The sequence below is a fragment of the Paramisgurnus dabryanus genome, chromosome 1 (genome assembly GCF_030506205.2).
Source record: "Paramisgurnus dabryanus chromosome 1, PD_genome_1.1, whole genome shotgun sequence".
In the NCBI taxonomy this organism is placed as follows: Eukaryota; Metazoa; Chordata; class Actinopteri; order Cypriniformes; family Cobitidae; genus Paramisgurnus; species Paramisgurnus dabryanus.
In genome coordinates this window covers 56,127,186-56,359,989 of record NC_133337.1, presented here as the reverse complement: position 1 = coordinate 56,359,989, position 232,804 = coordinate 56,127,186, and the positions used below count along the sequence as shown (strand labels likewise).

The 232,804-nt window shown below is 38.2% G+C and overlaps 20 protein-coding genes, 1 long non-coding RNA gene and 2 other non-coding genes across 45 annotated transcripts; 11 read left to right on the top strand and 12 right to left on the bottom strand.

Annotated features, from left to right (window-relative positions):
* The first annotated feature begins 5,792 nt into the window (after nt 1-5,792).
* Nucleotides 5,793-18,964, top strand: cdc42ep1a (CDC42 effector protein (Rho GTPase binding) 1a). 5 transcript variants are annotated; one of them, XM_065242467.2, is made up of 4 exons: nt 5,793-5,991; nt 10,172-10,623; nt 13,582-14,058; nt 17,594-18,964. In XM_065242467.2, the coding sequence occupies exons 3-4, from the start codon at nt 13,605-13,607 to the stop codon at nt 18,211-18,213; spliced, it is 1,074 nt and encodes a 357-aa protein (XP_065098539.1). In that variant the 5' UTR covers nt 5,793-5,991; nt 10,172-10,623; nt 13,582-13,604; the 3' UTR covers nt 18,214-18,964. The 5 variants fall into 5 exon arrangements, with proteins under 5 accessions (XP_065098539.1, XP_065098542.1, XP_065098538.1 ...); XM_065242466.2 differs by having other exon boundaries at nt 5,794-5,991; nt 13,559-14,058; XM_065242468.2 differs by lacking the exon at nt 5,793-5,991 and adding an exon at nt 6,935-7,461 and having other exon boundaries at nt 13,559-14,058.
* Nucleotides 18,965-19,151: 187 nt separating this feature from the next.
* Nucleotides 19,152-37,288, bottom strand: sh3bp1 (SH3-domain binding protein 1). Its single transcript, XM_065242471.2, has 18 exons — nt 37,041-37,288; nt 31,663-31,705; nt 31,458-31,562; nt 30,653-30,729; nt 29,342-29,453; nt 29,184-29,260; nt 28,764-28,851; nt 27,782-27,850; nt 27,173-27,263; nt 26,941-27,077; nt 26,679-26,790; nt 26,411-26,492; nt 26,245-26,325; nt 22,555-22,668; nt 22,362-22,459; nt 21,530-21,674; nt 21,187-21,422; nt 19,152-21,091 (listed from the first exon to the last, which is right to left on the bottom strand). The coding sequence occupies exons 1-18, from the start codon at nt 37,085-37,087 to the stop codon at nt 20,799-20,801; spliced, it is 2,007 nt and encodes a 668-aa protein (XP_065098543.1). The 5' UTR covers nt 37,088-37,288; the 3' UTR covers nt 19,152-20,798.
* A 7,965-nt stretch (nt 37,289-45,253) lies between these two features.
* Nucleotides 45,254-50,471, bottom strand: pdap1a (pdgfa associated protein 1a). Its single transcript, XM_065242464.1, has 6 exons — nt 50,232-50,471; nt 49,827-49,909; nt 49,661-49,729; nt 49,399-49,523; nt 49,167-49,318; nt 45,254-46,296 (listed from the first exon to the last, which is right to left on the bottom strand). Exons 1-6 carry the CDS (start codon nt 50,242-50,244, stop codon nt 46,262-46,264), a joined length of 477 nt encoding a protein of 158 aa, XP_065098536.1. The 5' UTR covers nt 50,245-50,471; the 3' UTR covers nt 45,254-46,261.
* An 880-nt stretch (nt 50,472-51,351) lies between these two features.
* On the bottom strand, nt 51,352-57,782 carry slc16a8 (solute carrier family 16 member 8). The gene is made up of 5 exons (XM_065242463.2): nt 57,566-57,782; nt 57,377-57,486; nt 52,595-52,628; nt 51,638-52,483; nt 51,352-51,536 (listed from the first exon to the last, which is right to left on the bottom strand). The coding sequence occupies exons 1-5, from the start codon at nt 57,780-57,782 to the stop codon at nt 51,352-51,354; spliced, it is 1,392 nt and encodes a 463-aa protein (XP_065098535.1).
* LOC135720377 (uncharacterized) lies at nt 52,643-55,686 on the bottom strand. 4 transcript variants are annotated; one of them, XR_012337235.1, is made up of 6 exons: nt 54,891-55,686; nt 54,508-54,592; nt 54,370-54,433; nt 54,169-54,219; nt 53,767-53,834; nt 52,643-53,639 (listed from the first exon to the last, which is right to left on the bottom strand). It is a non-coding gene; the product is annotated as an uncharacterized lncRNA (long non-coding RNA). The 4 variants fall into 4 exon arrangements; XR_012337236.1 differs by having other exon boundaries at nt 54,370-54,416; XR_010521275.2 differs by having other exon boundaries at nt 54,508-55,686.
* A 1,198-nt stretch (nt 57,783-58,980) lies between the features above and the next one.
* Nucleotides 58,981-62,818, bottom strand: cby1 (chibby 1, beta catenin antagonist). Of its 3 annotated transcripts, none has more exons than XM_065242462.2 (5): nt 62,771-62,818; nt 60,479-60,584; nt 60,276-60,381; nt 60,091-60,203; nt 58,981-60,009 (listed from the first exon to the last, which is right to left on the bottom strand). In XM_065242462.2, the coding sequence occupies exons 2-5, from the start codon at nt 60,554-60,556 to the stop codon at nt 59,929-59,931; spliced, it is 378 nt and encodes a 125-aa protein (XP_065098534.1). In that variant the 5' UTR covers nt 60,557-60,584; nt 62,771-62,818; the 3' UTR covers nt 58,981-59,928. The 3 variants fall into 3 exon arrangements, with proteins under 3 accessions (XP_065098534.1, XP_065098533.1, XP_065098532.1); XM_065242461.2 differs by lacking the exon at nt 62,771-62,818 and adding an exon at nt 60,883-60,950; XM_065242460.1 differs by lacking the exon at nt 62,771-62,818 and adding an exon at nt 60,860-60,986 and having other exon boundaries at nt 58,982-60,009.
* zc3h7bb (zinc finger CCCH-type containing 7Bb) lies at nt 61,944-72,738 on the top strand. 2 transcript variants are annotated; one of them, XM_065242458.2, is made up of 22 exons: nt 61,944-62,160; nt 63,155-63,215; nt 63,335-63,371; nt 63,497-63,694; nt 63,799-63,957; nt 64,267-64,347; nt 64,425-64,484; nt 64,612-64,654; nt 64,766-65,010; nt 65,489-65,771; nt 67,141-67,199; nt 67,282-67,381; nt 67,554-67,715; nt 67,857-68,062; nt 68,154-68,254; nt 68,365-68,546; nt 68,760-68,836; nt 68,968-69,221; nt 69,325-69,430; nt 70,507-70,615; nt 70,759-70,892; nt 71,020-72,738. In XM_065242458.2, exons 2-22 carry the CDS (start codon nt 63,157-63,159, stop codon nt 71,056-71,058), a joined length of 2,694 nt encoding a protein of 897 aa, XP_065098530.1. In that variant the 5' UTR covers nt 61,944-62,160; nt 63,155-63,156; the 3' UTR covers nt 71,059-72,738. The 2 variants fall into 2 exon arrangements, with proteins under 2 accessions (XP_065098530.1, XP_065098531.1); XM_065242459.2 differs by lacking the exon at nt 61,944-62,160 and adding an exon at nt 62,191-62,306.
* A 2,602-nt stretch (nt 72,739-75,340) lies between these two features.
* Nucleotides 75,341-92,664, top strand: tefa (TEF transcription factor, PAR bZIP family member a). 2 transcript variants are annotated; one of them, XM_065242457.2, is made up of 5 exons: nt 75,341-75,579; nt 89,588-89,959; nt 90,150-90,358; nt 90,556-90,767; nt 90,947-92,664. In XM_065242457.2, exons 1-5 carry the CDS (start codon nt 75,504-75,506, stop codon nt 90,966-90,968), a joined length of 891 nt encoding a protein of 296 aa, XP_065098529.1. In that variant the 5' UTR covers nt 75,341-75,503; the 3' UTR covers nt 90,969-92,664. The 2 variants fall into 2 exon arrangements, with proteins under 2 accessions (XP_065098529.1, XP_065098528.1); XM_065242456.1 differs by lacking the exon at nt 75,341-75,579 and adding an exon at nt 87,921-88,270.
* Nucleotides 92,665-94,141: 1,477 nt separating this feature from the next.
* On the bottom strand, nt 94,142-95,411 carry phf5a (PHD finger protein 5A). Its single transcript, XM_065242821.2, has 4 exons — nt 95,274-95,411; nt 94,876-94,899; nt 94,497-94,663; nt 94,142-94,323 (listed from the first exon to the last, which is right to left on the bottom strand). Exons 1-4 carry the CDS (start codon nt 95,323-95,325, stop codon nt 94,234-94,236), a joined length of 333 nt encoding a protein of 110 aa, XP_065098893.1. The 5' UTR covers nt 95,326-95,411; the 3' UTR covers nt 94,142-94,233.
* Nucleotides 95,412-95,796: 385 nt separating this feature from the next.
* aco2 (aconitase 2, mitochondrial) lies at nt 95,797-102,833 on the top strand. Its single transcript, XM_065242455.1, has 17 exons — nt 95,797-95,888; nt 96,796-96,938; nt 97,118-97,376; nt 97,519-97,611; nt 97,954-98,112; nt 98,196-98,346; nt 98,417-98,521; nt 98,613-98,704; nt 98,794-98,899; nt 99,006-99,163; nt 99,318-99,391; nt 99,719-99,830; nt 99,943-100,221; nt 100,386-100,577; nt 100,670-100,802; nt 100,915-101,036; nt 101,488-102,833. Exons 1-17 carry the CDS (start codon nt 95,853-95,855, stop codon nt 101,620-101,622), a joined length of 2,349 nt encoding a protein of 782 aa, XP_065098527.1. The 5' UTR covers nt 95,797-95,852; the 3' UTR covers nt 101,623-102,833.
* Nucleotides 102,834-105,954: 3,121 nt separating this feature from the next.
* csdc2a (cold shock domain containing C2, RNA binding a) lies at nt 105,955-108,969 on the top strand. The gene is made up of 4 exons (XM_065242454.2): nt 105,955-106,193; nt 106,698-106,903; nt 107,041-107,163; nt 108,707-108,969. Exons 2-4 carry the CDS (start codon nt 106,728-106,730, stop codon nt 108,867-108,869), a joined length of 462 nt encoding a protein of 153 aa, XP_065098526.1. The 5' UTR covers nt 105,955-106,193; nt 106,698-106,727; the 3' UTR covers nt 108,870-108,969.
* Nucleotides 108,970-111,732: 2,763 nt separating this feature from the next.
* Nucleotides 111,733-124,467, top strand: gucy2cb (guanylate cyclase 2Cb). The gene is made up of 27 exons (XM_065242820.1): nt 111,733-112,280; nt 112,366-112,478; nt 112,702-112,769; nt 113,495-113,710; nt 114,026-114,147; nt 114,422-114,524; nt 114,645-114,750; nt 116,066-116,201; nt 116,300-116,382; nt 116,483-116,597; nt 116,778-116,859; nt 117,024-117,126; nt 117,206-117,265; nt 117,353-117,424; nt 117,752-117,856; nt 117,951-118,037; nt 118,297-118,429; nt 118,561-118,698; nt 118,866-118,954; nt 119,131-119,222; nt 119,561-119,716; nt 120,456-120,648; nt 120,732-120,906; nt 121,404-121,502; nt 123,346-123,440; nt 123,529-123,605; nt 123,870-124,467. Exons 1-27 carry the CDS (start codon nt 112,076-112,078, stop codon nt 124,066-124,068), a joined length of 3,222 nt encoding a protein of 1,073 aa, XP_065098892.1. The 5' UTR covers nt 111,733-112,075; the 3' UTR covers nt 124,069-124,467.
* A 1,411-nt stretch (nt 124,468-125,878) lies between these two features.
* kctd17 (potassium channel tetramerization domain containing 17) lies at nt 125,879-137,168 on the bottom strand. 2 transcript variants are annotated; one of them, XM_065242451.2, is made up of 7 exons: nt 136,742-137,168; nt 130,993-131,101; nt 130,289-130,380; nt 129,935-130,033; nt 129,009-129,134; nt 128,123-128,245; nt 125,879-127,485 (listed from the first exon to the last, which is right to left on the bottom strand). In XM_065242451.2, the coding sequence occupies exons 1-6, from the start codon at nt 137,093-137,095 to the stop codon at nt 128,150-128,152; spliced, it is 876 nt and encodes a 291-aa protein (XP_065098523.1). In that variant the 5' UTR covers nt 137,096-137,168; the 3' UTR covers nt 125,879-127,485; nt 128,123-128,149. The 2 variants fall into 2 exon arrangements, with proteins under 2 accessions (XP_065098523.1, XP_065098524.1); XM_065242452.1 differs by lacking the exon at nt 128,123-128,245 and having other exon boundaries at nt 136,742-137,167.
* A 6,875-nt stretch (nt 137,169-144,043) lies between these two features.
* trnar-ccu (transfer RNA arginine (anticodon CCU)) lies at nt 144,044-144,116 on the bottom strand. Its single transcript has one exon. It is a non-coding gene; the product is annotated as a tRNA-Arg (tRNA).
* A 409-nt stretch (nt 144,117-144,525) lies between these two features.
* Nucleotides 144,526-149,771, top strand: rangap1b (Ran GTPase activating protein 1b). Its single transcript, XM_065242450.2, has 16 exons — nt 144,526-144,662; nt 145,083-145,207; nt 145,307-145,434; nt 145,514-145,573; nt 145,664-145,843; nt 145,999-146,133; nt 146,257-146,415; nt 146,529-146,642; nt 146,727-146,826; nt 147,050-147,134; nt 147,252-147,375; nt 147,715-147,816; nt 147,936-148,038; nt 148,697-148,779; nt 148,866-148,990; nt 149,079-149,771. The coding sequence occupies exons 2-16, from the start codon at nt 145,102-145,104 to the stop codon at nt 149,155-149,157; spliced, it is 1,683 nt and encodes a 560-aa protein (XP_065098522.1). The 5' UTR covers nt 144,526-144,662; nt 145,083-145,101; the 3' UTR covers nt 149,158-149,771.
* Nucleotides 149,772-150,083: 312 nt separating this feature from the next.
* chadlb (chondroadherin-like b) lies at nt 150,084-158,315 on the top strand. 2 transcript variants are annotated; one of them, XM_065242449.2, is made up of 9 exons: nt 150,084-150,201; nt 150,287-150,342; nt 150,961-151,129; nt 151,219-151,413; nt 151,529-151,830; nt 153,696-154,197; nt 154,279-154,965; nt 155,043-155,209; nt 157,415-158,315. In XM_065242449.2, exons 3-9 carry the CDS (start codon nt 150,971-150,973, stop codon nt 157,695-157,697), a joined length of 2,295 nt encoding a protein of 764 aa, XP_065098521.1. In that variant the 5' UTR covers nt 150,084-150,201; nt 150,287-150,342; nt 150,961-150,970; the 3' UTR covers nt 157,698-158,315. The 2 variants fall into 2 exon arrangements, with proteins under 2 accessions (XP_065098521.1, XP_065098520.1); XM_065242448.2 differs by having other exon boundaries at nt 150,090-150,342.
* Nucleotides 158,023-165,009, bottom strand: l3mbtl2 (L3MBTL histone methyl-lysine binding protein 2). The gene is made up of 17 exons (XM_065242446.2): nt 164,414-165,009; nt 164,079-164,232; nt 163,850-163,983; nt 163,574-163,688; nt 162,964-163,043; nt 162,355-162,472; nt 162,111-162,245; nt 161,745-161,833; nt 161,403-161,652; nt 161,204-161,280; nt 160,993-161,097; nt 160,764-160,911; nt 160,548-160,630; nt 160,170-160,404; nt 160,011-160,076; nt 159,738-159,878; nt 158,023-158,530 (listed from the first exon to the last, which is right to left on the bottom strand). The coding sequence occupies exons 1-17, from the start codon at nt 164,747-164,749 to the stop codon at nt 158,409-158,411; spliced, it is 2,388 nt and encodes a 795-aa protein (XP_065098518.1). The 5' UTR covers nt 164,750-165,009; the 3' UTR covers nt 158,023-158,408.
* A 231-nt stretch (nt 165,010-165,240) lies between these two features.
* On the top strand, nt 165,241-165,312 carry trnaq-cug (transfer RNA glutamine (anticodon CUG)). Its single transcript has one exon. It is a non-coding gene; the product is annotated as a tRNA-Gln (tRNA).
* Nucleotides 165,313-171,326: 6,014 nt separating this feature from the next.
* On the top strand, nt 171,327-211,040 carry ep300a (E1A binding protein p300 a). 10 transcript variants are annotated; one of them, XR_012337234.1, is made up of 33 exons: nt 171,327-171,810; nt 182,520-183,148; nt 183,259-183,435; nt 183,546-183,867; nt 183,991-184,104; nt 186,826-187,032; nt 187,137-187,236; nt 187,373-187,495; nt 187,598-187,715; nt 187,797-187,980; nt 188,115-188,192; nt 191,613-191,698; nt 192,426-192,569; nt 192,679-193,116; nt 193,523-193,729; nt 194,709-194,883; nt 194,986-195,042; nt 196,252-196,370; nt 197,079-197,318; nt 197,562-197,650; nt 198,558-198,668; nt 199,803-199,859; nt 199,937-200,014; nt 200,119-200,186; nt 200,341-200,491; nt 200,858-201,004; nt 201,092-201,205; nt 201,736-201,901; nt 202,025-202,192; nt 202,276-202,437; nt 202,609-202,890; nt 206,120-209,399; nt 209,903-211,040. XR_012337234.1 is itself a non-coding variant. In XM_073815646.1 (32 exons), exons 1-32 carry the CDS (start codon nt 171,717-171,719, stop codon nt 209,219-209,221), a joined length of 8,304 nt encoding a protein of 2,767 aa, XP_073671747.1. In that variant the 5' UTR covers nt 171,327-171,716; the 3' UTR covers nt 209,222-211,040. The 10 variants fall into 10 exon arrangements, 9 of the variants coding, with proteins under 9 accessions (XP_073671747.1, XP_073671746.1, XP_073671745.1 ...); XM_073815646.1 differs by having other exon boundaries at nt 183,549-183,867; nt 206,120-211,040; XM_073815645.1 differs by having other exon boundaries at nt 192,682-193,116; nt 206,120-211,040.
* cbx7b (chromobox homolog 7b) lies at nt 209,763-214,010 on the bottom strand. Its single transcript, XM_065242444.2, has 6 exons — nt 213,574-214,010; nt 213,036-213,079; nt 212,836-212,901; nt 212,673-212,739; nt 212,296-212,587; nt 209,763-212,151 (listed from the first exon to the last, which is right to left on the bottom strand). The coding sequence occupies exons 1-6, from the start codon at nt 213,640-213,642 to the stop codon at nt 211,955-211,957; spliced, it is 735 nt and encodes a 244-aa protein (XP_065098516.1). The 5' UTR covers nt 213,643-214,010; the 3' UTR covers nt 209,763-211,954.
* A 144-nt stretch (nt 214,011-214,154) lies between these two features.
* josd1 (Josephin domain containing 1) lies at nt 214,155-217,228 on the bottom strand. The gene is made up of 5 exons (XM_065242445.1): nt 217,079-217,228; nt 215,970-216,620; nt 215,774-215,902; nt 215,508-215,702; nt 214,155-215,430 (listed from the first exon to the last, which is right to left on the bottom strand). The coding sequence occupies exons 2-5, from the start codon at nt 216,248-216,250 to the stop codon at nt 215,331-215,333; spliced, it is 705 nt and encodes a 234-aa protein (XP_065098517.1). The 5' UTR covers nt 216,251-216,620; nt 217,079-217,228; the 3' UTR covers nt 214,155-215,330.
* A 1,163-nt stretch (nt 217,229-218,391) lies between these two features.
* xrcc6 (X-ray repair complementing defective repair in Chinese hamster cells 6) lies at nt 218,392-222,531 on the bottom strand. Its single transcript, XM_065242436.1, has 12 exons — nt 222,329-222,531; nt 222,066-222,178; nt 221,806-221,947; nt 221,382-221,633; nt 221,120-221,306; nt 220,801-220,987; nt 220,527-220,699; nt 220,288-220,445; nt 219,972-220,101; nt 219,762-219,862; nt 219,570-219,686; nt 218,392-218,802 (listed from the first exon to the last, which is right to left on the bottom strand). Exons 1-12 carry the CDS (start codon nt 222,396-222,398, stop codon nt 218,606-218,608), a joined length of 1,827 nt encoding a protein of 608 aa, XP_065098508.1. The 5' UTR covers nt 222,399-222,531; the 3' UTR covers nt 218,392-218,605.
* Nucleotides 222,532-223,323: 792 nt separating this feature from the next.
* Nucleotides 223,324-226,928, top strand: desi1b (desumoylating isopeptidase 1b). The gene is made up of 6 exons (XM_065242437.1): nt 223,324-223,706; nt 223,877-223,898; nt 223,986-224,055; nt 224,906-225,012; nt 225,275-225,397; nt 225,497-226,928. The coding sequence occupies exons 1-6, from the start codon at nt 223,619-223,621 to the stop codon at nt 225,585-225,587; spliced, it is 501 nt and encodes a 166-aa protein (XP_065098509.1). The 5' UTR covers nt 223,324-223,618; the 3' UTR covers nt 225,588-226,928.
* The last annotated feature ends 5,876 nt before the right edge of the window (nt 226,929-232,804 follow it).

Genomic DNA, 232,804 nt, shown 5'->3' with positions numbered 1-232,804 from the left:
ACAGAACGGCAGATTATTTGTGTCGCCCATACCATTGTTATCCATGCACAAAAAACACAGTTTCCCCAAAAAAATTTAAGAAAGAAATAGCTGTGGATCAGGAAACAGGGATTAGTAAAACAATAATTTGGGGAAGGTGAACAAATGATCAGTAGGGTTAATAATTTACACCATTGGTTTCACTATACATCTGTAATGACGAAGTTTAAAAAAAGCAATGAGATAGAAGTTCTCAACTGCATATTTACTTTGGAGTTGCACAGTAGCTTTTGTATTTTTAGGATGTTATTTAAGTAGCACAACTGCATGCCACAAGTGAAATATTATTTTAGTCGAGATATAGAGTATTGCGAATAGAAAAATGCTACTATTATTGAATGCTTTGTCAAAGTAATGTATGTTACTGTGTGGATTAAGTTGTGAAATGCTGACAAGAGTTTAAACCTTGGCAAGCTTCATAACCTGTGTGAAAGTAATTTCCTGAGGAGACATCCTTTCTCACAGGGAATTATTCATCCTGTTTTACTAGCCCCTTTTCCTTGCCTCCACCTCCATTCCTGTACCCTCACTACTTTAAAAGTGCCTTAGATTCTTATCCTTTTCACTGCATTATTCACCTGTTTTTTTTTTCAAATATCTGCTTTTATGTCCGTCTTTCAAATTAACATGTGCATTTTAATGCATGTGGTAAATGAATACATAATGAATAAATAGCCCTGTCAGAATTATGCAGCAACAAAACTACAGCTTGGATGACTTTATTGATATCTAATGTCCTCATAGTTTTGTAAATCCAGTCTCACAGATAAACACCAGGCACAAAGACCCATCCATATGAGAACACAAACCTAGTGTGCATACTTAAAGACTTGCTGTTTGTCTGTAGATTGGGTTAATTAGTCTCTCATCATGGTCTCATCATGAAAATCACAGGATGATCAGTATCTCTACAGAGAGATGATGGCTCAGTCTAAACACAGAGATGAGGGTCACTAGCAAGACTAGTGGAGTTAATCTACTTAACTTATTACAATAAAGATTAAAAACAGGGCGTTACATGTCAATAACAAAAATTAACCATGTTGATTTAAACATGTATCGTGATAAATTCTTCACTCTAACAAATGCTGGGTTATTTTCAACCAGCTTTGTGTCAAAAAGGGTCGTGCCCAGCCGTTGAGCTAATTTAACCCAGAAAATGTATATATTAGACCCAACAATGTGTTAAAACAACCCAGCCTTTTGTGTTAAAAACAACCCAGCATAAGTTATATAACAAAACAATGGGCTTGGTTCTTCAATTTTTTACCCAATGCTGGGTTGAAAATTACCCATTTTTTAGAGTATTGGTGTCATTGAAGTTGCTTGGAAAAATGTGTAAATAACATGGCATCATGGGCTTCGGGACCGGACAAGACCCACGTCCTTTTTAAAACCAATGATATTGAACCATCTAACTTTTTTCTCTAATTTAGTGCATATGCCATGCCATCAGTCAAATACATTCCACTCGAGGACTGCCCTAATATATGAAAATCCATTCCGTTTTATCTACAGCCTTTACTTCCATGCTGTAGACCAGGGTTCCCCAAATCTAACCCTGGTGGGCCGGAGCACTGCAGAGTTTAGCTCCACCCTGATCAAACACACCTGAGCAAGCTAATCAAGGGCTGTTTCTCAATATGCGTTCTTCGGCGATCTTGCATCCTTGTGTCCTCTCTCTACGTCATCATTAACCGGCGAAGTTCAATTCCAATTCTCAAGAACTCAAGTACAGAGGATGCATAAAAATACCCGGATGTGTTCTTGATATCGAGGATGCATCGATTGCAGACTTGCGCGCTGAAATCTGGGGAGGTCAGGTGACAAACAGGAAGATTGCACACTTCTCAATTCTCACTAGTGCATTCTGTGTTCTCTCGAACTTCAGAGTTCGTTCTTCCAAGGTCGCCTGGCAAGACAAATCTTCACGAGAACGCAAGTTCGTTCTTTGCGTTCTTGGAATTGAGAAACAACCAAGGTCTTTGTGATCACTTGACAATCACAGGTGGGTAAGTTTGATTAGGGTTGGACCTAAACTCTGTAGTGATCCGGCCTTCCAGGGTGTCATGGTCCTGTCAGCCCTGTATGTCTTTTATTTGGCTCATGTATGCCATGTTTCCTGTCCTGTCAGTAATTTTGCCCCCTCGTGGGCCTTTTTGTTATTGTTATTAAAGTTTTGTGTTAAAAGTCTGCATCTGGGTTCTCCGCCTCGTGATTCATGACAGAATGAACCGGCCATTCTGGAACCCAGCAGACAGCTCTTTTGTTTTTGTCAAGTTTACCTGGTCGTCGAGTCTGCTGTTGTCCGTCTTTCGTCCTTTGGGGTCCGTCTGTGTTCCTGTGATCGTTCAACGAGCTCTGCGGCAGTGTTCCTGATCAGTGGTCTCTACGGTAGGGCTCCTGGTCGGCGGATTTCGCAGGTGTGTTCCTGATCTGGGAGCTCCGCGGGACTGTTCCAGGTCGACGAGCCCCACGGGAGTGTGCTGGTCGGTGAGCCCCGTGGATATGTGATGGGATGGCGAGATTTGCGGGAGAGTTCCTGGTCGGCAGATCCCGTGGGTCTGTTTGTTTTATCGGAGAGTCACCGCAAGGGAGTTCTGGTCAGCGAGCCCCGCGAGAGTGGGTCGATCAGCAAGCTCCGTTATTCTCATTGGTCAGTGAGCCCCGTGAGTGTTCTTGGACGGCGGGTCCTGTGTCGTGTTCGGGGTCGGCGGGCCGAGCGGGACCTGGAGGCCTCCCTTAAGGGGGGAGTACTGTCATGATCCTGTCAGCCCTGTATGTCTTTTATTTGTCTCATGTATGTCATGTTTCCTGTCCTGTCAGTAATTTTGCCCCCTCGTGGGCCTTTTTGTTATTGTTATTAAAGTTTTGTGTTAAAAGTCTGCATCTGGGTTCTCCGCCTCATGATTCATGACACAGGGTAAGATTTGGGAAACCCTGCTGTAGACCCTTTTACTGTTTGTACACAATGATCACGTAGCAACATATCTTCATGCATTTTGGCAACGGAAGTATGACAAGAATCAGCAGCATGTCAGAGAAAGTTATTGTAAAAAGTTGACTTTATCAAATGGTATCCGGCTACCAGATCCGTGTTCCTGTCGGAATCCGGACGGTCGTGATCCTGTCGGAATCCTATAAAACTTTAGCCCCTTGGTGGAATATTGATTAGTGCAACCATATATGCAACAACCAGACATTTCGATGCAGGGAAACTTTCTGAGTTGCTAACACGTTAGAAGCACTGGGGAACAACACCACTTCCATTGCCAAAATGCGTGCGCAACTATTTGATCACGTGGGCTGTAAAAGGGTCTGTTGTTTTCTCAAATCCATTTCACTTGTCTCATTTAGAGTTCATATAAATTTAACTCCATTTCATGTTTTTATTACTTTCGTCAACTTCTGCGAGGGCCAAGACCCATGTTAAACAAAGCTTTTAGACAATAAAAGCAAGTGTTTAACTAAATAGGACCAGAATACAAGAAAATGGCATCTACTTCAGTAAATGTTTTGGACCCACCCACAATTTTTTGGTTCCGACACTCATGCATGGCATATAATATGCTAATGATTTAGCATCACTATTCGCACTGTAATGATTTCATTTTTTATTCTATGTTGTTTGTAGTGTCCACAACAATGTACACTCATGGATTATTTTTAACCCAGCTTTGGGTCAAATAGGAATAAACCCAGTCATTGGGTTAAAATAACCCAGAAATGTTTATATTTGACCTAAGAATGGGTTAAAAAAAGGCTGGGCTGGGTTTGTTGTGTTTTAGTGTAGCGGGAATCCAAAGCAAATTTCTATTGACAAGACAGTAAGGTTTATTTACTTCTATTATGTTGTAATCTCCTTATAGGCCTTGACACGGCACAACCCAAAAACAGGATGAAAGTCGAAAAGGAAATAAACAAAAAGCACAGACAACAACTGAAAGCACAGGGTGGAAACTATAAATAACACTAGCATTGCAACAGTGTATACACAAAACTCAATTGCGAGCTTATCTTACATTTCTTAATAATCACCTCTCAATCAAGAAAAAGCATCAAGTGTGGGAAAGAAAGAATCACGTTGTTTTCTCAAAGACGTTTGTCATCATCAAATTATGGGTGAAAATAATTTGATGCTTGTTTAAATGCCTTTGTGGTCTGTTTGAAGCTTTTGAAGTGAAACGTGATATTATTCAACACTCGCTATTTGTTACCCCAGAGTTCATTAAGAGGTAGCATACGTAGAGAAAAGCCAGCCGCAGGACATCGCTCAAATCTGAGCTCAATAAACATTGCCATGATAAGTTAAGAATTTTGTTGTTGGACCTTTTGCATGTTTGGCACCGGTCTTGTGTCAGGAATCACAGTTAATGGGTCAGAACAGAAGTTGGTTCTGTGTAATCATGGGAGACTGCAAAAAGACTTGGAATAAAAACGCAGATGAAATGGTAGACACATTGTATGTCCACTTATTCTGTTAATCTGTGTATGTATAGAAAGTAACAAATCAGATTTTTGAGGTCTCAAATTTTGAGATCATATCTCAAAATGTTCAAAGTACAAGGCATTAAATTTAGAAAAAGGAAGAGGAAATATGGAATTGGTTTGGATGCAGAAAAGATAGACTGTTGTGATGGCAAAAAGGGGAGAGTAAACTTAAAATTATGTCCGTGCCTCCCTTTTGAGACCAACATCTGAACAGTGTCCAAAAGCTACATGTTATTCACAGCAAATAGCTGGCATGCTTGAGCAGAGGGAACTGTTTACTTTGGGAAGAACAAGATATAGAGGCTTAATGGGACAATGAAAGTTGAACAGAGAGAAAATAAGGTGTGATGCTGACAAGGTATGTGGTAGAAAAGAGGACGTGTTTAGAAATCTGTCTTGGTTTATGTATAATCTTGTATACAAGAAGCAGATCTGTGTATTATTCCTGGCTAATTTTTCTTCACAATGAAGAGGACTGTTCTGAATCACAAATTTTCCCAGCGTTTCTCAGACGTTGCTCTTGGATCCGTCCCGTTCATTGATCCGCTGATTTGCTTACATCAACAACACTGTGGGTTATGAATTATTTTGTCCCTGTAGTGACACCAAAACTGAAGCCTTCTAGACTTTGATCATAGGCCCTTTACACAGTTTATGCAATCACTGATGAGAAAGGCAAACATCCTCACATAAGGATGCTTTACTCAGTTTATAAAAATGCAATTTTGGTCTCAGTACTAAACAGCTCTTTCTTTGATGTGATAATAAAAAATGAAAAATTACCATCGTAGGCTATATATAAAAATACCATGCATCACTGTCCATAAAGCCATGTGCTTTTAGGAAAATGTAGTAGATACTACCACGTGTTTATTATGTATAATAACCCTGTTCGATTTCCACCTGTATTACCATGCAAGTTAATTATGGCACACACGTTACCACCATAGTTAAAAAAACTACAAATAACATAGTTAAACTATGGTTAGGCTACTGTAAAAACAATCAACTTAGTACACTAAGTGTAAATTAGGTGCGTATGGCTAATGCAAAAAATCAGTAAAAGTAGAGAATTCCCGCATGTTTTTTATACTCGCAAAGTTACCGGTCAATTTTAGTTTTTTCTAACCCCTATAAGAATTAAAAAGTACAAAAAAGTGCGTTTCTTGACCTTATTTGTCGTCGTCGTCGTCGTTTAAAGCCCATTGACAGAATGATATATTTTTAAGGCTAGTGTTGAAAATGCCCGCCCCTCAGTGGAAACTCGAGAAGCGCGCGGCGGCGGCTGCAGTGCAGAGTGTGTTCATACTGACTGACCGTTGCTTCTCACTGTGAACCTTACAAAGACAAAAGTTAGATGATCGTTTGTGACAGAATCAGTGCAGGATCTTAACTTATGTGGGGATCAGTATTTTTCATCGCTTTTGGATCGTGATGAACTTGTGTTCGTCAGCCTACAAGGTGAGTACAGTTTTTATTTCAGACTGTCACATATTTTATTTCAGACGGTCACAGTGCTCGAAATATGCCACTGAATGAAGTCTTGGTTTATTTTTGTTTAGTAAAGACTGGTAAGTTGTTTAACAGTGGAGTCAGGGTTCATTTTTGCAAACGTAGCCTTTGGCAAAGGGACAGACTAAACTAAAATTATAATGTGTATTTTGGAGCCTTTACATGAAATTTAATCTGTGCTGTGGTAAATGTTGTGTGCGCGCATGCGCACCCGCAACCTCACTTACAGTCAAACGATTTATTTTAGATTTATTTATTTAATTAGATTTTAAATTGCTGTTTCATTTCATGAACTTAAAATGTAGTAAGGTTTGGTAATACATTATAAACTGCAATCACTCTTTCATACACGATTTTGAGTTTGTAAATGAGTTTGTAAAACTTAAAAGAAAACATAAGCATAAAGTTCAGGTGTGGAATATGACACATCTTAAAGTTGATAAGGATTTTGATTTACTGTCATTTAAAAAAAAAATGTGCAGCAACATAAAGTGTCCTAATTTGTGAATCCTTTGTGTTTCATAGACAGTAGTTTTCAATCTGCAAAATGGTCAATGTGCCTTATGCTCCTTTCAGCTACCTCTGATAGTTGTAGCAGTGACATTCCAGCAATGACAGACAGATTGGCTTTTTGACCAGTTGTATATATTATTCACATATAAAACCACTAAGACTGTGTTTCCATTTGGGGTATTTTTCACCATAAACCCTCTCTGCCAAGACGGTCACAGAGGTCAGATTGCAGTGCAAGAAAATATGCCATTTTCCGATAACGTAAGCTATTGTATTTGTGATTTAGTGCTAGGATGTCCTCTGTTTCTTTAGACCAAACTAGAGCCCTGACAGGATTGGAGGTCATTGGGTGAAAGAGAAAAATGAGGCCTTATCTTAAATGTTTGTCCACCTAGTTAGGTGGGTTATAAAGTAATGTAGTCAAGCTAATCATGAAAATGGAAAAAGTAAATTGGGTTAAAAAAGCACTTTTTAAATTTTTCAATTACTTATTATCATGTCAGTGTGGGATTCTGCAGAAGAGGGCTGCAAAACTTAAATGATATTGGAGATATCAGACAGATCTCTTTTGCAGACTTATACCCACATACAGGAAGCATGTGTGTGTTTCCAAAATGTGGTTCAAATCTGTGATGTGGGTACTGTACTTGATGTCTGTAATAGACACAATCCAGAGATGTTTCTCCCGGGAATTTATGCAAACAGGCGGCTTCTATTAGACTGTGGTTTTACAGGGTTAACATGCACATCTCCTTTATTCAAATATTGTAATTTTTAAAGGATTTTCCAGAGACATAATTGTATTGTTTGCAATCAACAGATGGATTTGAAATAGTTTTGAGTTTTTTTCCATTGCCATTTCATTTGTCATGTCAAGGAGCAACAGCAGCCCTGCTAAATGTCAATGTAAGCACTGGCTTATGTTATATCTAGCATGTAATTTGTCATATGCCTCTTGGGATTTCCATTTCTCTAATCTATTATATATAATTTTATAATGAAATGATCTAATTTTAGACAACATATATTGATATGCTCGCATATTTAAAATAAAACGTCCTGATGCCAGCTAGTCATCCAATAATAATAATAATATGCACATTTTCATATATGAATAATAAGAGTGCCACCAAGATTATTTATTTTTGTAGGCCAGCCCGGAAGTTAGCGCGACACCCTTGCTAAAAGCCTAATAATTTTTCCCATAGACTTTTGAATTATCGCAAAAATTAAGATCTGTGTTTAACAAAAGTTTATTACATTGACAAATTTTGTCCAACAAGATAATCTTCTCAGATAAACACAACTTTGGAAATGTTGAAATCTAAATACTAGAAATGAAAAGCTAACCTTAGGCTACAAACAAACTACACTATCCTTTCTGAAAAAAAAACAGCATATCAGCAAGACCAGCATATGTTTTGTTTTGGTGCTGGTTTGCTGGTGACCACCAGCATAGACCAGCATAAATTCCCATGCTGGTTTAGCTGGTGGTCATCAGCATACCAGCACCAGCATCCCATGCTGGTCATACCAGCAAGATCAGCATATGTTGTGTTTTGGTGCTGGTATGCTGGTGACCACCAGCTAAACCAGCACCACAAACCAGCATGGACCAGCATGGGAATTATGCTGGTCTATGCTGTTTTTTCAGCAGCGACGTTCTCTTTACCTCAACATCATTACCACCAAGCTTCCAACAGCTTTTTAAAAATGTATTAAACACATTTTCTGACAAGGAAAAACTCTGAGTACGAATGTTTGTTTGTTGCATTGTTTTTGATATCTTAATGCGTGATGACATATTGGGGTGGTTTCTTGGAGAGTGATTAGACTAGTCCTAGACTAAAATAAATGTAGGGGTTGTCCAAACTCAAAACAACGTACACTTTCATATCTTAAAATACATCAGTGCCCGTTGTTTTGCCTCAAAATGCACACAAGTAATGTTTTAGTATGGCATGTTTGTTAAAACTATTCATATTTCCTAATTAAACTAAGGCCTAGTCCTTGTTTAAGCTAATCCCTGTCCGGGAATGCGCCCCTTAAAGTCCCAGAAAAGTCTGTAGTCCCATAAAGCATCTTGATAGCAACCAGCATTTTAAAGAAACTTTAAAGCTTTAAATAGGCACGAGTGATGGTATTGTTGGTGTGTTTTATGTTGTAGAATAAAACGTAAAAACTCTTTGGGCTTATGTTAACCCAAGATCTTTTATAAGGAGTTAACCAAAACCCCATTAAAAAAACCCACTGACGTCAGGACGATAAAGCCGCAAGTGCTAAAATGCTCGCTTCCAGGTTTTGCCTACAAGAATAATATGTCATCTTTACGGCACTCTATAGACGGTTTCATCGGACGCATGTGATACACGTCTGGATCCGAACTTAACTTCCGGTTTTGTTTTTTTAATGGTCTAGTTGCTAAACTGATCTCTTGAACTCGTCGAAAATAACAAAATTTTCATGTTTTGGTCTCCTATGTAATCTATGTGTTGTTTTTTGCTTGTTATATAAATAAACTACGTTTAAAGTACTTTTTGTTGTTATTATTAGCTGAGTTTACCGGAAGTTACGTGCGGACCGCGACAGCGGCTTGTTTATGTTGTTACTGCTGAAACCGTCTATAGGGATCAGATTTTTGCATCATTATATCATTTTTGTATACATGTTCAGGGTTTCACGCAGAAAATTTGTTAGTTAAGGTGGTAGGGTTGTGCAGGTGGGCAGGCCAGGGGTGTGGCAATCAAAGGGGCGGGGCCTATGCATCATGATAAAAATATTTTTATTTAAAACACTCAAATAAAACTAAATTTTGAAGAAACTATGACAGAAAATGAACACATACTAGATTATTAATGAATTAAATGTTTTATCAACAGGCTAGTTATCCTTCAGAGAGTGACGGACCATGTCTTTCTCTCATTTCGGCCATGTGGCGTTTGGTGGAATTTTTTTTTTTTGGACGACCTAGTTAAGGTGGTAGGGTATCCCAGCTTAGGTGGGCTGCCCAAACTGAAAAGTGCTGCGGGAAACCCTGATGTTGTCAAATCCAAAAATGTTTATTTCTAGGAAACTTTCTTACAGTGTCAGAAAATGGTCTCTCTCTATACCATTTGGAAAAGGTCCTAATATGTACTATTTAGGTACAGATATGTAAATGTGTGGGACCAGTGTGTACCTCAGAGGTACTAATATGTACTCTTAATGTGCAAAGTTGTGTTTTTTTTAAAAAGGGTACAGTCCCAGTGACAGCTAGGAACTTTTTTCTGACCATTTTTGTAAAAGTTTAAATAATGTCTAACAATGTTTCATCAGGTAGCAAAATCCTACTAACAATCAATAATATTTGAAAAACAAATTAGGTAAAATAATAAAAAAATATTATTATACATTATAATTTATGAAGGCTTACATTTTTCCATTAAACTTTTAAATCTTATTTAAAAGTTATTTAAAAGAATTTATGCTGATTATAAAATGTGTAATAAAAAATGCACTAAATGAGAAAAATGCAAAACAGAAGCATCTTCAGTCACGAGTGGTCACTAGACCCCACTGTATGTTTTGGATGCTGATCTATTCTGTGCACATCCACCTGTCTCCCTCTCCCACACAGGAGGTCTGTTGATTTTACAAGAAACCCTTCAGACCGAGACGGCGGACTGGACTAAAGCCAGCAGTGGTGGGAGGGGGTTCGGAAGGATAGAGGGATTAGGATCTAATCCTGGACATGACCAATCTTTAAGGAGCTTCCCTGAAGACGTACTCTTTCCCAGATTATTACATTTAACTTATTGCCTTTAATACCTGTACCTCCCCCGGGGGAGCCTGGGGAGCGGTCCGCTGGATCAGCGTATCTATCAAAACAAAAGATCAGGAGCAGAGGCCATTGGAAGGAGACTTTGAAAGAGGAGCGGCTCTGTCCAGACTATGAGTATATGTGCTGGGATAAAGTTTGCAGTGTCTGGGATTAAACCACTAACTCACACACCAGCAAGGTGCAGGGTACAGGTTACTGAATGAACTTGGATAGTGCTTTCATATTAATAAGAAAAAAGACTGATCCAGGTATGTTGCCATTCCTATGTACGTTGTTAATAGTGGCTGGAAACATTCAAATGTAGAGCAGTAGTACGAGTTGACAGTAATTGGTTATAGGGTTTGGGTGTTTATCACACAACAAATTGTTTTGACACAAAACACAAATTTACAACACAGCCAAACCAGAACTTGATGTTAATTGATGAAATCAATCAGACACTGCCAGAAGAAATTGTCAAAATATGTAACCCAGCTGTCACTGTGGCTGGATCTTTTTAAAAAGTACAGCTTTGCACTTTTACTGTAGTGCCTCAGATGTACATATTAGTATCTTAAAGGTACATATTGGTACCAATTGTATATTTTTGTACTTAAAGGTACATATTAGGACATTTTTAACAGCTCGGGTACATATTTTGACCATTTTCTCTAACAGTGTATAAAGTCACTAAAAGGACCGGAGAGATCACATGCAAACACCAAAATACAAAAATAAAATTTTCCAAAAAAGACCTCCACTAATCTTGATATATCAGTAACCCAGATTATATATATTTCTGCACAAGTGAACTATTAGCAAAATCGTTTACCAGATGTTTCATTTGTTAATTTAACACCACTCTTATATATGGTTTTCGTTTTTAATGTGGAAAATAGACAAAGATAAGAGGAAGCTTTCATTTCCTTTTGATAAGAGGAAACCTTAAATTTGTTATTGTGAAATGTAGTTTATGGAGAAACTTTTTTTAAAGATGCTTTGTATAACAGGATGCAAAGTAAGTGAATGACCGCGATACTGTACATGTTTTAAAAAAGTTCACACCATGTTTAAAGTGAATGACCTCGAGGTCAAAGCAGTCTGAATGTAGGCCTTTAAAGAGCCTTGAACTTTGTCACACTTATCCAAATCATACAGTTTTTAAAAATATATAAACGTTCACAGTCGGTTGATAATGTAGCATGTCAGTGCTAATGTCCCTTTATTTTTAGGGAAAAATAGTTGATGGATATTTTGTTGATCTTGCAGAGCATGTATGAGCTGACTCTGTGGACCTTACTAAAGAAGTATATGGTTTTATTCCCAAACCACAGCAATATCTGCAGCCAGAGCTGAATTTATTTCTGAACTGATTTATTTCTAAGCCAGAAACCCAGAACAACTGTGAAGCCCAGAATCTGTGACCACATACGCAGCAGAGGTTTTCAGGAATTGGAGTCATGCATATTTTCAGCTAACATTTATCGTCAGTAAATCTTTTTGGATATGAACAAAGGCCAAACACAAAACGGGACATAGCCGCATCTGTCTGTGTTTTATAAAATAGCCTTAAGCAACTTAACACTAAACTTCAGCTTTAAAGGGACATTTCATAAAGACTTTTTAAAGATGTATATTAAATCTTTGGTGTCCCCAGAGTGCATATGTGAAGTTTTAGCTCGATAAAAACATAAAGATAATTTATTATAACATGTTAAAATCGCCACTCTGTTGGTGTGAGCAAAAATGTGCCAGATTTGGGTGTGTCCTTTTAACTCATTCCCAGGCAGCCTTTTTTTTCAAGTTGCCCGATTTTTACAAAATGCCTTAAAGGAAAATGTTCTATAAATATATAAACATTAGACCTTTTGCTTTCAAACAAACAAAATGAAAAAACTTTCATCCTATCTTCATTTGTTCTCTTTTATCACCTCACAAATATGGGTAGCTTTCTTTAAAAATACCAAATTTTGAAAAAAGCTGAAATAATTGCATTTTTGTAAAGGACGTTTGTTAGAGATCAGATTCAGAACAATGATCAAAACATACACTGAGTTTACAATGTAGGTGAATTAGTTTATGCTTCAGTTTTTTATAAATTGGGCAAGAGCGCCACCTAATGGATAACAGCGAAATTAAAGATTTTCATAAAGAGATAACAATTCGGCGTCAGTCTCGTAAAAAATCTTTGGTGTGTCTCGCTCCTAAGGGGTGGTATTATTATAATAAGATTTAACTTATTTGACATCACAAGGGAAGGCTAAATTTCAATGACCTATTTTTTCACACACTCTAAAAAATATTGGGTTGTTTTAACGCAGGTCTTGGTCACTATTGGACAGAACACAATTCTGGGTTAAAATGACCCAAATAATGGGTTGTTTTTGCCCAACTGCTGGGTTATTGTTAATCAACCATGTTGAAACATCCCATTATTTGGGTCATTTTAAAGGGACACAAGGCAGCATTTTTATGTTAATAAATCATCTTCGTAAGTCGGTATATGGTTAAATGACTCATTACCGGACGAATGAAGACTCTCTCGCCCGCCCCTACCATTTGTAGGAAGAATACCCCACTTGCAAGTTCGCTGTATCCGACCCGGTGTCCTTCAGTCTCGCAAAGTCTCAGATATCGCGAGAAGCAGGATCACTTTACGGCAAACAACACAGAGGCAGATGAGCTATACACGACTAGCGATTGTTGCAAATGGCAGAGCCGGGGAAGAAGCATCGAAAACCCTTGACGGAAGGGAAACATAACTGGATTGGAAATAAGCTGATAAACTTGGTTTCGAGTGGGGAGGGACAACAGTTCGTTTTTACGACAGTGTGTTTGAAAGCATTTACTTTCAGACACTAGGGGGAGCTCGTAGAGAAATATTACGCAGACTTGCCTGGTTTCCCTTTAACCCAGAAATGTTTTCTGTCCAATAGTGACCCAGCCCTGGGTTAAAAACAACCAAAGATTTTTGCATGCTTGCAGAAAAGGTTTACCACAACTAAGTTACTGGGTTGTTGTTCACATTTTCTAGGTTGATAGAAAATAGCACTTAAACATGGAAAAAGTCAGATTTTTATACTGTATGTCCCCTTTAAAATTCAGTTTTGTTGAGGCTATTACTTTTAGTCTTTAAGGTTGATACATTTAGAATTTGCCGTATTGTTCTCAATGTTTTTTCAAGACCCACTTTGTGTTTTACAGTGTTTCCTTTTCTATTGGTTCAGAAAACCTTTGATTTGGAGAAGTCATGAACTTGGGGAAGCTCTCTGGCCTGAAAGGCCTAGTGTCTCACTCCTCAGGAAAGCGTCGCTTTAAGGGTGACCTCACCCCAGACATGATCAGCCCCCCCCTGGGCGACTTCCGCCACACCATGCACGTCGGGCGCGGAGGGGACGTGTTTGGCGACACCTCGTTCCTCAGCAACCACGGCGGAGCAGGAAATAACGCAGATGGAGACTCCTCCTCCACCTCAGAGAAGAATGAGGGATTCTTCTCCCGAACGCTTCGCCATGTCCGGAGGACCCCAGACAGACCCCGCGGAGGCTCCAAGGACCTTTCGCCCCCACCACCACCCATTTCTCCCATCATAAAAAATGCCATCTCCCTTCCTCGTCTGGATGTGGACTCACCCAACGGTTGTCCTGTCAAAGTACTTTTTCCTAGTTCACCCAAGACACCTGATAACTCCACTTACATGTATGGTGAGTCCGTCTGTCTTTATGACCGATTTTATTACAGTGTCAGTTAGTCAGATGTACTTGATTGTAATTGTGATTGGATCAGAGAAACGTGTAAATGTGAGTCAGAATAACTGAGCTCTTTTTCGCACACGTCGGTGGGTCCAAAAGTTTTTAGGAGCACAAAGTGTTCTGTACAAAAGACGTATGTGTGTAAATGACTCTTTTAAATTCACACTGTAAAAAGATTCTGTAGAAATTACAGTATTACTGGCAGCTGGATGCCAGTAACTTACTGTAAATTTTAATTTATGTTATTTCCTGACAACAGTTGGTTAAAGTTAAATGAACCTTAAACATTAACAAGTCTTTGTCTTACAGAATAAAAATATAAAATAACAGCCTCATGCAAAACATTCTGGGAACCAAAAATCCTCATCATCCTTTTTCTGGGTTTTTCCTTCATATTTTGTTTCCCAGAATGCTTTGCTTGATGCTGTTATTTTAGTTTTATTCTGTAAAGATACAGACTTGCTAATGTTTAATTTTCATTTAACTTTGAACAAACTGTTGCAGGTAATTAACTTAAATTTAAATCTACAGTAAGTTACTGGCATCCAGCTGCCAGTAATACTGTAATTTCTACAGAATCTTTTTACAGTGCAGGCATGCTCAATTCTGCTAAAATTATAATATAGAGCATAAGTAGTCGTAAGGTTAGCTTTAAATATGCAATGCAGATTCACTCCTGTAAATAACCAAACTTTGTGTGTACAGATAAAAAGTGACCCTGTCTGTGAAACCCAGGCTAAAGTCTCATATCTAATTTTGAGATTAGGAGCATCAAAGCTTGATATCACATTAACTTCAATCTTTGACATGACCTTACTCAGTCAATATTAAAGATATCAAGTTTATATTTTTCACAGAGTGTACATTACGTCGGATGATTTTATGTAAAATGACTTTGGGTTTTCACAGACAGTGTCTCGAATAAGCTTTAATAGAAGAGTGTCATACCAGGCCTTTTGGTAAATTGGAGGACTAGTGTGTCGTCCTTTAAAAAAGAAGTTCAAACAGAAAGTGTCTGATAAACTATCTGAACACCTGTGCCAATCCCAGACTTCCTTTACCGTGGTATCACAGTTCAGCGATCTGTGTCTAAATTCCTATGGCTCACCCTTGTAAATACTTGAAACATGTCTCATTGAGTGCTCTACAGGACAGCAAAATCCCCACAGCCTCATAAAAATCCAAACAATCTACTGTCAATCTTGAATCATACGGTGGGTCTCAGTAAAGTCTGTCGAGTGCTGTTAGTGGAAAAATTGCAGAGTTTTATTAAAGGAACAGCTCACCAAAATATGAAAATACTCTTAATCGCCCCTTATGGCATCCCAGGTGTATATGACTTCCTCTCTTCCGTAGTCACAAACAATTTTATATTATAGTGCCAGCATGTTATCATCTCCTATTACACGGCTCGGTTTACAGTTTAATATTACACAAAAAATAAATATAAATATGTCTTTTAATAACATATATGACATTATATTTACAAATGATTAAACCAAATCAGTTTCTTAATAAGACTCCACTTATTTCTGCAAAAACAACCAGCTGCCTATACATTATCCCTTTACATATCGCATTTGACATGCCAAAGCCCCAAAATACATGTACAGTACATTAATCATTAAAGTTAACCAAAATGACTCAAATGGGTTAATATACAGTACTGTCCAAAAGGGTGATTCTAACAAAATCCAGATTTAGAAGGTGTCCAACATCAGAATTTTTAAAAAGCCCTTGAAGCACATTTTTTGCACATATAAGATCAAGGTCTAAACTTACTATAACCATTATTTTTAGAGGATTTTAGGATTTCTTATAGAATTATTTACATTTTTTAGATTATCATGATCAAACATTATCATTACCACAACATGATATTACATTAAATATATGCATTTACAAACTCATGGTTCGGTAATGAGAACTAAAAAGTTGTCTAGGTACTATGACAAACAAAATTTCAACTTTTATCTGGAGAGAAAATATAAGAACTGCTTACCTGGTAGCCATCTTGAGTGTCACAGTCAATTATTTATTTTTTAAATATAAGTTCCTTGAGGGTTTAAACAATGATTGAAAATTGTTGCGGAGGATGATAAAATTGGTCTTGGACACATTTATATTCCTTATTATTGTCTCTACATTTACCAGTGATCACCAAATACCACATGTTTCTTAACTGTAAATATTTATAGTATAACATACACTGAAGCTTTTATTTTTTTAGATTTTTTATTTATAAATTTTATGTCAATGAACCCAAATCCAGTCATGGACACTTTGCGGTAGTGAAATTTTTCCCCTTAAATGTGTAAAAAACAACAAAATTGTTTTTTATGATGTAATTTGAAATCATGTGCAAAATAGTACATGAAGAGATGTTTGTAACTGTATGCTTCTTATTTTGATACTCTTACGTTGCATTTACTTTCTTTTTATCAAAATGTTTCATGACACCTCATAAGTCTAATTTCACGAGAATCACCCAAAATTGTTAGGTCACCACCACTACCAGATTTGTTGTTTTAGAAGTTTTAATGTCCATCCATATTTAATTTTTAATTTATTTTATTAAGATACAAACAGAAAAAAAGAGGAAATATGTCAAATAAATAACATTTTCAGGACTAAATGTCTTCTTAAGCCATCATCAATTTCTTTTAAATTAGAAATTAGGATTTAATTTCATTTAGGTTTAAGAGATCCGGGCTTAGGCTCAAGTGAAGGGGAGTTTACCCTAAATACTTGACACATCAGTTTACATTTTTATACAGTTTTTAATACCACATACACATTTTCTGAATGCATTATATTAAAGAGACTGAGAAACAATTATATATGATCACTATAACATTGCAAAAAAAACGACTAATCTAATTCTGGCATGGTGTCCTAAGACTTTTGCACAGTTATTTTTGAGGCTTATATAGCGGATGATACATTGTGAATTCTTGGAAACCAAAGGCGGAAAGCAGTGAAGTACTTTTAGTCACTACTCAAGTATGCATAACATTGTTCTTTTCACTCCACTACACTGAATGAATTTACCACACTGTTTGGGTGAACTATTCCTTTAATATTATGTATTTGGTTAAAAAACTATAAAGGGCTACTTAAAGTGCAATAAATATGTCACCATCAAGCTAAACATTAATATTGTTCGGATCAGGAACTATGAGGTATTTTTGCAGAACACAAATGCTAATTCAGAGTCCTGATTTCAATCATGTAAAGTGTGTTTCTGTATCCATAAACATTTACAGTTTTTCAGTAATTAATCATCTGTGCCTTTACTCTGTACTATTACAGAGCTCGATATGGGAAGAACTCACAAATTTAATAGCATTTATCCATGTCATAAATGATTGGTTTCTGCTTCTGTTATCCTGCAATGTGTGCATTGCTTCCATCTGCTGGATGCAAAGAGTTGTGCAGTTCTCTCAACAAAAATTCATAATGATGGTCTTATTTATATGTTTTCTAGGTTTGGAGTCTGGCTTTGTCACCTTGCCCAGGCTGTCACGCACCGAGCGGCATTCCCAGGTTGCCTCACCCCTGTCCTGCCCTCCTGAAATCCACAGAGGTTCCCTCACTGACACTGGTATCTCCTCATTCCCCTGTTCAGACTCCGTCAGTCCCTCGGACTCCATGAACTCTTTCACCCTTGACCTGGGCCCGTCCCTCATGTCTGAGGTCTTTGGTATGATTGACAGCCCCATGCGTGAAAACAGCAGTCCGATCATCGAAAAGTCGCACGAGACCGGTGCCGCATTTGGGTCAACCGATGATGAGGTGGACTCAGATGCAACCACGTCCCTGGTGGACTCCCTCTTGAGAGAAGATGGTGACGGTAGGACCCGGCTGTATGGAGGAGAGTGGAAGCATTCGGATTTTGAAAATGGCGAGTCGCCAAAAAAGTCCACGGGGGGAGATGTGATGTTCTCCTACGCCGTGGAGGATCATGGAATGGAGCCAGAGCGTTTCCAGAGGGCCGCTGATGTGCTGGCACGTCATTATGGAGGAGGGCTCAGGAATACAGGCACCAATAACTCTTACAGGAGACCCTACAACTACCCTGATGAGGAAGAGGAGATCAAAGTCTAACACTATCAGATTCGTTAGAGAATGAGACTCTTAAGAAATCCAAATCGCAAGCACTTTTAATAACATTTTCAATGTGAAAATGAAAATCGATCGGATTTTGATGATTGACAGGTCGGTAGGTGGCCCTTCATTAAATGCATCAGGATGGATTAGCAGTTATGCTACAGACACAATGTGCTAACATTCGGCTTCCTTTAAATTTGGTTGAACTACAATTACGAAATGTATTTGCCTCCCACTGGGCTTGTGGATCAAAGGAAGATGAAAAAGAGCAATGTACAAAGATGCCTTTGAAAAGTGGTATACCCTAACCATATACCATTCAAATAGTATTTCAAGTAAACCTCTTTACTATACAGTGTACAGTAATACCATGTAAAAGTATGAACAGACATTTATTTGCTGGCTAACTTATATCAGTACCGGTATATCTACTATGCAAACCACTTTATCCACATTTTTTTACACAGAATTGAAGCAATGTTTTACATTAGACCACAGACTGCCATGGTAGAAGTCACATGGCAGTTTCATTATTAATCACTTATTTCCTGAGAAACCTGTACACGGCTAAAGGTCATTGCCCAGCAAGCAATTTTGGATTTAAAAGAAGTCTTATAGTCGACCAAACACAGCCCACGCGTCTAGGCTAATCCAAGGCAAAATTGGGGCTGTCAGTAATGACTAACCATAGCCCCAAAATAAATGAAATTAAAAAATACTGTAAGTAAATGAAACCAAACACTTGTAATCACTGTTAACTTTGCTACTGATGGATTATCATACATCTACCAAAAACAGCATAAACAAATTCAAATTAATTTGGCTAGACGTGGGTTACTCATAGTCTGCCTGATGAAATTCCTGTCCTAGATAGTGAAATTGTGCTATTGCATCATTGGGAGGTAAAAACAATGAAACGACAATGACTGTCAGTGTCACAGTCACATTTTATTACATGATAAATATCTGCCGATCAACACAGTATTCATTAACATTTTATGATCCCCACAATGAAAATATGATTAAATATTAATATGAATTCATTTGAATTTTTATTTGAAGTCTCCATTCCCTTAATCACATGATATAATATGTACATAATGTACGTATGTGCGACTTTGCACAAGAATTGTACAAAATACCAATGTATGTTACCTTTTTCATTAAGTTTTCATTAAAACAAAATATAAATGATGTCAGCTTTAAAAGATTTTTGTTGACATTATAAGCACTCGCTAACCATCATACATAAAATATGCATTTTGCTCTGTTAGCCTTTACAAACCCTGTATCTCTACAGCAGATCAACGAAACACAAGAGAAAGAGCAGTGTCACAAAAACACTGCACAGCTGAAAGCATTAAAGGGATAGTTCACGCAAAAATGAAAATTCTGTCATCATTTACTCATTATTTACACATTTACTGTAACAGTGGCGGCTCGTGACTCATGTCCATCATGTGTTTTTTTCAAAATAAGTGCCTGCTGCACACGCGTCAAAACCGTTTATAATAAAAGAGACGCTCACGTCAACAAAATACTCGCAAGACACTCCCTTAACAGTAAACTCTGATTACGCATGAGATTATGCGAGTATCTGGCAAACGCGAGCGTCTCTCTTATCATAAACCCTTTAGACACGTCTGCAGCAGGCACATATTTTGACAAGACACGTGATGCACATAGGATCACTCGACACGCAGAACACATATTTTAAATTACGAACCACACACATGTCGGGCTACATGTACTTCGCATCGAGCGCCCTGGAAAAAAGAAGTCACCGGCCGCCACTGACATTTAATGTTTATAACCAAACCGACCATTCACTTTTATAGTATTCTTGTTTCCTACTATGGAAGTGAATGGGGCTCATGATTGAGACCTTCCTCAAAATATCTTCCTTCGTGTTCATGAGAATTATGAAATGTATACAGGTTTTTAAAGGGGACAGAGAATGAAAAAACATTTTTACCTTGTCTTTGTTGAATAATGGTAGTCTACCCGCATTCACAAACATACAAAAAGTGCTAGACATGCTAAACATCTCAGTCTCATAGAAATTCCTCTTTTAGAAATGTCAGCCAGAAAACGGCCCAATCTGAAAAACTGATGCTTATGACATCACAGGCATCTCCCTGCCTCCCACTTTAAAATAATTGGCTACATTTTTAGAGTGGCAGCAAAGTCAGCCAATCAGTAATGAGATTGCAAGTTAAGCCAGTAGGGGGAGCCAAATAGGTGCAAAACCACTTGTTTAAAATCCCCCACCCTAATAGAGCTATCTGAGAGAGGTTTTAAGGAAGCTTCTAAGGCATTACAGACCCAAACAAAAACATTTTTGTCTACATATCACATCACAGAACAAGGATAAATACCCCGTTCAATCATTCTATGTCACCTTTAATCACATGAGGGTGAGTAAATGATGATAAAATATTCATCTTTGGGAGAACTATCCCTTTAACCACTTGAAGTCAAGGGATCCGATATAAAGAGTTACAAGATTGAGCTTTACTCTCAAAAGAAAGCGTTAAGTTTCATGTGTTTATTCTCCAGCTGTACACTTCGCGTTCAAAGACTTACTGAGCTGGAAAGGAAAGTTGCTTGCTCAGTGGTTGGGGTGGTGGTGGTTGGGGAGGAGGGACTTTGGGTCTTCTGCCTTGGGTTTTCTTTTGTGGTCCAGTTTCAGGCAACGGAGGCAGTTGAGTTTGGGTGGTTTCAGGCTTGTTTGAAGCCAGTGGTTGTACCTCAGAGACTCTGGGCAGAGGAACTGGGTTAGCTCTTGGTTGATTTAATGGCAACGCTCCTGTCTGACTCACGGGAGGAACTTTGCTGACGTTTGATGTCTTTTGCTGCATGAAGGACCTCCGTGCTGTAATGCAAAAAAGAGGAATAGGAAATTTAGCTTTCCCTGTAATAATAACAAAAGTAAAGAGCTTCAGAAATAATCCCTAAACAGCAACATACGTTTATAAGGAAAACCGATCTTCAGTGAGGGCTCCTGGGACTGGGAAGGTTCTGGAGTGGGCTCTGATTGGCTAGATGGGGGGTGTACAGGAGTGTACCGGGGAAGAGGAGTAGGCATGTGATTCTTTGCAGGTGGCTGAGGTGCTGGATCCGAATCATTGTTATCCCACACAGTAGCGTCACGATTCACCTGAGAAGTTTTGAGTGTCACCCCAAAGTCCTCTGATGAGGCTGAACTGAAATAGGAATAGAAACATATGATATTATCTATGAAGATTAGATATTTCTGTAAAAGGTTGGTTAGCCATGACTTTGTAGGAAACCACAGAGAAAGACTCAGTACCTGTCAGTATGAGAAGGGGAAAGTTGGCCAGTGGGAGAGGGGGCCGGGGGAAAGACGCTGTCAGAAAGAGACCTCTCGGATGTTGCTGGAATCACATCTTGCAAATCTGAGCTTGAATCTGACTCTGTGATCTTAAAATCAGCATCTAAAATGAAACAAATTAAGGAAATTTATAGCTGTTCTCAAGGCATACACAGAAATGTTTTGTGACCCACTGAAATGCGCACCTTTGTTCGATGCAATGACAATTTCTATTGAAACAGGAAGTTAGGGTGGGGTATATTGACTCTCTTTTCAACTTTTAAAATAGCCAATAGCATTTAGTTTACATGACAGCCTGAAATCTAATGAGAAGCTGAAGTGCAGAATGATGTCATAAAAGTAATGTATCTGTATTGGCAGAAGTGAGAGACTACGTTTTAAATGCTTACATCTTCGAAATGTGAATTTTGTCAATGTTTTGGAGCACACTAGTTTATAGATATGCTTAAGGCTACCATATTTAAAAAACATCGAATTTGATTTTATGTGGACTTTAAATAAGCAGTAATGAACAAGACCTTGCTGTATTGTAAATACTGGTATTTTTGTGTTTATTAAATAGTTACCACCACATAATAAGTACACAAATGTTTATCAAACTGTTATTAAAAATAAGTATAATCACATCACCTATTCATTCAAAGATCCCTAATATACAGTATACAACAAACATAATCTAAGTTCTGTGCAGTGTGAAGACTGCTGTAGCTTTGTTTCTTCATAAACATATGCCTAATGACCAATCAGCATCCAGAACTAGTAAGGTAATAAAACAGTACTGTTCTTGTACCTTCAGGAAAAAGGCTCTTGGAATACTGTATAAGCGGCTCTATGATGGTCACAACTTGCACAGAAGATGCAGATGCCATGTCCAACAAGGAAGTCTCTCTGAATGTAAGAAAGAGGAGAGGAGATTAAGATCTGACAGCATGCTTTGCAAGATCATGTGATATTTTGTGATTAAACGTATGTGGTGTACTGACCCCTCACAGCGAGGCCAAAGTAGATTAGGACCAAGCACTATGGCAATGTTACTGGGGGTCATTTTATTCACTTTTTGATGTTCTGATAAGTGTGACAGAAACTGCACAAGGTACCTGAGAAAGAGACAAAGACATTTGGGTTAAATAGAAACATTATAGGATTGGTTTTATTATTATTATTATATATGTGTTATGTATTTTTTTATATGCTATTGCTATTATCAACATAAACTAAATGTTCGAAATGTCTGCTGAGCATATAATTTAACAATGAAGTCATCTCGTAAGGCAGGGTTCCACAAATCTTACCCTGGAGGGCCGGAGCACTACAGAGTTTAGGTCCAACCCTAATCAAACTTACCCACCTGTGTATTTCTAGTGATCATGAAGACCTTGATTACCTTGCTCAGGTGTGTTTTATCAGGGTTGGAGCTAAACTCTGCAGTGCTCCAGCCCTCCAGGGTAAGATTTGCGGAATCCTGTTGTATGGGATTGTAATGTATCCATTGAATGCACGCTTGAAAACCTAGCTGAAACTAGTAGGCCTGTTTTTTCAAAACTATGAAATGAAACATACCAGCCGCCTCGCTTGCATACTGATTTTCACCTTCTTTATTGTATAGAAATTTGCAATTTCGGACACAGCCCAAGTATTCTAAAGTTAGGTAATAGCTTTGTGTGAATAACCTCAAACAAAGCTATAACATTTTTCCTGAGAATTAGGTATTGTAACGTGTGGAAATAGGCAGGCAAGGCAGCGGATCCAAATGCAGTTAAGGTTTATTAAAAACGAAGAAAATGGAACCACGATGGGCACAGGCAAGGCATACATGAAACATTACACTTAACAACTGACATAAGACAAATTAAACATTAGGGCTACATATACAGATGGGCTAACAGGACACACCTGCAGAGACAATCAACAGGAGCACCAATCAACAAAAGAACTACATTGAACTACAAAAACAGGCAGGGAGCAGCCAGTGGATGCAGAGACCAGGAAGGAGCCGACAGAGCCGGAGACTAGGTAGAAGCTGGCGAAGCTAGAGACCAGGGAGGAGCCGTGGGGGCCAGGGAGAAGCCAGTGGTGACTGGAAGCAGGAGGGAGCTGAAGACCAGGATGGTGCCGGTGGCGACGGAAACCAGGGCAAAGCTGAAGACCTAGGTTGTTCCTGGTGGTGATGATAACAAGGGCAGAGTTGGAGACCAGGGTGCTGCTGGTAGAGACAAAAAGCAGAGAGGAACTGGAGTGCAGGGTGGTCCCAGTGGGGACAGGAACCAGGAAGGACCCAGGGACCAGTGTACGGCCATCTTAGCTGGGACAGGGAACACAGGGAGTTCAGGAGGAGTAGTGTCCAGGAGCCAGTGGACGCAGAGACCACGAAGGAGCCTGCAGAGCCAGAGACTAGGGAGAAGCTGGCGGAGCTAGAGACCAGGGAGGAGCCGCGGGGACCAAGGAGGAGCCAGTGGTGACTGGAAGCAGGAGGGAGCTGAAGACCAGGGTTGGGCCAGTGGCGACGGAAACCAGGGCAATGCTGGAGACCTGGGTTGGTGCTGGTGGTGATGAGAAGAAGGGCAGAGTTGAAGACCAGGGTGGTGCTGGTAGAGACAGGAAGCAGGCAGGGCCCAGTGTACGGACATCTTAGCTGGGACAGGGAACACAGGGAGTTCAGGAGGAGTAGTGCCCAGGACAGGGAACTTAGGAACGACCATCCTGGCTGAAACAAGGAGGAGGAGTAGTGGCCTGGACAGGAAACTTAGGAACACCCATCCTGGCTGAAACGAAGAGTGCAGGAAACTGGGGAACAGCCATCGTTGCAAGATCAAAGAACACAAGAATCTCAGGAGAAGTCATCTTGGCTGTGACAGGAAGTTTTGGATTGGATTCATGCCAACAGCAGCCTCTGGGGGAACCACAGAGCAGTGTGTGGCTCAAACACACCACAAGGCCATAGCCACCACAGGAAGAACTGCGGATAGTGGACAGACCACTGACACCTATGGGAATGCTGGACCACCGAACTTGGCATCTTTGGCGAGAATGTTGTCAGCTAGCTCTGGAAAGAAAGGCTCCACAAACACAGAGCCCGCCACTATTAACGTACAGGCTTTTGCGACCAGCCCGGCTCCTGAACATTTTTAGGGGAGCTTCCTCCTCCACCTTGCCTACTGTGAGAGACCGAGTAGTGAAACAGAGAAAATGACCCAAGAGGACCATATATCGAGTTATGATATCATGGTGAGCCTGATTAAATCCATAACAGAAAAAGTTCATTAGCATGAAGTCAGGAAGGTTGGTTAAATTAGCAATGTCAGTTGCCTGGGGAGAAAATTAACAGGGGAAACATTCCCCAAAAAACTTCAATAAACTACAAACACGAGACAGGAACTCAAAAGGAACCCACAGAACATGAACATGTGACGGGTAGAGCACAAGTAGTAAACACAGGGTAGTTTCACATTTGGGCTCGGGGGCCACCTATCAGCAAACAGGGGTACTGCAAAAGTATTAAAGGGATAGTTCACTTTAAAATGAAAATTCTGTCATCATTTACTGATCCTCATGTTGTTCTAAACCTGTATAAATTTCTTTTTTCTGATGAACACAAAAGAAGATATTTTGAGAAATTATGGTAAACACACAGCAAAGAGTGACCATAGACTTCCATAGTAGGAATAAAAAACATGATGGAATTTAATGTGTACCATCAACCATCAACTTACCATCATTTATCAAAATATTTTCTTCATCATTTATCACAATATTTTCAATATATTTGTATTCCTACTATGGAAGTCAATGGTCACTATCTTCTGTGTGTTTACCATCATTTCTCAAAATATCTTCTTTTGTGTTCATCAGAAAAAAGAAATTCAAACAGGTTTAGAACAACAAGAGGATGAGTAAATGATGACAGAATTTTCATTTTAAAGTGAACTATCCCTTTAATAAATAAATATTTTAGGCTCAGTCTACCAACTAAAATAATAAAGATAAGATAAGACTTTGAACTATGAATTCAATAATTTTGAATTAAAACTACTTTAATTATACTTTTATGTTTTTTTTTTAAATGGTTAGTTTACCCCAAAATTACAATTTTATCATAAATCACTTACCCCTGTGTCGTAAAAGGCATTGCTAAAAAGGTCCATGTGCCATCAGTATTTCAATAATATTTCAGTAATCAATAATAATAATAAAGAAGCGACAACAACACTTTTGTGCGCAAAGAAAACAAATGATTTTATTCAACAGTAAGTGATTTATGATAAAATTATCATTTTGGGGTTAACTAACCCTTTAACTTTAATAGATGTGCCACTGTGAACTACCATTGTTTGCCAAGAGTTGTGTATTGAAATTTCAAGTAGAGTAAATGGAGTAAATGATGACAGAATTTTCATTTCAGGGTAAAATAACCTTAACAAATAGGGCAGTTTCCTGGACAGGCCTTATCCTAGTCCCAGACTAAAATGCATGTTTGAGCTGCCTTAATTTAAAAACACCTTGCACTGACATATCTTAACATATATCAGCACCACTGTTTTGTCTCAAGATACACAACAGTATTGTTTTTGTGCGGTATGGTTGCAAAAACTACTTAAATAGCCTAGTCTTGGATTAACAGGAAAAATAATATAAATCCTGTCCGGGAAACCGCCCAAAAAGAGTTAAAAATAAACCTGAGGTTGTTGTAGTTGTCTGTGGGAAGTTTTTGCAATGCCTCCCGTAGCAGATTTAGTTTTTCTTCTGTCTCTTTTTCCCTGGCAACAAAAAAAGTATGAATACGATAAATATAATGTATCTTTAAGACCAGTATCCGAGTTGAACAACAAACTACAGACTCACCCAGCAGCCCGAAACCAGTCATTATACAATTCAAATGTCATGAGCGGTTCAGGCAACTCTCTCAGATAACATTTAAGAGCCCCTGAAAATGAAACAAACAAAACTTTAGTTTTTCTTTTGTACTTTGCTGCCTCAACCTCACCACAATTTGCAACCACATTTGTTTGACTTACAGTGCACTTCTGTACAAAGTGTCAGCTAATAAATCATTAAATGCACCACTAAAATGAATCAAAAATAATAATAAAAATCCACTTGTGGCTTCTACCTGCTACAGCATGAGGGTCAGACTTAAACTCATTTTGGTCGACTGTCCCCGAATCCAGACAGCTCTTTAGTCTTTTCATAACAGACGCACCAGCTGCTAGCCTGAACAAACCCTAAATAAGGATGTTAAATAAAGATAGTGAGACGAGATATATAGGACAAAGTTAGTTATGTGGGTGTGCATATATGCAAGTGGGTGCGGATGTGCATGTGTGGTCAACTGCGTTTATATAGTCGCGTGTGTGGGCAAGCCGAAACCGTACCTCCTCTCTGAGTCCTGTACGCATCAACATGCTCACACACTCCTCAATTGGTACGGCAATCTTTCGATTGCATCTCTCAAGGTGCGACAGTAGGGGTTCTCCAAATACCTTATTTTCCGATAAATTCACTTGAGGTTCTATAATGAAATAAACAAATGCACACTATGTGACAAAGTTGTCTAGTATGGATGGCAACGTTATTTACAGTAGATAACACTTCTTCTGTGCTCACCTGTGTGACTGTGGCTCTCTTTAAGCTCAGATATGTTTCTCTCCAGGAATTCATACGAGGCCTTGTGATATTCAGATTGTAGCTCCAGAAGCTGTCAGAGAAGTTTGGAGATCTGTTTATTAGTGGCCCAATGCAAATGCATTTGAACTTATCTGCATAGCACCTGTGTGGCCCAATATCAGAGTATGTGCACCAATAGGTTCCTATACCCAGCAAGCATTTTTGCATTTTAATGTTTAAATGCCATCCAAACACAGTCCAGACATCTAGTGAAAATTGAATTGACGTCTAACCATTACACTTTGTAATCACTTGACTTTGCTTACATGATAGGAGATCATACATCTCGCAAAAAAACTATTTTGGATAAACGACGTAACCACAATCAAGGTTATTTTTGGATCGAAGTGGGTTACTCATTGCCAGACTATATCAGGTCTATATTTGACCTAGCTGGTCGAATGACGTTATGCCTGCTAGGTATGTCTGTACCTTGCTGGGTAGCTCTTCCTGTATTTTTGTGTATGCAATGTGCAACTAAACATGCCTTGCTTTGTCTACATCTGCATAGTGCAAAGTGCACCTTATAATAAAGGTAAAGGTACTCACACGAATAAAGTAGCTGGCATACTCATCCTCTTTAGTAGCAAAATGATAAAGATCTGCAGAGTACTGATCCTGGAAGCAAGAATTATTTTTGCAAAAAATTAAAACAAGAACCGAATGTTGGCTTTGCAAAACTTTGTATAAAAGAGTTTTTACAACACATACAGTGGTGTGAAAAAGTGTCGGCCTCCTTCCTGATTTTTTTTTTGCATGTGATCACACTTTAATGTTTCAGATCATGAAACCAATTTAAATATTCATCAAAGATGACACAAGTGAACACAACATGCAGTTTTTAAATGAAGATTTTTATTATGAAGGATAAAACAAAACCCACATGGCCCTGTGGATCAACACTTTTTTACACAACTGCAGTTGCATGCCTTTTAGCTGTTTATTATGAATAAATAGTAATTATTAAACACATTATATAGGAAAGATGAGGAATGTGAGTGAGCCATATATAAAACCCATGTTATCTGCATAAGCACATTGGCCCAATCATGTGCACCAATCACAGAGCTTGAAGTCTTGTGTTTTTAGCTATTCTGACCATGTGGATGACAAAACCCAGAGGTATATAGCTCAGATGCAAAAGCTACTAAACGTCACTTCCGTCAAAAATGAGATGACGATATTAACTGAATGCTCTCGGCATGTATTACACGTTCATCAAATACTTTTACTTCAAAACCACTCCCGCTCTCAGGTCATTCAGAAATAGAGGTTTGTTGGTAGAATCCGTTATGAGTCTGATAAAAAATGCTAATTTACAAGAAATCATGTCAGACGCACTAAGAGGGTTTTGCATCTGAGCCATTTATAATAGTGGCCGGCGTTCAAAATACTTTCAAAAATCTCATTTTAGGTTTAATTGTTTTGGCTTAGTTAGAACTACTTAAAAAGTATTAAAAAGTATAAAACAAATTAACTTTGCACTAAAATATATGCACTTACAGTTATCATGTGTGAAGGGTTTGTTTACCTTGATGGACTCCAGTCTTCTCCAGGCCTCCTCTAAATCTTCTCTAAGACCATCCTGCTTGGCTTGTGGTCCTGTGCTGGTTTGAGATCTTCAAAGAAGAGTGCATAAAGGGCACATATTATAAACACATTGAGGCAATTTCCCGGACAGGGCTTAAACTTAGTCCCAGATGTATGTCTGAAAACAGCTTGCACTGAAATATATAAATCTTTAAAAAAATATATATCAGTAAATAGTTTTTTTCTCTCAAGATGAACAACATATTTTTTGTGAGGTATTTTTGTAAAATCTACTCATAACTAAAGTCTAGTCCTGGTTTAATCTAAACCCTGTCCTGGGAAACCATCCCATTATGTAATATGATGTAACTAATACTTGACTTAAATTGGTCTGGTCAAATAAACTACTAAAAATATTCACCTGACCCGAGCACTGTTCCAGTCTGTTGTAAGTTTAGCAAACTGTTTCTTGTTTTTTAAGATTTCCGGCAGGTCCTCCTGCATAGACAGCAATGGTAAAGATCATGAATGTTGCCGGTTTCATATGTTACGTTTGTGGTAACAAAAAAGCTGCCGTACCTCACTGAGCTTATTTAGAGGCACTAGTACGTCTTTCTCCAACTTCATCTCAAAGTCAGCCAATGTCCGTGCCAGATAATTTTGCATGAAGCAGCACATTTCCAAAACTTTTCTGTAGGAAAGCAAAACTGGGTGGACTTAGAAATTGACATTCTTGTTAAAGAGTGTGGCCTTAAAGGGACATTCCACTTTTTTGAAAATATGTTCATTTTGCAGCTCCCCTAGAGTTAAACATTTGAATCTTACAGTTTTGGAATCCATTCAGCTGATCTCCGAGTCTGGTGCTAACACTTTTAGCATAGCTTCGCATAATTAATTGAATCTGATTAGACCATTAGCATCGCGCTAAAAATAACCAAAGAGTTTCGATATTTTTCTATTTAAAACTTGACTCTTCTGTAGTTACATCATGTAATAAGACCGACAAAAAATTTAAAGTTGCGATTTTCTAGGCAGATATGGCTAGGAACTATACTCTCAAACTGGCGTAATAATCAAGGACTTTGCTGATGTAAAATGGCTGCAGCAGGCGTAGTGATATTACGCACTGCCGGAAAATAGTCCCCTTGGTTACTTTCAATAGCAGGGGACTATTTTCGGGCAGTGCGCTTGCTGCAGCCATGTTACATCAGCAAAGTCTTTGATTGTTACACCAAAATGAGAGTATAGTTCCTAGCATATCTGCCTAGAAAATCGCAACTTTTAATTTTCTGTCGGTCTTAGTACACGATGTGACTTCAGAAGAGTCAAATTTAAAATAGGAAAAAATATAAAAAAATCTTTGGTTATTTTCTAGCACGATGCTAATGGTCTAATCAGATTCAATGGATTGTCTTAAGCTATGCTAAAAGTGCTAGCGCCAGACCCAGAGATCAGATGAATGGATTCCAAAACGGTAAAAATCAAATATTTAACTCTAGGGGAACTGGAAAATTAGCATATTTTCAAAAACAGTGGAATGTCCCTTTAAAGAGTGCATACTGTGGCCTTAAAGGGATAGCTTACCCCAAAATTTTAAATACGTTCAACATTTACCCACCCTTATGTTGTTACAAACCTGTATTCATTTCTTTGTTCTGCTGCAAAAAAGGAAGATTTTCAAGCAATGTTTGTAACCCAACCGTTTTTGAGAATTACTGATTACTTCCACACTATTACTTTTCTTACTATGTAAGTCAATGGTGCTTCTGTATCCTGCTTCATTACAAATATCCTTTGTGTTCAACAGAGCAGATAACAACATAAGAGTGAGTCAATTTTTGGGTGAACAATGCCAAAATGTAGGCTAACATTTCCTGACAGAATACTTGCCTAATAGAGGATTCCCCATCGAAATCCTTAAAGCTCTCAGCCATACTAACAGACAGCATCATGAGGGGTAACTTTTTCTGTAAAGGAGGAAACATAAGAATGTTAAAAGTGAATGAGGAAAATAAGGAAGTCCTACAGTATCTGCTATAACATATTGTTTGAACTTCCACTTTTGTAATAGTCTATTTAAATTCGCTTACATAAATATCATAGCAATGCCACACAACCGAGGAGAGGAGAACCGCGCAAAAATGTATATTCACATTTCAAATACCAGACACTTTTATTGAAAACGACTTATAAAGGAAAGTGTTTCATCTTATAGAGAGGCAAAAAGGAGAAGTGTCATCCAAAGTTCGTTAAAGCTTACAAAGTTTTCACACTTTGAATACTTTTTCATAGAGCAAAACTGAGCTTTTTTTCTCTTCCACGTTCAATCTTCTAAAATGAAATTGTGAATAAGTGTCTGTATTTTGCACTCTTTTAAAGCAGCCAAAAGTTACTCCTGTGACTAAACAACTCCAGACACACACACAATAAACTCAGATTCATTCACTCTCCTTCATCCCTAAACCAGTGATTAAGTTTCTTGAAAAAGTATTCCAACAAATCAGTCGCCATTGGAAGAAATCCACTGTAACAATGTTTCATGTGGACGATTCTTTCCAAAGCTTTTCATCACACTGCCATTTCATTTATCTCTCTGAATGTTACATACTGTATTTCTCATATAGAAACCCACAGTTTGTGGTTAATCTGCCTCAAAATCCATGCCAACTCATGACTAAATAAGAGATCGGTTTACCATTCGTCGCTCAGAGTCCAGTCCCAGCTGACTTTGCAGGCAGCCCGCCAGCTTCTTATGAATGATTTGGGCAGCTTTTCTGGCTGGCTCCACACGCTGTTCCACCTAAAAACAAACACATGGGACATTTACATGGCCATGCATTAATGTACTGTAAGCACACCTAAGGTTAAAGTGTTCAGGTGTAGTAGTATTAGTGACCCACCAAAACCAGATCATCTGTAAGTAGGTCAGTTGCATCTTGCGACCTATAGGATAGAGGCACATATTAGCTTACAGATGATTTACAAGTAACAACATAAACAGACAGCTTTTGTGCACTAAGTGCGACTTTGGGTGGACTTTCACATAGAAAGAGTCCTTTTAGTGCAGTTTATTTCTGATAACAAGGGAAAAAATGACAAGTAAATTACCTTCATAAACATATAGCATATCTAACGCGTATCAACTATTACATTGAGCTTATGTTACTGTGTAAAATGAATGTATACAATGTTAGCTATAGATGCTTGAATTCTTGTCTGGTTATGATCCAAGCTCGTCGTCTCCCCTCGTCTTTAGCAAACCAAAACATTTCATTTTCAACAAGGTATTTGTTTCAGAGATCAGTTTAGCCACTAGCCAGACCGATAAATAAATACAGATCAGAAGTTCACATCGGTTCAGGCGGGACAAAGCACGTGTGTCCGATGACATCATCTATAGACAGCCCCAAATCTCTCAAAGCAGAAACCTGATTACTTTAATGTTTCTTTTCATGGACTCAACTGTTCAGTGTTACTCAAACTGCATGTTTTGTGAGGTTATAAATTGTACATTTAGATGTTTTTGGCAGATCATGCAGCTATTTGTAGGATTTTGACTGTACTACGTAAAAAATACTATAATGTATTTGTAGATATTTAGGAAATATGCCAAGTTCACATATCTGTTTCCCAAAAAAAAACAAAGCTGAAGCCAGGTATTCTCTTTTTGAAATTGAGACAGTTCCTCCTTACTGTCTGCTTTTGTTGTGGTCATTGTGACTGCCTATTTACCCAAAAGTGTATTTCAACAGCCCGTTTGCCAGATATTACGGTTGCTTAATAAATGAGATTGCAATGGGCAATAAATGCGACCTACGGTGGACGCAATCTCCGAAATGAGCTGCAGATTGACTTATAAAAATCCAGAAAACAAAAAACATTGCAATTCCTAATCCTTTCCATCTTTAGTTCCTCACTATGTGTCTGAAAACCGTCAGCAATCGTTTGAATTTAGACTGTGATACCAAGTTCAGCCACTAGATATCAATCCTACATACAGCTCCTTTAAACTAAATAATATGAAGAGCTCAGATGCTATGTCCGCTAAATGCCACCTATGTCAAAAATGAAATATTTATTCATGATATTGAGTGAATGCTCTTGGCACGTATTATACATTTATTAAATACTTTCTCTTCAAATCCGCTTTAAACCCTTCCTCAGGCCATTCAGAAATAATATGGCAAACGCCACGTCGGTTTTCAGCAAAGTGTACAGATTAACAACAGCGTGCAAACTGACTGTAGATCGCAATCAAACTTGGGTGCCTTGTGGGTACTTGGACCTGAATAAAACTCGAATGTGACAGTGATATGAATCACAGCGCCCCCTAATGTGTGGTTCAGTTCTGACTTTCATCATTAACAGTGTTTCTAGTGGCATATTTAGTGATTTTACAACTTTTTACTGTCTTGTCCAAAGTAGTGGATTTTTTTAAGAAGTGGAGGTTTGTGCCAGAAAGCTTGCATGCACTTTTGCAGCGAAAGACAGTCAAATTTGTTAAATACCAATGAAATGACTAAAGTGACATTTGTGAAAAGCATTTCAGTTACTAACATTTTCATTGTCATTAAAGTGAAATAAATGCACTTAGAGGGTTTTGCATCCGAAATTCTCACATAATAGATCAGGGGTCTCCAACCTTTTTGTGAACCAGGGCTACCATAATGGATAAAACTATCTGGAGGGCTACTTTTTTGATATAGTCTTCTCAAAGCTTTTTTCTTTTACGTGTTGATTTTTTTTTTACTTGTTGATTTGTTTTATTATTGTTTAAAATGTTAACATACATAAAATAAGCTAAGCTAAAATAAAAAATTTAATAAATAAATATTCAAATTGAGGCTATTAATAGAATGTGATTTGACAGGCACCTTACAGACTGTGATTTGCGGGCACCGTGTTGGAGACCCCTGTAGTCTAAAAACCTACAGTCTTTTTTGTGATTTACTGTTTTTTACATAAAATCATCCAACATAATGTAAAGATCATTCTGTGAAGATATAACTTTGATATCCTTAAATTTGATCAATGTAAATTCACTGAGTGAAATCAAACTTTAATGCTGCTAATCTCATAATTAGATTGCAACTTAAGCCTGAATTTTACAGACAGGTCAAAGTATAATTAAAGTAATTTTTCCTGTGTAAGTCCCATGGCACTGACTAAAACAACAATCAGATAGTGATAATAATGTATATATACAAATACTTCATTCACAATGAAACCGATTTTACACAACTTATGACTGTGAGAACCTCAAACGTTGCACGTTAACTAAAATTGCATTGGTCACATTGGTGAAAGCCTAAATTAGAGAGTCAGGTCTGGTCTAAAAAAAGACAACGGTAAGAGTAGAGGGGAAGTGGACTGTGATCTGACGCACAAAACTTTTCTATACGCTTTCTCTTTTAACAGCCTGAACATATCTGTACACTGTTCAATGCTTGGCTTATGGAAATGCTGAGATCATCATCAAGCCAAATAATCCCGTCATTTATTTAAAAGCATAAACACAAGACAGCACTTTTGTGACACAAAGGAGACAGCTGGCTATTGTCAGAGCAAATATTAACCTGACCTTAACCTTTGGAGAAAAATAATGGTCTAAGTACTCGAATTTTTTACACTTCACAGCCAACATGAAAATTTAAAGGGATAGTTCACCCAAAAATAAAAATTCTGTCATCATTTACTCTCTTTCATGTTGTTTCAAACTTTGGTGGCCGGTGACTTCTTTTTGAGTGCGCACAATGCGAATCTCGTCACAACACGTATTTAGCTCGTCGTGTGTGGTTCGTCATGTCAAATTATGTATTTGTTGCGTCAAGTGAATTTATGTGCATCAAGCGTCATGTCAAAATAAGTGCCTGCTGCAGATGCATCTAAAGGGTTTATGATAAAAGTGACGCTCATGTTTGCCAGATACTTGCTTAATTTCATGCGTAATCAGAGTTTAGTGTTAAGTGAGTGTCTTGCGAGTTTTTAATGAACGTGAGCGTCTCTTTTATCATAAATGGTTTTGACGCATATGCAGCAGGCACTTCTTTTGAAAAAACACATGATGCACATGACGCAACAAACATAGATTTTGAAACACAACAACAAACATGACACTCCGAACACATATTTAGATTTCTCGCATCTCAGAAGAGCAGTCACCAGCCGCTGCCGTGTATAAATATCTTTGTTTTGCAGAACACAAATGAAGATATTTTGAGCAATGTTTGTAACCAAAATGCTTCGTTTACGCTTGCTTACAAATTTCTTCCATTGGGTTCAGCAGAACAAAGTAATTAATATGGTTAATGAGGTTTGGAACAACTCGGGGGTGAGTAAACAATGACGATTTCTATTTTTGGGTGAACTATCCCTTTAAGAATGAAGGCCTTTAGATATGTTTAAATGGCACAGTTATAGGTCACATTCTTCTTGATCCTATTTTTTTTTAAACCTAGTTAGTGTGTAATGTGGCTATAATAGCATAAATAATACCTGTAAAAGTTCACTGCCAGGCGATATATTTTCTTTAACAGAATTCACCTTTCAAAGCCTACAGTGAACGGCCGGTTTGGACTACAGCCCCCTACTTCCTGCTTTAATGACATCAGTAGAATAGTTTTTTGTCTAAACTCCGCCCACAGGAATACGTCAGTTGCCAGCTAAGCTAACGGCAAGCTAAGCTGCTATCGAATCACAACACGCTAAACAAACTACACAATCAGAACTTATTACGTATTTCTGAAGGAGGGACTTAGAACAAGGAAGTCATCAGACCGTTTTTAGGACAGTGAAAACAGCGCTATACAGATAAGTAAATGGTGTGAAAAATACCGCGTTTTTTTTACAGGTGAAACATGAACACATGCTATATTGCGCACTGTAAACACAAAGCTTCAAAAACACAGAAAGAACGGGACCTTTAAAATCTGCTGGGTATTGGGTTTATTTTAACACAGATAAAGTTTTACTAGATTTATACATACGGCATATGGCCTACATTTTTAGCGTCAAATGACACATAATGTGATAGTGTTTCTGGCCTGCTCTGTGTCATGGGTAAAGGAGTATATTATTATCCTGCTAACCTCATATCAATGTGGGTTGCAACTAGCATCTTATTCTCTGCAACTTGCAGATGCGCTCTCCACCCCTTAGAAACTGACACCTTTTATCACAGCTTCCTCTTTGACAATTACCTAATCATGAGATTTAAATCTAAACAATGAGATATACACATTTTAATAATAACAATACACGTTTAAATATTGCTGAAAAATAATGTAGGACTCTGCTATAAACCAAAATATATTAAAAGAAGCATATAAGTAAGGGTCGTAAATATTTTACCTCAAATAATATAAGAATGGTTTAATGACACAGCTTGCCTATGTGATACGTAAACAAATTAATTTGAATAAATAAAAGATAAAGTTTATTGGATAATTTTGTAACATTTACCAAATAAAGATTTATAATATGTGAATTTGTAAATAATTTAAAGAGCGGTTTCCCAGACAGGGCTTATCCTATCTTAACATATATCAGTGCCATTGTTTTGTCTCAAGATGCACACCAGTATTGTTGTTGTTTTTTAAGGTTGGTTTGTAAAAACGACCTAAATGTCCTATAACTAAGGCCTAGTGCTGTATTAATCTCTAAACCTTGTTCAGGAAACTCCCCCATAATGTGTAATTTGTTTCTTAAATACAATGCTTTCACTTTTGTGTGCAAGTTTTAGCATAGGAAGTGTTTATTGTTTTATTACGTTAAGTACATACATCCTTCAAAAGTATATTCATGTGACAAACATTACATACATTTTAGCCCCTCTCCCTAATTTTAAGACATACACACAGTCAAAGCCTAATATTGGTGTACACTGTACTGTGCCATTTTGATTTTCAAGTCAAATGCCAAACTTTGTACTTCCCCTGGGCTTAAACAATGAAAGACCGGGAGAAATTACATTAGTTAAGTACAAGAGAAACCTTTCTGTGGTAGATGAATTTACTGTGACACTTTCATGAATAACGTTACTGTCATCACAACAGATTATATAACCAGCCATCATAAAAAAATACCATTACAATGTTTTTTAGAAATGAGTTTAGGAATATAAACAGCATTTGCTGCATTGCCCAGACATAAAGACAAATAGTGCAAAAATTACACCATACTAATGCCTTGTTTTATATGAAACAGTCACAAGTTGATCAACATTGCACATACACAGCACCACAAACATTGTCTGAAAACAACACATGAAAGTACTTACTTCCCCCCATTTCCAAACTGCTTTAAAATGTTAAACTGTTTAAGCATGATGGTGAAGAATCTGTCGCCTTTATGGTCCTGTATATGTACACGCCTGTCAAGAAGAGGATTGTAGCTTCATTTCATGGAGAATATTTTGAAATTAATGAACAGGCAGAGTCCTTCAGACTTGTTTCAGCAAGAGTTTCAAGTTGACGGCTTCACATTTGTGCACACACCTCATTGACTCCGAGAAAGAGGAAGTTACCAAATGCATGAGGGGAAAGACATTTTCGTATCATGCTGAAAGTCATGCAGCCTTCAATGGTAAATTGAAGTTGATTTATTTGTTAGGGGTACAGTACCGAGCCTGGTTTGCTATATGCTATTTTATAGCTGAAAACACAATGATAACAATAAAAAAAATTGAATAAATTTGCAGTTACAATATTTATCATTAGCCCATTATTAAAATGTAATTAAAATAATAATACTATACATAAAAGAGTGAAATATAATAATTCGGTCCATCACAAATCTGAATATTGAATACTTATTTCTATAGGGCCTGAATTCTGATGTTCTGTAACTTTTTTTGTGTATATTGCAAAGTGGGAACTTTTTTGTGTAATTTTTGTATAATCACTGTTGTTGACAAACTGAGGGCAGTCACTGCCTAATGGATAAAGAGTTTGGCTTGTAATCTAAAGGTCACCGGTTCGAGTCTCACGGCTGGGAGGTTGCAACTGTCCCCTATTGCTCCTTAGGTCCTGCAGGTGTGTGTGTGTGTTCACTACTCACTGGATGGGTTAAATGCAGAGGTCACAATAAGTATTAGGGGGTTTCCATACATTGGTCATTACGTCAATTTTATTTTTTTCTTTAAATTGTCAAGTTCCTTTAGATCAGATGGTGATAGATTAGCAAACCAAAAGTCATGGGTTAGATTTCAGGCAACACACAGAAAAAAGAAATGCACTGTACAGATAAGTGCACTGTATGTCGCTTTGGATAAAAGCGTCTGTCAAATTTGTAAATGTAATATAAATGTAATGCTGCAGCACAGTTTATTTTATGAGTGAAATGAAAGGACTCTAGTGGCTGGTAATCACTGAGGCTGCGTCCAAATACTAACACTTGTGGTCTTTGCACTTGACTACGTACATGACGTATTTCCTGTATTTGGCCCAAGTGTTCTAGTGGACGTGAAGAGATCAAGCGTGCATGTTGGGACATACTTAGCAAGTGTAAAAATTTCAAAAAAGTGGCAGCAATTTGCACCTAAAAACGTATGCAATTTTTATTTAGGCTACTCCGTTGTATATTTTAAGGGGCTGTTTTTTATAAACACTTTATGAACACATAAACACTCTGAAATGTCCATTTGAAGCTTATTTAAAACTTATTATCTACACTGACTTATCTGAAACTTTCAGAAGCAGAATTCTTTGCACATGTACTGCATGCAGTTTTACTAGTTTATTGTTTTTTAATTCGGTAGTTCCTGAATAAATGACACAATTAATGTTGTTTCTAATTATGTGATAAATGCAGTTGCAGATGTCTTATAAAAACATGTTTTGCAACAATGAAATGCAACACTTTCCGTTTTACTGCCAAATTATGTAATGTCCATTTATTAACTTACAATAAAGTTTTTGCAACATCTCGCAAAGTTTGGGCAAAAAATCTCACGATTTACATGCAGAACATGATGCACGATGGGATACGCTTAGCCTTAAATACCGCTCCTAGTGTGGGTTTAGTACTTTGTTAGTTTAAAGGGGACTTTTTAAAGATGGAAAATAAATCTTCGGTGTCCCCAGAGTACATATATGAAGTTCTATTTCGTTTCTTCTGACCGCCAGAGGCGGTGCTTACAGCACATGGATGTCCATCACACGAACGTGCAGGTCGAGTATTAGTAACAACAAAGTCACCTGTGACATGGTTGACGTCATCGATGTGCCCCGGCACAAAAGAGAAGTCAACCCAGGAAGTGACCTCTTGCATCTTCTCGCGTTTGAAGCAGGATCGAAGTTGGACTAAGACGCTGAAGTTTCGCTACCCGTAGAGGTTGGAGCTGTAACCAATTTGTTTACCCTCCTAGAGACTGCGTTAGTCTAGCCATAATTCTTTTAACCGGCGCTGAGTGGCCTCGCTCAGAGGGAATATTGAGGCCAGCGTGGCGGCGTTTCTCGCCGCGGACTCGCGGGTGTCTATTTTCCACGGTCAGCTCCGGTTCATCTAAGGTAAGTCATTAGCTAAGATTTAGTTGTACATTTGGCTGCTGTCAACGTGTGTCGCCAAACGGTGTTCTCGCCGTGAACAGTTGTTTTTTTCAGTTACGGGCAAACACGCCATTTCAGTTGTTATGTATACGTTTAAAATCAGAGCGTATCTTCGCAATGAAATAAGACAACGCTAAATTTCTGACAGATAATCTATTGACATAGTTTACACATTGTTATTAAGTGTCTTGTTTAATTTATTTATTATTTTTATTTTATTTTTTAACTTAAGCAGCAGTACAGCAGTCTACTTAAAGCCAGGGTGTACTCGCCGGTGGCTACTGTATTGTATAATTAACCAGCCTGGTGTTGTCCCGCCTAGCTGACCAAGTGTAGCAGCAATCAATATGCTGCATATGTATTCGTCTTGTGCGGGATGTAAGGCCCCCCTCGAACCAGAGGACGGCCACACAGAATGTCCCTCTTGCCTGGGTATTGAACATTTGAGGCAGGGGTTAACGGAACAGGCCTGCATGAACTGTGTTTGCCTAAGTGTAGCCGTACGGACAGCCAGGCTAGCCCAGGTGGACCAGCAACACGGTACTTCCCATGGCAAAGGGGGGCAGGAGGCTGCACTAGCCGGGAGACCCACCAAGCGCCAAGGCGGGGCCACACACACAGCCCCTAAAGGGAAGAAGCAGAAAGGTGGCCTAGCTCTAAAGGTAGATAAGATGGCCGCGGAGTTTGAGCAAATTAAGGCTCTACTCACTAATTTGCAGCCACCCTCACCGAGCGTACAGGGCAGCAGCGTTCTCGCTGAAACCCCACCAGATAGGCAAGCTGATCTGCCATCGCTATCATCATCATCAACAGGCAAAGCGCAGGACGAACTATCCATCAGAGCCTCAGAGAGTTTTGAGCTTGGTGAACCTGAGCCACACACATCTCATTCACATGACTCTCAGACTGGCTCCCAGGTCACAAGTCAGAGTACAACGGCGGCATCAGAGGCTGGTCGAGCGTCAGTTCAGCCAGTCTTAAAGGCCGCATTAGCCCGTTTGGGTCTGGATACAGCACCAGCAGCTGTACCCAAGCCAAATGCTTTTTTTAGAGGGTCCACACAGCCCTCCACATGGGTAATGCCACCCTCAGCCCCGTATATTGAAGAGCTGCAGAGATGTTGGGCGGACCCTAGACGGCTTTCCCATCTCCCCAGGGACTGCAGAGTACTGGCAGCCATGCAGGACGCACCCACATATGGTCTTCAGAACATGCCGAACATAGAACCACCAGTAGCAGCACTAGTGCTATCACCCAATGAAGCTTTAAGACCTGACGCCCGTTGCCCCCGTGCACAGTGCCGGGTCACGGATGACTTAATTGTAAGAAGCTATGACACGGCAGCACGTATGGGACGCATTGGGAATTCAATGTCACACCTGATGCTGGCCCTTACCGAGACGTTGCAAGGGACGGACCAGACATCGTCTCAGGAACTGTGTGATACGTCACTCCAGGCCCTCGCCTATATGACCAGAGAACTCGGTAGACTGATGTCATATTTAACCCTAGCCCGCCGCCAGATATGGCTAGCCCAGTCCCCGCTGGCAGAGCCCGACAGAAGAGTCCTTCGCTCCCTCCCTGTTCTCCCAGGGGAGTTGTTTGGTCAGGCCGCACAACAGGCCCTGGATAGAAGCACACAGGTAGTACAGGCAAGACAACAGTTTGCCAGTCTCCGCCGGGGGAGCCAGCTAAGACACAGGGCTCCAACCTCGAGGGGGCCACCGCCCGCACTCGCATCGTGGCCAGTTACCCGTCAGGAGTCACGACGCACAGATGGGTTTCGTCGCCCTACCACTTCCAGGACTCGCGGCTCTGCACAGGATAACAGAGCCGAGACTCGTCGCCCCTCTAGAGACCAGAGAGGGCGGACGGGCAGACGGTGACAACATAACGCCGGCGGTCGGACGTTTTTCCAGCCAGCAGCTCGAACGCTGGAAAGCGATAACACCAGACCCCTGGGTGTTGGCAACTCTGTCAAGGGGCTACAGCATCCAATTTCAACGACGACCGCCAAGATTCCGAGGGGTCAAAGACACCATCGTGAGCCACCCAGGGAAGGCCCTAGCCCTAAGACAAGAGATCAACGCTCTCTTAGAAAAAGGGGCCATTACATTAATCGACAGGCAGACACAGGACGGTGGGTTCTATTCAACATACTTCGTAATTCCCAAGAAAGATGGCGGTCTTCGACCGATTCTAGACCTAAGACCTCTCAATACCCACCTCAAGGTCCTAAAATTTCATATGTTGCGCACTGTAGATGTTCTCCAGAGCATTCAGGAGGGAGACTGGTTTACAACCATCGATCTAAAGGATGCTTATTTCCATGTTCCGATTGTACCACATCACAGGCAGTTTCTCCGGTTTGCCTTCGAAGGACAGGCATACCAGTTTTGCGTCCTACCATTTGGCATAGCGCTAGCACCGCGTGTGTTCACCAGGTGTATAGCAGCAGCGTTGGGGCCATTACAGGCACGGGGCATGCGGATTCTACCCTACCTCGACGATTGGCTGATCTGCTCACAGTCGGAGGCTCAGGCCCGCATGGAGGCTGCCGCAGTGGTTGCGCATGTCTCAGAGCTGGGGCTCAAGGTCAACCACCAGAAGAGCTCTTTGGTACCCAGCCAAGAGACAGTGTTCTTGGGCATACAGTTAGATTCGCGGACAATGAGAGCAACCCCTTCCCAGAGAAGGGTTCACAATATCCGCCAGCTGGCTGGCCGCTTCAGAAGGGGCAGGTTACTGACGCTAAGAACATTCCAGCAGTTAATGGGCATGCTCACTGCTGCCTCATCTCTGGTCCCACTGGGGCTTTTAACACTACGCCCATTTCAAAGGTGGCTGAACAACCGCCACCTTCATCCTGCACGGCATGTACACAGACTAGTGAGGGCCACGCACAGCTGCCGACAGCTCCTCCGGCCATGGGGGATGAGGGAGTACCTGATGCAGGGGGTTCCCTTAGGCTCTATCCCTTCCAGGAGGGAGGTCATTACCACAGATGCTTCCCAAGAAGGATGGGGTGCAGTTTGGCAGTGCAGGACAGTCAGAGGCTGCTGGAGTCCGCTACAGCAGCAACAGCACATAAATGTGTTGGAACTACAGGCAGTATTTTTTGGCCTACAACACTTTCTCCCGGAAGTGGCAGGCAGACACGTACTGGTGAGGACAGACAATACAACAGTGGTGTACTACATCAACCACCAGGGAGGCACCAGATCCCTGCAGTGCTTGAACATAGCCCAGCAGCTCTTGCCGTGGGCCAATCAACACCTTGCCAGTCTGCGGGCTATGTATTTACCAGGCATTTCCAACAGAGCCGCAGATCTCCTGTCCCGCCAGAACCCCGACCCAGGGGAATGGAGACTCCACCCAGCGGTAGTACAGACCATCTGGGAGCATTATGGCAGGGCAGAGGTGGACCTCTTCGCCAGTCAGGACTCAACACACTGCCCCCTCTGGTTCAGCCTCTCCGAACCAAGCCCTCTAGGCCAGGACGCACTGGCACATGCATGGCCGAGACGAAGGCTTTATGCATTTCCCCCTCTACCATTAATCCTGCCCACCCTGCACAGGATTATAGTGGAACACCACGAGACTTTAATGATCGCTCCTCGGTGGCCAGGGAGAGTTTGGTTTCCAATGTTGCTGCGGCTACTGCACAGAGAACCCTGGTGCCTTCCAGTGAGGAAGGACTTGCTGTCACAAATGGGTGGCCAGATCTGGCACCCGGATCCAGCTCGACTGCAGCTATGGGTTTGGCCACTGAAGGGCCAGACCCTTTGCTAGGCCTCTGTGAACCAGCTGTGGTCAGCACCATTAACAGCTCTCGGGCACCCTCCACCAATGCCCTCTACGCAAACAGGTGGAAACATTTTTCTGAATGGTGCCGAACGCAGGGACAGGAGCCAACATGCTGCCCTTTACCAACCATCCTGCAGTTCCTTCAGACACTTTTTGACAAGGGACTTGCATCTTCCACAATCAAGGTGTACACAGCTGCCATCTCAGCGCAGCATAGCAGAGTCGAAGGGAGCACAGTAGGATCACATGTCTTGGTGACCCGTTTTCTGAGGGGCACTCTCCGATTGAGACCCCCCCGACGAAGCCAGGTACCCCAGTGGGATCTCCCTATGGTGCTGCAGGCTCTCTGCAGAGCACCATTTGAACCATTAAGGACGACAGACATAAACTGGCTCGCCTTGAAGACAGCCTTTCTCCTAGCCATAACGTCAGCTAAGCGAGTCGGGGAACTGCATGCACTCTCAGTCAGCAATGACTGCCTGCAGTGGCATTCCGGAGATGGCGGAGTCACGCTATGGCCAAACCCCTCCTTCCTTCCAAAGACCCTCTCTTCTACATTTACCAACCAGCCACTTAGCCTGCCAGCTTTCAAGTCAGCCCAGGAAGAGGGGTCAGACCTGAGGGCAGAGTTTTTATGCCCGGTGCGCGCCCTCAGGATATACATCGAGAGAACGGAGGGATTCCGCCAGTGTGACGCCCTGTTTATCTGCCACACAGGGCCAAAGAGAGGTCAGGCACTCTCCAAGCAGAGATTGTCTAGGTGGATAGTGGAGGCTATCCAGCATGCCTACAGGCAGAGTGGCTCCCCAAACCCTCAGCCAGTCCGAGCACACTCCACAAGGAGTGTAGCAACTTCATGGGCATCACTGAGAGGCGTGCCCCTTTCTGACATATGCAGAGCAGCCTCCTGGACATCAAGCTGCACTTTTACAAGGTTCTACAGGGTCAATGTGGTCCCTCATAACCCCCTGACAACAGTAATACTCCCGAGCCCGTCACAGCATCTCTAGATGGGTAAGCACTCCTCATGACTTTGTAGGTACTAGTCATCCATGTGCTGTAAGCACCGCCTCTGGCGGTCAGAAGAAACGAAATAGAACGAAGGTTATGCAGATAACCACGGTTCTATGAGTTTCGGATGACCGCCAGAGCTTGGCTGTCATTCGGAGTGAACACGAGAAGATAGCCAAGAGGTCACTTCCTGGGTTGACTTCTCTTTTGTGCCGGGGCACATCGATGACGTCAACCATGTCACAGGTGACTTTGTTGTTACTAATACTCGACCTGCACGTTCGTGTGATGGACATCCATGTGCTGTAAGCACCGCCTCTGGCGGTCATCCGAAACTCATAGAACCGTGGTTATCTGCATAACCTTCGTTTTAGCTCAAAATACCATATAGATAATTTATTATAGCATGTTAATATTGCCACTTTGTAGGTGTGAGCAAAAATGTGCTGTTTTTGGGTGTGTCCTTTAAAATGCAAATGAGTTGATCTCTGCACTAAATGGCAGTGTCGTGGTTGGATAGTGCAGATAAAGGGGCGGTATTTTTCCTTTCTGACATTACAGGGGAGCCAAATTTCTATTTCCTATTTTTTCACGTTTGCAAAGAATGGTTTGCCAAAAAGTTACTGGGTTGATCTTTTTTACATTTTCTAGGTTGATAGAAGCACTGGGGACCCAATTATAGCACGTAAACATGGAAAAAGTCAGATTTTCATAATATGTCCCCTTTAAAACATGAGAGACACGAGTCTTTCCTTCTTACTTCTGTCGCGTCCACACGCTCTCAAGTGGCCATGACCACAAGTATGGGTATTTGGAAACAGTCAAAGTGTTGAGCAAATTGCAGCCGCACTTAAAAATAAAAAATACACTTTGTAACGTAGCAGGATGTGAGAGGGGTGAAAGGGGAAATCCTTTATTATCTAATAAGGTGTGTCATACACAAAATTGCTGGATAACACGGGTTAGGATAATGAACTGAAACCAGTGGATGGGAAATCACCCCATCCAGAACCTTGCGTTGAGCAAATAAGTGAGGCTTTGTGCTACCGTCACAAAAGAGCACTAAATCACTTCCTCGCTCCTCCACTACTCCCTGCTGGTGGAATGAAGGTATAACAGAAACCACTTACTCATCAATGTTTTTATTTGTATACAACAATTTCAAACAAACAACTAGATTTCCTATTAATAGCCCATGTAAATAATTGTTTCATTATTGGTAAATGCTTTTCAAATGTTAAAACACTTTATATTTAATTGTTTAAGAGCTAAAGAAAATGTTGCACCAACAAAATCATCAAGGTAATATTGCTTTCCTAAATAGTCAAGGCAAGTCAGGCTAACGCATAAAACACTGCGAGGACACACCAGTAGGTCTGATAATGACAAAAATAATCGTCTCATTTAAAGAAAAATGTGCAACCTGTGAGTAAGGGGGCATTATAAAGTTTACAAAACAAAGCAAAACACAGTCAGGTGTGCTGACGCAGCCATTCTAATACTGGCGTATTGATATTGTTGCTTTTTCTGTGCATGATTTTGCATTGCTTCTGCATTTAAAAACATTTAAATGTGGATGCAACCTGCAGTCGTAGGTCACAACCAACATGCCCTGATTACACAAGTGACAAACAAAAAAAACTACCAATAACCTTTGAATTGAAACAGCTGGATTGTTTTACAATTAAACAAAATTAGGCCATAAAGGTGGACACGATTTAAGACTTGACATGATGACATTAAATACATGCTAAATGCCTGGCTAGTGTTTCACTGTTTTGCATTATAACCGACTCCACAGACGCAGTTATACACATTCTTCTGTGTGTCAAATCCTTCCTATTAGAACAAAAGCACCCATGTCAGTACACCAATAACCTTACCCATCTAATGTAATGGCGACAATGGAAATTAAGAATAAACTCCAGCAGCTTCAAAGCCTGAGCACAGTGAATGTGTCAGAGGGATGAGGAAAGCTTGTTGGTGTTGAAAAAGCTTTAATACCATACATCCACTCCTGATTACGTCCTATAGATGTCCAAATTCCCTTCCAACCTTTAATAGGCAGAAGGACGAAATGTAAAGCCACCCCCCACCCCCCTAAAAAGCCCTGTCCTGCAGGATGGATGTTGGGCTAGCGTTTCATCTTAGCCTCCTCTGCTTCTTTTTCTGAAAGATTAAAGACAAGTTGATTTATTTTGATGGCACGTGGCAAGGTTTAAATGAATGCTTTTGTATTACTACTTTAGAGTGATTAAAGATTTCAAACTTGGCATTAATTTAAATCTTTTACATGCCCTTACTCAGTTAATATTAAAGATATCAAGGTTTTATGTATGATGATTGAATGTAGTAAACACTAAGGGCCGGTTTCCCGGACAGAGTTTATCCTAGTCCCAGACTACCAATATATGTTTACAGGGTTCCCACACCTTAGTTAACTTCAAATTAGGGCTGTCAAATTTTAATTCGAATTTCGAATATTCGTCGAATGTAAAAAAAATATGCATATTCGAACGTAAAACTTTGCATTCGAATTTTACCTGTGTCAGGAAGCTCACGCAACGTGATAATGCATAACTCACGCGGATTGTTATACAGAGCGTTAGCGGCTCAGCCAACTATGCGGAGCAAGCCAGCGTTATTCATTTGAAAAATAGCAAGAAAAGACAGTGGGGATTACGAGTCGGACAGAATACATAATAAAAGGGCTGTGTGATGCTGCTTTGTAGCCTAGAAATCTAGACGCACCCTAGCGGCCGCAAAATATATTTGCTGCCAGGGTTTAGTCTAGGCACTCACAATACACTTAACAGCTCCAAAAACCAAAATTTGGTCAAGCCAATCACATCGTGTGTAGCGTCTGTGGGGCGGGCTTAACATGATGACGACAGAGCTGCAACGGTTCCTACTTGAAAACAAAGAATGGCTGCTGCTGCTGGCGAACAGCTTTCTTTTGAAGCGGCTTTGGCCGCGACTCTGGAGGACTTAGACTTATGTTTTTCTTTGAGAGAAGAGCAAATAACCCTACTGAAGTCCTTTTTAAGCAAGAAAGATGTGTTTGGAGTTTTGCCGACTGGTTACGGTAACTACGTCACCTTCTTCGTTGCTCTGATCCGTCATAGCGCTATCCTATTGCGTGCAGAGGCATTTTGAGGGACAACCTTATATCCCGCCCCTTGCATTGAGCCGTTTGTGTGAAGAGTTGCCAGACCTTACATCTTGATGTAGGTCTGGCTAACCAGGCTAGCTGCTTTGGTTTTTGGAGCATCAACTGGAATTCAACCGCAAAGTGAAACTAACTGAGATGAATTATTGTCGTCTGCTTCTAAATGCAGTTTTAAAGTTTAAAATAACTGATCAACACGAAAGTGCCATAATACAGCTGCTTGTTTAGCAACATTAAAACCATATGTGCATCTACAGAGTCCACACCGCAGATGAGAGAGTTGCAATGTAACGCCGCGGTGGCTTTATTTTAACTGACTGGAAACTTGACTTTCACCTGGACATTTGATATGCAAGTTTTTCATCAACATTATCTGCGTGAAATATAAACATGATGATCATCTGCCAACTCGACTGTTTCAGCACGTCCTCTATTAATTACGGAGAGTCTGCTTTATTAACGGCTTCACTCTGCGCGTAAGTTAAACATTTCTGTTCTGTACTTTATTACTCGCATATATTTCTACATAGAGATTAATTCGTTTCCATACTTTATTAGAAACACGTTAATTTATCTACTTATATAAAATGCCCTATATTAATATGCATTGTCTATGTATGGCATTCGTTTTGTACATTTACAGGTGCACAACTATACTGGTTAATTTTGATTTCATTAGTAGTGTTTATAACATTCGTTTTAACAAAAAATATGCTGTGCATGATTATATTATTGGGGCTTTGTGCTGCGCCCTCTTGTGGGCTTTTAGGAGTATTTTCTCCAAGATAAAGTAGGTCTTTATAATTCGAATATAATTCGAATTTTATTATTTTTCAAGGACGAATTTCGAATGTACTTGTTCAGCCATTTCGACAGCCCTACTTCAAATTCAAGTACCTTTCAAGGACTTTCCAGGTGCAATACCCTCAAATTCAAGTACTAAATGTGGGGACACATTTCAAGTGAGAGCAAGGTTACATTGTGTTACCTTTTAAGATACATTGTTAAAATCCCCTTTCGAGGGAACTCGCACTGCTTCACTGCGGTGACACTTTTGGGACACCTCCAAGGGTATGTGTGTTTGAATATGTATATCAAATTTAACCAATGGTGACGCAGGAGCCAGGAAGTATATCGCTATGTGAAATATTGCCTAAGACAGCGATACATGGACCCAGGAAGTATGGCAAGGGAGACGCAGCGTCTCGTTCCCTTTTCAGGGAACAACAGTTACATACGTAACCCGAGACATTTTCATGTGTCAAACACAACTATGAAAAAAAGCATTTTGGTATGAATCAACATTCGCATATGAAATATATAAGCATTTAAAGCGAACAGTTTAGCACGTGTGCTTAAAAAGTCTAAAATTTTTATGATATTATTCTACACAACACAGGAAAATAATATGGATTTTTTTTCCAGAAAACTTCTTGCATTAAATAGATTCAAGCACTTTCAATGACCTGTATCTATGCATGTATATTTTCAAAAACTACCCATGGCCTTGAATTTTTTTTACCCAAATTCACAAACTTTCAAGGATTTTAACCCATGGGAACCCTGTGTTTAAACAACTTTAACTTAGAAATATCTTGAACTGACATATCTTAACATATATCAGTGTCATTGTATTATCTCAAGATGCACACTGTTATTATTTTACAAGTTATGTTTGTGAAAAAAAAATCCTAATTACCAAGGCCAAGTCCAGGACTAATCTAAACCCTGTCCGGAAAAATACCTCTATATCACAAGAATTGACATTAGCTAGGTTTTTAGAAACATTAGCTGGGTCACATTTCTTTTATCCATCATATATGACACAGAAGGCTTTAAGGCATAAAGAGTTTATTTAGAACCAGCTCACCTTTCCTCAGCTCGTCTCTCTTTCTTGCTGCATCCTCTCTTTGCTTTTTGATAATGGCCAGCCTGGCAAGGTCTGCCCTGGCTTGATCCGTCTTGCCCTCCAGATGCAGCTTCATATAACGCTCCTTAGCCGCCTGCTTTTCGATCTCCTCCCTATACAAGGAAACGTGTATATAAACAAAACCACCAAGACGATATGAAGTTTCTCGTTAGTATCCCAACAACGCACGTACCTCTCTCGACGTGAGAGCTCTTTAGGTGCATTGACATCTACTTCAGCAACTTTCTTGCTCTTCTGGGAGACCCGATTCGGATTTTCAATTTCAATTAATCCCTCCACACCTTTCCTTTTATGTGGCTTTGGAGAAAAATTACAGTTCAATAGGAATAAATAAACTACATGCTCCTCTAAGATTGATCTTATTACAGAGGTTTAGCATTAAAAACAATACATTGATTTATACAGTAGTAAGTGAATTAAATGAAAGCTCATACTTCTTCATCACTGCTGCTCTCCTCTTCAGACCCTGATGAACTTTCGCGTTCAGCCCCCTCCTTCTCCTCCTACACCCCGGAAAAATTATTCACACTTTAGTGAATGACTTACCTTGAAATGTGTCAACTAAATAAACGTGACAAACGAATACTAACACACACTTACCAGTTCTCTCTGAGCCTTCATCTGTCGATCAATCTCTTCGGGGTTGCTAAACTGCTTCCCGCGGCCTTTATGTCCCTTCTTGCCTGCGATGTGGTTTACATGATCAAATTTATATACATATAAAAGAAATGACAATGTACGAGCTATTTAAACATTTAACTAGGAGTCAGTAGTGAGTCACATGTGCCTGCGCTCGTCAGACATGGCGTGAGCTTGCATTGGCTTACACGTTTTTACAGATTTTTTTTAAGAGACTCCGTCTCTACTAACAAGTCCCTAATAACCTTTAAATGCCCGATATGTGCTGTTATGATTCTTTTGAAATGAACGCGATTAAGTTAATCATAGTCTGGCGGGATGTTGGTAAGTTAAAGGTAGAAAAGCGCCAAAGAGCACGAGACTTACCTCCTCTCGGCATTGTGGTGATAACGCACTAACGGTGAAGATCGAAAACCTCAAAGAAAAGATAATATTTGGTCCTGAAATTCAATATATCTGTTCGAAGTTGATAACTGTATTACGTTCTGTCAAACAAAGGAAATAAATGAGCATAAAAGGTAGTCTAATCGACTTAAATTTGTCCCGTTGAAAGCACTGTTTTGCCGCTTCCTGGGGTGACGTCGCCGGATTTACTGTTGATGATTGATTGCCGGTTCGGCCAATCATGATTCGAAACTGTTTTTACGACACATGCAGCTGGCCAATAAGAACTTTCGTATATTTACGACATTTCTCTTTGTAGACTAAATAATTAATTTACATTTTGACTGTATTACATATTTTTTTGCTTTAATGTATATGTAAATACTTCATATCCTTAAATACTACAGTTTTAATAATATTAAACAGATAAAATTAGGTGAACCTGAAACACTCGCACATCAGTCCAAAACTGTATAATAAAAAACAAGGGTATGGTACAAAAATGAGAAAACACTAAACCTGCTTAAATATTTATTATTAAATATTACAATTATTAAATATTTTATAAAATTGTATAAAATTATGTAGCAAACAGGCAAATTAACAGCATATCAGAGAATATGGGTTTTATACAAGTATGGGTCTAATATGTAAAAAAAAACTGCATAGGAAATAAAGTGTGCATTGACTACAGTTTTATTAATTATTAATATTTTTAATTCTTGTTTTTTGATTGTCAATTTTATTTGTCTTGAATCAGTAAGCTTTGTGCATGCATAGTGTGTTATTTTTGCCAAGCTTTCTAAAATATACCCCAAATCAGATTACACTGCAAGCACAACTACACAATAAGCAAAATCTTTAATACATCTTAAATAATATGCTTGAGTAAAGGGTGAAGAGGAGGACAGAACATATGGCAACTACTGTAGATGTGACTCGATGCAAAGCCACCTTTGTAGCTCTGTAACTCTTTTGGGGCAGTTTCCCAGACAGGGTTAAGATACGTGAGTACAAGATGTTTTTTAATTGAGCCAGCTTAAACATGCATTTTAGTCTGGGACTAGGATAAGCCCTGTCCGGTAAAACGCCCATTAATCTTTTAGGATTCATGATTAATGTGATTGTTTGCCTCTTCAGCATGATGCATTTGAGGCGAGTCTTTGCTTTTCTTTTGTTTAATGCAGCAGAATGATGCAACGGCGAGAAATATTCCAGCTGTGATTAGTTCTCCTCCGGCCATGTAAAAAATAAGTTCATAGTTCTTGTAAGTGTCCACCAAATAACCTGCAGGAAACATGCATAAAATATCAATCTAACGCAATGAAACGATACCACTTTACAATCAATGTTTCAGTCTAATCCATGTTTTCTTCATGATAACTCACCAGCAGAAGGAGGCCCTATCAGCACAGACACTGCCTCAATGAGAAGCACCAAGCCAAGTGCACTGGAAAAACCGCTCGTTCCCACAATGCCCATCAGCACTTCAAATTGTAGAGCACCCACCATGCCATAAGAGAGCCCAAAAAATACACAAAAGATAACAAGCCCTTTGTAGTCTGTGTTTGTGGCTGAACAAACATCTGTTAGGCCGTTGAAGAGCAAGGCCAGGCTGAAGAAATATGCCGTCTTAGGTCGCATCCATTTGAAACCAGCGACTATACCACATGTGGGTCGGGCAAAGATGTCAATAAATCCTATAATAGATAACAAAAAGGCAGCATCCTGGTCAGGCACACCTTGATCCTTAGCATAGTTGACTAGGAGAATAGTTGGAACAAACAGTCCGAGAACAACTATAAATTTTGCAATAATATAAATAATAAGTCCTCTGTCACGAAGCACACTGAAATCCAAAAGCTTCTTCTTCTTCCTGGGCCTTCCATCATTATTATTTTTACATTTGTCACTCTCTTGTCCAACCTTAGAAGGCAGCATTTCGTTGAGCTCTTGGGAGAAGACCTCTCCTTTGGCCATAGATTTTCTTTCTTTACGTTTCAGGGGTCTCATGACTGCTCCGCAGGTGCAACAGTTTAGAAGAAGACCACCCATTATGAGAAAACCTCCTCTCCATCCGTAGTGGTTCAGCAGTACTTGTCCTAATGGAGAAAGGGCTGACAGAAATACAGGACTTCCAGCTGCAGCCAGTCCATTGGCCAGTGGTCTGCGTTTATCAAAGTAAGACCCCAACATAATCAGCGATGGTTGGAAGTTCAAGGCCAGGCCGAGACCTTTAAAAAGGCAAAAGCATTATCTATTTCTTTTTGATGCCTATTATTTTTTGCATAATGGAAGGATCCTCTATATTGTTTTATACAAGCTCTGCATTTATTACAAGTCACCTGTGATGACACCAGCAGTGAGGTAAAGCTGAATCCCAGATAGCAATTTTGTTCCGGCCCAGCTCCGGCCCACACAACCAGTTTTTCCTCGGCCCACATACAACGAAGAATGACGGCCCTACAGTGGCCCAGTTCTGAATTACGGACAAAGGCCACACATGGGCCACAACTGGCCCATGTCTCTGACAGAAAATAGCCCATAATTGGCCCAAACCTGGGCCAGAACAGGTTATAACATCGGTACCAGTTCTCAGCCATAGGTCAACCATATTAAAACCAGCATTTAACCAGAACTTCCAAAACTGAGCCATAACTCAGCCTAATCTTGCCCAAATTATATTAATAAATAAATCACACGAAAAATTACTTTCAAATTGTTTGCCTTTTTATTAATCAATAGCACATAAGTCAATAACACTACAACATTGTATGTGTTAAAACTCTTCTAGTATAAACTGCCAGCAATAAACAAAAATACTAGTTTGTTCAAATACATTATTGGCATGAATCTACCAACAACTTAAATTACAAAGCAATTTCATCCTTAGTAAACAAACAAAAGTTTAGAACAAACTGATAATAAAAAAAACCTTTGTGACAGTTACATTTGTGTGTTAAACGTAGCTTGCCCAAATTGCCAGCTATACACAAATACAGAAGTTCATTGAAATTAATATATAAGCATGAATAGAAATTTAAATGAATTACCATGGGTAAATACAAGTTTAAACCAAACTGAACTTAAAAGTTAGTTAATTAGAAACTTCATGTGTATGTGAAACCAACTCTACAGCCAGCCAGCCAGCAAAGATACAAGGTCCAGTTAAAGTATTAGCATGAATCTAACTTAGGTAATTTCAAATAAAACGAAAAATTAAAACAATACAATTCATAAAAATGAAACAAACAATCAAGCACTAATAATAATCTATGTGTATGAGAAAGTGTTCCTATTCAGGATTGTCCTCAACAAGAAGTACTGCTTTCCAGCCTCTCTTTTCTTCTCAGCTCCTCTTTCCATAGATGTAAACATTACAGCAGCCCACTGTTATATAAAAGAAAACAGATGCAAATCAATAATTGTTATGAAGCAAAAGCCATATAATAAAGTTATTAAAAGCATAATGGTATACTTTAAAACAAACAGTTAGATAAACAATTAGAAGATAAACCTTTTAGGATGAACTGCTTCTGTTTTCTTCCTCAAGTTGCTTTGGATGAAAATGGCTGCGTTGAATGTCTAAATAAAATGAAACATAGCTTAGACCTTAAAGAGGTACTTTTCATTTAGATACAAAGCAAATGAGATATGTTCTAAGCATGTATTTAAAATATATTATATTAGGAATATCCCCATTATTAGTTAACAAGAAAATTTAGTCAAATCAATATAAATGAAAGAGAGAAGAACCATATACTGCACGTCTAAGGTCTTCACAATTGCTGTCATACTTTATCCACCTATGAGAAATTCAGCTTTGCAGATATAATTCTAAAGATTTGTCAAGTATTGATTTTGGAAGCAATTAAATTAACATTAAATTAAATGGTGGCCCTGATGTACTGTCACTAACCTGAATGTCACCTCCTCCTGTCCTGTCAGCATCCTTGTCCCACCTCTTTACCTGAAGCAAACACAGCAGATGATTAACAGAAAATAATTTCACAGTATTCCATATATTCAAAATATTTGTATTTTTACCATTTTCCTTTGTATTCAACAATGCAATTCGTGTAACTAAAGTAATGTTAGGCTATGGTCAGTTCTTACTCACCTAATGAATGAAACCACTGTCCAGCCCTCTGTATTTATCAGCTTTCACTGAAATCACAATGTGACTATTTAGGCATATAGAGCAATCTTTTGATAATAAACACAAAGATGCAAACATGAGCCTCAATATTTAATTTACCTTAATGTGTCTATTTGAATATACACCCCATCATCCTCCTCTTGTCCCACTCCAGAGTCTTCATGTCTTGATGAACACAGACACACTTTCATCAAAAAAGGAAATTAAACGTTACAGAAATACATTTTTAAATATGTTTTTTATATAAATGTTCTAACATCAGGAAGACCAGATAACCAAATTCGATTACTTCATTATAATATGATCACAGTTATTCTTAACCTGATAGAAAACAGCTAATTTAATATCAATATAACGTTAATTGTCACACATTACGTTATGAATCACGTAAACGTTTGCAATCCTTTATACGTTTGTAAGACATTTAAACAAAAACATTTTTATGATTGTAAAAGTTTAAATATTTAAGTTCAGGTACTTACTATCTTTCATCCTGCTGCCTTTGAAATCTGTGTGTCCGTTATGATTGATTGACGCGGTGTAACTGCTACCCCGACGGTAACCCCGCCTATTGGTTAATTTGATTGGCCGCCGCTCGGCTTCCGTTAACAGGAAAGCACGTCTTCTGTTATGTGATTGGCCAGTGGCACTCGCCTTTTTTGATTTGATTGGCCATCTCAATCATTTTTGACAAGGTGTTCAACGTAATGCTGAGTTGTAGGAACTGGAGAAACGGATGACGTTAAAATACCGCGAGAGTGATTTGAAATCAGAATCCTGCCCATGATCTTTCGAGTCGCTCTCGCAGTACTTTGATGTCATCCGCGTGTAGGTTCTTGTTGCACTTCATAAATAAACTGCGCATCCTTAACGTAACGCGAAGGTTAACAATACATTTTGTTTATTTCTGCAGTATCTAACATTTGATTGTACACAATGATAGTTTTACTTAGTCATTGAAGTCAGAAATCTTCAGCACAGTAACGTTTATTTCTGCAGTATCTAACATCTGATTGTACACAATGATAGTTTAGTCATTGAAGTCAGAAATCTTCAGCAGGAATAAACTCCTGCTACAATGAAAATCGCGCAAAAGCAAGTTTAAATAGAAACGATCCATGGTGCTTCTCAAAGCAACGTTATAGAAACTTTTAAATTCAGAAAGAAAAACTTTTGGAAGTTCAGGGTCATTTGAACAAAATAATCTTGACCCATGATCTGAAGGCAAGTTTATGTGATTGAAATGTAGACAAACATTATTGTCCAAATATATTAGTTTCTTTTAACCCTTATATTATGTTCCGGGTCAATTTGACCCGTTTTGATTTTTCAGCTGTCGGATAAACCAGTTAACCTGTGATTTTATTCTTGAAATTTTCTGACTTTTTCTCATTTATGGCCATGAACATGCATGCAAAGTTTAGACATGCTGATATTTTTTGAAGTGTACCAAAATAATTTTGTAACGATTTTGATGTTCGCGGGTCAATTTGACCCGCATTTTGTTTTGCTCCAAAGCAACTGCATAGACCTAAATTAAATATATATTTTTAGTGTTTGTTGTTATATTGGTGTTTTACTATCATGAAATGGGGGTAAAAATGCTCCTCCTCACTATTTTGAGTACTGAAAAAGACTTTTACAGACACAGATGGTAAAAGTGAACTATAATTTCTATTTACAATGTATATGAAATACTACTTAAGTTGCAGTTTTCTTCCAGAAATTGTGTCACTTTTTCTCATTTAGGGCCATGAACATGCATGCAAAGTTAGGATACACTGATGTGTTTTGAAGTGGGGTTTTTTTTAGCACAAATAATGATTTTTGGTACGAATGTGATGTTCGCGGGTCAATTTGACCCATATTTGTTTGTTCCAAGGCAACTGTATAAATACAAATTAAATACATTTATTGCGTATATTTTGGTGTTTTACTACCCTGGAAAGGGAAAAGTTAGCTTTTCCTCACTATTTTCAGTACTGATAAAGACTTCCTCAGACACAGAAAAGTAAATGTGAACTATCATTTCTATTTTCAATGTATATGAAATACTAAAGCAGATGAATTCAGACCCACAGTAAATCCAGATGTGAATACAGGTGATGCCAGCTGTGCCCCACAAAACATGACACCAAAATAAGCATCATTTGTGTAAAATGCAAGAGGTCAGAAAGCACATGCTTGATGTGTGCACATCATGTAAACAGTGATTTCTTGAATTTGTACTATGAGCCTCAAGAACAAAAGATGACCCTGTTTAGAAAAAGAAAAGCTTAATTTCATTTCACAGCAATATTAAATTGTTCATTTAGGATGTCTTAAACACAGGTATGTTAAAAAAACATGTTGAATTAAAATTTAAAATGTTAAATGTTGCAACAGTTTTTGTGCAACATTTGTTAAAACAAACATGTTAAAAATTGTGGTTAAATGCATTTTTTTAAATCTTACTTTTTAATTTAAAGTGTTTATAATGTGTGACAAAGACTGATACTAAAATGGTTCTGTTCATACCTAATCCCTTCTTGTTTTTCATAATGTGATATTTACGGAATTGCATTGAATTCAATGCGGGTCAATTTGACCCGCTCCATCAAAATCGTCACAAAAATCGAACACAATACAAGGGTTAATACAAAACTATTTTACTTAATAAAGGTTAAATTAACATTAAGATTAAGATAGCCTGAAAATCCTTCAATTCTTCTAATTATTTATTATAAATCAGTATTTTAAATGTGGCTTACAATCACTAGACTGATCTGGGCCAGAGTCACTACACTGATCTGGGCCACATACCTCCCAATCACAACTGGCCCAAATTTTATCTGCCATCATGGATCCAGTGCCATCATTGCCACACCTGGCCCATACTTGGCTGACATGTTGCATGCCGTTGCCGGCAGCACGCCAGCAGTGCCATCATGAGGCCACATTCGGGCCGAGTCCGTCTGCTATCTGGGATAATGTTAGTCGTGAAAGATGCACCTATCATTCCTCCTGATGCCAATAATCCTCCAACCAACATAACTGGACGACATCCAAATTTATTAACCATAATGCTTGAGACTGGACCTGAATGTAAATTGAGCAAGATTTTTTAGCTTTTGAATGTCTTACAAATCTGATCAGTATTTAATTCACTGTATCTTACCTGAGCCATAGAGCATGGCTAACATGATGGATGAAATCCAAGCTGTGTCACTGTACCCACAGTTAAAGTCCTTCATCAGTTCTTTAAAATAAACACTTACAGCTTTCGGGAAAGCGTACGAGAAACCCGTAATGACAAAACATCCCAGCAGAACAGCCCAGCCCCAGCCACCATCAGGGGGACGAACTGTCTCTCTTTCCTCTACATTCATTCCCATAGTTACTTATGATGGTGTTAGGTCTGTAAAAAACAAAACATAACATTTCTCCAAAGGTAACTGTAAGATAGGTGTCTTTAAAAAAAGTAAAAATCTGTAAACCAATCTATGCAGTTGACAAACTGAATATGTTGTTTATCAGTTTTTTACCACATTATTTTGATTGATTTTTTTTTTAAAGTGCTGTGCATAAGCATAGTTATGCATTTAAATAAAAGTAATTTTTAAGCACATTTGTAATTTTGTCATTGTTAGACCTGTTTTGCTTATCACCCCACTTTGTTTTCTACAACAGTGGTTTTCAAACTTTTTTAGCCTGCGGCCCCCCTTGTGTACGGCGCATTCCTTCGCGGCCCCCTCAAAGAAAATTTATGACAATAAACTGTTCTAAAACTCAACTTTTAATTAAACAAAACATATTAAATGATAGGAAGTAGTGCAGTTGGTTAGTAGCCTTATTTATTTTTTACGTTAAATTGCACAGAATTCATCATAAATTAATTTATTTTATAAAATGTCATAAAAATGGGGCCCCCCTGGCACCATCTCGCGGCCCCCAGTTTGAGAACCACTGGTCTACAATAGTACTAAGTGTCCACTACAGTACAATGCAGTAGGAATTTTTGGACATGCAAAAACATTGCTCAGATTCATTTTAAAGGTCCATTTGCATTTTACCGAACAGATTATAAACTATTTTGTTTAGTAAACATCACAGCTGACAAATTCACCACTTACGGTACCACATGAATAAATTATCTTGAGGACAAGTGGTCCAATTTTCCCTTAATTATATACTTTAAAAAGTCATATGCAAGTAATATTAGCACTTCATCTTTGGTGCAATTTTTACATCTTGTTTGGGCACCCAAAACAGAAGTAAATTCTTACCTGATATGTGGTATTACTCCGAAAAACTCCTCGGGAAAGCTGCATGAACTGGGCCACCTTAGTGTCTCACGTTTTCAACTGAGCCCCATTGTGCACTGTATTTGAATTGATTAGGGGGATAATCTGCTAAATATACATTCTGGTAAACCTCCTTCATTTCTTGACCCTCCTACTAATGACCTGTAATGCCCACAAAGTCTCCTATTTATAAGAAATGCAGTAAGATTTCTGGACATCCTTGTTTGGCTGTTTACGTGATTTGCTATCAGTTCATCCTAGAATAAATCTAGAACTAGTACTTCTACACAATGTTTATTCGCAGATTTCGAAAAATATGTACAGCAAAATATTACATGGAATGTCTGTTACAATGAGATGCTGTACAGTATAATTTGCAAATCCCCGCAACACAAAATCTACACTTTTTTAGTGTGAATTTATTAACCAAAGGCAGGGTTTTACAAGCCTGTGAGAGTACGTGCAGCACACTCCAAATAAAAATCCTACTAAATCTGCATGTGCATTTTTAAATCTTTGGAGCTCTTGGCTAATCTTACTTGTGAACCGAAGAAAGAGTGTGATTGTTTCAGGTGATTAAAAAACACATATGCAAGTGTTTTTAAGACTGCCATGTAATCACTTACTGGGGCCACGGAAACAAATATTTGGTATACAGTAATTTGGTTATTGTGAATTGACAAGAGTAATGTGTTATTGTATTTTAAACATGTGAACTTGACAAAAGTAATGTGTTATTGTATTTAAACATGCTGAGCTTTAGCTACTTTTAATTAAGCACGGATATATCGACCAATAATCTGCATTGGTAAATAAAAGCAATTTTTCTCACTATTAGCTATCAATCATAGGAGAACAGGAAAATGCAATGAATTTGAGCTCTGTGTAGAAAATGTAAAGAAACATCACTAGATTAATGTTCAATATTAATGGTCATTATATGAATGAACAACATTCAGAAAATGTAATCTTTATAATTTAGTTAATGCAACCACTGTCGTATAGGCCAATATCACTCAGAATATTCTGCAATCTGTATCAGTGGAAAAAATGTAATATCAGTGCATCTTTTAATGTAACCTGAAATAAACTCAAAGCAAAAAAACCAAAGAAACAGAAAACTCCACAATATTTAAATGAACTGTGACATACTCCTAAATAATTATATAAAAATATGCAGTGGTATAAAACTCAAATCACGTCAAATCAAGTAAATCTATGTGAAATTTCACTTCTGTCATTTTTTTCTTCTAGTATTATTCTTCATATCTTCCAGTTCCTTCTGTATTAGATGTGTTTCTGCTGTTGATTCTGAAAGCTGTAGAAAAAAATGTTAATTCACTTTGTGCAAATGAATTACCCAACCTATATTCAAGCATTAAATTTACTTGACACTTACCATATCAAGAAGAATCTCAATCTTTATCTTAAGAAGATTATTCTCCTCTTCTAAATGTAGATTTCTCTTCTTCAGCCGCTGTACCTCTTTTCCTGACACATTACCTCCTGACTCTGTGAATAACAAAGACATTTACTACTTTTCTAACACAAGCGTTTTTTAAACCAATGTAGAGAGTGTCATACCTGTGATCCACTGGCCATCTTCAAATTTTAAGCTCTGGGAACCAATGTTCATTACTGGGGCTCCATACTCTAGACCCAATTCTATTTCCCGTGTAGACCGATCCAACTGGCAAAATGAAAAATTATTTTGGACACAGAATGAATTTGGAATCCCTATAATACTACAAATTATCATTACCAATAGAAGCTTAATTTGCCCTTACTGTGTGTATATTGGAAAGAGATGCTGATTTCCGAGGAGGTGTTTTCTTTTGACCGAAAGTGTTGCCAAACAAGGGCATTTTGAAGAAAGAACAGGTAGATTTTAACCTGCATCAACAGAAAAACAACTATAATCAAAACTCAGAGTATAAGAAATAACCTGTTTGCGATCTTGTATTAACAAGGACATTAACATTAATGTAAAAATCCAGACAATAAGGACGAACGTTACTGTATCTTCAAGACCGGTTAACGTTACTGTCATCACTAAGCTGGTAATAATATAGTTATAAAGCATTTTGTCTAATATGACGTTTCAAAAACGTTGTTTTCACAAAGATGTCAAACGTTCGCCCTTTTGCGAACCAGAAAAACAAACGTACACTGTTCCTTTAGCTGCTTTTACCGAATGGTTAATCAATCCTCGGCAAATCCATGGGACGTGTAAACATGCAGCTACTTCCGGAGGCGCCTAGCAACGTGGGAAGTACAGTTTTTAACGAGTTAAAAGTCCCCCAACAACTTAAAATAATGAGGATTGAACCATTTGAACACAATGCAGCATGAGCTGGTTTGCCATTTCTCCATAAAACTTTAAAGAAGGATGAAACATTTGCTGTACTAGTGTATTATTTTATGTAACGTATGCATTATGCTAGATGTTATCCTTGATTTTTTCCCACGTGATCGAATCTGTAACTGCATCCGAAACCGCCTAATTCCAGCCGAGGTAGTGCTTTTTACATGCTTTTTAGTATGAAAGTAGGCGGTTTCGGACGCAGCGCATATGTTTTTATAGTCTACGACCAAACGTGGTCAAAAATCAACGAAAAGACAGCGCACACTAAAAATCTTTCAATTATACTTGTCAACTTAGAAGTGGATCAAAAACTTTCATCCAAGTTGTCCTAAGACTAGAAGGGATATTGGGTATTGGTTTTAAGGCAACTTTTAGGAAAGGTTTTGATCCACTTCAAATGTTGACTAGTATTATTAGTCACCACAATCTTTTGGTCCCCATGACCTTAATTTATGAAGGAACCATATAGTCCTCGTGACTAATAAACTTTTTGATACTTTTGCAATAATCTACTGTTAAAAATATATTACAAAAAAAAACACATAGGACATATATATTTAGGAATATTCTTTGATAAGATTGATTCAACATGAAGTTTTAAGGAAATATAGCGGAAAATATACCTTATTATATCTTAATGTATTTATTCTAGTGATTACATTACATGATATTTTACACAATTAATGAAAATGCATTAGAGTGTATATGGGTGTGTAAAAATTGCTATTATTTACAAATGAACATGATACCTTAAATCCCTTAACAGTTTTGACTTTTTCAGAAAGTCAAAAAATATAAGCTTTTCGATGTTATCCTAAAAAATACATTCCATGCCCCTAGTGGCCGAACGCTCCGATTTGAACAAAAAAAATCCTCTCTCTGCCTTTAGGACCTCACAAGTCTGCACGGTTTGGGTAAACTTGAGCGGAACTTGGGAGAAACGACTCAGAGAAGTCGCACGTGTACTGTCCATTAATCGGAACAGGCGACTGAACCAAATTATGACTTACAAGAAATTAAAACATTAAACAGTTTGTCTGGCCGTTCAAAGGATTTATTGATTAATAAACAGTCCCTGGTGGAAGAGAGGAACTAAAACCATAGGTGGGTAGGATGTCCACTCAGCAGCTTCTGTTTTTAGCTTGCTACTTAGCTGACTTTTGCAATAGAGGCTAACTTGTATTTACTTATCCAAAAAAAAGCATATCTTGTTTTATTTCACTTCTTTGCTGCAAGCAGTTAATGTTTAGGTAAGTTAACTAACAAAATTAATCTCCAGACCCTTCCTCGCTGCAACAGTTCGGAGAATGTAACGTTAGCTTGCTACCAAGAGAATTGTTTAAAGACATTTTAATGTGATACGGCGGTCGATGGTTCGTTACAGTTTACTTCCAAACCACTGTACTTTGAAGAAGATACTATGTATTTCCGTATTCGTTGGTAATATTTTGTATCCTTAGATATGTCTCAGGATTGATCGAAATTGTGTGTAAACAGACCTGAAGTTGACAGCATTAGGCTAGCTAGCGAAATGCTAACTAGCGGTAAAGCTAATGCTAACGTGAAGCTTTTTGCATCTCAACTTTATCATCGGCGTGTTTCATTGGCACTTCTTTTTAAAGTTTAGTAACTAAATAATATTTGTATAAAATTATATACATTAAATTGTACTTTAGATTCGGCTCAAGCGTCCACGATAGTGGTTTTTAAGTACCTCAGTCTAAAAAGAGTTGCATTAGTGGGTGTTTCTCATAGGCGAGATTGGCTTTTCTCACATAATGGGGCCTACAGATTAAAGATGTGTTTTCTTAACACTTTTGCATTATTTACTTGTTCTGCATGTTTGTTTTTGTTGACTTTATTGTAAATAGTAATGTTTTATTAGTTAAGACTTTACTGTTTTCGTGAAAAATGACTACCACTACATATTTACTTAAAAAAAGTGTTTTGCGTGTTGGGTAAATGTTAAAAACAGAAATAAAGTGATTTCCTCTAGTATTTCCTGTATGCTTTATAAAACTTCTTGCAGTAATAGAAAGTTATCCATTTAAACTATTTTAAGAGGTTTATCTTGTCTTGCTTATATTGTATGTTACAGCTATGGATACAGAACGACAGAAGCGTAAAGAAGATATACAAAAAGCTTTGGGATTCATTCAGTAAGCTATGCATACTTCAATAACCAATTCTCCTTCTTAATACAAATGTACTGTTAACTGCTTGCATCATTAATAGTTTTTCACTTGGAATCCCAATAGTTGTTGTTTTTTCCCCACAGATCATCATTGCCTTTTCCTGAACCTGAAAGTTACGAGGTTGAGTGTTCGCTCCATGATTCACTCCTGATTCTTATATTTGACATGTTTACGTGTATAAAATGACACATTTATTGTCTTCATGTCTTTAATGTAAATGGATACTGCCTTCTATTCTTCTACAGGCATTTCTTACCCAGCTAGTGTGCAATTTGCTGGATGAGGGTAATGCAGTGTTTCGTGATGGAGAATGCAGGCAGGCATCAATACATTACAGTGAGGGAGTGAATGTTGCCCGCTATGCTCAATCTGAAGCGCTGGTCATTCCCACAGAGCTATTGGAGGGCCTGTATGTGAACCGGGCAGCCGCACACTATAATCTTGTAAGTTGGTCCGAAGTCCCAACTTTATAATAAAGAACAGTACATTTAATAGAATGCAGCATTATTTATGATATTAATAAATCTGATTTATTTGATATGTTAAGGGGGAGTTTGAGCGAGGAGTGCAGGACTGTGACATGGCACTGTGTGTGTCGGAAGGAAGTCGTAGGGCGCTTTTCAGAAAGGCACTTTGTCTGAGAGAGCTGGGCCGACTCCGAGAGGCTTATGAGTGTGGCACTGGATGTCTGCTGTCTGCTCCTCATGTATGTCTCTATTTTTAGGATTTTACAATAGCATGCAATTATTAAGATTTATGTATGTGATCCTCCCTGTTTTCTACATAAAATCATCACACATAAAGTACATTCTGTTAAAAAATAACCTTTATAATTGACTGAGTAAGGCCATGTTAACTATTGAAATCAATAAGTGAAATCAAACTGTTGTGCTCCTCATCTCAGTTAGATTGAGACGTTAGCCTGGATTTCACATATGCATAATATACATTGTATATACAAAATACCTTGTTTGGTTATTGAGGTTGTGGTTGGTACTTGCTTTATTAAACACAGGACAGGCAAGTCAGTGAGCTTGCACAAGATCTAGCCAACAAACTTGGTTTGAAAATCCGCAAAGCCTATGTCAGCCCTCAGGTTTGTTCTTCTTTATATATGTTCATTTACAGATTGAGAGTTTATACTTTGCCTAACTTGGTGTTTTTCAATTTCAGCTTGATTCCACATCATCTGGGGCGGACAGCAATGGTGAAACTAATTCTCCTACAGGGGAGGCGAGTATTATTATCAGCTAGATGAGAAATCATATAGTCCCTAAAATTGTTTAGTTACTTTTTTTTTTTTTAAAGAGACGTGTATGCTATAAATTCATTTGTCAAACATTCCTATTTCTTTCTTCAGACCTCATCAAATGGTCTTGAATCTATGACTGATATTGGATCAGGTATGTTCTGTTCAGAATGTTGACATGGACAGTATATGTGGATTAATAATATCAGTATTGCACGCATTCATTAAGGAAAATTGAATAGCCAGTTGTCTGTTTATCATGTAGACAGTTCTAGTGCCCAATGCATCCCTGCCCCTCTGGCCACACCAATCCCGGTCAGTGATGATGCCCAGATGCCCCCTTTGAGTCCTATTTTGACCCAAGACATGCCTGAGAGCCCAAACCAGGAGCCATCAGGCCGTGTACCATACTCTGTGCCTGTATCTGAACATATGGATGAATGTGGGATGAATGAGGAATGTCTGGATAACTTACTGGAAAATATTCCTAAAGGAGCTGAGGTCAGCGTGGTAAGTGAAATTAAGAATTTAGTAAATAGTCGCTCAACAGCTTTTTATTTAGGACAAAACAAGTAATTAGATTATGGCCCGGTTTCATAGACAAGGTTTAGCTAAAGCAGGACTAGGCAAAGATGTTTAAACCTTTTTTATAAACATACCTTAGAAAAACATGTTACTGGTATGTATCTTGAGACAAACAATGGCTCGGGACATTTTAAAATGTGTGTGTGCAAGTTATTTTCAAAATTAAGACAACTCAAACATGTGTTTTAGTCTGGGACTAACCTTAAGCCTTGTCTGTGAACCAGTGGTATATGTAGCTATAATACAATGTTCTTCACATTCAACCCTGGTGAGCCGGTGCCCTGCAGAGTTAACTCCAACCTTAATCAAACAAACCTACCTTTGAGCTAGGCTAATCTGAAACTGGCTTGGTTCCTTAAAGTTTTTTGTTTATTCACGTCAGTCATACTTGTTTTTCAAACAGAACCCAGTTCAAGGAGCCATTCCCACCAACCTTCCGAACACAGCTGTGGGCTTGAGGCCTTCATACTCTCCTGGTCTCCCAGCCTCATCCTCATCTCCCTATTTCAACAGTCCTCTTACCCCACTAGAATCCTTTTCAGTGTTGAGCGAAGCATCTTCCCAGACAATGGAATCCCTTGGAACTTTTGGCTCTGGGGCTGGAGCGGAAGACACTGCTGGAAAGGCCGGGTCGGGATCTCTAAGCACAGGCGGATTAGATTCCCTCTCTGAGTACACACTTCCTGGTGAGAAATTTTCACTGACCTGTTAGAGATATACTTGTGTATATATATTTAAATAATGCAGAAAATATTTTTATCAGCCGCTTTGATCACAATTAATGTGCGCACACAGAGAATACATAGACATTTTAAATTTCAAGCATACCCGGGTATGTCACATAACCATCTTTCTGGAATACCCCCAGCATCTTTTTTGCGTAACAAATGTTGGTAGCTTCTGTGTCAAGTTTACCTCTTTTCACCATCTCAAAGTGAAATGATACATGTATGCATTTGGCTTGGCAGAAGATCATACTGCTGTGTCGATATGACGATACATCGTCAAATCTCCTGATGATGTTTGCATCGATACAGCATCTTCTGTATTGATTCAGATGCACTTTTGAAGGTAGTGTGACAAATCGCTGTTGATCAGTATGGCAAGGATGTATATGACCCCGTGGAGCACATAGAATGAAAGGTAGAAGGGTATACTTGACTTTCCGTAGCCGTCTCGCGCGTGTACTCTCTCTTCTTCTTCTTTCAATGAGTTTGGTATGAAAGCGCAGATATCTGAACCTAAACTTCCATGAAGGCCGAGTCATGAAGTTAGCACGGATATCTTAACCTAAATTGTTGCAAAGGGCCAGTTATATAGTAATAGTAGCGTTGCACAAAAATGACTGCACGTCGTCTCGTTAGCAATCCATAATAAAGCTACCGCGCACATTTTAAAATCAATAAAGCATGCTCTCTTAATACAGTCACGCATTTGGGAAGAAACGCAACAAAGATCTGCAGGTGAAAAGTGCATGTCTAGGTAGGAGAAGAGATATCTGCTTCAGATTTCAGGGGGAGCTGCAGCGCTTGTGTAAACGAGACAGTATCTGATGGGGCTCCTTAAAGGGACACTCCACGTTTTTTTGAAAATAGCCTCATTTTCCAGCTTCCCTAGAGTTAAACATTTGATTCTTACTGTTTTGGAATCCATTCAGCCGATCTCTGGGTCTGGGGCTACCACTTTTAGCATAGCTTAGCATAATTCATTGAATCTGATTAGACCATTAGCATCGTGCTTAAAAATAACCAGAGTTTCCATATTTTTCCTATTTAAAACTTGACTCTTCTGTTGTTACACTGTGAAAATATTACCTTGATATCTTTAATTTTGACTGACACTGAGTAAGGTCAAGATTAAAATTAAACTGAAATCAGTGATCTCATAATTCGATTGAGACTTAGCATGGATTTCATGGACAGGGTCACAATTTCAATTGTGATTTAATCAAAAAGGTGATTGCCAAGCAAGCAAATATTGCTTTTATCCATAGATTTGTTAATATAAGTATCATTTTGTCTTTAATCTTATACATTTTTTCTCTGACAATTTTAGGTGGGCGATTCTCTCACAGTTTTATCCCTGGTTTGCGTAATCTTAATACCACCAATTCAGTGAGTCTTATTTGTTTGACCTAGATCATTCTGTGTATTTAGCTTTCAGCTTATCAGAAAAAAATGTCTTTACTCCCAATAGAATGGCCCAACAGGTACCAACCTCTCTCTGCTGTCACGAAACCCTCTGGCTGCCACACACGAGTTTAGACAGGCCTGCAATGCTTGCTACAGTCGCATAGGTATTGTACCCTGAAACTCTGCTAAAAAGCCTATTAATATGATAAATTTCACATCAAAAACAGGAAAAATAAGAAAAGCATAAGAAAGCTTTTATAAGAAAGCATGGGCAACTTGTTGTGTTTTGTTTGTGATATATAAATGAATGAAGTAAGTAAACAATTTCTCCTTCAGGTCCCAGGGTAATGGACTACCGTTATCAGCCTGATGCAGCTCATCGCTGTAAAAGAGACGTGCTTCTCTGTCGCCTCAAATCATCAGAAGACCCAAGTTGGAAAAGGGTGCGACCTCGCCCTGCACGTAACAACTTCCTTGGGGCTTTTGTTCTCTGCAAAGGTATGGCTGTGTATTCAGGAATGAGCAAAGTACTCACTACTAAATGTGTGTGTGTTTGATATATCTGTAACTTTTTGCTGATGTGTGTGTGTGTGTGTCTCCGATTCGCTTTCTCTTCATCTATTCACTTAATCTCTGCAGAGGTGCAAGAGCGTCAGGAGTGCCAGTATGGTGAGAACTGCACTTTTGCATATTGCCAGGAGGAGATAGACGTGTGGACCCAGGAGAGGAAGGGAGCTCTAAGCCGCGAGCTTCTGTTCGACCCACTGGGCACCAATGAACGACGGGCCCTCAGTGTCACCCGTCTGCTTCAGCTTCACATGGGCATGTTTATGTTCCTCTGTGAGGTAACAGCACACTTACCCCATCATATTTAATGCCTGTCTAATTTTTTTTTTCATTTATGTTGTCTTAATGGTCTTTCTTCTTTTCCTGTAGGAATGTTTTGACAGTAAGCCTCGTATCATTAGCAAGCGAAGCAAAGAGAATCTCGCAGTGTGTTCCAACCTTACTGCACGACATCCTTTTGACGATAACAAGTAAGATCCATGCCTGCACTTAGAATTGAATAACTTATTTGATGCACTTAACTCTTAATACCCACTGCATTGTATAATGTGTCTCGTTATGATACAACCTAACCTGACAGGTGCCTGGTGCACGTGGTTCGCTCGGCAAACGTGCGCTACAGTAAAATACGGCCTCTTCACCCGCTCTGCCAGTTCGACGTGTGCCGACATGAGGTGCGATATGGCTGTCAGCGGGAGGATAGTTGCTCCTTTGCACACTCGGTCATAGAGCTCAAATGTTGGGTGCTTCAGCAGGACACGGGTACACAAACTTACTAACTTATTTCTGTATATAGTGACTTATTTGATGTTTTGATTGATGTGGCTATTTTATGTTTAGATAAAAGCATTTATATGTGCTGGATGCCTTGTTTTTAGAAATGTCAGAAATGTTTACATTTTAAAACAGAACAACTTTTAAATTAAACAATGGTAAAAACTAGATTTTTTTGTCCCTATCTATGTCTTGGTTCAGGTATTACCCATGAGGAGATGGTACAGGAGTCTAAGAGACACTGGCACAGATTGGAACAGAATGCACAAAGACAAAAGGTGAGATTATGAAGATATATGACAAGATCTAGCCTTTCTTTTTGTGTTTGTGTGTTGAAATGTTTTTTTTTTGCCATTTAAACAAAACTCCCAAAACAATGTTTTTCTTTTTCACATCCTATCATATTCAGCCGTTACCCCACCAACACACCAGTAGCAGCAACAGTGCAGTCAGCGGTAGTGCTGTTGTCTCTGGAAGTGTGGTCAGTGGCGGAGGAGATAGCATTGGGGGTGGAGGCACAGGAGGGGGAGGACTGGTAGGATGTGGTCGGGGGCGTGGCCTAAATCTGAAGATGAAGTTTGTGTGCGGACAGTGTTGGAGGGAGGGCCAGGTCAACGAACCAGACAAATCATTGAAGTACTGCACTGCCAAAGCCAAACACAGGTTGGTTTCCTTTCTATATTTATAAGTTATAGTTATAATGTAACTGCTTTTATTGGACAACTTCATTTAGGAAGGTCACGTAAAAGTTTTTTTTTTTTTGCAGCTGGACGAAAGAGCGCAGGGTGTTGCTAGTGAAATCATTTGAGAAGAAAAAGTGGGTGGTAGTGCGACCGCTGCCTTTTTCCCGTACCTACCCTCAACAATATGACGTAAGTTGTCAGTAGTCAAATTGACAGTTTAGTGACCATTATACAAAAATAACTTGCCGCAAAAATGCGCAATATCAAAGTTGAGTTATCCAAAGTGCTATAAAAATCATATGCCTCAGATTCCCATAAAAATGACTTTCAAAGAAATGTGTGTATTTATTTAAAGGGGTCATGACATTTTATTATTTATTTGAGTTGTACCTATAATATTGCCCAAAGTTTTTTTTGCAGACACACAATTTATGACCTTTTCCACCCTGTTTTTCATCAAACAGTCTGATTTGTGTGTTTCCCCTTTAAAAGCCTTGCCTGGCTCAGTGTCCTGCCCCTTTAATGATTGACAGCCGACATGCTGCGGCTACTATGCAGTTTCATCAAAAATACAGCTTCTTTTTAAGCACATTGTTTGTTTTTTCATGTCACAGACAGCCAAACAATCTCAATCGCAGACCTGGAGCTGACATGTCATATACAAAGTGAATATATCTAGATGTACGTCACTAATTATATAAATGCATTCGTTATTAAAGAGGAGGGCGTCAATAGATCAAAGCAAAATTGATTCCTAATGTCATGACCCCTTTAAAAATGTGAAACTTAAAGGGGACATATCATAAAAATCTGACTTTTCCATGTTTAAGTGCTGTAATTGGGTCCCCAATGCTTCTAACAACCTAGAAAATGTGAAAAAGATCAACCCAGTGACTTTTGGTAAACCATTCTCTGCAATCATGTGAAAAATAGGTAGTTGAAATTTGCTCCCCTTGTGATGTAAAAAGGGGATAATACCACCCCTTAATCTGCAATATCCAACAACGGCACTGCAATTTAGTGCAGAGATCAGCTCATTTGCATTTAACAGGTCACACCCAATACAGCACATTTTTGGTCACACCCACAAAGTGGCAATTTTAACATGCTATAATAAATTATCTATATGGTATTTTTAACCAGGACTTCACATATGTACTCTGGGGACACTAAAGATTCATTTGACATCTTAAAGTCTTGTTAAAGTCTTTCATACTGTTTAATGCATATTTTCTGTATTATTGCATCTGTCTTTGTGCTTGCAGATGTGTGTTCATGTTATGAAACAAAAGAAGTGCCACTATATTGGGAACTGCTCTTTTGCACACAGTTTGGAGGAGAGGGATGTGTGGACATATATGAAAAACAACAGTTGTGAGAATCTGTATTTTTTTAAACTGCATTAATCATTGACGCAATTTGTATGTCATTGTTCTGATTTGAATTTCATGCAGTGTTAAGACCTCAGTGGTCCCAAACGTTTTTCAATTGAAAATTGTATCTCTGTGTTCATCCAGTGAGAGACATGCAGCAGATGTACGAGATGTGGCTATCATTGACCAACCAGAATCGCCGTGCAGATGGCACCCTCATGACTCCTCCCCCAGAAGAAAAACAGATCGCTATGCCAACTGATTATTCTGAGACAATGGTGGGTGGTTGGCTGTTAAAGTGAATTTTTTTTATGTTGAGTAGAGTCTCCTGAAAATGGAAAGCTAGCAAGGTTTCAGAAATTTCTTTGTAACCGCAACATAAGATTAGCTGTTTTTTAATCACAGGTTGGGAGGCGCATGTCTGGAGGAGGAGGAGATCTGTGACCTGGGTCAAATGTGCAGTTGCCCGTGATGGGGTTGTCTGGATGAATCGTCCTGATCTGATGTCAGTTTTAAAGGCTCAACTCTATCAGTGCCACTCTGGGAAGTACCAGGTTCTGCTGCCCTGAAGGGCAGAGTGCTTGACCTTAGGACTAACAAAGTGATTGTTGACACACACACATGCTCACACAACACACGCTTCATTACTCATAACAAAATCTGCACAGTCACTGACATGACACTCGGCACAGACTCATGGGTGTCATGTATGTAGACGTGCACACTGGTACTATTGCGTCAAAGTTTGCAGATTTGAAGTTTTATCTGAACCATCTACTCAATCCTTAATGTACCCTTAGTGCTTTTAAAAATTTGAAGAGGAAGAATTGATTCCCCCACTGTCGAATTTAAGCAGCAGTCAGATTTGTGATGTGGTGCTTAACTCTGTTCCTGCCATATTGGTAGAGGAGTTTGAATGTATAGCCGACAGTGGCCATTTACAAAAAAGAGATTTATTAGATGTAGAATGTGTTTGATACATGAGGCAATCAATTAGGTATCACTTCAATACCTGCCCCATGGAAGGCCTGATCCTTCAGTGTAAATGCTTGCAAAACACCAGTCACACATCATGCATTGAGAAGTCTTCATTTCTACATTAATTTCAGTTTGCACACTGAGTGACAATGGAGCAGTGTTTTAAAAAATGGGAGAACAGACCTTACTCGAGGGCTATTTGCAAAAAGTAACCCTGGAAATTGTCTGCAGACCCGTTCCGGCGTGATCTGACCATTTGGAAAAAAACATTTTGGTTCAACTGTGAATATACTTCAGTGTTGTCTCGTTTGAGCTCATAGGTTGGCCCATAATCATAGGAGATTCATGGGAACTCTGCAGTTCAATATGGGGAAATTCAAAAGTTCCTCCATATGTAATATTTATTGGTCAAATTAGGAGCATGATTGGAGACAAATTAGCAAGAAAATAGGCAAAAAACGTACTTGCCCGTGCCTTTGCGTAGTTATATCAGTCCCAAAGTATATTGTCAAGACATGCTGTGCTACCCTTAGTAAGCCTTGTCCTTACTATAAGTGGACATGATATATATATAAATAATTATACACACACACATACACATAAATATCTACTATATTGGCATTCTACTAATGATTATTGATAACTTAGCAGTTAAGCTTAAATAACTATAACCTTACATTGTATTGATTACATAGAACTTCCTGTTATTGAGCTATGCTATATGACATGTATTGCTGATTAGATGGTTAGTGATTTTTTTTTCTTATGTGTCACTTCAGAAATGTCAGTTTTGTGAGATCAAGAATTTGCTATCCCAAAATGGTTTAGAAAAGTATTTGATGTGATAAGACAGAAAGTAGTTTAATTTGGATATAAAAGGAGCAGATTTTGGGAATCAGTGGTAGCAATATTTCAGTAAAAAATGGATTGTAACCGGATTGGAGTTTTGTGGGACGTTCTGGAGTGACCTAGTTGTACGCTTTACTGAGGGATCATATTATTACTAGTGCTATTATTATGATGACAGTAATGATAATGATTGCCATTCTATCCTTCTGTATGCTATTGATATATGTATATGTTAATTGCTATGTATAACATTTTAAATATATGTACTATCATGTATGAATATAATACTTAACACAACAGTGAATTGTCTATGTATGCTTAGTGAACTGTCCAGAATAGAGGAGTTGGATTGCCACACAGAAATCTGATTTATTGAAATATATTATACTGCTAATGTATGGCAATACATCAGATGTCCATATGGGCTATGTTGTGTCACGTGCTTAAAGGGACATTACACTTTTTTTAAATATGCTAATTTTCCAACTCTCCTAAAGTTAAACATTTGATTCTTACCATTTCGGAATCCATTCAGCTGACCTTGGGTCTGGCACTACCACTTTTAGCATAGCTTAGCACAATCCATTGAATTTGATTAGACCATTAGCATCGTGCAAAAAATAACCAGAGTTTCAATATTTTTCCTGTTTAAAATTGATTCTTCTGTAGTTATATTGTGTACTAAGACCGACAGAAAAAGTTTAGATTTTCTAGGCAGATATGGCTAGGAACTATATTCGCAAACTAGCGTAATAATCAGTGACTTTGCTGATGTAACAGGGCTGTAGCAGGCGTAGTGATATTACGCACTGCCTGAAAGTAGTCCCCTGACATTGAAGGTAACCAAGGGGACTATTTTCGGGCAGTGCATAATATCACTATGCCAGCTGCAGCCATGTTACATCAGCAAAGTCCTTGATTATTACGCTAGTTTGAGAGTATAGTTCCTAGCCATATCTGCCTAGAAAATCACAGCTTTTAATTTTCCGTCGATCTTATTACATGATGTAACTACAGAAGAGTCAAGTTTTAAATAGAAAAAAATCGAAACTCTTCGGTTATTTTTTTGCGCGATGCTAATGGTCTAATCAGATTCAATGGATTGTGCTAAGCTATGCTAAAAGTGCCAGCGCCAGACCTGGAGATCAGCTGAATGGATTTCAAAATGTTAAAAATCAAATGATTAACTCTAGTGGAGCTAGAAAATTAGCATATTTAAAAAAAGTGGAATGTCCCTTTAAGATCCAAGGGTAGATAAGTGAATATAGCAGGAGATAGCATTAAGATGTAGTGTGGGAGAAAGTTATGCTTTTGTGATGTGTTTATGGTTTGTTGTTGAGTTCCTGTCCTTTTGTACGAGAATAGGACTTTCGCTGTAGTTGTATAGGGTTTACAGAATAGTTGTAACAAAGTGACATCATTGAAAACTAGAATACCCCTACCACTACTCTCTTGATGTTTTATATTAAGTATATACACAGTGACAGAGCACAAAGCATACATGGATGTTTATGTTTGTCTGCATAGCCCTTATACAATTTATATATGACGTTTATATACAATTATGAATACCTTAACAAATAATCCTACTCTTTCAGTATAATGATATACTGTATATATATCTATATCTATATATACACAAACTGTTAGACAATTTAAGAACATAGATTCAAGGGAATGAAAGTGTATTGTAAATTCTCCCTGATTGTTTTTGTGAAGGTTAAGACTGATGTAATGGGTTTTGCACACAACTCGTATTTTGTGAGGAAGACCGTTAGATTGAGTTGTTGGCCTTCCTTCTAGGCGACAATAAATGTGGGGTGCATAACCGCTGAGAGAAAGATGAAACCGAGAAGCTCAGTTGATAGTCTCTATTGCTTAAACATGAGATGTGGTTTGCAATCAGTCATATTCATATCAAAGGGTTAGTACTGTTGGCCATTGACTGTCTATTGGCAGGAGTAATGGTCATCTACTCACTATTCTTATTCTCTGAGTTTGTATAATGATAGAAGTAAAATAATTGACCGTTTTTAAATGACCTTCACACTTTCTGGATTGAGTAAAAACATAAATTCATCCATATTCAGACTGAAAAAGGCAATGCAGGATTTAACAAACATTGGTCAGTGTATGTTAAGGTGGGTTTATTTCTGACTTGCTTTACCAGATAACAAGTAAAATTCAGGGTTTTCAAGGAAAGAAATAGAAAAACAACACGTTTTTGTACTGTATTTTTTACATTTGTTTGTTTTGTTTTTTGCTTTTCCTCCCTGGTTGGAAGTGAAATATGATTTACAGTGGACCAAATCTCATGAATGTGTTTAACAATAAATAGACTGTTTTAGAAAATAAGTGTGGTTTAATTGACTTTCAATTGCTTATAACTGTTTTACTTGCTGCTTAGATTCATACTTATTCAGTGGCAACTACATGGGTACATATGGGGAGATAAATGTACAAAGATTGTCATGACCTTTGCACGAGCAACCTTTCACCGAGTTATAATGAACGAGGGTAATTTGTTGAACATATTCTATGGATTATTGTTGTTAATGTTAAAGTTAAAACTCTGATTTGGGTATTAAAACACGCTGATGTTTAAGCAGCACAAGTTATTCCGTGCTGTTATTGGATCTGGTTGTTCATTATTTATTAAAATGAAGAAAAAGTTCCAACTACATTTCTGAAATCACTTTCATAACATCGACATTTTTTGGTCTGTCGTAGATAACCTCTTTGTATTCCTATAGGCTAGCGGAGTGAGTAACAGTAGGCTCGACCAATGAAATCTCGCCCCTCGTTAAATATTAAACTAAATGCAAGCCTAAATGGCATTCATTGGTCAAAATGTTCGAGCCCTCTGAAAATAAATAAGTATGGGGTGGGACTAGTTAAGTAATTTCGTGGTTACAGAGCTTGTGACTATAAGCCAAAGTTTAAGGATTCTTAGGTTGGGGTCAAATGAGAGCGGTGACAGGCTGAAAGTCCATTACAGTTTGATTTGCTGAAGCCCGTAAAGTTGTCTCCTGCAACCACCTTTATACCGATATTTGTTTAAAATGTGCTCAGAAATTCCGGAAATATTTAAAGGCCTGCTTGAGCACCCATTCTCTGTCCCTTCTTTTGAAGACAACGGTAAGAATTTATATTATTATACAAATATACATACTCGTGTGATTGTCTTCAGTTTATATGCAGTAGATCGTATTTTGTTGTTTTTATCCCTTCTGTTGTTGTCTGAAGGCTGATGAGGTTAAAGGACAACAAACGCGTGTTTTGACTAAACATATCGTATTTGCGGTCAAAATGTTGGAATGTGGTTTGCATTGATTGAAATGTGCTGCTGTCTCACGTGTCTCTCACGAGTAAAGTAGTGTTAAAATTAAAATATTATGTTCAGTCTTAAATGTGCGTTTTACATGAACAACGAGCATTATCGACATTGTTTGAATAATGTTATTTACTTACAATAGTCAATCGTGCTTTTGAGTTTTAGATAAGCTGGCGGGCGATACAAGTCCCGCCTGTTACAGGCCTACACATTTGTAATAGAGGGAATATCAAGCAAATAGGAAAATTGGCAATTTATGAATTTTTATATAAAACGTAAAATCTAAACTATTCACAATAAAAAGTGACACAGAGACCTTTGTACTATTAACATATTAGATACAAATATTTTATATCTGTATTCAGTTTTGAAGCTAAATATATTATATTTCATTTTTTTTAACCCATAACGTACCCAGCCAACATTGCAAGGTGGGCCCCATATGGGCTTCCTATGTGGACCCTATATGGGTTTGTCTATGGGTTCCAGCTGGGCAACACAGATAGGGCCCATACTGGCCCCACCTAATGAAGCCCACATTATTTACCAGGGCCCAGTATGGGTTTTTAATTGGTACTGGACTGGTCCCTTATTATGTAATAATTATACTTTTAATGCTTAATTGTAATATATTTGTTTAAAATTGAAAACCGAAAAAAGCAACATAATTTTTAGTTTGGTAAATATCAGTTTTCAGCATTAATATTTAACAGTTCATTCATCTATAACATAAAAAAACATGAAGAAGGGGCAATATGAAAAATGAAAATTAAAAAAACTTTAAAGGTTCAAAATATCAAAATACTTTTTGTCAATTCATAACACTTTCAATGCTTAAATAATCTTCAATGCTAAATAATTAAAATTTCTAAAAACACAACTCAGAAAATAAATTACAAGTTTTGCAGTTGTGATGGACTCCAGGGGCACGTTCAATCTCACACCGGTGCGCAACGTTTTGCTACGGTTTCCGGGTTGAACGACATGTTTCCTGGAAACGGTGTGCAACGGAATGCAACAGGTTTTAGAAGCGTTTTCTCTTGTTTGGTGGGTGTGTCAGAAATGTCGACCCAATCAGCGGCAAGATGTATAAAACCACGCGGTAGTAAAGAGACAGCTCTCTCAATGGGTTCAAGTTGGAATGTTGTCTTTCATTCTGGACGGCAAGGTCAGTGACTGTAACATCGAGGGTATTTTACAGTATTAAACACACATTTATAACGATTTCATCAGGCTTTAGAAACAATTAAAAAAGAACACAAAGAATGGCCTCTCAGCTACCGTAGTTGCAACTCTTGCGTCATCACAACAGGGTGTTCAATGCATCACCGTTTCTGTTTAATAAACGTTGTGCAACGTTTTGTCGGGGCTGAACGCAGCCCTGGTGCTCCGGTAGAAAGTGTATCCTTGAGCCTGGGTGGGAATTCTTGACGTTGAAATGTTAATCATCTTTATAGTTGTAATTTTAAAAGTCCGCCTATTTTAGCAAAGATTATATAAAATATGAGTTTATATTATGTGAAAAAAAAATCATAATTAAAAACATTGGAAGCAGGACTACTTTGTCAAGCGTAATGTGTCGTAGCAGTGAACAGGTCATAATGAGGTCTCCTCTATATGAAACACCTGACTCCACTAATCAGACTCCTTCCAGAATGTTTGAAACATTTCTTTAATAAACACACTACAAACTGATTAACTTTCTGACATTTCTTATTTTCACTCATGCTCAGCTGTGCAAATTAAAATTTATAATTGGCAGGTAAACATTATAAATATCACAATTAAATGACAAAAATAATACATTTTATTTAAAATGTTTTATACTGATCAAATCATAACTGTTATATTATTTGCTCTTTTTTGACAATCAACCAAAAGTTATTATTTCAAGATTTTAAATGTATAAAGATGTATTTCAAGCATAAAATTATTTTGCCCACATAGGTGCCATGAGGGCCCCACATTATCATCCCTCATGGGCAAACCTATATGGGGCCCACATATATTGCCCATGTGAAGCCCATGCCCACATGTAACCCATGCTGCCCAGATGGGACTCACGTGGTGGGGCCCACATATCAATGTTGGCTGGGTAGTGCCATTGGATCTTTGTTGTCCTTTATGTAGATGTTTGTGATTAGACTTTTTATTTATTTTTCATTTATATCTAGTTTTGTATAGGTGTGTTTAGATCGGATATTTGTTGCATTAGTGCACCACAAGAATTACTTAATTTTTGACTGCTATATCTTACTAATGCAGCCATGTAAACATAGAATCATAACCATATTGCCCTATAAAGACAAAAGACCTTATCTGTCTAAAGTATAGAACTTAGAAAAATGACTTTTTAGTTCACAACGACATTGACTCAAGATAATTTTCCACATGATGAGGTATTGAATGTCCCAACCATATCAATAACTAATTTCTAACAAAAGTTAAGTTACTATATGAGACAATATACCACACACGTAGTAGGACTGCATATTCGTTGTAAACTCAGGGGTATGATAAAACAACTTTCTGTGGTTTGCGATTGGTCTGTTAGCGTGACATGACCAAACGTGTGAGTCCACGTGCCAACAGACTACAGCCTTGTTCGACTTCATGCGGCGCTGCAAGAACCGACAGCCGGATGACGTCAACGTACCGCGAGAGCGAGACGAAATTAGATGATTTTTTATTAGTGAATATCAACATAGGTACAAAACCTGTTTGTTCAATGCCACATGAACATGAGGTATCGTTCACATAATTATTCACATGTTCCCAGAGAAGAAAAGAGAAAAAAGAATTACAAAAAAATGAGTATAAAGTCGAACTCCTATTACTGCGTAAACAGGTTGTTCTCACTCGAAGCAACCTGAGCATGTGATTGTTTTAATCACAAACAATGCTTTGTTATTAGTAAATAAGTGGAAAAAAATTAATAAATGGCTTGCAGGTACAAACTGTGTCAAGGTTTGTGACCCATTTTTCGCATAGAGACAGAGCGCCGCGCGTCATAACCTGAAAACCACGCCCACCGGGGGGGAAAACAATCCAACCGTCTCCATTGACTTTGTATTGCGAGAGGCTGCCTCCTTGTCATTTCTGGCTTATAACAAAAAACAGAACTAGATAGAAAAGTTTGAAGACAAACTTTATGTTGGCTTGACAAAGCCTAGCCTGAATGTTTAAAACAGATTGAGAGAAATTTAAAACAAGTTTAGTTTAGTATTATAACTTTCCGTAAACATGATACCAAAAGTTACCATGTTAGCATGTTTAGCACTAAGTTAGCATGATGCTAACATGAATTAGCATGAAGCTAGCATGATGATAACATGAATTAGCATGAAGCTAACATGATGCTAACATGAATTAGCATAAAGCTAACATGAATTAGCATGAAGCTAGCATGATGCTAACATGAATTAGCATGAAGCTAGCATGATGCTAACATGAATTAGCATGAAGCTAGCATAATGCTAACATGAATTAGCATGAAGCTAGCATGACTTAGCATGAAGCTAGCATGATGCTAACATGAATTAGCATGAAGCTAACATGAATTAGCATGAAGCTAACATGAATTAGCATGAAGCTAGCATGATGCTAACATGAATTAGCATGAAGCTAGCATGATGCTAACATGAATTACAATGAAGCTAGCATGATGCTAACATGAATTAGCATGAAGCTAGCATGATGTTAACATGAATTAGTATGAAGCTAGCATGATGCTAACATGAATTAGCATGAAGCTAGCATGATGCTAACATGAATAAGCATGAAGCTAGCATGATGCTAACATGAATTAGCATGAAGCTAGCATGATGCTAGCATGATTAGCATGAAGCTAGCATGATGCTAGCATGATTAGCAGGAAGCTAACATCATGTTAACATGATTAGCATGAAGCTAACATGATGCTAACATGAATTAGCATTAAGCTAACATGAATTAGCATGAAGCTAGCATGATGCTAACATGAATTAGCATGAAGCTAGCACGACGCTTACATGAATTAGCATGAAGCTAGCACGATGTTAACATGAATTAGCATGAAGCTAGCATGATGCTAACATGAATTAGCATGAAGCTAGCATGATGTTAACATGAATTAGCATGAAGTTAGCATGATGCTAACATGAATTAGCATGAAGCTAGCATGATGTTAACATGAATTAGCATGAAGCTAACATGATGCTAACATGAATTAGCATGAAGCTAGCATGATGCTAACATAAATAAACATGAAGCTAGCATGATGCTAACATGAATTAGCATAAAGCTAACATGAATTAGCATGAAACTAGCACGACGTTAACATGAATTAGCATGAAGCTAGCACGACGCTAACATGAATTAGCATGAAACTAGCACGACGTTAACATGAATTAGCATGAAGCTAGCACGACGCTAACATGAATTAGCATGAAGCTAGCACGACGCTAACATGAATTAGCATGAAGCTAGCACGATGCTAACATGAATTAGCATGAAGCTAGCACGATGCTAACATGAATTAGCATGAAGCTAGCACGATGCTAACATGAATTAGCATGAAGCTAGCACGATGCTAACATGAATTAGCATGAAGCTAGCACGATGCTAACATGAATTAGCATGAAGCTAGCACGATGCTAACATGAATTAGCATGAAGCTAGCACGATGCTAACATGAATTAGCATGTAGCTAGCACGATGCTAACATGAATTAGCATGTAGCTAGCACGAAGCTAACATGAATTAGCATGAAGCTAGCACGATGCTAACATGAATTAGCATGAAGCTAGCACGATGCTAACATTAATTAGCATGAAGCTAGCACGATGCTAACATTAATTAGCATGAAGCTAGCACGATGCTAACATGAATTAGCATGAAGCTAGCACGATGCTAACATGAATTAGCATGAAGCTAGCACGAAGCTAACATGAATTAGCATGAAGCTAGCACGATGTTAACATGAATTAGCATGAAGCTAGCACGATGCTAACATGAATTAACATGAAGCTAGCATGATGCTAACATGATTTAGCATGAAGTTAGCAAGATTTATTATGAAATTAGCATAAAGCTAGCACGAAACTAGCATGAAGCTAGTATGACTTAGCATGGAGCTAGCATAAGGCTAACATGACCAAAAGACCCAACCCCCATGTCTCTATGATGTTCGGATCCAGAGATATAAGGCTTTGTTTATTATGTTGCTAGGGTGCTCATATTTGGTTGTTAGGGGCGTGGCTTAATACCTCAATAAGTATCCAAAGAGACTGATTGGATGTCTGAGTAAAATAAGCCCACCCCCATGTCTCTGTGACACTGTGATGCAAAGATATCCATCTGGGCATTTTATAATGGCAGTCTATGGAAGATGTTGCTAGGGTGCACAAAATGGTTGCTAGGGGCGTGGCTTAATAGCTCTGGGGTGATCCTAAGAGACTGATTGGATGACTGAGTAAAATGAGCCCACCCCCATGTCTCTACGATACTCTAAAGTGAAGATATTCCATCTGGGACGCTTTTATTCCCTTATATGGGCATGTTCCCTGCCCCATTATAAGTCAATGGGGAAATTTGGGTGGCCCTTACGCCCCAGGGGTGAAACTTACACCCCAATGTGAGGCATGTTCTTACAGAGCCTGCCAGCCTCTTCAAATGTGGTAACCCAGAAGTTTCTACAAATTTCTCGCTCGCAGCTATGACCCGTCAAAGTTTGTCGCAATGTTAAGTCAATGGAAAATTTGGGGTGTTTGAGCGCCCCGTTTAGGAATTCGGTAGGTCCCATCAGTTAGAAAAGATATAGCATAAATCTACGTACCAGTCTTAAAAGTTTTGTAAAATTTTGTGGGTGTAGCTTGAAAGCTCTAGGAGGAGTTACAGTTAGAAAAAGTGTGGACCAGAAGAATAATAATAATAATAATAATAATAATAACTAGATAGGTACATTTCCTGAAGAAAATGTGAAGTGGTGCTTGCCGTGGCAAATTTCTGGGGATCATATATGATTATACTCCAAGCCAAAAGTAAAACAATCCAACTCCCGTGTCTCTACGATGTTCTGATGCGGAGATAAAAGGCTGTGTTTATCCGGTTGCTAGGGTACTGTATATGGTTGCTAGGGAAAAAATGGCATCCACTGGTGATTACCCTCCGAGTCACGAGTCAAACGATCCAACCCTGGTGTCTCTGCGATGTTCTGATGTGGAGATAAAAGGCTTTGTTTACTCTGTTGCTAGGGTAATGTATTTGGTTGCTAGGGAGAAAATTGGCATCCACTAGTGATTACGCTCCGAGTCATGAGTCAAACGGTCCAAACCCCGTGTCTCTACGATGTTCTGATGCGGAGATATAAGGCTTTGTTTACTCTGTTGCTAGGGTACTGTATTTGGTTGCTAGGGAAAAAAATGGCATCCACTAGTGATTACCCTCCGAGTCACGAGTCAAACGGTCCAAACCCCGTGTCTCTACGATGTTCTGATGCGGAGATATAAGGCTTTGTTTACTCTGTTTCTAGGGTACTGTATTTGGTTGCTAGGGAAAAAAATGGCATCCACTAGTGATTACCCTCCGAGTCACGAGTCAAACGGTCCAACCCCCGTGTCTCTACGATGTTCTGATGCGGAGATATAAGGCTTTGTTTACTCTGTTGCTAGGGTAGTGTATTTGGTTGCTAGGGAAAAAAATTGCATCCACTAGTGATTACCCTCCGAGTCATGAGTCAAACGGTCCAACCCCCATGTCTCTACGATGTTCTGATGCGGAGATATAAGGCTTTGTTTACTCTGTTGCTAGGGTACTGTATTTGGTTGCTAGGGAAAAAAATGGCATCCACTAGTGATTACCCTCCGAGTCACGAGTCAAACGGTCCAAACCCCATGTCTCTACGATGTTCTGATGCGGAGATATAAGCCTTTGTTTACTCTGTTGCTAGGGTACTGTATTTGGTTGCTAGGGAAAAAAATGGCATCCACTAGTGATTACCCTCCGAGTCACGAGTCAAACGGTCCAAACCCCATGTCTCTACGATGTTCTGATGTGGAGATATAAGGCTTTGTTTACTCTGTTGCTAGGGTACTGTATTTGGTTGCTAGGGGCGTGGCTTGGGAGTGGCCAATGATGTGCCCAGTGATTACACTCCGAGTCACAAGTAAAACGGTCCAACCCCCGTGTCTCTACAATGTTCTGATGCGGAGATATAAGGCTTTGTTTACTCTGTTGCTAGGGTACTGTATTTGGTTGCTAGGGAAAAAAATGGCATCCACTAGTGATTACCCTCCGAGTCACGAGTCAAACGGTCCAAACCCCATGTCTCTACGATGTTCTGATGTGGAGATATAAGGCTTTGTTTACTCTGTTGCTAGGGTACTGTATTTGGTTGCTAGGGGCGTGGCGTGGGAGTGGCCAATGATGTGCCCAGTGATTACACTCCGAGTCACAAGTAAAACGGTCCAACCCCCGTGTCTCTACAATGTTCTGATGCGGAGATATAAGGCTTTGTTTACTCTGTTGCTAGGGTACTGTATTTGGTTGCTAGGGGCGTGGCTTGGGAGTGGCCAATTATGTGCCCAGTGATTACACTCCGAGTCACAAGTAAAACGGTCCAAACCCCGTGTCTCTACGATGTTCTGATGCGGAGATATAAGGCTTTGTTTATTCGGTTGCTAGGGTGCTCAAATTTGGTTGCTAGGGGCGTGGCTTGGGAGTGGCCAATGATGTGCCCAATTGTTACACCCCTAGTCACAAGTAAAACGGTCCAACCCCCGTGTCTCTACGATGTTCTGATGCCGAGATATAACTGTTTGTATTTTATGTTGCTAGGGTGCTCAAAAGTGGTTGCTAGGGGCGTGGCTTAGTAAGTCTGTAAGGATCCTGAGAGACTGATTGGATGCCTGAGTAAAATGAGCCCACCCCCATGTCTCTATGACACTGTGGTGCAAAGATATCCATCCGGGCATTTTATAATGGCAGTCTATGGTATAGGTTGCTAGGGTGCCCAAAATGGTTGCTATGGTAACCTTACACCCCATTGTAGGGGACGTCCTGACAGAGTCTAGCACCCTCTTCAAATTTAGTAACCCACATGTTTCTATGAAATCCTGGCTCGGACCTATGACCCGTCAAAAATTTTTGCAATGGTAAGTCTATGGGATTTTGCCCCATTGACTTTTCATTGGGGCACTTTTGGGCACCTCTTACACCCCAGGGGTACAACTTACACCCCATTGTGATCCATGTTCTTACAGAGCCTACCACCCTCTTCAAATGTTGTAACCCACATGTTTCTACAAAATCCTCGAGCGGAGCTATGACTCGTCAAAGTTGGGCGCAATGTTAAGTCAATGGGATTTTTTGGGTGGTTTTTCGCCCCCCTTTCGGAAATCCTGCACCCGATCGCTTATAAAAGTCATAGCAGTCGTGTCCTCAATAAGCCGGTCGATTTGAGCCCTAATTTATGGGTCTACGACAAAGCGTGCGGGACGAGTTACGCGCCGAAAAAGTGTCCAGAAAAAGAAGAATAATAATAATAACTAGATAGGTACATTTCCTGAAGAAAATGTGAAGTGGTGCTTGCCGTGGCAAATTTCTGGGGATCATATATGATTATACTCCAAGCCAAAAGTAAAACAATCCAACTCCCGTGTCTCTACGATGTTCTGATGCGGAGATAAAAGGCTGTGTTTATCCGGTTGCTAGGGTACTGTATATGGTTGCTAGGGAAAAAATGGCATCCACTGGTGATTACCCTCCGAGTCACGAGTCAAACGATCCAACCCTGGTGTCTCTGCGATGTTCTGATGTGGAGATAAAAGGCTTTGTTTACTCTGTTGCTAGGGTAATGTATTTGGTTGCTAGGGAGAAAATTGGCATCCACTAGTGATTACGCTCCGAGTCATGAGTCAAACGGTCCAAACCCCGTGTCTCTACGATGTTCTGATGCGGAGATATAAGGCTTTGTTTACTCTGTTGCTAGGGTACTGTATTTGGTTGCTAGGGAAAAAAATGGCATCCACTAGTGATTACCCTCCGAGTCACGAGTCAAACGGTCCAAACCCCGTGTCTCTACGATGTTCTGATGCGGAGATATAAGGCTTTGTTTACTCTGTTTCTAGGGTACTGTATTTGGTTGCTAGGGAAAAAAATGGCATCCACTAGTGATTACCCTCCGAGTCACGAGTCAAACGGTCCAACCCCCGTGTCTCTACGATGTTCTGATGCGGAGATATAAGGCTTTGTTTACTCTGTTGCTAGGGTAGTGTATTTGGTTGCTAGGGAAAAAAATTGCATCCACTAGTGATTACCCTCCGAGTCATGAGTCAAACGGTCCAACCCCCATGTCTCTACGATGTTCTGATGCGGAGATATAAGGCTTTGTTTACTCTGTTGCTAGGGTACTGTATTTGGTTGCTAGGGAAAAAAATGGCATCCACTAGTGATTACCCTCCGAGTCACGAGTCAAACGGTCCAAACCCCATGTCTCTACGATGTTCTGATGCGGAGATATAAGCCTTTGTTTACTCTGTTGCTAGGGTACTGTATTTGGTTGCTAGGGAAAAAAATGGCATCCACTAGTGATTACCCTCCGAGTCACGAGTCAAACGGTCCAAACCCCATGTCTCTACGATGTTCTGATGTGGAGATATAAGGCTTTGTTTACTCTGTTGCTAGGGTACTGTATTTGGTTGCTAGGGGCGTGGCTTGGGAGTGGCCAATGATGTGCCCAGTGATTACACTCCGAGTCACAAGTAAAACGGTCCAACCCCCGTGTCTCTACAATGTTCTGATGCGGAGATATAAGGCTTTGTTTACTCTGTTGCTAGGGTACTGTATTTGGTTGCTAGGGAAAAAAATGGCATCCACTAGTGATTACCCTCCGAGTCACGAGTCAAACGGTCCAAACCCCATGTCTCTACGATGTTCTGATGTGGAGATATAAGGCTTTGTTTACTCTGTTGCTAGGGTACTGTATTTGGTTGCTAGGGGCGTGGCGTGGGAGTGGCCAATGATGTGCCCAGTGATTACACTCCGAGTCACAAGTAAAACGGTCCAACCCCCGTGTCTCTACAATGTTCTGATGCGGAGATATAAGGCTTTGTTTACTCTGTTGCTAGGGTACTGTATTTGGTTGCTAGGGGCGTGGCTTGGGAGTGGCCAATTATGTGCCCAGTGATTACACTCCGAGTCACAAGTAAAACGGTCCAAACCCCGTGTCTCTACGATGTTCTGATGCGGAGATATAAGGCTTTGTTTATTCGGTTGCTAGGGTGCTCAAATTTGGTTGCTAGGGGCGTGGCTTGGGAGTGGCCAATGATGTGCCCAATTGTTACACCCCTAGTCACAAGTAAAACGGTCCAACCCCCGTGTCTCTACGATGTTCTGATGCCGAGATATAACTGTTTGTATTTTATGTTGCTAGGGTGCTCAAAAGTGGTTGCTAGGGGCGTGGCTTAGTAAGTCTGTAAGGATCCTGAGAGACTGATTGGATGCCTGAGTAAAATGAGCCCACCCCCATGTCTCTATGACACTGTGGTGCAAAGATATCCATCCGGGCATTTTATAATGGCAGTCTATGGTATAGGTTGCTAGGGTGCCCAAAATGGTTGCTATGGTAACCTTACACCCCATTGTAGGGGACGTCCTGACAGAGTCTAGCACCCTCTTCAAATTTAGTAACCCACATGTTTCTATGAAATCCTGGCTCGGACCTATGACCCGTCAAAAATTTTTGCAATGGTAAGTCTATGGGATTTTGCCCCATTGACTTTTCATTGGGGCACTTTTGGGCACCTCTTACACCCCAGGGGTACAACTTACACCCCATTGTGATCCATGTTCTTACAGAGCCTACCACCCTCTTCAAATGTTGTAACCCACATGTTTCTACAAAATCCTCGAGCGGAGCTATGACTCGTCAAAGTTGGGCGCAATGTTAAGTCAATGGGATTTTTTGGGTGGTTTTTCGCCCCCCTTTCGGAAATCCTGCACCCGATCGCTTATAAAAGTCATAGCAGTCGTGTCCTCAATAAGCCGGTCGATTTGAGCCCTAATTTATGGGTCTACGACAAAGCGTGCGGGACGAGTTACGCGCCGAAAAAGTGTCCAGAAAAAGAAGAATAATAATAATAATAAGTATGCAAGATAGTAATAGTGATGCTTTGCATAAATGCAAGCACCACTAATAAGTATGCAAGATAGTAATAGTGATGCTTTGCATAAATGCAAGCACCACTAATAATAAGCTTAGATCGAAGAACAGTATGTTGGCTTTGTCAAGCCAACATAATAATGCCTAAAAACTGCTGTGTGACAATATGTACAGCTAACAAGCCAAAGAACCCAGAAATAAGTTTTTATAAGCTGTCGAGCCGTAAAACCCTGTCTTTAAGGAGAATAAAGTGGATCGCCGACTACATTTCCCCCTATTGGACGCAGTTCTACTAATAGTATTACTATGAAAAGTTGCCTGTTTCCATTTTTGTGTCTTTAAACGCTCGTTTTTGGGGTCGACAGCTTATAAAAACTTATTTACAGATTAAAATTAATAACAGAATAATACATAAAAGCTGCTGTGTGGCAAGGTGTACAGCTAAAAAGCCAAAAAACCCAGAAATAAGTTTTTTTTTAAGCTGTCGACCTCATAAAACGAGCGTTTAAAGAAACAAAAGTGGGAACAGGCAACTTTTCATAGTACTTCTATTAGTAGAACTGCGTCCACTAGGGGGAAACGTAGTCGGCGATCCACTTTATTCTCCTTAAAAGCTGGGTTTTACGGCTCGACAGCTTATAAAAACTTATTTCTGGGTTCTTTGGCTTGTTAGCTGTACATATTGTCACACAGCAGTTTTTAGGCATTATTCTGTTTTTTGTTATAAGCCAGAAATGACAAGGAGGCAGCCTCTCGCAATACAAAGTCAATGGAGACGGTTGGATTGTTTTCCCCCCGGTGGGCGTGGTTTTCAAATTTGCATATCGGCGCTCTGTCTCTATACATTGGTGAAAAGGTACATAACTCTTTTGACCGACCAATGAGAAGCCAACGTCACCCATAGTCTCACTTTGTGATTTGGCCTGCCCAGAGCCCCGCCTCTGAATAAATTATTCATGAACGAAAAAAAAAACTCTACTAACCTATCCGCACACAGATAGGGCGTGGTATATGTGAATATTAGAACACTGTAGATCATAGCAGGCTAAGCACAACAGTAGCACGGTCTGAAAATAGACATCACTTGATCAACAAGGAGCTTTTAAGGGTCAAGTTTAATTGATACTTCATCAAAGTTTCGTTCTAAAGAAACGAAACCCTTTCGTTATTAAGGTTTCTGCCTCGAAAGGTTTACTCTAGTGTTACGCGCTGCGAGAAAGGGTCGGCGAAAGTAATGGCCACGGAACCTGTTTCCATCGCGATGGACACTGTTTCTAGTACTACGACTGTTATTCCAGTGGTCTTAAAGAAAATCATGGAAATCCCGCCGCCGAATCTTCTCGAAGGCGAGGACGGTGAGTATCGTCGTGCGAAGCCTGCCGCGGGGGAAGCTGCACTCCAAAATGGTTGACGAATGCACAGTAAACGTTAACATTTAACAAATTAATCCTATATGATAAAGTTTAGCCAATGGATACACAGGGCATGTTTTAGCGATATATCTGCATAATATTACTGAAACGTGAAATGTATTGTATTGTTTTATGGTGCACGGGACATTTAACACAGTATGAACCTTTTGCGAGTAAACGTCACTGCAAGCTGCGCACGCAATGTGGTGGCAGAAAAACAGTGGCAATGAATTACACACAAGTGAAACGAGCAGGATAACTCACTAGAAAATGTCTTATTGTGCTGTTGAGTGTCAGAATAGGAATGCAAAAAGAAGATGACCTTCATTTTAATAAAATACTGTTGTGGAAGACACCATTGAAAGATAAACGTAGGTGTTTATAGTTTCAATAAGCATTTGAACGGACAGACTGGAGTGATGAAATCATTTGGAAATCTTTTAATAATTAGAATAGAAAATAATTAAAGAAGATGTCCGGTGTTCTGTTCCCTTTATATAATTTATTTAGAAGGATTAAATATTTAAATGAGTTCATAATAAATATCACAATTTATTAAATATTTCATAATTTTTCTGTTTTCTATTTCTTCTTTTTACCTTATATCTTAGCCTATGTCTTTTTCTTGTTTGTTCTAAAATTATGATATTTACATACTTAATAAATATAGCACCCACAATGTAAATTGTTAATATACAGGCCTATACAAATTAATTTGTATGTAAACATAATCGTTTTAGAGCAAATACGTAGGCTACAAATATAAGGAAGAAATAATAGGAAACAGAAAAAAAATAATAAGTGATATTATATTGAATGCATGAAAGTACTTTTGCGATTTGTACTGTAAAAATTATTGATTTATCAATAAAGATCTATACATTACATACTTGCACACATATCAGTAGCCAAGCCATTGAAACTTCTAATTTATCTAAAAAAATAAATGTAACATGGTTAAAACGCTATAAGAAACATTACACTTAAGAGAAATATAGGGGAAACAGACCTCGACAAATCACCGGATCTATAAAAATTACAGTTTAACGCTAAAATACTTCACACTGTTATTACGGAGCTGTTACTTTCTGCCACCAGTTGGGCTCCGCCCACAAAAAACGTCATCTCTGTTTGCAAACACGCAAAAGGTCTATTGTTAAAGCGATTTTTTTCAAATAAATGGTTTTTATTGCCCTTTTCCAACAATATTTATAGCCCCGCTAATATACATCACTATTTGTTGGTGTGTTTGTATCGCAGAAAATGACAAGGAGAAACTCTTGGAAGATGCTGTGGACTCTGGAGGGGTCAGTGGAATGGGTCCAACGGCCGCCCTAACTCCTGCGATCTGGGATAAGACCATTCCCTACGATGGTGGAACCTTCCACCTGGAATACATGGATCTAGAGGAGTTTCTCATGGAGAATGGAATTCCTGCCACAGGTGATGAGATTCAGGAAGATATTCTTCTGAAGGATAGCTCACAGATGACAACTGAAAATCCATCTACAACATCTGGAGACCAGACCTCTCCAGCCGCCCCAATCTCTCTTTTGCCGATCATGGATCTTGATCAATGTGAGGAGGAAGTGGTCACAATCACCGCATCCAGCTCCACCGACATCAATTCAGGTTAGCAGCAGAGACAGAAAAGAACATTGTGTATTCTAATTTTCAACACACAAAAAATCAATTAACATGGTCAAGTTATTTATCAGGAATAGTACTTTAGTTAACATAAACTTACAACAACAACATATTAAAACTGATACTAGATTTAGATTATGATTGTTAATATCTCCTTTTTTATTTTGGACTTCAGACAAGGAGCGTGTGACGCCAGATCCCATTAATCCTGATGAAATTGAAGTAGAGGTGAACTTCCAACCAGATCCCACAGACCTCGTACTGTCAAGTGTACCTGGAGGGGAACTGTTTGACCCTCGAAAACATCGCTTTTCTGAGGACGATCTAAAACCACAGCCTATGATCAAGAAAGCCAAGAAAGTTTTTGTGCCTGAGGAACAGAAGGTAAATAAATTTAAGAATAAAACTAACAAGTTTACAAAATACTACCTTATTCAGTATTTCAATCCTTTTTTCAATCCTAATTTTTCATTTATTTTTATTCATATTAAACATTGCGAAGACATTAAAAAAAGTGTAATTTCCTTTAATAAAAAAATAAAGCGGGTCGAAATTCATTTCAACATCACTTACTCTCCCAGGACGACAAATACTGGCAGAGGAGAAAGAAGAACAATGTTGCGGCCAAACGTTCGCGGGACGCTAGGCGGCTCAAGGAGAATCAGATCACAGTTCGAGCGGCATTTCTCGAGCGAGAGAACTCCGCTTTGAGGCAGGAAGTGGCAGAGCTACGCAAGGACTTTGGCAGATGCAAGAACATCGTGTCTCGTTATGAAGCCAAATACGGACCACTGTAAGAAACAGCTGTGTGGCACAAGCCTACATCAACGCACAAACAGTTTTCAAATACAAATCACATTCAACTCCAATAATATAAAACTAGCTCCTAGTCAATGTGATCCAGAATTTCTGAAATGTGAAGTGGTACATACTCTTATGTTGAATAACCAAACATTTCTTTTCTTTTTCAAGTGAGCCAACTGAAGATCTCTAAACAATTGTTGATTTATTTGCATTGTTGTAAGGCAATAAATTAATAATGGTGTGGAGTATGGAGGGCTGAATAGTCAGAGTAAACAGAAGATGACGATGAAGAGGAAATGACAGGAGATACGTAATTGAATGATTCAGTTGGTAGAGCCAAGTGACATTCATAAGCTTATACAGATGAATCCTGTCAACCAATATAACCACCGGTCATTGGTTTGCATTAGTGAAACAGCATATCCAATATATCTTATGGAGCTTTTAAGTGCTTTTTTGTAATTGAAATGTTTTTCCTGACCTTTTTATGTTTCATGGTTTACTGTATAGTCAATAATATTTTTAAAGGTTTGTATTGAGGATGACTAGCACTGACTACCGAATACTTCCTTATACATTATTGGGATTTTTCTCTACAATATTACAAAATATTAATTCTAAGAATTCATTTAGAATGGTTGGTACAATGTATCATACAGTGGTACATTTTTGACTAAAACAGTTTCAGGTATTTTTCAAATATAAGGTGAATGGATCATGTTCTGTTTATCAGTACTGATAGGTTTGTGTTGTGTGCTTTTTTTTTGTAAAGTTTTTGAATTGATGATATGTGAATTATATATCTGCAAAACCATACTGTAGAATGAGTCTTTTAATAGTAGATTGATATCTGTACAACACAGAGATTTATTCTTTTCAATTTTTGTTTACTTGAGATATGCCTAAAATGTACATCCTGTGTTTACTACTCCATGGTCTCAAAAGGTCAGTATGCATACAGAAATAACACTCTATATGTGATTGTTTTTATTTTCTCTGCTTAAAATTAAGAAACAAAGCTAAACAAATTATTTTTAAAAAGCTTTTTCATATGGGTGATCCATCCATGATGCATTTTTTTTTTCAACTTTAGATATTTGACAAACGAATTGATGTACAATGTGAAATTAACATTATCTCAGTAAGGATCTTAAGAGTCTTTAGTACCTGTTTTCAATGAGAGATACTATGGTAAATATCAAGAACCAAACCGAAACTTATTTGCTTTTTAAAAGGGAATCTAATGTGTAATTCTGTGATTCTCGAAATATGTAATTCTGACCAAAACTGACTCCGATTTAAAAGCAGAGGGTGTCAAAAGTTTCTTGCAGCAGCAAGAACGTCACTTTAATCAGCTGTCTAAATGTTTTGTGCCGGTTTTCCAGACAGGGATTAGACTAGTCTTAGCTGTCCAAACTGCAAAGAAGATACAAAGAATACATAAGATAATCCCTGTTTTATTGCACTTTAGGTATGTTGCTCTCCTTGAGCTTTTTACTGAAGGTGGGAATGTAAAAGATGACCGTAAATTCATAATACAGTTGATGTCTGCCCAGTGGGGCTTCCTGGCAATGTGTTTCCTCTGTTTAAATATAAGAGCTTTTTATCTGAAAGGTGGGAAATGTAAGAAAAAAATATTAATACAAAATACAGTTTAATGGTTGTTAGGTGGGGCTTCCTGGCATTGTTTCTCCTCTGTAAAAAGCTTGGCTGCATTTATTATTTTTTTACTTTGCCAGCGTTGTTGGAATAACTAATATTTGTCAGATTTTAATGTTTTTTTAAATGTCATTGTTCTTTTGTAAGAAAGGATATTCTTTTTCACTTGTGTTGCCTTAATGTCTTGTCTTTTTTATGTTGTAAATATTAAAGAACTCAAAATCAAAGTTGTTTACAGTAAATTTGGCGTACAGTCATGATCTTTTGATGCCTAAGAGAAGAATTTTGCATGACTGAATCTCAAGTTTATAATGGGAGAGAAACGTTGTGTAACACAGATCGTTGCCAAAAAAGTTGCATAAGGTGAAGATAGAGGAGCTAAAAAAAGGAAAGTGTCATATGCAGATCATGTGTTGACGCAACTAAATTCCAGTCTGAAAATAAGAGCATCATTCATGGTGTTTTTTGCCGTCTTAAGTTTGCCAGATTTCCTAACAGTTATTAATAATTATCATCAACTGTTTAGCATTATATAATATTATATAACATTCAGATCATTATACTTTTTTTAAGTTTAATATCTTTACTATCAAATCTGTTGAACACCTACCACTGTCTAGAATACTTAAATATTGTTTTAACACACAAAGCCTTAAAGGTATAACCTATATACATTTCTTTAATCTGCTTAATACAAATGAAGATATGTAAAAGAATGTTTGTAACCAAGCAGAGCTGAGGCACCATAGTAGGAAAGAATAATACTCTTAAAGTGAATGGTGCCCCAGTTTTGTTTGGTTATTAGCATTTTTTCAAAATATCTTTGTGTTCAGCGGAACAAATACATTTATGCAGTTTTGGAAGAACTCGAGGGTGAGGAAATTATGGCAACCTTTTCTGTGAACTATCCCTTTAACCCTCATATTATGTTTGGGATCAAATTGACCCCAAAGCTACTCCAACATCTCTGAAAAATATGCTAATTGTTTTTTTTTAAACTTTTAGTCACTTTGGATAAAAGTGTTTGCCAAGTACATAAATGTACATACACAGTACACACAGTGTTCCTGTTAAACTGAAAAACTGGTAAAACTGTTCTCAAATAAATGTTATATATTATTTTCATTACTACTTTTTTTTACTTAATATACACAAAATGTATGTGCTACAAAAGATACGTTTTCATAGAAATTAATCTATTGAACAATTTATGTATACATATATATAATGTTATTTAGCATTTATACCACAGGCCTATTGAATGCTGTATTCTGATTGGCTGAGAAATGTTCCATGGGTGTTGATTATTTTTCAATAACCGCACACCTAACTTGTCAAATGTCTTACAAATAGGCACCAGAGCAATGTTTGTTGTAACCGTGGTATAAGAGGAATAATTGACTCCGGTCCTTTAAATTTTTTGAAAATAATGCACATCTGAGGTGTAACGGCACGCCGTGAATTACCACCTTGGGTGTGCATTATTTTCTTATAATTCAATGGCCTGTTGTCAATTATTCCTTACATATTAAACTATTTGGGGTCACTTTGACCCCAAACATTAAAAGTGTTGCTAAAATGTGAACATAACAAGAAGGTTAACTTTCAAGCCATTCTAAAATGTATCATCTGAATTTTCCACTGATAAACACACCCTCAATGTTTGTTCACAATGATTTTCCTAACACATCAAATCAACACAACAATTTTTAAAAACGTTTTATTGGTCAAGTCTTATAACAAAACACTTGCACAGAAAAAATTACTGCAATATACAACTGAGCGGCTTCATATCTTCACCTCTTCTTGAAGCCATATTTTTTTCTTTCATAGAAAAGGTCAGTCTTTGAGCTACCAAGGTTCACGATCTTAGGACAGCCATCTCTCTGTATCAAAATGAAAAAACAAACAAATTGTTACAGTCCAAAATGTTTGTTTACAAAAAAATACATGTACTTGTCGTAACACTAAGTTAAACTTATGAGATGGACTCTCGTAACATTGATAAGAGGAGATTTTAGCATTAATATTAAAACAAAAGTGTGTAAGGTTAACTCACGTCTTTCTCCTGGATTGTGCACTCTTTACAGTAGTAGGCATCAGATACTCCGGGTCCTCCACACGTGACACAGCGGCCCTGGTATGACCCATAGTTGCATTCATCACATATGCGAACAAGTGTGCAAGGTCTTACATAGGAGTCACAGATGACGCATTTGCCATCACCTTTAAAAAAAGCACAAACATTTGCTGTAACACAATAATAGAAAGATTGGAGAGCATCTGAGCACACATTTTTCCTTAACCAAATAGTTGTGAAACTGTTTAAAGTAAAATGCTTAGACTATTGAAAAAAAATAACCATGACTGTATTTGAAGACACTGATTAAGTAACACTATACACAGCATCAATACAACACTAAAAAGTCCAAACTTACATTTTTCACACAGTCGTCCAATGGCTGCAAGAAAGAAAGAGATAAAATCAGACTCAAAGCACTTTACTGAATGCAAAAAAGCTTCAAGGTACAAATTAACGTTACAGAATACAAGCACGTTTGCATCTGGTCTCGCTGGTCGCTACAATGCTTCAATTGATTTTTTTTCTAAATAGTTTTAGACATTAACAAACAAAGACTTCGTTAGAGAGATCGTTAAACTAACGTTAATATTTAAAGTAACTTTCATTTCACCCTGCACACATGATTCTTTATAATACAACTCCATTGCAACCACTCTGACTGCCTTGTTTGGCTATTAGCTAATCATTTATTTATCTTAATCTATTCAACTGAGAACTGACGCCGACCTATATATAGTAAATTATTAGACTTACCAACACCGGCCTGTTTTCTGCAAAAAATCAAATCTGGATGATGTTTTGCCATTATTGAACAACAAACCACCTAGCTAGCTAGACACTAGCGTAGCCGCGACGCAACAGTAACCTCTGAACTTCTTCTTCTTCTTCTGTATTTGATTAGAAGATATTATAATAGTGACACCTACTGGACATAGTATAACATGACACTAAGCGAAGACTTTAGACTAAAGTTCATAATATTGTTAGATAGTCGCTAAAAAAGATCATAAAAATTAAAATGCAAGTAAGCAAATAAATACATTAAAAAACAGGTAAAAGAAAATATTGCAGGAAATGTTTGTCTTTTAAGAGGAGGTCCTAAAAGCAAAATTTTATCAACTGGAAAATAGATGACCATAGAGTTTACAAGATATTTTAAACAATCATGTTATTTGAGACAATCATTTTATTAGAAATTAATGAGAGAAAATATGACCATTATAAACAAATCGTTTTTTAAATTATCAAGTAATTTTTTAACATCCTTCCAGGACAGCGCGCTCTTAAACCCGCACGTCATTTTCTGGCGTCACATCTTTGTCAGTGAACAAAATGGCAACCTACTGCTTAACCGTCGCAAGGCTTCAGGTATACAAAACTTTACGTTTTAAAGTGTCAGCATGCATGACTGATTTGCTTGTGAATGTTTTATTGTAACATATTCCCGGGCTTGTGATTTCATGGTAGGAAGTGGAGCTTTTTATGTTGAAAACTGTTCAGGGAGTTTGCCCAGGTCATAGTGTCCGAGGATGTTTCCAGCAGAGCTGCTGTGCCTAACGGATGACGTACAAATCTTTATTTCCAGCTGTTTGATAAAACACTTAAAAAGCATGGTTTATTAATTGTCATCTGTTTTATTGATTTACTCATTATGATTATTTATGTTTGCGTATTTAGCTTTACTCGCAAGGTGAACGCAAGGTTAAAATAGTGCTGCGAGCATAACGCCGCCAACGATGTAGATATGCCAACCCAACCGCTATTTTGGTTTCCCGCAGTGATTTCACTATAATGCGGTTGACTTTACGAATTAAAATCAAAATATATGTGACCCTGTCAGTGAGATCGATGCTAAAGTCTCATATTTTTGAGATTGGGAGCATTAAAGTTTGATTTCAGTCTACACAGTCATTATAAAGATATAAAGATTATTTTTTCACATAATGTGCTTTACATTATGTAGAAAATCACAAAAAGTACTTCAGCTGGTTTTACCAGACTGTGTCACATTTATGATAAAATTTTCTAACCCTCTTAGTGTCCAAAATAAAATTGAATATTGTATAATCTTGATTAAAAATAACCTTAATATTGTCAGGTGGTGATCTTGTAACTAAATTACACACTCTTAATGTAGTTATTAATTTATTTAAGATGCACTCTTGTAAACCAATTGTTAACTGTTTTTAACATTTTATTGTAGTGTTATTTTAAAGTTATAATATTTATAAGTTATTATCGCAGCTCTTTAAGGATGTTTATGTGTTTATTTCAGCTCGCTCTGGGCCATGGTGCCAGACGCCTGCATGTGGCAGCAGCTCTCAACGCAAAGGCCAAGGTGTCCATGAGCCGCTTTGAGCCGACCTCTTACGTCAACTATGACAAGCTTCGCTCAAATATTGACATTGTCAGCAAAAGGTCAGTGGGGCTGGTATTTTACACTAAACTTTATTTGCTTTCATTCCCCTTATCTCTTACATATTTATTTTACACGTTTCTGCATGCACCTTCACAAAAGATACCAGCTTAAATCTTGCCTTTTTTACCAAATACCTGTATATAGTTCACATGTGAAAAACTTTATTGGCATCTTCCAGGCTTAACCGGCCACTCACTCTGTCAGAGAAAATTGTCTATGGCCATCTGGATGACCCAGCCGGACAGGAGATTGTTCGGGGACGTACGTATTTGCGCCTGAGACCTGATCGAGTTGCCATGCAAGATGCAACAGCACAGATGGCCATGCTGCAGTTCATCAGCAGTGGACTTCCAAGAGTAGCCGTGCCATCCACAATCCACTGCGACCATCTTATCGAGGCTCAGACTGGAGGTGCTGAAGATCTACAAAGGGCAAAGGTTATTGAAGCTCATATAGTAATGTTATCAGGAAAACAAAAAAGTCCGACATGTCTGGTTAACTAGTTAAGAACAAAATTCAGCTTCAGATTGAAGTTAAGTCTGTAATTTTGTTTCATTTCTTTTTTCTTCTGTGTGCCAGGAAGTGAATCAGGAGGTTTACAGCTTCCTTGCTAGTGCTGGGGCCAAGTATGGTGTTGGCTTCTGGAAACCTGGATCTGGGATTATCCATCAGGTACTAACGAAAAAGCTTTCGACAAGTGTTTGAATGATGAAATGTACACACATTAACTATTACAACCTTTGATAGATGGTGGTTAGTTCTTATGGAATAAATTGTTCTATATTTACTTGGACATCTATGCACCTGAGAGATGCTTTCATCTAAAGCAACTTGCAGTGCATTACATGGTGTGCATTACATGGACATTTGATTAATTTGTGTTTTCCCTGGGACTTGATCCCATGCCCTTTTGTGCTGCTCTACCAAAAATCTGTATAAATGGTCTCTCTATTATTGATGACTACATTCACAGTGATGTGTGTTCATCGTGGATTCTGTTTGATCTTTTCGTAGATCATCCTGGAAAACTATGCATACCCAGGTGTTATGTTGATTGGTACAGACTCTCACACCCCTAATGGTGGTGGTTTGGGCTGTATCTGCATTGGAGTCGGTGGGGCGGATGCTGTTGATGTCATGGCAGGCATCCCCTGGGAGCTAAAGTGTCCAAATGTGAGTTTAAAATCATGTCACATTTAGTCATTCAATTTCACTCTCTGAATATCTGCGTTATTTATTCATTAATGTTTTTTTAGGTCATAGGTGTGAAACTAACAGGCAGTTTATCTGGCTGGACCTCGGCAAAAGATGTAATTCTTAAAGTAGCTGGTATTTTGACTGTGAAAGGAGGCACGGGTGCCATCGTGGAGTATCACGGTCCTGGTGTGGACTCTATCTCCTGCACAGGTAAAAACTATCTGGCACTCTGGGATGTTTCTTCTTTAAGTGAAAGTACTAAACATGCTTTTTTTAACAGGTATGGCCACCATCTGTAATATGGGTGCTGAAATTGGAGCCACCACCTCAGTGTTCCCATTCAACCACCGTATGAAAAAATACCTAGAGAAAACCGGTCGGGCGGGTAAGCAATAACAACGGGCTATAATTAAATAATAATTCAGCTATTTTGTCTCATGTTTGACCTCACGTCCCACTTTTCTCTCGTTTGATAGAAATTGCATCCCTGGCAGCTGAGAACCAAGACCTGCTGGTGCCCGATTCAGGTTGCCATTACGACCAGTTGATTGAGATCAATTTGAGTGAGGTAGGAGGAAGGTTTACATTAAAGTGATCTCACAAGTACTTCAAAATATGTTTTCTAATGATCTCAACATATGTGTAACATCCTGATAGCTGAAGCCTCACATCAATGGCCCGTTTACTCCTGACCTCGCCCACCCCGTTTCAGAAATTGGCTCTGTTGCTGAGAAAAACAGCTGGCCCTTGGATGTTAAAGTTGGTCAGTGGTGTACCACATTTTCTTTCCCACTGTTTATAATTAATATGTTATAACTGATAACTTTCATTAAGTTTGCTCTTTTTTTTATTTTTTATTAATATTACAGGTCTGATTGGAAGCTGCACTAACTCCAGTTATGAGGACATGGGCAGAGCTGCCTCCTTAGCCAAACAGGCCCTGGACAAAGGCCTTAAATGCAAAGCTCAATTCACAGTCACCCCTGGGTCTGAGCAGATTCGTGCGACGATTGAAAGAGACGGCTATGTGAGTTTTTGAATGGTTGAGCCATGGGATTTCAGATTTAAATAAGAGTTTGAGAAAGTTCTTGTTGGTGATTTTTAAAGTGTTGGTACATGTAAGTTACTTCATTATTCTGCAATTTGGTGAGTAACAATAAAATGTCTATCTGTGCCTGCAGGCCAAAATTTTTAGGGATGTTGGTGGAGTTGTCCTGGCTAATGCCTGTGGACCCTGTATTGGTCAATGGGACAGGTATTTGTCTTTTTAAAGCAAAATATTTACTTCATTTTTATGGAGAATATATTCCATTATCACAAAATAAACCCAGAAAGGGTGATGAGTTTCACATGACATTGAAAGGGTTTGTTTGTGATAGTGCTCACTGTAAATTATTATGTGAGAAGTGATGTGACAGACGTTAAACTAGCACAGATAGCGTGGGAGATAAGCATTGGTTTAGTGTCATTTTACAAAAAATATTTAACCCCAGAAAGCTGCAATTGGGCAAACAAAATGAAGTATTTCAAAGAACTGTGCAATAAAGCTATATAACCCAAACCAATAAAATCTTGCTTGCAGACGTGATGTCAAGAAGGGAGAGAAGAACACCATCGTCACGTCATTCAACAGGAACTTTACTGCTAGAAATGATGCTAACCCTGCCACCCATGCTTTTGTCACTTCCCCTGAGGTACTTTGCTGTTGGTGTTGACTTTACTCTTGAAATGCACACACTGGATGTGTTCCTCTTTTAGTACAATTTCTCATTTTGTATGAAATCATCTTCATCCGTCACCTTGCAGATTGTCACAGCCCTCGCCATTGCAGGCACACTGAAGTTCAATCCTGAGACTGACTTCCTCACAGCCCCCAATGGAGAGAAATTTAAACTGATGCCACCCACCGGAGATGAACTTCCTGCTCGTGACTTTGACCCAGGTCAGGATACTTACCAGCACCCACCAGCCGATGGTTTGGGCCTGAAAGTGGACGTCAACCCGCAGAGTAACCGCCTCCAGTTGCTAGAGCCTTTTGACAAATGGAGTGGAAAAGACCTTGAAGACCTCCAAGTGCTTATTAAGGTACGTAGCAAAACTAACAACATTTTCACGACTCCATGAAATAATGCAAACATAAATTTTAGCTTTCAAACTAAACTAAAATGCTGGGGAAGATAACTGTGACAGAGTGGTAATGACATGTAAAGGACCGATTAAAACTAAAGCATTATTCTGTTTAATATCAGGTGAAAGGAAAGTGCACCACAGACCACATCAGTGCTGCTGGACCCTGGCTTAAGTTCCGTGGTCACCTCGATAACATTTCCAATAACCTCCTTATTGGCGCCGTTAATATCGAGAATGAGGCCGTCAATAAACTTCGTAACCTTCTCACTGGAGAGTACGCTGGTGTCCCAGATGTTGCTCGCCATTACAAAGTGCGTCCACTGCTTTCACTCATTTAAAATCTCTCGTCTTAAAAATAAAATGTGTTGCTAACTGTTCTTGTGTGGCTTGTGATATTCCACAGAAGCACAATATTTCATGGGTTGTTGTGGGAGATGAGAACTACGGTGAGGGTTCCAGCAGAGAGCATGCTGCTCTGGAGCCCAGACATTTAGGCGGGAGGGCCATCATTGTGAAGAGCTTTGCTAGAATCCATGGTGAGTGTGAAATATGAATATGCATATTATCATAGTACAAAATGTAAAAAAAAACTTTTGAAGCAAAGTGTCTTATTTAGCAACTGATTTTTTTATTATTATTTATCAACAGAAACTAATTTAAAGAAACAGGGCCTGCTACCCCTCACCTTCTCCAACCCGGCTGATTATGATAAAATCCGTCCAGATGATAAAATCTCTATTGTAGGCCTTACTAGCTTTGCTCCTGGAAAGGTAAGACTTAATTTGTCAAATAAGGACTTTGTTTATCTTTGCTTTGTAAGTCTTAAAGGTCCAGTGTGGGCTTTTAGCAGCATCTAGCAGTGCGAATTTCAACCAACCTCAATTTCGAAATGCAATAAGAAGCTATGATAGCTGCCACAGGACAGACACATTGTCGTTTGATACTCCGTAGAACAGTTTGTCCATTTACGGCTACTGTAGAAACACGACTTCCATGTCAAGAGACCCACGGTGTATGTAGATAAAATGTCTCATTGTAAGGTAATAAAAACAATATAGTTCATTATGTAAGGTCTTTATACATCACTGATAATATAGTTATGTATATTATATTGCATTTCTGTCAAGAGATCCTTCTAAAAGTCCCACATTGCATCTGTGAATAAGGGAAATAAATCCCAGTAATTTCCACAATAACATTTGTAATTTTATGATCCATTAGCCACTGCAGGGTGTCATCAAGCACCCCGATGGAAGCAAAGAAACTATTGAGTTGAACCACACCTTCAACGAGACCCAGATTGAATGGTTCAAGGCCGGTTCTGCCCTTAACAGGATGAAGGAGCTGCAGAAATGAGCGATTGGCCCTTTAATGGGAGGAGGGCTACATGTATGTGTATATGGGTGGGGGTTGTGTATCAAACAGAAAGATTGGTACGTATATTAATGGTTTATAAATACCCTCATGTCATCTAACTAAAAACAACGATTCATACAATCAATTTTTTTTTAAAACCGTTGCATAGACAAGCCATGTCAGTACACAGACCTCTGCCAGTCAGATTATGGGTTATTACAAATTATTTGTAGAGCAGATGAATAGCCTTATGTTTAGAAATGAGCCAAGTTATACTGTTTGAAGATTCAAGCTCGATCTGTTATCGCATAACAAACATTTAGTAAAAAAGGAAGGTTTGCATACAAAGAAATGCTAGGCACGCACAGAGTTTAGTACATATTATCAGATTATTGTTAATGAAAATAATGATTCTTCCTTCTGTGATATTCTACTGAACGGCAAGCTGCTTGTGATTTTTGTGTACTGTAATCAGATCTATTGGAGGATTGATTGTTTTCACACTTTTTTTTTTTTTTAACAGAGCTTTTCAACCACTTATAATGATCGGTGTTCTTGTTCATGCAAGCTGAAACTTGATCATATATATAGTTCATGTAGCTATTTTCACTGCGAATCAGAATGACTTGTCTATGCTTAATGTCCAACTATTCACACCACGCAAACTATGAAATGTATTACGGATTTGCACCACAGGTCAAGTCTTTAAGTTGTTATTTATAAAAATAAGTCAATGAATTGCAAATGTGTATTACCTGAAGCATTTTAGCTCACAGTATTGAGCATTGGATCAGTAATCAGACCTCTATGCTTGTGAGCAGCACTTTTCCTGTAAAATTGAGTGCCCTTTTTTGTAGGGTTGTACTTTTCGTTGTTACAAAGCTTAAAGCATCAACATCAGACACTTATTGTCAGACTATATGTCCTGTTCTCAGAAAGCTGTAAGTTTCTATCTTTATCAGACTCATCCCATTAACTTTTTACTGTTGTGTAAATGCTAGCCAGGGCAACTGTAAAAGTGAATAATACTGTGTTGCAATCAGACATATGTAAGTATGTTTGCAGCTCTGAAAAATAAATGATGGGTCTTTTACTGCTATTAACACCCTACAAACACACTCCTCTTAAAACAAGCATCCTTTGGTTTGTTTTTCTTGAGAAAATGAATGCTCAGTCACAGTGCATTATAAAATAAATTCATTTCAAATATGTATTGTTGCTTTTGTGTGTGAATGATAACTGACTGCTCTGCCTTTTTCTCGCTATTGAAAATTATTTTATGTACTCATAGGTAGGTGGAAAAAACTAATAAGACAAATTGACATAATATATGATACCGATCCATCAATGTTAACATTTTTACTATTGAACATAAACTATTTGTAATAAATAAAAGCTGCCTTTTTATTTAAACTAGTGCCGGGCAAAGATTAATCGCATACAAAATAAAAGTGCATTTTTGCATAATATGTGCTTGTGCTGTGTGTAATAATTATGTATATTTAAACACAGACACATACTTATAGTTCAGAACATTTTTATTTGTATATATAATATATATAAACATGTAAATGTTTCTTAAATACATGAATGTGTGTGTATTTATACACTCACCTAAAGGATTATTAGGAACACCTGTTCAATTTCTCATTAATGCAATTATCTAATCAACCAATCACGTGGCAGTTGCTTCAATGCATTTAGGGGTGTGGTCTCCAAACTGAAACCGTTTCTCAATGTCAAGGAAGGATCCTCGGAAGCCAGAATTTTGAGGATGCTACGTCATCGACGTCCGTCAAAGGACTGTTCCGATGTCGAGGATCCTCGGAATTTCAGCCAAGGACTGAGTCCTTTCCTTTGTTCGAGAAATATCCCATATACAGGAAAGGATGCATATGTGTATCCTTCCCGCGTTGAAATCACCCACATTACTATGCGCGCAGCACCGAAAGCACACCTTTCATTGGAACGCAATTACGCAATGACCTGCACTTGCTAGCCTGTTCCATTTAACGTGTTCTCCGAATGCTTAAGAGGAGCATCGCTTACACTCTGAAGGAAGTGACTCTAAGGACTAATCCTGCCAAGGAAGTATCCTTAACATTGAGAAACGGCCTGAATGTCAGAATGGGAAAGAAAGGTGATTTAAGAAATTTTGAGCGTGGCATGGTTGTTGGTGCCAGACGGGCCGATCTGAGCATTTCACAATCTGCTCAGTTACTGGGATTTTCACGCACAACCATTTCTAGGGTTTACAAAGAATGGTGTGAAATGGGAAAAATCATCCAGTATGTGGCAGTCCTGTGGGCGAAAATGCCTTGTTGATGCTAGAGGTCAGAGGAGAATTAGCCGACTGATTCAGGCTGATAGTAGAGCAACTTTGACTGAAATAACCACTCGTTACAACTGAGGTATGCAGCAAAGCATTTGTGAAGCCACAACACGCACAACCTTGAGGCGGATGGGCTACAACAGCAGAAGACCCCACCGGGCAGGTACCAATCATCTCCATTGATCATTATTAGGATTAGGGATTATTAGGAACACCTGTTAAATTTCTCATTAATGCAATTATCTAATCAACCAATCACATGGCAGTTGCTTCAATGCATTTAGGTGTGTGGTCCTGGTCAAGACAATCAAGGCTACAACAGCAGAAGACCCCACCGGGTACCACTAATCTCCACTACAAATAGGAAAAAGAGGCTACAACAACTTGCACAAGCTCACCAAAATTGGACAGTTGAAGACTGGAAAAATGTTGCCTGGTGTGATGAGTCTCGATTTCTGTTGAGACATTCAGATGGTAGAGTCAGAATTTGGCGTAAACAGAATGAGAACATGGATCCATCATGCCTTGTTACCACTGTGCAGGCTGGTGGTGGTGGTGTAAAGGGCGATTTATAGTCGTGCGTAGGTCCTACGGCGTAGCAGCGACGGCGTAGGTTCCGCGTCGGTTTTCATTTATACTTGTGCGTCGACGTCCGCGTCGACGTGCAAACACACGCGAAACCGCTGGTTGGCAGTAATCACGCGTGTAACCACAGAAGCAGCAGAAGTCGTCACAGAAGAAGAAGCTAAGCAAGTTAACCCACAAACGAAGAAGAAATAGCAACTTGTTGTGTATAATTTGAGAAGACCAGCAATGATGGAAGTAAATAAACAGCGACTTATGTTTCAGTTTGAGTTAAATCACTCCTCAACTTGGCTCATCTTTGTTTTCACCGTCTCAAACGGAAATACCTATGACGCAGTTTTTTTACCTGACGGGAGGGGTTCTGGTGGACCAATCACAGCGCTTACGGTCCGTGTAGAGCCGACGCGATGTTAGAAATTTTGTGAGGTGCGCGTCAGGCTACGCAGAGCTACGCACAGGCTACGGATAGCCTACGCCGTAGCTACGCCGTAGGACCTACGCACGACTATAAATCACCCTTAATGGTGTGGGGAATGTTTTTTTTGGCACACTTTAGGCACCTTAGTGCCAATTGGGCATCGTTTAAATACCACGGCCTACCTGAGCATTGTGTCTGACCATGACCATCCCTTTATGACCAGCATGTACCCATCCTCTGATGGCTACTTCCAGCAGGATAATGCACCATGTGACAAAGCTCGAATCATTTCAAATTGGTTTCTTGAACATGACAATGAGTTCACTGAACTTAAATGGCTGCCACAGTGACAGATCTCAACCCAATAGAGCATCTTTGGGATGTGGTGGAACGGGAGCTTTTGCCCTGGATGTTCATCCCACAAATCTCCATCAACTGCAAGATGCTATACTATCAATATGGGCCAACATTTCTAAAGAATGCATTCGACACCTTGTTGAATCAATGCCAGGTAGAATTAAGGTAGTTCTGAAGGAAAACGGGTGTCAAGCACAGTAGTAGTATAGTGTTCCTAATAATCCTTTACGTCAGTGTATATACATAAAAGTAACACACAGCACACACTCATATCTTATCCCCCAAAAAATCATATATATTGTTATTTTAAAGCGTTATGGATTATTTAGCGCTTCATTTACTGGAAGCTGCTTAAAAATAATAATAATCGTCAGGTATCGCCATGAAATAATTAGCTCATAACGCCATTGCGTCTCATTTGCATTTAGTCTAGTGTTGGCACTTTACATCTGGTTTATTCTGTTGTCTGTGCTCACACAATGGGTTTTAATACATCCTAGGTTTTTTAAAGTCATTAAGTAAAATTCATATAAATTGGCAACACTTTCAAGAACCCTATTCCGTAAATAAATAGAATGTAAGCGTTCTGATTGGTCGACGTCAGAGTTCTATCGTTTGTTATGCAGTCGGCTTTACTGATAATAAATGGGCGTTTTCTAGTGTCGCGTCGCATCGCTTGTTTTCATTGTGGATGGGGTGTCCCTCCCTCCCTCCCTCCCGTATCCTCGTTTATTGTGTGCTCAGCAGGGTTCCCTTGAACTGAGATGCTGGAGACGATTGATAGTATTTAGGCGAAAACATTGGATTCTCGTGTAGCTATGTAGAACGTTTTTCCGCAGCGCTCGCGATATCAACATTGACTTTGTATCGTGCAGAACGGTAAGATTATGCTTCCAGTGACTTTCATTGTTGCTTTTACGTATCTTTATCGCTTCCGTTTATTCATTGAATCAATCCAAGGCCTTGTTGTTATGTGTCGCATACTGTGGACAATAAAAACGGAAGAAATTCTCGAGTTTATATTTCATTGTTAAGTGGAGATTTAGATGAATGCGATGATGCCAATACACACCCAGCTGAATCACAAAGTGTTATTTTTCAATAGGCTGACATGAAGTCTGCAGTGCCCAGATCAGTGTGATCTTTCATAGAGTACAGGGCAGATGCATTGAAAAACAATGAATCAAAGATAATAACAAGACGTAATAAGATTTGATGTGGTCCTGATGCTAGATCCTGATTTGAAAGTTCAAAGACATCACACTTCAAATATTAGTTAAAGCCTTTTTAAATTAGATGGGGTATACTGATAAATGTTTCTAATGAGGAATTTATATACACCAAATTTTTTTCTGTTTTACCCAAATGAATTTTAACCCACAGAGAACCTTATCTCTAGTGAACCTGTCACCAATGGCTGATTCACAGACCACCTCTACACCCGATCCTAAGTTGCATTGCCAACGCACATCGGCCTCACTTTCATTACCTGTTCTGAGGGAGGGTAGTATTGTGTTGGAGAGGAAACCGCCTCAGACCGGGGAGCCACTCAGTCCATTACCAACCAAGCGCACACGCACCTATTCAGCGTGAGTACATGCAGTGCAAAGGCAAAAAAAAAATGTCATATATTTTGTGTAAACATAATGCGAAAAAGTGTTACTTATACTTGGCTAGAAATTTTGTAGCATGACTGTAGAAGCTCATAACTCTGTTCCTTTGTTAGATCGGTGAGAGCAAAATCTGGACCAGTTTACAAGGGAGTTTGCAAGAACTTCTCAAGGTCACAGGGTCATGGATTCATTTGCCCCTCCCATGGAGGTGAAGATATTTTTGTTCACATCTCCGAGTAAGTGAGAAGACACAAATTTTTTTTACTCCATGTTCCAGATTACAGTGGCATTCTTTTTCAGCATTAAATGCAAATAAAGGGAATTTTTAAAGGGTTTTATAAGATATACCCTATTCCTTGTTGCACTTACATTTTTAAGTTTAAAGGGACACTTTTACCATAGCTTAGCATAATCCATTGAATCTGATTAGACCATTAGCATCTCGCTCAAAAACAAAATAAGAGTTTGGATATTTTTCCTATTTAAAACTTGACTCTTCTGTAGTTACATCATGTACTAAGACAGACAGAAAATTTAAAGTTGCGATTTTCTAGGCTGATATGGCTAGGAACTATACTCTCTTTTCAGAATAATAAGCAAGGACTTTGCTGCCGTACCATGGCTGCAGCAGGCGCAATGATATTATGCAGTGCCCGAAAATAGTGTCCTGCTATTGAAAGTTTCCAAGGGTACTATTTTGGGGCACTGCGTAATATTACTGCGCCGGCTGCTGCCATGGTACGGCAGCAAAGTCCTTGATTATTACGGTAAAAATCAAATGATTAAAGGGGAAGTGCACAATGTTTGAAAGCCAATGTTTATATTTAAAATCACCTAAACATACACGCCCCTACCCCAATAGAATCTGGACCGTCTTTTGATAGACCCGCCCCACACATATGCAAGGATGTCGGTTAGTAGACACGCCCCTTACTTCTGATTGGCTACAAGTGTGTTTTGGTAGTCTGCACGACTCCCTTTTCCAAAGCATTTTTTAAACATTGTGCTCTCTGCCTTTAACTATAGGGAAGCTGGAAAATGAGCCTATTTTCAAAAAAAGTGTCCCTTTTATCAATTTGAAATTACAAATAATTTTAAACTTCTTGACTAGTGAGGAGTTGCTATAAATTATAAAAATAATGTTAAAATAACTTAAAATGATATTAAACCCATGATTTCATCATCCTCAAGCCGTCAGAGATGCATATGTCCATCATTTTTCAGACAAACACATTTTCAGTTATTTTAGAAAATGTCCTAGATCTTTAAGTTTTTATTAAAAAAAAGGGGGGTCCAGCTCCTTCGAGTACAAAAAATTTGCATCCTTCCTTGCATCCTTCTCTTATCCAAATGGCTCCAGGGGGATAAACAAAGGCCTTCTGAGGGTAAGCAATGCGGTTTTGTCATAGAAATATCCATATTTAAAACTGGAGGCATCTTAGATTCGTTTCGTTTATAACTTTTTATATATGGATATTTCTACGACAAAACTGGATTGTTTACCCTCAGAAGGTCCTCGTTGGTCCACCTGGAGCCGTTTGGATTAATTTGATGAAGGATGGATGCACATTTTTTGGACTTGAATGAGATGGACCCCATATGCTTATATTTTAAAAAATGAAAGATCTAGGACATTTTCTAAAATAACTGAAAATGTGTTCATCTGAAAAATGATGGACATATGCATCTTGGACGGCTTGAGGGTAAATAAATGTGAAATTTTATGTTGAAGTATGTTATTAAATCATTGAATAAATAACCACAATTCTCTTTTCCTAGTATTGAAGGTGAATATGTACCAATGGAGGGAGATGAGGTGACCTACAAAGTGTGTCCTGTTCCTCCAAAGAACATAAAATTTCAAGCTGTTGAGGTGGTCATCACCAACCTTTCTTCCGGGAGGAAGCACGAGACTTGGTCTGGGCAAATTATGAGCTCTTAGCTTTGACTTTCAATGGCCAGCAAAAGAATAACATTCAGAGAGAGAGAGAGAGAGAGAGAGAGAGAGAGAGAGAGAGAGAGAGAGAGAGAGAGAGAATAAAGTAATAGGTTATGAAGAAAAAAAGACAAAAAGAAAGTATAATGGTTAAACTTAAAATGTGGATTGCTGCTCATGCAAGACTGAGTTAAAAGTTTACAATGGTGTTATGTGTATGTAGGATAGGGGTGGAATAGTAATTAGGGTTATGCAACTGTTACTTTCTCAAGCCTGGCAAGTAAGCGATAGAGAGTTGGCAAAGAGGTCTGTTTGAAACATGCTTTGAGATCTGTGTCATCTGAGCTTTATCAGAACATGATATAACTGTGACAATAAAAAGCAGCAGTGTTGCCCTTGTTTTGAATTTTGTCATAATACACATATTTATGTATTTATTTAATGAGACATTTGTGTTAATTCACCAATGTACTTTTATTCCATTTCAGTAAAAATTTAATAAAAAATCATCATAATACATTTTCATTTCTGAATTGTAACCAATAGGACTTGTTCCTAGATTTCTGTAAGATACAAAGCCACATTCACAATAGTGAATTTTGTCATCAGGAACAATGGTTATTATGATCATTCTAATAAAAGTAATTTAAACCAATGACATGGTCAATGCAGCATTATTTACACTCATTTTTATAATTTATATTATAAAGTACTGTGCAAAAGTCTTAGGCCACCACCACCAGACATGTTGTTTTGTCCATCCATATTTATTTTTCAATCTATTTTATTAAGATAGAAACAGAAAATTCAGGAAATATGTACACAAAATAGAAAAACAATTTTCGAAACTAAATGTCTTCTTCAGGCATCGGTAAGTAGTGTGACCTCTCTTGGTGCTTTTTATTGAAGTCTGAAGTCATTCGATTAGAGTAGAAATTAGGATTTAAAAACATATAGGTTTAAGAAGATCCTGCAGTTGCCTGCTAGTGCTAAATACTTGACACTTCAGCTTATACTTTTATATAGTTTTTACTAAATAAGTTTTGTGTATTTTCTGGTTGTATTCTAATAAAGAGACTCAGAAACAATTATATATGATCACTATAAAATTGCAAAAACAACAAATCTAATTATGGCATGGTGGCCTAAGACTTTTGCACAGTAAGTATATTAAATTAAAATTTCATTATGACTTTAAAGTATGTAAAGTAATTTTAGAGAATTGTTTCTAAACACTTTATAAAAGGTAGAAATGTATTGCTGAAACACGTTACAAAGACGATTAGCTATCTATTAAGAAATTGTAGAGTTGTTTTAAGTTTTTCCATATTTCAGTTTTCAGGATTATTTTGGCGGGGCCCCTCTAACACAAAGAGACGCAGTTTTTCCGCGAGTGGGCGTGGTTTCAGCGCCGACAGCGAACAGCGTTTGAGAGAATCCTGCTATTTTTCCAATATTTTGATAACTTATTTGATTTACTCTGCAGTTTTTATCATTTACATTTGTTTGGTTGGTTAATAACTTATTGTTCTGTGAAGTGACAAACTCAGAGCAGCACATATTTAATATCACTTTACATGGACTTTAATGTTTTCACAGCTACACGTATAATATGTATTTTACCTGACCTTTCAAAAGGCATTTAAAAATGCTATTCAGTTTATGCAAATTGTTTATACAGGTAAGATTTAACCTGTGTAAATTCTGAGATTGCCAAAGTAAATGCAGAATTTAAAGAGCCAGAAGGATGCAAATTGTAAGCGTCCTATCACTGTAAGTCCCGTACAACAGGTTTGAACAAATTTCAGGTTTTAACAAAAATCTGTGCTGCGGACCACTAGAGGGAGCAGCACATCATGAAAACTAGTAACTGGTTATGTGAAAATTAAAACACTATACACAAGAAAGTTTAAATACTATCGAAATTAAATGAATAGTTTACCTGAAAATAAAAAGTAGACAATCCCATAATTTATCCTCATGCCTTTGCAGGTTTATATGGTATTTAACATTATGATGCTCCAAAAAGCATTTATCTATACAGCTTCAGTGGGTTAAGATACTGTATGTCTTTAAAATGTTTACCACCATTTAATGGCATTACAAAACCAGGCAGAGCAGAAAATTATTTCATATACCTCAGATGTGAAGAAGGGTTGGCAAGAGAAAAAATATAGGATAATAATGAAATTGTAATTCAAGGCAAATTTAGTACATCACTATACTTCAAATTAAAAAAGCAAAAAGATTACAAAGGCTAATAATAAACATGATATTATTCATACCCACCATCAGCCTATGAGTTTTCATCTTTTGTTCAAACATACGGGACATTTTGATTGCTTTTACAGATCTATTTATCATAAAACCATGGTTTATGGCCCAACAACCACATCAACCTTTGTCCTTTACTTCTCTTCTGTAGTCACCTTTGTACAGTTAAACCAGTAGACCTTGAGATTTATTTCAGTTACTTTAAAAGGACACTCATTTTATAAACATTTCCTTAGATGACTGTACAATATGAGATTAATATATCTGTTCTACTGTTCTTAAAAATTCTGTTTGACTACAATCAAATGGTAAGTAACTTCAACATAGGCTCCTTTATGTAGTTATACACTTAAGAGCTCTTAAAAAAAAAAAAAATATTGGTCCTAAAACTTGACCTAACTTTGACTATGGCTGTGTACTTAATCCTAGTGAGCAAGCTACCTAGACAAACAAAAGACACACGTGGGGTGAGGAGACAGGTGAATCGAAAAGGACCAATATTTGATTGGATGGTCATGATGCAAACGCTGTACTAGTAGGGTGCACTTTATGATTTTGAGACACCTCCTTTTAAATCTGACTGTTCATTAACGCGCTCAGGTGAGAACACGGTGTTCACTGTGAAAGCAGAAGGTCGTATATTTTATTTCAACTTGGGCAAACAAACCTATTATTTTGCGCTGTATACTTTTCTTGGGAAAAATGACAAAGGATACTGGGAGCAACCCAGGAAAATACTGGATTGTGACAAGAAACATCATCTTTTTGGGAATTTTGCAGACAGCCATATTGCATTTAAAATCGCGAAATAATCTGGCAAACCTTGCTATTTAAATAGAGCCTTATTACAAAACTTCAGTGGTTTTCATCCTACAAATTTTTTACTGTAAACAGAGCTGTGTGCCTTTTTAACTCATTTTTTTTAACCTTTTTAAACAATGGATTACCACAAATGGTTGTTTGCGTTTGTTTTCTGGACATTTCTCAAGCAAAGTAATTTCATGAGTCAGTCTTGCTTTAATAGCAGTTACATGATGAATGTTGTGTTGTTGGATGACGACGTATCGCCGTGGAGCATCAACTTTGTGAAGCCAGCCGTTATGAGAGCTATTCAACATGATTCGGAGATCAACCTTAAACATGGTAAAATATTTACACATTTATATCCTTCTGAAAGTAAATCTTGTATATAACGTTAGAGCCTTATTTTGTTTTTCTGCTCGTCAAGGTGTGAATCGCAATTTAACAGTTAATTTCAAAGGATTTCAAACCATTTATTACCTGAAAAAAGGCTGCACCAGTAGCGCCTGCGAGGGAGTTGAAGTTTTAAATGATCTTAAGGTCAGTTCAGTGATACACTGTTAAATTAACAAGTGTTTTGACTTTATTCGGCGCTGCGCAGGCCGATATTTCTGACGGCAAAGTATCGCGAGCAACTTAAGTGCTTTCGACTCGCTCTCGCGGTACTTTGATGTCATACCCTTTGGGTTGCGCAGCGGCACATGAAGCGCTGCGTACGGTGTGTGAAAGTGTATTCACGTTGTTTATTGTGATTTTTTTAAAGAATACAGGTGAGTTGGGATGTGCTCTCCTCGGACCAACCTGCACCTATGCTACTTTCCAAATGGTTGAGTATGTCAGAATTTGAGTTTGTATTATGTCCTTGCTTCATTTATCAAGTTAAATCTATCGTAAATAATACCCTGCTAAAAAACAAGACACCATTACAGAAATTCTATTGTTTTATTGGGAATTTTATTGGTTCTAATGGAATATGGCCCAAAACACACTACAGTGTATTGGTCTTTGTTGGTCTCTAATGGTATGTATTGGTTCTAATGGAATATGGACCAAAATACACTATAGTGTAGTGGTTTTAATGGTAAAAGCTAATGGTTACTATTGGTATTTTTATAGAAACCATCAGAATTTTCTCTAATGGTTTTATTGTTTTTTTTTTCAGCAGGGTAGGCATGTCCGCCTTGGTCAGTTTGGCTTTATTATCTTTATGATATTACTGACTTGTTCTGAAAAGAAACAATGGCACAAAATCAATTGTACTAATTATTAAAAAGGAATGAACATGTATTTTTCACAATGTTTCTATTTTTAATATTTTGGTAGGTCTTAATACATGTCATTTTGGGTTCTGGAATAAACCCCCTATACTATAGCATAATTTTACCTTATTAAAAAGATTAACGGATGGATAAATGCTGGAAACCTTATAGGCATAAACAACAATATTGTTTATGAAACTAGCGGTCTATAAGGAAAACAAACAGTGGATTTTATTTATTAAGTTATGCAGAATAGTTTTTTAGAATTTAAAGAACACCTAATCTTCTTTTTTCTAGTCTTGAGATTGGCTTGGACATCAATATGCCCATCATCTCAGCAGGAAGCTTTGGACTCTCATGTGATTTTAAGAGAGATCTGACTCGTCTTTTACCTCCAGCAAGGAAAATATCTAGCTTCTTTGTTTCCTTCTGGGAGTTCAATGATCATATCAAGGCTACATGGAAAACCGTATATATATACAAGAAACAGAATAACACTGAGGATTGTTTTTGGTAAGCAGTGTCCTTTAAATATATAGTATATATTTTATCACTGTATGGATTCTGATGCTATACACTGTGAGAAAAAAAATGGTCCCTAGCTGACACCCGGGTAGTACCCTTTCAAAAATCATTCACACCTTTGCACCTAAGAGTTTATATTGGTAACAAAGAGTGTACATTAGTACCTCAGTGGTACCAATGGAATACATTTCTGAACCTATATGGTATATTAGGACCTTGTAAAGGGTACTGTCTTAAGTGACAACTTGGGACCCTTTTTGGGCCATTTATTTACGGTTTAGTGTAAGCTTTTCTTATCTGTAGGTACATGAATGCTCTTGAAGTGGATTCCGCCCCTTTTTCCTCCAGTTTGGAGAAGCGAGTTGTTCTACGAAGAGAGGAGGAGCTCATTGAGGCTTTGACCAAAAGAAATCGAGAGAGTAATTGTGAGCGCCATGTCACATCTTAAATTTATTGTCAGTAAAGAAAAACAACTTTTGTACAATTTGATACTTTGATATTATACTTTGCGCTGTGTTCCAGTACCACAATGAAAAATCTCCTCATGTTCAAGTGAGCTTTTTCTAAATTCCACTAAAGAGCCATTATAAACATGATGTCAGTACTGAAACATACAGGATGTTCGTTCAAGTACGATGACAGCATATTTAACAAAAGCTCAAGTTAAAATTGATTTCTTTATCTGTTATGTTTTCACAGTGTTCATTATGTGTGGAACGCCTGAAGACATTATGGATCTGAAGAATGACACTCTGTTGAACTATGATCATGAAAATGCTTTTCTTCTGATTGATCTTTACAAGTCAGTCTTTCACTTTCAAGTACTTTAATTTACAGTTGTTTACAATATTAACCCAATTATAAGAACATTTTAACAGTCCACTGACAGACAAAGATTTAAGATCCTAACCTTCTCACACAGTGATGTCTATTACAATGGTTCATCTAATGTTGCTATGAGGAATGTTCTGGTTCTAACAATGCCCAATACAAGAAGTTACACCATAGACACTTCTGACAACAACACGGTAGGAAAAAAGCTTGTATTTGTCTTTGACAGTCAAATCTATACACAAAGAACATTTGTAAAGTAGCAATAATAAATGATAAAGGAATGTTAAAGGGGCCATGGCATGCTTCTATCAACCTAGAAAATGTGAAAAAGATCAACCCAGTAACTTAGTTTTGGTAAACCATTCTCCACAAGCACATGAAAAAATAGGTTGTTGAAATTTGGCTCTCCTTATAATAAAACCAACCCTTAATCTGCGATATCCAACCACGGGACTTCCATTTAGTGCAGAGAAAAAGAGAGAATAATTCACACCACAATTGAGTTTCAATTGCAACAAACCAGCATCATTGTGATCGGTGTTTGCACTTCATCTGCTCATTTGCAGTTTAAAGGACACACCCAAAACGGCACATTTTTGCTCACACCTACAAAGCATCAATTTTAACATGTTATAATATATTATCTATTTGGTATTTTAAGCTAAAACTTCACATATGTGCTCTGGGGACACCAAAGTTTTATTTGACATCTTAAAAAAGTCTTGTGACACTGCCCCTTTAAAATCTTTTTCATGACCGCAATGAAAGTAAAATAAAAAACTGTAATTGGTTTTGTAATATTGTGGTATTTTTTTTTTTTACAAATGATTCATCTGTGAGCTTCATTATTTTTTTAAAAGCTCATGTGCCCTCATAATCTTTAATAAAAAATGCAAATCTCCTCCCCTCCTAAAAACGATCTCTCTTTACTTCCGGTCATAATGTATGGCAGGTGGGCGGGTCCGGGAGAAGATCACTGCGATTAGCAATTAGCATCATGATTCAATCAGATCTCGATGGACGAATTCAAATCCAGCCCTGCCTTATTTCATTTCAGAGGCTGGTTTTACTCGGATACACGCACCACAGGGAAAATTAGGAAATTGATACTTCCGTTTCATGGCGACTTTAATACAAATGTAATAAAATTGCTGGCTTATTTTCAACCCTGCATTGGGTCAAAAAGGGACAAACACAACCCACCAGGTTGTAATTGAACCTATACTGGATTGTTGCAACCCTAAATTCTGGTTTGTTAATTTGAACCCACTGTTGAATCAAATATAAAAAAAGTTAATTTAACCTCATGTTTGGGTTTGGCCTCTTTTTACCCAACGTTGGGTTGAAAATATTGTGTGTCCATAAATGTATAAATATGTTTATTAGAATAAAAATCAAACCGTGGGCTAGAAAGTGAAAAGCACCAACATGTCTTCATTCAATTTAGTTTTATGCTGCGTGTAGTTAGTACAAAATGTGTAACTGATGTCTTTTCTATTCTCTATGCAGATGAATGATTATATTGCAGCATATCATGATGCAGTACTGCTATTTGGACAGGTGATGAGAAACATTATGGACAGCTCAAACTTTCAGCAGATCGGGACAGTGAGCATTAACTATTTCAGAAATGTGTCTTTTAAAGGTGAATAAGGCAAAGCTGCAGTAATTTTTCTTAATGTCAAACTTGGTTTGGTAGCACCTCAGGATACTGTAGATGACAACATTGATATCTTCACATAGGTATAGCTGGAGATTATGAGCTGGACGAGTTTGGTGATAGAGATCTGATATTTTCTTTGATCTACACTAACAACGACAATGAGGTAGTTCATTTTAGATATGTCAGTATTATTTTTATTATATTACATGAAATGTTACAAATTTTATATCAATTGTCATGTCTTTTTCATTCTTGTACTTAAGTACCAGGTACTTTATGAGTTCAACACTTCCACCAACCATACATATTTAAAGGACGACAATCCTTCTTTTATTTGGCCTCAGCACCGTCTACCTGAAGACCGTCCAAACATTAAAGGTAAAGGTTGTAGTATTCATTACTTCTCAAACATTAAACAACTCACAAAACTGGAATTTATCCAAAAAACATTCTTTCTCTTATTGAAGCATTCAGTATTGTTTTTGCATTTATATCAATGTTATATTCACTGTATGTAAAGCAATACTTAACCAAGTCTGACACTTTTTTTTTATTTAGGCCAGCAAGTCCAGGATATTGTAATAACACTGAGCGCGACTGTTGTTGGAGTGATGGCTACACTTGCCTTCATCTTTTACTGGTTAAAGCAATACATATTATTTACTTATTGTTGTCCTTATATATTGTACAATTTGCCACTGCTGATAATAATTATTTTATTATTTTTTATCAATCCACTGCTTATTTACTTCTTAGGCTATTGTAGCATGTTATATATACTATTATACTGTCCATCTTTTAAAGGCAAAACAGATCTTATCGTAACATGCAGAAGAAATGGTCTCATATTCCAGCAGAGCTTATTACACCTTTAGAGATGAATGAGCGAAATATGATCAGTTTGAAGGTAACACACACTTGCCTTCATAAACATGCATTGTTCCATCAATGCATTTTTAATAGCTTTTATTGTCTCTTATCATTAGATTGAGGAGGACTTTATAAATAACAGTTACAAATTACGCCGTGCACGCTATGATAAAAAGGTAGTATTACCTTTATCCAATATGATTCCATAACTTTTAAGTTTGGGCTTTGAAAACACTGATTTGAGCTTTGTTTTTTGTATTTAGATTGTTATCCTTAATGAATTAAAGTACACAGATGGAAGTTTCACTGAGGAACAGAGGAGAGAACTCAACGCGGTAGAAAGATTGTCATCTCTTCACTGTCCTCACACTTCTGCGCTCACTTAACATAGTGCTAAATTTAAACATAACTTTAAAGGGGACTTTTTTTAAGATCAAATAAATCTGTGGTGTCCTCAGAGTACATATGTGAAGTTTTAGCTCAAAATATCATATAGATAACTTATTACAGCATGTTAAAAACACCACATAGACATATAAACAACAATAAAAACCTGGTTTAACATTGATTCTAATCTGTTTAAAATAAAACCTAAGCAACGTCTGCTTTTCTTGTTGTTAACCCCTACCGCTCTGAAAAATAATGCCGTTTTCTTTTTTTAGCTTTTGAAAATAGATTATTACAACCTGACCAAATTTTATGGCACAGTCAAGTTTGACCATGAAGTTTTTGGAGTGTTCGAGTATGGAGAGCGGGCATCTCTTAGAGTGAGTATTGTACTGACCTCAAAACGGTAAAAACTATTGAAGCCTGGTATCTAATACAGTGTCACACTTTTAATCTTGCTTTTTAATCTTTTAGCATGTGCTTAATGATAAGATTTCATACCCAGATGAGACTTTCATGGACTGGCAGTATAAGATCTCGGTCATGTATGACATTGCAAAGGTAAACAAAGTAGATGCTCCTTTATACTGTAGCTCAGTAGTAGAGCATTGCAAACGCAGTGCACAGGTCATGGGTTCGAACCCAGGGAAAATGCATACTGATAGAAAAATGTATACCTTGTAATGCACTGTATTTTTATTTTGGAAAAGCACCTGCCAAATGCATACATGTAAATTGACATTGTGAATTGATACCGAGGTTGTGTGTATTTTTGTTCATACATAAATATTCTTAAAAAGTGTATTTCGTTGTATTTTAGGGCATGTCTTATCTCCACACAAGCAACATTGCTGTCCATGGGCGACTTAAATCGACCAACTGTGTGGTGGACAACCGTATGGTAGTGAAGATTGCAGACTTTGGCTTCAATACAATTCTCAGTCCCAGTAAAGGTAAAATTGATCATTATTATTAAAAAAATCTGTTAGTTTTTAGTGCTTAGATTTAGCTATATTTATTTCGTGTGCCATTTATTTGCTTTTAGGCATCTTTAACCTGTGCATTTTTCTGCTGTGTCTCTCAGATTTGTGGACAGCCCCTGAACACTTGCGAAAACAGGGGATTTCTCAGAAAGGAGATGTGTACAGTTTCGCCATAATTTCCCAGGAGATCATGATGAGGAAGTGCACATTTTACACACACACCTGCTCTGATCGTGCTGGTAAGAGAGACAAAGATTTATGACAGCAGCTTGTGTTCCTTTATAACCCAAAAGTCATAGTGACCCCTACTGGTGACTTTGCCTTTTGCACATCACCATGCATGAAAGTCAAGATTGTTTGTTTATACCATACCATGCAATCCAACCAGTTCACATTTCTTGAACAGAGAAGCTGGCCAGAGTGCAGTATCCCAGTCTGACCTCTATTTTCAGACCTGATCTAAACTTTGAGAACGCAGGCGAAAAAGAACAAGAGGTAAAGTGTGTCCCTTCATGCAGGCGTTTTTGGCCCACACATTTATACATTCATAATTGTAATGTTTCCTGTTGATTTTAAAACCAAGTCCTTGCAAATGTTATGCATCAGCTAACTTTAATAATTCAGGTTATTCATTCATTTACTCATTACTCTGCACACTCTTTTCTTTTCAGGTGTGCATGCTAATCAAAAACTGCTGGGATGAGGACCCAGACAGAAGACCAGACTTTAAAAAGATAGAAATCACACTACGAAAGATTGTCAGGTCACTTTTTTGTATGCTTTAGTCTAGATATGACAATTACATTTGTGACCTTATCTGTGAAATCCAAGCTAATCTAATGATGAGATTAAGAGCAGCATCAAAGTTTGATTTCAGTCATGGATTTTAATCTTTGACATGACCTTACTCCTCAATATCAAATTTCAAGGTTATATTTTCACAGAAGAATGTTCTGTACGTTATGTAGGATGATTTTATGTAGAAAACATTAAACCACAACATTATTTTAAACTGGCTTTAGCTGGGTTTTTACAGGCAGGGTCACATTTAGGAGTTTGGAGTCTTTATAATGAAACATTACTTGATGTCTGATTTCATAGTCTTGACAACCAGGCAAATGAGAGTTACATGGAAAATCTGATTCGGAGGTTGCAGATGTATTCCCGTAACCTGGAGTGTCTGGTTGAGGAACGTACAGCTCTGTACAAGGCTGAAAGAGACAGAGCAGACTACCTAAACTTCATGCTTTTGCCTGGGTTAGTGTAACACACAAAGAAAAACAGTAACACCTGTGACCAATGGGGACTTCTCTTCCTGTGTTGTTCGTCTTGTCAAAAATATGTGCCTGCGCACACACACATCAATAGGGTTTATGATTAAAGAAACGCTCACATTCACAAAATACTTGCAAGACATTAACTTAACACTAAACTTACACGAGATTAATCGAGTATCTGGTAAACGAGAGTGTCTCTTTTATCATAAACCCCTTCAAAGCGTCTGCGGCTGGCTTGTATTTTGACATGTCGCGTGATGCACATAAGTTTACATGACGTGCCGAACACATGACTTGCGAAATACATGTTGTGATGAGCTTTACATCGTGCGCCCTCGAAAAAAAAGAAGTCACTGGCCGCCACTGCGTAACACTTTACAATAAGGTTGTATCTGTTCAACTTAAAGAGATCGTTCACCCAAAAAAGAAAATTCTGTCATCATCTACTCACTCTCATGTTGTTACAAACCTGTATAAATTTCTTTGTTCTTAGAATTTATAGCAACTATTTGCTTGTCAAGTTGAAATTAATTGTAAATTCAAGTTGATTAAATGTAAAGCGCAACAAGGACTTCTTTTTACAGTGTATCTAATGTATTTGCTAACAATAACAAATATATCCTTAATGTAAAGTGAAAAATTCATGTTGCCTGAAATTTTTACTGCTGGGTGAGTAAAGTATAGCACAAATAACCCTTGCTATACTCGGTTTACTGCAGACCGGTTGTGCGCTCTTTGAAGGAAACTGGAATAGTGGAGCCTGAGCTCTTTGAAGAAGTCACCATCTACTTCAGTGACATTGTAGGCTTCACCACATTATGCTATTACAGCACACCCATGGAGGTGGTGGACATGCTTAATGACATATACAAGCGCTTTGACAGCATCCTTGACAATCATGATGTCTATAAGGTAAGGTAACAAATGCTATGGGCAGTTCCAGATGAGGCCTTAATCATGTTGGACTCAAGCAAATGTCTTTGTGCGTCTTTCAGGTAGAGACGATTGGTGATGCCTACATGGTGGTCTCTGGTCTGCCTCGACGGAATGGAAACAGACACGCAATGGATATCTGCCACATGGCTCTGGATATCTTGGCCTTTATGGGCACGTTTGAGTTGCGCCATCTGCCCGGGCTGCCCGTGTGGATCCGTATTGGTGTGCATTCAGGTGACGCCCGGTCATTCTTTGTAGACCATTAGGATTATGGTTTTTAGCTATGTATTGCACAAGATGGACTACATATTTAGAATTTAAGTGTAACACAGGCTTTGCAAAGAGAATGTAGTTAAAAATCAGACCGCAAACTTGCAGCTTCAGTCTTACTAGAATAAGCACTGATGCTCGTTTTACACTTGAGGGGCCGGTTTAAAGGTTTTTTAGTTTGGGAATTACAACCAACCTCAATTTCGAAATGCAATGAGAAGCTACGGTAGCTGCCACAGGACAAACACGTTGTCATCTCAGACAATGTAGGGTTAAGCGTGCTCTGTAGAACATGTGTCCGTTTAGGGCTACTGTAGAAACATGATGGCGACTTCCAAGTAAAGACCGTTTTTGGTTACGAAAAGTTACAATATTTAAAATAACTTGACAAATTAAAAGTGTATTATAATAAATTCATATGACCCCTTTAAATCTGACATATGTATTTTGCATGTGTTAAGGCCCATGTGCTGCTGGTGTAGTGGGAATTAAAATGCCCAGATATTGCCTGTTTGGAGACACCGTGAACATAGCATCTCGAATGGAGTCCACAGGTTTACGTAAGTAATGACATCTAATGCCAAATCTAAATCTGCATTCACTAAATCTTACACAGCCTGTAAAATCCCACCTTGTGTGATTTTGGGCCCTATTTTAATGATCTAAGCGCATTGTCTAAAGCGCACAGCGCAACGTCTAAATGGGCGTGTCCGAATCCACTTTTGCTAATTTAACGCCTGGAAAAATGGTTTGTACGCATGGTCGAAAAGGGTTGGTCCTTTTTTTTATGAGTAATGGGAGTATTTTGGGCGTAACGTGCAATAAACCAATGAGAGTCTCAGCTCTCATGCCCTTTAAAAGCCAGTTGCGCTGGCGCTGTCTAATCCCCATTTAGATGACGGACTTTGTACACTGAAAAACTAAGCGGAGGAAGAAGATCCCCAGTTTAAGATTAATGTTAAATAATTAGGCTTTTAATTGCTTTAAATGTATGGCTATCCAATATCATCAAAAAATATTTTACAAGTATGTAAGAAAAGGTTTTTGTACTCTAAAAAATACTTTATTTGTAACAAACAGGAGATAAAGAATTTACAAACGGCTCTCTGCACGTTTCAGCACTTGGACAGCGTCAGTTTTTTTAAGCATTACTTAAAAAATTTTCTCATCCCACCATATCTACAGGTACAGAGTCATCATATATAATAAATCTGTGAGGTAGCATTTAAAAAAAAAAAAAGCATTTAAAAAAAGATGCATTTGTTTAAAGCAAAGCATTTATTTACTTACCAGGCTACAGGTAAAGCAGCTCTTTGTGCCTTCTAATGTCTCATAATTAGTCCTCATTTATGTCCAAGAGACTCAATAATAATCTTTTACATTCAATCCTTTAATCTTTCATATTTAAAAGCGTTTTTTTTTTTGTGCTGCTGCGCATATATGTGATAAACAAAGCCGCGTTTTAGTACCATTTATAGGCGCATATTACTAATGCGCTCTTTAAATAACAAAAAACATATTGCGCCATTGACTTTAGACTTTATACCAGGTTTTTGTTGGTCAATGGAGTATCTATTTTAGTTGCCTCAAAATAGCAACGTGCCAACAATGCGCCTGAAAACACCTCGTTTTCAGACCAGAACGCCCATGGGCGCAAAAGGGAAAAAATGCATTTGCTATTTAAACAATGTGGCGCTAAACGTGAAAATGATAATTGCGCAAGGTGGAAACTAGCAAAAGACACTTGCGTCGCGCATTGCGCCAGGTGTAAGATAGAGCCCTTACTGTTTTCTATAAAATCATTCTACATAATGTAAAGAACATTCTGTAAAAATATAACCTTGACATTTTAAAAGTGCCTGTAAATTAAGATATTAAATGTGTTTTGAGTTTGTCACGCCACAGAAAAATCTATAATTATTAGTTTTTAACCACATAACCAGTTTGAATGATTGAAAAAAAGGCAAGTAAATAAAATAAGTTATCAAAATCTTTAAAAATTTGGCTGCATTCCCCCGCTCACAAGCTGTGTTCCCACCCGTGGGAAAGCTGCCATCTCTATCAACTTTCAAATACAGCTACAAACTGAATAAATGCTTGTGATTTTGTTAGGGGCGGGGCCATGCACAGCAATACATAAAACATTTATAATTTGTTTAGAGAAAATTTTCAAGATTGACTTTACAGGGACTTTAATATTGATTTAAAGTTAAACTCCTAATCTCAAACTCCTAAATGTTCCTAATCTCATTATGAGACTTTAGCCTGGATTTCACATCAGACAGGGCATCCCAACTACAGGATTTTCCAAACTAAGTAATCGTGCTTTGCCTCCATGTGTGTTTTATATTATATTCTACATTAACTCGTATTGTTAACTATATATATATATCCTCACTTCAGCATTAAGAATACATGTGAGCGAGTCAACCATCAGCATTCTCCAACGCACAGACTGCAAGTTTGAATATGAAAAGAGAGGAGAAACATACCTAAAGGTTTGTGTTTGACATGTTCTAGATTGTCTCACACCTTTGTTAAATTACCCTGTTCATCGTGACGGTTTAATGATCTCCTAAAATACAGGGTAAAGGTAAAGAGACAACGTACTGGTTGACAGGAGTTACAGGGCAAGATTATAACCTACCGATGCCTCCAACAGCGTGAGTTTACCGTTTAATGATTCTCATAAAGTTTACATATTATAAAAACTAATTATAGTATCATACGGGATAGACTGTAAATCAATTTATCTGCTGAAAATGTATTTTATCCACACAAGTTTTTTTTTTACAAGAACACTAGCACAGAGATGTACCTAAGAGTAGTTTCATTAGTATTTGATGGAAAGGTCATATGAACATAAAGCTTGAAATAAAAAAATCAGCTCCGTTTAAATTGTAATATTTTAAACATTCCTTCCGAAGGGAAAACATGCAACACCTGCAACAAGATCTGTCTCAAATGATCAAGACTTGCCTAGAGCAGCGTCCCACTAGCACGAGGAAAAGAAAGACCCTGTCGACGCGCCACAAGAGGCTAGCAGCTGAAGCAGACATGGAGAGCACAGACCAACCAGAGTATCTGATTCTGGTCACTGGTGACAGCCTAAGCACATATCTGTAAGCCCATCCCTAAACAAACATATATGGACATTTATACTAAATGTTTTAAAATGGACTTCAGTGTAAACACTGCGAAATGTACATACTTTATATTTGGATAAAAAACGTATACTTTATTTATCCTGTTATTAAGTTACTCTCTATTACTTTCTATTACTATTATTACTGTCTATTACTTTGAATTAGACTTTGCATTTAATATTTCCCTTAATAAAGATCTAGTAGTCCTTGACACAGATGCCATAAGCTAAGCTTTAAATGCAATTACATAAATGGGCAGTTTCCTGGACAGGGTTTGGATCAATCCAGGCTAGTGTGCAACTTGGGACAAAACAATGGCACTGATATATGTTAAGAAATTTTTAAAGGCAGCTCAAACATGCATTTTAATATGGGACTAGGATAATGTGCAGAAAACCGCCCCATTATGTTATTGTGGTAAAAGCTTAACTTGTGGCATCTGTGTCAAGGACTAGATATTTAATAAAGGAAATATTATAAGTGATTTATTATTAATTATGAATTAATATTCTCAGCTTTCAGTGACTTTATGTAGTGTGTGAATGTTTTGTGCACACAAAAATAATATTTTACAGAAATGACCATGCACAATTAAAAAGTCTAAAACTTTATTTGATTCGTTTTAATAATATCCATGTACACAGCAGCGCTGTCGGAACATCTAATTGAACATTTTCCACATGATTGTTACTTGGACATGAATCCAGGTTTGCCATACATGCACTACTTAGGGTCTGTTTTTATATACATACCAAAACTAATATATTTGTGAATTATGCAACAGGTATAAATTATTTCATACAGTGATTATAAAGTACATGACAAAACTAAATAAATAAACAGAAACAGAAACATTCTAATTTATCTTTCATACCTTGAAAAATAAATAGTCATTAAAAATCAACAACACAATTTATATGTAATTAAATAAAACAATATCAAGAGAGCTTTGATTGGAATTTTCATCAGACTCGTCCTCCTCCAGGAAAAAATTCTTGTATGATGGGTTTTACAAAACTATATCTTAGATCATAACTTATATATTGTCAGGATACAGACAACACATTCAACATTACATGTGCCTTGACAAATAACATCATCTGAGATTTATTACCCTGTATTAAATACAGACAGACTATGAGACAGTTTCCCAAACAGGGTTTAGATTAATCCAGAACTAAGCCTCTCATCAATATATATTTTGTACTTTACCTTAACAAATTACGTTAATACATTTTTTTTTCTAAGTTATGTCAACTTATCACAAGCCAAAACTTAAAGTAGGTTCAATTGACTTTAATTATTAAAGGATTAGTCCATTTTCTTAAAAAAAAAATCCAGATAATTTACTCACAACCATGTCATCCAAAATGTTGATGTCTTTCTTTGTTCAGTCGAGAAGAAATTATGTTTTTTGAGAAAAAACATTCCAGGATTTTTCTCATTTTAATGGACTTTAATGGACCCCAACACTTAACAGTTTTAATGCAGTTTAAAATTGCAGTTTTAAAGGACTCTAAACGATCTCAAATGAGGCATAAGGGTCTTATCTAGCGAAACGATTGTCATTTTTGGTAAGAAAAAAAAATATGCACATATTCTTGTCTATCTCCGGTCTTCTGATGTGCCAGCATTAAAACTCCGTTGAATTTTTTTTTTAATTGTTGGGGTCCATTAAAGTCCATTAAAATGAGAAAAATCCTGGAAAGTTTTTCTCAAAAAAAAAAAAAAAAAATTCTTCTCGACTGAACAAAGAAAAACATCAACATTTTTGGATGACATGGTGGTGAGTAAATTACCTGGATTTTTTTTTCAAGAAAATTGACTAATTTGTTTAAGTTGTTTAAACATAATGCTGCACATTTTACACTGAGATACATCAGTGCAAGATGTTTTTAAATTAAGCCAGCTCAAACAAGCATTTTAGTTTGGACAAGGATATAAGCTCTGTCCGGGAAACCGCCCCTTTGTGAATTAATTCATGATCACTTTAAAAAAACGGTACAGTAAGTAGCATTACACTTTATAAAAAAAGCAAAGGTCATAAATATGTTGGACATATGTTGACACACTAAATAAAAATATAAACTTAAATATATTTCAAAAAGTTAATGATTCGATTTGTTCAACACTTGGACCGTTGTCTTATTTTGGAAAAAAAATCATTGTTTCTTTCTACTCCCACTGTCAAATTTAAGACATTACAAATGATTCACTGCTCTCTGTCTAGACACAAGGACTGTCAATATGTTCACATTTTGTTCAACGATGTGCCATTGGTGCTAACATGTACATCAATAGAAATGATTCATCCAGTAACACACTAATCCACAACAACAAAATCTTTGCCTCTTGCCACTTTATAAATACATTAACAAGTCCTTGCACCATTACAAATGCAGACTGAACTTAACACACATTTACATACTCCTAGCTGTTTTAAATGACTTCCACCCATCTGGATATCTATGCAAATCTGTGCAAAACTACAGCATATGTAATAAACAACCGCAGACATGCGAATCGGCCTATAGCATGTCCAAAGAATGCAGACTTGCTCTGCTCTATGCTAAAGGGAGCAGAAAGTGCTTAACTTGAATATTTGATCAATTGTGTAACTGGCAATCAAATCAAAGACTTTCATCCTTGACACAATCAATGTGTACAGTACTATAAATGTACAAATAAAGTTTAAGCACATAAGCTAATCAACTAAAGTTTTGACTAGAGTGCAAGACCTTGTGTTCAGGAACTTAAATGTCGATATATATAACATACAGCACCCAAAGACATCCCAGTGACCTAAAATGACATCATAACCTTGTAGCTGGCGCCACTGACTATCATAATGAATTGCTGCAGACTGAAAATAGGGGTATAGTGCACTTCTGGTGGTCTGCCAGTGTGACACTTCTGGCACTATACCCACAACCGATCTACACGTTTGCCTGGCTGTATGTAGAGGTACTATTTTGTGCAAGACCTAAAACCTGATGAATAAATGATTTGTTTCATATCCACAAAGTTTGATAACATTGTCATTCTATTTATGTAAAAAAAAAAAAAACGAAACAACAACAACCCTCATTGTCAGGATATTTCTGTCTTTTTTATTCAAATGCATTGTTTAATAACTAGTTTGCACTCTTTGGTAACAGGTTGTGTACTAAGATATAACGGTGTCGTCTTAAATTGTAATCCGCTTATAGAAACGTTTTAATTCAGCACAGTTTTTTGCTGCTGGTTGTGAAATTGTCGTCTCCTAATACGTGTTGCTCAAGTCAACAAATCTAAAAAGTATGGCTTTAAAACCAGCATCAAAGAGCACAATCAAATAAATATCTAGAAAAATAAAATTCATTTCGTCCTACATCCGGGATCCATGGATCTGGAAAAGCTGCAAAACAGAAATTATATTACAGACACAGAAATATACATTCAGATTTGAATTCTATATCACTACAAAATATTTCATACAATCACAGATAGTTTTGAGTGGAAGAGATGTCCTTATGTCCTGTGCATTTATGTAAACCAATACAAATTTTGTAGTAGATGCAGTAATGGGTGACGATGGCAATGACTCAATGGCAGTTTATGGACACCAAGCTACATACATAAAATGAGTCATTTGGTTAACTGATAGACAGTCATCACTTCAAAGTCTTGTGACCTGAGCTGAACATCTTTCAATAAGGGGTCTGGTGCTATACTGTCAAGCTAAACACTTGTGTAGTTGAATTTACATATTGTATGCAATTATAACTCATGGGGGAAGGTCATGCTTGGTTTCTTTGCTAAAAGGTGAAGGCTATTGCATTTCATTGCACCACGCTCAATAAAAATAGAAAAGTCCCTCCATGCTGTAAATGTCATAGCACCTACTACAGTACAGTATATGCACAGTCAGCAGATATAATCTGTGGTCAGATTTATTTGGTGCAATAAAATGCAATTTACCAAAACCCTCTTTAAGATTAAAATTTTGTGCATCTACCACTATTACAACACTTTAACATGTTAACATTCCTCACCAATTCCTTGGGTACACTATGTTTCTGCTAATCTCTAATCCAATCATTGGGAGTGGCATTTCTGTCTTCCTCCTCCACTTCCTCTTCCCCCCTTGCTCCATCTTCCTCCTGTGTTTCCGAGGTCTAGTTGTGTTATGAGCGGACGACGGAGAGAACAGAAACCGGAGGGATCGGAGCGCAACAGATGAGAGCATAGCAAAAACAATGGAGAATAGTGTGAAGAACAGGTGTGTGAATGGCTGTCAAAGCTATTGATGTGGATCATACTAATGCATGATAAGGAATGGGGAGAGATGAAAAAGATGCAGTTTCTGTAGGCCGTAAGCATGTTGGCACTGTGAGGTGTCAATAAGATGACACAATTAAAAATGAAACCTGTTAAAGGGATACTCCACATTTTTGGAAAATATGTTCATTTTCCAGCTCCTCTAGAGTTAAATATTAGATTTTTTGGAATCCATTCAGCAGATCTGGTGAACATCTGGTGGTACCACTTTTAGCATAGCTTAGCATAATCTATTGAATCTGATAAGACCATTAGCATTGTGCTAAAAAATAACAAGGCGCAATGATATTTCAGTGCCCGAAAATAGTCCCCTGTTATTGAAAGTTACCAAGGGGACAATTTTCAGCCAGTGTGTAATATCATTGCGCCTCCTGCAGAACTCTTTGGTTATTTTTGAGCACGATGCTAATGGTCTAATCAAATTCAATGGATTGTGCTAAGCTATGCTAAAAGTGGTACCGCCAGACCCAGAGATCGGCTGAATGGATTCCAAAACGGTAAAAATCAAATATTTTACTCTAGGGGAGCTGGAAAATACGCATATTTTTCAAAAAAAGTGGAGTGTCCCTTTAATACGTATGCATCTATGAGCGCTCCAACCTTAGTCTTGTGATTCTGCTCGGTCCCCAGTCCTCCACCTGAGGTGTGTAGCTCTTTTGACACTACACAGAGAAATTCGGCCTGGTCCTCGGTGCCATAGCTGTAAGACGAGCCGATGTTCACCATCTTTAGAAGCAAAAAATAGACAGAGAGAGTCCTTTGTCATGATAGGTACTTGAGATTTGAGGAAAGGGATAAAGACCTTAAAGGAAAATATCAAGATGCATCAAATGTAGCCGGTGTACCAAAATACATTTAATTTTTATCATTGCAAGATTTGCCTGATATTTGTAGGTCAGATTTTAAAATTGCCCGGCTGGTGTGCAATGTTCCTGTAATCATTAACTATTTGTATTAGATTATGATGAGGTTTTTTGTCTTTATGCAATTCATATAAATATTTATGGGGTGAAAATAACCTAGCATTTTTTAGAGTGTACCCTATTGATTACATGGTAATGTGATAAAAATAATAGTTAAGTTTAAAAAAATTACTTGAACCTTCTAAAAACACAAAATGAGCTTAAATACAAACAGCTGTCTCACAAGCATAGTAGTACACCCAAAAAATGGTACTTAAAAATAATGGTTTTGGGTGAAATATAAGGACATTATAAAACAATTCCTAACAGCATTTTCTAGCATACATAGCTTAAATAGAATATATAGCATGCAGTTCATATTGCTAATATTGTTGAGAGGGTTTGATGCCCATGACCATGTTAAATTATTTATTTACTTAATAAACCAAGCCAAATTTTTGCCCACATTGCACACTTTTAGCTGTGTTACTGGACTCTGAATCTGGGGGAAGAATTGGACACTGGGAGCGTTAGGATCAGGGTAAGGGATATCAACTCCGTGTCAGTCCAACCCACAGTCCAGAGCAGTCCGAGGCGGGGCTTTCTGCAGGGATGCACGCTGACCTGCTCAAACTTCCAGCCATCCGACATGGTGGACACCATCTGGGTGAGCTCCTCTTCCTGACACTGCAATACCCGATACACGTGCTTTGGTGGTACCTGCTGTATGACAGTAAGAGAGAGAAGGCAAGGATGAGTAGAGAATAAATTAAAAGATGTGGTGGGAAGCAAAAGATGATGCCAAAGGTACGTATGGAATGAAGAGGGAATGTGGGCGAGAGGCTGATGGCTGTTGCATAAGCGCACCAATATAGTCATGAGTTTAAAGTAGAAACTGTAATGGACAGAAATATCATTCTGCTGAGAAAAATGCAAATCTAAACCATGTTGAGGTGTGACAAAGGCTTTATTCATTACCTGTGTGGCTTTGGAGTCTCTTTCAAGAATCCGTTCTTTGATTAATTTAATCAGTGGTGTTATGTTGTAAAATTCGGCCTCCTCCAGCACACCTGAAAGCAGAGACATCTTTCACTTTAAAAATGAAAAAGCTGCTAAACACCACCTTTGTAAAAAATCTATCACGATATTGACCAAATGCTCTCAGCACATATTATACGTTCATTAAATACTTTCACTTCAAATCTGCCTCAGGCCATTCAGAAATGCTGCTTTATGGCAAAATCCAGCATGATTTTTCAGCAAAGTCCTCTAAGTGCACGTGAGAAAAATCGGATGAATGAATGAGCATGTATGTCAAAGTGCAAGAGAATTTTTGCATGCTCTTGTCATGAAATGACTAAAGTGATATTTGTGGAAAAAATGCTTTTTATTTACTGACTGAATTACATATCCTTTCATTGCCATTAAAGTGAAAATACTGAAACTAAAGCCTGATAAAAAAAATCATATTTACAAGTAAACATGTCAGATGCACTTGCAGGGTTTTACATCTGAGCTCCTTGATTACAGAAACAAAATAAAACATTTTGTGATTTGTTTTTTACATTATCCTTTGTTTTGGTGTATTGTGAATATCAAAAATTGCCAATACAAAGTAGAACAATAAAATACAGAGATTTAAAAATGCATTGACTAAACTATCAACTATCAAATAAACAGACCTTCTTCTGCCAGCTCCTTGTTGTAAACCAGCTTCCCATGTCGTAGGTAGTTGAGTATGGGACCGAAATAGGTGGGGTCTCGATCAATCACATATGCACCAGTTTCATCCTATACACACAGATCACAAGACTCAGAGAATGACTTGAAAACATTTTCAATATTTGTAGAGAAAATCTCTAAGATGTTACACTTTTCTGGTAAAAAGGTAAAGGATTAGAAGTCTATCAGTATATTGTATATGTAAGGGATAATCAAGCATTCCAGAGAGCCATGTAATAAGTAATAATAATGTATAGGTAGCAGGTTATACATTACAAAAATAAGCCCTGACACTGTGATCTGGACCCGACGCAAAATTATTGAAGGGGCTTATTTCACATTATTACACGGCTCTCTGGAATGCTTGATTCTGATTGGTCAGTTGAGACATTTGCAGGTTCGTTCTTTTCAAATAATAACCGCTCCAAAATAATAACGCATAGCCGGACTACTTGCACGAGTAAAATCGCTCCGCGCCAATAAAGATCAATAAAGATTACTGTCTGTTTGGCGCCATCTTGTGACAAACACTCGACAACCACGACAAGACCCAGACAGCTTACTGAGACTGAACTTGACAAAATAGAGCATGACAGCTACGAAGCCAACACACAAAAAAATACAGAATGGGCATTAAAACTTTTCAAAGACTGGCTAAAAGAGAAAAAATGTAGACAAGTATGAAGCAGAGGATCTTAATAAGGTATTACGATCATTTTATGCATCTGTGCAAAGTTTCGCGGAAGGATAAAAATGTTAATTTAAAACAAATATGCCAATAAAATGTTTCAAATTCATATTCATGTCCAGTTTTTTTTCTTATGTGGCAAGTAGCCGTGTAATAAGCGGGATAATGTAGAGGCAGCCGGTAGTTATTGGGAAATAAGCCCCTTCAGTGTGATACAAGACCCTCCGCTTCGCGTCGGGTCCTGATCACACTGTCGGGGCTTATTTCCCAATAACTACCGGCTGCCTCTACATTATCCCTTACATAACAACTGGCTTCCTGTACATCATCCCACTTATTAAACGTCTATGTACCTCATTAGTTAGGTAAGGAACATTAAATATTAATTTGAATTTTTTTGCCCTTTTCTTAACAAATGCAGACCTTCAGCAAGGAAAACCCGTTTACATTTAGTTTTAAGATAAGATGTTCAAATGTCACAAACACACTATTGGATTTAATCATTTGTAAATATAATGTCATATGTTATTAAACGACATTTATTTAATTTTTGTGTAATATTAAACTGTACTTGTCAAAATAATTTGCGCATTCCGGTTATCGTCTGTTAGTTTTGAGCGAATGTTATCTTGGAATAACAAACCTGCAAATGAATCAAGCATTCCAACGAGCCACGTAATAAGTCAATATATTGTTTGTCTGTATGATGGGTTTTTTAACATTAAATAATTGTACAACATGTAAAATTAAAAGCCCAAATTTTACAATTTAAATCTTTATTTATTATTTATTTAAATAATAATTTAAAATGAAAGTTCATCCATGAAAATACTCTCATAATTTGCTAACTCCCTCTTCAGTTGAACATAAACATTATATATTAAAATGCTATCATGCTATCTATTTATATGGGGCTTAACATGGAAGTCATATACATCGGGAATGACATAAATGTGAGTAAATCATAAAAAAAATATTTTTGGAGAACTATTTCTTTAATAATGTTAACTTGACCAAGCCACTGCAATACTGAAGCTCTGACTAAAGCTTATGTGCCACATACAGTAAACAGTGCACAGCCCCAGGGAATGAAAATGTGATTTCATGGCACAAAAAGGAAAAACATTAAAGGAAAGGGCATGTGGAAAGTGGCAGTGAGTGCAGGTCACATTAGCATGGCCACAGTCATTGTTCCAGAATGACTGAGAGTCGCATCTATGCCATGAATTAACCTTAAGAGCACTAGCAAGACACAACCTGCGGAGCTGTACATAACACAGAGACAACATCATACCTTAATACCACGTATACAGAGAACATTACTCAACTGAGCCCTAGGCATGATCACACTGAAAGGCCAACTAAAACACCCAAAGAAAGGAAACTGGATAAAAGAAATGAGAATTAGAAAAAAAAGCCTGTGAAGAAGAGGAATAAATGTATATTGATTTAATAGAGGTCTTAATATTTTATAGGCACTGCAGACCGGCTCATCTCATATTTGAGTAATAAGTTGACTAGAAAACTAACCCTAAATAGTTCATTTGTGACCAGTGGTGGCCAGGACATTATAATTTATTACACAAGATAAAATGTAAAGATGGCTGGTCATTTGCGTACTTCACCTGCTATTGGCCAGTGTAGTTAAATGTTACATGAACAACGTACATAGACAATGAGTCACTTACACGGATTCACAACTTCATTAAAACATGTTAAGCACACACACAAATCCCATTTTTAAAACAGCAATCGCAGCAGACAGTAAACATGACGAGACTTGCATGACAACACCTGTGCATGACTCCACCAGCATCTCTTTCACAGGGAACAAGCTGTCCCCCAACTGGGATTTCACAAGAACACGAGAATTCATATGGGATTCATACACACAGCACAAATATAACCTAAACATACAACATGTTAGACCAGTCAAGTCTGTCTGTCCATGCCCATCTAGTGTAAATGTTTAACTTTGCAGTTGCACAAGGACGTATGAACACCATTTCCCTATGGGAAACTAGCTGCATCGCATGGGAAATACCTGGTAGGGAAACAAAGAGCTTATTAATTACAAAACAGAGCTGCATAATAACCTGTGCTTTCACGCTGTGCGAAAAGACTCGAACATCCATGTGTAAAAAGTAAAATATTGAAGAACTATTCCTCATATGTCTTGTTTTGAGATGTTCACTTGCAGATCCATGAAAAATCACTGGGGCGGTAGTACCCTTTCTAAAAGTACACCTTTGTACCTAAAGGGTGCATCTAGTAGTACCTTAAAGGTACATATCTGTACCAACATGGTACATATTAAGACCTTTTAAAAGGGTACGATCCAAAGACGATGGAGCATGTGTAGCTTTTTTTTTGACTATGTTAAGGTGTTGAGAAGTTGGGTTATAACATTCTCTACAATACCTTGAGGGGTAGTGAGGATACCATCTGTTAATAAATATCAGAGTCATTTTTGTTCAGAGTTCTGGGAGTCTTTAAGGTGCCATGAATCTAATCTCATTACAAAAGTGACGTGAATGGTGAGAGAGAGCACACAGCATTGCAGAGACCCTAGTAATAACTGAGCTATGATGGGTGATGAGAAGATCTGACATGAGCTCAACAAGACTTCTGTGAAGAAGGTACTTTTGAAGTGGAATAAGAGGAAATATCAGAGGATAGCTCGGGAGTGTTGCATAGTGGTTTGCCGTTTGACATTGGATCCGGCTCTAAATGTTATCAGATCCCTACTGGGTGGGTCTAACTGTAAAAAATTGGTTTGCTTGTAAAATGTTAGAACGTAGAAGTGAATTCAGCTGGCAGTTTATTTGTTGTAGTCTGTTCAATGTGCCGTCATGCATAGATGGGTGATTCTCACGAAATCCAGATTTAATAGTTGTCCAACATCAGATTTTTTTTAAGAACCCTTTGAAGCCAATTTTTTGCACATATAAGATTAAGGTCTGAACTTACTATAACCATTATTTTTAAAGGATTTAAAAAAAAATATTTCCTATATAATTATTTACATTTTTTAGATTATCATTATCAAAAATTATCATTACTGCAACATGATATTACATTAAATATATGCATTAACAAACTCATGTTTCAGAAATTAGAACTCAAAAGTTGTCTAGGTACTATGACAAACAAAATGTCAACTTTTATCCGGAGAGAAAAAATAAGAACTGCTTACCCGGTAGTCATCTTGAGTGTCACAGTCAATTATGTCCCTTCCAACAAGGTTTTTTTTTTAAATGTTAGTTCCTTGAGGTCTTAAACAATGATTGAAAGTTGTTGCAGAGGATGAGAAAATTGGTCTTGGACACATTTATATTCCTTATTATTGTCTCTACATTTACCAATGATCACCAAATACCAAATTTTTCTTTACTGTTAATGTTTATAACATGCACTCAAGCTTTTTATTTTTTAGATTTTTTAATTATAAATATTTCCATGTCAAAGAACCCAAATCCAGTCATGGACACATTGCGGTAATGAAAATTTTCCCCTTAAATGTGGAAAAAAAATTGGTTTGTATGTACTGTCAAAACAAAAGGTACAAAGCGGTCACTGGGCCAGTACCCTTTAAAAGAGGTCCCAATATGTATCTTTGAACTGACAATATGTACCTTTGAAGTACTAATATGCACTCTTTGGGTACAAAGGTGTACCTTTTTGAAAGGGTACTGTCCCAGTGACAACTTTTGTACCATTATGTCTGAAAGTGTGATGTCACTTGAAATCATGTGTAAAATAGTGCATGAAGAGATGTTTGTAACTGTATGCTTCTTATTTTGATACTCTTACTTTGCATTTACTTTTTTCAAAATGTTACATGATGTCTAATTTCGCGAGAATCACCAAGATGCTTCTGCACAAACAAGGTAGGGACCATCTACAAAGTACAGAAGAAGGGAATCTTTTTCAAATGGTGTCTTGTTATTATCATAACAATTAGATGCTGATTTTAGTCACAGACCTACAGCATATTGAAATGTATACCAAAGAAAAGACTCTTAAAAAATTATCTTAGCTCTCCAGGATGACTCTTGTTACTAGTAAGAACATTTTGCATTTTGTTTTACATAAAGATGCTAATTATTAAAATAATATTCATATGTTCATATGACGTATAGGGAACTAAAATAGTTTACAGTAAAATGTATATGTATATGTGATATAAAACACTATTATATACACTATACAAAACAATGTGAATGACTTAGCCTTCCATTTCAAATGTGCGTTCCTACTAGCAAAAACATTACTGTACTTGTTCAACAGCTAAGGTTTTTGGAAAGCTGCTGGGAGCATTCTGTAATAAAAGGCATTTACTTCACAATGGATGAGAAAAAAAACTGTTTTTAACAACCATTTTCACACTAATGTCAGAACCATAAAGGGGCATATGTAAAGGTCACAACAGTTTTGTTCCGTTATAGTTTATATGTCCAAATGCCATTCTAGGAACCAAAAACACAACACACCCTTCATAATCAAGATTAAGGGGCACATTTACTTTACATTACAAGATGTATTTGTTTATATTTCACAAGCATGTGCTGTAAATGCTGTACGTTTTAGAAATTAAAGATTGAAACGTTTGGATGGAATTATGCGTTTTGCATTATACATTTTAAGATCTACCAGTTACCACAAGGCAGATTAAAACAGAAAATAAAACTGTGTATTCTCTTCTACAGTTTAAACAACCTTAGTATGTTTATTGTCATTGATAGATCATTTTCGATTTAGCGTAAAGATTTTCTAAAGCTGAATCTCTGACTCAAATGTCAAATGTGAAGTAACGAACCACTTTATCTTGGTTTGCCAATCACATTCATAAAGCCCTCTCTGCACAAAACCAGCGTAACGTTATGCTGGTCACAACACTGAATGAAGATGTGAACGTCTGACTTATTAATGCAAAGCTGTTTTAACACATTAACGCATTAATAAGCACGTGCACATCCATCCGAGCCTCATCATCATTAAACATCATCATTCACTTTTACCGTATCTGAGTGAAGGTCCTTCTGCTGACACAGTCGATACAAAAATGAAGTTTGTTCCTTGAGCAGCGTTTGACGTGTCGTTAGAAACACCGTCCCACCGACGTTGAGACGGACCCATTTGCCGTTATTGCCTCCGGTGATGTTAACGACAGAACCGTTGCCTGTGATGTTTTTCTCCCCGACGGATTCAACGGCAGTGGATGCGGCTGTCGTGGCTGATTCGCTTCCGTCGCTGTCTTTGTTGTTATTGTTGTTGTTATTATTATTGTTGGGATTGATGTGTGTTGTTGAGAGGGATCCTATTTCCGGTAAAGCCTGAAGCGCCGCTGTTTTTCCTTTGTCCTCCGTTGCCATTAGGGCAGGAAACAGAGACGGGTGTGTGGCGAACTGTCAGTACGGTTCTGTCTCGCGCAACTGCGCATGCAGTATTTCCTTGTGTAAAATAAGGGCAGCCGTTGATTGGCTCGTCCCTGCGGTGCGTTGGCTCCGCCCCTTTCACAGTTGATGCTTTTTCGCCAACCTGTTTCTGCATTTCAGGACAATTTAATACATTTAACCATTTTAAATAATTCCCTAAATTACTTTAATAAATGTGTAGCCTGTAATCTTTGTCTTTGTCATATAATTTTGACAGATTTTAAATTAAAATTAAATAATCTTATAAAGACTATATTTATACATCTCAAAATATGTTGATTACTATCTTATCTAACCATTTTAGGTTTGCCAAGCAAATATTAGGCACATTGTATTGAAGTATTATGTATACAGTCTCATACAAGTGACTAAGTGAAGCTATTTTTATAAAATTGGACATGAACTTTTAACGCAAAGTCCATTACATCCATTTTAAGTCTGGCATTTGTGTCCTTGACGCTACCATTAGTAATTATAGACCCCAAGAGGACTGCATGGTGATAAATGTGAAGTTGTAGGTGTCAGGGAGCCCTCGATGAAGTGTCCATTTGAAATGGCTCCAGGAGATGGAAAACCATTCTAAATAGTGGGTCCATTACATACAGCATTTGCTGTGAAGATTTGGGCCATGTGATAATCTGTAACCTAAAAGGAGAAACAGAAAAATGTAAATTCATTTGAAGACACTTTCTATGTCTTTGGGCTGTCTTACTTTTTTGTCTCATACATAATGGACTCCTTTATCATACAGAAATCTTACTTGATAAATGCCAAATAATTTTGAGATCACTGCTGATATGGCTATATTCATGGCAAGAAACAGTTCATACACAGCTTGGGGGAGAGGAAACATGGTATCTCCAGTTCACCTAACTTGCAAGTTTTCGGCTGGTGGGAGGAAACTAGAGTAACCGGAGTACCTACGCTGACACAGGGAGAACATGCAAACTCCACACAGAAAGACCAAGACGGGGTTAAACCCTGGACCTTATTGTAGTGAGGCACCAATGCTACCCACTGAGCCACTGTGCTGTTCCACAGTGCACTGAATCTCGCCCTAGTTGTGTTTGACAAAGATCTGGGCCTACCCAGCAAACATTGGTCGGACGGCAACGTCGTCTCCCTGGCCAAAAGAGGTCGCGGCAGGACGCCACAAATGGTGTACTATTGGTCCGAAATCAACGTCGTCTCCCCGTCCAAAATTAGTCGGTGCTGGACGGCACAAATGCACAACATGTCCTAAAATGCATTTATGTAGTCCTTGTGAAATATGCAAATGCTGTGCGTACACCTTGGTTAATACTGCAATAATTAATTTAAGTGAACAAAGTATATTTTTAAGAGGTTATGAATAGACGTCCACTCACGTCTTTTACACGTCTAGACTACACTCGTAGGAAAAAAACATAATAATCTTTATGAAATACACGATTTGTATGCAAAGTAAATATATAAACTTTATCTTGTTTAAATAAATTATAATCACAAAGTGCCCAGTGTGATTGCAAAGCCACGCTGCATTTTAGTCATTATTTCAACCTGTTTTATTATTGAATGTATGCATATAAATGTAAAACAGATACATATCCGGTCACTATTTAGGTGGTAGTTGGATGTAATTTCAAAAACTGTGATTCCAATATTATTTTAAGAAATATATTACAAAATCCCGCGATAGGACAGATTATCTCGCGAGATAGTGGTCACGTCACGCGTTTTTCCGGAAGTTCACATTCAAACACGAGGAGCGATTACGAGGGAGTTTTGTCTATATATTATGCAAAATCTACTGTTGGGTAAGTACATTGTGTATTATTTAATTAACGTGCTTAAGTTTTACTTGTTTGACACGAAGGCTCCGAAATAAACGTTGCCAGAATTGTCCACACTGAGGATGGCGAAAATTAGCTAGAAGGCTAAAAGCTAACGTACTTTGAAGTTATAACGTTACATGGTATAAAGTATGTTTAAGGATACAGTCAAAGTTATTACTGTAACTAATTAATGTAGCCTCTTGAAAGTCTCTTTCAGAAGGTAAATTATCTGAAAAATAAAAGTTATTTGGCATTAATGGAATTACAATGATTTGATTGCCTAAACATTGCACATGCAAAATATTAAATACTGTTTTGCATTAAAAGTTCAGCATAAGTGTTTGTTTGATTAACTTCCTTTGCTTTTGTTTTGTACAAAGGAAAAGTAGAATCTCATCCAAATAAAAATAAACAAGCTGTTAAAGGCACTGTGTCCTACACAGACCCTCCAAAATATAACCACCCAAAACCCAAGTCAGGTAAATGCCTCAGTTTGAAAATACATCAACAAATTTGAATTGTTATTGTGGAGTTAATATAATTAATTACAATTTCGTTTTATTTACAGTTGAAGATCAACACAAACCAAATAAAGATGCGCATTCTACAAACAATAACAAAAGGTATGGAAAACTGTAGAAATGAATTTTTGTAGAAATGGCTTAAACAGTCTACACATTTGTTAATGTTCTAATTTGTAATATGTCCTTTTTTGTGCTAAAGATCAAGTGTTGTGTCAAACACACTTAGATGAGGCGTGCCCGATCCCTGACTTTGTCTACCCTACATTAAGTTGTAAGTTTTTGAATTCTTTGCTTAATACTACGAAAAAGCGTGATTCTTTCAAAAAGGACTTTTATATATTTTGATATGAAACTCAAAAATGTATATAAATTGTTTTGGTGTATTTTGTTTACACAGGCACACTTCATGACAGTAAACATCGGTATCAAGATGGTGTGATTGATCTATACCCTAGAATAAGCTGTGACACTATGAGACGTACGTGCTACTGATACTTTTGTTATTTTTGGTGCATTCCCACAATATACAAACACGTTGCTTTGCTCCAAAGTGCATACACTTTTGCCTTTATAATGTCATTCTCATTTTTAGGTAAAAATTTATTCCATGAGTCAGGGTTTTGCCTGAATTTCAACATAATATCCAAAAACTTTGATATAAAAAGTGATTTATTTTAATATTTTACACTACTATGTATTTTTTAAAATACATTGTGCATGTGTATGTTTATTGTACTTAATGAAATTACATGCAAGGTGTTTGTTTCGCAGGGTCACATAATGAACAGGCATCTTACAGACAACCGAAAGAGGGATACGGTAGGATTGTTTTCTTGTGTATTGTCATACACCTAAAGAGGATTTTTTTAATCATACAATTATGGTGTTATTCATTCATAGTATTCTCTACAATCCCAAATTCTGGATTGACGCCCCAGTACCAGAGGGCACCCCAATCCCAGAGAGCATCCATCTGAAAGCAGGTGATGAATTTACTACTAATCAAGGAACTGGCTTTACTGACGAGATGCGCATGATATCGCATGCGATTTATCGTGCAGCCCTAGATTTTACATTAGTGACAACTCAGCTTAGAGGATAAACATGTACATTTCTCTGAATCTGAATTAATAGTTACAAATACAGAGCTTATAATGTCTGTCATTGCTCAACCACAAAGACCTAAAAGTACAGACAGCTAATTTCATAACTAATGCAGTATTACACTGTGAAGTTATTTATATATACTGTTAAAATATTACACTACCATATAATTAACTCTATTTGTCCAGGTGAGGTAACACAACGAAAAACTAACAGGATGAAGACTACCTGATTCTTCACCTATGGCCTCAGCTTCAAATGCAAGAAGCAAGAAATGCTATATGACTGTGTATTTTGCATTATGAATACATCAAAGATGTTGATCTGCGTAAATTGTGACATAAAGAATATGTAAATATATTTCCAGCTATCTTTCTATAACATTATTTCAATTGTTTTCACATGTACGTCCAGCAACTGTCTGAGTTGGTGGATATTCTGTCAGAGACTGCGTGAACAATGTTATGAACAGGTATGTATTTCTCTTGAATTGTGTAATCCTGCATAATATTTCAGGAATATATGTTGATTACCACCATTAACCCAGCTATTTATATTACTTCATTTCAGGATTTAATCTGTCACACATTACTTGTCAGAAGTTTTAATGTTCGTAGTGGCTCAAACAGTCAAACAAGAAATCAAAACATAATTTTAGTGTAAGCCATTACTTGTCATCAAAACTTATGGATGAGGATATAGTTTATAGCACTTGTTACATGATAGATGAGTAGTTGTGAAATGTTAAAACATAGTTTATGTTTGAACATTGCATGCAATTGCTATGTTGCACATTACTGTTAATTGTGATTTATTGACCATCTAGGTAATTTGTCTAAGGCAGGGGTGTCCAAAGTCGGTCCTGGAGGGCCTGTGTCCTGCAGAGTTTAGCTAAAACTTCCCTCAACACACCTGCCTCAAAGTATCTAGTCTGCCTAGTAAGACCTTGATTAGCTGGATCAGGTGTGTTTGATTAGGGTTGGAATAAAACTCTGCAGAGACACAGGCCCTCCAGGAGCAGGAGTGGACACCCCTGGTCTAAGGTGAAGTAATCATACATTTCTTTCACAGAATGATGTCTAATTGTCTTATGGCAAAGTTCAATATGAGCGGTGGTGGGCATCTGGAAAAGAAGGCTTTTAAAGGCACACCTTTGTATTATGTTATTCAAGGTAATTTGGGGAATATGTTGATCTAAAAAACTTGTTTTTGTATATTGATGTAATTTTCATTGCTATGATTTATGTATTTAGGGGACATCACAGCTCACCTGTCTTTATCAGAAATATCCTTTTCATTTTTTGACGATTACAATCCTAGTTCAGGGTCTTTCTCAAGGGCACCACAGTGGTTTTGTAGAGGGAGAGGACAAATGCTGTTTCCCCCACAACTGATCTAACACTTATTTAATGCAGAACATCTTTTATACTATATATTGTATTGTATTTTAATTGTATTTATTTTAAAAAGAAACACATTCTTCTCTTCCCTCAGATGCTGTGAAGAGGTGGAGCCCAAATGCCACAGACTCGGAAATAGATGCAGCTATGGCAGACCACCTCAAGCACGGTCCAGGAAGAGCTGGAGGCTGTGAATACACTAAATAAGCCAAACAGCTGTAATGTGTAAAAGAGAGAGTTCACCCAAAAATGAAAATTGTTATAATTGTCTTACCCACATGTTTCAAACCTGTATACATTTCTATTTTCTGCTGAACACAAAGATTGAAAAATGTTTGTAACCAAGCTAACTGTCAATAATTTTTTTTTACAACTGTAGTAATGGGTTTTGAGATCTGCTTTCTATTCTTTCAAATATCTTTGTGTTCAGCAGAACATAGAAAAGTATACAGGTTTGAAACATAAGAGAGAGTAAATTACTAAATAATCATTTTTGGGTGAACTATCCTTTTATATAGTAAAGTATTTTGAAATTGTTATTATAGTTAAACAGTTTAAAAAAAAATAAAAGTGCAAAATCAAAACATGCTTCTTTTTTTTGCTTATGTCCACAAATAATGTGTTCTTTAATGTGTTTGAAATACACGTGATTACAACGTTATAAAGACGTTCAGGTTTGACTGGACTAAATTTGTGTATTTTAAGAACCTAAGTAATTGCCTATTACAATTGTACAAACTAGTCTGTTTTATATGCACGTTTTAAGTGAGTATAACGCCTAAATTAAGCAGAGACTCATATTACCGTCCAGAAGAGGACATTTTTAGACGTGCACGGACCGTGCAGAAAAGACGTGTGATTCACGGTCAGATGACGTCAAAGACGTCGGTTGGATTTTCATTTTGGAACTATTTTTCAACCATGACGGGACGTGACGAACGGACGTCTTTTCAACGGTCATCACACGTCCAAATGTTTGCTGGGTAGTGTTACTCTGTAAGGGCCAATGCATGTGCTACATGTAACCTCTGCCAGGCAAAGAGTTTAACACGTTGTTTGTTGTATAAACAACCCAGTTCCCAGCAAGTAAAAGTCACCCAGAGATGACAAGATTCCTTCAAATGATATGAGAAACTGTTTTGCTTTCTTTATAAAAGTTATATTTTTGAACATAGTTGAATGATGAAAGCAGACATCTGCTCTCACATACAATGGCAGCTGTCTCCATATGGACATCATATATAATATTGGACATCTATATAATGTTATATTATCTCCTGACTTATATGCTGCTCCGGCATGCAGTCCATCCATTTAAGCCACTAGGAATCGCTCTTATATAGTTTTACTTATGCATGTGACCTGTTAAAGGGGACATTTCACAAGACTTTTTTAAAATGTAAAATAAATCTTTGGTGTCCCCAGTATACGTATGTGAAGTTTTAGCTCAAAATACCATACAGATCATTTATTAAAACATGTTAAAATTTCCACTTTGTGGGTGTGAGCAAAAATGTGCCGTTTTGAGTGTGTTGTCTTAAATGCAAATGAGTTGATCTCTGCAATAAATGGCAGTGCTGTGGTTGGATAGTGCAGATTAAAGGTTTGTTATTATTATAATAAGATTTCCTTCTGACATCACAAGTGTAGCCAAATTTCAATGAGCTATTTTTTTCCACATACTTGCAAAGAATGGTTTACCAAAACTAAGTTACTGGGTTGATCTTTTTCACATTTTCTAGATTGATTGAAGCACTGGGGACCCAATTATAGCACTTAAACATGGAAAAAGTCAGATTTTCATGATATGTCCCATTTAAAATAAAATCATTTACATACAATTATTGTCCATATTAAATATATGTTGTCTGTGGTCTAGTAATGCACTAAAAAAGAAAGTTCAATGTGTATTTGGCATTAAATAGATTTTCTCTATGTCCAACTGACTGAATTGCTGAATGCAACTTGTTTCTCGCTTTTGTTTTATAAATTAACTTTTAATATATTTATAATTTTTTTTATTAAGGAAGATTAAAATACATCCACCCCAGATGGGACTCGAACCCACAATCCCTGGCTTAGGAGGCCAGTGCCTTATCCATTAGGCCACTGGGGCTTGCGTCACAAATTTTCTAAATCCTGGTTCAGAAAGGCGCAATGCAAATTCTTAAAACTAAATATATTCAATCATCTGAAACATATCGGAATATTATAGATTAGTTGCTTGCTACTTGAATTTACACAACATTGTTTGTATATCACTCTGTAAATGATATGCAATTCACGCATTCAGTGTGTTATCCTGTGATCATGCATTGATATTTTCAATTAAAAAAAAAATCCTGTGATCATACTACATACAAGCAATAACTAAACTAAACTACTGCTCTCACACTGATAAAGTTCGCTATAAATTATACGACGTCAAAAATTACTGATAGCCAGTACAAACAGAATGCTAGTCCAGCAAATCCATAACAGGAGTAATGGATCCCGAGCTTTTATTATGTAAGGATATGTCACCGGCACTTTCAAAAAACCGGCCGCCTCCATGTGCCACTTGTTGTGATGCTTTTCTCAGTAGTAAATCTAGTCTTGTGTGATTTGCTTTCTTCTTTTAATAACTAAACAATCATTGGTTTTTTAAACACCGTGGTGTAAGGTAAATATTATTGAATGAAAATTATAACATTATACATATGTTTTTATTTTATGTATATCGCTAGCATAAGCGGATAGCTAAGTTGCTAATTGTCTGCGCTAGCCTGAGCTGTGTGTAATGCTATGTGTTAGCATGCTAACGCTGGGGCACAACTTGAGTTAATTAAACCATTTTCTTTCTCGAACGACAAAGTTCAACAACGCTCACTGTTGTTTTTTATTTTTATTTATTACTTTCAATCATCTAGAACTATAAAGAATACGAAGCTAAGCTAAGCTAATGTGTTGCTATTGGTACTGGTCTTCTTATCTTTAAAACTATATTTAAGAATAAGTATAACTTTAACATGATTAAGATATATTTGAATGTCTACGTCTAACCAGTTTTGCAATTATGCGTATGTGTGTTTTATTTTACCAGTACATAATAAATTAAAGCAATGGCTGCTGAAGATATTGCCCAGCTTACAGAGGCTCTTGCCAAGACCCATGTGGGGGAATTAAGTTATAAGGGACTAGGGCTAAAACTGTGTAATGTAGAGTCGGGTGAGTAAAACCTTTAACTAGACAGTATTGCAATTAATGTTCGATTTTTAAGCATAAACCCATAAAGGTAAAACTCCTTCATTTTCTTGGACTCTGCAGTCAAAGAAATGGTGCAGGACATTGAACAGTTTCAGGGTCTGCAGTCCCTCAGATTGGAGGGAAACACATTTGGGGTGGAGGCAGCACAGGGCATTGCAAAAGCTCTTGAAGCTAAAAGTGAACTGCAGGTACATTGCTATTAGAACAATTTCACCTTGATATTTTAGATCTACCATGTGTTCCTAATTATTATTTTATTTTAAAAAGCAATGCCACTGGAGTGACATGTTTACAGGACGTCTTCGCTCTGAAATTCCACCTGCTCTGGTGAGACTTCATTTTAAATTGCTCAATTGCAAGTAGAGTGTATTTGCAATGCTTTTGCTTTATCATCAAGAATGCATTTTACTTCCATAGAAATCATTGGGCAGTGCATTGATGACATCAGGGGCCCGACTGACTCAGCTGGACCTGAGTGACAATGCTTTCGGGCCAGATGGTGTAAAGGCAATTGAAACTCTGCTCAAGAGCCCTGCCTGCTACACCTTACGTGAGCTCAGACTTAATAATTGTGGCATGGGCATCGGAGGGGGTACAGTAAGTGTAGTCTTGCATCAACACTAATTTAAACTGTTTAATACAAACCCTTCATTCATTAGATGATTATGATGTCAGTAATCACTTTTCATGAGTCACAGAATTGTAAAACAACATTGTATTTAGGTTTATTAAATAGTATGTGATTTTTGTAGGTCCTCGCTTCTGCATTGACTGAATGCCATAAGCGGTCTATTGCAGCTGGCACCCCCTTGAGGTTAAAAGTATTTATAGCTGGACGCAATCGGCTGGAGAATGATGGTGCCACTGCCCTTGCCCAAGCATTTAAGGTACTTGCACTTAATGTTGCTCTGTTTTAATAAAACAATCAACTTTTAAAATGTTCAAGGATTCAGTTTATTTTGCCTTTCAGTCCTGTTATTTTACATTTGTTTCCTGTTTTTTTTTTACAGTTGTTAGGCAGTCTTGAGGAGGTCCATATGCCACAGAATGGAATCAACCATGCTGGTATAACTGCTTTGGCCACTGCCATGCAACAGAATCCAAACCTACAGGTCCTCAACCTCAACGACAACACTTTTACTAAGAGAGGATCAGTAGCCATGGCAGAGGTACATTGGTATATTATCTCAAAGAATTATATAGGGGAAGGTCTGGTACTTTTGTTTAAAAATCTGTTTGCACACACACAGTTTTTATTAGTTTATTCCATGTTCATTTTTAGGCCATCAAGCACCTCCAGTATCTTAAGGTCATCAATTTTGGGGACTGTCTTGTACGCTCAGAAGGTGCTCTTGCTATAGCATGGGCACTTAAAGAGGGACTGCCTCATCTCAGGGTTAGTGGATGATGCCAACTCGCATGCAAACACTTTCATAAATAAAATCAATTTCATTTAGTAAAATATCTCATTTTTTTCTAGGAGCTGAATTTGTCATTTGGAGAGATTACAGAGGCTGCGGCTTTGGTAGTTGCTAAGGCTGCACAGGAAAAAGCCGATCTGGAGAAACTAGACCTCAATGGTAATTGCATCATGTGTCACATTACTTTATTACTACAACTTTAAAGGTGTCACGACTGAGGTCGCTAAATAGTGAAAATATCATTGACATTATCATCGAAACAATTTTGCCGTAATATGTTAATGTTTTGGAAGTAAAGGATGTCAAATTAAAGTTGGTTTATATTTTAGCATTATGTTATGTTATTCTCTGGTAATTCGAGCTTGTTTGGGTGTGTGTTTAGGAAACTGCTTCGGAGAGGAAGGCTGTGAGGCTCTCAGGGAAGCTATGGAGCGCATGAACATAGGGGATATGCTGGGCTCGCTCAGGTATTTATCTGTGCCCTTGTGAATATAGTGGGTGGTTTGTTTTAAATGTATAAGCTGGCATGTGCATATTTTCCTGTATTTAAGTTTGTAGAGTGATGAAAGTTGTTTATAATACAGTGATGATGAAGGAGAGCCAGATGATGATGAGGATGATGATGGAGATGAGGGGGAAGATGAAGATGATGAAGATGCAAAAGAAGAAAATGGTGTTAATGGAACAGAAGATGTTAGTGAAGAAAAGGTAAGCCCGGCAAACCTATAAAGCACTACAATAGTTTGGTCACAAAGTGTATCTGCTGCATTATTGGTAGATATAAATTTAAAGGCAGGGTGCATGATCTCTGAAAGCCAATGTTGACATTTGAAATCACCTAAACAATCACACCCCTATCCCAATAAATTTGGACCTTTTTTTGATAGACCCGCCACACACATATGCAACCCAGGAAACAATGTCGATTTGTAGACACTGCTACAAGTGTGTTTTGGTAGTCTACCCAACTCCCTTTTCCAAACTCACGCACCCCGCCTTTAAGGGTTGATCATATTTGTTTAAGACATTTAACCTGTCTCTTCACAGGAAAGACCTTGCTACAGTTGTGAGCTTATGACCTTTCTCAGTTCCCCATCAGCTGAGAAATTGATCTCCCTTGAAACCAAGAGGATCCAACTCCTCGAGCAGGTGCTGATTCCTAGTTTTACTGCTAGCTTGTTTTTTTTCACAATTCACTCTTTTCATTTTAATACATTACATAATTTCTACCAAACACACAATCATTTAAAATCCATTCTTTCTCCCAGATTGATGTTTCGGATGCCTGTGAAGTGTCAGAAGTTTTTTTTAAGATCTCTTCAGTCTATAAGGACGAACCAGAAGTAAAACAGGCTGTATTTGAGAGCACCGGTATGAACATTATTTTATAATCCCTCTCTAAAGGAAAGTTCACCCAATAATGAAAATTCTGTTATTATTTTCTCACCCCCTATACATTGCTTTGTTCTACTGAACACAAAGATATTTTGAGCAATGTTGACTTGAGCACCATTGACAGTAATGTTTTTTCTATCATTACGGTACATTCACACTTGTTAACGCTTCCCATTCACTTTTAATGGGTGACGTCATGCGTTGCCGAACTGAATTGTGGATCCGTCAGCGACGCGTCACTGCCGTTGCTTGCGGTAGAATTTGAACATTTCTCAACTTTTCAAGCAGCAACGCATGCGTCAGCCAATCAGATGGCTCTAGGCAGAGCCAGCCAATTGCGTTTATGGAAGACCGGAGCATGTGTTGCGGCCACGGTGATTGGCTGTTGGCCACGCTTCAGACAGTTAACGCTTTCGCCCCGTGTGAATGTACCGTTAGAAGTCTTTGTGTTCAGGAGAAGAACAAAGAATTTTATACAGGTTTGTAACAACATAAGGGTGAGTAAATAATAACAAAATTTATATTTCTGAGTGAACTATCCCTTTAAGTCCAGTAAATGTGTAATCTTTTATTATTTTGTTATAAACATTGTATTTTATTGTAAGTAAAATCTGTTGTTCTTTATGTTTTCCAGATGCCCTGTTGAGGAAAGCTTTTTCCATCTCTCAGTCGTACAGTTTTATCACCTCGCTTATGATAAACCTGGGACTTTTAAAGGTAGCACACTTTACAAAATGAAGTAATGTAATAGTTTTCCAATCATCAGTATATTTCAGTGGTTCATTCCTTCTGCTTTTTTTCAGAGTGAGGATAAGAAGGTTAAGAATGTGTTTGTGTTGGCTGGACACTTGCTAGCTCTCGAGCACGCAGCTGCACAGGACTTCTTCCCACTCGATCAGGCTTTCGTTCTGGAATCATTCATGTCACGGTTAGTGTGTGTTTAAGCAGTAAAAGCACATAGACAACATACTAGTTACTGTAAAGATGATGAGCTTATTTATGTGTTTATTTTCTAGACATGGAAAAGTCTTAGAATCCTGTTCCACAGCAAGGGATGCTCTCATGACCACACTGGCAAAAAGGACCACTGCTTAAATCTTCATCTCTAAAATGAGCCACTGAAATCTCTTTATACGGGTCAAAACTGGACTATTGCAAAACTTGACAGCCTTTGTGAAACTTTTTAAACTATATTGTAGCTTATCTTTGGTCAGTCAATTCTGCATCCATTTTCTCACACAAAACTAGTGCCTCAAGATGACTAGACCAAACTGAATTACCTTGCATATGTTGACTGTTAGATTAGAGCTTTAAATAAGAATGGTGTGATGTACTTATGTCTCTTTTTTTTAGAAATATTTCATCTATTTTTATACTACTTAAATGGGAGAAAAGGAAATAAGGCACTGGATGATAATTAGGGCTTAATTATCTCTTCAATGATTGTAATGTTAAAACTGTCTGACGTGTCTTAATAATAGTGGAGGATAATGCACTTGCAGTGTGTCTCATAATGTGAAGTATTGATAGTAGAAATCAAAACAACAGATGTGGAAATGCATACAATGAGATTCAAGTGAAGAAAGTGGATTAGTGGTTTTAAAAAATTACATCTGGACATCATATGTAATATTAAAGCAGGTATACACTGTGTATTTGTTATATTGGCAACATTCCGTTTTGTTATTAAAAGTAATTATTTTCATTGGAGAAAATCTTTGTTGCTATCTTTACGGTTCACACTTATTGACTGGTGTTACATGATCAAACTTTTTAAATGGGGAGTTTGCTTTAATCCCTCAGTTGCTTTGTTGCAACGCCTGACTAAAAATTAAATGCCGCGAGTTCACTGAGCCATAAGGGATTACAATTATCAAGCAAAACTTTATTGTTTTAGTAGTAAAAATACAAGTTTATATACTTTTCAAATGTACCCTTCTCTACTGAGACTGTATATTTATGAGACTGGGAACAGTGTGAGTCTTTGTGTGAAGGCAGTGTGCAAGCAGATCTGCGGTCTGAAGTCTCGACCTCCAGGAGGCATATTTCACATTTGGAAAAGTTTCACTGCTCCAGTCTCGGTGCTGTTGATTTAAGGTGAACCTTTTTTGCGTTTTGTATTTATTCAAGATTTTCCTTGTAAGTATTTTGATAATTTTTTGTTGAATAACGTTCAAGTGGTTTTTGCGATTCCGTTATTAACGCAACAAGCTTTAATTTACAGAACTAATCGCGTTTTATTTAACCGAACCACAGCAGAAGAGAAATTTCAGCAAAGAGGTGAGGAATGTTGAGTGTATGTGCTGCTTTTCACAATTTATTGTTAAACGTTTTGTTTAGACGAGGTCTTTTTTTAAAACCAATCAATCGATTTATTTTAATCTATTTGTTATATACCTATAACATACTTTTTAACTTATTTAATTAGTTTCGTGATTGTTTTACCCAAGAGTAAGATTATGTTTTGCCAGTGTTCATTTTTAAAGCGTTTTTTTCCAATTGGTTTTGAAACAATTTACGTAAAATTATCTGATAGTTGTCGTGTTTTAATTCAGTCAAATTTAAACAAAGTTCAACCCAAATTTACTAAATCACGTAGCATGGCAAAAAAAACGTATACAGTTTTGCGAGTGTGCTCAGATATCTAAAAACAAATTAAAGGGACAGTTCACCAAAAATATATTAAATCCGTTTTGATTGGTTCCGAATTAGGCGATTATATTTATTTAAATTTATTAATTTAGTGGTACGCTTTTTTCATCAGTTTGCCATATGAGCCAGGCACGAGGATAAATAACTTTATTTGTTTCTATGGGCACTATCTCTTTTACTGTAAATCTAATATAAAGTAAATCAATTTATTACCTGATTTTGATATCTTTTCATCCTGCTTCACAGAGAAACCAAAATGTCTATCCCCACGTGGCTGTTTATAATATCTCTTGCCTTAAGGATCCATTCTGTACAGCCAGGCAAATGCCCAAAGTCCTGCATGTGTGATACAATCAAGCTCACAGTAGCTTGTGTCAACAAGAATCTTACTGAGGTGCCACCTACCATTGATGAGGTCTGTGCACCACCCCGATTATTTTGGCCTGATTTGTCATGCATTTTTTTTTAGCATCACTTATGTTCTGCCCTGGTATGTTTCTTAAGATAACAGTAAAACTAGACCTGAGAGGAAATGACCTGCAGGAGCTTCCTACAGAGGCATTCTCAGGCACCCCTTACCTCACCCAGCTGTCACTGCAGAACAGCAATATACGAAGAGTTAAAGAAGGAGCTTTTCGCAAACTTGGTCGACTGGTCATACTTAATCTATCCAACAACAACATTGAGATCCTCTATCAGGTGAGAAAAATCTAAACAATTTTTAGAAAATAAAAATAAATAAATAAAATAAATATAAATTAAATATTTAAAGTTATGATGACAATGCATGTTGCGATTCTCTTTCCTTGTATAGGAATCATTTGATGGACTTTCTTCTCTGAAGCAGCTACTTATTGACCGAAATAGAGTGGAAGAGATCCAGCCTGGTGCTTTTTCACAGCTTGGCTTTCTCAACCTTCTCTCCATCACACACAACCAATTGGTGTACATGCCTAATTTAGCATTCCAGGGTTTGCAAAACATCAAGTGGTTACGTCTCAGTCACAATTCCCTTAATTATCTGGAAATAGAGGCTTTTGCCGGACTCTTCACTCTTACTCGTTTAAGCCTGGACAACAATGCGCTGCAGTTCTTTCCCACTGAGACAATGACACGGTGAGTTAACTTGCACCAAAAATAAAACTATTTTACCTTTTCTTTGTCTGTCAATTGTGTTCACAGCTACGTTCTTACAATGGAAGTCTATTGGGGCAAAATAAATTTGACTTCAGTAGCACTATTAATCTAATGTTGAGATTACAATCCTGCTGACAATTTATTTTACTCTTAGTATGGCTAATTTACTTCTAAAAAAACTTGATAGACATTGTCTTAATAGCACTATAAAATTAATGTTCTAGTAACAGGAGATATTTCTACAGTTAGTAGGCTACTGATAATATATACTTTATGTAAAATTTTTATATGTATACAGCGGTTTTTGATAGCGCTATGAAAATAACGCTCCAATTGTTTAAGGTGGTACTGCTATTGTATTTGTATTTTGTAATAATTCCATTTATGCTTTATATTTAATACACCTTTTATATTTGCATGTACTACTCTGTATTTACTGTAAAGCAGTGGCGGTCGGTGACTTCTTTTTTCGAGGGCGCTCGATGCGAAGTTCGTCACAACATGTATGTAGCCCGTCATGTGTGTGGTTCGTAATTTCAAAATATGTGTTCTGCACGTCAAGTGATCCTATGTGCATCACGTGTCTTGTCAAAATAAGTGCCTGCTGCAGATGCATGTAAAGGGTTTATGATTAAAGAGACCCTCGGTATCTCACGCGTAATCAGAGTTTACTGTTAAGGGAGTGTCTTGCACGTGAGCGTCTATTTAGCATAAACGGTTTTGACGCGTGTGCAGCAGGCACTTATTTTGACAAAACACATGATGCACATGGTTCACATGATGTCACAAACACATATTTTGAAAACACAAGCAACACACGACACTTCGAACCCTTAATTTGCGCCCCCCGGATGAACAGTCACAAGCCACCCCGCTGTAAAGCCTATTTGGTACAATGGCAAATTCTGAAAAGCACTTCAGAAATAAATTTGAAGAAGAATGTGATTATAAAGCAAATTAGAACAGAGGTCTTGGTCAAGGGCCCCTTAATGGATAAAGAGGAAGAGCAAGGACCCCTAATACATGTATTAAATAAAAACATTGATTTACATACTTTAGGATGGTTACGTTACAAAGAGAGACAGTCATATACTGTACTGTTAACATACTACAAAACATTTTAATTTAACTGAATAGATTTTAAACAGGGAACGTTATTTTCTTCATTTAAAATAAGTTTTTTATTTTCATTACTATCTTATTAATGCATTTTTGTTTGATATCTAATTTAATTTTACATACAATTTCAACAATATTTTGAATTCAAACAATATTTGGAGGACCCCAGATATACCCCCACGGACCCATGTTTAAGACCCATGGTTTAGACCAGGGGTTTTCAAACTGTTGGTTGGGACCAGGGACCTACATGTGGGTCATGCAAAGTTGTTTGGCTGTTGTGGTGAAAGACACAAAAAACGGTTTAGTCTGACAATTGACTTGCAATGACAATAATTTTGATATGTTATAGAATAAAATACAAATTTAATTTAAAGAATGACAAAAAATAAAAACTGCTCCATTACAAATAAGAAAACAAGTATGTTGGTGGGTCGGGTCCACGGCTAGATTATGCCTTTTTGACTGGGTCATGCAATGAAGTTTGGCAAACCCTGATTTAGATCTAAATTGTAAGTAGTGGCAGGTGGTTGAACTGAAGGATTATGAGAGTGATTGATGAAATTAGATGAAAAGCTGTTAACTGAGGTAGTTATTACATTTTGATAAAAAGATTATAAAGACTATAAAGACTATTTTATAAAATGTAAAAAATCATGCACAATTATGTGTTAAGAAATGTCTGAGGACAATCCCTCATCATTCTTAAATCCCCCTCTCTTAAGACTTCCAGAAGTTACTCGTTTGGACCTCGGCTATAACCCTATGACATACCTTGGAGAGGAGTCTGTATCCATGCCCAAGCTCACTCAACTCTTTCTGGATCACAACTCACTGCAGGACTTTTCAAATGCAGCTATCCTGCTTTCTCCTCGTCTATCTCATCTAGACCTAAGCCATAACCAGCTGCGTGTCCTACAGCCAATGGCCCCTGGCTCTCCCAAATTAACACGCCTCAATCTGGCAAGCAACCCCATCTACTGCAGCTGCTACCTGCGGCCTCTGCGAGAGTGGGCTATACGAGAGCGCATTCGTCTGACTGGCACTTGTGGAGGTCCAACACATCTGTCTGGTGAGAACCTGGGGGCAGTGCTGCCTGCCGAGTTACGTTGTCAGAGCCAGGAGGCCATGATGAAGGCTGAACTGGAGGAGCTGAGACGACTTCCAACATTACCAACAACACCACCTCCAGATAAAGTCAAATGTCCGGTCAACTGTGATTGTGAGGTAGGTGAGAACTTGCTAGTGCACTGAAATATTTATTATTTGTTTATATAAAAAGTCTTTGCATTAAATGCATTTTTGCAGGCTCAGAACAATCATTCATCTTGCGAAAACAAGGGCCACACCAAGATCCCTCGTGGTTTTGCACCAAACACGCGCTTGCTGGATTTACGAGGCAACCATTTCCACTACATCCCTGCAAACAGTTTCCCAGGTACTGCAGAAGTGGTTTCTCTTCATTTGCAGCGCTGCAAAATCCACGATGTAGAGGATGGTGCTTTTACCGGTATGAAGAGTCTGGTGTACCTCTACCTCTCCGAAAATGATCTCACCTCACTGAGTCCTGATGCATTTAAGGGGTTACCCCATCTCACTTACCTCCATCTGGAGAAGAATCGTTTCACACAGTTCCCCAAAGGTGCGTTCAAACTGTTGCCTGGATTGCTGGCTCTACACATGGAGAATAATGCTATTACAAAGCTGGAAGCAGGGATCCTGACAGGTGCTGAGAAACTGAGAGGTCTCTATCTTACATCAAACGCCATCACAACCATTGCTCCAAAGGCCTTTGATCCTGCACCTGACTTGGATACTCTACATCTAGGCAACAACAAACTGAATGAGGTGCAAAGTGAAACTTTTTCTAAAGCCCAAAGTCTGACAGAGCTTCATCTCTCTCGTAACCCTATTCGCTGGATAGGAGCTGGAGTATTCCAGCCAGTTGCTACCACACTTAAACATCTTTACCTTGATCATATGGGTTTAGAAAAGGTGAGTAGCAAGTGTCATCTTCAATGCGACAAAAATACAAAATCAAGTTAAATCACTCATCTCATTTCTTTTTGAAGATGTCTCGGGAGTCTCTTGCAGGTTTCGGGTCTGGGCTGCGAAGTCTGCTTCTTGAAGGGAACCAGCTTGAGGAGCTTCCTGACTTAAGTCCACTCTCAGGTCTTGAGGTCATAAACTTGGCAGAAAATCCCCTGCTCTGTGATTGTCCACTGCTACCTCTTCGCAAGTGAGTCTACGATAATTCCCCATTTAATTTCCTGAGACCTGGATATCCACATATGTGGACATTACTTTTTTTTGCACAATAATACGTAATTCTGTGTTACTGGAACCTGTTGTACACAAACATGGATAATTACACTGCTTCATGTTCTAAGAAAAAATATTTGGGTATCACATTTATTGGTTCTTCGTAACCCCAAAATAGCTGGTAGATATCGGAAAAGACGACAAACCAAATCCCGGGTCTTATGGTGCGTTTACACCAACCACGGTAGAGGCGTGAAGCGTGAGGGATTTCAATGTTAAGTCAATGTGAAAAGGCGTTGACGCGCGTCTTGAGGTCCAGTGGCACGGATGAGGCGTTTGGCACAGAAGACACGTTTCAGCCTCATTTGCGCGTCTAGTTCACATGAAAAAGGCGTGAATTGAGCGGTGTGTGCAGTACGCGCGAATGGTGCATTTTGCGGTTCACATGAATTTGTAGCTGATGCCCGAGTTCAAAAATGTGAACTTTGGCGGAATTTCGCGCCGCGTTAACCAATCAGGAGCCTGCTTGCTGCTGTGGTGGCAGCCCCGCCCGGAGTCACTCATTCAACCAATGCTTATATTGTCCATAAGCAGTCACCCGGAGCTATACAACACAAGTTCTTATTTCTATAGAGGAGACAGGAATAAAAAGGACCTCGCTTGGAAGAGTGTCAGTGAGGACATTGGGCAACCTGGTAAGCTCTAATACACATTTCACTTTTGAGTCACATGATGTTTATCGACCCGTGCCATTTATTTTCCACCTTTAGTAAGGTTACCAAATACAAACTGGTAACTCTCTCGATAAATGCACAATCAACATCAGTCATCTTGCAAACAGACAACCGCATAGCACTTGCCCTTCTCACAAGAAGCGGAGTTTGCCTCTGACGCGCGTGAAATGCTTGCTTTTTCCACACGTCTACTTCGCTCTACACGCGCGAATGCATTCAAACTGTTCAAGCGGCAAACCAGGCGCGGTAGACACGATTTTGACGCCTGAAACGCTGTTGGTGTAAACGCAGCATTAGGAGGTTAATCTTGCTGTGCCAGTTAAGTGTCATTATTGGCCTTTTAAGGAATACTTAACTTTCATCAAATAAAATCCTGGTAGTTTACCCCCCCCATGTCATCCAAGATGTTTATTATATGTCATCGTTCAGTTGAAAAGAAATTACGTTTTTTTTAGGGAAAACATTCCAGGATTTTTCTCCATATAGGGAACTTTAGTGGACCTCAATGGTTCACAGTTTCAATGCAGCTTCAAAGGTCTCTAAACAATCCCAACCGAGGCAGAAGGGTCATATCTAGCAAAACGATCGTCATTTTCGCAAAAAAAGCAAAACTTTTCGTATTGCACTAGCCGTGTGATGCGCTAGCGCGAACATGCGTATTACGTAATCAGGTCAAAGATAACACGTTACATATGTGAATCGCACACTTGCGCACCCTTTTTAAACAATAAATTATTGGAATGGTCCTCTTTCTCCACACTTGTAAACACTGGAGTGGTAGTTTTGCATACGTCATGCCTTTTGACGTGATAACGTAATACCTAAGGTCACTCTGGCGCATCACAAGGCTATTGCAAGACAAGAAGTTGAGGTTTTAAAGTACTTTTTTTTTGCAAAAATGATAATTAGACCCTTATGTCTTGTTTGGGATTGTTTAGAGCCCTTTGAAGCTCCATTGAAACTGCAATTTTAAACTGCAAACTGTTGAGATCCACTTAAGTCCACTATATGGAAAAAAATCTATTTGGGTGAACTAAAGGGATAGTTCACCCAAAAATGAAAATTCTGTCATCATTTACTCACTTTCCTATTGTTACAAACCTGTATAAATGTTTTTGTTCTGATGAACAAAGACATTTTGAGAAATGTTTGTAACCAAACCGTTGGTGGACCCCATTTACTTCCATAGTATTCTTTATTCCTACTATGGAAGTGAATAGGGTCCACGGATTGTTTGGTTACAGACATTTCTCAAAATATATTCCTTTGTGTTCATCAGAACAAAGGAATGTATACAGGTTTGTAACAACATGAAGGTGAGTAAATGATGACAGAATTTCAATTTTTGGGTGAACTATCCCTTTAATTTCTTCTCAACTGACATGAGGTTAAATTATCCAAGTTTTTTTTATGAAAGTGGAACATTAAATTAATATTTCTGCTTCTAGGTGGATTGAACAAGTGAATCTGAAGGTGAGAGCTACCTGTGGCCACCCACCAGAACTCAGAGGTCAAAGAGTCAAGGACGTCCATGTCTTTAAGAGCTGCCCTGGGGAAAACCCTCCACCTGCTCAGAATCCCAAAATTACCAAACCAACCAAACGGACTGTATCCGCTCAAATCAGCCCTTCAAAAGTTACTAAAATAGTTCAAGCCAAAGGCCAGACACGCACAAATGCAAAACCTCATACCCTGCAGAAAACCACCACCAAGAAAAGGAAGTCAGTGTGAACCTGCTGTATATAACTTCTTACTGATTTTTCCATAGTAAGTAAACCAGTTTTATTTATGCTTGATTTATTATATGGGTAATAAATAATACTCTAACCAATGTTGTAAATATCAAAATGCACAGTTAGTAATCTAGGTGAATTGAGCTGGAGGTGAACCATGATAAGTTTCTATCGCTTTTAATGTGCAGTTTTAATTAACAATGCTGATTTAATGGTTTAAGGCTTGGTAACCGTAACATATCAGTAAAGTGACACATTACTGTTATATCACCTAAAATTGGTCAAAAATGTACTTTTTCTAATCCTTTTGCAGGTAGTTTCTTATTTATTACCTAGAACAAAGCATATTAAAATCTGGTGATAAGGTGGCACAATATTTAATAATTCTTCATGTTAAGCACTCATAACATTTGTATGCTGCTTTACTATGTTAATAAAAAGGTGTTTTTGTTACAATTTTATCCATTTACCACAGAATAGCAACATTTTAGTCATGTAAAAAAATGAACACTGTATAAAAAAAAGAATATACCATTATAAGGTGATAGATTTGACAGCCTCAAAAGTAACTGTATTTACACAGTTTGTAAACTAATAAACAATTGTTAATAACTAACTACTGTTCAATAGTGATGTTTATTATGAAAAAATGTTGTTTTATAAAAACAGTGTAGTGATCCATAGAACATTTAGCTGTACATGCTGTGTTTTAAACTGAGAGGTCTTCTTGTTTGACAGTTTTGAAGGACTCCAGGTCATCATTTACTTTGCTTTGTGTGCTGGGTAATATTGGGGTTTCCATGTCCTCCACCTTCACTTTTACTGCAATAACTTAAGACAGAAAAACATACAAGCTAAAAAGACAAAATACAAAGTAAAAATACAAAACAAGACGAGCTCAGATGCAAAAGCCACTAAACATCTTCATCGTGAGATAATAATATTAACCGAATGCTCTCAGCACATTATATAATCATTAAATACGTTTACTTCAAATTGCTTAAAGGTGACATAGAATGATTGAACAGGTTATTTATCCTTGTTGTGTGATGTGACATGTAGACAAAAATGTTTTTGTTTGGGTCTGTAATGCCTTAGAAGCTTCCTAAAAACCACTCTCAGATAGCTCTATTAGGGTGGGGGATTTTAAACAAGTGGTTTTGCACCTATTTGGCTCCCCCTACTGGCTTAACTTGCGATCTCATTACTGATTGGCTGACTTTGCTGCCACTCAAAAAATGTAGCCAATTATTTTAAAGTGGAGGGGCAGAGAGATGCCTGTGATGTCATAAGCATCAGTTTTTCAGATTGGGCCGTTTTCTGGCTGACATTTCTAAAAGAGGAATTTCTATGAGACTGAGATGTTTAGCATGTCTAGCACTTTTGTATGTTTGTGAATGAGGGTAGACTACCATTATTCAACAAAGACAAGGTAAAAATGGTTTTTCATTCTCTGTCCCCTTTAATTCCATCCTGAGGCCATTTAGAAATACCGCTTTGTTGGCAGATTTCGTTTTTCGGCAAAGTCCGCTTAAGATGACTTGAATGAACGATGGGGTAATAAAGTACCGTGAATCTCATTCAAATTTGTGTCCCTTGTGAGTAATCGGCCCTGAAAACAACCCAAACGAGTCAATCACAAGCATCACAGCGCCCCCTAATACGTGATTTATTTTCTTTATTTTACATTTCGACTTTTATCATTTGCAATGTTTCTAGTTAAATCTTTAGTGATTTTGCAACTGTTTGCTATGTCCTGTCCAAAGAAGTGATTTTTTTTAAGTGGATGCCAAAAAAAGCTTGCATGCACTATGATGGTTTTGCAGCGAAAGACCGTCAAATGTGTTAAATACCAATGAAATGACAAAAGTGGCATTTGAGTAAATAAGGCATTTCAGTAACTGACTAATAACCTTTTTATTGCCATGAAAGTGAAATTACTGAACCTAAACAGCAGTCTGATAAAAAATGCCCATTAAAATGAAAACACTGATATGGTTTTGCATCTGAACTCATATTTTAATGAATTTCCACATACCGTCTTCCTGTGGTTCTGTCTTTATTCGTAAAGTAGTGGGTATGACGGAGAGGTCTGGTTTCTCTTGTGAGAGCTTAGTCTCTGGAAGCTGGGTTTTGGGTGGGTTTTTAATGCTTACATTTTTCTTTGCAAATCTTCTTCCTGGAGCAAAAAAAACAAGAATGGGCGTTAAAAAGCATAAAAACAATTCAAAACAATTTACAATTTCTTATGGATAGAACCAGATGTAATCGAATACACAATAAATCATTTATAATACAAAGCAAAACTTACTCCTTTTTCCCATGTAAGGTTTTGGCTTTTTGCTTGGGTTGGGTCGTTCCTGACCCTGGGGGGGTTCTATATACAGCGCGTACATAAATACCATGAAAATTAGATATTAAAGCAATATTATCTCTTCATTTCCAAAAGTGTTCTTATTGGTTTCCCTACCTGGGCCAATGGGTGGCTGCAGTTGGTAGCCAGTGATTTCACACCAGCCTACAGGATAAATTTCAGGTGAATGACAATCCACCCACTGGTCAAACTCTGACTCCCAGCCATCAAAGTGTAGGAGGAGAAGCCGGTCTACGCAACGCCTAACAGTGGCTACGCACACCAGACGTGGCTCCATAAGGTCTACTGCCTCCAGCTTCATACCTGGGATAAAGCCGTGACCTACAGCATCCTGGGAAAGACCAGAAAGGGCGAATCAACACTGAATAGTGCACAACCATGAGCAGAGCTTATGCATGCACTTAAACCAACATACAAAATGTATGCAGTACAAAATACTGAATGCAAATAAATTGAGAAGATTTAAATGTTAACCGTGTTGAAAAGTCTTCTTGGAGCGCCAACAGACTCTGTTTCCTCTAAATATTTTGGCCACTTGAAAGTTACTTGATGATAACCTGATATGAAAAGTAAGCAATTTTGAACAAACACTTCATAAAACAGCTTGATGTCCTAAATAAATGGCTTTTTAGATGAAATAACTAGTTGAGAATTTGGGAAAAAATTGAAGAGAGTTTCAAAGCCGATTACCAGAAGGAACAGTGAGAGGTATGTTGTTGTCCTGGCAATATCCTACAGGTAAGATGGCATGTGAACTAGCATGGTAGCAAAACCAATCAGAACCGTCACCGATCTCGACACCGTCAATGCTAACCATGATGTATCCATCTAACAGCACCTGAGCATCAAGATAAGACAAGTTAGTGCAATTAATGCTTTCAACGATCTAACATACGTTACTAAAATAATTTTAAATTACCTTACGGACTGTAGCGACACAAATATTCCCGAGATTCAGAGGATCAATTGCTTCAAGTTTCATGCCTTCCTCAAAATATGTTTCTCCCATGTAAACGGTCCTTAACTTTGTGCACAAAGTACATAATTGACTGACACAATATAAACTTATATATAAGTATATAACACTTGCAATCAAATTTACAACATAAGAATAAAAGTAATGCACTTACCTTCTTGAACTGATGTGGCAGACTGTCTTGAAGGGCTTTGCGAAATGTAGGATGGGTGCTCATGTTGACGTTCACATCTGCGTCAGAAATGTTATGCATGGATCAAAACTAAATGCACTTTTCTGAAAATATTTCAACTAGTCTTTGTTAAAATAAAGTGCTTTGCTCTATCTACAGATATACAACAATTTCTTCTCACTTGTCTGTTTAATGGTGTGGCCCACTTTTGCAGACCAGCCCACAGGATGCACTAGAGGACTCTGCATGTGACACCAGAAATCTGAGAGCACCTCGCCTGAAGGACTCAGCCCCTCATCCTCGTACAGCAGCCTAAGTCGGCCTCCTATCACTGTATCCACCACTGCCAAACGCGTACGGCTCACCTGCGAGCGATCAACCACCTCAACCCTAACACCCTGTCTGAACGGACACCTCATACTCTCTGCCATCTGAAACGCAAGGAGATGGAGTAAAAATAACTGATAAAGACCAAATGCACATATTTGATGGCGTAAACGGACTGATTGGGTGTTTATGTCACCTTGACGTGAAAGTCGACAGGAAGTGTTTGCGCTCCAACCAATCTCTCCATCAGGTAAGTTTTCCAGTCTTTGATCTTCTGGTGGATCTCTACAGGAAATACAGTTTAATAACACTTCCCGCATCTTTGCAGGTACAGGTCATAAATAATGGCCCCTAGCTGCTGTGACTGGCGAGGTACCCATTACAAAGGTCCTGATATGTACCATTTAGGTACAGATATGTATACATTTGGTACATATATGTACTTTTAAAGTACAATACGAACTCTTCAGGTGCAAATGTTTTAGTTCTAGCTATCTTTTCTGACAGAGTATAAAAGTTTGATTCATAAAAAATCTGTGTATTCACGGTGGTCAACTGTCACCTTGTGGCGGGACAAGAAGCTTGCTGTTCACTGCACACCAGCCAATAGGATGAACATCAGCCGTCCCCAAGTTACACCAAAGGTCATGGCTATCATCATCCTCAAAACCCTCATAGCGTAAAAGAGCTTTATAACCTGAGGAAGAGAAAGGATAGCATGCTCTCTGAAACAAACTAAATCTTTTACCATACAACAAGAGTTGAATGTAGGCCAAGGTCTAGATACATCTTAAGGGTTTATATACCTGCCAGCAGTATTATAGTTGCAATCCAGTACACTTTAGTAGACAAGGCTGTGTAAGAGTTTAAAACCTCCACTTTTAATCCCACACAGATATCATCCCAATGTTCACAGAGTGGTGCCTGTCAATTAGTAGTAAAATCATTTAAAAAAAACAATTTCTATCCAATAAAATATTTTAAAGCACAACTAAAAAAATGATATTCATCTTTGCAATGAATGTGATATCTCTGAATAATGATGTCAATATAATCTATAGACCGTTTCAGCGGTAACAACATAAACAAGCCGCTGGCGCGGTCCGCACGTAACTTCCGGTAAACTCCGCTAATAATAAATAACAACAAATTCTTTAAACATAGTTTATTTATATAACAAGCAAACAAAACAACACAGATTACCTAGGAAACCAAAACATTTGTTATTTTCGACGAGGCATTTGTTCAAGAGATCAGTTTAGCAACCAGTCAGACCATTAAAAAAACGAAACCGGAAGTAAGGTTCGGATCCAGACGTGTATCACGTGCGTCCGATGAAACCATCTATACATAATGCCATGACATTAATGTTACACTGGTACATTTCTACATGAATAAAGAAGCGAGTCACCCACATGGCTGAAGCAGGATACAGGGGCAGCGAGGTAGCCATTTTTCTCAAGGTATTTACCCCAGTCAAATCCAGCTAATGTAGCTTAAGAAGAAAACAAAATAATGTAAACACTCTTAGATTTCGCACAATGTGTAAGACTTTTGCATTAAAATATCAAAAAATCACTAGCACAAGTGAATCTTGAGCACAAGTGGCTTTTAAAGTGGATGGGAGATAAGACTCTCATCGGTTTATTGCATGTTACGCCCCAAAACACACCTATTACGAGAATAGGAACAACGTGTTTACATTGTGCACCAGGCCATTATCCTGTCGTTAAACTAGCAAAAGTGAATTCGGGCACATCCTAAATGCACTTGCACCATACGCTTTGGACCATGCGCTTATATCTTTACTATAGGGCCCATTGAATTCCATTGTATTTGTTTTATCTACTATGGAAGTCAATGGGTACCATCAGCTGTGTGCTTACATCATTTATCAAAACATCTTATTTTGTGTTCAAAGAAATTCATACAGGTTTAGAACAACATGAGGATGAAAAAATGACAGAATTTTCATTTTTGGGTGAATTATCCCTTTAAGCTTAATGTAATGAATCATTTTCTCACCATCTTGTCCCAAGGGTCTGCTCTCCTGCTGCTGCTCATTCACCTTTAAATGGGACGCCTCAGTTGGTGATTTTGGAGTCAGTTTTTGGGATTTCTTTTTCATGGGTGGTTTTCCCTAAATACAAAGACACAAAAGACGTATAAATATCACCAATATCCAGTTGCATGATTACAAATGTCGGTGATCGCATCTCTGAGACGTAATTTATAGAAATAAGTATGAATGAGAAGACGCCAACTAAACAACCCCTCATGTGGACAAACCCTCACACCCACCTGGAGTCGTGCGAGAACGGAGGATTTCTTTGAGTTGGATGAATATGAACGAGAGCAGGATCTACTGCAAAAGCGCTTGGACCTGGAGAAAAAGGTGTTCCTTGTGCCAACTGCCCCACACATTTCACACAATACTGCAGAGAGAGAGAATATAGAGGGGTTTAGATAACAAAACACACCACACAGGTAAATCTGATAGGATTTCATTAAAACAGGTTTCAGAATTTACATGTTTCACCATCGTCTGCCTCATGACTTTTAAGACTTTCATTGCCAGAGTAAAATTGCTTATTATGGTCAGCTTCATCCAATATTCTCTCTTCTCCATCCTTCTGCTTCATTGTGTCCGTGTTGATATTCATGGAGGCCAGTTTGTGTTCATTCTTTAAGAAGCGCAATGTAATTAGTTTATTAAGTAAAACAACCATGGCTTTATTGTAGTAAAATTGAAGTAATAATGTTTTGGGTGGCTTGCTTATCATTTCTATTATTACAGTTTAACTAAAAAAAAATGGTCATCTTTACTACTGACAACCTCGTTAAAATAAAATAAGGTTTCTTTACCTGTGAAGTACAAATGGGACAAGAGTCGTCGCCGCCGCCGATAACTCCACAATTACAGGATGGTCGGATAAAAACAGTCGGTACAACTCCCTCCTTTAGCTTCAGCCCTTTAAATCCCATTGACTTAACGGAGGCATTAGATCGAGGCTCAAAGCTGTCCTTGCTAAAATGCTCTGAGCACAAATAGGAGAAAGACCTGGCCACCCAGTTCTTACGTGTTTTTTGGACCTGCTTCTCCCATTTGCGAAACTCTTCTGGATCCTGGGGAAATCTGAACATTGAGACATTTTGGTCTCTGGATTTTCCACAACCGTAAGCAACGCATCTGCTTGGCATTTGTACTACACTTTAATTAATGGTTTAGTTGATTAAAACTTTGACCAGTCCCTCGTATTTGAAAATGTGGGTATTCAGCTGCTCGACCGAATGTTATCCACCACCTGTTTTCAGTGGTGTTGTTGAGACTCATTCGTTGCACACAAACAAAATAAAAGCTCTGGAAAACAACCTACACGTTTGGGTCACAATGAAAAAAATTAAGTCAAAACAACAGTTTAAAAATCATCATGTGCAAAAGAAAATTCTTTCTCACCTGCTTTACTGTTACATGCGGTGAACAGCTCGTTGTCGCCATCATCCGGGCTGGAGAGCAGAAAAATAAAATATTCTAAAATAATTTATAAACCTTGATGAACTTTTATAATGAGCTGCCTAATCAACATTTACAAACATTAAAATATTTTTAAAATATTTTTTTATGTATACATCAATGTGTATGTGTGTACCTCACATTGAATACACAGTCTTTCCGCATTACACAATATGGCGGTTCCATGGTGTAATGGTTAGCACTCTGGACTCTGAATCCAGCGATCCGAGTTCAAATCTCGGTGGAACCTGTGTTTTTATTTTTCTGTAAGACTATTGAAGTATATATTCAGCAGTCAAAATACATGTTGTTCAAAGGAAGTTGCGCAGAAAATTGCACCATGGTAGGCTACTACCAGGAAAACGCTCAAAGATGTAGGCCTAGAAAGAAACTTTTTTGGTTAGCCTGGCTTCAAGATGAAATTAAATTGTACATTTTATTGACAATTACATTACGTTTATGAAAAGTTGACCTTTCTATTTCAAGACCTCTGTAATTCACCCTGACATGCTGTCAATCAACTTTTGGGCCACATCCTGACTGATTGCAGCTTATTCTTGCATAATAAATGCTTGAAGTTTGTCAGAATTTGTGGGTGTCCACTAGCATATTGAGGATTGAGGAAATTCTCAATGGGATTAAGGTCTAGGACAGAGGTCTCCAACCTTTTTTGTGAGGGAGGGCTACCACAATTGATAAAACAATCTGTTGGGCTCTAAGGGTTTTTGGTATAGTCTACTCAAAACTTTTTTGTTTTACTTTGTTGATTTTATTTTATTTTATTTTGCTTGTTGATATGTTTTAACATTGTTTAAAATGTTAGCATACATAAAAGAAGCCAAACTGATATAAAAAAATATGTAATAATTAAATATTAAAATTAAGGGCTATTGATTGTTTTTTTGGACCTGGTTCTCCCATTTGCGAAACTCTTCTGGATCCTTGGAAATCTGAAAAAGAGCACTGTTCTTCATCCAACTCCTCTTGGTTTGTTGGGAGAAGTTGCTCTTTAATGGATGTTTTTGTATCATTCTTTATCCATGGCCTAGACAAAATTGTGAGTAAGCAACCTCACACAAGGACAAGCTTTTTCCATATGCCCCAAACAATCAGAAAGGTGATTTATCAGAGAAATTTACTTTACCCCAGGCCTCAGAAGTCCAATTCCTTTTGCAGAATGCCAGTCTGTTCCTGATGTTGTTCCTGGAAAGATGCGTCTTATTTTGCCCTACTTTACACCAGGCCATCCTCCAAAAGTATTTTCCTCACTGTACGTGCAAATGCACTCACAACCTCTCTGCTGGCATTTCTGAGAAAAGCACTGCACTGGTGTTTCCTTGATCCCACAACTGAATCAACTTTAGGAGACGGCTCTGGCGCTTGCTTGACTTTCTTGGGCGGCCTGAACTCTTCTTCACATCAAATGAACCACTCTCCTTGAAGTTCTTAATGATCTGATAAATGATTGATTTAGGTGCAATCTTACTATCAGAAATATCCTTGCTCTGAATCCCTTTTTGTGCAAAGCAAGATGACTGCATGTGTTTTCTTGCAGGGAAGTATTAAGTTAATTTTCATGGCATAAATTGAACAAAAGACCACTAGACCAATTATACTAATTTATACAGTTTTTTTTAAATCACTATTATGAGCCTTAAAGTTCTGAATTGCAAAAAATGACCTACTGTACTATATCTGTAATATGTCAAGCTGAAAGATATACAGATATACACCTACATTAACAGTTTGAGTTCACTTGAGTGTGATGTTATTGTGCCTTTTATAATTTTTTGCTTCAAGCTACAGTGGTGTGAAAAAGTTTGGCCCCCTTCCTGATTTTTTTGCATGTTTGTCACACTTTAGTGTTTCAGATCATGAAACAAATTTAAATATTAATCAAAGATAACACAAGTAAACATAACATACAGTTTTTAAATGAAGGTTTTTATTATGATGGTCCTGTGTAAAAATTGACCACCCCCCTCAAAAAGCTACATATCATGTTGAGATCCAAAGAAATTCAGGATCAAATGAGAAAGAAAGTAATTGAGATATATCAGTCTGGAAAAGGTTATGGAGTCGTTTCTAAAGCTTTGGGACTCCAGTGAACCAAACTGAGAGCCATGGTTCACAAATGATGAAAACATGGAACAGTGTTGAATCTTCCCAGGAGTAGCCGGCCTACCAAAATTACCCCAATAGCACACAAGGACTCATCCAAAAGGTCACAAAAGACCCCAGAACAACATCCAAAGAACTGCAGGCTTCCGTTAAGGTCAGTGTTCATGACTCCACCATAAGAAAGAGACGGGGCAAAAATGGCGTCCATGGCAGAGTTTCAAGACGAAAACCACTGCTGAGCAAAAAGAACATAAAGAAAACATTTCTTCCCAGAAAACATTTTGATGATCCACAAGACTTTTGGGAAAATACTCTGTGGACTAACAAAACAAAATGTGAACTTTTTGAAACGTGTGTGTCTCATTATGTATGGCGTAAAAATAACACAGCATTTTAGTAAAAGAACATCATAACAAAAGTAAAATAAGGTGGTGGTAGTGTGATGGTCTGGGGCTGTTTTGTTGCTTCAGTACCTGGAAGACTTGCTGTGAAAAATGGAACCATGAATTTTGTTGTCTATCCTGAAGGACAATGTCCAGGCCATCAGTTTGTGACCTCAAGCTGAAGTGAACTTGGGTTCTGCAGCAGAACAATGATCCAAAACACACCAGCAAGTTCACCTCTGAATGGCTGAAGAAAAACTAAATGAAGACCTTGGAGTGGCCTAAACAAAGTCCTGACCTCAGTCCTATTGAGATGCTGTAGCATGACCTTAAAAAGGGGGCTCATGCCCGAAAACCCTCCAATGTAGCTTAATTACAATAATTCTGCAAAGATGAGTGGGACAAAATTCCTCCACAGTGCTCTAACATATTCATTGCAAGTTATATTAAATGCTTGATTGTTGTTGTTGCTGCTAGGGGTGGCCCAAACAGTTATAAGGTTTATGGGGCAAGCACTTTTTCACATAGGGCAATGTGGGTTTGGTTTTGTTTTCCCATTATTATTAAAACCTTAATTCAATGGCATGATGTGTTTACTTGTGTTATTTTTGATTAATAGTTCAATTTGTTTGTATCATCTGAAATATTAAAGGCAGGGTGCATGACCTTTGAAAACCAATGTTGACATTTAAAATCACCTTAACAAACACGCCCCTACCCCAATAGAATCTGGACCTTCATTTGATAGACCCTCCCCACACAAACGCAACCCAGGCAACGATGTGAAGTATAGGTCTCTGCGGAACAAAAAATGGGGCGTTTCCCGAATTAGGGGCGGTTTCAAACTGGGATTAGGCTTTTTAACCATCCAATCAAAAAAGTACAGAAGCCCTGAAAAGCCATACATCATTATTTTTTAACACCTATTTGAGTTTGAAAATGCTCCAAAATTTGGAAACGCCTCTTTTTTTTTCGCGGAGACCTCCTTCTCAAAAATGTATTTGGAATTCGCCCACTCAATTTGAGCCAATCATAGAAAGAGGTGGACAAACACCTATTTCAGTTTGAAAACACCCCAAAATTGGGAAAACACCTATTTTTGTTCTGCAGTGACCTCTCTCTTAGGGCGCACTCACACTATCCAAACCAAACCGCGCTCGGGCACGTTTGACCCCCAAAGCCTGGTTTGTTTGACTAGTGTGATCGCTCTGTTCCGTGCCTGGGCGCGAATTGATTAATCGCGCCGCGGCCGGGTTGCAGAGGTGGGCCGGAGCGCGGTTCACTTTGGCTCAGGCGCGGAAGGCTGTGGTGTGAGCGCAATTGCGCCTGAGCGCGATTCAAAAGGTGAAGACGTCAGTTGCGCGACCACTCACCTTCATCTGCCTCCGTAAAAACCTTTTGATGCGCGCAGCGGGGTTACGTGAATGTCCGAGCTGCACACGTGACAGATCAACTAAGCAATATGAAGACATGTGAGAGGGCTGTCTGTAATCGCGCACCAAACGACTCCGAATAAAAATCACAGACTTAACATTACGGTGGGTTCCAGTGTTAAGAGAGCGCTTTACTTCCTGCTTTTTCAAAACAATCGCATCTTAATGACGAAAGCGCACCAGGACTCGGATCGATAAGAAGTACAGTGTGAGTGCGTGCATCTGGGGGAGTAGGGAGGGGTGACAATGGTTTGGTTTGGTTTGGATAATGTGAGTGCGCCCTTAATGATGTTTGTTAGTAGACACGCCCCTTTCTGCTGATTGGTTACAAATGTATTTTGGTAGTTGGCCCGACTTCCTTTTCCAAAGTGTTTTTCAAAACTCACGCACCCCGCCTTTAAAGTGTGACAAACATGCAAAAAAATCAGGAAGGGGCCAACATTTTATCACACCACTGTAGTTGTTGTCACTGAAAGCTAGTTATTGTAGTTCATAAAGTTTTAAATATTGTTTTTTTTTTTTTACAAAAAATGCGTCGATTACCCTCAGAATGCCTATATTAACCCCTGGAGCTGTGTGGATTACATCTGTGAAAGATGGATGCACTTTTTTGGGCTTCAAAATCAGAAATTAGTTACTTTTGAAATGAATGACTTGGATTTAATAAAGAATTCATATTTTTAGTCATAACCCATGGTTCCTATTCTTATTCCATAAGTTTTATTAGTGTACAGTTAATCTAATATGTGGAAATTAAGGAATAAGTGTGTGACCCTAAACCTTTTAATGGTGGTATATTGTTATCCTACATTTGTGTGCAAGAAGTGCGATTCCATTCAAATGGCTGGGAATTTAACCCAAATTTACTTATAACATTATTTATTTATTTACAAATGTATTTATTACATTAATTTTAACAAATAAAAATAGTACATTCTAAAGAAGTTGTGTGTGTGGACATATATTATTTTTATAACCTAGGTTTGCTATATTGTAATGGTTAAAGCAATGCAGTAGAAAGTTATTCTGATTCATGCATAAAACTCAAGTAGGATTTATGGACAAAATGATTAACAAAATAATAACTATTCATAACAATTATATTGTGGCATTGCACAGTACCACTCAATCAGATCAAAACCTGTGATGTAATCCAGCCCTTGCAGATATGAAAACTTTGATATGTAGCTTGATGAAATAAGCTATTATGAAGGTTTGATTTTACAAATGCAAGTGTCAAAGGATAGCATCAGACTTTTCCATGTTTCCATCTCTTGAGTGGACAATGTCATAATCTGGGAAGAGATGTCAAAGGAAATTGGGATGCACAATGAGGTGGTAAAACAGTGAATCAGCAAAGAATCTAACAAAATGTAAATATGACCCGGGACCACAAAACCAGTCTAAGGCAGCACAGTATATCTGTAGCAAAAGCCAAAAATACACTGGATGGGTCTAAATGATAGATTTTTATTTTATGCCAAAATAGGATAAAGATTATGTTCCATCCATTTTGTTTTTTTTCCACCATAAATATATTAAACTTTATTTTTGTGAGTGGATGCAGTTGCTAATGACTTTAATTGGACAATTTTATAGGCGGTTTTATACAAATTTTGCACCCTCCGATTCCAAATTTTTGTTATTTCTCTGACAAATATTGTCCTATCCAATATATCCATGGAAAGCTTATTTATTTAGCTTTTAGATTATTATTTTTAGATTATCTCAAATTAGTCAAATAACCCTTATGAATGGTTTTGAGGTCCAGGGTCACATTGGTACAGCGGCCATGCAACCTAGTTTATCACCTCAATAAGTTTACTAGGCCAAAATTATAAAGATTTAATATTCTGTCCATTAAATTACAAGGGTAGTAACTGCAAGTTGGTACATTATTATAAAAATAGACTGACAGATGCATAGTTTGTTGCTTCAGAATGTAGATGTGAAAAATGACTTCGAACTTATAACACCATCCAAGATTCTGGCTGTTCCTGCAGACCCTAAAAAATAATAATTTTTTTTTGACACATTTTTCATTTTTAACACAAAACCCTGTTAAGATTAATCTTGTTTAGTGTAGGGTTACATTATTTAAATTACCATTTGAGTTTATAAAAAATGAACATAAGAATGTGAAAGTGATATGATCACGTATTGGTCCTATATCTTTTTGAATCTGTGTTATTTCCGCACTTTAGAATTTCTACATTATTAACTTGTGTCAAAATCATATTTAAAAAAAAGTCTTGTGGAACGAGTATCGCAAAGTAAAGGATTTCAATCCCATTTGGTACTAACAAGACGATCCAGTCCTCAACACAGACCTGTCTCAACCAGACACGGCAGGCAGGCAAAATTGTTTTAAATACACGATTGGTCAACTCTTGGATAGGACTAGATGAGCTCTTGTAGAGCTGCTGCAAGTGTCTTTCTATCCATTCTTGCCGAGCCGACTCCCCCTGCCTCCTCCTCCGCTTGAAGAATTGTATAAAGAACAAAATCGGGCTGGGGAGGGGGATTGATACGCTGAAGCTGAAATCGAGAGGCGAACCCAGGAAAGAGGACTATTTTGTACACGGGACTTTCCCCCCCTTCGTCCCTAAAAAGGAGGGGGAAAAGTCATATTTTTAAAAGCGACATTTTTTAAAACCGAGGATTACAAATAGTCACAGGCGCCTATCTCTGAGGATATATTTTTTATTTCGTTAAAAATGGCCGAGAACGTTCTGGACTCTGGCCCGCCTTTAGCCAAGAGGCCTAAGCTATCTTCCCCGGCGCTCTCTGCTTCAGCCAGCGATGGAAACGGTAAATATTATTATTATTTTTTTATTTCTAAAAAGACGTGTGTGTTTGAATCATATTTTTCTAAGCGTTTTGTGTATACCCGTGCACACTTGGGTTTTAAGGTCGTAATGAGTTTTTTATTTTTCAATTTTGTCACAGGCTAGCGAGCGAATGCTAGTTTCAGAAGCTAACGAACTAGCGTTAGCTTGTCATTCCAGCTCGCTAGTGGTTAGCATAGCGTTTCTCTCGTCGCTCTGATGGGATTCACTCACAGTAGTGGACTACACACGGTGATCCCTCGCACAGAGTGACTGTACTCGGTGTCATCTGGTCTAAATGTATAAATAATGGCTGCAAATAACAAATAATGCGGTTAAGTTTGTATAAAGTGGTGTACGGTGGAAGTAACTGTTAAGTAAAATGTTACCGTGAAACGCTTGTTTCGTTTTAGATCTTGCTTACAAACAGTTTGCATCAGTACTTTAATAATGGTGATCGATTCAAAGACTCGTGGCGCAATGTCAAACAACCATTTTACTTCAATAACTACCACCTGAAAACTAGATTTAAACATTTGATCAAGACCGTATTTATTAATAATAATCGACAACGATTAACATTATTAGCCTGGCTGCCCGACTATAAGTCAATCAACTTCAAAACTTTCTGAGTGCACTTCAACACGGTTGTTTTCCCATACAGCTGATGTTCAACGAGCACCAACTTTGGCCCTTAAATATCTCCATGTGCTTTCCTGAATGTGTCCTGGTCTTATTGTTATTACTAATAAATGGATTACTTTAGCTAGCTGGTCAGCTAATAACAGACTGATGCTTTCAAGGCCCGCACAATTCTCTGCCATTGTTAGTTAGCTAGATGCATATGATTTCATTATTTAAGCATTGATGTTTAATTATCTTTATTATTTATTAGGAGTGTATTAGCTTGCTAAAACACAGTTTATAAAGCTTGAATGGAAGAGACTATAATATTTTTTTGTGTTTTAGAGAATACAAGTGTACTTGTCTTGAGTTAGCTTGTTGGCTCAAATGGTGCGTCGGTCAATTTTTTTTTCGGATCTTGATTTCCATTGTTCAGCCATAACACCTCTAACGAGCATGTATCTTAAGTAGAAATCATTAAACTTATTTAAAGTCTATGGGATTGAAATTATAACTATATAGATTGTGTGCTGTAACTTAGTAAATGCTGCTTCTTCGTGGTAATTGTAAAATGTATTCTTCAAAGGCGAAGTACGTTTCTTTGTTGATGTCTATCGTGTCTTTCAAGCGTTTGTTCTTTTAGTTGGATTTGGTCCTTAAACGAAAAATAATTTAAGTTACACAACTGCATGTATTACACAGCACAACATATTATAGAACTGTGTGCTAATTGTTTTGTCTGAGTAAATGAGTGGTCCCCATGAGTGGTTGTTCTGGTTAGTTTTCAAACTTTTGAATGGATGTAAATGACAGATGTAAACAGTGCAGTGTAATATGCAGTTTGTATGTAAGCAAGTGTCATGGTCAAGTCATGTTCCCCTTTACTACAAGACTTTTACTAACCTAAAACATCCACTTATCCTTGTTGGGCCCCCTGTCAAACCACTGCAAACCATTATGGTATTCTTGAATAAACAAGTCTGTCAGTTATCTTATGAATGTGGCTGTGTTGATGGATAGATTGACAGAGAGGGTATGATAGAGAGGGATGAAAGCATGCACCTATTGGATTACACACTGGTTAGGTTTTGGGATGCTCTCAAGGAAAATGGTGGTAGACGAATGCGTTATTTAATGGCTGATGTTGATAGTGACAGGACTCTGTGCTGGTGCTTCCAAATTTAAAAGTAGTGATGTACCGATGTATCAGTCGGTGATATTTATTGGCCAATTTTTTTTATAAATTTGAAACCATCGGCATATCGTCAATAGCACGAGAAAGGCCGATACCGATTTCTTTATTGATTAACCGCATAAAGGCAATGAGTTGCATGTCTGTTGTTCAATTAAAATGATTTCATGTTCTGGTGTGCACTATACTTAAGCAAGGACAGAAAACCTTTGTTGAGCTGGCTCAAATGTCTTGGACAATAAAAGAAACAGACTGCACTTTAGTGGGGAAAAATAAGTATTTATACTCTGTTTAAAGCAATAGCACTGGCATTATTTATGTTTATTAAAGAAATCCATTATATGTTAAAAAATGAGTTAATGTTGTTAATAAAAGAAATGCTGAATAGCAAAAACCACCTTTGAAGGTTGTCATGCTGTCTTATTGTTTTAGCTTAATTTGTGCCTCTCTTATTATGTTGGTCAGTTGATGGTTAATAAGATCCAATCCATGTTCAGTAAAATAATTTGATGCAGAAATAAACTAGCTAATAGACCAACTGTATAGTATTGTGTATATAAGTGTTTAATATCGGTATCGGCCCAAAAAAATCCTATCGGTGCATCCCTATTTAAAAGCATCAGCAAACGTTTAGGAGCATCTATAGAAAAATTATAGCACCATCCTAAAGATTCAAAGCTTGAACAATCAAACTTGATCTTAAATGATTTCCGGCCACACTTGACTTATGCTTGTCCCATCTTTAAATTAGCTATTATGCTTAAAATATGCAGATTCATGAGGCCCTATAAAAACAATTGAATGTTATTTTTTATTATTATTTTTTATTTTCAAATCCCATTTAAATGTTCTGGATTCTGTATTTTCACTTTCATTTTCTTTAATGGTTAATTACTTTTTACTTATCAAACAGGATGTTTAATAAACTGAATTCATAACATGTAATAATTTATATTTTCTTAATCAAATAAAACAAACAAATATATTTTCTTAAAAATATTGCATTTTTATTTTTGTCCAAGTGCTGCATAACAAAACTTGGTTTAAATCAAAAATGAAAGCACACATTTTTTGAGTGTGATTATATTACTTAAGAAATAAAAAATGTAATATATGTATTATCATTATTTTTATTATTTTAAAAGTCGATTTTACTATACAATAGTAATATATTTCTGTCCACTTTATTACTTTCAACAGACTTTCATTTTGGTGGGTTGACAGTAGGGTTGTAATGGTATACAGTAGGGCTGGGACAACTGTACCGACAATTTTGCGTCGACGTATTTTTTGGGTCGACGTCGTCGATTACGTAGACGCAAAATATGCGCGTCGATTCGTCAGACCCAAAAAGGCGGGGCCTAGAGTAGTAGCAACGCGAGTGGCTCCAGTCCACGCCGGCTTCACAGCAAGTGTGGGCAGTGCGTAAGTGGCGCATGTTTTTTCAGCGCCCATGTTAACATGCATGCACCCCGCCGCATGAGCAGGGCGAGCTCGCGGCTCTGTAGCAACTGTGCTGCGATCGTTTCTGCGTCGGTTCTGCTGCGCTGCTCAAGCTCAATTAAAGTGAAAGTGCTTTGTTTATGGTTTAAATGCTCGTGGATTGACGCGAAAGAGTCTCATTTTACCATAAAATCATGAATGTGATGCGAAGTGTGTTTTAAACAGTCATGACTTTGAGCAATTTAACAAAAAGCAACGAAATATGTAAAAACACACTGTTGCCATAAGACTGCGCTTTCATTCACTCTCTGTACAGCAGTAAATGAGTCCTGATCTATCTTAATAAACTTAAGAGAAAGAGATTTAATAATGTATGTGCTTCTAATTGTGTTTATATCTGTCATTACATGGACTAGAACAGCACGAAAACAATGTGGATTAAACAAATCAAGTTATAAAAATTACACTGTGTGACCATCAAAAGGCACATTGAAGAGGTTTTGCTCATAAATGCATGCAAAATAAATTAATGTGAACTTGAGATTTTTATACTGTTACTAAACTGCACAGTACGAGCTGCAAACGCTTTATTAAATGCTACCTCTGACTAAGAATGCATTATTTTGCACTTGTATAGTCTTTTTTTATTTTGAAATTTCAAGAGCAATCAACATATATTGAAATGTTTACATTCAGATATGTAAATCAACATGTATAAATTGCTATTAGTTAATTAATGGGGAGATAATCGAGAATCGAATCGAAGTGGAATCGGACTGATAAAATGAATCGTTAGATTAATCGATGCATCGGAAAAAGAATCGCTAGATTAATCGTTTAAAAAATAATCGTTTATCCCAGCCCTAGTATACAGGTATGGCGGTATTCCCGTGTACGGTTATCATACCGTGAACATTTATCCGCTTATCCACAGTTTTGGCAAAAAAGTGAAAGCAGATCTCACCTGCGCTGACTGCTTAAGCTATGTTTATACTCATCTGCACAGGCGCTTTAGTGCGCGGCAAAAATGATGTCAACGCGGAGTGGGCGGTTGTGCGCTTTGGGTGCGTGAGACCCCATTTCACATGGAGGTGTGCACAGTTACAATTTTTGTACAAACTGTGCGCGCAGCTCTGCATACGATAATGACCGAACTCAAGGCTATTCTGTCCGAACAGGCAAGCCTGTGATGTATCTCTTTGATCAATCCATGCAAAACAATGCATACTATTTATCTGACAATCTGTTTTCAGTGTGTATTTATCGATTGCATATCTCAGTCAGGGCTCAACGCAAATAATTTTTTATAATGGCCCGGTCGGGCCATTGGTTCAGGTTTTCACTTGCCATGCCTAAATTTTCACTGGCCCCAATAAAAAAATGTCAGTGTCACATATTTAAAAATAATCTTCGTCTCTCATGCTTGCCCCGGGCAGTCCTTTATGTTGAGCCCTGTCAGTGAAACTGTAAAATCCTCATGATCTCTGAGAGCAGCTCTGAATATGAACTTTATGTATTGTGTCCTTGGTGGCTAAAAACGGCACAAAACTGCGTCAATTTTGTTTCATTGGTCTTTCTGAGATGTTTGCTTATTATTTCACAGTATATGCAAATGTTTGGTAAAGAAAGGACTGATATGAGTCTGATAAAACTCAAATGTAATTACAGTTAATGAGAGGAATACAGAAAATTGTTTAAACTAAATGATAGGGGACGACTGATGCTGATACCGATATTTTAAAGGCAATGTTGCCGATATGAAGTCAGTATAAGACAAATGGAGTAAATCATGGATAAGCAGAAAATTGGTAAAACTAAACAAACATTTGCTACACACAATATTTATAAATATGTATCGATATTTAAAAAAAACCATCAAATCCCTCTGTGTGCTTTAACGACCTCCTCTGCCGCTGCTGTAGTTGTCGCTGTCCAGATGTCTGTCATATATGGCCATTCGGCCAATGTCTCAGAAGTTAGCGGGAGTGAGAAAATGGCAGAAAATTTTAAAACACCTGCAGCTTTCAAAGCTGACTATGGAAACACTTTGGCTTAAAAAAAGTAAAAAAAAAATCAGCTCTTTTTTTACATTTTCGATAAAAAAAGAATTGCAATGTATCGCAGCATGCAACGTATTGTACCGTATTGTGATACATTGTATCATGGCACATGTATCTTATCTCGAGGCCCTTGCCAATACCCAGCCCTAATTATTACTTACCAGCCACACGATTTGTAAATTTTTATATTGCTACCACCTAACAGTACTGTTTCAAATAAGACTTTTGCTGGATGTCTTTGTGTTGCTGTTTGTAATACGACGTAACATCAGGTTAAAAAGTGAGTGGTGATCTGTTTATTGTACATTGAATAATCATTGTTGTAACAGTTGCAGTGTTTCCCACAGGATTTTGAGGAGACTGTGGTGGTGATGACGTCACCCGCTTATTAGCATATATGTGACGTCATCATGTTGTGTTTGAGTTTGATCTAGTGTTGGCACCTGAAATATGTTTCACTTCTACTCTTTGATCTGTATCTGTATTTGATCTGTATTATATATCAAATTATATTTTAAGCCGTATTAAGCTGTTTTAAATGGTGAAATAAAAATGTAAATGGGAATCATGAAAATTCTATTTGTGGGGGCCAGTGTTGATTCTGTGGTGGGCCACCACAAATAAATCAATGTATGGGAAACACTGCAGTTGTGTTTTTGCTATTCATTTATTAACTCGTAGAAATACTTAAAATTAGGTTATTACTTAACTGGAAGTGCCGCGCTTTTACAAAACACCAGCAGCTGGCGAGTTTTGTCCATGTTGAGGTTTTTCCACGTTCAGCACCCAGAGTTCAAATCGGCTCATATTAGAACGACTGATAAACAAAACAAAAGTATCATAACGTGCAAGAAACGCTGGCACGCACCCACAGTTGGCGTTTCCCTGGCAGGGCTCAACATAAACGTTCGGGAGAGAGATGTTCGGGCCAGTAAAAAGTATAGACCAATTTAGAGTAGACGTCACAGTTACGTCACCTCAAGCTGCGCGCGCAATGCGGTTGCAGAAAAACAGTGGAAATGAATTAGACACGAGTGAAAAGAGCAAGATAACTCACTAGAAAATGTCCTGTTGTGCTGTTAAGTGTCAGAATAAGAATGCCAAAAAAAGATGGCTTTCATTTTTATAGAATACCATCGTCGAAGACATCATTTGAAGTAGGGATGTCAATTTATGCAATTTCCCATATTCGATGATCATTTAAATTAACGATCAATCAATCGAATAATCGTTAACAGTAATATTGCAATAAGCCTTCACTGCAGTGGCATATCCAATGACATAAAAGTGTGCATAAAAACGACAGCTTCCTCACGCGAATTAAAATATTTTATTTTGTCTAAATAACATGCTAGTGGGATTGTAAAATGAGTTAATGTAGTTGTTGTTTTGATAAAATCATCAATTTAAACTTATCTCGTAATGAAATATAATGACTAATAGACACAGTGTATAACTCTGCCTCACATGGGCACTCTGCAACAGACACATGAAAGTCCATGTCAAAATAACAGTTTTATTATTATCAAGTGTTATTTATCAAGTTGTTTACCTCGCTTTCCGAGTCGTTGATACACTGTTTGTAATTATATCCAAAAAGCACACGAAGGGCACTTTTCTCGTTGTCACCTCAGCTTAGACGTACTTTCAGCAAAGATGCTTATATTATGCAGATGGCAACCTTCCATTAGAAAACACGCAGCGCCTCAGCCAGTCAATAATGATGATCAGTGATATATGTTGCGGGCATTCAGGGTGTAACGACAGTCAGTTACAGTTTACATTTGCCAGTTTCTTGCCATAATTTAAGATTACATTTTAATCTGTTCAATAAAAACGGCTCCTGGTCTCCTTCTCTGTATATAGCAGCGTTGCTATGCTAATTTTGCAGGCTTCCCTGAAGAGGGTCTTTGCTTTCAGTATCCTAAACGTATTTGCATCGGACCTTCTCAGATCCACTGCGGATGTAATTTCGTTGCGTTGGCAGCCAGCCAGCCTCGTCTCGCATGACGTTAAAAAGCACATGCGTGTGCTTGGCATCGAGCATCGTTGTGATCATAGCTAGTAGTTTAACTTTTGCGCGCTCGCTTAATTTTTTTTCTCCGACTGTATGTGTTTTGCGCAGGCGCCGCACACACGTGCATGATCTTGTTTTTCAACAATCGTTAAGTTTTATCGAGTAAATTCTTATCGACAATTAATCGAAGATCGATTAATTGTTAACATCCCTAATTTGAAGATAAACGTAGGTGTTTATGATTACATTAAGCCCTTAAACGGACAGAATGGAGCGAGGAAATCATCTGGAAATCTTTTAATAATTAGAATAGAAAATAATAATAGTAGAGAAGATGTCCGGTGTTCTGTCGAAGTCTGTTCCCTCCATGTGTTTCTTATAGCGTTTTTATCACGTTACAAGTATAATTTATTCGCAATAAATGTTTTTTTTATACTGAAAAAGCAATAATATCACAATTTTAAAAAATATATTTTATAATTTTTTCGTTTTCTATTATTTATTTTTATTTCCTTATATCTTAGCTTATGTCTTCTTCCCGTTTTTCTAAATTTATTATGTTTATATACTTTATAAATATATAAATATAGCACACACACACACATGATGTAAAGTGATATTAATATATAAACAGGCCTTGTTAATGTATGTTTAAACATAATACTTTTATAATAGTTTTAGAACAAACACGTAAGATAAATATAAGGAAGAAATAATAGAAAACAGGAAAATTATGAAATATTTAATAAACGCTATTATATATAATACATGATAGTATTGCTTTTATATGTACTTTAGCGATTCAGACTGTAAAAATAATTGATTAAGCAAAAAAGAACAATACATATACATTACATACATGCATATCAGTAGCCAAGCCATTTAAACTTTTTATCTATCTAAAAAATAAATGTAACGTGATTAAAACGCTATAAGAAACATTGCACTAAAGGTAACATAGGGGAATCAGACTTCGACAGAACACCGGATCCATAAAAATCACAGTTTAATGCTAAAACGCTTCACAACCCTACTGCGGAGCAGTCACTTTCTGCAACCAGTTTGGCTCCGCCCACAAAAAACGTCATCTCTGTTTGCAAACACGAAATTGGTCTATTGTCACTTGCCCGATTGGACCAGTGCTTCATCCTCAGTCCTCAGTTTTTATTAGGGTCAGTTAAAATTTTGGCACTGCAAGTGAAAACCTGAACCACTTGCCCGATCGGGCCAGTATAAATGTTTTTCTGCCTGGTGTTTTAGCTCCATTTAAACGCTTTGGTGTACATGTCCCCTGACAGCGATGTTTGATGTAATTTACAATGCTTTATGATACATTTGTTCTGTTGTTCAACATTTGAGTGGAGAGTAAATTTGTTGAGAAGCTAAAGTGTAGAATGACATCATAAAAATTCGAAAAATTCGTTTTTTGATGCACGTCACAAACTGTTTTTTTTTACGTCCTCATATCCCCTATATCCAATTTTTGTAGGGGTGTGCAAAAAAACATTGAATCGCGATTCAAGCTTTGCCGATTCAGAATCGATTCATAGCATTACAAAAATCGATTCATACATTTTTTTTTGTAATGCCGTGTTACTATTGTCCTGAAATGAGTTTATCTCAGTATTCCCATAGATGGTGCTGCGTCGTATTCACTCTGACGCCTGCACACTCTTGTCACAGTGTTTCCCACACATTGACTTTACTTGGGTGCGCTGCCCAGTTATATTAACAAGTGCCTAAGTATATCTGGTATCAAATTTTATCTTTTTTTTTCTGTGATTATGACACTCTTTAATAATGACATTTTGTGTGCGACATGATGAGTTCGGTGTATGTGTTCACGTGCTCTCTGTTTCTCAATGAATTGGGATGCGACGCGAACAAGCTCGTGTCACATTGTATCCTTCATGTTTCTGAACTTGAGCAGAGTTTTTAACATTAGAGGACTTTACGGAGCACCCGCGGACCGTATGGTTCTGGGTTTGTATTTGAAATGGTCAATCGGGTCCGGGTCAGTCATAGTTCAATTACTTCGGGTCCCAAGTCTGATTAATATTGTGTGTAAAACCCAAGTCGAACGGAGAATGGCCGTGAGCGCTACCGCGCTAAAGCTCGCGTGCAGTTTCAGCGTGCCGACGGTTTCTATGGCGATAAAAACTGGCTCTTTTCTATTATTATTAATAAACCATATATTTTCTAAAATCTATTGCACTGAACGAGCAAAGCTCAAGCTGACTCAAGATTTACAAAACGCAAAGCTGTAATGTAAAGTCCCCTGTCACTGGGACAGCAAGTAGACTTTTGAATCTGAAATAATGAGTGGATTTAGCTTTTTTTTTTATTGGCAAGAGAGAAATAAAAAGAGAGGCAGTTTTCCTGCTTCTGCTCTATCTAATAGAAATAATAACCATTATAACACCAGTCATATTTATAATCTATAGACCTGCACTGTCTGTCATCAATATACTATATTATTGTATTTAATTATATAATTGTATTTAGAGTTTGATAAAAGGGGTTATCTAATTGCTTCATAACAGTTTTTATTTTTGCATAAAAAAACAAAGTAATATCAAACTACATTTAATTTGTTGTGTTTCTTTTCTTTAAAATGCATATCTACTACAATCAGTCACATAGGAAAAAGTAAACTACATTTACATACTGTGAATCGTTTTTTTTAAATCGAGAATCATTTTGAATCAAAAAATCGATTTTGAATCGAATCTTGAGCCTAAAAATCGGAATCGAATCGTGAAATTTTCTGAATCGTGCACCCCTAAATTTTTGTGCATTTTAAAGTATGCTATCTTATAGAAAACCTTAAAATACAAAATAACAAAAATTTTATTTAACTCTTTCCCCGCCAATGTCGAGATTTTCCGTCTTTCCGCAATACCGCTATTATCCGCAACTTTTTAAACCCGGAAGTATTGCCCTATGGCAAGCGGCTGCATGTCCGTGTCTGTTTTAAAGATCGCTCTGAATGGGATCTCTATGAAAAGTCCGTCACAAAAATGGAATTATCTCTGCTTTTTGCTCAAAATGTGGTGTTTTTGCAGAAACCTACCCATATTCAAAAGCTGTTTGCATAAGAACCACTAAAGGTAGGATGAAACGGTTTTTTTTGTTTGAAAGCAGAGGGTCTGTTCTTTCATTTGGTATATTGTATGTTTATATATTTAAAGAAGAACATTTTCTGGAAGGCATTTAAACTTTGGAGAAAATCATGAAAAACGCTGGCGCTGGCTGGCAATTTTTTTAAAAAACGCTGGCGGTGAAAGAGTTAATAGGGACTTTAATAGTCATCATTAATTTATTGTCTAAATTCCTCCTTTTTCTGCTTTCTGTAGACTTCGGCTCACTTTTTGACCTGGAGCATGACCTCCCTGATGAGCTGATTAATTCCTCAGAGTTGAGTTTGGCAAATGGAGGGGACCTCAGTCAGCTGCACACCAGCTTGGGTTCTGGGGTCGGGGCCATCGGAGGAGTTGCGTCCAGTGGCCAGGATGCAGCAGCTAAGCACAAGCAGCTCTCAGACCTCCTCCGGCATGGATCCACACCGGGAGCGCAGCAGGGAGCAATGGGCAGCCCTGGGGCAGCCACAATGGGTCTTTTTGGAAATATGAAGTCTTCTTCGGGTCCCCAGGGCATGGGCACACACGCTCAGCAACATCTTTCCCCTCAACAGGCCAGCCTAATGCAGCAGCAACAGCAGCAGCAGATGGCTGGGATGATGGGTAACATGAACAGGAATATGCTCGGATCTCAAAAAGGCAATGGACAGCAGCAGGCAGGAGGGCCCTCTCCCCAGCAGCAAAACATGCTGGCGGGGCAGATGTTGAACGGGTCGCCCAGAATGGGACATCACAACCCAGGCATGGGCAGCAACAGTAATCTATTAGCGGAGGCTCTTCAACAGCAGCAGACCACAAGCGGCCAGGGTGGACTGAGGGCTCAGCAGCCTGGAGCAATGAACAAGGTAAATCACTGGAGAATTATACATACTTTGTAAAACATTTTTTATATTGGCCATGTTGTATCTGTCCTGTTTGTTGCCCATTGTTTGAAATGCATCCCTATACTTTACAGATGGGTATGAATTTAAGTTCAGGCCCCTATGGAGGCCCATATGGTCAGTCTGCCAGTCAGGGTCTTGGTGTTGCAGGGCTGGCCCCTCAGCTCCAGAACAAACCAGGTCTGCCTAACAGTCCGGCCCAGTATAACCTTGATAAGAAACCTCAGCCTATGCAAGGCATACCTGGCATGGTTCGTAACTAACGTTCTTTGATATGCATCCCATGTATTATAAAAATAGCAATTGTTAGTGGCTGTTTTTTCATTGTAGACTCACTTCATTATTTTAATCCTGTCTACAGCAGACATCCCAGCCTTCGCCGACTGGTCCTTCCGGGGGCGCAGGAGTGGCCGGCATGATGCCTAACACCCAAGGAACTCTCGGGCCCGGATCGGCAGCCTCGGCGGTGACTGCATCAGCAGTGGGCGGTGTGCCTCCAGCAGCCGACCCTGAAAAGCGCAAACTCATACAGCAGCAGCTGGTGCTTCTGCTTCATGCCCACAAGTGCCAGCGCCGGGAGCAAGCCAATGGGGAAGTACGACAGTGCAATCTGCCCCATTGTCGCACTATGAAGAACGTCCTCAACCACATGACGCACTGCCAGGCTGGCAAGTCTTGCCAAGGTAAGTGTACGAACTGTACAAAATTAAAAACGGTACATTTTCTGATCTATTTTTGAGCTATTCTGCAATTTTATATATCATTACACCAATATTGTGTTTTTATTTGTGTTTTTATTGTTTCAGTGGCGCACTGTGCCTCATCCAGACAGATAATATCTCACTGGAAGAACTGCACACGGCACGACTGCCCTGTATGTCTGCCTTTGAAAAACGCAGGAGACAAGAGAAACCAGCAGAGTGAGTGTGTTTATTCATACAAAGACGATTAACTGATATGTCATCCACAATTACTTATTAATTATATTGTACATTATTTTTATGTCTACTTTTATTACCATTTTCACATACCTGCTGTGTTAAAACCTGCACATATTGAGTTATTTATTTATTTATTTCTGGATTAAAACCGTACAAAAAAGACAGTAATTCAAAAGGATAACATGCTAAAGTAAAAATACTTATTTCCAGCACGGTCCTTGGTGTTATACACGCAAAACAATAAACAGGAAAACAGAATAAAAAACATACAATATGAAATAGAAGATAAAACGTCATAACAAAACAAACTAAAATACATAGAAAAACACTGTAAAAAAAACTTTGCTGCCTTAACATTTTTTGTTAAATCAACTCAGATTTACAAGTCATGTCAACAGAGATGAGTTGTCACAACTTAAAAAATATAGTTGAGAAGAGTCAACTTAATTTTATAAGTTATAACAACTCAACTGTAGTTATAACAACTCCTCTCTAGTCAAGGTAAATAATAGTAAGTTGAGATGACTTGTAAATCCGAGTTGATTCAACAAAAATTTTTAGGGCAGAAAATAGGGGTGTGCAAAAAAATCGATTCACATTTGAATCGTGATTCAAGCATTGCCGATTCAGAATCGATTCATAGAATTCCAAAAATCGATTCATATATATATTTTTTTTAACGCCGTGTTACTATTGTCCTGAAATGAGTTTATCTCAGTATTCCCATAGATGGCGCGTCGAAGTCACACTGACGCCTGCACACTCTTGTCACAGTGTTTCCCACACTTTGCTGTGCAGCGCTGCTCAGGTTAACAAGTGCCCAAGTATATCTGGCATCAAATTTTATCTTTTTTGTTTTTCCGTGATGACGACACTCTATAATAATGACATTTTGTGTGCGACATAATGAGTTCGGTGTGCGTTCACGTGCTTTGTTTCTCAATGAATTGGGATGCGACGCGAACAAGCTTGTGTCACATTGTATCCTTCATGTTTCTGAACTTGAGCAAAGTTTTACCATTAGAGGACTTCACGGAGCACCCGCGGCCCATATGGTTTTGGGTATGTATTTGAAATGGTCAGTCGGGTCCGGGTCAGTCATAGTTAATTACTCCGGGTCCCGAGTCTGATTAATATTGTGTGTAAAACCCGAGTCAAACGGAGAGTGGCCGTGAGCGCTACCGCGCTAAAGCTCGCGTGCAGTTTCAGCGTGCCTGCGGTTTCTATGGCGATAAATGGCTCATTTTCTATTATTATTAATAAACCATATATTTTCTAAAACCTATTGCAATGAACGAGCAAAGCTCAAGCTGACTCAAGATTTACAAAACGCAAAGCTGTAATGTAAAGTCCCCTGTCACTGGGACAGCAAGTAGACTTTGAATCTGAAATAATGAGTGAATTTAGCTTTTTTTTTAATCGGCAAGAGAGAAATAGAAAGAGAGGCACTTTTCCTGCTTCTGCTCTGTCTAATAGAAATAATAACCATTATAACACCAGTCACATTTATAATCTATAGACCTGCACTGTCTATCATTAATATGCTATATTATTGTATTTAATAGAGTTTGATAAAAGGGGTTATCTAATTGCTTCATATCAGTTTTTATTTTTGCATAAAGACAAAGTAATAATCAAACTACATTTAATTTGTTGTGTTTATTTTCTTTAAAATTGTATATCTACTACAATCAGTCACATAGGAAAAAGTAAACTACATTTACATACTGTGAATCGTTTTTGAATCGAAAATCGATTCTGAATCGAATCTTGAGCCTAAAAATCGGAATCGAATCGTGAAATTTTCTGAATCGTGCACCCCTAGCAGCAAAGTATTTTTCAGTGCAATTACTATTCACCTTGTCCCATAAATGTTTTTTGACCTTTATTTTAAAACACCCTCGCGATGATAAGAGCTTTGTAACAGAAGGCAAACTATTCGTAGCTCTAGGAACTAAGCAAGAGCGAATGCTGGCCCTAGGATTATAGCCATGCTGTGTATGGACCAAGTGTACGTTAGAGCACAAATATTTGCGGGCATGACCACTAACAATGTTAAACATATGGTTCAATTTAAGTTAGATGTACAGGTAGTACATGCTAAAGTAAAAATACTTATTTCCAGCACGCTCCTTGGTGTTATACACGCAAAAAAAAAACAGCCACTGGCTAACAGACTGGGACAGGTAAAACCGAATAATCAGCATATAAAGCAGCTTGCACTGTACTGCAGCTGATATATAATTTATATATACCAAAAATAATAAGGGCCCCAGGATCGAACCTTGGGGCACCCCACATGTTATACTCTGTGTGTCAGAAGTCCCCTTAACACCACAGACTTGGGTCCTGTTTGTTAAGAAAGAAGTGAACCATATGAGCGCTGAGTTACTAAAACCCATGCACTGTAATTTCGAAATCAAAATCATATGGTTCACAGTGTTGAATGCTTTTTAAAAAAGTCAAGTAATAACATAGAAACATAATTTCCTTGATCAAAGTTCTAGCGCACATAGTCAAAAAGGTGATTGAGGCAGGTGTCTGTAGAATATGCAGCTCTAAAGCCAGACTGGAGCCCATATAATATATCATGCCTAATGAAATACTCCTCCACCTGTTCATACACAAGACGCTCAAAAATCTTTGATATAGATGGCATATTGATTATGGTATACTTTTGCTTTATCTCCATCTTCTCAGCTCTCTTGGCATCTGCAGGTATGGGATTAAGTACTGCTTTGGGCAGCGTGACCGGTGGCCCACCCAGTGCCCCCAATCTCAACACTCCTGGGCAGATTGATCCTAGCTCCATTGAGAGGGCTTATGCAGCTTTGGGCCTAACATACCAAGGAAACCAGGCATCGCCACAGCCAGGTCAACAGACGTCACGGACACTGAACACCATGGGTAATGAAAAAAATGCAGTGATATGCAGTTTTATGTTGTGTTGGTTATATATCATACTCCGAAAAAATGTAGTGTGCCTCCTCTTATGACTTTTCTTATAACAGGACCTAATTCCATAGGAGTGAATGGGGCAGTGGGTGGTCAATCTCAGAATCAGCAGTCGAGTCTCCTGCAGGATGCAATGCTACACTTGAGCTCCCAGAGGTCAGCAATCCTTTAGTAGCATCTCCTAGTCAACGTTCTCTCTTTAAATAACTTTGCACTAGGCTGAGATTCACAAAGTTAATGTGCAAACTAAGAAAGATTCTCATTTGTCTTCACACATCACTTTGTTTCCCAGTATGATGAATGACAGTACTTTGGGGTCTATGCCTGTGGCCAACCCAGCTGCCGCTGCTGGCATGAGGAAGAACTGGCACGAGGACATCACCCAAGATCTTCGCAACCACCTAGTTCACAAACTGTAAGTCATACATTTCTACCAGTGCTTTTGCTTTAACAGTCAAAGATTATATTAATTAAACATTGTTAATCATCACATGCTTACTGTTTTCTTCTCATTTAGAGTCCAGGCCATTTTTCCCACTCCAGACCCAGCTGCACTAAAGGACAGACGTATGGATAATCTAGTGGCCTATGCACGTAAAGTGGAGGGAGATATGTATGAGTCTGCTAACAGCAGGGTGAGGATACGGTCCTGTTCAGATTTAGTGTTTATCATTACAGTCACTGGTTCATATATTACTATTCATTGTACGTTTTAGGCGGAGTATTACCACCTGCTGGCGGAGAAGATCTATAAGATCCAGAAGGAACTGGAAGAAAAGCGAAGGACGCGGTTACAGAAGCAGGGCGTGATGCCCACTCAGACTGTAATGTCTCCCACTGGCCTGCAGCAAGGCCCTGCTGGAATGGGTCAGCCAGGGATGCCAGCAGGACTGCCACCTAGTGAGTACTGTTTCTCAGAAGTTGTCATGATGCAGATGAAAAGATAGTAGACCAGGATGGTAGAAGCTTGTGCTTAACAAATTAAGCAATTTGAGAGATTTGTCTTCTTATTTCTTTCTTTGTTTTAAATTTAGATGGTTCTCTCTCGGATCCTTCCATTGTGCGGCCCACAGGACCAAACCAGATGATGAACCGGATGCCGAATGCCGCTGGTTTGTATATCTCATTTAAAATGTGAAATGTTTTGTAGAACCCCAAACAAACACCATAAATATGAATTCTATTTACTACCGATCAAAATAAATTAGCTGTTTATGCTTTATAAGGAGGCAGGGAAATTCTTAGCTTTTTCATTCAAACATAATAAATGTGCCTGAAAACCACAGATCTATATAAATGACAGGATTGCGCATGACGTAACAACTGTGAAGCCACCGCAACGCCAAATTGGTATGCCCAAACATTTTGTTAAATTACTACGACGTTATCAGATTTTAATGCTTAATCAGTACTTTACCAGTCTCTGTTTTTATTAGGGATGTGCAAGTATATCTTTTTTTTTTCATTTCGATTAATCCATATGTCTGAAAAACAAGTAGTCGATTAACTGGGAGTGGGGCAATCAAAGGGCTCATTCATGGTGAAAATAAAATATTGAATCATGCATGGTACTGATGTCATACGCCGGTCTGCGCAGCTTATGTCGATGTCAAACACAATGTCAAACACGCACCCAGTCTTTACCTACGGTCTTTACTACCGCAGGTGCTTGTAACGCTAACCAGATATCCAAATGCCCCCATAACCACAAAAAAATAAACCCACAAGGTCATAATTTTTGTGATCGATCGTCGATGCCACATTCGAGTATTCGGTCAAACGATTACTTGTGCCCATCCCTAGTTTTTATATCTCTCTCTGTAACGTTACATTTATTACAATGCAAACCAGTGACGGGTGGTGACTTTTTGAAGCGCATGATGCGAAGTTCATCACAACATGTATGTAGCTTGTCATGTGTGTGGTTCGTCATTTCAAAATATGTGTTCTGTGCTTTGAGAGATCGTGTGTGCATCACGTGTCATGCCAAAATAAGTGCCTGCTGCCTGAACTTGAGCTTGAAAAGACACGCTCGCGTTTGCCAGATACTCTCATAATCTCATGCTTAATCAGAGTTTACTGTTAAGGGAGTGTCTTGCGTGTATTTTGGGAACGTGAGCGTCTCTTTTATCATAAACGGTTTTGACACGTGTGCAGCAGGCACTTATTTTGACAAAACACGTGATGCACACAGGATCTCTCCACACGCAGGACACATATTTTGGAAAAGGGAACCACACACGTGACAATCTGAACACTTATTTTGAATTAGCGCATCCTCGGAAGAGCAGTCACGAGCCGCCACTGATGCAAACGTCCTAAGCAATTACATAATATTTATTAAAAGTTGTACATTTTACTTTTTAAGTGGTGAGTAACTATTAATTGATCTTCATTACAGTATCAGATCAGCAGACAGAACGCAGCATATTTATTATTAATGACAAACATGCTCATTGTGAAATCTAAAATAAAGAATCATACTTTAAGTACTGCATCTTCATGCAATAATTTGCTGGTTTTGCAGTTATGTTAAAGCCGCAGAATATAAGTCTTCTTTACTTTACAATTATTCAGATATTCAGAAATAACGCTGACCGTGTAGGCTTTCATTGTCATAAAACTTTATTTACACCTGTGTCATTACAACAGAATGCAACAGACAAACTCACTTTAAAGTTTTCTATAAATCCCTCATCCTGCCCCGATTAAACATAAACATTGTAAATAACATCAGAAGTAAAAATTTATTTACATACAAATATCCTTAAAATGATTATTGTGTGACTGATAGTCTGTAAACCGGGTGAATTTAAGATCATGATTTTGAATGCAAGTCAATGACGCACGCTGCTGGTTGGGAATACCAAGATGGCTGCTCGAACATCACCTCTGGCTCTTACATTTAGGGGCGGGTTCCTGTGACAGGGATTAGACTAGTCCTAGACTAAAATAAATGTAAGAGCTGTCCAAACTGAAAACATCTTGCACTGACATATCTTAAAATACATCAGTGCCCTTTGTTTTCCCTCCAAATGCAGGCCAGTAATGTTTTAGTAAGACATGTTTGTTAAAACTAGTTATATTTCCTAATTAAATTAAGGCCTAGTCCATGCTTAAGGTAATCCCTGTCCGGGAAACCACTAGGGCTGCAACAACGAATCGATTAAATCGATTACTAAAAGTGTTGGCAACGAATTTCATAATCGATTCGTTGTGTCACGTGACGCAGAGACGTTTAATAAAAAAAGGGAAACTTCAGTTAAGCGTGGAGCGGAGTGAACACACTCGCACTGCGTTCCAAACCGCCTAATTCCATACTATATAGTCGGCAAAGAGTACGAGAAGTAGTGCTTTTCGCCTACTATATAGTATGGAAGTATGCGGTTTGGGACGGAGCGTCGGTCTCTCTCGCGCACTGTTGCTTGCAGAGTTCGGCGCCTCATAGACAGGGCGGAGAAATGACAGGGCGGCGGAGAAAAGATAATAAAACAGCAAAGGTAGAGAAAAACCATATGTCAGTGTTTCACTCCTCCCAAACGTAAGCGCGTCACCTGGAAGTTATAGCCGGCAAAGAGGTAAACAAACAAAGACGACACGCTTATGCTTCATGGAGCGACGACAGTGAGTAAAAAAAGTTTCTAGAACGAATAAAAAACTCCAATGATATTAAACAAAGAAATAAAACGTTGAGAGAGAGTTGTATGAACGCTTTTCCCCGTCATGGACCTGTATGTTAAATCATCGCGCCGTCACTCTCCTGCTGTTCTGTACTGCGCGCTCCAGCTCATGCAGAGCAAGGAGACGCGTGTGCCCGGCCCAACATACAGTACATTATACAGTAAGTGCCGCCTGTTGTTGCATAAACATCGTCTTACATTTTTTAAGGCGAAGTAATGAAAGGTGTATTTGCATTATGCGCGGGAGTAGAAGACGCATCTTCCGCATTTATGTGGCCAAATGTAAATGGAACAGTTTTAACAAATGAGATTGCTATCCGATCAGAGAAAACACATAAAGTCAATTATAAGGTACAAAGCTGTCACTGGGGCAGTACCCTTTATAAAAGGTCCTAATATGTGCCATTTAGGTACAAATATGTATCTTTGAACTGCCAATATGTACTTTTGAAGTACTAATATGCACTTTTGGTAAAGGTGTACTTTTTTGAAAGGGTACTGTCCAGTGACAACTTTTGTACTTTTATTTCTGAGAGTGTACTCATATACTATCTTTTTGATCCCATCAAGAGAGGCTTCTAGGGTTTGGGTGACATCACAGGTTTACTGGTTCAAGACCAGCCAGATTTAAGAGCTGATTCTAAACTAGGATCAGGGCACAGGGCCAAGACTTTTTTGCGTGGAAAATGCAGCACGGTTCAAGATTGACTTCCAGCACCGGTGGAAAAGGGATAGATGTGAATTCACAATAAAAATCACGAATTAATAAGTGGTTTTAACCTTTTGAATGGTAGTGTATATTTTATGATATATTAACTCATTTTTTTTATTTGTACCCTTTGTGCGTTGTAGGCATGAATCCATTCAACCATATGGGAATGCAGTCCATGAGTCAGAGATCTACACCACCTCTTCCTCTCAGCTCACCTCTTAACCAGGTGAGTACTACGATTAGAAGTGCTACCTTCATACATCATTGTTGAATCACATTGCAGTTGTTCTGAGTTTAATTATCTTTGAGATATTTTTTTTACACCCAGTTACTTCATTCGTTTTCTCTGACCGGATAGCTATCCAATCGTAAAAAGACCAGATGTAATTGCCCTCAGAAACATTTTTGATACGGATTTAAATCCGATCGCTCAAACAACTTGAGGATGTGTTCTGGGACGCATTTCAGATGAAACTGGATAAGTGTAAATACATCTGGTGGATGAGACCACATATGTCAGTGCATAACTCCTCCCAAATGTAACCACGCCACCCTTTGTGAACGGTTTTCCCTGTCATGGACCTATACATTAAATCATAGTGCCGTCACTCTCCTGCTCTGTTCTGTGTGCGCCAGCTTATGCCGAGCAAGGAGAAACGCGTCCCCTGCCCAACATACAGTACAACATACAGTTAGTGCTGCCTTTTTTTGGATAAACGTCGTCTTAAGATTTTTAATGCGGAGTAATGAATAGTATATTTGCAATTTGCGTGGGAGTAGAAGAACGGATTCATATTCATTTTGCCAAGACACATTTATGTGGCCTAATGTAAATGGAACTGTTTTAACAAATCAGATAGGTATCCCATCAGAGAAAACACATGAAGTGACTAGGTGTAAAAAAGCCCTAAAAAAGTGGTTCTTTATGATGCTGAATGTTTTAACTGTTTCAGGTGAACACTGGGAGGATGCCACAGCCAAATGCTGCACAAATGCAAAGTCCGTACATGCCAACTGGACAGTTTCCAGGTTCCAGTCCTCACGGTCCTAGATCTGTTGAGATGGCACATCCAGGAAATGATGGTGGCATCACTCAAGTAAGCTATATTTGTTTTAATAATTGTGTTGTTTGTCTAACTTGATATTATACGCTCTCATTTTTTTGTGCTGTGTTTCTGTTTCCCTTTTTTATTATTATCCTACCAGCAGGGGCAAATGGCTTCCTTGTCAAATCTGCCAGTTGGCAGTCCTTTAGCCCAGCCTGGGTCTGCTGGAGGGGCCGGCAGCGGGCCCTCTGTGTCCTCTATGGGTCCTAACAACATAGGTGGGCTCCATCCACCAACCACACCATCGCAGTCCATCAGCCATCCGCACTGCCAACCTTATTATCAGAATTCTCCCTCCCCGGGACCTAGCCGCACACCTACACCGCGGCTCATGTCTCCTTCAGGCCGGATGGGCTCCCAGACACCCCAGCCTCATACCCCTAGCCTACCCCAGCCAGCCACGACTGGCAGTCAACAGCAGTTACCCTCGTCCCCCAGTTCTGACAATGTCATGCAGCAGGCATTAGGAGGAGCTTCACCAACTGTGTCTCATTGTGGTCCCCCTGCTTCAAATGCTAGCCAGCATCCACGCACTCCAGTGAGTATTACTACCTTAACGGGATAGTTTACCCAAAAATGAAAATTCTGTCATAACTTTCTCACTCTCATGTTGCCCCATTAACTTCCATAGTAGGAAAAAAAGAATACTATGGAAGTGAATGGGGTCCACGAACGGTTTGGTTACAAACATTTCTCAAAATATCTTCCTTTGTGTTCATCAGAACAAAGAAATGCATACAGGTTTGTAACAACATGAGAGTGAGAAAATTGACACAATTTTCATTTTTGGATGAACTAACTATATTACTTCATTTGTGTTTAAAGAAATAGTTCACCTAGATATGAAAATTCTTTAATTCTCACCCTCATGCTATCCTATAGAAAATTTGCATTTTGAGCTTATTTGTTTCTTGTACTTTTTCTAAGTATTTTATCTCTTTCAGATGTCTCAAAAGGGTTCCTTAGCATTGGATGGCAAGGCTGCGACCCCTGCCTCTGTAAGCAGTACCGATGCCTCGTTTCAACATGGCCCATCTGACCCCACAACCAGCCTGGAGCCCAAACTGAAAGAGGAGGACGACGATGAAGAAGCCATGCTGGGAGGAAGAACAGGAAAGCAGGAAGACATTAAAACGGAGGAAAAGCCTGTGGTAAGCGGTTAAAAATGAGTTGTTTGATGTGACGGATTTCAAAACTCACGGTTCGGACCACATTACGGTTTTTGAGGCTAGGATTGGATAATTTTTTGGATCAGCAAAAAAAAGGGTTGGAAATTAATCATAACACTGTCTTTATTGTATTAATTAAATATAATAATTATTTTTTAGAGCTATAGAAGTGATTTTCTCTTTGTCTTGAGTTGTTTGATTAACATTAATGACACAAACTTAAGTAGGTTAATTGAGGTTACTGTCTCTTTAAGAGAAGCACAGACCTGGTTTCTGCCTAATCTATACATACACTTAAGACATACATAAATGTTTTTATTAGAAAAAGAATACTGTGGAGATCATTTTGTTTATATGTGCCCTTTCAAGAACAGAAAGATTATATGTTTGCTTACTTTTGGAAACTCGTCTCTCCGTGTGTGCACTTTTGAGTGCACTTAAACGCACGTGCAAACAAACGGCGTAGCATAAACAGTTGCTCCACATAAAAATGTTATGTTGTTTTTTTTCCTCTATTCGACTACAGTATGATACAAAGTAGCGCAACCTTTTCTAAAGTTTACACATCAAGAGTTCTGATCTTTCAAGGTCATAGAGATGATCATGTCTGACTGGAGCTGGACCGGACCGGATGTTCGTTTGTGCATACAGAAAGCTGCTCACTTAAGCGCCATTTTGTTGTTAAATTGTTTAAAATCACTTGCATGTTAACATTTGCAAGCCTTTGAAACACGTACAACTGATAAACCTTTCCTATATAAATTTGCGTATTAATCCGCAAATCGCATGGGACTGTGGGTGGATCAACTGCGATCTGTCACCGCACTATGTTTATTGAATGGTATATTAATTGTCCAACAAACGTAAATTATACATTTTACATTTTTTCCCCATGACTTTAATATAAACAAACTAATAACTTTGACTGCATGTAGTTTAACTGCTTTTTCTTTGGCATCAGATAAAGAAAGAAGAGCCATTGAGTGAAGATTGTAAAGGTGTGCCAATGGAGTCGTCATCTGCCCCAACTAGTGAGGATAAAAAGCCAGAGGTGAAGATTGAGCCTAAGGAAGAAGAGGACGGTTCAGGGCCTACACTTACCCACAGCTCACCTTCTGGAGTCAACAAAAAGAAAAGTATGATCAGACCCCTCATGTCAATTCTAGTTTTACACCTAGTGCTGTAATATATGATACATGGTTGCAGCGTTTACAGCATTGGTCCCTAATTTTTTTCAGATGATGCGCTTTTGAGAGAAAATAAGCAGCCCCATCACTCTATTTCACCTAAATGTGGTAATTGGCAAGAGTTATTGTTATAATATATTTAATATCATAGAAAATGTAAAACAGCTTGTGAATTCAAAATGATAATTTAATAATTGTCAAAGTTGGAGTTAAATCAAATGTATTAATATCTGCATGACAGTTATAATTATTGACAAAGTTAGGTGGATTGGGATGTCAATATGTATTGTTCATGATATTTTTTTCTTGAATTGGTACAAAGTAGTGTCTAAATAAAACTGTCAAATTTCAGTCAAGAATTTTATCAATTCATCATCATAATAGCATAATACGTAAAAGTTGTACCTGTCACAGTAATTTCTTCACGCTTTAAAACAGCTTGAATGTAACTCCACCCTTCCCTCATTAATATATGCAGATCTAGGAATATGCAAATTAGTCCCTGCCTTTCACACCACCTAGGGTAGAGTTCTCACCGGGCCTGAAAATTACAACCCGACCGGCCGTGGCTTTTAAAGACCGGACCCAATGTTACCCGACACAGCAACATGAATTATCTGCCTGAATCTTTTAGCGCCGATGTTGACAGGTTACAGCACTCACCCTGCATGTGTGAGCACCACAGAAGTAGAGCTGAAGCAGCTGTGCTGCATTCGTTTCAGCGCCGAGTCTATGCAGCATCTATACATAATATCTATAACTACTGATCCACGTGTTTAACTTTATTGATAAGATTGGTTACATCAGTGTTTCCCAATCCTGGTTCTCTAGTACCCCCTCCCAGAATGTTTTAGATGTCTCTTTATTTAAAACACCTAATTTAACTCATCCGCTTGTTAGGGGGACACATTAACCATTCTGGAAGGAGGCTGATGAGTTGAATCAGGTGTTTTAAATAAGGAGACATCTTAAACATTCTGGGAGGGGGTACTAGAGGACCAGGATTGGGAAGCACTGCGTTACATGTTTGTGATGTTGGAATCCAATGCGATTTTAAACCGAAGGAATGAGATTGTCACCAATTTTATACGAAGAAAATTGTGTTCAAAGATGAATTTGCACACGGCTTGTCTTAAAACGTATTAAAAATACAACATAAACAACAATAAAACCTGATATTCCCCACTGTCAGACTAAAAAAGTGATTTACAAGACCATCTTAAAAAAAAAGTTTAGGGTGAGCTGTGAAAATAATCAATTTCATATTGTAAAAATAATGTGTTTTAGTAACTAATAACTTTCTCGCTTTGTCATCAGTTTTCAAACCAGAGGAGCTGAGGCAGGCCCTGATGCCCACACTTGAGTCTCTTTACCGCCAGGACCCCGAGTCTCTGCCCTTCCGCCAACCTGTGGATCCTTCACTGCTGGGAATTCCAGTATGTTTCCTTGTTAATTCAAGTTGTTTAACCTTAAAATTTAGGTGCAACGAGTCATTTCAATTTTCTTGAACAGTGAGAGTACTAGTCAACTAGTCAACTAGTCAAACTAGTCAAAAAATCTTGTAATGACTTTTTAATTCAAGTTGTTCAACTGTGAACATTTAAGTGCAACTAGGAATTTTTATTGCGTACTTTGACATAGGGCTGCATAACGATTAATCGCAACTAATTGTTTGCAGAATAAAAGTTTGTGTTAACATTGTATATTTGTTTGTATTGTGTATAATAATTATGTATTACGAACACATACATGTATAAAAATATTTTTATATTAAGTATTTATATTTATATATAATATACATTATAAATAAATATAACAATTATATACACATGTAAATACCTCTTGAATATATATATATATATATATATATATATATATATATATATATATATATATATATATATATATATATATATATATATATATATATATATACACATATGCATGCACGCACGCACGCGTGTGTGTGTGTGTGTGTGTGTGTGTGTAATTAATGATATATAAAATTAATTGTTAACACAAAAATAATGTAATCATAAACTTGAATTCTGCAAACGATGTTGCTGGTGTGAATCTGTAAAATGTCCTTCATAGACAAACATCATAAACTGATATTTAACCTTGTCACTTTTGACGAAACGCAGGACTATTTTGACATAGTCAAGAATCCCATGGACTTGTCTACCATCAAACGGAAGCTCGACACTGGCCAGTATCAGGAGCCGTGGCAGTATGTGGATGACATCTGGCTCATGTTCAACAACGCTTGGCTCTACAACCGCAAGACGTCGCGGGTCTATAAGTACTGCTCCAAGCTGGCTGAGGTTTTTGAGCAGGAGATCGACCCAGTCATGCAAAGCCTCGGCTACTGTTGTGGGAAAAAGGTAAAGTTTTAAGATTGTGTCTAAACCATCTTATTTGTATTAAGACAGAATGAATAAGAGCAATGGCTTGTGGCTAATGCATTAATGATATTTAAGCCTTTGCTATGCTTTGTTGAATTTTTGGTTGCTGTTACATCTTGCCCACAGTCAGGTTTTCTGGCCTGCTTTGTGTAAGTTGTCATTTGTCATGTGCATGTTTCGCTTTTCAAAACACAGGCTCATTATTTTCTTGTTCTCTCACAGCTTGAGTTTTCCCCTCAAACTCTGTGCTGCTATGGGAAGCAGCTGTGCACTATACCACGAGACGCTGCTTACTTTAGTTATCAGAACAGGTAAGAACTGGGTCCGGTATCACTGGGACACGATCTGAAGGACCTATGTTGATTAAAAGCACATTATTTACTAGACATGCATGTGGAGCTTAACTTAAATGAACTGCATAAAGTAAATTAACAGTTGTGCATTGGGATTGAAAAGCCTTTCCACCAATCAGTTCTTAGTCAGTATAATATATTATGTATATTAAAAGAGCTGGCATTTTAAAGTGTAGTCTTTTTTGGTACATATAAATAAAAAAAAAATATTTCATTCATCAATGTTTTCATAGTATATCTTGATCTCAATATACTATGAACCTGCATCTTCAAACTACAAAAGATCTGTGAAATATTTTTCATTTAAACAATGTCACAGATCCTGTGTGACACAATTTGTGTGCCATAAAAAGCATTTTTTATTTTATTTTGACACCTTTAAAATGCCTGTATCTGCTTGACATGTGGCTGCAAACTTTTGTTCATGTTTAATGTTCTCATGTGTCCATAAGTCCCCCCAACATGCCCCTTTCCCTCGCAATTGATTCTGCTTCTGTTTTGCTATAATAGTTTCTCATTATACATACAAATGCTAATCTGTGCTTTGCTTTGGCTCTCTGCTTGTCTCTGTTGTGTTTCTCCCTCATTGTCCACCCATTTTCGTCTCGTCTAATGTTTTTCTTCTCCCCTGTACTTTTACGTTTGTCGCGTCTGCTACCGCCTGCTTTCATCTGACCAATCATCTGCACCTAAATCCCTCCCTGCTCAAAACCCCTACCCAAAAATCCTGCATCATGATTGGCTCCTCTGGTGACGACCCTGTCCTGCGCTCCCCCTTTGGCCTGCCTGCTCTGTCCTGCACTGATTGGTGGCTGCCTCCATGTTGCTTCTCTGTGATTGGCTGTGGTGTTGCTGCATGGTGTAGTTCACCAAAATATGGACTTCTTGCTGACAGGTACCACTTCTGCGAGAAGTGTTTCAATGAGATCCAGGGTGACAGCGTGTCCTTGGGAGATGACCCCCTTCAACCTCAGACGTAAGTAACTATGCTTAATAATCAATAATAATTTGTATTGTTTTATTAGAGCTTGTACATACTTTTTTTAAATATGCTCATTTTCCAGCTCCCCTAGAGTTAAATATTTGATTTTTACCATTTTGGAATCGATTCAGCCGATCTCCAGGTCTGGCTGTACCACTTTTAGCATAGCTTAGCACAATCCATTGAATTTTGATTAGACCATTAGCATCGTGCTCAAAAATAACCAAAGAGTTTTTATATTTTTCCTATTTAAAACTTGACTCTTCTGTAGTTACATCGTGTACTAAGACCAAGGGAAAATTAAAAGTAGCGATTTTCTAGGCCGATATGGGTAGGAACTATACTCTCATTCTTGCGTAATAATCAAGGACTTTGAGATAGGAAGATCTCAAATGGGGCATATCGCCCAACAATACTTCATAATCTGTAGCTTCATCTGATAGAGGCTCAAACATATAAGGTCTGTTTACTTAATGTGAGCTAATGTGATATGGCCAATCAGAGCAGAGCTCAACATTATTATTCATGACCCTTGCTTATCATTCTGTGGACATATCCTAGGGTTGCAAATGGACATGTGGATAATTTTTGCACTTAATAAAGACACAATTTAAGAGAACGATTTAACATTGTATCAGTGCATTATTTGGCACCTTTAAGGTTTATTCAAACATGGACAAATTTAGCTCCCTGCATTAAACATGTTACTAGACATAGCAAGGTCAATAAAAGAATGGTTTACTAACTAGTGTGAAAAAACCTGACCTGAACTTAATTGAACACAATTGGGATGAATTGGAACGTTGATTGTGAGCCATGCTTCATCACTCCGCAGCACAAATCCTTACAGCCGTGTTTAACATGTATTGGAAAGCCTTCCCAGAACAGTGAAATCTGTTATGGAGGACAACATCTCCAATAATGCCCATGAATTTGAAATTAAATGCTCAAGAAAACCATTTATGTAATTTTTGGGTGTCCACATACTTTTGGTCAAATCCTGTATTTCATTCAATTGCGTCAAGAACAATTTATGTATGCATTTATGGTATGTTTGTAACGCACAAAAGCCCATCAACATTGCATCAGTGTTTTCTTAATTTTAATAGTATTCAATTTTGTGTTAAGATCAATCAACAAGGATCAATTTGAGAAGAAGAAAAATGACACGCTTGACCCCGAGCTGTAAGTAAATAAGAAATGTTATAATCATCCCTAGTTCTTGTTAGAATTGTAAAGTTTTTTATTTTTGTTTCTTATAGATTTGTGGAATGTATTGATTGCGGTCGTAAGATGCATCAAATCTGTGTTTTGCACAATGACACTATCTGGCCATCAGGGTGAGTTTCCTGCATTTAAAATCCAGCAGTCAACTGACTGTAACTTGTAAGTTATTTCTAACCCCAATTTCGGTCTTAACTTTTGTGATCTTTTCCTTTTCTAGCTTTGTGTGTGACTGCTGTCTGAAGAAGTCTAACAAAACCAGAAAAGAGAACAAATATGCTGCTAAAAGTATGTGGTCCTATGTTTCATTAAAAAAATGTATATAAATAAAATAAATATGTATTTATTTCTATAAATTTATACAATTTATTTTTGCACCTTTATATAAATATGTATTTTTTCAGTCAATAATATTATTAACTATATTTTGTTGGACTTTCAGGGCTTCCGCAGACCAAACTAGGCAACTACCTGGAAGGACGAGTTAATGACTTTCTGAAGCGCAACAATCACCCAGAGTCTGGTGATGTCACTATTCGTGTTGTTCATGTCTCAGACAAAGTGGTGGAAGTCAAACCAGGCATGAAGTCCAGGTAAGAAATGTTGGACTTAATGGGATCACACACTGGCTCCAAAAGAGCATCCTGAAAGTGAAATGCTTGTGTATGCAACGCATACTTGGAATGTGACCTCTGCATTTAATCCATCCCAGTGAGTAGTGAACACACACACTGCAACTCATGAACACCCGACTCTCTAACCACTAGGCTACAACTTCCTATTGTAGGGCACCATAAAAGTCAAAACCCTTCTTTTCTACAAATGTACACATGCTGATGTTGTGATTTGTTCATGTTGAGTTATAGTGTAAGTTATAACACTTATCAGTTTATTATAATGCTGAGAGGAAGAAGAGTGATATTCCATGAATTTTAATAGATATCCGTTCTTTTCCCCAGGTTTGTGGATAGTGGAGAGATGGCAGAGTCTTTCCCATACAGAACTAAAGTTTTATTTGCATTTGAGGAGGTTGACGGTGTTGATGTCTGTTTTTTTGGGATGCACGTACAAGAGTATGGCTCAGACTGTCCGCCCCCTAATCAGAGGTTAGACAAATGCAATCGATTTGTTAACTAATTAAAATGTTCGTAGACCAGTATGTGATAAACCGGTACCATTTTTTTCTGCTATAGACGGGTTTACATATCCTACCTAGACAGTGTCCACTTCTTTCAGCCACGCTGTCTGAGAACAGGAGTGTACCATGAGATTCTTATAGGGTACCTGGAGTATGCCAAAAAACAAGGGTAAGTTGATACATACAACTCCTTTATGCAGTCCCTCCAGAAAATGCGCTGCATTTTCACTGCATAAATTGCAGATTTCTGTGCACAAAATATGCAGGACTTGCAAGATTTCATAATCCCCCGCATTTTCTTAGCAAAAAGTCACATATATCTTAGCAGAAAGTTGAAAAATGTTGCATTTACTTGCATTTGCTATTAAAACGTTATGAAGTGATGTAATTATGTGACGTGAACATCATTGAAAAGCTGTAAACCCCATCCACAGTTTCCTGCAGGTTCCCACACTTTCTGCATGTTCCTGCAGTTTAATCGCATAAAATTGCATAAATATCCCTCTTATTCCATCACATTAAAAAAAAGTGCCGCAAGATCAAGGATTTTTGCTCGGAACACTCAAAAAAAACTCAGCATTTTTTTGAAAGGACTGTTTATGTCAGCCGATGTCATCTTACCTGAGCAGATGGTTTCTTTTTCTCTACCACACATGCTGACTTGCTTTATGAACTTCTCTAACTTGTGGATGTTTTTAGGTTTACCACGGGACACATCTGGGCCTGCCCTCCTAGTGAAGGAGATGATTACATTTTCCACTGTCATCCTGCAGACCAAAAGATACCCAAACCTAAGCGTCTGCAGGAGTGGTACAAGAAGATGCTGGATAAAGCTGTAACGGATCGAATTGTGCATGATTATAAGGTGCAGCTTTGATTTGTAATAAATTATATAATTGCATGTCTAACTATTTGTCCTTTTTGAAATATTGTAGAAAGAGAGGAAAAGTCATTTAAATTGCATTTTCTTTTTTTTGGTCTTTTACAGGACATCTTCAAACAGGCAACAGAGGATCGTCTCACCAGCGCAAAAGAACTGCCGTATTTTGAGGGTGATTTCTGGCCTAATGTGCTTGAGGAGAGTATCAAAGAATTGGAGCAGGAAGAGGAAGAAAGGAAGAGAGAGGAAAACAGCACGTCCAATGAGAGTGTTGATGTAGGTGTTTAAGATTTCACTTACCACTTCTGCTCCCTTGTAAATGTGCATTTCCACATTAACATTTCTCTTTGCTTCCACAGATAACGAAAGGTGATAGCAAAAATGCCAAGAAAAAGAACAATAAGAAGACAAGCAAGAACAAGAGCAGTTTAAGTCGAGCCAACAAAAAGAAGCCGGGGATGCCAAATGTGTCCAATGACCTTTCACAGAAACTGTATGCCACTATGGAAAAGCACAAAGAGGTATGAGGAGAGGGCTTAAACTCGATTGCGGTCTTTCAGAAATTTGAAAACTCTAAAGTATTTACATTATACAATGATGGTGAACACAATGCCATCAAATTTGACTACTGAGAGAATTAAACATATACAGTTTTGTTTCAATGGTTTTTCCCATTTTGTCTTCTTTCTAAGGTGTTCTTTGTTATTCGGCTTATCGCTGGGCCCAGTTGCAATGCTCTTCCACCCATTGTTGATCCGGATCCTTTGATGGCTAGTGATTTGATGGATGGTCGTGATGCTTTCTTAACACTCGCACGGGACAAGCACTTGGAGTTTTCTTCAATGCGACGTTCCAAATGGAGCACTATGTGCATGCTGGTGGAACTGCACAACCAAAGCCAGGATCGCTTTGTCTATACCTGCAATGAGTGCAAGCACCATGTCGAGACTCGCTTTCATTGCACTGTTTGTGAGGTGAGGACTGCAGCAATTTACCTGATTTCAATTATTACTAAGATTTTTTTAAGATTGCAGAAAATTAAAGAACAATTTGAATAATACTGTTTAAAGCGATCCAAATTATTATGCACATGCCTTTTTTTCCAATACAGTCAGTAAGTTTAAAAATTTCATTTTACCCTCAATAGTTATATGATAGTGTGGATTTTGTTATTTATTTTGGTGTAGCAGTATAGACAAACATCATTTATTTAAAGTCAGAAGTAGTTGCATTTTCTTGCTGTTCAATATTCTCTTACAACTGTAATACAACTGTATTTTCCGGCCTATAAGTCGCTCCGAAGTATAAGTCGCATCAGTCAAAAATGGGTTTTGAAGAGAACAAAACATATATAAGTTGCAGTGGACTATATGTCGCATTTATTTAGAAAGTGATTTCACAAAATCCTAGCTGAAGAACAGACATTTAATCTGGAAAGGCAAGTTGTTCAACCAAACAATATCACAGAACAGCAGGCTGAATAGGTGTCCATACATGTTAAAGTAACAAACAGTTATTTACATAAACAATAGCATACAGAACATACCTGATAAGCCAAATAACACGATAAGCCAAATCAAGTTCAAAAAGGTCCCAAAGTCATTCCGCATCACTGAATCCATTGAATTCCATTAATACAGGAGTAGCATAGAGCGGACTCTCGTGACTGTAGACGGTAATGGTTTCTTTTGGTTCATATGAAATAATTTGTGACATTAGTCGCACCTGACTATAAGGACCAGGACCCGCCAAACTATGAAAAAAGTGAGACTTGTAATCCGGAAAATATGGCGATATGACACTCTTATTTAAATAGTTTTGGTAGGCACCAGTGAATATTCTTAATATTGGGTCATCTAGGTCCATTTTATTTTTAATATTATGTTCAAAGTAATTACGTATTTGGAGATGTCTATTAAAATCAGATTTCTCAAGGCAGTATTCTTTAAGTTTTCAAAATTTTGTAGGTGTCCATTTTCTGTAAGGAAATAGAATGTTATTACTCCTTTTGAAAAAGACTTGAATTTATGATCCATTCTATTAGGTTTGAATTCAGGACCATAGGCACACCATTGAATTATTTGTAGTGTGTGGTTCAGTTTATATTCTTCTCTTATCATATTCCAAATTTTTAACTGTGCTTTTATCCATGGATTTTGCACCTTATCTATAAATCTTCCCAAGTATTTATGTGTTAATAGTGCCTGAATTGGGGGGTCATTTATTATTGAAAGTTCAATATCTTTCAACCTAGCATGATATTTTGGATTACAAATGTTAATTTAAGCTTTACTTTGGGCTGAATAAAAATAATTCCTAAAATGGGGTAATGCCATACCTCCTTCCTCATTTGAAAGGTATAATCTTTTAAATTTAATCCTGGGTTTTTTCCCTTTCCAAATATATCTGGAAATTATCTTCAATATTCAATTCAGAACATTGTTTTAAAGAAATTTTTACAGGGAGTGCTTGAAATAAATAAAGATAACACGGTGGGATGTTCATCTTTACAGAATCAATTCTTTAAATAAGGCCAATGAAAGAGATTGAGTTCCATCTGTGCATGTCACTTTTAATTTTTATTAAGAGTGGTCAAAATCAATCTCTGTCAGTGTTAGAATTTCTTTCTGTAAATATATCCCTAAATATTTCAACGACTTCCGACCCCAATTCTCTGTGTTTTGGAGATATATAATTGAAGGTCAAAGTTTGTGGAAGTTATTATATTTAAATGAAATAAAAATGTCAAAAGATACTTTAATACTTAGAAAAATATGCAAAATATGCTGTTCTAAATTATTATGCAGAATGCACTTTAACCAAATGTATAATGATATAATGGATTATAATGATCCAAAAACGGATATCTGTCAAATGTGCTCCATGGACAGATAATTTTTTCCACAATGTAAAAAAAATAAAAATAATGTATTTATACAAGTTACATAATATGAGCATATCTTTACATTGATTTACAAGTTTAATGAATGGGATAGTTAAAGTCATGTCATAGATTTTGTCTCTATTTCACTCGAAGACGCTAGTATTGCATCCCTAAGATGTTTTGAATTATAGTGCTGTCCACCTCACAGATCTTCTTTATAATTATGCACCACAGGCTTTTAATAGGTTTAAATGATGATGGTGGTCACACCTTGATTTCTTTCTTATTTTATGTCAATATGAATTAAAATGATGCATTTTGCAGTGTGGGATGGTGTATTATCCTCCATGAAAGTACATTTATTTCAGAAAAAAATTATTCCTTTTATATCCTATTGTGAAAAACCATCTTTTAGGAACTCAACATATCTTATAGATGTCCTTTTGACACCCTCAGGGACCCTAAAGGGACCTACCATCTTACTTCCCAATATTCCAGTCCAGATCATTATTCTGCCACTTCTCCCTAATGTTACAGTCTTGTTTGAATATAGTTGCTGTTCACCAACAGTCCAGAATAACATTCATCTATTCAGGGTATTATGGCATGCAGATGAATGAAACTGTTTGAAAAGAGTCGTCTTGTATTCTGAGCTCATAGCAAATGTTTTATTTTTGCAAGATTTAATTTGGGGGAGGGGTAGAAATACAGCTTTATGCACTAAAGGATCCTGTATTGTGGGTTTTTGGGATTTCAGAGAACACCAGCAGGTTTAAAAACATGTTTGCTGCCTTTTCCTAATATTTGCCTAAATTTGAAAAGCCTATATATAGTCAAATCTTTCTGTACCATGAATCATGCATGAATCTATATAATAGTTCAATAATATCTGTTTAGGTCCACCAAATATAAATTGTTATAGGAAATAATTTGCTTAGAACAGCACATTTTGCATATTTTTCAAAGTATTGAAGTGTCTTTTGACGTTTTTATTTCATTTAAATAGAATAACATTCACACTGTCATGTAATTGTTGAGGATAAAATAAAATGTGTAAACTTACTGACTGTATTGGAAAAATTCACAAAAATGGCATGTGCATAAAAATTTGGAACACGGTGTAGATAATAAACATCAATATTTTGTGACCATTTTATGTGTCCGGAATTATTAGAAAATATGGTCACCACATATATTGTTTCTATTAGGGCTATTATAGCTTCTCCATCTTATATTAAGTTTGATCTGTCATTTATTTTTGTCCTTTTGGCTAGTACACAATAATAACTTACTGATTATTCTAAACCTCTCTTTTGCAGGATTATGATCTCTGCATCAATTGCTACAATGCAAAAGGACACGAGCACAAGATGGAGAAACTGGGTCTGGGGTTGGATGATGAAAGCAACAGTCAGGCTGCTTCCTCAACACAAAATCCTGGAGACTCACGTCGTCTTAGTATCCAGCGGTGCATCCAGTCCCTGGTGCATGCTTGCCAATGCCGCAATGCAAACTGCTCACTTCCATCATGCCAGAAAATGAAACGTGTGGTTCAGCATACCAAGGGCTGCAAGCGCAAAACCAATGGTGGTTGTCCTATCTGCAAGCAGCTCATTGCACTTTGTTGTTACCATGCAAAGCACTGCCAAGAGAACAAGTGCCCTGTGCCATTCTGCCTCAACATCAAGCAAAAACTACGGCAACAGCAGCTACAGCACAGGTTACAGCAGGCCCAGATGGTGCGTAGAAGAATGGCCAGCATGCAAAGGACAGGTCAGCAACTTCCAGGAGGTAATGGTGGGTTGCCGTCTCCTGGGAACAATAGTACTACTGCTCCTAGCACTCCAACACCGAGCACTCAGCCTCCTACCCCACAGACGCCGACTCCGCAATGCCAGCCTCCTCTGCCCCAGCCTGGGGTTGGAGGTGTTTCCTCACAGCAGCAACAGCAATTGGCAGGAATGCCCCATCAGTACCAACAAATGTCTGGAGGTGGTGGGATGATGAACTCCCCACAGCAGTCATTAGTGCCGCAGCAGCAGCAACAGCCAACATCAGTTCAGCAGCTTCAGCATGCCAGCAACCTTCCTCCATATGTGCAGAGACCACCAGGTTCCTCTCCTCTTTCTCAGTCAATGGGAAAGCCGGGTATGGGGCCAAGTGGCTTCCCTCAACAGCAACAGTCAAACCTAGGACAGCCTGTGATGTCACAACACCAGCCATCTGGTCCCCCACCTGCTGCTGTTGAAATTGCCTTGAAGATTCAGCAAATGGCTGAGACCCAAAGGCAAATGGCTCAGCAAAAGATTCTGCAAAGAAACCAGGGACAGGGAATGATGCCCCAACAAGGCATGCATCAGGGTCCTCAAACCCAAGGTCAGATGGGCATGAACCTTCCAGGAGCTGGAATGGTTGGGCCTCAGGGAATGTCAGCGCAAGCAGCAGTGGCTCGCAGTCACATAGAACAGCAGCAGGGAATGATATCAGCGGGCATGCCTCAGCAGACAGGACCTCAAAATCAGGTCCCTCAAGTACAGCTGCAGCAGGCCCAGCAGCAGCAGTGGTCAGGTCCTGGAATGCCTGCGCAACAGAGACCTCCTGGTATGATGAACCAAATGGGTCTGCAAGGCATGGTTGCACCCCAGCAACAGCAGCAAGCGGTTGGTCAGCAGCAGCAGCAAGGGCATTCTGGTGTAATGGGTATGATAGGCCAAGGTCAAGGAGGGGCCACACCTGCTGCCACTGGAAACCAGTCTCAGGCTACCTTACAGGACCTCCTAAATACCTTAAGGTCCCCTAGTTCACCCCATCAACAACAACAAGTCCTGAATATATTACGTTCAAATCCTCAGTTAATGGCAACTTTCATAAGGCAACGGGCTCCCAGGTACCTTAGTCGAGGTGGGCCTGGTGCAGGAGGTGCTGGTGCTGTAACAGGAGGACCGGGTGGAGGTCCAGGGGTCATTGACGGCCAGCAAATGAATGTAAATCCTGGTTCAGCTCAAGCGGGTATGCATATGGCCCAGGGAGCTGGCATGCCAATGAATCAGTTGCAGCAGCAGCAACAACAGCAGCAACTTCAGCAGCAGCAGCAACTTCAGCAGCAGCAGCAACTTCAGCAGCAGCAGCAACTTCAACAGCAACAGCAGCAGCAACTTCAGCAGCAGCAGCAACTTCAGCAGCAGCAGCAACTTCAGCAGCAGCAGCAACTTCAGCATCAGCAGCAACTTCAACAACAACAACAGCAGCAACTTCAACAGCAACAGCAACTTCAACAGCAGCAGCAACTTCAGCAGCGGCCAATGATGGGTGGCAGTTTGCAGCAACAACAGCAGATAGCAGCTTTACAGCATCAACAAGGTGTTATGTCCAATCAGGGCAACAGCATGGCTAACATGCCCCCCCAGATCAGAGAGATGATGCGGAGGCATTTGCAACAACAACAACAACAACAACAGCAGCAGCAGCAACAACAACAACAACAGCAGCAGCAGCAGCAACAACAGCAGCAGCAGCAGCAGCATCAACAACAACAACAGCAACATCAGCAGCAGCAACAGCAGCAACAACATATGGGAACCCAAGCTCAGTTTCAGCATCCTCAGCCACCCCAGCAACTAGGTTATCTTGGCCAGTCTGGAATGCCTCTACAACAGCCTGGTGGTCTTCAGCAGCAACAACCTGGAACCCAACCTGGAACGCAGCAGAACTATTCTGGGTCTATGTCCCATCAGCAGGTCGCAGCAGCTCTTCAACAGAGGTTGCAGCAGCATCAGAAACAAAATCAGCAGCAGAATTCTATGGCAGGAATGCAAGGTGCTGATGGAGGTCCTGGAGGTAGTGGTCCTCTCCAGCAGCAGCACATGCAGTCAGCTCAAGTAAGTTCGCAACCCACAGCCATGCTTCAGCAAGCTTTGCAACAAAGGCTTCTTCAACAACAACAACAGTCACACCGAGGAGGAGGATCTCCTGCTCAGCACAACAATCCCATGAGCCCTCAGCAGCCACAGCAACAGATGTCCCAGTCGCCCCATTTGCAAGGCCAGCAATTGGCCAATTCCTTAAGCAGCCAAGTCCGTTCACCCCAGCCATCACCTCGGCCCCAGTCCCAACCACCACATTCAAGTCCATCTCCTCGCATGCAGCCGCAACCATCACCCCATCACATCTCTCCCCAGACCCAGACGGGGTCGCCTCACCCAGGTCATCTTCCTCCGCACCACACTGGCATGGTTGCACCTCCACAACAGCAGCAGCCATCCCAGCAGCAGCAACAGGTTAATACTATAGACCAAGGACCTTTTGGAGCAGACCAGAGTGCCATGCTTTCACAGCTTGGTGGAATGGGAACTTTGCATGGTCAGGGGACAAATGACATGCTGGCTAATAACCAAGAAATGGGGACAAACACAAGTCATTAAATTGAATATAGTGTTGCAGTGCGCGAAACTGTCCTGATTGGTAGCAGATCTAGGATTTACAATGGCTGTCATCAATAGTATTATTATTATTTAATATTTTTCTTATGTAATTGAAAAGAACTGAACTTCCTATGGGAGATACTACATGTGCAAGTCAACATATTAAGTTAAATGAATGGTAAGTTATTGCTGTTAATATATAAATATATATATTTTTTGCCAATTGTGTTCAAAGGGTTTTGGGTTAAAGGATGGGAAATATTTCCTCTTGGTATATGACTAGAAATATTTTTGGGGTTAAGATGTCTGCCTTTTTATAGATATTTTTTAAGATTTTAAAAGTGGCATGAAATTAAAAAGCAAAATGAGTAAACAAAATGGACTTTTGTTTCTTTTTCCTCTAAACCGTCAAGAATGTCTGATCCTTGTTAAAGATTATTCAATTTATTCCTAAACTAAATGTAATAATGATTATAATAACGCAGGCATTGTTATTTATTAATCCGCTCCTTTGGTTGGCAAATAGTTTTTTTTGGGGGGGGGGACAGTTTATGGCATATGCTATTGGAAACTGCTTACAATTCACAAAGAGTATATTTTTGTTAATGATAGAACCCGACTATAAATGGATGAATTTTATATTCTTAATCTACTTTTTGTATTTTTTTCTTTTTCTTGAAGGGGTGATGGGGGTCACGTGAAGTTTTGACAGTGTATGGGTAACAAGTGTTTTTGGGATGGTTTGTTGCATGGGAAACATCTGTCCTCCTATGCATGTCACGGTTTTTCAACCTTACCTATGAATGTGTTTTCACGATGTCCTCTTCAACAACAAAACCATGAAAGTACTAATGACACTACAGGTGTTTCTGAGTGCTGGGAAAACTGCTCGAATCAAGATGTTCATGTAAAATTTCATCTGTCAAATCCTTTCCTTTCTTCACACTCTTTCCAGACCCTTCCCATGATTCTGTAGTGTTTTCCTTACTGTATAAAGACAACTTTTAAATGAAAAATAAATTGTATAAACATGTTAATGGAGACAGATGTTTCCTCTTGAAGAACTGTGGGCAGCTTAGAATAGGCTCATATTTTGATATGTAAATATAGTGTAAGTCAGAAAGCACCAATGCGCCTTTGTGTGTGTACCAACATTGGCTATTATCGTTTCAATCCTGCATATAAGTCAAGGAAGGAGACAAGTTATGACATTTGGAAAGTGGATAATCTACCCATTAAATTGTTTTCTAGAAGGTTCAGGGGGTACTAGATATCCACATAACAATGGTTATGTGGCAATATTGTTATTTTATAAAACAAGCAGAACAATACTTGTTTTTTTATATATAGATATATTTAATTTTATTTTTTGAGATTAAAAAAAAACTTGAAGCTATAAGAGTTGATATTAAATTACACTTTTTCAAAGATGTATTGATGCAAAATGACACTGCTGTCATAACCATATACATCCCACTTTGGGAATGCTGAGAAATATCATGGCATTTTGAGGAAATGTCTTATGCGTGCATATACAAGTATATACATTATGATTCACTGTACAAAACATGGCAACTGAAAACATTTGCTTTGATCTGTAATTTTTTATTTTGTCTTCTTAAACAGACTGGAAAACCAACCATCCAATGTTAGTTTTGACCACTTTTCTCTTGCTAACACGAGAGCAAAAAACTTGCTATGATTTCATAATTTTTACTGTTTGGTTGGCTGGTTGTTTTTTGTTTTAAGTTATTATGGTGGTCAGATTTTTGCCAATTATTTAATTGTACAATAAAATGTTTGTACCATTTAAAAATAATTTGCTTCCAGTGTGACTTTTCTTCTCATATTGTAGATTTGGCTTCCTCCTCTCAAGTTCCTAAAATTGTTAAAACTATGCATTTCTAATCAAATATAAAAAAAGTTACAAATACCAATACAAGTACACCAAATTTTTATTCATGGTATAATAATACATTTAAAGTGCAAATATTCAGAAAAGCAAAAGCAACGACATTTGGCGCGCACACACACCATAATACAGGTCACAAGAAGTCAGCTACTGCATGTAGCATAAAAAACAGCTGAGCCTCCAGAGACTGATATGTCTAAAGATAAATATACATTCATGTCAAAATAGAAAAATATAACAAAGTTGTCTTCAATTCTCCTCAGTTATCCTAATCTAAAATAACACCGTTAAACAACGTTAAATCGAACACTGTAGTAGACTACTGTGCAATATGGTACAGTCACACTTGGTGAGAGTATGCACAAGATGACTAAGGGAAGTGCATAAGCAAATGAGAAAAAATGCTTGCAAAGACCCTGCAACAGTTAGAAATGAATCATTATAAGCCATATATAGTGTTGGAAAAATAAAGTGCGGTTTTATTTTCTACACACACACGACGCTAACAGCAGAACCTAACTGTGCAGTGAAAAACAAGGGCAGTATTCTTCCCTTACTTTGATGATTGTCTTCAAAAAGCATCATGCTATAACCTTACTGTGATCTGAACTGATGCTATCAAAAATCGTAAAAGCAGGTTATAGCTCAATTAACAGTACAAATAAATGTAGTACAATATATGACATTAAAATACTTTTCATACTTATTATTTGCTGCACAAATGAGCTTTGTCTGAAACACTGGTGGAAGTCATGCAACAGCATAAGAACCATAGCAAAAAAAAAGATGTACCAACTTAGTTTCTCTTCCTCTCACCACTGTCAGTCTTTTTGCAACATCAGATCCCAGGTCCCGAAGAAACCCCTTGCTACCAAAGCCTCTCTAAACGTCACTGTTAGTGAGTTGATAGTGACATCTGTTACCGTTACCTCCTCTGGGCCTAAAACCGGATTCCAGTGACACATAGTCACTGCATTTGATTCAGCACTTGGACTCCAGCCTCCTGTCCTGACATGCTCTAAAACAGAGAGAGAGAGAGAGAGAGAGAGAGAGAGAGAGAGAGAGAGAGAGAGAGAGAGAGAGTATATTTTGTTATTTATTCACACATTTGCATACTAGCATCTATTTTCCTGCGAAGACTTGAAATCAAACTCTAACATACTGTTTAATGTGCTGCTGCCAGTTTTAACTTCTTCCTGACATGTATACTCCTCCTCCATAACACCCTCATCGTCGTCTTCTTCCCCTCTATCCCATTCTTCCTCGGAAGCAGATGCATCTCTGGATGCTTTCTTCTTACTGTTATGGTGGCTTAAGTCAGGATATATACACTCCTCTGTGGACTGGAACCTCTTATCACCAAACTTTGACCGTGTCAGTGATAGTGGAAGATGTTCTGATGAATTCTCTGTATCTTTGTGTGTGGTGCGTAGATCCATTGTGTAAATGTTCCTCTAGAGAGAGCATATGGGAACAGGACTTCTTTAGGAGTGAAACCATCATTAATAAGAAACAAGGAAATATTTAAGAGATCATTACCTGCACAAGCAGTCGTTTAGGTTTTGGACCTCTTTTCTTCCAGCCCACTGATCTGTCTTTCTGTTCTCTGTTTGCAGTTAGAATAATAAGAAAACATATGGATGAATTCACCACTGGCTAAAATAATAACAAATGTATCCCTCATTTTTATGTAATTGCTCACTTCTCCTCATAGGCTAAAACGAGTCGAGGGTCTAGGATGTGCTCCTCTGGCTCCCATGTGCTGTACCTAAAAAGTTGATCAAAGAATGATATATAGATTTTTTTAGAAGTGAAACATGCAGTAATATAAATATGTAAAGCTGTTAAACAATATTAAAAGCAATTTATTATTTAACAATTATTTTAATAGAAGATACTTACTTTGGAGGCCAGCCTTTCCACTTCAATAAATACTCGACTTGTCCCTAAAATATTAAATGAATTATAAAGAGAAGTATTTTCTTCCGATTGCGTATTTTATTTTTTTCTTATGTAGGCTGACGTAATGACACTGACATCATAAAGAATTAAGATGAGATGACGCTGAACTATCAGCCCCTCCCTTTCATATTTCATTACACTTAAAATAACTGGCATATTTTTATGCAAAATATAAGCAACATAACAATATGTCACGATCAAATAAATAAAAAAATCGTGACATGCACCATAACCAACAGCTTTCAAACAGAAAGCCTATGACTAAATGACGAAACTTTACCTTTTTAGTTAACTGTAACCCGATGGATATTATAACTAACGTTACATTAGTCTCCATCACTTTAAGCTCTACCACCCTTAACCAAAGCATGCTCATCGAAGTTACTAGACTAGAAACACACGTGTGTCCTCGCGCCTCAAGATTGCAGCATGCGCAGATTGAACTGTCAACAAACACAAATACGCGCGCATCACCTACCTTTCTGACTCTTTTCTTTATGATTGACTCCACTGCAAACACTTGCTCGCCGATTGCTGACAGCTCCATCGGTCAAGTTGTTCGCCTAAAATAACGAAGTGCTTGTTAAAATGTCTTTCTGTGCTTTCGGTTACAGTTAGCATGAAATGTAAATCCCATGAGCGGTTAGACTAGCAGTTGACACTCAATTGCCTCTCTTCCGCTGTCTTGTTTACAAGTCAATATTTGATGCTTTGCGCCGCTCCATTTCCTCCTTGTACTGGATGAGTACAGTGACTTTTTAAATCTGCGACACATCTGCAACGCGTAGCGCGCCCTCGTGCGCCGTACACCAGATTTACTCGAAGCGTGTTGGATTATCAAACGGCAATACCACTAACATTTATATTTTGCTTTTGCAATCTATAATACTCAAAAAAAAAAAAATACTACTACTAATAAATCTGTTTACATTGTCATTGTTACAATACGATTACATAATTCCTAGCAACTGGAATGTCTGCGTGAACGAGGAGTAGATACAGCAACTTCGTTTTGTGTACATACAAAGACAACTTTAATGATGTCACAGCACATTTACATAATACATAAAGTGCCAGAAGCATTTTATTTCAACAATGGAAAACAATGGCATGAGCACATGTTGTCCCTACCTCCCTTAAAAAGGGAAGTGGGGATTTAGATTGTCATGGCAAATGAATTTATCCATCTCTATTGTGTAACAAAGCACCCTGTCTATGGAAATGTGGAATGTTTTAGCATCTGTTTTGAACACTTATAACCTGTTTATCTTTGTTTATGAGTGAAGGTTGATGTTTAGGTGTTAATTGAATCAAGCTGGATCTGAAGATAACCTGAGATGCATTATTAGAGTTCCCTTTTGAATGTGTGATCTGCTCCTCTTGTAAACATTTTAAGGCCAAGTAAATCCAATATCGATCTCAAGTCAAGATGAATCAACCTAATTTCAGATTCGAGTCCTTCCTCTCTTACAACAGCCTGTTTTTTTTACAACCCTTTCATATTACCAGTATAAAGCTTTGAGCAGTTTTGCTTTTCCAAAAAAAAAAAAAAAAAATGCACATCTTTTCCAATGCTGACAAATACAAAAAAATAATGATTGATTGATTGATTGTTTTGTAATATACAATAAATTAGTACAAACATCCAATTACTGTGATGTCATGCTGTACTGTAATATACAGGGAATTCATTTGTCAATATGCCATTAAATGGCTACTGTGTGCCTTTTCTATATTTTAATAACATGCACTAAATAAGTACATATGCACCCTTGTGTTACAGTCGGTCAAATGGATACCTTTAACTATGATCTCCAATGTGAGAGAGGAGGCTAACATGTGTGACAGACGGTTCAAACAATCACATGGATGCACAAGAAATCATATGGAAAGAGAGTGACAGTCAGACGGTGATGCACAGGGAGAACACATCACTAATAAATCCATTACCTCTCACTTTCAAGTCAGAAACAGTACAAAGTAAAAGAAATAACGTATAAAAAATGCATCAGAATCATCCCAAAAAAGCAAACAAAATTCTCAGATCAGTGTAGTGTCGAGTAGGCTTGTGATATCCCTGTGCGTGTCCTTTGCTGAGTTAGCCTCCAAGGCAAGAGTCCAGCTGTACTGTACGTGTGTGTAAACCATGTCTGACCAGTGTGCTTTCATGAAACTCCATTTGCTTTAATGCATAAACCCCCCCCCCCAAAAAAAAAAACTGATCCAAATCGTTCATCAGTTTTCAGACCTCCACGTCTGGTGAACCTCCACCTCTTCCGGCACGACCAAAAGTAGTTCACAGTTCTTCCCACGAAGCTGGTGACGCAAGAACTTCCTGCGACATCATAAAAACCAAGCTAAACATAAAACAGACCACCATGTTAAAAATCACCTTTGGCATTTCACACCTACCTTAGTTCATCTTCTGTCCCAATGGGATGAGGGCTGCGTAGTTTCGAGTCCAAGTTGTAGTAGACTCCTCCCACTTCTCGAACTCCAATCCAGTGCTGCCGCTTGAGTGGCAGCCGCAAAGGCCCCCAACGCAGATTGGATGGCACGTTTAAGATAAAACCGGTAACATTCGGCAACGCAATGCTCCCGACGTCCCTATAGAGCAACAAATACAGATTTGGACCACAAAACAAGGCCTCAGAAGACTGCGTGAGAGGAAAACGTACCTTCTCTTGTCCCACCAAACGGCCTCAAATCCACGAGTCTGCAATGCAGCCATGATAACGTTCACATCATAGTTGCCATTACCCAGCATGTTTTTCTTGTGGGGCGTCACCAATGTGCTAGGGGAGAGCCTATTAAAAATAAAATAAATAAATCACAGAAATTCCAAAAGCAGCCAATTTTGAATATTATATTTACCTTTGGTAAATATCCTGAAGTGCATCCCTGCTAAAAGCAGTTCCATCCTGGAAGACGTTGTTTAGGGCATGCAGAGCGCACAGCTCCCTATGTTGCTTTTCGTGATAGATGGCAGGAGTTGGCGAGGGCGTGTGAGGCGTTCCTGCGTTCTGCCTTTCCTCCAGCTCGCACCCACGTCCACCAACGGCTCCTTTTTGCTTGCTTACCTTCCATGGCATACAACCTAGCTCCTGAAACCCCCCTACCCCCCTCCCCTTACCAGAACATGGAGTACTTCCCATCACTGCTCCTGCTATGTCACCACTATCATCTCCGTAGCAACCTGGCAGATGCTTGGGATGAGTGGCAAGGGGAGGGGAGGTAGCTACAGGGGAACAGGGTGAGCCAGGGCACCTTTTAGGTTAAAAAGTGTATGAGGGAAAACAAGAAAGCGATCTGTTGTATCTTCTTAGAAGCAAATTCGCTTGCATCCACGTTATTGCACAAAGACTTGACGAGCACCATAATAACCACTAGGATGAAGCAGTTCTTCCCATTTTGAATGACATCAGGAAAGAAACTTGGAGTAAATGGGTCAGCAATGAAGAATCCTGGTAGGGCGGACAACTGCCACAATAAACACGGTGAGAATTGCCGTCATGCGGAGAAAAGCTTGCAAAAGAGTGAGAAAGAAACAGAAAGAGGGTTAATGATAAGTAAATAAAATCTCTAATGATGGCCTAAACACGCAACAGAATATACATTTTCTTAAATATTAAACGTTGAGGAAATCAAACCTGAACCCTTAAGGTAAATCACTAAGGCTAATGTGAATGTGTGTCCAGATTCACTGGATTAGGAATGGCTGTAAAACTTCCTGCCAGATGACTTCTTGGGTCACGGACAGAAACGACATTTAATTCTTTCAACACAAGTTTAACAATGTATCTACAGCCAAGCGAAACCTCTAAACATGTCGATTCTCAATATATTACACTCAAGCTTTTGTTATTTTATCTCAGTTACCGCATTCTTACCAATTTGACTCTCTTGCTACGTGCTACTCGTTTGATCGCAATATATAAAACGATACATTTCAAAATCTCACCAGATTCCTTCGCCGTACATACCATTGAGTGCTTGTGATATATCAGAGTATGAGATGTTTCTCTAAGTTCTCCTGGATCGATGTTTTCACCTCCACTCCTTGAGTTGTTTATTCCCTTTGTCTCTTGTACTTTTTGCTTGCAGCTCTCTCTCTGGTTCGTCGTGAGCATGCGCAGAACGTCACTGGCTTGCGTCACGGGCAGGTTGCGTCCCATGGGGCTGTCAAACACGCATTGCTCGTCCCACGTAATGAAATTAAAAAGATGGATTTTATTTTGGCTTATATTATATATATATATATATATATATATATATATATATATATATATATATATATATATATATTTTTTTTTTTTTTTTAAATAAAGTAATTTATTTTATTATATTTGTATGATTTGTAGACATATATATACCGTCTGTTATCTTGAAAATGTAGCCTTTAGGCAGACATCCCGCTGTTTTTTCCTTTACTGTTTAATGTGTAACTCTGAGTTATGATTACCATGTATGTTCCATGTTTTATGAGATAATGCACTGTTCAACAACCCACATTTAAATCAGCAGTTTTATTTATTTCCTTATATGTAGAGGAACTGCCCAGACAGCATCTGTACATTTCTCCGGCTGCTAAATACATAATAAAATTATATGAAATATAAAGTAAACAAGGAGCAGAGGGTAATTATATAACATGCACTTGCACAAAACAAACAACCAAAATTGCATTAGGTATTAACCCATGCATTCCATGAAAATCAAACCCATGACCTGAGAGTTGCTAGCTGCAATGGTTAGGAAGCTACTGGAACACAAAACAAATGTGCAAATTCTGCATGGACCGACTGTTTCCTTTAAAACTCTTTTAAGCTCTTATTTGTGTTTCACTTGCTTCCTGATATCTTGGACCGGGTCGTTCAGCCAGAAGCAGAAAAAAACAGAAAAAATCTACTAAGGAGCATTAGACAACATGTGACCCTGTCTGTGAAATCCAGGCGAAAGTCTCATAATCTAATTTTGAGATATGCAGTATCTAAGTTTGATTTAAATTGATTTCAAAACTATGAGCTTAGTCAATATTAAAGATATCAAGGTTATATTTTCACAGAATGTACTTTACATTACATAATGTTTTTATGAAAACAGTAAATCACAAAAATTACTTTAAATTATTTTCTATTTTAATTCAAAAGAAAATCTTTAATAATAATATTAAGTCTTTAATAATGTATTTGCCTAGGTTTCATTAATTTATTAATGCTAGTAGTCAGTACTGGCTGAGGCTGACCCAGACAAAAAAAAGAGAATGAAAAGCAAATGAGGTGAAACAAGACTGCAGTCAAAACTACAAAATTCAAGCATTTATTGCACGCATTATGACATTATCACAATGCTGAACCAAATCATGTCAGACATGTCGACACAGTCTCATTATGGCAGCTGTTTAAATCAAGCAGACATTAAAAAAAACAATTTGAATTGATATCATGAACTAGTGTGTGATGATAACCCCCTCTCATATACAGGGGCAAGGCCTTAACAACATTAGGCCATTAAGAGAGCTGCATAGTCAGAGCATCGATCAGCTCCTGTTTCTTGGTTCCCGTTGTTCGTACTCCAAACTGCTTGCAGGCATCTTTTAAAACAGGCACTGTCAGTTTGCCCAGGGTGCCTTTTGCCACATGGTTTTTGAGCTCTTCCTCAGATATCTCAATTTTGGGCTTCTTTTCAGCTCCACCACCAGAATCAGCTGTGCAAAAAATGAACAGTATTGTTAAGAAGAGACAGCAATTCAAATTGTGCTTCTGGTTAACGTTTTAAGTTTCTGATATCAGTAATGCTTAAAGGAAAACACCACAGTTTTTTTCAATATTTTACTATGTTCTTACCTCAACTTAGACAAATTAATACATACCTATCTTTTATTCAATGCGTGCACTTAATCTTTGTAAAGTGCGTTGGGAATATGTTAGCATTTAGCCTAGCCCCATTCATTCCTTAGGATCCAAACAGGGATACATTTAGAAGCCAACAAACACTTCCATGTTTTACTTGGAGTGCAGTAACATCATCACTCCTGACTACTCATCCTCTCGCTCAAACATCTATCAATATTACTGTGGCCGAGGTCGAAGTGCTGCAAACTAAGTGCTCTTCCGCATACAATATAGTTCTCATTTTATATTTTATTTTGTGCCACCATACTTCCTCGTGTAACTACTCGTGACAGTTTTTAAATAGGGAAAACATTAAAGTGTTTGGTGGCTTCTAAATTTATCCCTGTTTGGATCCTAAGGAATGCATGTGGCTAGGCTAAATGCTAATACATTCACGACGTGCTGTACAAAGTGCATGCATTGAAAAAAGACAGAGATGTATTAACTAGTACATGGGGAGGTAAGAAAATAGTAAAATGTTGAAAAAGGGTGGTGTTTTCCTTTAACAAAAGCCATAACCCGAGCAAAAATGTGGGTCTTTGAACTTATGTGACATGTTTGTGTTAATACATGATCTCACCAGGTTTGCGCTTAGCTGCAGGCTTCCCTTCTGGGTTATAGTCAGGAGGATAGACTAAATCTTTGAACTCTTGAGCCAGCGAGCCAAGACGCTTATCCATCATTTCCACCTTTGGCACTGAAGGAGTTAAAGCAATGTGAGACAAAGAAAATCAGAAAGAAATGCATTAAAATAAATCAGAACTACAAATACTTGTTAGATCTTCAATAGACTCAGGTGCAAGCATATCCAGAGCCAACGCCTCTAGATTCCTGTAGTGCTGTTGCAGAACGGGGTTTTCAAATGCATCACTCCTAAAAAATAAATAAAATCAAATTAATTTAAACTCCATGACTAAGAAATGCAAGTTAAAATATAATCTGTAGTAATGATACGCCACGACTGAAGAGTAAGATCACACACCTGTATTTGAAGCGGAGCTTATGCACGATCTCTTTCATCTTGTCCACCTGCTCTTCAGAGGCTGTGGGACACTCCTGGACATCCAGAGTGCGTATGTCATCAGCAAAGGGCAGGAAAATCACATGGAAGCCTAAAAGAAAGCCACTTTATGAGTCTGCAACGACTTTAAAATCACGATAGGGTTATATTAAAACATACCATCACCATTTTATGCGTAGCAGACTAGACAGATAATTAATTAAGATTAAGATAATAAATACAAATGTATGTCACATGATGTCTTGATGTCTTGAAGTGACACTTTGCAAGCAGGTACCTGGAGGTGTCGACTGGGTTTGACTTTGATCCATTTCTTCTCTTTGGGGAACCAGCGCCACAAAACGAGGTGGAGTGTTACGACGAGGGATGTATCTGCACAGTGCAAACACATTTTTCTCACTGCACTTTAAAAGCAGAGCTGTAAACATGCAGGAGCTTCCTATGGTCAACCAAAGAGAAACGTAAGAAACAGCACAACATGTTTCCAAAATAATAAATACATCAACAAATTAAGACCTGCCTGATATCTGGTCTTCCTCAGGATATATGAAGAGCGCAGGCCGTATGTGATGGTGCACTTTCAGGCGTTCCATGGGTTTAAACCCCATCAGCACCAAGCCTGGATCATCAAACTTCTTAATCTCATCCACTTCATTTTTCTCCATCACAATCTGTTTCTTCCCATAAACCTTCATAAGGTTCAGGAAGCATAAAAGAAAAACATATTTAGGTACTTTCAAACGACACGAGCTCAAGCAATTTATAGTTTAGTGTTGATCTAACGCTTTACCTGTGCCCTCTTTGTATCGCTTGGTAAAAGTAAGCTGCCATTGTGGGTGTGGAAGAGACGGGTTTTGGTGCGGACAGGTTCGTTACTTTCTCTGTAAAGTTTGACGGCAGACGGTTTGGTGGCAGTCCTGGCCAACACATAAACCCCAACCGCCAGACTGACACCATCTCCAAGAGACAATGTTATTCTTGAAAATAAAATGAAAACAAACAGGTACAGTTATTGTTCGATTGGTTCAACAAAAACTCTCCAACCACTGCAGTAAATCTTCTATTCACATACAGTATATCAAAATCTTGTTTATTCCCTCTGCATTTACCTGCTTTGAGCTCTTTTCTTCAACTCTTTCGCTCTGACCCTTTTCTGCAAGTCTTCAAGTTTTCCACTGGGCTCATGCTGAAGGCCGAGCTCACTCTCATCTTCAGGAGGGCTTACGATATCACAGAAGAACAGGGAAACATCAAACCCTCCAGGTTTTGCAAGGTGCATCAAATCTATGACCACACCTGAAGAGCAAACAGGCATTTACAAAAACAAATTCATGACAGACATCTATTCATTTTCCCCTCAAGTTATTCTACCTGTCTCCTTAAGGTCACCAGCCTTTGTACGAGCCTGTTTGTCTCTTGCACCGTCTCCTCCATGAGGTTCGTCCCTACAAGTAAAGATCATAAGGCGCTTGTGTGACAGTCGCAGCTTGATGTCGCTGTAGAGATTGGAGCAGCACCACAAAGCCTCTCCAAGGGACGTTTCCCCACTTCCCATGATTTCTGCAGCCAACTGAGCTCCTTTCTCACCCCGCAACTTATCAACATCCTGAACACGTTGAGCTCCTGAAAAGATAATTGTGTGATGAGATGAATCCACTTCGACAAATGCATAATCTGAAAGCCTTGAATGTTAGTTATTGATGCATGCATCGGGTATACTGTATTGATGTCTATGTATGCAAGATATAGGACACATTATATTTTTTTTGCAAGCTATCATAGACCAGAAACCTACCAGGTGAATCCAAGTCATGGTAGACATAGACATGCTTAAAGGAGTTTTTGGGGTTCTTGCTCTCCTTAGTCCCGTAGAAAACCAAAGCCACCAGATCTTTGTCGCTGCTTATGATCTTACTAGTGTACACACTACGCACACACTAGACACAAGAGACAACACCTCTTTAATGCATAAAAATAATTAAATTTTAAAAAGCACAAAAGAATAAAAATGAATGAGCATTATTTTATCTTTTATTTATTTGATATTATATTCACCTGCATGGTCATGTCAAAATTTGACGACTCCCCATCTTCTCCCTTAATGAACATCTCTTTGGATGCATCCACCAAAAACACCAAGCTGTCGCGTCCACTGTTTTTGTAATCGCCTATAAGGTTGGGAGTTAAAAAGCACAATACTTCAGTTTAATTTAACTTATTTTGATTCAGATAAGTTTAAAATAACCTAAAGTGAGGCTATTGTACAGTTGTGAACAATTAATGTAGTAAGCTTTGGTCATATATATGGCTGTGCTAACCTGCAGATTCGTCTTCGTCCTGCTCAGCATCATCATCTTCATTATGATAATGTTCTCTCCAGTCTGCCATTACTTTCCGATTTCCGAGTTACTCTCAAATAAAAGTGTGATTAACATAAGTTGTAAAAAGAAACAGGTTTACAACTTTTTTCCTTTCAAAACGTCGTACGACCGCGCATGCATTCTGGGCGCCACAGTTTGATTGACAGCTTCATTAGCCTATCACAGAGGAGTATTGAAATTACGAACCAATAGCGACACGGGACGGAGTGCATGCGCAAAAAAACAAGGAAGTAAACAAAAGTGTTTTTTTTTTTATTAAACAAAAGTTAATCTGTGAAGTCTTGGCACGGCCAGTTTAGTGAAACGAGATTATGTTTATTTAAAGATGCTACTCTGAAGGGAGAATTGTAAATAATTGATTAAATATTAATCATTACAATTTTGCTGATTATGGAGAGGGTTCGGCTTGACTCTTTCTTGACTTGGAAAGCCATTCTACTCGGCTAGCCTCCGGGCAGCTATTTCATTCATACGAGACCAAGGGCGATCTACTTGAATGGAGGAAGACTGACATCTTGCTTAGGTCACAATAAAAACAACACATTGTCGACCAACTATTAAACCTGAGATCAGCTGTCCCATAAATTCTGTTTTATAAGCTGGAATTGCGCAAAAAAACAAAACAAAACAAAAAAATATATATATATACTGCGCATGTCATGTGCAAGCCCCAACCAGACGTCAGTTGTCTCTATGTATTAGCTGATCATTGGCAGGCGGTGACTGGAAGGCGGGACTTCCTTCGCGAGAACGAACGTACGGTTCATTGCACTTTTCTCCATTCACATTCATAAAACTGCGGCATCTTGTTAAAACCTACAATCTTTGCTTTTGGTGTGGCACCCATTTTTTTTTTTACTATGTCGCCATCTAGTGTTTAAGTTGTTACTACAGAGGTTACGCGTCTGTGTCTTCGCTGCCATTGGTTCGTTCGCTTATGAATAAGTAAGCGCATTTGTCATAACCGGTTTCAGAAATATCTTGAGTCACTGTGACGTATCCGTCAACAACCGTGTTTTATTTGATTCTTTAAAAAATTAAAACGCACAACGAACGTGGGTTTATTCTGTCTTCGTCTGTATGATGTTGTGATGCTGTGAATGTGAGCACGAAGTCAAGTTTTCAGCAGAGCGAGAAACTCAAGCTAAGCTTTACTTTGTTAGCTATTGCGTTGATTCTCTACAGTTTGGTCTGTAAACACACATTTGTGTAAACTAAGCCTTAGCGATGGCCGATGGCAGCTCTTATAACGTAAAATTGTATGTTTATGACATGTCAAAAGGAATGGCCCGTCAGCTGAGTCCTATGATGCTCGGTGAGTTCTTCGTGAGTTAAAGTTTGCCTTTCTTCTATGACTTCTAAGCTTCATGTTTTTGTGTTTATATTTCTGAAAGAAAGAGTTAAGTAAGATATACGTTCATGAGAAATTATGTTTTATTTTATGTCATAAATTACCGACTATAATACTTCCATCTATTTTCACAGGAAAGCAACTGGAGGGAATATGGTGGGTATTGAACCCTTTTGGAAACCTTTCTTCTTGTAATCACTATAACATTCAACAAGATATGCACTTATTTTGTTTTTATTTTAGGCATACCTCTATTGTGGCTTATGGGGAAGAGTTTTTCTTTGGAGGTGTGGGCATTTCAAGTTGTCCTCCGGTAAGAGCTGTTGAATGGATTATACACAGTAAATGTGTGCTTTCAAACATTAAAGGGATAGTTCACCCAAAAATCAAAATTCTGTCATCATTTACTTATCCTCAAGTTGTTACAAACCTTTATAATTTTTGCTTCGCTGAAAACAAAGGAAGATATTTGAAATCAAGCAGGTAACAGGAGCACCATTGACTTCCGTAGTAGGAAAGAAAAATGCTATGGAAATCAATGGCGCTCAAAAATGGTTTGGTAACAACCATTGCTTAAAATATCTTCCTTTCAGTGGCGACCCATGACTGCTCATCTGAGGGGCGCAAATTCAAAATATGTGTTCGGAGTGTCGTGTGTTGCTTGTGTTTTCAAAATATGTGTTTGTTGTGTCATGTAAACCATGTGCATCACGTGTTTTGTCAAAATAAGTGCCTGCTGCACACGCGTCAAAACCGTTTATGATAAAAGAGACGCTCACGTTCAGAAAATACATGCAAGACACTATTAACAGTAAACTCTGATTACGCAATAAAATATGCGAGTATCTGCCAAACGCGAGCGTCTCTTTTATTATAAACCCTCTGCAGACAAAACACATGATGCACATAGGATCACTCGACGCGCAGAACACATATTTTGAAATTATGAACCGCACACATATGACGGGCTACATACATGTTGTGACGAACTTCGCATCGAGCGCCCTCGAAAAAAGAAGTCACCGGCCGCCACTGCTTCCTTTGTGTTCAGCAGAACAAAGAAACTTATACAAATCTGTAACAACTTGAGGGTGAGTAAATGATGACAGATTTTAGATTTTTGGGTGAACTATCTCTTTAAGAGTATTTTTATCATGTTTTAGGGAGGCACACTTCTAGGTATGCCTGACTCTATTGTGGATCTTGGAAACACAGAAGTTCCCCGAGAGCTATTTCTGGAGTATCTGTCTTCTCTTAGTGACTCCTATAGGTCAGTATATTGATTATTAATTACAATGAATTCATCCAAAATTCATTGTTGTTAAAGGCAACATTTCAATAGAAAAAGATACTTTCTCTTTTCTAGTTTGTGTACGTAGATAAATAGACTATTATGGGTCATTTCTCCTATAAAAAGAAGTGACTTCAATATTAGTTTTTACTGAAAATCAAATAAAAACCGTGACTTAGATGGAATATCTTTAAATCTGTATGACTAAACTGTCCCAAACTTCATCCCTCTGTTTCCACAGTCCTGACAAATACCACATTTTCGAACACAACTGTAACAATTTCAGTTGTGAGGTGGCCCAGTTTATAACTGGAGCGAAGATTCCCTCATACATCACTGACCTCCCATCTGAGGTGCTCTCTACGTAAGTTTGCCCTTCATAGTTAACCCTTGGCAATCAAAAATGTGAATGTTATTGGTAATAATACTAACTGCGCTGAATGACTCTGTTTCTTATTCATAGACCTTTTGGCCAAGCACTCCGTCCTTTTCTAGACTCCATTACCATCACCCCACCTGGAAGCAATAGCATGAATGGATTTGGCCAGAGGTAGACCTCGTTGCATTTTAAGAGTGTATTACTAAAGCAGTCATGAAACTTGTGTATCAGCCCTACAAGGTAACTTACTTACTGCTTAAAACAGTGTAATCAGAAATGATATGTGCAGGGCTTTAAGATAAAAGTTTTCCTTTATTTAATGTACTTTTCAGTGATATGCAATGTAGACATATTAATTCACGACACTGTTAGTCATTTTACTGTTACAATGTTATTACTAAAGTTAACTTTCCTATGGACCAAATCACTTATAAACAATGAAACCTTACTAGTAATATCCATGTGGGTGGAAACCAAACCTAAGCATAAACTATCATAAACTATTAAATAGGTTTTTATGCTCATCTATTAAAACAAACCACTTCTTAAATTGATTAAATGTAGCACATTCCCATTATCAGACTGCAGATGTCTCTATTCTACCTCAGCATAATCTGTTATTTTACACTCTCGGGAACAGTATGATTATAATAATCTGGTAATAATTTGTACACTTTAAATGTAAAGTTTCCCCCCATTGGTCAAATGCTAATCAAAGAACAGTGAAAAGGATTAATTTAAAGATTTATTTATGTGTAAAATAGATGGTTTGTCAATTGTTCCCTTCTTTACTGTTGTTACACATTTTAAAACTATCGTTTTAGGTGTCATGGATTAATAGGCCACATTTATTAAGCCTCAGTCTTTACTCTTTACCTGGATTACTTTATCAGTTTGCTTTATTTGTAATTTTGCTTTGTTGATAATATTTTTAGTGTAATTACACAGACTTTACCGTCAGTCAAAGCTACCTTATATTTATCCCTGACTGCCTTGAATCTAACTCAGAGGGTTTAAGATGACATTTTGCAATAATGCACAATACTAATCTAGGAAAGTGTCATGAAGAATTTATGTTTTATAAAATATACAAGTACCACTCAGTGGGACTACAGTTGTTAAGTCTCTTGACTCAATTTTACATTTGTTATTCTTGAGTAGTGGTGGTTTATTGACACACTGTTAATAGGAATTGTTTTAACCAGAATTATGTAACTAATGGTTTGATGGGAAATGGTGGCATACTTGTAATCAAGTTCATTGGGCCATTGTTATCCCAAATCTTAAGGACAAATTGCATTTAAAGTTACATACAAAAAAAGAGACAGTTTTATTGACTTTTATTTACAAAGTTAACTTTAATCACTTTTGCCAATTTTTTAAACTCTTACCTGCATCTCTTTCTGTGCTGTTGTTCTGTAAATATTATATTTCTTTATTCTTTTCTGCCAATCATCTGGATATGTTTTGAATAATATTGTCTCTCTGACTTAAAAATAAAGATATTTTGACAGGAGTTTATTTTGACAAGATTTATTAAAATAATTGTGATATTTTAAAGGCGTGTTTGTTCTTGCTTTTGTCAGGTTGCATGACTTTATACTTTATTGTCCTCGAAGGGGACTTTGGCTATTAATTCTGCTCCAATGGGACAAGAGCGCTAAATTTACTTTGGATGTAACGTAAATGTGATTGTAGCGGACCCCATCCTAATAATGGCCAAACTTTACTGATGGTCTTTATGTAGTTTTTATTATGCCTTGATAACTCCAACAGATCCACCGTAAGAGCTTATGCCCTTTAGGGGGGTGCTAACAAAATATAAACTTAAGGAGCTGATGAACCGTAATGCCGATATGACTTTCACAACCGTGACTGCCATGGATGCTGCCGCTTTTCAAAATAAAAGTCCCACCAAACCGGAACATTATAATATAGCTCTAAAAACTCAAAAAATGTCAAATTATCATTCAAACAAATTACATTAAATACAAAACAAGGAAAACATTTAAATGTGTCTGCTACACTCCCACCAAATTATAAATGTCCTTTAAACATAAATAATTTCCATTTGTTTCTTTAACCTTTGTGTGTGTTTAAAGTAATATGAAGTCCATATGTAAATCAGTTCACTCGGCTTCCAATAGCAAAACCAACTTTTGAGCTGGCCTTTCTACCATAGATATCTTATTTATCCGTTCTCCTTTCTTGGACAATTTCCTGTCACCAAGTATTAATTTGGCTTTCCTAACCAATCCATCTGGGCTTGAAACAGTCTCCACGATCCTTCCAATTCTCCACTGATTTCTTGGCAAAGATTCATCCATGTCCATAACTACATCACCAACTTGAAAATTCCTTTTAGGAGCATGCCAGCACTGTCGTGTAGCAATAGTGTGTAGATACTCCTTTTTCCATCTACTCCAAAATTGCTCCGTAAGGTACTGTACCCGTCTCCACCTTTTTCTTCCATATACATCCTCTTTTGTGAATTTTCCTGGTGGTGGTAAAGCTGTTGTGGATTTCATGGTGATTAAATGGTTAGGCGTGAGCGGTTCTAGACTTTTAGGGTCATTCAGGTTGTCTACAGTTAGGGGCCGACTGTTGACTACTGCCATAGCCTCATAAAACAAGGTGCGCAATGAAGCATCACTGAGTCTGCCTGATGAAAGTGATACAGTTGAACTTAGAACACTGCGTACAGTTTTGATTTGGCGCTCCCATACGCCACCAGCATGACTGGAGTGGGGAGCATTCAAAATAAAGTCACATTGCTTGTCAGCAAGAAAAACACTAAGTCTTTCAGGGTCAAGTTCCTGTAATGCAGAATTCAGTTCGTTTTTAGCACCTATGAAATTGGTACCTTGGTCACATCGGATTTGTCTCACTGTGCCTCGAATAGCAATAAAGCATCGTAGGGCGTTGATGAATGCATCTGTAGACATGTCCTCTAACATCTCAATGTGAATAGCTCTTGAACAAAAACAAGTCAAAAGCAGACCATACCTTTTGTGTTGCTTTCTGCCCTCTTTAGTCATAAAAGGACCAAAACAATCCATGCCGCAGTACGTAAAAGGTGAGGAAGGTTCCACACGTTCTGTAGGGAGATCACTCATCCTTTGACCTTCAGCAGATTTTCTCAGCCTTCTACACTTTACACAGTTGTGGATATATGAAGTGACAGCTCTGTTTATTCCAGGTATCCAATAACCACAAGACCTGATATCATTAATTGTGAATCCCTTGCCTTGGTGCTTCACTCTTTCGTGTATGCAGGAGGAAGATCGATATGCACTGAAGAATTGTACCCTCTCACTCGAAGATCAGATACTCTCTTGCTCTTTATGACCATATTGTCTCCCAGCATAGTGGTAAGCTTGAGTTTTACTGGGTGAGTATCTACTTGTAACTCATTACTCACTGCTTCATCAATAAAACTGGTGTCACTTTGAGTGTCTAACAAAGCATATACAAGTTGTTCTTTAGATGGATTTTTACAAGATGACACCCATACTGGTACAATCATTGAAGTAGTGATTGATTGACCTTCACTTGTGACATTAAGTGACATGGCATTAGTAGTTTCTCTTTCCTGTGCATACACATCTCTCACCATGGGCAGTGATCTTTCTCTGTTTGCATTAGTCACATAATTGTAATCATGAAGACATGTGGGATGTCGCAATTTACATACATCACATGTGTGACGACGACGACACTCCTTTGCACTATGTCCTGGTTTTATACAGCCGTAACACAGTTTATTGTCTTTGACATAGACCCTTCTGTCTTTCAGAGACATCTCCATGAATTTTGGACATTTGCAAAGCTGATGATTATCATCCTGACACAACATGCATGCAGCTCTTGACTGTCCTTTAACTGTGAGTGTTTTGTCATTATTTACAGAGGACTGAGTATGGAAAACAACTGCTTTATTTCTTCTCGTCTCCTTTGACATTACCTTTTCAGAAGGCAGTTCACGTGAATGAAGAGCATGTAGAGAAGTGATGGGATTACATACAATTTCTGCCTCAGTAGACATAAACTCAGCAAAATCTTTAAAGCTTGGAAAATCTTTACCTTCCATGAGGGAAACTGTAACCTGACGGTTCCACCTGGATGCTATCCAGTCAGGAAGTTTTTGTACCAGCTTTTGGTTTTCCTCGCAGTCGTTTAATATTTCCAGGCCTTTGACATGAGGTACAGCATGAAGACAGGCATTTAGGAAATCTGAAAAGGTCCTTAATCCTTCTGCATCTTTAGATCGTATTTTAGGCCATGTTGAAAGCTTCTCCCTAAAAGCTCTTTGAATTATGAAAGGCTGGCCGAATCTCTGGTTTAGTTTGTTCCACGCTTCTTTGTAAGCCGCCTCATCACTTCGATAAAAAGTGCCCTCTAGATATTTGTGTGCTGGTCCACTCACATATTTTTTCAAATAATAGAGTTTATCAGCTGTGGAGATACTTTTTTTGTCTATGAGTGACATAAATGAGGATTTCCATTCCACAAACTGAATTGGGTCTCCATTAAACACTCTAGGCTCAGGTATGGGAAGTCTATTTATTGCTATGCTGTCCTGAACTGCTTGTGCAAGTTGAGTCACTTCACTAAGATGTGCTGATTGAACAACATTCTCTTGTTGATGTGTCACTGAAGAGAGTAAGTTTCTCTGACTTTCATGTTCATTCAGGATTGACTGACTATTTATCTCTTGTTTTACTTCATCATCATATGAATTTACTTTGGCACGAGCAACCTTTAAATCCTTTTCCATCCGTAATCTTTCTAATTCAAACCTATGAGTTTCCTCTTCTATCCTTAGTTGCTCTTCTAGACATCTTATTTTTTCCTTTTGTTGCCTTTCAAGTTGCATTATTTTATATTCAGTCTCCTTAGCAACCAGCTCTGCTACAGCATCTGCTCGTTTGTCTGTTGTACAAGATGATCCAGAATGGCTGCTGATACCTTTTGAAGCAGTTGAGCCATATACAGAACGAGCGTAACTATGTGCTAAAAGTTCGCGAAGACGGCCTCTTTCTCTGTCTTCATCAAACTCACCATCAACTGTTGCCAATCTTTCCAAAATAACTTTCATGATATCTTTGGTAACAGCCTCACATGCATCAATTTTACGTCTTAAATCAGCAGCAGGTGTAATATGCTCCCTTATTTCACTAAAGATTTTCATGATGCAGTTCATTTTATCCTCCAGAGAGTCTGCAATTTCTGCTAACTGTTTTTCTGAAATGTCTGATTTTAAGTCATGTCTTGCTTTGCGTGCTTGTAATTTCCATTCTTCATACATATTGATTAATCTTTTCTCTTTCTTACTGCATTCCTCTTTTCTATATGAAAGTATTTTTTCTGTGGGAACATGATGACGTTCTGAACGTCGAGGGAGCTCTGCACTATCTTGCACTTCACTTTGTTGCTCAGATTCATTTTTATCTTTACCTTTAACAGCTCCTTCTGCATCCATCTCTCCTTTACCTTCCGTTTCTGTTTGAGATGTGCCTTTAAACCGTTGTTTTTCCGTGTCCGTTTCCATAATGAGCTTACTTTTATGCCTTTTAAACTCCGTTAACCATTACGCCGGTTCCGCGTGGCTGCGTTCCGTTTACCGTCGTCTTTTGAGAAGCACGTGCAGCGGCGTCAGAAACAGCGAGGGTGAAGCTCTTACTGTAGCGGACCCCATCCTAATAATGGCCAAACTTTACTGATGGTCTTTATGTAGTTTTTATTATGCCTTGATAACTCCAACAGATCCACCGTAAGAGCTTATGCCCTTTAGGGGGGTGCTAACAAAATATAAACTTAAGGAGCTGATGAACCGTAATGCCGATATGACTTTCACAACCGTGACTGCCATGGATGCTGCCGCTTTTTCATGACTGTGTGCAATTATCAATTTGGTTATGTGATGTTCTCTGGGAATAATCAAAGGATGTTTGAATGAGTGAGTGCATGATGAATGACTTAATCTTCCTCCCACCCTGACCATATTGTCTGTGTCAATGAAAGCATCAAGGTGGTGTAATTTATTATGGCCTGGGAGTTGTTTTCCTTGATTCAAAATATCTATCTCCTTCTGATAGACTTGCCTTTGCACTCCCTTTAGGATCAAATGTTTTGCATCCTCTTGTTCACTCACAGTTACAGGTGAATTTGTTTTATCCTTTCTACTTAGTCTCAAAAGGCGTGCAATGGCTTTGACAGCTTTGGGCCAAGATGAGAACTTGGAAAGATGGTCAATAAGATCTCTGCCTTTTGTGGTTATTACCTGAAATGATTGCACTTTCTTGACTTCTGGATCTCCTACTGCAAGTTCCAGCTCAACATCTGCAGCAACGATTTCCTTTTTCCACAGGAATAGTGGACCAGAGAGCCAGTTAGATGAGAGCAGCTCACTTATAGTTCTTCCTCTAGAGGCATTGTCTGCCGGGTTGTCATTCGAAGGAACATACAGCCATTGTTTAGGAGTCGTGCTTTGTCGTATCCTTTGAACTCTATTGGCTACGAACGTATGAAAACGTCGAGCTTCATTATTTATGTAGCTTAAAACTACTTTAGAGTCCGTCCAAAAGAACTCGTTCACATTGGAGAGGTCAAGCTCTTCTCTGAGGATGTCACTCATTTTGACCGATACAACAGCTGCTGTTAATTCCAATCTCGGTATTGTGACCACTTTTGTGGGAGCAACTCGAGCTTTGCCAATGAGAAAAGCACAATGGATGTTTTCATTTTCATTCATTACTCTCAGGTAAGAACACTGACCATAGCCACAGTTACTTGCATCTGAGAAATGGTGTATTTCTGTTTTTACAACCTTACCAAATTCAGCAGGTATATAACATCGTGGTATGTTTACCCTTTCCAGATTGACGAAGTCATCTTGCCATTTCTCCCATCGAGGGCTCAGTGCAGGAGAAAGCGAGTCATCCCAGCCTGTACCCAGGCGGCACATTTCTTGCAGGATTTTCTTTCCATTAAGAACATATGGAGCTACGAAACCCAAAGGATCGTATATGGAGGCAATGGTTGACAGAATGCCACGACGTGTTGTAGGTTGATCCTTTAGTGGAACATGGAATCTGAAACTATCAGCCTGTATGCTCCAATGAATTCCTAATGCTCTTTCCAGTGGCATGTCATTGAAAGTAAGATCCTTTGTTGCAAAACTTACTGCACATTCTGATGCTGGTATACTTTGCAAAACGGTGCTGTCATTCGATATAAACTTGTGCAGTCTAAGACCACCTTTAGCACACAACTCCTGTGCTTCTTTTGTTAACTGAATGGCCTTTTCCACAGTCTCTACACTTGCCACTCCATCATCAACATAAAAATCTCTGGTGATGAATTGTGCACCCAGTGGATGTGAAAGACTGT

Bases quoted from the DNA above. Each gene is read 5' to 3' on its own strand.
- xrcc6 (XM_065242436.1), bottom strand. From the start codon at position 222,398: ATGGCAGACTGGAGAGAACATTATCATAATGAAGATGATGATGCTGAG. The intron at 222,179-222,328 runs GTTAGCACAGCC...CCAACCTTATAG, and splicing joins GGACGAAGACGAATCTGCAG to GCGATTACAAAAACAGTGGA. The intron at 218,803-219,569 runs GTGAGATCATGT...TTTTTTGCACAG, and splicing joins TGCAGCTAAGCGCAAACCTG to CTGATTCTGGTGGTGGAGCT.
- phf5a (XM_065242821.2), bottom strand. From the start codon at position 95,325: ATGGCAAAACATCATCCAGATTTGATTTTTTGCAGAAAACAGGCCGGT. The intron at 94,664-94,875 runs GTAAGTTTGGAC...CTTTTTTTAAAG, and splicing joins TGGACGACTGTGTGAAAAAT to GTGATGGCAAATGCGTCATC. The intron at 94,324-94,496 runs GTGAGTTAACCT...ATTTTGATACAG, and splicing joins GCACAATCCAGGAGAAAGAC to AGAGATGGCTGTCCTAAGAT.
- pdap1a (XM_065242464.1), bottom strand. The intron at 49,524-49,660 runs GTATGAGCTTTC...TTTTCTCCAAAG, and splicing joins AGAGCAGCAGTGATGAAGAA to CCACATAAAAGGAAAGGTGT. The intron at 49,319-49,398 runs GTACGTGCGTTG...TTCCTTGTATAG, and splicing joins GAGCTCTCACGTCGAGAGAG to GGAGGAGATCGAAAAGCAGG.
- chadlb (XM_065242449.2), top strand. From the start codon at position 150,971: ATGTCTATCCCCACGTGGCTGTTTATAATATCTCTTGCCTTAAGGATC. The intron at 151,414-151,528 runs GTGAGAAAAATC...TTCCTTGTATAG, and splicing joins ACATTGAGATCCTCTATCAG to GAATCATTTGATGGACTTTC. The intron at 151,831-153,695 runs GTGAGTTAACTT...CCCTCTCTTAAG, and splicing joins CCCACTGAGACAATGACACG to ACTTCCAGAAGTTACTCGTT.
- sh3bp1 (XM_065242471.2), bottom strand. From the start codon at position 37,087: ATGCTTAAACAGTTTAACATTTTAAAGCAGTTTGGAAATGGGGGGAA. The intron at 26,791-26,940 runs GTACGGTTTCGG...ATCCTTATTTAG, and splicing joins GTACAGGACTCAGAGAGGAG to GGTTTGTTCAGGCTAGCAGC. The intron at 26,493-26,678 runs GTAGAAGCCACA...TTTCATTTTCAG, and splicing joins TGACCCTCATGCTGTAGCAG to GGGCTCTTAAATGTTATCTG.
- josd1 (XM_065242445.1), bottom strand. From the start codon at position 216,250: ATGGGAAGTACTCCATGTTCTGGTAAGGGGAGGGGGGTAGGGGGGTTT. The intron at 215,703-215,773 runs GTACGTTTTCCT...GTTGCTCTATAG, and splicing joins GTTTGGTGGGACAAGAGAAG to GGACGTCGGGAGCATTGCGT. The intron at 215,431-215,507 runs GTAGGTGTGAAA...ATGATGTCGCAG, and splicing joins GGGACAGAAGATGAACTAAG to GAAGTTCTTGCGTCACCAGC.
- csdc2a (XM_065242454.2), top strand. From the start codon at position 106,728: ATGGCTGATTCACAGACCACCTCTACACCCGATCCTAAGTTGCATTGC. The intron at 106,904-107,040 runs GTGAGTACATGC...TTCCTTTGTTAG, and splicing joins CGCACACGCACCTATTCAGC to ATCGGTGAGAGCAAAATCTG. The intron at 107,164-108,706 runs GTAAGTGAGAAG...CTCTTTTCCTAG, and splicing joins ATTTTTGTTCACATCTCCGA to TATTGAAGGTGAATATGTAC.
- cby1 (XM_065242462.2), bottom strand. From the start codon at position 60,556: ATGCCCTTGTTTGGCAACACTTTCGGTCAAAAGAAAACACCTCCTCGG. The intron at 60,382-60,478 runs GTAAGGGCAAAT...TCATTTTGCCAG, and splicing joins CTCTTTCCAATATACACACA to TTGGATCGGTCTACACGGGA. The intron at 60,204-60,275 runs GTATGACACTCT...TGTTATTCACAG, and splicing joins AGATGGCCAGTGGATCACAG to AGTCAGGAGGTAATGTGTCA.
- rangap1b (XM_065242450.2), top strand. From the start codon at position 145,102: ATGGCTGCTGAAGATATTGCCCAGCTTACAGAGGCTCTTGCCAAGACC. The intron at 145,435-145,513 runs GTACATTGCTAT...TATTTTAAAAAG, and splicing joins AAGCTAAAAGTGAACTGCAG to CAATGCCACTGGAGTGACAT. The intron at 148,991-149,078 runs GTTAGTGTGTGT...TTTATTTTCTAG, and splicing joins CTGGAATCATTCATGTCACG to ACATGGAAAAGTCTTAGAAT.
- kctd17 (XM_065242451.2), bottom strand. From the start codon at position 137,095: ATGGCAACGGAGGACAAAGGAAAAACAGCGGCGCTTCAGGCTTTACCG. The intron at 129,135-129,934 runs GTCAGCGTGCAT...TTGCTTCTAAAG, and splicing joins ATGGCTGGAAGTTTGAGCAG to ATGGTGAACATCGGCTCGTC. The intron at 128,246-129,008 runs GTTGGAGCGCTC...TAACACAACTAG, and splicing joins AGCAGAATCACAAGACTAAG to ACCTCGGAAACACAGGAGGA.
- tefa (XM_065242456.1), top strand. From the start codon at position 88,150: ATGGCCACGGAACCTGTTTCCATCGCGATGGACACTGTTTCTAGTACT. The intron at 88,271-89,587 runs GTGAGTATCGTC...TTTGTATCGCAG, and splicing joins TCTTCTCGAAGGCGAGGACG to AAAATGACAAGGAGAAACTC. The intron at 90,359-90,555 runs GTAAATAAATTT...TTACTCTCCCAG, and splicing joins TTGTGCCTGAGGAACAGAAG to GACGACAAATACTGGCAGAG.
- cdc42ep1a (XM_065242470.2), top strand. From the start codon at position 13,605: ATGAACTTGGGGAAGCTCTCTGGCCTGAAAGGCCTAGTGTCTCACTCC. The intron at 14,059-17,593 runs GTGAGTCCGTCT...TATGTTTTCTAG, and splicing joins TAACTCCACTTACATGTATG to GTTTGGAGTCTGGCTTTGTC.
- aco2 (XM_065242455.1), top strand. From the start codon at position 95,853: ATGGCAACCTACTGCTTAACCGTCGCAAGGCTTCAG. The intron at 98,522-98,612 runs GTAAGCAATAAC...CTCGTTTGATAG, and splicing joins AGAGAAAACCGGTCGGGCGG to AAATTGCATCCCTGGCAGCT. The intron at 100,803-100,914 runs GTGAGTGTGAAA...ATTTATCAACAG, and splicing joins GAGCTTTGCTAGAATCCATG to AAACTAATTTAAAGAAACAG.
- cbx7b (XM_065242444.2), bottom strand. From the start codon at position 213,642: ATGGAGCTGTCAGCAATCGGCGAGCAAGTGTTTGCAGTGGAGTCAATC. The intron at 213,080-213,573 runs GTAGGTGATGCG...TTAATATTTTAG, and splicing joins TAAAGAAAAGAGTCAGAAAG to GGACAAGTCGAGTATTTATT. The intron at 212,152-212,295 runs GTATGTTAGAGT...TCTCTGTTTTAG, and splicing joins TGGCAGCAGCACATTAAACA to AGCATGTCAGGACAGGAGGC.
- gucy2cb (XM_065242820.1), top strand. From the start codon at position 112,076: ATGGATTACCACAAATGGTTGTTTGCGTTTGTTTTCTGGACATTTCTC. The intron at 112,770-113,494 runs GTATGTCAGAAT...TCTTTTTTCTAG, and splicing joins GCTACTTTCCAAATGGTTGA to TCTTGAGATTGGCTTGGACA. The intron at 116,860-117,023 runs GTTAAAGCAATA...CATCTTTTAAAG, and splicing joins CTTGCCTTCATCTTTTACTG to GCAAAACAGATCTTATCGTA.
- desi1b (XM_065242437.1), top strand. From the start codon at position 223,619: ATGGCCGATGGCAGCTCTTATAACGTAAAATTGTATGTTTATGACATG. The intron at 225,013-225,274 runs GTCAGTATATTG...CTGTTTCCACAG, and splicing joins TCTCTTAGTGACTCCTATAG to TCCTGACAAATACCACATTT. The intron at 225,398-225,496 runs GTAAGTTTGCCC...TCTTATTCATAG, and splicing joins CCATCTGAGGTGCTCTCTAC to ACCTTTTGGCCAAGCACTCC.
- slc16a8 (XM_065242463.2), bottom strand. From the start codon at position 57,782: ATGGGAATGAATGTAGAGGAAAGAGAGACAGTTCGTCCCCCTGATGGT. The intron at 52,629-57,376 runs ATCCCAGATAGC...TTGCTATCTGGG, and splicing joins CATCTTTCACGACTAACATT to ATTCAGCTTTACCTCACTGC. The intron at 52,484-52,594 runs GTGACTTGTAAT...GCCTTTTTAAAG, and splicing joins CACTGCTGGTGTCATCACAG to GTCTCGGCCTGGCCTTGAAC.
- l3mbtl2 (XM_065242446.2), bottom strand. From the start codon at position 164,749: ATGCCAAGCAGATGCGTTGCTTACGGTTGTGGAAAATCCAGAGACCAA. The intron at 161,098-161,203 runs GTAAGTGCATTA...TTGTGCACAAAG, and splicing joins TGCCACATCAGTTCAAGAAG to TTAAGGACCGTTTACATGGG. The intron at 160,077-160,169 runs GTAGGGAAACCA...CGCTGTATATAG, and splicing joins GCAGCCACCCATTGGCCCAG to AACCCCCCCAGGGTCAGGAA.
- ep300a (XM_073815644.1), top strand. From the start codon at position 171,717: ATGGCCGAGAACGTTCTGGACTCTGGCCCGCCTTTAGCCAAGAGGCCT. The intron at 188,193-191,612 runs GTTTGTATATCT...TGTGCGTTGTAG, and splicing joins CCGGATGCCGAATGCCGCTG to GCATGAATCCATTCAACCAT. The intron at 197,319-197,561 runs GTAAAGTTTTAA...GTTCTCTCACAG, and splicing joins GCTACTGTTGTGGGAAAAAG to CTTGAGTTTTCCCCTCAAAC.
- zc3h7bb (XM_065242458.2), top strand. From the start codon at position 63,157: ATGGATACAGAACGACAGAAGCGTAAAGAAGATATACAAAAAGCTTTG. The intron at 64,655-64,765 runs GTATGTTCTGTT...TTTATCATGTAG, and splicing joins TATGACTGATATTGGATCAG to ACAGTTCTAGTGCCCAATGC. The intron at 69,222-69,324 runs GTTGGTTTCCTT...TTTTTTTTGCAG, and splicing joins ACTGCCAAAGCCAAACACAG to CTGGACGAAAGAGCGCAGGG.